Source organism: Sylvia atricapilla, chromosome 4 (assembly GCF_009819655.1).
Source record: "Sylvia atricapilla isolate bSylAtr1 chromosome 4, bSylAtr1.pri, whole genome shotgun sequence".
Taxonomy (NCBI): domain Eukaryota; kingdom Metazoa; phylum Chordata; class Aves; order Passeriformes; family Sylviidae; genus Sylvia; species Sylvia atricapilla.
Window position 1 is genome coordinate 54445838 of NC_089143.1, and position 273473 is coordinate 54719310.

At 43.6% G+C, this 273473-nt stretch overlaps 9 protein-coding genes and 2 pseudogenes across 15 annotated transcripts; 5 read left to right on the plus strand and 6 right to left on the minus strand.

The window, feature by feature from the left end:
- Nucleotides 1-7348: 7348 nt before the first annotated feature.
- FAM13A (family with sequence similarity 13 member A) lies at nt 7349-124968 on the plus strand. 3 transcript variants are annotated; one of them, XM_066317951.1, is made up of 23 exons: nt 7349-7654; nt 10292-10501; nt 18703-18883; nt 28408-28571; nt 46851-46861; nt 50762-50919; nt 74630-74671; nt 84252-84296; nt 85825-86004; nt 88830-89016; nt 91863-91939; nt 92662-92704; nt 97666-97816; nt 105472-105685; nt 106059-106197; nt 107293-107374; nt 107503-107723; nt 109073-109156; nt 112911-113006; nt 114553-114636; nt 118581-118777; nt 119460-119561; nt 120446-124968. In XM_066317951.1, exons 1-23 carry the CDS (start codon nt 7432-7434, stop codon nt 120570-120572), a joined length of 3018 nt encoding a protein of 1005 aa, XP_066174048.1. In that variant the 5' UTR covers nt 7349-7431; the 3' UTR covers nt 120573-124968. The 3 variants fall into 3 exon arrangements, with proteins under 3 accessions (XP_066174048.1, XP_066174046.1, XP_066174047.1); XM_066317950.1 differs by lacking the exons at nt 7349-7654; nt 10292-10501; nt 18703-18883; ... (1 more) ...; nt 46851-46861; nt 50762-50919 and adding an exon at nt 65423-65495; XM_066317949.1 differs by lacking the exons at nt 7349-7654; nt 10292-10501; nt 18703-18883; ... (1 more) ...; nt 46851-46861; nt 114553-114636 and having other exon boundaries at nt 50768-50919.
- A 1978-nt stretch (nt 124969-126946) lies between these two features.
- Nucleotides 126947-127730, minus strand: LOC136360838 (octapeptide-repeat protein T2-like). Its single transcript, XM_066318458.1, has 2 exons — nt 127688-127730; nt 126947-127446 (listed from the first exon to the last, which is right to left on the minus strand). The coding sequence occupies exons 1-2, from the start codon at nt 127728-127730 to the stop codon at nt 126947-126949; spliced, it is 543 nt and encodes a 180-aa protein (XP_066174555.1).
- A 1236-nt stretch (nt 127731-128966) lies between these two features.
- On the minus strand, nt 128967-131352 carry LOC136360839 (CCA tRNA nucleotidyltransferase 1, mitochondrial-like; annotated as a pseudogene).
- A 5256-nt stretch (nt 131353-136608) lies between these two features.
- Nucleotides 136609-141293, minus strand: LOC136360840 (pre-mRNA-processing factor 6 pseudogene; annotated as a pseudogene).
- Nucleotides 141294-141662: 369 nt separating this feature from the next.
- Nucleotides 141663-186825, minus strand: HERC3 (HECT and RLD domain containing E3 ubiquitin protein ligase 3). 4 transcript variants are annotated; one of them, XM_066317945.1, is made up of 25 exons: nt 186780-186825; nt 181980-182237; nt 168075-168234; nt 166989-167065; nt 166157-166378; nt 164087-164178; nt 163084-163214; nt 161514-161674; nt 160940-161016; nt 160053-160177; nt 159462-159521; nt 157729-157840; nt 156995-157184; nt 155705-155868; nt 155038-155151; nt 153754-153777; nt 153577-153666; nt 151627-151797; nt 150854-150997; nt 149395-149561; nt 148229-148295; nt 147003-147085; nt 144781-144964; nt 143972-144074; nt 141663-143516 (listed from the first exon to the last, which is right to left on the minus strand). In XM_066317945.1, the coding sequence occupies exons 2-25, from the start codon at nt 182203-182205 to the stop codon at nt 143308-143310; spliced, it is 3153 nt and encodes a 1050-aa protein (XP_066174042.1). In that variant the 5' UTR covers nt 182206-182237; nt 186780-186825; the 3' UTR covers nt 141663-143307. The 4 variants fall into 4 exon arrangements, 3 of the variants coding, with proteins under 3 accessions (XP_066174042.1, XP_066174043.1, XP_066174044.1); XM_066317946.1 differs by lacking the exons at nt 141663-143516; nt 143972-144074; nt 144781-144964; ... (3 more) ...; nt 150854-150997; nt 151627-151797 and adding an exon at nt 154520-154668 and having other exon boundaries at nt 153613-153666; XM_066317947.1 differs by lacking the exons at nt 141663-143516; nt 143972-144074; nt 144781-144964; ... (5 more) ...; nt 153577-153666; nt 153754-153777 and adding an exon at nt 154356-154668.
- Nucleotides 186826-189303: 2478 nt separating this feature from the next.
- LOC136360593 (probable E3 ubiquitin-protein ligase HERC3) lies at nt 189304-209497 on the minus strand. The gene is made up of 23 exons (XM_066317960.1): nt 209431-209497; nt 208404-208554; nt 207652-207728; nt 206889-207110; nt 206075-206166; nt 205371-205501; nt 204448-204596; nt 204064-204140; nt 203659-203747; nt 202576-202635; nt 201934-202036; nt 201615-201798; nt 201127-201308; nt 199942-200037; nt 198645-198767; nt 198469-198588; nt 194473-194613; nt 194215-194387; nt 193100-193154; nt 192843-192922; nt 191631-191814; nt 191164-191263; nt 189304-190492 (listed from the first exon to the last, which is right to left on the minus strand). The coding sequence occupies exons 1-23, from the start codon at nt 209474-209476 to the stop codon at nt 190278-190280; spliced, it is 2850 nt and encodes a 949-aa protein (XP_066174057.1). The 5' UTR covers nt 209477-209497; the 3' UTR covers nt 189304-190277.
- On the plus strand, nt 195924-196374 carry PYURF (PIGY upstream open reading frame). Its single transcript, XM_066317958.1, has 2 exons — nt 195924-196120; nt 196233-196374. The coding sequence occupies exons 1-2, from the start codon at nt 195924-195926 to the stop codon at nt 196372-196374; spliced, it is 339 nt and encodes a 112-aa protein (XP_066174055.1).
- Nucleotides 196268-197096, plus strand: PIGY (phosphatidylinositol glycan anchor biosynthesis class Y). The gene has a single exon (XM_066317959.1). The coding sequence runs from the start codon at nt 196404-196406 to the stop codon at nt 196632-196634; it is 231 nt and encodes a 76-aa protein (XP_066174056.1). The 5' UTR covers nt 196268-196403; the 3' UTR covers nt 196635-197096.
- Nucleotides 209498-212840: 3343 nt separating the features above from the next.
- On the plus strand, nt 212841-228806 carry IGFBP7 (insulin like growth factor binding protein 7). Of its 2 annotated transcripts, none has more exons than XM_066317956.1 (5): nt 212841-213344; nt 225245-225354; nt 226584-226700; nt 227052-227182; nt 228571-228806. In XM_066317956.1, coding segments are annotated over exons 1-5 (831 nt in total). In that variant the 5' UTR covers nt 212841-212872; the 3' UTR covers nt 228572-228806. The 2 variants fall into 2 exon arrangements, with proteins under 2 accessions (XP_066174053.1, XP_066174052.1); XM_066317955.1 differs by having other exon boundaries at nt 227052-227178.
- POLR2B (RNA polymerase II subunit B) lies at nt 228752-245490 on the minus strand. Its single transcript, XM_066317948.1, has 25 exons — nt 245362-245490; nt 245070-245142; nt 244101-244251; nt 242502-242614; nt 242010-242229; nt 240990-241148; nt 239806-239970; nt 239109-239305; nt 238265-238384; nt 237711-237897; nt 236861-237004; nt 236477-236616; nt 236214-236325; nt 235599-235753; nt 235161-235359; nt 234883-235051; nt 234326-234422; nt 233186-233280; nt 232659-232909; nt 232483-232572; nt 232104-232211; nt 231518-231631; nt 231272-231432; nt 229892-230087; nt 228752-228998 (listed from the first exon to the last, which is right to left on the minus strand). Exons 1-25 carry the CDS (start codon nt 245378-245380, stop codon nt 228909-228911), a joined length of 3525 nt encoding a protein of 1174 aa, XP_066174045.1. The 5' UTR covers nt 245381-245490; the 3' UTR covers nt 228752-228908.
- Nucleotides 245491-245522: 32 nt separating this feature from the next.
- Nucleotides 245523-253895, plus strand: NOA1 (nitric oxide associated 1). Its single transcript, XM_066317952.1, has 7 exons — nt 245523-246493; nt 247527-247691; nt 248379-248575; nt 249741-249872; nt 251370-251486; nt 252284-252401; nt 252980-253895. The coding sequence occupies exons 1-7, from the start codon at nt 245569-245571 to the stop codon at nt 253183-253185; spliced, it is 1860 nt and encodes a 619-aa protein (XP_066174049.1). The 5' UTR covers nt 245523-245568; the 3' UTR covers nt 253186-253895.
- Nucleotides 253896-273473: the final 19578 nt, after the last annotated feature.

The window sequence follows — 273473 nt, forward strand, 5'->3', positions numbered from 1 at the left end:
CCGTACATTTTTATTGTTGACCTACAATAAAAAGTAATTTTTTTATAAATCCTCTTTTCCTATTTATGACCACTGATTCCTTTTGCAGTACTGTTTGTGATGACTTGTTATTCAGAGTATTTGACATTCAGAGAAGTCACTTGTAATGAGTGTCTCCAACAAATATTGCCTTTTCTAATGACAATTTTGAATAAATGAAGTGGGGTGTCATAAATAACAATACTGACCAGCAGGACAATGTTATTCAGCCTTGATGAAATTGCAGATTGTGTTTCAAGAATTTGTTTTCTTACTTTAGAATTATAACTGCTGAATCAGATTTCTCCTTCTTCTCCATCCTCCCCTGCCTAGAAGGGCAAAGGTGATGTGAAGACACTAAAAATTCAACCTGCCATTTCTGTAGTGTTTCTATTGGAAGAGAGTCATACAATAAACCCCTGTCTCATCTGATGTCCCATCCAATCAGTAACAGAGCTCTCAAAATGTTGGGTTTAATTTTCTGTCCTCCATCTGCTGCTAGTGGATTTTGGGTGTTTTTAAATTTCTTTTTTTTTTTTTTTTTTTTTTTTAATTTGGACAACACAATGAAGGGAAAATGAGATAATTTCTAGCCCCTTTCACCTTCTGGTTTTCATCCAAAGTGCAAGATAGCCACATACTTTTTCACAAAAGCAAGACTACCACCAGCACTCCTTATAAATACTAGTTATAGGTATTTAAAATGTTTAATTTGTTTACAAAAACAACATCCTGGGGAAAATCATCCTTATTTTGACTCCAAAACCTTTGCACAGACATCTTGATTGAAGTGAACCACATGCTTTTTATTGCACACCCTTTTTCTTTTTTTTTTTTTTTTTTTTTTTTTCCTCTAAGAAAAGGCATCTTGTTATTGATTTTTGGATGACAAGTATTTAATTTACTCAGTGACAAACAAATCTCTCAGCCAGATCATTGAATGTCCTGGGTTGGAAGAGACATCAAGGATGACAGTTTCAACAACCCTGCCATGGGCAGTGACACTTTCCACTGACCAGATTGCTCAGAGCTTGTCCAACCTCAAACATTTGCAGGAATAGAGCATCCACAACTTCTCTGAGCAACCTGTTTCAGCCATCTCAACACTCTCACAGTAAAGATTTTTTTCCTAATATCTAATCTAAACCTACTCTGTTTCATGTGTTTGTCCGGCAATTTCCAGCTGCTTTTGGATTATTGTTTTGCTTCTTACTCTCACCTGTAGCTGCCAGGTCTTACTCACTAATGAATGCTCCATGTTTAGTTGGGCTGACTTTCCCATGAGTACCCTGGAAGGTTACAGCAAGTGTCCTGCAGCTGGCTACTTGGGCTAGCCAGGAGGGAACAGAGGAATGCTCAAGGATTCTAGAGCTGCCTTGTAATGATTTAATTCACAGCAGCCTGTTTTTATGTTGTCTTGTGAAATGGGTGTTGAATTCTGCTGTCACTGTGGAAATGATGAATAATAAATGAATAATAACCAGGTTAAAGCAATATATTGCATCATTCACAGAAGAGGTGCAAGGCAGTTCCTTTGAACTTCTAACACTACCCTAGCTGTTCTTCCCCTCTGGGAATGTCGTTTCAACATCTGAGGTTAAATGCCTTATTTGTAAACAAGTGGAAGGGAATAATTTTTTTTTTCCCGTTTTGATTCATTGCATGATTAGCCTGTTCTTTGCAATGCTTTTTACATTAGCCTTTAGCAGTTATTTGGAAGCAGAGAAGATGATGGAGGGGTGTATCTCCATCGTTGTATAGTGAATTTATTCTGGGCAGTTGGCTGCCCTGGAAAGTCAGGCATGCCAAAAAGCCATTGAGCTACTCTTACACAAATACAACAACATAGTTGAGAACTAGAGGAAACAAACGTGTGACCCAAAGCAGGAGGGCATGATTACAGCAAAAGCCAGTTATACAAAACTTGTGGGTCTCTCTGACTTTTCACCAGTCTTTCACAATGCATTTGCTTGAGCTATCGTGGCTCTAGACATATTCTGTGATAAGTTGCATAAATATTCATCTTGCAGTTGCTCTGTCCATGCACTGTTTCATTCCTCAAGAGTAGAAAAGGGAAGAGACAGTTGTTTGATGCAATGTCTTAGCCAGAAAACACGAAATAGCATAATGGGAGTTGTATACTGAGGTGTGATGTCTTGTTGTTGGTTTTGGGAAATTTTCTGCTTCTCTCTGCAATAGGCACGACTGCTGCTGAGTTCTCGTTTTCTAAGGATTTTCTGAGTTTTTTGTAGGAAAATAGTGAAGGTTTCCTGAGTAAAATGCAACCTAGAGCCAAATACCACAGCATCCTGGCTGATTTCTGTGGCACCAGAAATACATACTTGCTGTGCCTCATTCATCACACCTTTCTTTTTGAACAGTCACCCTGAAGGCAGTGCTTCAGTGCAAGGGAGGAGAAGAATTTCAGGATATATAGAAACGTGTCTCTGTGGGAAGGGTGAAAGGTACAGGAAGGAATCAATTTACTTCCAGGCTGGGGTTAAGAAAAGTTGAGGTAAACCTTTCTCTGCCCTGCACAGGGGTTGTTGGCCCTGTGTACAGTCAGGAGGGGACACAGGCAGTTGTGGAAGTTTCAGTGTGGGTTTGGTTCTTCTGACACAGAGGAAACAAGTATGCTGGCCTTCAGCTCTCTCGAGACTTTAAGCCAGTACTGAAGTGTCTTTATCAACACAGAGAAAAGTTACCAGCCTGTCATAGCCTCAAGTGCTGCAGTGGCTTGACAGAAAATGGGACTTTCTAAGCTCTCATAAACAATTGCTAAAGCTCGATTTCTGGTCTTGCTTTTTATAGAATGAGCATCCTACCTCTCAACATGTATTTATGAAAGCCTTACTGCTATAGCTGCTGTTCACTGCTGTGGGTTCAGGTTTGAACTCTTCACCGCCCATTGCAGTCTCCGAGGAGTTGCAGATTCTCAAGATTCCCTCTCTGGATTACAGTTTGAAGCACGTCACTGGTTTTCCCAGTGAAGCTGCAATTAGGATTAAGAAGAAAAGGGCTGTGTGTGATTCATGTGAAAAGTAAGTTAGAGGCTTACAGTAAAGAAGAGGATAGAGGAGGGAGGATGTTTTGTATCAATTCACTTTGAGAGTCCTAAAGTGAAATTACAATGTCAATGCTAACTAAGTCTAACCAAGTAACTAACTAAGTAAACTTACCAACTGGGAAAGTTGTAAATTAAATTTTGCAAGGGAAATTTTGGGTTAGAGCAGCTTAAAGAGGAAAACAGAAACTGAACATGGAAGAGATTGCTCTTCCTTTCCTTTTCTCTACTTAGCCAGACTTCCTTTTGTCCTTGTGCCAGAGTCAAGTATTTTGGAGAGGCACTTTCCAAAGACCTTCCCTCCTACCTGATGCTCAGGTCCTGCTGAGTGGCACTTACATCTGAGCGGATGTAGAAATAAGCACGTGTGTGTTGTGCTTTTTCTCCCACAGAAAAAGGTCAAATGCCTCAACTCTCTAGTTCTGGTTTGAAGTGTAATTTGAATTTCTACGACGAACACTGCTTCTGGGCGGCAGGGACCGGGAGAAGAGCACCGAGGGAAATACATTCCTCTCTCCCTGCCACTGCCATGCCTTGACGGCTGGCAGTCGCTAGCTGTGTGGGGTGTGCACGTTTCGTTTTCTCTATTTCATCAATATATCCCTCGGCGGAAAACCATAGCGGGGGGCGATGCTTGGACTGCTTCACACTTTGCAGACTCAGGCCAAGTGCCGCCCGCCATCCCGCTCTGCGGGGCCGTGGCAGCGCGGCGGCACACAGGGGTTTGTCACAGGGGTTTGTCACAGGGGGTTGTTACAGGGGGTTGTCACAGGGGGTTGTCACAGGGGTTTGTCACAGGGGTTTGTCACAGGGGGTTGTCACAGGGGTTTGTTACAGGGCTTTGTCACGGGGCTTTGTCACGGGGGTTTGTTACAGGGGGTTGTTACTGGGGTTTGTTACAGGGGGTTGTTACAGGGGTTTGTTACAGGGGTTTGTTACAGGGGGTTGTTACAGGGGGTTGTCACAGGGGGTTGTTACAGGGGGTTTGTCACAGGGGGTTGTTACAGGGGTTTGTTACGGGGTTTGTCACAGGGGTTTGTCACAGGGGTTTGTTACAGGGGTTTGTCACAGGGGTTTGTTACAGGGGTTTGTTACAGGGCTTTGTCACAGGGGTTTGTTACAGGGGGTTGTCACAGGGGTTTGTCACAGGGGTTTGTCACAGGGGTTTGTTACAGGGGTTTGTCACAGGGGTTTGTTACAGGGCTTTGTCACAGGGGGTTGTTACAGGGGTTTGTCACAGGGGTTTGTTACAGGGGTTTGTCACAGGGGGTTGTCACAGGGGGTTGTTACAGGGGAATGTTACAGGGGTTTGTCACGGGGGTTGTTACAGGGGTTTGTTACAGGGGTTTGTCACAGGGGTTTGTCACAGGGGTTTGTCACAGGGGGTTGTCACAGGGGTTGTGTGGCCCGGCTGCCCGGTCTCCAGGCCGCGCTGCCCGGCCCCGTTCCCCCTCCGGGCGGCCGCCGTTGCGGTTCCCCCGCACCCCGCTGCCGTTACCGGGCTCAGCGGCTTCGCCGCGAGGCTTCCAGCGGCTGTGCCCGAGCCCCGGCCGGCACACGAGCGGAGCGGCTCCGCTCCCCGCCCGGTACCGAGCGGGAGGTCCCGGCTGCCCGGCCCGGCGCCTCGCTGATGCCCGGGGGCCGCCCGGTGCAGCCGCGGGACCCGCCCTCCGCCCTGCACGACCCGGGGAAGCTCCGGGAGGCAGAGCCACCCCCGCCGAGCCCTCCCGGCCGCTCCGGCGGGAGGCAGGAGCCCGGCTCCGCTCCCCCCGCGGGCCGCGGGGCGGGCCGGGGCGGCGGGCGGCACCTCGGGGCCGGGGCCGCGGCCGGCCGGGGCCCGCCGGGACCAGCGAGGGCGGGCGGCCGGGGCGGAGCGGCGGCCGGCATGGGGGCCGGGGCGCTGGCCGTACGCGTGAGTAGGGGCCGGCGGCGGGACGGGCAGGGAGCGGGGCGGCCGGATGGCGGCCGGGTCCGCCGCCTCCTCCCGCCGCCCTCCGCCGGGGTCCCTGGCGGGGCCGGGGCCAGGGGGGGCCGGGCCCGGCGCCTGCTCGTCCGGAGCGCTCTCCATCTGTGCTCTGCTTCTCTCCTTTCTCTCTTTTTGTTTCTCCTTCTCTCCGCTCGGCAACTGCCCCTTCAAGATTCGTCAGGGCGATTCCAGGCGGCAGTTTTCTTTTAGTTCCCCTCTTTTTTTTTTTTTTTTTTTAAGCAACTGCGCTGCCGCGTTCCCCGCGTTAAAGTTGTTGGATGAGCTGTAAAAGTGCGTCCCTGTGGCGTATAAATAGCCTTTTTTTCCGAGTGTCTGGGCGGCACTTTTTGGCGGCATCGTGCAGGGATGATTAAGTTGCTGTCCCAGTCTTGGAAATCAGCAGCACTGGCATTAATACTTGGACACGTTTTCCCTGGGTAAAGTCAGATCTTCCCTCTATAAGGCAACATAACACTGAACTCTTTGTTTCGGAGCTGTTTTGAGGGGATGGCTTTATTTTGGTTTTGGTTAGATGTGTATTTTGGATAACCGCATAATTTTTTGTTCCTAGTTAGTGCAGCCTCTTCGGATCCTGAAACACGCTCAAAAAATTCCTCTTGTTTTTTGTGGACATGGCAAATGTCTGTCGGTTCTCATGCAGATTTAAACAGTGAGTTTCCCCCAAGTAAATCCAACTCAGTGACTCAGGTTTTCTAATGTTGAAACAGGCTGGAGACCTGTAACTGAGCAAGGCTGTGAGGCTAATTGAAGGCCTTAATTGGAAAAGCTCCCTGAGCATCATAGCTGCTCAGAAACTGCTCGAAGGATTTTTGCTGTCTTCTGAATTTAACTTAGTCTACATGATTTTTCTCCCTTGTCATGTCACTGCCTGAAATAAATATTGTTTATTATTCATTTAATCCTGAAGAGCAGCATGTCTTTTTAAAAGAGATGCGGTGTTTTAATGTTAGTCAGATTTTAGTTCAAACACTGGTGCATCTACTGTTCATCGTAAATATTTATAAGATTGTCACAATAATGCAGTGTTGCTGTTCTGTTTCACAAATAATAAAACATACTTGTGATGTTTATATAAGCAGCATCTTTTGTAACTATCCCACGAGTGTTGTGTAGGACCTGGGACTGCAGAGCACACATATGTTTCAAATAACTGTTTAATGGGGAAAGCACAGCCAAGTGAGTGAACTGCCAGATCATTTTATATCTGAACGGACAGTCGTGCTTAATAGCAACGTAGCAGATGTTCATGTTGCTTACAGACTATAGTAAAAGTACGGTGTCTCAAGTGAAGAGATTTTAAAGGCTTGTTTAATATCAAATAAAATATGTATGCCATGATAAAATCTGTCTTAACACAGCGAGATGTCAAGACTTAGGCAAGAGTCTGAGCATTTTTTTGGGTTACTATATAGTATTCTCCACGTGTACAGTTTCTACTACCAGTTTGTTAATGAAACACAGTAGGAATAAGTTTATTTTTAAGCACCATGCCTGTGGTGGGCTTCTTAAACAGACTGAACTCTGTGGTAGCAATGGCTTCCAGTTCCTGCACTGTGATTGCAACTGTGGTGGGTGATGCTGCTGCTCTGCCTTGAACTGTCTTCCCAAATGTGCAATCCTGTAGGCTAATTAAGATTTCTGCTTGTTATCAGTCCCATAAATGAATCAGGTATTGTTTTATTAACTGTTCTCCCATGATTTCTCTGTCACTGCAACTCAAAACTTGTGAGAATGTTGTGCCTCCAGAAGAACCTATGGGATTAAAGGTTTATTGTGCAGTGGGTTTTCCACCCCCCTTGTTATGTGTGATTAGATTACGTAGTCCCTTTCTAAATTTAAAACCTCAGCAATTAAATTTCAGACTTAGCAGATACTAACCATAACAGAAAATCTTTCATAAGGATCCATCTCACCTAACAGTGGTGAAAATGAATCCCTAGGAAGCAGTATTTGGAAGAAGCATGCAGTGAACCTTCTCCAGAGTACCACTCTAACATCCTGGATACAAGCTGAGCTACTGGTGGTGTATTAGGATTGTTTGTCTTTGTCCAGGTGCTTTTGTAAACCATGAGATTTTCATGAGTTAACAACAGCAGTCTCCTGCTTACTTACTCCCAGTTACTTGTTGTTCTAGTAACAAGCTTGTCTGCAAAAGTCTTTCTCCCTTACCTACGGGCTACCTACCTTCTTGTTCCTCTTCTAGTGTTTTCTCTGTTGATTTTTACTTTCCTGCTTCACAGAGGAGGTGTTTTTTTTTCCTGTAGATTAAGTTGGGCCAAACCCTTATGCTAGAGCATAAAGGCCAGTTTTTGTGGATGCGCTTGTTTTGTGACCACACAACCCTCTGCAGCAAATGTGACTAATGCATGTTTTTTTCTCCCTCTGCCCCTTTAAGCAAAGCAAGTCGGCTGTCAGATTGAAGGAGGACATGAAAAAGATGGGTGTGCTTCCACTGGACAAGCAGAGGGACACGATCTGTCCAAAGGTGTTTGGTGTGAGTCTTGGGGAGCTCCAGCAGCAGGGACTGAGCGAAAACGGAATCCCCATAGTTGTGAGGGATATAGTGGAGTACCTCACCGAGCATGGTAAGCTTAGTGGAGTCACTTCTTAGGAGCACTCTTTATGGAAGACTCTTCAGAGGGAAGAATGTGGGGGTTTTTTGTGGCATCAACCACAGGCAAAGAATATTACTGTATGTGGTTTGCTTCCTTTTTTTTTTTTTCTGCCTTGATGCTGAACTTACTTTCTAGTATGCTTATAAAGATGAACTACAGTGTTAAGTAGCAGCACACTCATAAACAAGCTGTTCAGTTCATAAATGGAATGTATTCCATTTGCGAAGATTTGTGTCGTGTTCCAGTTGCAAAACATTTGTCTTTAACACTTTCTCTGTATAGAGATGGTCACAGGCACACAGATCCCATCGGAGAATATTACTGGAAAGGAATACAAGTTTTTACAGGTTTTCAGATATATTCCAGTTACCATTAATTCTCTCAAGGAAGTAAGTTCAATTCTTAGCTTTTCTTTGCATTCATTTCATGGGACTTTAGTTCCTGTTGTTGAAATACATTTCCTTGTAGAAACCTAGAGCACCTGTGGTGCACAGATGTCTTGTATAGCATTTTGTATTTGGTCAGTAGCAGAAAAGATTTCATCTTTTGGTGGTAGTTTTATCTTCTAAGGAGTTGCATCTGGTTTTACCGTAAGGTTTTTCTCTCAGCTACTCAGTAATGATAATCCAATCGTAGAGGTTTAGATTCTATGACTGTATCTTGATAGATCCTCAGAACCTCATAAATGCAAACGTGGCTTGAAAATCATCTTGGATTAATGTACAGTGCAAATTTAAAATGTGCTCCTACCTATACACAGCAGCATCTTGCTTGATCTGCTTCAGCCTGCCTGAAAAGTGGCCTGCTGGGACATTGGAGAAGAAAGAATGGAAAAGGCTTTCCATGATTTAGAGTTTAATCAAAACCAGAAACTGACAGACACTCTTAACTATGGGCTGTGTTCTGTGTTCCATAAAAAGATTGGAATCCCACATGACTGTGTCTCAAATGTGGACGAAACAAGCCAAGTTTTCTACTCTGCAGTAAGATTAGTTGGGTTTCTGAATGCCAGGTTGATTGTCTGGCCTGGATAAAGGCCATTCTTTTTCTCAGAAATGCAAGCATGATCTCAAAGATGCCCTCTTACATGGAACGTTGTTGAAATGGGTGTCCCGTATCTGTGTAAGGTTTGTTTTGTGAATTAATGGTGAAGTTAACTGTGAAGGCATTTTTAACAAAGGCCCAGACACCCAGGCTGCGCTGACTGTTGGGCAGCTTCATCTTTAAACTAAGTTTGCATTAAGCTGCCTATTTCCAAATTTATGGATGAAGCCAAGTTTCCTTGTTCTGTATTTAGTAGTTTATAATTACTGTTTTCAGGATGTTCTAGCCTCTCTTTATTTCCATAAATGAGTGAGAGAGAGAAGGAAGTTTATCTGTGTGGGGGCTATGGCATTTGCTCACCTAGTGCTGCAAAACCAAAAATCTTTATGGAGATGAGGTGTTTTCTGCCCTCGAGATGGCAGTACAGCATGTCACAATGCATTTTTTGTGAATGCAGGAATACAAACTCCGCCAACAGTATCTCGTATTAGCCAAGTAAAATGTTTGGGTGCTTGTCCATTTGTTCCCCTTAGTAGAGCAGTTTGTCTTCTGGTGCAATGAAAGAAATTGTTTTTCTCTACAAACTCTGCTGCCTCAGGATTGATTTCCTGGACTGGAAGCATTCTGTCAGATTGCAGTTCCTTGATGTCAGGTCTGAACTGATGAAAACAATACATATTTCCATCCTCTTAGTGTTATGCTTCTGAGGAAGAAGAAACAGGTCTATAGACGCAGTATTGGAAAGGCAGAATCTTTGTGAAAGTGTACTAGAGAAAAAAATAATTTACAGAGGTCAGTTTTAGGGTCTTCACAGAAGGTTTTGAATCTTAACAAATGCCTAGCAAGTGCTGTTCAATTTAGTTTGATTAGTCTGGCTTCCTCTGTTGAAGCCTTCCTTTTTTATACATATCCTTTACCTGTTGTGGGGTGTCTGGCCTGTGGTGATCTATACCATTTCTTTTTCATTGTGAAATACTATGGGCTTTGTACTGTCCAAAATACATTATTTGCTCATTGATATTTCCTACTACCATAAAGTTGCAGAACTCACTGTGGAGTTACTGCTGTAGTCAGCACATATTCAGATTTTTTTGCCTCACGATGGTCATGGGTAAGAACCTGTTATCCTGGAACATGAAGCTGGAAGTACTCACATGTGTGAGTATGGCAGTCCTGCTCAAGATAATGGGCTACTTCCAAAAATGAAACAACAGAAGTGTTTTGTGGAGTCCTTTGTAAGATCCTTTTCTGTTGAAATATCCCAATGGAAAATGTCTTGTCTCAGTTGGTGTCTTATCCTGTGAGACAGCTCAGTATTGTGGGTTCTCAAAATAGTGTCCCAGGCTTCAAGATCTTGTCATCAGCTTTTTTTTATTTATCGTAATCTAACTACCTGACTAGAGGGAGTTTCTGGGGACAAAGTAATATTTTTTTTATATTGTAGTGTATTAATTGCCCTTGTTTGTATTACTACACGTGCGTTATTTAAACTAGAATATCTGTCTTATCATGTCACTGGGATGTGTTGGTTCAGCTCAGTCTTAAATCGATATATAATTACAGGTATGACACAGGAGGGTCTCTTCAGGGTGAATGGCAGCATGAAAACGGTGGAGCAGCTGCGTCTGCAGTACGAGCGTGGGGAAGAGGTGGAACTCGTTAGAGATGGTGATGTGTACTCAGCAGCCAGTCTGCTGAAACTGTTCTTGAGAGAGTTGCCAGATGGAATTATCACGTCTGCCTTACATCCCAGGTTCATTCAGCTTTACCAGGGTAAGTGAAAGGTAAAGTCCTCATATTTCAATGCACTATCTTTCTGGGTAACTGGTTTCTTAGTTTACTTACTTTGTTTCTCATTGCCCTTGGCTTCAGCTCTTACCTGCTCCCAGATGTGCAGTTCTGTTACAAGAGGCAGGAAAATGTTTCTCGTGTATTTGGTAAAGTCTGGACTATTTATGATTTTCTTATCCAGTTATATCTGTTGAATAAAAAGTGAAATGATCAGCTGGTTTATTTGGGTATGCTTGCAGCAAATAATTGCACAGATTAATAGATAGATTTGTTTCTGTTTGGTAGGATGGTTTCTGGCAGTTTCATTGTAATGGACTCTTGGAAAATGAGAACTTGACTGCTTGTCAGATTGGGCCACAGTTTCTGCTGCACACTAAGTAGTATGATTGTCCATCAAAAAAAAAGAATCAGCTTGCTAGTAACAGCAGACTTCATGTTTTATTGCCTGTCATAGTATACAGCCTGGAATATTTCTTTTTTTCTTTTATTTACACCCCCTCATCTACCTGCAAGTGGTGGATCAACCATAGGAAAGAATACCGCTTCTGCTGTGGAAAGTTGAGAAATCGTTTTAAAGAGAGTTATGAAAGTTTCGGTCTAATTCATCGGTGTCTGACAATCTCTGGTGGTGGTAGGTGGAATAAGTGGTGGCTGGCCCTGTTCCTTGACCACATGGGTCACTGGCAGTTCATCTCTCTTGCTGCAGGCAGTCAACCCTTCTTCTTTATGTTTTCTTAAGAAGTTGCAAGGTGAGTGGGTAAAGTTACTGGAGAATGCAGAGGGGGTTCTCACATTCTTGTTTTGAGGTCTACCTTCCACTTTTCTTGCCTTCAGTGGGAGAGGAGGTTTAGCCATTTCCAAGAGGAGTGAGAATAGTGCCATGTGTTTTCTTTGTTTCTTTTGTTTCTTGGGCTGCAGAGAGTGTTGATGGAGCGCTGGAGAAGAGCTTTGTGCTTTACCTTGAGCGCAGACATTTCAGCTGTAGGTTGTATGTGGACTGTGTAAACTACCTTCCCTATTTAGTAAAGTTGTCTAGGGCAGAAGGATAGGGTTCAGGAAGTGTTGTGTAGGAAGGTGATACTGTTTTAGAAAGTCACTCTTTCCTGGTCATTGCTGTGCTTTCTCTGGGGACTTTGAGATTTCACCAGGTCTGACTCATGAGCTGTATTTAATAATATTCTTTCTCAGAAATCACAGCTTAAGTGTAAATTAGTAATAAATAAATAAGTCACACCTTTGTGGGTCCATATCTCTTCTCCCACAAAGGTCATATTGGGTGTATCAGCAACTACTGATGTCCAAATCCCCCCAGCACTTTCCAGGGAAATGAGATGGATATTGTTACTTAGCAGATTTACTCACCAAACTTTCTTGTTTCCAAATAAAGTTACTGGTGTAACCTATGAACCCAGTTCTGCAAAAATCCATCCAACTGTGATGCGTCTTCATAACTAAGTTTGCCTGTATTTCACAATAAGATCAAGCTTAGTGCCACTATAATTTTGATTAAGGAAAAAAGATCTTATTTGAAAAATGCAAGTTGGTTGTTGTGGCAAAGGGTGAGCTTTTGTAAAGTTTTAAGAAAACTTGATGGGTTTTTCACACCCTAGAAAATACAGCATAAATGAGTACTTGTGAAAGGCACTGATGATTTTCATCGTGTTCAGATTAGCTTCAGTGGTAGGTGGGCATTTGCTTGCAGTTAAATGATCAACCAACTGTGCAGGATTGCAGGAGTTATCTGTTCACTTATCAAAGTATGTGCAAGGGTATTGGTTGCAAAATGGTACCAGGAGAGTGCGTGCCTGGGTGTTCGTTTTGTAAACTGTGAAGAGAGTAGGTCAAACTGTTTCTCAGTCAACAGGTTATTAAAAAATAACTCAGAATCTGAAGCCACTTCGCGACTCGTCTACAGCGAAGGCAAATACAAACTCTGTCACAACCTCTGTATTCCCTCCTGTTGAAACTTTGCATGGGAAATGTTTTTTTAGGATTGTGTTAGATTTCTTTTGGTGTATTTTTTAGGGGTTGTTATCAGCATTTTTAAAGCCAGCTGAGATCTTGGCCTGAGAAGAGCATAGTTACTTTACTTACTATAAAAACAGTTAGAGAGTGATTCCTCTAGTTGAAAATAGCTGGACTGATAATTACAAATTTTACCTGTGGCTGTAAACTTTTTCAATTCCAGCTGTCAAATTTGTTACCAAATCAAAGAGAAATAATCTCTCCTGTTATGAAAGAGAGAAGCTATCCTGTTGGTATCCAGGCAGTCCACACAGCTGGTTTGGCATTGCTGTCTGCAGCCTGTGCAGTGTTGTGGAAACAGAGCTCTGCATGCTGCCCTCAAATCCTAAAGTACTTTTGTTTATGTAAATATTCAGCGTAATGCCACGACTATGCAGTTCCATAAAACATCATGTAGTGTTCTGTGGTGTGTCCTGGCATTCTCTCTGTGCCCTTGGAGAAGGACAGTGGCAGTAGGAGCTGGGAAGGTCCTCCCTCTGTAAATGATGTTGATCAGAGATGGGTGTTGCAAGCGCAGGCCAGGGACACACTGATAGTGACCTTGGTGTTGGCTGGTCTCCTCACAGTGCCTGACAAATAATGGCTGCTTCTTACACGGACTTCTGGGGTAAAAAATGTCCATTACAATCTCTTCTGTGGCTGAGGCTTCACTTCAGAGCAGAGCTGTGCCCACTCCTGCGAAGTGAGCTGTGCTTTGAGAAACCTCAGCCAGAAATTAGCAGCTCCTATACAGCAATCCCTGCCTGAGCTTGTTTCCTCCCTCTGGCTTTTCATTCCTTATCTTCTGTATCGTGATCACTGGCTCTTAAGACACCTGTGTGTACTAGGAACTGTACACACAGCTCTTACCCCTTTCACAGGTCACTTGCTTTCATCAAGACAAAGTGCTACTGTACTGTAAATTTCTTTTTTTTGTTGTTTCATTCCTTCCTCCAGTGGAGGTGCAGTGAAAATTGGACTCTGTCTTCCTTTCTTATTCAGTCTAACTAAGTTTAATGCTGTTTCGTGAGTCGGGCTTCTTGACATTGCTCGTCCTATAGAATTTATATTTTTTCAGTGGACAGCAGCAAGATGTGAGTTCTATTTCATGTACCTCTTTCTGCTCACAGCCTGTGATGGCTGGCACTGTTTTGTCTGGTGCCTGTGAACAGCCTTGCCTTTTTCAGGGAGAGGGACAGCAGGCAGTGGAAGGGAAGGAGCAGCTCCTTTCTGGATCAACATGTCAGTTTACAGAACACTTAGTAGCCAGCAGCTGTTTGAGTTACATGGACAAGCAGAACCAAAAATACAGCTTGTGTTGGGGGATTTGGGAGGTCAAATTTCAATCTGAACAAGGACGGTGAAAATGAATAGATGAGCACTGACCTTTTAAGCATGGTAACTGCAGCAGTGCACGAGATCTGATTCATTAGGTATCTGTGATTCTCCAGACTCCTGTGACATGATATTAACCTTTTCCTTTGGCTTTTATTGTCATTTTAGTGTTATCAGAGCTATTTCCAAGCTAGAGGAATAACTTTGGTTTCCCATATGACGATGATGTTCGTTATGCAGTAAAAACTCTTGGAACTGGATTTTTTATGCAGATGACACTCACCAGAGTTGCAAAAGACGTGTGCTCTTCCTCCTGTATGCTGGAATGAAGGATAAATACAGCACTGCAAAGTGCCATAATGATAGATGATAGAGTGTGGTGTCTCAAGCTGGATTGTGATGACAGCCTTCTTATGAGGAGGGCTTACAACATTTCTGCTCCTGATAGCAGCAAGGCATGATTTTTTTTCCCTCTGGGGCAGGATCATGTCTGAAGGATGGTGTCTGAAGCAGAATGTGTCTTGGCAGAGAGAGACTGGAGTCCTACTTCCCATAGATTGCAGAGGTGGAAAGAAAGGCTTTAATTCCTCTTGGAGCTCAGTGGTGCCGTGGTACTGCAGTGCACAACCTGCTGCCTCTGTGCCTAAGATCAGCTTCCCAGGGCACATTGAGAGCTGCTGACAGATGCGAGCTTTTCTGTCTGCCCTCCAGCCTGGTAGCATGCAAGGCAGCTGGCAGCTATGCAGTGGTAGCATGGCACTGAGCTGTAGCCTCTCTTCCTCACCTCACAGCACAGGTAATTGGCTAGGGCACTGTGGTAACGTGCCTTCAGTGCTCCCAGACTGGAGTTGTCTGGGGTCACACCATCTGAGACTGGAGCAAAACAATTACATACACCTGTTTGCAGGAATTCCTTATCTTTAGTGAAGTTCAGGCAGCTGGAAGGAGTAACATAAACAGAGATGAATTGGGGAATTAGATTGTGTCTCTAGTGTGTCAGAGACACTCAATATGTTCAGAAATAGCATGAACTATTGGAAAATATGTCCCTCTTGTTGTGAGCTGTGGGTGTATGCTGAAATTAATGAGACTGAAAACACCCTCACGAATGTGTCTGTACATCCTACACTGTTGAATCTCCTGTTTCTAGTTAATTAACATTTTTGGAGAGACTGCCTGTCCTTTTCACTTGTATCCTGGACTCGTTCCTCACTAAGGAGTCCCTAGTTCAGCTATGAGGTAGCCAGCTGCCCTTGCTGGCTTCCTTGGTCCTCTGTGTTTTGTGTCCTCTGGCTGCTGAGCCTAGACATGGCCTTAGGCTTCTGGTTTTGTTCCTTTCCTCAGCCAAACCCTCTCTATTTCTTTCTTGGTTTCAAGCCCTTCCTGACTACACATCTAGCTAGGCTTCTCTTTCAGGCCTTGGCTGAGATGCTGTCTACTGCACATGGCTTTTGGAAGGTTCTCAAAATAAAAAAGTTGAATGACTTTGTCTGCCTTGAGAGCACCTTCCTCTTAGCCTTCATTCTTACTTTCCTCCTTTCCCCTACTCAAAAAGAACTGGATATGCTGTGCTTGAAAATCATGAATAGCATAAACCGCTCTGATGGTTTTCTGATAGTCACTACCAGCCCAGTAAACCTTAGTGACTGACTTGGAAACAAACTGAAAAGGAGGAGTGCTCCAAATAATGAGTTGGTTATGACTCAAGACTGTTTTTGCTCTCTAATAAGTTGAAAAGCTGTTACATTTGAAGAAATACAGTGATGGATAGCAGTAGCAGACTTGTGCAAAGTGTATGGAATATTGTGTATGCATGTCACTGTCGATATTCACCACAAATTATAAAATGAGTGTTTAAAAATAAAGCTGAAATCCATGAAATGTCATCAGCAGAAGAATCAACAAATTCTTTTGGTTTTTGGATTCTTTTGCAAGAAGAAGTTGAGTTTCTTCCCTTGTCTTTTCACTGGAGAAGGAGGAGAGTGAGCAAAGCCCTATTTTCTTTCTTAGATTTCACAAGGAGAAGAAATTTGATGGCTCAGTAAATAAGGTTTGCTGCCTCATGTTACTCAGTGTCTCTACGTCCTTCAGTTAGGGTAATTTCTCATGATCTTGTGATGTGGTATCTGTCTCTGCTCTTGAAAATACCGAAGTGAACAAAGGTTTAACTGTGCCCAGCAATAACATTTTTGATGTTGATTCACACCCCATAAAACATAATGGTTAACGAACAGGGACATCCTACCCAGAAAATACTGCTAAGGCCCAGTAGCTTTGTTTGTTGTTAGTGCAAACCTGTGTTCTGAATGTTTTCTGGTGGTTATTAGCATCTTTCTAGTTTGGAAAGGATGGAAATTCCTTCAGTAAATGAAAAAGTACCCATCAGTCTAAAGTCCCAGTGGGAGACTCAGAGAGGCAATTAGCTATCAAGGGCATTCTCTAATTAAATGACAGGGTGATGCTGATAGAAGAGGTACATTTTTTCTGAGAGATGGCTTTGGCTTTCCTTATCGTAACTGCAAGTAATTTGTAGTAGAAAACACTGTGCTAGTTGCTTTTGTTATCTGAAGAAAAGTATGTTAGGAGGTGAATTTTAATGTTTTGGCTACACGGAAATTAGTTGTGTTTTGTTTTCTTTTGAGTGTCATAAAAAGATAATTAGTAATCAAGTCAGAGACTGTACAGTCCACTTTGATCAGTGCAGATACAAATTCACTGAAATTCCTTATTGTTATTCCATTTCATACAGCCTTCAGAAGCCTCCTGAAATTTTGCTGCAATAATGGATCAGATTTCTTGCTGTTACCAAGCTGATTGCTAATAGCAAAGCCATGATTGTTTTTTCCTCTCTGTAACTGTAAAAAAGGTTGTGATAAGCAAGCAAATAAGATTCTTTTGTCTCATCTGCTTCATGCATATTTGATATTTGACTTTCTTGAAGGAGCTAATTTATTATTTGTAGAAGAAAAGGATATAATTAATCAGTTGGTTAAAATGTTTGGTCCTGTAATTAGACTGGCATTTTAAACTTTGGTCTGCTGTGATGAAGGAATTAATACTAAGTCTGTGGTACCAAAACAGACGCAAAAAAGTGAATTCAGCTTGCATATAAAAAGGCTTTCTTGCCATGTAGAGTATTAGGCACGTCAGGTAAGGCAGGAATCCTAAGCCTGGAAGCAGATGAAGTCCCTCAAGTTTCAGCTGTATGAAGTGGCAAATAAGTATGTAAGAAACCTCATTTGTTTGCCAAGCTACTTGCAGGATAAGTCCTGTTTATTAGCCACAAAAAATGTCTGATTGTAAAACAGAAATAATAATGCAACCCAGTGACTGAGTTCTTGGGAGTCACTTTCATATAATTGTATACAGACTGCTGATTTTCACAGCTAACCACTTTTCAAAGCACTCTACTCCTGAAACACTGTTCAGCCCAGCCCTGGAATATTTCTGGGAAATGAAAGGTAAAAACAAAGGACGAGACTTTTGAAGCATTTATACATACAATTAGATGGTGTTCAAAGGGTTTTGTTTTCCCTTCCTTTTTTTTCTCTCTAAAAAAACATGGAGCAAATGTAAAATGTTCTTTTTTTCTTGAAACACAAGCTGTGGGATGTTTTCCTGCCAGTCTTCTCTGTGTGCTGGTAGCAGGGCAAACAGCAGAGCAGCACCAGCAACCCATAAGGCTGATAAATAAACAGTACTAGAAATGCACAGATGGCCCCATGCTAATGGACACTGCTTATAATTAGATCGGTGCAGAAAACCTTCAGGGCATGAGGTCTTCTGTCTGGAAAGGATGTTGCAGGGTCCTTGGGGTTTTCATGCATATGTGAAAGTTTCAGTAACATTTCACTTTCGTGGAGAGTAGAAATTAATATTTGCAAGGACTAATGCACCCTGTTTTGGTATAAAGGGAAAGCAATGCTGACTTGTTTTCAAGACTTTGCTTTTATTGACACGTAAACCCAAGATTTTGGTGGGTACAAATCACTTTTTAGAAGGGATTTTTTTGATGGAAGAGGGGAGCGAAAAAATTTTGCACATGAATTCAATTCCAGCAGCAGGACACAATTAAGCAGAAGCTGTGTGTGAGGCCAAGCTTGTGTTCACCACCTGGATCTGTACAAACACAACATCTGCAAACTTCATGCAATTTTTACTTTAAAACTTGGATGTGACTCAGTTCAATGTGGAAAACTCATCCATACCTAAATTCTAGAATACTGTGCAGTATAACAAGGCTACTCTCTAATGTGAGGCCACATTTTGACTCGTTTTGAAGTGTGGCAGTGCCCAGAACAGTCTGTTCCCTGTAAGGAAGACTCCCTCTTGAATATGTAGCAGAGTTGTCACCCACACAAGGTATTGTAGTGCTGTTGTAACACTGTGCATTTCAGGAGACTCTTTGTTTTACCACTCTTTCTTTCTTATTTTTGAAGGTTTTAATGGGAAGGGAAACTAATAGTACGAGAAGGGTTTGGGAAGTAGGGATGACAGAAGGAGCATGGAATCTGAGGGTCCGGTAGAGAGGGAGTTAAAGCCGATTTAGCTGTGCCAGGTGGGGATAAACATGTTCTAAAGCTCTTAGCTGACTGTTAGTAACTGCTCAATCTGCTCAGGAAAAAGGCTACAGCATACAGGTAAGAATGAGATGGCGCCTTTGCTGGCCAGGGTGACCCTCATGAGAAACGTGTGCGTTCCCTGAGGAAAACTGAGGAGTTGTGTGTTTCTGAGAAGAAGCAGGAGTGAATTTTAGCTCCCACTGCTTTACCATCCATGTAATTAAGTTGGCAGCAATGAAGAAAACCATATACATACTTTTTTTCTTCTCTTCTTTTTCCTAGACTCTAGAAATGACATGCAGAAGGAAAGTCACTTGAAAGAACTCCTTAAAGAGCTGCCTGGTGCTCATTACTGCCTGCTGAAGTACCTGTGCCAGTTCCTGAGAAAGGTTGCTGAACATCACGTAGAGAACAGGATGAATCTTTGCAATCTTGCCACTGTATTTGGACCAAACTGCTTTCAGTAAGTTGGGCTTTTTACTTTTCCCTGTTTGCTGGCAGTTGGCCAGAAACATAGACGTCAGAAATCTAATTTGTCAGGGTGATCAGATGGAGGCAGTGACTGGGGCTCTGTTTTAAACTTCAGTGCTAAAGCTATTCTTGAGCCAAATGGAAGTGGAGTTGCTCTCCCATTTCTTCTTGCTGTTTGCTAAACTGTTGATCAGTTTTGTATCACTGCTTTGGTAGTCTTGGTAGCAGAGCAGAAGTATAACAGTGAAAGGCCTTCAGACTGTGTCAGTGCAAGGAAGCTTGGCTCATACAGGTTTCTTCCTTTGCTCTCAGATGATCTGATTGCTTCTCCAGAAGGCTTTGACAAAGGATCCTTGGTGGATGCAGCACCCAGATACTGTATAGTTTCAAGGCATGGATACTGCATAATGTCTGCATATTTGGCCTTGTGATTTGGTGTCTGCCCTCAGATGCCAATGATTCTGGGCTCTCTGTCCTTCTAGTGTATTCAGAAAGAGCTCTGGAGCTTGTGGGGACCCACTGGTCTCTTAAAACTCCGTGCTGGACTAGATAGTTTCGCTGGGCACAGTTCCTGGGTGCTTGTGATGAAGATGTGTTTTATGTACTGGTGGAGCTTGCAGCAGTAGCCAGAACAGTTATTTCCAGGTGCAAGAACACTCTTCAGTGGGAAGGTTTGTGTTGAGTCACTGCAGTGATGCAGTGCAATTGTTAGCACCTTCACCTCTGCAGTGAACCCACTGGCTGGCATCCAAGATCTTGGACATGGGAGACACCTAAGGAGTTTAGTTCAGTCATCAGTCTTGAAAGATGTGTGATATCGCCAAGAAGAGACAAGTGAGTTCCTTGTATCAATGTTGCATTTGTATTGATCTTTGTGAAATATCGCTCTGGACTAATACTGAGTTGTCTAGTAAAACTTAGTCTCGTGAAGCAATTAATTTAATCTATCCTCCTGAGATTCCTCTCAGAAAGAAGTAGATTTCTTTAAAGAGAGAAAACAGCAATTGGGTTCCTGCAATATACTGAGACAGTTCCACATACCTAGGCTAGATGTTGCCTGCTGTCTTTTTAAGGAGCGTATTTTTTTCCATTAAATAGGGAGAGAACGTACAGGAATGAGACACTTAAACTAAAGCTTGTCCTAGTGACTACACAACTGCCTTATCTTAAGATGTTGCTGGTGGATGATGAAGGTGAATGTCAGGATTAAAGCATTTGCTGTGGTAGTACAAAAAGATGAAGTACATTTTAAAAATAACTGTTTTCTTCTCCATAAGAAAAAGTACTCCAAAGACAGTAGTATGCATGGGAATGCATGAATATGAGAATTACTGGAAGCACAATACTGCCAGTTTCTGACAAGGAAAAGCAAAACAAATTTTTAAACTTGCATTTGTATGGGTACTTTGGGAATTCCTGTCTAAATGTATTAGCAGAGTTCAGAACAAACAAAGTAATTAGAAGAATTTGAATTCAATGGCTAAGCCTCTATGACTCAAGCTCCCAAGCGGCTATTAGAATAATTTTTAGTTTACTCATCACTTTTTTCAGGAGAGTTTGAAAATTAGCTGTGTGTATTTTTTGGTGTAGAATGCAAAGAATTGGGGTTCAGAATTGCAATTGGCGTTCCTAATATTAACCAAAGTGTATGTGTTAAAGCTCTGTAGTTGTTGCCATAACTGATCTCTGCTCCTAAGACAGTATGGAAAAGATATAAGAGTTTTTGTAAGATACAGGGATGGAAACACCTCATTCCACTGCAGGCGGCAGAGGAAGGCAGAGTTCACTGGAGATGAAAAAACAAAGGCTCGTGAGTCTGTATCTGAATGTAAGCAGCCTAGCAGATGTGGCACATTGAAATAAATACTCATGTGGCAAAAGAGGCATTGAAAGCAAGGCTTGACACTTACCAAATGGCTAATGAGTTTTTTAAAGACCCAAATAGGTTAGAATTAGGGATGTAGATTTTTATTTAAACTAAGTTTCACCATCTGGTAATTCAGCTGTATGTTTTATCAGATCTTGATCTTTTCATGGCAGTTCAGTCTTGTGGTCCAGACACAAAGATTGTGAGTAACGGTTCAAATAATACCCATTTCTCCTGTGTTAATGGATGCAGTCTTGTATTGCTGGAACTGTGACCATCTGTACCAATGAAGATTTGATAGGGGGAGGAAAGAACTTGCAGCACTGTTTTTAGGTGTTGGGCTTAACCAGTTGGCTGGCCAAGCATCCAGAAGGAGATCCTCAGAACACATTTCAGAGCTACAGAGGAAGGCTGCCTGAAGCCTCCTTGGCAAGGGCTGTCTCTCTCTACTGGCTGCAGGCAGCCCATGGAGAAGCTGCAGAAATTAGATATTGGCAGGAGGCTGAAGTGAATGCTCCTCTCACTTTGCATTATTTGTTCAGAGCAGTGCATGGGGGGTTTCTCCACAACAAGAAAAGAAGGCTCAGCATCCATCTTGTCAGCAATTACACTGCCAAAGCAGGGAGAACTGAGATTTTTCTGTCAGAAATTCACACTCATGTCTAAAATTAATGTCAGAGTCTGTGTAGTTAATGCACAGTGTCAGAGAAGATAAAGCCCATCTGCTGATAGTGAAGGACTTCTTTTGGCAAGGTATTTTTAGTGAGAATTTAGCTACTTAGGCATAGTACTCCATAACCAAAGTTGTTTAACAGTTGAATAAATCATGCTGCTTGGCCACTTTCCAGATATTTAGGCTTCATTTTAATTCTCTTAATCTCATTCTGTTTTTCTACATCATGTCCTCTGTAATGTATCCCATCTCCTAAACTTCCAACTCTTACTGTTTTTATCTTATCCAGTACTTCCCCTGCTTCCTTACTTGCCATTTGACAAACTGCACTGGTGCTTTTCTAAGAAAGATTATCTTGTGCTTTCTGTATTTTTAATGAATAGAAGGGAAAAAATGGCTATTTGCATTCCTTGTAATGAAGTGTGATGTAAGATATAAGAACATGTAAAGGGCAAGGTCAAACAGCTCAAAAAAAGATTTGAGATTTGATTCACTGTTTTCTCCCAACTTGGACTGTTCAGATTTATTGTGATGGATGACAAAGGTCAAGTATATTGAGTAATGCAGCCTTGGAGGAACAATGAGCATGAAGGAACAAAAATAGTTGTCTTTTCTGTCACTGGACTAATCCATGTAGAGTATTAACATTTGCAGTGTGGTTACTCTTGGAGGAAGTTATTGTCCGTTGACCTGAATTTCAGCTCCTGGAGAGACATAGCCTTAGGTAAGGCCTGCCATGTGGGCTCTGCTGGGCTCTGACAGCTTGTGCTGAAAAGGAGAGGACCAGCTGGGTTTTCTCTCCACCTCTCTGTTCTCCAGGAGCTGGGTATGAGAGGAGCTGCTGCCCTTATCCTGTCCTTTGGTTGGCTTGGTAAGGCATGAGGTCTAACAGGCTACTCCAGGGATCCATTTGCATCCATTTTTTGCAGCTCTCTCTCAAACAATGATCTCTCTCTGTGTGGCCTCCATCATTCAGCTTGGTTATGTATCTTTCCAACGGTGATTAAGTGTGTTGTGAGGGATTGCTCCATTCCCCCCAAAAGTGGCAGGCAAATGCAGGTGTCCAGTTAAAATGCTGGAGTTAGATGCAGTTATTTATGTATGATAACTACATAGCAGAAATTGCACTAAGGGTAACAAGTAAAGTATATTATCTTTGGATATCTAAGAAAATGGTAGATTGTTGGGTAGCTGTAGGTATTTCAGAAATGCTGGACTTGAAAGAATTAAAATCTGATCCGAAGTTCTGCATGAATGTCTTGCCTTGGTTTCTAGCAGGTTTCTTGCCTTGGAGCCTGCATGGATTTGGTATTTGAAACTGAAGTGAAAGCAGAGGGGCTGAATTAATACTCCTCAGTGAGTAATGTTGGCCTTTGAAACATTGTGTGGATGGGCTTTGTTTTCAGCAGTGCAGCTCCAAGCCTGCATCAGCCTTCAAAACAAATGTGCATCCAGGATCAGGGGCAAACTGAGTACTGAATATTGTTGTTTAAACATTAATTATTGCAAATTGGAGCATGCAGCCTTAACCTTTCTTACAGGGTTCATATAGCGTTTAAATACTGCATTTTCCAGCACTGTAAAGCAATTTGTCCTAAGTATTCAGTATGCTGAAGCCTATAATGACAGTTTAAAGCATCAAGCATAATATAGCAAGACTATAAATGTTCTCATCCATAATCATATTAAATACTCATGAATATTTGAGTTCAGCAATACAGCTTAAATACAATCACAAGGAGTGTTTTTGAAGAGCCTTTGCTTTGAAATATATGGAGATGAGGGCAGTGTACTTTGTAAGGGGATGTTAGGCTATGGACTGCCCTTTGTCCCCCTTTATGTAGGTTTTACTCTCTAAGATACCTACTGTCACTGTAATTTTGTGATGAAAAATGGAGCTTTTGCTGAAGCAAAAGATTTTGCATATAAATAAAGCCAGTTGGTAAAGCCTCTTTGGCAGCATTAGTCTAACTGCTTTGTGTTACCTGTGTTACATTTTATTATTAATTATTATCATTCATTATGTGCTATTGTTTTATTATTTAGTAGTGCTATTATTTTTTATTAATTATTAATTATTTTGCAAGCAATGCTGATGCAGCAGGATTACTGAGTTGATTTAGGCTTATAAATCTGATCCTAGAGAAAATAATCTCTAGAAACAGATTTTAACAGGCAGGCAGGTATATGCCCCAGGGTTGACTCTCCAGGATTCTCCAGGATCACAGGAGCTTGCAAAATCTCAGTAGTTGTATCTCTCGTTGCATTTCACCCAGATTTGTGATACATGAGCCTGCAAATGATGCAGAGCATGTAAATGAGTCACACTGACTGAGATGAACACCTGTCTCAAGTGAGTGTTGCTGAATCTTTAGCTACTTATTAGACTGTGATCTTGCAGCAGAGTCTGCAGACGTGAATATGTGCCTCTTTTCAGCTGCACCAGTTTGTGGACTGGTGTGTTAGGACAAATCCTGTTCACCAGCTGGAGTGGACGAGTTATGCCATGAGGTCACATCTGTTACTGACGCAGTAAAGTCCACCTAGAGACACAGAACAGACTGCCTCAAGCTGTAACCTCTATAGAGGTGGGGGAGTCACCGTCCCTGCATGTGTTTAAAGAGAGACTAGATGTGGCACTCGGTGCCATGATCTAGTTGAGGTGTTAGGGCTGGGTTGGACTCGATGATCTTGAAAGTCTCTTCTAACCTACAGATTCTGTGATTCTGTAAATTACTGCAACTCTGCTCTCAAAATCTCTAGTTGTGCTTGTTGAGCGGCTCATGGGCATCTGAGGTACTAATGAAAATGTTTTGCCAGGGCTAGAGAAACAAAAAAATCCATGCAGTGTTTCCTGTCCTTTGAATCCCTTCATTTCTGGCAGGATTCCCTGGGAGAATGGTAAGGTGACTTTGTGGGGCTTCTCTACAAAAGGTACTGTACAAGCAGCAAAAGTAGTTTATAGAGCATGTAGCCCTCTGATTGTAAATTAGGATTACATTGCTGTCATTCCATGCAGGCTGCTTCTGCAAAGCCACTTGGGGAAATGGAACGTGCATCCTTCATCTCAGACAGGGTGGGGTCAAACACTCTTGGGAATTCATAATGAGATGACCCTTTCACATGGAAATCTCTGGTTCTCAGTTGTGACAGGGATCTGTCAGCAGTTGCTGCCTGGGGAAATCAGTTCAGTGATCTCACTTCAGCTCATTATTGACAGATGACTACTTCCCAGATCCTCCTGGCTGCTTGAAGCAAGTTTTCCGGGTGTGGTGGATAGTGACAGAGCCTTGTAGTGATGCCTGTCCTGTGCCACATGCAGTCACACGTGTTTGTGTGTGTCACTGCACTGCTCTCAGTAGAGTCTGGAGGTTCACTGTCTGGAAAGCCCACTCGGCATTCAGCCTGTTACAGCTTGTTTACAGAGACCCTGCGGTAAATTCATTTAACTAAATGCCTGAGATGTAAGGAATTCTTTCACGGTGAGTTAATTTGACCTCAGGTCACTTTACTTCTGGGTAAAAGCTGTGGCACAGAGCCTTGCTCTGGTTTAACCCTTTGAGACAAGCTTTCCTGAGCATCCCTGTGAAAGGAGACATGGACTCAGTCTGGAAAAGCCAAAGAAGATGTGGGTGTGGTGTCTGCATGGACTGGAGCTGCATGTAGCTGCACTGGTGAGCCAGCCATGCTTGTGGGACATTGTGCAGAAATGTGAAATGCTACTGGCTATCAGATTTTGAAATGAAGAGCTGACAGCCTGATTCAATTACCAAGTAATGTTTTAACTTTGAGAACTACTGCTTTTTCTGCTTTAAAATGACTTCACCAATAATTTCGGTTTTTCATATCCTGCAAAACTTGTGGTGCTGGTACTGGTGCACCTTTGCCCTTGACCCTTCTTAACAGCATCAGACACTGTTAGTGCTAGTGCCTCATTTAGACAAGGCACATTTTTTCCGAATACTTAATGTGGACATGCTGCGCTTTGCACACAGATCATTCAAAGCATCTCTCTGGGAAGGGTGGGTGTCCAAGGAATCTAAAGGAGGGGACACTAGAGAATTTGCTCCTGCTCTGCCTATGCTATGTATCTATTGGTGACTTTGCAAGCCACTGTGATAGCTTCAGTGGGAGTTTTCCAGTTAAGATATATCTGTACTTATTGACACTTCTTCTTCTAGAAATAACCGAAGAAATTGCAGGTTTATGCCACCCTTCTGGTGCTTGTGGTAGTGAAACTGATGCTTCTGGTGCTGCTGCTGAAATAATTTGTACGTATGTGGCTGTAAGGGGATGAAGTCCTTCTGTTGAGGATTTCGTTACTGGAGTAAATTGTGTGTCTAACTCTCAAAGCAACGCAGTTGTAATGCCTAATTAACATGAAAATAGACATAAGGGAACCAAGACTATGACCAGTTTTATACTGTGATGTTTTAACAAAATCTTTACAAATGATCATGAAAAGTTTCCAAGGATTAGGGTGTGCATCAGCAAAGTGGAAGTGTGAGAGAATATTTTCTCACAGATCTGGGTTTTTCTAGTCAGTTGAAGTGACATTTGTAGATGTCGTGACTTTTCAGAATGAGAAGAGCTGAAGTAAAGTGCTATTTTTCTTACACACATTTTCAGAAAAGTCTGGTCAAACTGGTTGATCATGCAGTGTGGCAGCAGATGGGGTTTACTTTGTATAAATAGGCAGGGTGGTATGTGCTCATAATATAAACTTATCTTCAGCTCAGCCTATATTTGTTGAAAGGAAAATGTCACCATGGAGAGCTCAAAGAGTGTAATAGTCCTTATTGTGACTGAGGTCTAATAATAGCAATTATAGGAGAAATATATTAGAAACTTTGTTAGACATGCCTGTTTAAGTGGCAGAGAGGTGGCAGTGAATAAAATATTTCCATTAAAATAAATCAATTCATGGTGCTTTGCCTAGTTACACTCAGAGAGAGGTGTTAAAAAAGACTGAAGCAATGAGCTTTAGCCTTGTGTTTTGTGTACGTATCTCACCCTACTCATATAGTACTGTTCAGGATAGGATGTTGGATTTTTCACAGGTTTGATTTAATAAATTTTAACTGACAAGGTGGTGTGGGGAAGGGAGGGCAAGAAAGCCATGGAATTGAGCAGAAATTAAATACTGTTTTTGTGCTTTGTGGAAACTTTGTAGACTGGACTGTTTTTCAACCAGGTGGAGTCTTTTGGCTGTTGCCAGTAGAGAACCATTGGCTGTTGTTCCCAGGTGATGTGGTTTAGGTGAAAATTCTGCTACCAAAATACCTGAAAGTATTTTGACTTTCACATGCTCTATTACATTTTCAGTCCTGAATGTACATGCACATCCATCAATAGAACTAGTCCCATTTTTTTCCTTATTTAGTCTGAGGCCAGCTTCCACACTAATGAAATCAATCAAATGAGACTGACACATTTTTACAGCTGCCAATATTCTACAGCGTAAAATAATTCAATCCTTTAAAATTCAAGTTCTGCCACTCCAGCATGTATTAAATGTTGAAATGATAGCAATAAAGACCCTCTTCTGGCATTTACAAGGATGTGTTCTGCTGTAGTGGGTTATTCTCCCTGTTGACAGAACGTCTGCTTTCCCTGTTACATTTCCCTAGATGTATGGCAGAGAATAAAGGATTGAGAAGGATCAATACTCCCTAAAAAAGGCACTTTTTTATGACAAATTTTTGGGAACATCAGCTTTCAGAGCCTTCTTGTTGAAATGCACATCTGGCCCAAATAAACTCCAGTTTTACAGTTTTAGGGTAGGTAGTTATTTGTCAATTTTTATTTACTCTTTGCAGTAAGCAATTATTTGCTTTCAAGTTGCATACCTGTAAAATAGCTCAGGGGGAAATTGTTTTGCGTTTGAGGGTTTGGGTAGTGTTTTCTTCTCACATAACCGCTTGTCTTCTGCCAAAAAGTACTTGAAACTTTGTTTTTACTTCGACTTCAGTAGGAAACACTGAATGATTGCAGAAGATTCTTCAGAGATTGAGCTTTTGCATTAAAATGGAATTTAAGTCAGTTTGGGGCCGATAAAATTGTCTAGTAAAGTGTGCAGAAAGCTTATATTCCAGCAGATAATCACTAGATGCTTCAATGAATTGTGAGCTCTGTTGCCAGTGACATGCATTTTTTGCTGCATGAGAGATTTGTGTGAAATACGTAAGGGAACATGCAGATACACACAGTATCTTCCCTTTCTGTGTGCCTTCAAGGTCTGTGGTAAGCTGCAAAGGGGCCTGTTTCAAGAAAGAACCTGCTTCTTCAGCAGCCAAGCAGTTGGTTATTCTCCCAGAAAATGGAGCTTAGGAACCACTTTTTGTATTAATCTTTTAGGGTCTTCTGCAAAAGTCAGCATCCATCTCCATGTTTTAGAAAGCCCTTTGAGTTCTGACCCTACTTTCAAAAGAAATGGCAACTGAAATGTTACATTAAAAAATCTGGTGTACAGCATTGGGTCGTCTGAAGGCAAAGACCATGTTTAACTTTCAGTGGTTTGCTTAGCATGTGGGATTTCTTAATTTTTTCCCTTATCCTTTTTGTGTACCTTTGAAGTTATCACGAACCAGGTTTTGGAGGAACCTGACTCTTGAACTAACAGTTCAGAGCATCTAAATATCTGAGCTGTCTGTGCTGTGGGTCGTGAAACCCAACTTAGAATAGAGTTGGTGGCACCTCATTTGGTGGCTGTCTCAGTTCTATCCCTACCTGGATTCTGTGGGCAGGGTAGTTTGGCCAACAGGTCTGGAGTTTAGTATTTATAAGAAAAACTGCAAACAAACTGTAATAGTTACCACCAACATAGGCACAATTCTCCTTTCCAAGACAAAGTTTCCTTCCAAAGTGCCTGCTATGCAGCCTGTATCCACAAATGAAATGTGACAGAGACCTTCTGCAGGACCTTTTTTACACTGAGTCCCTGTAACACTCTGCTTTGTCATCTCTCCAATTCTAGCGTACCCTCCGGATTTGAAGGGATAAAGGAACAGGAGATCTGCAACAAGATAATGACAAAAATGCTGGAAAATTACAATACCTTATTTGAATTAGAAGGCTTGAGGGACGATGAAGACGAACCTGTATGTGAAGAGCTGGCAAGAATAATTTTGGTAAAAGTGAGTATTTCTGATATTTCATTTCCTCACAGCAAATCAATAATTCAGGCTTATTTCAGGCTTCAATTCAGACATCTTTTAGATAAGTGGAAGGCAGACTCTTATAGTAATGTTCTGTGTTATTGATTGGTATGCAGTTTACATATTGATTCTGCTGATAGGCTAATTTTCATTACTAGTCTTGAAGTTCATTCTATTAAACATTCTTTGTTGGCTACACATTTACTTATGCAGGAAATATATTTGCTAAAATTTGTATTTTTTTTAAATGAAGAGGCAGAATAATTTTAAGAAGTGTTCAAGGTTTCTGACATGGTTATCATTTATAGTGTAGTTTAGTGATGATGAACTTTGGTACTCTAGGACAGTGTGAGGTTATTAGCCTGACCCTTTGTGTGAAGTCTGCCTGTCTCAAACATGCACCTGAGTTTAAAAGTCAGATGTTCTGACTCAGCCATTTCTGAATGCACTTGCAGAGAAGCATTAAATAAGAGTTACTCTTTGAAGAAAGTACATTGGAGCTCTTAAAGAAAGTGATACAGTTAGAGTATTATGCCTTTGGTGGGAAGAGGGCTTATATGTAACATCAAAGGATTCTAAAATTCAAAAACTAACAAGTAGGGCAGCCAAAAGTGCCTTGTTCTGGCTTGTGCTGTCTCTACCACCGGAAGCAACCTCAAGTCTGTGCAGGAAATGGCCATGAGGATGGTTTGCAGTTGCTTCATATCTTATTGTGTATTAACTGTGCGGATAATTACTGTCTTACAGGGTGTGAATTCATGAGTTTGGGAGGGTTGAACTACATGCCTATCCTTGGTAGTGTTTTACCGCCTGATTAAATCACTTTAGCCTTCACTGTCTGGAATAGAAGTTGTCAGAAAATAAGTTATAAAAATATGGTGTCTTTGACCTTGACAGAAGAGGAAGTTGTGTGTGAGCCCAGGCTCTGCCATTCAGGTGAAATCAGCTGATGACATTTCTGCCTTTGTGGTGTATCACAGGAGGGTCTGCTGAATCGGTATGAGTTGGGCTCAGCTGCCTTTAGAAGAGTTGCTGGTTTTCTTACGTTGTGAATCAACGAGGAAGTATTTAGCTGTGTTTAGTTGTCTTTTAGCTGTTATTAGCACTCAGCTGAAGTGCTTCTGTGGAAGGAGATAGAATCACTGATAACCGTCCAGTGTCACAGTAATGGGTAGTGGAAATGATCTGCCTGGCCAGTGACAGAGATGTTTAGCCACTGATGGTCACTTCAACAACAGAACTAGGGAATGAACATATTTCTAAAAAAAAGGGGGGCCCAGGACAAAAGCTTCAGATGTACTTCCTTCTCCTTCAAGCCTTAGCCAGTTCCAAAAGTCAGGATAGTCTTTCAATTCTAAGGACTTAATAGTAATGGGATTGCAGGAAGGTGGAGATCTGGGAAATTTCCCACAGCTGTTGAGAGATACAAGTTATCAAATTACTTAGTGACAAGCAGAATTACTCCAACAACCAGAGAGAACGCAGTGCCTCAATCCAAGGGCTCCCGTTGTGTTTGCATCTCTGGACCTTGTTGATATTTTCCAAATTCTGGCAGCCAGCTGCAAAAATTTGACCTTGTTCATTGCCCATCTAATTTGGATGGGAAGTTTTAGTTTAATCAAGGCACATACTCAAACACAGGAAGTACAATCATCTAACTTCATGTGGCAAAGGTACTAAGAAGGTTTTTTTTTTAATTTGTCAGGTGACTCTATGAAAGGATGCTTCATGCTGTTCTCAAAGGTTACATTTTTTGTACCCTAGCAGATATCCCGTATCCTAGCCATTTTGTATAATGAACTAGAGATGGTACACTTGAAGAGAAAACCAAGTGATAATGAGATTCAGTAGAGAATAGTGATTGCCAGATTGCTAATGCATGAACCATTACATACAGTAGAAGCTGGTCTATGTTACACAAGAACACAGAGAATTATTTGTCATGACCTGTGTCACAGTGTCGAGAAAACAGCAAGTTATTTGTAGGCAAAGTTACTGCTTCTGGAAAAGCCACTGATATATCTGCAGGTAGGTGGATAGAAATTTTCCAAGTAATCCTATTGTAAGCAGTGAAGAATGTAGGATGCTCAGGAGAATGCTCTTATAAACTGAGCCCCTGTTGATTTTAAGGGTGTTGCATTCAAGCATGAACCGTGGTGGGATGGGGGAGTGGATGTCAAGGAAAGGGAAGAAACTGTGGACTTTACCAAACTCATCTGCATTTACTTAAGTGGCTTTTAAAGCTTCTCTTTTGGGAACAGCAAGAGGGCAAGGAGAGATTTACATGACCTCACTCACTTCCTTGTTGGGTATTCCGTCATCCTTTCCCCCACATCCCTCAGTGTATTGCCAGCACTTCACCTTGGGTCACTATTTAGTCACTGAATCGCAAGTGTAGTCACTGCTGCCTTTCCCATGATTGCCTTTTCTCTCACTTCTTCCTCACTTTCCCATGTTTACTTTTTTCTCTGAATTCCCACAACCCTGTCACACTGTTCTTGCTGTCAAAAGAAAACAAGAATATGTGGATCGTTAGATAAAGTCATGGAAGCATCAAACTTCTCTCAGAGCAGGATGTTGGAAAGGAAAACCAGCTCCAGTGGAGCAAGTTGCATCTTGTTGATTGTGTTGGTCATAGCTAGAGGAAATCCACAATGCTACAGGCTTCCAGAAGGAGCAAGAGCATTTGAATCAGGCACAGACTGTGGGAGCTTAAAGAAAATATGTTTTAAGGAGGCTGAAAATTAATTAGTGTTAGAGATGGAAAAAAGAGACATGATTTTGTAGGGCTGATGATAGTTGAACTACCATTCTTGTTGTGTATGTGCACTGAAATTAAGGATGCACTGCATTAAGGAACACCTTAATCCCAGTTGTATTACTTCTTTCAAAGGTTGCTCAGTCATTGGGAAAGACAAGTTGCGCCAGGTAAAAGGGATTTCTCAGCTTGTTTTCTCAGTGGGTCATAATTCAGAAAATAAGGCAGCTGGAAATCTCTGCAAGTTGCATTCCAGTCCCTGCTTTGTTCCCAGGGCTGTAAAGCCTCCTCTTGCTCATTGCTCAGGCATACTGTAATAATATAATTAAGAATTATGGGAAGTGTTTGTTTGGAAACATCTACATTTTTTTGAAAAGTACAATTTAAAAAAAAAAAGAAAAAAGAAAATTTGTCTTAGAATAGTTTATACTTCAGTGGGAAATTGAACTGTCTGGTCCATGACACCTTACCCGGAAGGATTTTGTTCCACCGATTAGAATGATACCCAGATTATCATCCAGTTTGGTGGCCAGCAGGTGGAAGTATAACATGTGCTTTCTTCAGAAATATGTTTGTATTTGAAAATGCCTCATAATAAAATGATAATTTTTAAAATTTTGAAATAAACTGGAGTTTGTTGGAGATTACAGGTCTCATTTACAGCCAGCTATTACTGCAATCCTTAAGCCAAGCTTTGCTTCAATTTCCTAAATCAGTAAGAATCTCAGTCTGTTGATCAATAGACTCTGCTAGTCAGAGAGAAATGGGTGGAGTGGGTTGAGTGTTCTGATTAGGTGTTTGCTCCATGGTCACGTTGTCAGGATCATAAATACCTGGTTTTATTAGGCAATGTTGTGTGTAAACAGTTCTCTGATAGTACGTCTGCACTTTTGTGCATTTTCACATTATAAGCCTCAGGGTTTCCTAAAACAGCATTGCTTATGTTTTGCTTTGGAACAGAATTCCTGGTGTGAATCCATATGATCCTGATAAATTTTTGTGTTACTAAACTGAGTGATAACTCATGTAATGAACTATTAGTCAGTGTTGAGTTGCAGTACTGCCAATTTTGTAATCTTCTGGAAGAAATAGGTTTACAAAGCCCGTGGTAACCACAGAAGTAATAATTTTGAACAAGGACCTTTAATATACAAAGGTCTTGAATTGCTGTGTGAACTGCAACTGCATGTGGTCCTATGTTTTAGTGCAGCCAGTGGTGTATTACTAGAGCTGGAATGTATTGACTTGGAATAACAGTCATTAGGCTTCTCTAATGATCAAAGATAGGCAGTGAAGATTTTTATTTAGTTCGAGTGGCAGGGGAAATTTGGGGAGGCAGACTATTATGAGACTCACTCTTGGGAGATTTCTAGGATTACTCCTTCTGCTGGCTTGAGGTGAAATGTCACCTTTAATAGCATGGTTTATAGATCAGTATTGTCTTCAGATAAAACATATAATCTGTTACCTAGTCATGCAGGGTTACAAGATCCTTTTTTTTCCCTGTTGTATTTTCACCGTTTCCCTCCAATGCCTTCTTGATGGATCACTTCTAGTTTCAGGAACCAGTCAGCTCAGAGCACACAAATATTTGCACTGGCACACAAGCACTGACATTATGAGGATGTAATGCTGTTCCTGGTTTGATCACGTGTTTGGGACAGGAATGCCAAAGACTTTTCCCATTCCTCTGCTGCTGGGTGGTAGAATACATTCCCTGTTCACTTGATGCAGAAGAAAAACCAAGTACATTTGGAAAACTATTTTAACATTTAAAATAATATTAACATAATATAACATTTAAATTGAATTAAGAGTCAGTCTTCCAAGGTCAAGTAAATACATGTGCAATTTTATCATTGTGAGTATATTGTAGGTGCATTCTGATGACCTCTGAACAGGCAGGTTTCAATCCTTGAAGAGCTGCAGAAATTGGTCTCCTGCTGATTTTTGCAAAAACAAATCGTTCCAAAGGAATTCTTATTTTAGATGCAGTTCTCTTCCTGCATCTTTATCCTGTTTGTTTCCAGTCCTCTATCCAGAGCTGCCACTTCAGTGGGGAGGGTGAATTCACAGAGTAGTTTTTTTACACCTTAAATGGCAGCACAAGTGCATGCACAGTGCAAGCCTGCTCTGAGATTTCTGACATGCAGGCAACCCCCTGCTGCAGGTGTGGCTGCAGCTCTTGGTGCTTGGTGTGTGCAAAGTATGCAGTGCCCATCCCAGCCAGGCAAGACCCCTAAGTGCATTTTTTTTTTTAATTTTTTTGTCAAGGAGAGTGCTCCAGCTAATTTAGCCTTAAGTGGAATGCTTGCTCCTTCCTATTCAGCAGTGAGCAGATCATTCCTCCTGAAATAAGATTTGAGCCTTTTGTCTCTGAGAAGAGGTAGGAAAGGTAAGGCTGTCCCAAAGTTCTCCATCTTGGCTTGCCTGGTCGCTCTGCAGCTAGGTTTAAAGCTCCACCTCCACTGAAAGCCACAGTGTTTCAGCTGATTTCCCCCCATGAGCAAAGCTGGATCTTCACTTAAAAATGCTTCTTTCCCTTCCTCAGCTAAAGCATGACAAGATCTGGGAGAAACTTTTGAGAACCTACCAACTCTACGGCTAGTGGGCTCTCTCTAAATAAGTCCCTTTCCCTGCCACCTCAGGTTACACACTCAGCAGACACAGGAGCAGCCCCTCATTTACGTCAGGAAAGAAGGCATCCATTTCTAATCCGTGTTACGCTGCCCTGGCTGAGCCTGCAGGGTCGAGATAGTTTCCTTTATTCTTCTTTCATGTCTGGGACCATTTTAGCATCATGTTAATGGTCAGCTTTCAGTACTGGATTAATTCTTTCCCATCAGGAGACAGCAAGAACAGATTGTTGGAAATCCTTTCCAAAGATCTGAACAAACACTTCCATTTTTTGCAGTGTCCCCTTATTTGGGCAAGTCATGCCAATTTGCTCCTGTGTGGACTAAATACCCCCAAGAGTAGGAGTGGGTTCACATGGGTGAAAAGTGCATGGGGAGAAGGAGCACCTGTGGAAGTCTGTCTCTGGTTTTTTGTTTAGTATTTCTTCAGCTAGAATTCGTTTTGCAGTTGTCCGCCAGCAAGCAGATGGGCATGTTTATAGTAAGGGTGTATAATGATTCAGCCAGAATGACATTTTAATATGTGAGCTGATGGGAAATGAGCAATATGAGATTTGTAGGGGAAAGTTTATAAGCCTCCAAACCCTTCACCTATAGGAAATCCAGTCTGAAGTGAGGAGGATGGTTATGTTTAGGCTGTGATTCAGAAAGGCGAGTGAAAAAAACCCTGAACAATTCCTTATGTAATTCTGAAATGGCTTTCCAGTGCTTCCAGCTCTGCTGGCTTTGACAACCCTGTGTATTATTAAACCAGAATGTTTCTGCTCTTGAAATTCACTGAGGCATTCACAGGATTAAATAAATATGTCGCTTGTGGCGTTACTAAATGCAGTCCTGAATATTTACACAAATACGCTAATGCTAAACTCTGTAATAAATTATTATGCTGATACTTCTTTCACTAGAATTTCACCAGCCATATTTTAATTTTAACACATTATGAGAAGAAATTTGCCAAGATTCAGGATATATCAAGGAAAGACAGACACATAACAAATATATCTTTCTCTCCTGCTGTCTATACTTGTAGTATACTGTAAATCGTTTAAATACAGCTGACAAATTTTGTAGTTGAAGTGCTTAGGAATTTTGCTTTTGCTCTCAGAGTTTTTTTCTTGAAACAAATACTCATTGGTACTGTCATTGTCCCATGGTAATTCCACGTAGCTGAAATGTAGGGCAAATAAGATTCAAATATGTGTCCTGGTCTGTACTTGCACTTGGTTTATTTGATGTGTTTTTCATTCATTGTCTGTTAGGGAATTTGGTTTATTTGAGGGGGTTGTTGTTGTTGTTTGATGTTTGTTTTGTTCTGTGGATTTTGATGATTTGTTTTTTTGGAGTGGTATGACAATGTGATTTAGCACTTAGGAGCAGTCTATCTCAGGCAGTACACCATCATCTTTCAAAAGGGAGGCATCAAAGTCAGCACCAAGAAACAGGGTACAGTAAAATAAGCATGTGAGCTTCTGCAGTAGCCAGCTGTTGCTGAGCATCCTTGCTCTACCCATGGGGAAGAAGGGAGATTGCCAAGAAAATGAAAATTTTTCACCTGAGACAAATCTCTCAGTTCCTCCTGTTTAGATTCCTCAGTGTTTATTCTGCTTCTCCTTAATTAGTCATTCAGTTAATCAGGTTACACAAAATGATCAGCATTATCCCTCTGTATCTCTGTATAAATCAGCAATAGTGTTGTCATTGTCACAAGGGCACATTGCAGGCTGTCGGAACTGATCCAAAGTAAAGAAGTGTGAGAGATTTTTCTGTCTGTGGCATTTAATTCTTGCTGGCCTCTGCCATTAGCTTCATCTTGAATACTCTGAAGGTGGGAGCTTCAGGAAGAGTCAGCACACACAAAAAAATTAAATTCCTTTTCCCATATTAAGAACAGTGAAATGCTCATTGACTTCAGTATGAATTCTATGAGTTTTTTAAAACCCCTCCTGTGAGTAGTGTGAAGATCACAGTTTGTTCAGAAGGTACAGTACACCTACCTCTGCCTGGAGCATTTTCAGTGCCCCAAAGCCTGTTGTCATAAGCTGGGCTCAGGGCAGTCTGAGAGCAACAGGAGCATGTGATGCGTGGGACACAAGGGGCCAGATGCTCAAAAAGTCTGGTGTATGCTCCTGATGTATCCAGTGGATCCCAGCAGCATTTGACCTTAATTGCCCGCAGTGAGCATCTCAGTTTCAGTATTAAGGAAGGGATCTGTTCTTTCTGCACTGAGAACCTTGCATGGGTAACTAGAACAATATAGAGACACTTAAGACTCCATAATTTACTGCAGATCAGGTATTTCTTTTGAAATTGCATGAATTCCATGAGTGAAAAACTTTTTCTTTGTGAGTATTTTGAATTTTAGATCTGAAAATACAATTTAGCTTTTCCAAGACGGAGTTTAAGCCACTGTAATGTGTGATACAGATCTGGAGAGCCTAGATTTTTCCCATATCTAGGTCATAACTCTCTTTTAGATCATCCTTTTTCCATTTATGAATAGTATTACAGTAAATAGATAAATCAGATTCCAGTTTTCAAAACTGAAGGGTAGAATAAAATGTTCTCTTGAACTGATCTAAGCTCTATTGCTACTGAACACATCTGCACACATACACACAGAGTTAGATAAACCCAGCAAAAGAGAAGTCTTATTTTGCCACCTTGTAAATGTTTAATTTGAGTTCTTTTCATCTTTAGTTCTGCTACAGGCTTCTTATGGGGTGTGGTCATTGACACCTTAATCCCCTGACAGTTTATATATGATGGTGTGCTGATTTAGGCTGGAGTGGAGTTAATTTTTTTTGTAGTAGCCCGTATGGGGCTATATTTTGGATTTGTGCTGGAAGCAGTGTTGATAACACCAGGATGTTTTAGTTGCAGATTGTGGAGATGGGCACAGAAGATGAATATTTTCCCTCAGTGAAGTCTTTGTAACCTTTTACAAATTCTGGAATTACGTTTGATCCTGGCACTACCGGTTTAACTTTTTGTAGCAGTCCTTCTGCATGACTGGAAACTCATTTTACTCTTTTTCCTGGAAAACACCATGATATTCCACAGATGGAGTTGGTAGCATTGAGATGCATCATGGGATTGTTACTATGTTTGTCATTTCCTTTCACATATTGCAGTCCTCTCTAAAAATAATGGGTTTCCACATCTCTCTCCTGCTTACGTATCACAACTCATGACCTTTGTACGTGTTTTATGGCAGTGAGTGCAGTAGGTTAAGGTTGTCCTGATGTGAAACAGAGTAGCTTTTAGCTGTTTATTAAAAGATATGGTCTCAGGTAAAAGGTCATATATAGAAATAGTCTTGAGAGAACAAAAGGAAATGAAAGTTGAACTGAAAAGGGTATTAGTTTTATATTGAAAACCAGTGATGTGTTTCTTTTGCAAACACTGATATTCTCCTTTTTATCATTTCTGTCTGAAACAGCTTGGTTGAACTGTGTTTATAAAAGTACAGTGTAAATGATGGCAAGGCAGAACAGCAGACAGGAAGAAACGGACCCAGTTTAGCATTTATATGCTAACAGAACCAAGGCAAAAAACTCACTTATAAATACTAGGTGTTTCAATGTTTGTTACTAGTTCTGTTTAGCATGATTTACTGACATTGTTCCCCCTTCTAACAATTGCGTTTTTATCATTTTCTGGGTACAAAATAGAAAGGATGCCTAATATATGGTAAAGAGTTCTTTTTTTGCAGTTACTGTTCACATTAAATAATTTTCTGTATTTTTCCTGAAGGTATCTGTGCCACTGAATGACAACTCTGTGAACTGATAACTGAATAAAAATCAGTTATTCTGTCCAGTTAAAATACATGAAGATACCTGTGATCATGTGAGTTAGAAAACGCTTTTGAAGACCTCCATACCATTGGCCACACAATGTTAGTCTTAGAAATACAGATTATTTGATACCTTGCATTTCTTTTGGAGCCTTAATCAGCCATGAGCTATTCTGCATGGTCACAGAGGGGAAGACATTCCATATTGTCTTAATTTTGTGAGTAAGAAGAGCAGTGCTGTAACTACTTTGGCACCTTTGACAGCACTGCTGCGTGTCACACCTGCCCTGCTGTGCGCCAGGGAACTTAGGACAGGGGATGGTGTATTTCCCACTCCAACATGAAATAAAGGGAGATCCAGGAACTCTTAAATCCACTGTTGCATTAGTACTGCTCCATGCACAACACTGTTGTAGCCCTGGAAAAATTCACAGGTGTGACCCTGGTGACACCTACCTGAGGCAGAGGCTGCACTGCAGAGTTACGTGGAGGGAAGCAGAATATTGCCTCCTCTGTGCTGTACAGCTGCTGACCCAGTAAAGAGTCAGCTGTTGCAGTCTGTCCTCATGCAATCAGCTAATGCACCATTCCTGCAGTCATTTGCAGCATGAAATTCACTGAATAATCCTCTTAATGTCTGCTCATCATATATAAGAATGGCTGTGCTGGCTCACACTGGGGATCCATCTAACCCAGTGTGCTGCTTCCAACACTACCCATAAGCAGATGTCAAGGGAGGAAGAGTATAGGGCAGCAAGGTGTTTCCTCCATTTTTTCTACCGGTTCATGACTATTCTAGGAAGTTTTCCTGCTCTTGATAGGATTATTGTATTTAGTGATGTCCAGAGTAATTGTCTTGTGTTTCTCTTGCACATCTGTAAGCTTTTTCCTACCAACATATCATCTGTAGAAGTGTGCCAGAAATTGCTTCCTCTCACGTGAAGAACTGGCTCCTTTTGTTTGTTAAACACGTGGCTTTCACTAGTGTCGTTTGAAGGACACGTGATTGTTTTTTTCTTTGAACTGGAGGACATAGTGAACAATCCAACAGAACATCTCCACCACCCATGACCCCTACAAGCTACCGTGGTGGTTGGGAGTTTTCTTCCTGATGAAGAATTACTGCTGGTATTTGCAACCCTATCACTGTGCTAACAACAATTATTTTTTTCTGTCAAAGCCCCTGCACAGAGTCAGTGAGCAATCCCATGTAATAGCTTTTCTGTTTTGGAGCACAAGGCCAAACACTTTTAGGAAGTAAATTGGATGACATTTTGGTGAAGTCAGAATGGCACATTCTTTATTGCAGAAGGGACTCTGACTCCTTGTTTCTGTAAAAAAAACCCTAGTCTGTGCTTTAATTAAGAAAAAGTTTCACATTGATAAAAGTTCAAGTTTATTTTACTTACAGTGGTCTTCTATGAATTAACAGCTAAAAAATAGATCTGGTGCTTTCTAGAAGCATTTTAAATTTGAACTGAGAAACCCAAAGCCCAGTTTCCTCTGATTATGCAGTGTCTGAGACTAGAAACAAATAATTACTGAATCAAGCAGGAAAGAGAGGATGAGCACAGCATTAATAATAAGATTGTTCCAGAGATAACTGGGAATGTTATGTTATCAACAAATAAGTTTATTGCTATCATTAAAATACAGCACAGTGTATAACCATTGTTTTACTACCTATTTTTTTAAAATTCCTTCCTTAAGCAGTCATAATCAGTTGCATTTAAAGCCTTAGGTTAATGTGGTAGCATGCTACAAATACAACAGACTTTAAATAGACTGCACAGGTCAGTATCTCTGTGACTGCAGCTGACTGAGGCTGAAACAGCAATTTTTATGCCCGTTCGACATTTTGTTGAAAAGGATAAAAGTGAAGGTAATATTCTGTTCTGTTCTGAAATTTACATCCAAAACAGGTAACAGTGTAAGAGGCAAGTATGCTGTACGACTCCCTCTTACTTAACAATGGCAATGGATAAGGGAACCAATACAGTTTATTATTATAGTGTAAGGTTAGGAGGGCCTGCAGGTCTCTAAGTGTGCCCCATTTGCAGATGTAGGAAATGACTAAAAAAGCTTTGCTTTGTGCTGATAGACCTGTGACTGCACGATTTGCCAATAAACATTGCCTGTCATAGTTGCGTCACTGAATATTCTCTGGCTTTCCCTGTGATCTTGTCAATTCTTGCATGAAAATCATTGCAGAAACTTAGTTCAAAACCTGAATTTGCCAGTGTTCTGTATGGATGCTGATGATTTACTTTGGTCCAAGCGCTCTTGATAGAAAATTTCTCTTAACAACTGTGGTGGGACTTGATGCCATCACGAGCAGGTACTCCAGTTTGAGCAGGTTTTGAGGAGTGTGAGATGGAGAGGTGATTGCTGGCTGCTGTTGACAGTAAGCAGGGCTTGGGTATCTTTCCAGGTGTAAGCAGTTAATGCTGAGTGTTGAGTACACACAGTTGAACAAAACAAAGTTTGTTTTGTATCCAGCCTGCTGCACTGGATGTTTTTTCTTCACGTGAGAATGGAAAGTATGCAATTGCTAATGTGCCATACTTGTTAGAGCATTCTCCGGAGATTTGTAATATTCTAGAACAGTGATGCTCAGGTGGTACTTCTCCGTGCTAGTCATTTTGTGGCTCCGAGTTCATTTATCCCAGTTGTACAGCAGCCATGTCATGGGTTTTAAGGGAAAATCAGGCTTTAAAGCACAACAGATTTCATCCCACTGTTTCACAAGCAGTGCTAAAAGTGAATAAGTAGAAATCTGAAAGAGTTCTCAAGCTTCAGTAATTCAAAGATTCACTGAAATGCATATTGGTCATTATGTAATCATGTTATTTTTTTAATGCAAGTACGAAGGTTGGTGTAATTGCTTACTTCTTTAACAGAAATGCAGACAGAGAAGTGCTCTTTAAGTCCTTGCAAGTGTGACCTGACTAAATGTTGTCGGTTTCACTGCTCTGTATGGAATGCAAGTGCCTGACTTTAAATACTTGCATTTAAAAATCACAATTTAGGTTTATTGAATCCCAGTACCAAAGAGTGTTCTGACAGAGTCAGGTTTCTGAACATGTACAGTTATTTAATCTATGCTGATAGACTTAGGAATCAGTTTAACTGTGGTCAAACATATCTTAATTGTCTTGACTTTTTGATATGTAAGTTCACAGGATATTTAGAAAAACAAAATATATTCCAAAATATGCTTAGTTACTGAAGTACAACATGTTATTTGAAAAGAGAATGTTCTTTCTACTATCTGGATTTTAAAGGGTAACATCAAACATACTGCCACTTCTTCACAAGCTAATATGCAGGAACAAAACACTTGACAGCAGTGGGTTCTCAGCTTAAACTGTGTTTGAGATTCTGAGGGTTTTTTTTTTTGTTTGTAAATTTTCCAAGTAGCCTAGGAACTTGGCAGCCTGAAAATATGACTATTAAGCCTGCCTGATATTCCTAGTAGGTTTTGACTTTCAACTTGCATCTTTCATGTTAATGGTGGTGAGTTCTTCCTCTTGTCCTAATTAACATGAAGATGGACTGTACTGTTAGAAAAAAAAAAAAAGCCAGTTTGTAGGAGGAGTGATATAATCTCATAGTAATGTTTGCCTTGTAAAAACCAGCATGAATTGCAGGACAGTAGGAAAGGGGCAGAACACTTGCAAGTGTTGGAATAAACTGTAAATAAGATCTTTTCTTAGAGGATCAGAAAAGTGTATTTGTATGCATTCTGCCCAGTGCAATTAAAACCTGTTGCCAGAGCCTGCATTTAGCAGACTTTTGGAGGTTAATGTTTAATAAGTTATTAGCTAGTGTTGCTTGCTGGGTTCCCAGTATATGGATCTCCAGCTCCCTTGGAAGCGTTATTTTCTGCAAATTAAATGCATTTCTATACTGAAACACATGAATCTACATGTGCTGTTACAGAATCCATGATGGAGCAGTTAATAGCCTGCTATCAGAGGTTTTTCTGCTTTTACTTCACGCACTTCTGCTCTCATTTTTCATGTCTGTTCAACATAATAAAAACAATTATTGTTTTACTGCATGATTACTGAAATCTGACTAATGCATGCTCACTTTTCAGTATTCAGTCAGGGGCAAGCCTGGTCCTACATTAACTGCAGGAACATTGATTTCTAACTTTTACTATCAGGTGACAGAAGAATCTGATCTAACACACGTGATTTGCGTGAAGTAATTTATCTGCAATGACTTACAACTGGAGGCATAGTTGTAATGAAGATACAATGCCAGCGGGAGATACAAAACATCTATGAGATCACCTTGAAGGTTCTGTTAGAGTACAGAATGTATTTTTAACTCCTTTTCTAGTTCAGAGGTGAATGATTCAAGAACAGGATCATTCCTGTCCGTTTGTTGATGGATTGTTACGTGGTCTAGTGGAATTTCTAGTGGAGTCTTAGCTTATCTGTATTTCCCAGTGTTGATTCAGAGGGCCATAAAAATGAGCTTGGGCATGTTTAGTGCCAGTTTATTGGTATTAGAGTGCTGCTCCACCTCTCTGCAAAATTCCTAAGACCTGAACCTGCTTTTATTACAGAGTTTGTAAATAGCATTCCTTATTGCTCAGAAAGAAAAGGGATTGAAGGGTAAAAGCCAGAGTCAGCCTTTACAGTCATCTTTTCAGTTGTTCAGGTTCCCTGGTAAATGAGTTGGCCATATGGAAATGCTGGGTGGGAGAAATACAGAGATAAAACTAACCTGTTTTTCCTTGAAGGATCTGCCTGCACTTTATGAGATGTAGCACAGTTCAGACCAGTGCCAACAGTGTGTTTTAGGCAGAAAATTCTTTCATTACTGTGTAATTCATTGTCATGCTGTGAAGAGGAGAAGCACCATACATGGAAAAAGACAGGTTTCTTAACAGCTTGTTTTAAACTTTCCAACCTACTTACATGGGCTTCAGAGGAACAGCTCTGAATTTGGCACAGCTTCACATTTTTCTAATGAAGAAATCCTTTGGCAAACACTTACACCTCAAACAGTTGACCAGCAAGAAGAGTGAAGGAATGTAATGGGCACTGTACTGACTTACCTTTGTTCTTTTGATGGAGTCATTAACATTTGTGCTTTAACAGCACAGCAGAGAGTTACAGAGCATTTGCTTTAGGATTCCTTCACTGGAGGTGACATTTATTTTAAGAATATACTGAAATACCAAATAATCCCCATTGTAACTACAGTAATTTACCGTAATTTTTCTTGCTCTCGCTATTGTTCTGAATGGGCAGGTGAATACCGACATGAGCAGAAAGTCTGCCTTGTGGGAAGCTGAGAGCAGGAATTGTCACCATATTCAGCCTTCTAAGTTAATTCCTGCGTTTCTCCCGTGACTGTGATCATCTGGCCGTATTTGTGCTTCTTACTCTCGAGGCATTATCTATTCAAGCTAAGAGAGTCTAAAGTGGATAAAAGGCAGGAGTTACTCCAAGAGGAGCAGTGTCTCTGCAGTGTAGTCAGAACACTAGGATTTGGATGCGAATAACTTCCAGTATCCTTGTGGGATACATTCAGGGTTGCGACCAAGGCTAGATATTTATGTTTCCCAGGAGGCCGGAAGGTTTGTTGCTGCACAGAAATGATAAGATGGATGGCCTGTTGTATCTCTCTGGTGTGAAGCCATGCATGCTTATTTTGCTTTTAAGGGTTTTTTCTATTTCATCCGCCAGCAAGACCCCAACTTGCCTTTTGCTGAGATTCCTAGGACCCCTGATAGGCCAAGTCCACATCAATGCTACTCTTTCCTCTCTGCCTGGATAAAGCTCTCTTCAGTTCAGAACATTGCCAGCGCTACGTTTCCTTTGGCAAACAGATGCCAGGCAGCAGTTGGCAGTCACTGGGAGCTGGTTGTGTCTTCTGGCTCAAGGCCTGTATATCTTGTTGCTTTGTTGTCTACATCCCATGCAGGCTGCACTTTGACAGAGCTGCCTGGGAGAGCTGCATGGGGCAGGAGACTGAAGGGATTACCCTAGGCAAATGTTCCTGACCTCCTGCAGAAAAAGAGCCTTAAGATATTGCTGGTTCACTTCAACAACCTCCTGTTGTGTGTGCAGCATGGAGAGTCACAGGTTAAGATAATCCTACTGTTGGGTTGATTTCTTAATTTTGGGTGGTTTTAGGGTAGGATAGGTTTGGTTCAGGTTACATCTTTCTGGAGTGTACAGTTTTAATGTTTAGCCTTCATGGAAAATTTGAAGTTTTTTCACTGAATCTGCTTTCATTTATAAGAGACATGATTTTGACCTTGAGAATTTACTGAAACAAAATTACAGGATTCACAGCCAGTGACAAGTAAACTACCTCTGGAGCTAGAAATGCCATATCTGCGTAGCTGTGCTTGAATTTCATAGGCTTCTGAGAACATTTGCTAGCTTCTTACCTCCAGAATTGAGCAGTGTTGGCAAAGTGTGTGATTACTTTGAAGCATTTAAGCAGTTCTGCTGTTCACTATGGCTTTGGTCAGATATGGAGGCTCTGGTGTTGTTTCCTGAGCTCTGTCAGGTTTGGTGCCCTGACCACTGCCCTGGGGAGCCTGTTCCAGTGCCCAGCCACCCTATGGCTGATGAACCTTTTCTTGATATCTAACCTTAACCTCCCCTGACACAACTTCAGGCCATTCCCTCGGATCCTGTCACTGTTACCACAGAGAAGAGATCAGTGCCTGCCCCTCCTCTTCCCCTCATGAGGTGTTGTAGACTTCAGTGAGGTCTCCCCTCAGTCTTCTCTCATCCAGGCTGACCAAGTGACCTCCTTCACTCTTCATATGGCTTCCCCTTAAGACCCTTCACCATCTTCGTTGCCCTTTTTGGATACTGGTAGTTTAATCCCTTTCTTACCCTGTGGCACCCAGAACTGCCCCCAGCAGTCGAGGTGAGGCTGCCCAGTGCAGAGCAGAGAGGGACAATCCCCTCCCTTTCCCGGCTGGCAATGCTGTCCCCCAGGACACGGGTGGCTCTCCTGGCTGCCAGGGCACTGCTGACCCATGTTCAACGTGCCATGGAGTGGAACCCCCAGGTCTCTTTCCACAGTGCTGGCTTCCAGCATCTCATTCCCCAGTCTGTGCTACATCCAGAGTTGTCCCATCCCAGGTGCGGAATCCGGCACGTTCCCTTATTGAACTTCCCATGGCTGGGGATTGCCCAGTCCTCTGACTTGTTGAGGTCTCTCCACAGGGCCTCTGCAGAGGAAGTCAATAGCTCCTCCCAATTTAGTGTCTTCTGCAAACTTTCTTAGTCAGTTAAGGGATAAAGTCCTGTGTCCAAGTCATTCCTGAAGATGTTGAAGAGCACAGAGCCTAAGATTGGGCCCTGTGAATCCCCACTGGTGAGAGGTCACCAGTCTGATGTCACCCCAGTCACTATAACCCTTGGTGCCCAGCCCATGAGCCAGTTACTCACCCATCCCATGATGTGTTTATTCAGCTGTGTGCTGGACATTTTGTCCAGGATACTGTGAAAGACAGTTTTGAAAGCTTTGCTGAAATCCAAAGGATTTCCCTTGATCAACTAGATGGGTTACCTTGTTACAAAAGGAAATAAAGTTGGACAAGCAGGACTGGGATGCGGTTGAAAGGAAAATAATACTCATCTCTTTGATTCCAAAGAGTCTTGTTCTCATTAAGACATCTGAGTTTGCATAAAGCACCAGAATTTTATTGAACTTTAAAGCTTCATACACTTTAGAGTTGCATCAAATTTATAACTTCAATATGTGAGAAGAGTAGAGTGCAGAGGAGGTGTTTTAGTCATCCAATGCCTAAAAATACAAATAGAGTAAGAGAAATCCAAATTTGGCAGTGACAGGTGCATGTATTGTAAAGATGACCACATTTATTGTGACTTTATGGTTTCAGTATGGCAGTTAATCAAGAAAGGATTTTAGGCTTGGTTTTGAGTGTGGAAGAGAGTTGGTAACTGAATTATTTTTCAACTATGTGCTGACTCTGCTAAACTTGGAACAATTACAGAGCTATTGATCTTTGTCTCCCAGTGTCAGTAATTTGGGATGATGAGGCATCTCTAATTTGAGAAGAACTTCACAACCGTAATATGCCTACGTGGTTTTAAAATCAATATTGTAGGTGGTAGGTGAAGCGATGAATCAAGGTGGGTTTTAGTGACATTTTTACATTTCATTACTTTCTGAATAGAATCGATGTTTTGGGGAAGCATTTGGGCACAAGCCCATTTTAAGTAAAACAACAGCCCTACTAAAGACAGCTGTACTGCAGGACAGCACTTGTCACCAGTCTCGACTGGGACGTTGAGCCCTTGACCGCTCCTCTGGATGCTACCATCCAGCCAATCCTCCCCTGCCGAGCAGTGCATCCATCAAATCTTTGTCTCTGCAGTTTGGAGAGAAGGATGTTGTGGGGGCTGTGTCAAAGGCCTTGTAAAGTGGAGCAGATAACGTCTGCAGTTCTTCCTTGCATTAGCTCCACTGTTATGGAAAAAGATGGCAGAATATTTCAGGTTTGTTGTTCAGCAGCCTCTCTGACTTCTTTGTCCCTACTGGTGTAGTCCCCATAGCATTCAAACCATGAGTTTGGCACTTGCTTCCTCACACACAGAAATTCTGTGCCATGGCCAGTAACATAATCACTCCCTCAGTAGGAGCATCGGAATAGAAAGTGAGAGAATAATGTAAGAAGTGTGAGATGAATGTAACTGGAAAGTCTCACTGCAGGTTTCTCCCTGCCTTTGAAAGCCCTTTGGGCCTGAAATATATCTGGTACTCTCAGCTACAGGAGATTTATCCTGTCCACATTCATCCCAGAAGTCCTTTACTGCAATAAAATGATGGTGGAGCTGGTGTTGTGTGAGAACTGGCTGCAAAATGAAATTTTTGGATAACATGTACAGCATAAATACTTGGTCTGTTCACTGAATGAATTGAAGGGATTTGCTGCCTCAGCAGGAATTTCTGCCGGAAATTCTCTGGGGCAATTCAGAGTGACCTAAATCCTCTGGCAAAATCTGTGTCTCCAAACAAGGCCTGGTGTTAATTGTCATTACCATTAACTTTGGCAGAGAGCTGTAAGCTCTGTGTATGAATGGAGTGAGTGGAATGTATTTGTTCAATACTAAGTGTGGGTGACTTTGGCAGTTGGCTCATTCCCTGGTCATTTGACTGGGTTGAATCAGGTTGATTAGCTGTCAGGAGTGACATCTCCCTTTCTCAGTCCTCCGTGAAGCAGAGGTGATGTTGATGAGTGGGTAGATTGACCTTAAAGGTTTTTGCTGATAGCTAGCCAAATCGAGACTAGAGTGAAAAAGAAACCGGCGTTGCAGATTCCCATGCATGGCTTGGCCCTGCCTGTGTTTTTTCAAAGAAATGTACCTTTTTCTATTCCATGGGATATTTGTATTGATATAGACAACTTTTAAGTTGAAAAGGCATTGGAGTGACAAAGTGTGAAGCCGTTCAAGAAGTAATATGGACCTCTTTCCTTTGGTGGACAATTGTAAGAATTGAATTTGTGTACTAAGCAAATTTTTGAGGGAGATTTCTCTTGTCTGGAAGAGCAGTGTGTTCATATACCTTTAAAGAAAAGAACGTACTGTGTATGTTTTAAAAACCTGGTGGGTTTTTTGAGGATACCTTATAGAAATATCTTTATTATCCTTTCAATGATTTAAATATAAACTCACAGCTAGTTTCTTCTAAAAGATCTGCATTTAGATTTCGTAATTACTTAAATGGGTATAAATTGTCCAGTTATTTGGACATGTTCATGCATAGCTTGAGATATTGGAAGTTTTTCATTTTCCTACTTGAGAACATGAGTGAGGTACTCAGAAAAGCAGGATGACCTGTGCTAAGGATCTGTCTTTAAACCATGTTGATTCCTATGCAGCGAGCTCTCCAGACTTACGTGGAGCAGCTCCTGTTCTTCAAGAACAGATAAAGATTAGTCACCATACTCATGTCAGGTCTTCAGAATATGTTGTATTCATTTTTGATTTTTGAACCCAGAGCTTCTGACACCTCACAGGGAGATGAAACATCCCTGTGATGCAGCCAGTCAGTTATGAGGAATCTTGATGGTGGTATTGTGTAGGATGATGTCAGCTTGGCTGGTCAGCTTGTGCCTCCAGGTGAAAGGTTTTCTGGCACTTTCTTCAACACCCATGATGATGCATGTTTATAGTGGTCATAAAACTGCAGACACAGTTCCTTGCATCTGAACTTTGAGACAACAAAACTCAAGAGCCAAACGCAGGATGTGTGGTGTAGTATTTTCTCGTAGTTTTCTGTTCTTTGGTGTTTTTATTATCCTTTCATGTCCCTTGGATTGTCAGTAGCACCTGATGCCATTTTGCTTGTGTTTGGTTTAGAATGAAGGTGTACTTTAAATTATAGAGCAGCAGACTTCAGCAGAGTCCATGCTTTCAGTGGCCACAGGCTGTAGCTATGCTGTAACAGCCCACGAGATACCTGCTTCAGCTGGGTCTGATCTTCGTCAAATGCAATTTGAGGTTAAGCTTCACCAGAGAAAAAAACTTCCAGGAAACAAAAATCAAATTATATTTTCTGTAGCCAAAGCCTACTCTTTAGGCTTGCCCTTGGATTTATTGGTGTAATCTTCCAAAGTGAAGCTTTGTATGTATTTACAAAGATTTATAGATGTGTGTTTGTTTAGTGGTTAGATTTTGCCGGGGACAAAATGCTTCTTTTACAGACACCACACCACATCAGGCATCTCAGTATGCAGCAGAGCGTATGTTCTTGAGCTGGGCTTGTTTAGCCTGGAGAAAACGAGGTTGAGGGGTGACATTACTGCTGTCTACATGTTCTTGAAAGGAGGTTGTAGCCAGTTGGGGTCTGGTCTCTTCTTCAGTGTCTCCAGACCCCAGGCCCTGCTGCCTCCTGTTGTGATTTTCTCCTGTAACATTGCTGTTATGTAGCTCTCTGTCTCCCCTCCTCCCCACAGACCTTTGAAATCACAGCACTGCTGCTGTTTTGTACCAGCTGAGAGGCACTGGCTGCTGTCCATGTGCTGTGTGCCCAGTTCCCATGGTGCCAACAGCCAGAGACAGCTGCAGGTGATGGGCTAACAGAGTGCTGCTGGAACCAGCAGCGGTCCAAAGATCAGATCCTGACTTCAGGTAAAATGCCCATTGACGTCAGCAAAGTCAGGATCTTACTCAGAGCAAGCAGTCCAGAGGCTGAAACTGGGAAGCTGTCTCAATATCTCTCTCTGATTTCCCTTTGCACTGATACATATTTTCATTTTATTTTTCATTTCATATTTTTCATTTTATTCTCTACAAAGCTCAGTAAGAAGCAGCCTTCTGTCCCATGAAACTTTTCAACGTGCACAAAGCATTTGAAACCAACTGTGAGTGTAACAAAATACTAGAAGCAGAAGTAAAATAAATTTTACCAAAAAACCTTAGAGTAAGCCAGGTGTGAAAAGGAGTTCAGAAATTCTGATTTACTGTCTAGCAGATTTATAACAAGTAAAGCAGAACTGAGAAACCAATGGATAATTAAAGTTTTTAGGAGGCACTAGCATTAATTCTTTAGAGAAAAAATGTTACAGAAGAGCCTGTGAAAATGTGCATAGGTACAGTTAGTGTAGTGCACTTGAATTTTCAAAAGGTTTTAATGGAATTGTCAACGGTCTCTAAAGAAGTAAAGATATCTTGTGATCAGAGGGAAAGACTTTTTATAGATTAATAACTAGAAAGAAGTAAAAAGATATTATCAGTTTATTGGTGGAGAACGGTTTTGGAGAACTCCCTTAAGGATCTTTGTTGAAATCTGTGCTATTTAACTGCTTCCATAATGACCTAGAAAATACTCAAGGTACTGCTAATAGAAAAGTGTTCAAGGTAGGAAAAACTAAAAGCTGTCTACCCGGATTTTCAGAAGGCTTCTGATTTGCCCTTTGTTGGGTGAAAAACAGATTAGTCGAGTTTCTTTCACTATGTGCTAACTATATCCACAAAACCCCACAGTTTATACAAATGTGTACACTGATGAGCTCCAAATTAAGCAATCATGAAAGCAAATAAAAAGTTAGATTTTCATGAGAAGCCACCACTAAATCTGCCCTCATACATAATGCCACATGCAGTTCTGACTACGTTTTAGAAAGGACTTCATAGTAGGTGAAGAGGTGTAGAGAAAACCAGCAAAAAAGATCAAACACATGAGTATGACTTCTGTAGAATAAGAGACTATATAAACTCATATTTTTCTGTCTGATTAGAGACCACTACTGGAGTAGTATAAAATCAAGATCATTATGGGGAAGGTGATTAAGGAATAGTTACTGGCAAATTCTCATAGTTCAAAACCAAGGGAAAAGATTATGTCACCTTACCTAAAATAAAAGTACTTTTAAATCAGTTTTAATCAATGTGTAACAGTGTTGTGAAAATCCCAGCCCTTGGGTCTTGCAAAGGCTAAAAGCAGAAGAGCACAAGAGAAAACTGAACGTAGTCACAAAGGTTAGGTTCAATGTTTGCCGTTAAAATGAGGGACAGACCTCTGAACTTGCTCTTCTCCTCTAAGCATTCTTAGGGTACATGTTGATATCAATTGTCATTAAAAAGGGTGGGAAGAGTATTGAGAAGAGCTATAATAATTGCTGTTAGTATCTGTTTCTCCTGTAGTGTCAAGAAGCAAGTTCAGTGCAAACTTTTTTAGTCTGCCTGCTGTGATACAGAAAATAAGTATTTATTTCACTTACCTTTCTTTTCTTAATTATTTTCTTGCCCCTGCTCTTTCAATAGACACACCTTTATTTTTCTTTAAATAGTCTTTATCGAGCTGAGTGTTTGGTTTATGTGTATTTTGTAATACTGTTTTGCAGCTTGTCACCTTTGCTGTTTGTACACTGGTACAGAATGTCCTTCAGTTACAGAATATCTGAAAGTGCCGTTCTGGCCTTTCTTCCTTTCATATTTCAATTTTCTCTCTCCTTGCTTCTGTAGATGGAACAACCCAGCCAAATGGGCCTATTTCCACAACCAGGCCAGTCAGATGGAATACCTCGAGTCAGCCTCCAGTTAAAGGACAGTGGTTCATGTGGGAAGGAGATGGACTTAGCAGATGAAATCTCCTTCATTAACAATGGTGTGTTTTTCTCCAGGTTAGTGTTCTTTTTTTGTCTTTGTGTTTGTCTCTTTGTTTATTTTGTACTTGTGCCTCTGGCTCTGGGCATTTTGAACATTTAAACAGGATACTGGGGTGTGAGATAAATTAATGTGCCCTTTCCGGTTGAATCCACACCCTCCAAAGCCAGCTGTGTGCTTTGGTTCAAGCATACAAAGGTAGCCTGCTTGGTGAAGGAGTGCAGGTGGACAGGTCTGATCTACAATCGGGCAATAGAAATTGCACCAAGCACAAGATGCAACCAAAATGTGTCTCTTTTGAATAATCAAGTGTATTTGATCTGCCCAGCTTAAGTCTTAACAGATGGCTGACTTTATTCTCACTTTTAAGTCCAAAAAGGAAGGGGCTTTTGAAGGGTTTTCTCTCTCTGGCAGGAACGGCACTGATGATAGTACTCCTCCATTCAGACAAGAATGGAAGAGTGTGTGTAGAGTATCTGTACAAGTATCTTTCTGAATTTATCTATGAGAGTCTACCAGTTTAAAGCAACTATAAAAACATTTATCTGAAAGAGTATTTTGAGTTTTGATGGCTGGCAGATTGTCTGTTAGGTGAACAGGTAATGGGCGTTTTGCTCTCTTGTCAAGTGCTTTCCCTGCACATCAGGCTGGACCAGGATCTTTTCATTATTCTTGGGATATTGAACTGAGTCTGCCATTCTCTCTCCTCTTGTGCAGCACATGAAGGGTTCAGGTTACTGTGGGAAATTGCAGTGTGCTACTGAAATACAGAATTGACCTGATGTGGGAAATAGTGCTATTCTCATGGCACGAAACAGAGCACAGCAGTGTCCCAGCATACCAACCAGGAACACAAAGCAGAGGCAGTGCTGCCAGACACATTACTGGGTGACTTCACTGTGTAAGCAGGAGGTGTGTGCTATTCTCAGCACCAGTGCAGACAGACAGCACTCAGTTTATGAGACGAGGTAGCAAATTATGCACTAGCACTACATTTTGATTCTTTGTAATGGTGGTGAAGCACAGATATTGAATTTGGTTTCTAGCCCTTGGCAGGCACACATCCTCTTTAACTCTTAGCTATGTTAGGTGTGTGTTTCACTCTCCCCAAGCTTCCCTCAAAATTCCTGCAGACAGAACACATCAAGTTTGTTTACATCATCAATACAGCTGCTTTTGACTGCGAGGAGTTAGAAATCAATGATCAGAGCAGGTCAGCTGGCAAATTGGAGAAGGCAATACAATTCTAGCAGCTAGACAGGGCCAGACAGGTGGGGCTGTGGCAGAAGTTCCAGCCTCTTGTGTCGATACGCTGGCAGAGAGCATGCCTGAACTCTGCTATGTGTTCCAAGGTGGAAAGGGAAATTAAATACCCAAGGGTTGAAATAAAGAACTGCCAGGTGTCACGTCTGGGAAGGTGTGTCTGACTGAGGTACTTCATGAGTTACCACAACAAACTGCCTTTCCTTTAGGAGAGCAGTCCCCAAACAATGTAATTATTTGCTGTAGGGAATCCTGCTTTCCTGTCAATGTGTAATTGCTTAGAAAAGTTCTGTTGAAGTATGGGACAGTTGGGCCAGTGCTGGCTCAGGACATTAAGCACCAAATGAAATGCGTTTATAACTAGGCAGAAGCCTGATTTTCATGCTCAGGCCTTGGGTTGAAAGATATCTGCATCTCTGATTTTATCTGGGAAATTAATTAACTGTAGAAATTAATTATCTTGTAATCCCATTTTGTTCAAGAATGCCCTAGTTTTCTGTCCTGTCACACTTCTGTACATATTTACCTAATTGTGTTGATTATCTATACTACCATTTGCTTCTGGTACTTTTTTGTCAGTGATCTGCTGCTGCTGCTGCTGAAGAAGGAGTAGGTAGTGTTTGCTGTTTTCTTCCCAGCTTCAGGCTGGCAGGTTGTTGGGCAGGATGGGATGGAGAAAAGGCTCCTTCCTCCAGGGAAGGAGCAGAGAGAGGTATCTAGCAGAGCTAACATACCTGGGGGACAGCTGTCCGTTCAACGGGCACAAACCTTGATTCCCTGGCATCAGTGTAGTGCTCTGACATATCAGGAGTGGTTTTAAACATGCTTTTGGCAGCCTTGTGCCACTCCCATGTAATTTAAGCCCACAATGAAGTATTACCTGGTGTTATTTCAGTGCAAGGCTATTATTAGGAGTTTTCACCCTTTTCAGCAGAAGGACTCTGGCGTCTGACCTAGATTTACAAAGTGCAAACACACTGCTATTCTTTTGGGGGGGGGGGGGGGGAGTTGTGTCACAAGGTACCAACAGTTCTAAAATAAATGTTATCATTAATTATATGTAATTACCAGATAAGTTTTAGTGAAACTACTGTGTCTGCTCAGCTATGATATAGTCTTTGTTAGACGAGAATAAAGGTTGTTCTTGGCGGTGATAATTATTTGCTGTTTCATGAAAACGCCTGTGGTTTGTTCCCTTTCCACACTCAGATACGATGATATGAGTGGATTAGAAGAGGATGAAGGTCTGGATAGAACAGTAGATGCAGAATTCCACCTTTCAGCTTCACAAGTGTAACAGTTAAGAACCACACACACTAAGCCCTGAAGGCTCCCTCCAGCAAGGATTACAATCTTTAATAAATTTTCATTTGACACCAGAGCCTTCAGGGAGAAACTAAGAGCCTTTTGGTTGATTAGTGATTTTTAATACTGTTTAAATGCCTCTTAATATGTGTCTTCATATAGTTGTCCTTAAAATAAAGATCCACATATTAAATAGCAGCTACAGTTGTGACTATGTCTTCTATAATGACTTAATCACTTTTTAAAAATACTGAAAGTCATGTTATGCCTCCTTACAGGTATGCTATTCCTCATTGCAGGAATTTTTTGAAGTGCTGCTGTCATCTGAACTATGCAATATATTAATTTCAGTCAAAACATTGCAGAGCATAAAATCTATATCACCTTCTGTTCACAGCAGGTATCTTAAGGAGATATTTTAAGTTATGTTCTTTTTTTCTGAACAGAATAGGTGCATTAACCCTATGTACCTACAGTCCCCACTGGCACATATGTTGTTTTCAAAACATGTGTTGTTTTGAAAATTGCCTCTTTATTATAGCTTTATGCCAAGGGCAAACTGCTATTTATGCAGTAGCAGAAAAGCATACCTGTAATGCAGCTCTTGAGGAAATCCTGAAACAGTGGAGAGAGAAAGGAAGAAAGTAGGGAAGGGGCAGGAGATGAGAGACTGGTCCTCTGAAAAAAGGATTAAAGTCTTCAGGCAGTATGCAGCCTGTTACTTCTGAGTCTCATCTCATCTTTGCAAGAGTTCTGTGCAGAATTTAAAGGCAGCCAACCCTCCAGGGCCTGGGAATGACACACGTCCTTTGTCTTTACCTGGATGAGAGCCACAAGACACACACTGCAGACTCAGGAGCTGGGGGAGGCCACAGCTTTTGGACTGGAGAGTGAGCTGGAGGGAAGCCACCCTGGGGCCTTACCAGACCTTCAGTGAGAGGGGTCTGGAGTGGGCTTGCAGCTCTCTGAAGCTGAGAGTCCCTGTTTGGGTCCCTCCTTCTTTCTCTGCCTAGAAGGAAAAAGTCGCTCAAAGCTCTGGCTCATAAATGACTGCAGTAGGCATTGGCATGATTTTGAATATGTTTAGAGGTACTAAAACTTCAAATAACTGCTTCAAATAACAGATTCAAATGGCTGTTACTTCAGGGTTAGATATATTAAGATTTGCATGGCTACAAAGGTAGAAGGGCCTCTTGCAGGCAATTCTCTCACATTTTAGCTTTTCGTGCTAAACTTTGCATAAAGGCAAAGAGAAGAGAGAGCCTTCAGGAAGGTGGGAAAATGCTTCCTGCAGTCAAAATGTGAAGCAGGGGATTGAGGATGGTGAGCATAAATGTCTCTCCTGATACTGGCTCAGAGGTGCATGCTGTCTGCAGACTTTGGTTGGCACTGTGCTGGATCTTTTGTCCAGGAAAGGGAACTGAAATACGCTTTGCTGTTGTACATGTCTATTCTAGCATTTACTGGAGCTGCATCTCTTTGCACTCCTGGGACTGTTTTGAAGACTGCATGTCTCAGTGGGAGAGGATCCTGCTGTTTGTGGTGCTGTTAGGCTCTGTGCATGGAAATATCAAAGGAGTGCAGCTGAGTACCTGTCCTTGCCTTGTAGTGGTTGTGTGCTGGGGCATGAGTGCTGCATATGGCAGACACACTTCATGAAAAACGTGTGCAGCTCCTCAGAGCCACAGCTTAGAGCAACCACAGCAGCTGTTCAGTAAGCCAGCCTTCTGTATTTTGTAGCCACATCTTTGTGTGCCAGAGATCACAAATTCCTGTTTGTGACTGCCATCGAGATTTGCCGGCACAGATACGCTGTGCTGGCTTTCTAACACGTGCATGTTCTCAAATAGAAGGTTTGTTTACATCAACCTTGCTCACAAAAATCCTTATATCTGGCCTGTGTCCTGAAAATAAAGGGACCACATGCCTAGTAACATGGTAGCATGCCTAAAATAAAGCATTGGTTAATGTACCCTGCCATGCCTTCTTCATAATGACACTGTGTATTTTCACTGCTAGTTATTGAGGTATGAAAACATACATATATTTGTACACTGAGAAGGTTGTGCTTACTATAAACACTTCCCCTATTTGTTGGCTTTCCTTTTAGCAGCTGTGGTTTAAAACCGAGGCAAGCCAAAACTTATCATTATTCTCTGGCATGTGATAAGAATTGGCCTGCTCTTGCCAGAACAAATCAAACAGGGGGGCTAGTGTTGTTTGCTTAGTTGACTATTTTTGTTTGGGTTTGGGGTTTTTTTGTTTTTGAAGTCTGTCGTGCCAGTACATTCAGTCCCCACCAAAAGTAGTGGTTTGCTTACCACTGAGGAGCCTTGCTGCCAGGTTTACATAAGGGATTGCAGCCAGGCAGCAGGCAGGGCTGCCCTCCAACAGCCATGGATTCTTCAAGGAAACTATTCAGGAAAGGGGTAAAGGTCTGGAACGTTGGTAGGGAGGTGGTAAACACAGTTGCCTTCTGCATCATTCAGTATGCAGCAGCCTCTGGCAGGCCCTGTTCTGAGCCCTCAGAGAGAGCATTTTATGTAAAGTGTTGTTGCTTTTTGCCACTTTCTCTCTTTAGGTTGAGTTAGTTTTTCCAAGCTGACTCATTTAACTTTGCAAGTACATTTGTCTCCACCCTCCTGTGCAATCAATTCCCTTCTTTCTTGCATTGTGGGATGCTGGCAGCGGGAACTGCCTTACATAATGAGTTGTTAAGAAAAGCGTTTAGTTTACTAAAAACACAGCCACACAAAGACGTGTGATTTCTGTGTCTCTCCAAGGCAGGTGACTGTGAATGGCAAATCAGGGTGTGGTCTGATCTTTTCCTGGGTTCTTCTCCCCTGTCTATAGCCCAGATGTAATAACAGTTACAGACACATGTAATTATGTAGATTTTTTCCGTGCAAGTCACCTGGGTGGATATCAGTGTATTTTTCCAAGCATTTGACCTTTCTCTTCCACCCTGCACAGGTTACTCCTTTAAATTAGGCTTTGTCCATCACACTATTCTAACTTTCCTTTATAATTCTAGCCATTTTGTCTTCATCTCTCTTCGTAAGATTTACGTGGTGACAAATTATGGCTTGTGGGATGGAGAACAATTTGAATCTGATGCCCTGACCTGTGCCACAGAAGTGGAGGTTCATCTTGTAAGCAAGAAGAATCATATATGAAACAAAGATCTGGTGACTATTCAAGATAGAAGGCATGTATGCACTTTTATTGTCATAATGTGCATGTGGAAACAAACGTTCTTTCAGTCCATGAGCCAAGCATGTTAACTTTTCCTGTTTCCTGGGACAGCATCCAGCAGCCTTCGAAATCTGAAAGGGACTATAGTAAATTCACAGTAATTGAGTAACAAAGCTGGAAAAAAATTACTCCCTTTCTGTACCGCAAGCATTGCTCTCTCAGCCAGAAGGATTCTTTATTTTGTTTTCTGCTTCTGCTGTGAGGAGGAAGTCCCTACATCTCATGAAACTGATGGCTCTCTGATACCAACTGGTTCACATAATAGATTTGCTAAGGAAATGAAGGACAAAACATCTGTATGATCTTTAAGAAATTTTTAAACAAATGGATATATGGCCTCTTATTGGAGAACACACAGTGAATAATAAGGAGTTTAAGCTAACTTTGGAAATCTTTGTGCTTTTAATATTCATGTGTGTGTAAACTAAGACGCCCATCACTAACCCATGTTTCAAACAAGTAGGGAAGAAGCAAAGTCTCTGCACTGTGATTTGACTTATTTTTACTTGAATAAATAAGTAGTTCCCTCTCCTGTAACTTCCTTAGGCTGTCTGCTGAAGTGTCCGGTCCGTTGTTGAGATGGGGAGGTTCAGCACGGAGTGCTTTGTTTTCCTTAGCTTTGCAGAGCCAGCAGTTTTCTACCACCTGAGGCTGTGAGGTATTCCTTCCCCTGTGGCTCTCCAGAGTGACCTGGGCCTGTGTCCTGCAGACAGTCCCCACAGGAAGATCATCAGGCAGAGGTCACCAGGTTCTCAGTCAGGTTCGTTTGCTGCTGCAGTTTCCTGGTTCAGCTGGGAGAGCTGTGTGTTGGGACGTTGTGTTCAGCACGTTGCAGCGTAGGCTGCTGGGCTCAGCTGTGACTTCCTATGACACACATGTATATTTTTATTCAAAGCGGTCAGCTGGCTGTCTAAAAAGAAGAGGCTGAGCATGGCACAGCAGAGTTGTCACTCTCTGCTGCTGTCACTTTGCTTGCATTGGTTTGGCTCCGAGCTGTTTCAGTGTTGTAAAATCCTTCTCTTTCATGGTCAGTGGCCATGAGAGATTTCCTCTCATTTTTCCTGTTGTGAGAAGCGTGATCCCAAGCTGACTGCTTATATACAAATTGCACTTCTCACATTGGCTCAGTGCCTTCCTCCTGGCTGGAGAGGGTTGCAGTTAGGAAATGTGGAGATAGGTCTTTTCCTGTACCAGACCTTTCCTTTTCATTATGCACCTGCTGAAATCGTGTGTTTGTGCTAGGGATGCCTGCAAAGAGAGGCCACTAGGTAGTTGCAAAGAAAAGCTGCTTGTTTGTTAATGACTTACAGTTGTTAAGACTTTGACAGGACTCCTGGAAACAAAAGATTCCACCACCAGTTCCTCAGGTCCTTTCAGTCTCAAGCTCTGTGCATGCAGAAAGTTTGAGTCACATAGGGAGGGATTAATATCTAATAAAATGATAGTTTTATTGTTCTGCATTATGGTTAGAAACTATCTAGCCATTATAAAATGATTGGGAGCACTACTAACACTACACCTTATTTTATAAAATTTATAGATGTTTCCTTTAAAAAACCCACCCTGAAACTTCAGAAAGTGTCAAAGTGAAAAAAGAAGTTTCAAGTGACCACTGTTCTAACAGAGTTATTGAGCATCGAAGAAAAAACGTTTCCTCTAAAATCTTGTTAGGTTTTGCTGAATGTATGCTCCTTGAGTAGAAAAATACGTGTTTCCCAAGACTCTTGAGAGGTGGTTGGGAAGTTGAAAACTTACAGACCTTACCCATGTTGTTCTGAATGTTCCTGATAATGAGCTTGTATGCTGAACTTGTTTTCCTGCAGTATCCACTTGTGCCACTCCTGACAGGAATGTCCTGCAGTGGGACAGAAGTGTGTTTGCGCAGCCTGGACACGTACAGAGCAGCAGGGCTCAAAGCTGATGTTGCAAATTGAGGGGCACAGCAGTGAGCTGTGCTCATTAAGCCCTGTATCGCTGTATCTGGCTGTGCATAAACAACCATTTGTTGTTTCTTGCTGTACACACAGCTGGCTGCAGGAAGAAGCCCCAAGGCTGGCCTGAGAGGGCTGTGTTCTCAAATGCAGTCAGGTTTTAGTGGATCTGCTAAGAGTTGCCTTTTAGCAGGGTCCCCCCTTACTTCTGTGGCAGATGCATCTTGCAGCTCTAGGCAGAACGCTGGAGTTATTCTCACTCAGCTCACTCTGTTTTAGTACCTCCCAGTCAGAGTCGATCTTTCCTGCCGAGTCATCTTTTTCCCACCAGCTCTCCGGGGAGCCAGGCCGGCCACTGGGGCACTGGTGCAAAGGGAGAGCTCCTTTCAGTCACTTCATTAGCTGGAGCAGAGGAGCTAATCCTGGAGGGTTTTTCCTGGAGGGTGACTCTGCCAGACTGCCTCCCTTGCCAACACAGACAGCACTTTATCTTTCAGTGGAGTAAAAAGCCATGTGCAGCAAACGTGAACGGTGTGGCCTTTTCCCTGCTTTCCTCAACCCCTTCCCATATCCTTGTTTTTCCTGTGAACTACAAAGCAGGTCACTTGAAGGCGCTTTAGGAAGCAGGGAACATGAAGAGTGCAGAGGTATGGCCTTCAAAGGATAGTAATTTTGTAAAGGATTGGAAGGATGTTTTTGGAAGATGGGAAAGTGACTTTTTGGTAAAAACAGTGACTTTTTGGTAGGTAATACAAAACATGGAGGGGTACACCAGAGACTCATTTAAATTTTTTTTAAAACCTTTTTGCTAACAAATTTTGCTTGTTTTTCATTGTTTTCAATGACATTTTCATTGGTCTGAAACAGCTGGATTTTTAAAAAGCTTTTGTGCAGACAGTTTTAGAGAAATAACACTTTAGAGGCGTGGGAGAAATTTCACTGGACACTAAAAATTAGGAATTTCATTAGATTAGAGCTCTGGAGAAAGCCTGCTTTGAAAATAACTTGTTCCAGACTGGACTCCTGCTTATTTGCTTGCTCTCCCATGCTCTGGCACTTGAACTAACTGGTGCAAATGAAGAACCTAGTGACCTTGTCACTCAGCATACTTTACCCTGTTCCCACAGCAGATCAGCAGACACAACCATTCATTACTTGTTGCTTTCCCAGGAAACCCTTTAGGAACCTACTCCCAAATCTTCCCATTTCTCCAGGATGGAGGCCAAGAAATAATTTCTGGGCTATCCCATGGGGTGACAGTTCTCTGGAGCAAATTAAAGCAGTGGACAAGCGGGTGTGGCAGTGCATGCAAAGGACACTTCTGTTTAATGAAGGGAAGCCACAGCAGCAAAACCAGGTCTCCAGGGGGCGTGTGATGTCCCTTGCAATGGGAAATGAACTTTTGTCCTTATCGGTTGGATGAGATCAGGAGTGCCCAGCGCCTGAGGCTCTGAGAGGCTTTCAGTTTGGTCCATACTTTTCTCTTGTCCCTGCAAATTTAAAGAACAGTTCTGGAATATGTTTTCCTCCTTAACAGATTTTAACTAGTTTAAAAGGTAATTTGGCCTCTAAGTTGCAGGAAGGAGCAGAAAAGCTGCTGTGCAAAAACCAGTATATTCTCCACAGATATGCCAAGAAGGCCTGTATTTCTAATGCAAAAAATAAAAGAGGTAAAATGAAGTCAGCTGAGAGCAACCTGTTTCTCTTTTGGACAAGAGGAATATCAGTTATGAAAATAAGTAAGAAAATTCTGCAAATTCCATCTAGACAGTTTACGTAAGGCATGGTGTTCCTAAAGGAGGCAACCGTAATTTGTAAGAATATTAAACATTCACTATAATTATTGATTAATTACATCAGTAGCTAATTTTTCTCACCACTTTAAAATGTCTTAATTTCTCAGCATAATTTGTCTGTCTTGGACTTCTGACCATTGAGTCTTGGTCAGTTTGTGAGTACTAGGTCAAGTATTAATGTTTTCTGCATGCATCGAGGATTTTCTTTGAAAAGCACTAAATGTGTGGGTTTAGATTTTGTGTGCCCTTCATGGGTTGTCTCTTAGCACTCTTCAGTTTTTCACAACTTGCTTGGGAATGGGAATTCCTGAACTGATCAAAGTCTTTTGTAGCAACCAACCCAGTAGGAAATACAGACATAACACACCTTTTCAGCGTAATACCGTGTTGATGTCTCTGGGGATGATGTTAATTTCTTCAGCCAAACAGTCACTCTGGGCTTGTAACCATGATGTTGTATCCCCATCTTGCACATAGTTCCCAGATTTTGCTCTTATGTGGGCGAAGGTTTTAATGCTGGCTTGCACACAAAATAACACCAATACAAAAATAACCACCAGTATAATTTTACATTTACTTACAAATCACTGAAACATCATGAAGCGAAACAGGGCTGAGTAACATCTTTGCAAAGTCACTCTTAGTACTTTTAAACCTTTCTGAGGATTCCCCTTCCACTAAATTATGTTTTTACTGCAGTATTTGGTCTTTCTTCATGTTTGCCCTTTTGGAGGGGACCTTTTTAATTGTCTGTGTGCTTTGTTTGGACTTGAAGGACCACAGTTTCCAAGTGCAGTTTCTGTTAACTTGTGACTTGCTTATTTTATATGTGCACACAAGTTTCTGGGCTGCAGGAGATTTTCCAGGGTATTTGCCATGTCTAATGGCAGATGCTCATATGCCTAGATACTTTAAAGAGGAAAAACATGTGTATTAATATAAGTATGCGTACATAAATAATGGAATTCTTAATTTTGTATTGGTAATATTTTGAAAAGTACATTCTGTAATTTTCAGTCTATCTTCCGTTGCATTTCATGTTTCTGCCGGGGGAAAATATTGCATAATTTAGTAAACATTGTGGGAATAAATTGATGGTATTGAGTGGCATTCTAAAAGCCCTCAGATTTGGTCAGACCAGGCAAGATTGCCTTTTTAAATTTTTTTTTTTTAATTTTTGAATACTATCTGATTTATGTATGACTGTGCAGTGAAGCAAGGGATAACTGCAGGAGGCAGACACAACTACATCCTCATAAAATCCATTATTTAGATCACATATCTTGTATCCTCTGGTGCTGCTCACAGATCCTCTTCTCTTGTTGCTTTATATGCTGAGAAAATTACTTGGTGTGCAGCAAAGTATGAAAAGGAAAGAAAGAGGAGAAAGCACTTCTGTAATGATGATTGACAGGAGACTTCCTTTCCAAACGTGCAGTTGTTCTTTAAACTTTGATGGAGAAAAGTGATTGTTCATATTTAGTTCCAGCCAGTGGTATTTTTCCCTTTGTTGAAACTCAGTGAGAAATTTACAAATCAAATAGTTTGAAAACAGGTGTTGCCTTGGTGTTGGTGCTGAAGTGTGGCAGCATGTGTTGATATTTCAAGGGACTTTATAATTTTTATTGTTATTTGCTGTCTATTTCCCTGAAGTGTTTACAATACACTAGGAGCATACAGTCAGTGGAGAGGATGTTGTGCCTGTCCTGAGAGAGGGCTTTTCCTCATCCTCTGTTTCTACTGTTGGTGGTACCATAAAGGGCTTTTGTGGTGTATTGTTGCTGCCAACAGATGAGTTTGGCCTTTCTGAGTAATAGAAATGTAAGAGCTGTATGAAACTTTCAGAAGAGGTTTTGTCTTCTTTGTTTAACATGGGAAAACAAATTCAAGAAGTACAAGCAAATCCAAAACAAAATGTTGTATAATCTCAGGTTTTATGTGTGATAGCCCAGTTTGAGTTATGAAGTTAAAAAAGGCATGAGAGGGCAAGGGAAGGGTAGGAATTCCTGCCTCTGACAAATAGCAAGTTGGTTTTAGCGTCAACATCTGTGTGAAGGAAGTGGAATTGTTTGGAGATAAGACTGCAGCTTTCTGGCAGCTTTTGTCTGCCTGCTTTGTGCCACAAATAAATCACTTGTGGTCTCTACCCATGAACAGGGGAGGTGGAGAATTAAGATTTGTATTCTTGTTTAGCAGCTGAGAGATATTAGAGACCTATTGAAGCAGTGTGAACTGAACTGAGGTGACATGCATCCTGTACTACCGCTCTTACCAATGATTGGCCATAGTCCTTGAAAGGAGTTTTAAAAATTTCACTCTGACATTTTTCCATGTTAAAATCTTCTGTTGCAGTGTCTGCAGCTGCTCTTGACTAGTTAAAACTCTGGGGAACCAGTAGTGCTAGCAACCAGCTAGCATATTTTCAGCTTTGGTCACCTTTCTTTCAACAGTTGCTGAAGTTGTGTGCCAGTAGGTGTAGGGAAACATAAGCTACTGTACCTCTTCTCAGTTGTGATAGTTTTGCCAGTGTTAAAGGAAACATATGAGGATGCAGGGGAGAAAACTGATACCCATTGAGGAGACTGCAGAAAAAGAGAACAGAAACAAAAGGTGGATCTGAAGGTGTTGAGAGCGTGGGGAGCCCTGCAACTTTACTGTTGGCGTCAGGTTGATTTTAGCATGATGCCACGAGCTAACCTTCACTGATGCTAAGCCATAAATTAATCTTTCTGGTTATTACACAATCTCCTTTTGTTAGTGAATTCTTTGTCAAGGAGCTTAGTACTTTTAAGCTTATTTATACAAGCAAGTCCCATGGAAGTTATGACAGAATAGCTAGTGTATAAATTCATAGTACAGCAGCTATTTGAGTTATTCCATTTCTGTTTATTCAGCAAGCTGCTCTGGAGAACCCTGACTCCTTGCCCATGGAGATGGGTCCTTAGTTAAATGTGGAAAATTAATTTTTTTTAATAGCATCCCGATGGTAACACTCAGTTTATAGAAGTGTAATCAGCTGTGAATAATGGTGTGTGTATAAAAAAAGACTGGCCAGAAAAAGTCAATTTGATTTATTGTCGAACTGTGAAATAGTACAAAGTGCTTTTGTTTTATACTGAAGAGTTTTATGTATCAGAGTAAAATCTTTCTCTCATAGTTGCTTATGAGCACATATGGTGCATTTAATTTAACAGGAAGTCATCAAGGTACTCATTTAATTGTCACGGGTAAGAGCAGCCCAGATCCACGATGGCAGAGTGCTTTATCGGCATTGCTGACTTTCCTAAAAAGGGGCCCTGTGCTGTGCCTGGTGTGACTGTCACAGCAGAACAGGTTTGTGCTGAGGCAATGGGCAGAAGCATTACTAATGCCCTTCTTCCAGTCAGCCAGCTGACAGGAGCAGATATTAAACAGTTCAGGGCACTGAAGCGAAGCCACGTCTCAATTGAGCCCCGTGTCTCTACTCCATGCCACTGCTTTCTGAGGCTGCAGCTGTCCACTGCTCTTGATTTCGACAGAAAATGCCCCATGCCTCCTGCTGGCAAAATTTAAGATCTGTTGGGCATCCCTCTGAAACGTCTGATAACCTCTGCTAGCCTGGGAGTGTTGGCTGCTTCTCCAGAGAGCTGATGGGCTCATGTTCAGTTTGCATGACCTACATCTATCTCTATGGAAGTGTTAAGTACACAGGTACTAAGCTCCTGCCACAGCTTTCTCCCAAGCCAGCACTAATCCTCACCAGGGTTGAGCGAGGTGGTACTTCCAATATTGACTTAAGTTTTTGAAGATTGACATGTGCCATTATGTTTGTACCACTTAAAGTGTTGAAAAGACACTCCTAGGTGCCTTTATCAGATTAGGATTGTCTCCTTCCCCATCACATAAAGTATACAGTGGGATGACATTGTTCACAGGCGGGACAGCAGCTGAAGTGTTTCTGTCCAGTGCTGGGGGAAATGGAAAGCAATTCCTGAGGCTTTCTGCGCAGAGGAGCTGCGAAGGTGAAAAGTAAAATTCTGGGTATGCTCCTTCAGTAGCCATTAAATGTTTTGGCGCAAAGACCTTAGTGATTTTGTGCTGTTCATTTTCCAAGGCTGCTGTGTCCTGGTGAGTGACATACTCCTTGTGTGCGGTCCTTTTGCTACCACTCTTCCCAGCCCGAAACTTCTACCCAATAGAACAGTGTGGTTTGTTGTTTCAGAGCATTATTTGGTCAGCAGCCACAGATATAGAGGCAAGAGTGCCTGAGAATAGCCCACTGCGAACATCAGTTCGGCTCTGCAGTTGTCTCTTCAGTTCAATTATTAAGGGAAGAAGAGCTCTCCGTGCAGTGGGTCAGAAGCGGGTGGCCAACCTACAGCACAAACCTTTCAAACCGCGGTCGAGTCTACTGCAACGCGAAAGGATCAAGTTCAAAAGTTGTGCCAGCCCTACTAGACACCGATCCATGGTTAAGGTGGCTGAGGGCAGAGCCAGAGCAGCCCCTCGAGGGTGTTGTGGAGCCTTGCGGGGGTCTGGGTGCCCGGGGCACCGCGCCCGCCCTTCCCGGAGCGGAGCCGGCCCGCTGCGGCCGTGGGGAGGGAGCTCGGGACAGACTACATCGCACCCTGGGCGAGTTTGGGAACTATAACCCTTCGGCGGTGGGTCATAGTTACTGAAAGGGATACAGAAGACCTTGTGGAGTCTTTCTGTTGAAAGGAGCCATTAGCCCTCAGCTTGTGGCATCTTTTGCAGGCCCAGAACCAGCTGGACAGCAGAAGCCGCGTTTAGTTAACCTGTGCCTGCCGCCCCCGGCGGGGAGAGCAGGGACAGGGGCCGCGGCGGCCGTCGCAGCTGGAGGGCCGGGCCGGCTTCTCGGTGCTGGGGCGGGCCGTCGCCAGCCGCCAACCCGGGCCCGGCGGCCCCTTCGCCCCTCCCCGGGGCCGGGCGCTCCCCGCGGCGAGGCGCCGGCGGCGCTGCGGGCACGGCCAGAGGCGCGGCGGGCGGCCGGGCGGGCAGCGGCTCCATGGCCAGCATGGCGTGCGAGGTGATGCCCCTGCAGAGGTACGTGCCCGGCCGGGGCGAGCCCGGCACCCAGCGCGGGGCTTCTGCCGGGCTGTCCGGCGCGGGGGAGCCGCGACTCGGACCCCGCCTGGGAGCGGGGATGCCCGCTCGGGATTGGGATACCCGCCGCGGCGCCGGGGCAGTGCAACAAGTGGGGCTATTAGCCGGTCTCCGGGGGCAGGGGATCTCGGGCGGAGAGGGGGATTCGATGTAGCGCCCCGAAATCCACGCAGCGCTCTCCGTGCGGCGTGGGAGCGGCTCGCAGGTGCGGAGGGACCCCGGCCGGCCCTGGGTCTCCGCCGGGCGAAGCCGAGCCCTCCGCGGGCTGCCCGTACTGCGGTACGGGAGCGCGGCCGGGCTGCCCCTGCGCACAGCCCACCTCCGGCTGGCGGCTCACACACCCAGCCTGCCGCAGCACGGGCCAGAGCTTTAGTTTTCGGGGGAAAAAGGCTGGGTGTTTCCAGGATGCCGGCGCACACCTCCGTTCAGCACCAGCTGTGAGAAAGTACCTGTGCTGGCATGTGCTCCCGCCACGCAATGGCAGGGACAGATGCGGTCAAGCTTCTGAAATGGCAAGGCACAGATCCACTGCGGGGAGGAGTGTACACAGCCCTTTCACTGGGTCATCAAATTCTTATTCTTATTTTTACTACTCTTTCAGTTCTTAAAATTCAGCAGTCACTATCTCCCCTGGTAGTATTTGAATGGCCTGAATATCAATCTTTCTCTAATCTATGAAACCGTATATAAAAAATTTACTGTGCCGTTTCAGCACTGTGGTGGTGCGATTTCAGCAGAAGCTGCAGAGTTGCTGCTTACTTGAGCACAATAAAATAGTAACTGAAATTGCTGCCTGAACTGTTATTGTCTTGATAAAGTGCAGGGTCCTCTGCAGGTAGATGAGGAGAAAGTCTCTTTGGCACTATTGCAATCGTGGGGTTCCATGCTGATGACTGCAGAGAAACAGAAATATGGTTTGAATGTCTTAAAGAAGTGGTCATGGTGCATCATTTCTATTTGAAGGACCGGTCTCACATAATATTTTTAACCTTTCTGATCCCAAGGATCTGACTGTCCTAGCAGTGGTTGGAACAAGTGGTTGTTATTATGCTCTTGACTCTTCACCCCAGGGGAGGATAGCTTTCACAGACTGGCTGTAATTAGAATCTTTGTTGTTGCAAGGACTAAATCTCAATCAGTTAGAGATGCAGTCAGCACTTCAGAAAGGAGGCGTTTTCTTCAAACTCCATTAAGCTGTAAGCATGGTACAGAATTCTTTTGTGTTTTTCAGTTAAAATAATTCACGAAATTCTGTCTCCTCTTCCATCTCCTTGATCTATTTTTAGTCTGCGTATACTGTACTTTTTAGCAGATCGGGTTTTTTGGCACAGATTGCCAGATCACTTTACAGTAGCATTCTCCAGGTTGCACCTTTATTTCCGTGTTCTTCCCTCCCTTAGGGCAGAGTTTTGCTGGCTTTGAGCATTTTTTGTCAGCTTCAGGAAAGCTGATACTGCTACTGTTGGTTTGTACCAGCACGGATAGCGCTGTGTTTGTGGTTGCTGTGGGGTGGATAGGCTGATGTTGCTGTTCCAGCTGAGGGCATGGACAAATTGTATGTAGTGCGTGGTTCCTGTTATAGGTTTAATCGGAGTAGTGGCACTCTTCAGATTCTGTGATTTAGGACACTTGCCAAGCTGAAAAGAATCTCTCTTTCCCTCTCAAGAAAGGGAATTAACTGGTTTCCATCCTGGGTGAGTGAACTTGCTGCTGCTCATCTCCTGTAGGTGCCCTGCTCCGTGCTCTCTTTGGGGCCGTGAGGCTGGCCGTGCTGTGCCTGCCATGGAAACCCTCCTGTGCTGAAGCAATACAAATGTGTAGCTGGCGTGTAAAATGTGGGAGAGGGAGAAGGGCTCTGTGTCTACCAAGATATGTGAGTTTGTCTTCCAGAAAATCATATAAAGTGCTTACATAGAGCCATATGGATTATATGGGATCATCCTATATATAGATACCTGTGGAATGGCATGTGGTGGGGTATGGTGTCCTCCTATGAAGGAGTGACAATGGGCATGTCAGGGTTATGTTTCTTTGCATGGGAAGAGGTGGAAGGCCAAATGTGTTGAATCCTCACTGCAGTGGGTACTATATTGCCCAAGCACTATAGAAGGCACCAGTGAATGTCACATGGATCGCATTACTGATTTTCCAACAACTTATCTCCCAGTAATTGTTTCTTCAATTGCTGTTAGGCTACCATCTTTTCAGAATAGCATTAGCTTACTTTGGGATCCCAGCTTCCTAGTTAGAGCGTTATTAATGCTGTTAATGTATGTTTTAATTCATGTATCCTAGCTCAGTCTATTGCAGATTTAACAACAGCTGTGCAAAGCTGAAGCCTGTGGCTGCCTTTGCCAATCATATCTACCAGTTTCTGTACGAGATAAGAAAGGCAGGTACACATTTGAGCCTTGTTTGTGATCGATGGCCTCTGTTGCTTAACAAGTCAAGGTAGTGGAAGAGTGAAGCCATCACAGATATTTTTAGCAAGTGCATCTGAAAGCAGTAGGGAGTGTGACTGATGTGTTTCTAACCTGTACAGCAGCAGTTGTCTGCATCTGCATGGGCAGTCTCACTTGCAGTTACCAGGATGATTTGATTTACCTTACTGGTTGGTTTGCTTGGAATTTTTCACAAATAGCCAGCAGTTTAGCCTGAGAACACTGCTGTATTTCACCTTTTTTTTTTTTTTTTTTTTTTTTTTTTAATTTGAGAAGGGGTGGCTGCTGTGTTCTCAGTATCACATTTGTGAACATTTTTGTGTGTAAAGTTGTACTGTAAATAAGTATGATCTTTTGGACTTTGCTATCACTTTCTTTCCAAGGTACTGGGAGTGCTTGACAAGCCCTAATGAAGTATATTCTGGAATATGGATGTGAATTATGCTCTCTGAGAGTGGGGAGAACTTGAATCTAGGGGGGTTTTTTTTGTTTGCTTCAGGTTTGGATAAGGTTTTTTTCTGGTGGAAGAATGAAGAGAAATTCAAACCTGTGGCTCTTACCTTCCTTAAGTCAGCTTTTTCGAAAATGCTGTGTGAATTTTTCATCTTCCAGGCAAATATTTGACCCACAGCTGGGTACCCTGCCTTGTCACAGCTGTGATATGGTGAGTGTCGGAGTCTGTGGAAGCTCTTCCTCAGTACCACTGGGGTGGAAGGCACTGACTAAAAGAGGAAATTGGTGTGGAAATTTTCTTTAGTGTTTGTCTCTGGGGTGTCCCCCTGATTAAGCAAGAAAATACTAATATTTGCCTAAAAACCAGTAGATACCTTTATTTGAAGTGTGCAAGCTTTTAACAAACAATCCTGAAACTGAAATCACTGGTTACCTAGTAACAGTTCTTCACCATTATAATGCAACAGGTATGTGTGTGTTATGCAACTTCAGTGTTAAATTCTGAGAAGAGGTGAGACTTTGGCTGGTGCATTCATCCCGCCTCTTTCTGAGCCATTTTCTGGTTTTATCCTAGTGAGGACTATTGCCAAACCACAAGTAAAAGAAAAGACACTGCCCTATCTTTCATAATAAGACCCAACTAGCTTAAGAAGTAAAACAACATAAGAGAGCTGTTTAACATTGACGTCATTTTATAAAAGATTAACATATTTGCAATCTAGGAGGATAGTAAGCAGAAAATAATTGCACAAAATTATGCTGTCAAGGGCTCCGGGATATTCAGGTATGTTAATATAAATGGAAAATCTGCCTCTTGCTCACAGTGGCACTTAATCAGCAAGAAGTTCTGCTCACTTCAGCTTGCCATGGGATAGCCTATACTTCCCTGATCTCTGATGTTGCTTTGAAGTAGGAGGAGGTGTGCAAAAAGCCTTCAGTATACTCTTTTTCCTATTCAGATAATATGCTTCAATCTCAGTGCCCCCTCACACAGCCTGCACAGTTATGCCTGTGGATAGATGGCTGTGCCATGTAATTTAGTTGAGAGATCTTTAGGAAAAACTTGCTGAAGAAAGAGCTTTGAGGGAGATGATGGGATCCTTTGGAGTTTAATATTTAAACCAATTCATCTGCTCGCAGGTAATTGGAGATACTTTGCATAGCGTGATATTTTTGCAGAATACGTGAGGTCAGAGTAAAGAAGCTGGGTTGTCAGCCTTGGATTTTAACATGTGGCTCATTTGCTGAGTAGCTTACTTAAGTTTCAGTGGTATGCATGGTTAGGTATAAGCCCAACTATCGTGGAGACTGGAGATAAATATCTAAAACAGCACGTTATGGTTTTGACTTATTAAAGTTACTCTTCAGGGAAAATGGAAATGCTGGCATGGAAATAACTCTCACAGGAAAATAGCTGTTAAGCATTTGTTTTTTAAACAGTGCATATAGCATTCCTTCCTCCCCCTCTGTTTAAGGATATAGAGCAAGGGTGGCATTGCTCAAGGATTGAGGGTAGGTCCTGACTTTAATGATGACCATTGTATCACCGCAGTGTTACGATGTTAGATTAAATTTATGGTTAATCTTGCATCAAGGATGGTATTATTCTTTCTTCTTTTGCATAATGCACCTCAATATTTATTTGAAGGAAGTTTATTTTGAAGGATTTATTTGAAGGCAAAAGCTTGTGTTGCCTGCTATTGCTCATTTGCAAAAACATTGCCTTTTACCCACTGCGGTGAAGCACAAGCTCTGAGTTAATAGCTCTATTGAGAAAATAAGCATGCAATAAATTTTCATGAGCTGTTTCAATCTTGCATTTTTTGCAACATTGAAATAACTTTTATGGGGAAATTACTTTGATGGGTGAAGAAGTGCTGAAAAATTTGTGAATAAGAGAAGATCTTCAGCAAAAAGTAGTACTGTGACTCAAAATCAATGTTTCCTTGAAGCTGTTTTTGGTGTTGTTGGTGTTGAATGTCATGATAAGTAAATAAGTAATACTGTTAAAATCCTCAGTAGTTGCAAAAATTTTATGTCTTTTAATTCAAGGAGGCATAGGTGTTCTAAATGATAAGAAGAAAACAAAAGGGAGATAAGTTTGAAGCCTTAAGAAGTCACCCAAACTTAGCCTTCCTTCTCCTCCCTCCAAAACTTGCATTAACTTTTGATATTACTAATTTGATGTTACTGAATTTTTCATTGCCTTCTTGTTTGATTGCATTAAAAATAAAAGTAGCTATTGTTTTGCATTAAAAAAGTATTCTCACTAAAAACCAGCTACGTTTCTTTTGAAGTCAAGAATTTCTGTGGTAGAATAGAAGGTGAGCCATTCCCATATCCAACATTTGAGGTCAGAACAAACAGAGCCTCTGGCAAGGCATTAGGAAAACATGACCTTGGCTGAGAAGCAAGACCCTGCCACTGTCTAGGCCCTTCATCTCTGGTGCAAAATGTTGACCCGTGAGTCAAAGTACATTTTCATAATTGTAAAAAAAAAAAAAAAAATCCAACAAAAAACCCACCAAAGCCAAAATCTGGAGGGTTTTTATTATTATTATTTCATCAACTAAATGTCCCATTTAAGTTTTGGAAAGAGATGTGGAGTAGGAAAGTAGCAGTAGCTTTGTAACTTAGGGTTAGGATTCCAGTGCCAGGAAGCTAAGACAGAAGACCTGCTGCTGATCCACCTGATCCACTCTCTGACTTGCAGTGGGAGCTCAGACCAGCAAGGAGAGGGCTGAGACAGGGGTGTTCCTTATGCACATAAATAAATTGGGAACTTTACAGCTAAATGTAGTTCTACAGCAGGCTCAGCATCTCTCTTATTCTGCCTGAAGGGCAAGATGGTTTGAAGGTTGGACTTGATCTGAGAGGTCTTTTTCACCCTCAACTATTCTATGGTTCCAAAAGGTGTCAGAAAAAATAAAAGGAACCAAGGTTGCCTGATTAAGAATGTGAGGGGTGAACATAGTTACCTGAAACATTCCTATTGCAAGAGAGGGAGGCAAAAAAGGGTAACACTCCTTCTGTAATGGAAATTCATCATTTAACAGTTAGACTTCACCCAGGTTTTCCTATTTCCTTCTTCAGGGGCAGAAGGGATATGCCTGAAAATCCCAAGATATGCTAAACTAACCAGTGGGCTAAACAACTGGTGTTCTATCCAGACTGACAGACTTTTTATTAGCTCAGTGGTGGTCACAAACATACATAATATTACTTCTTTACCTGTGAAATAGAACAAGTTTGGTTTGCTGTGGGTTTTTATGTTTAGTTTGGTTTGCTTTTTTTGTTGGGTTTTTTTTTGGTTTTTTTTTTTTTTTTTTTTTAGTTTGGCTGGTATTTGTTTTGGTTTTTAGCAAGAAGGAAGTTGTCAGATAATCTCCTGAGTATTTCATGGAAGTGATTAATTTCTGTTTAATCCCTAGATTTAGGGGAGCTATTTATATGCTTGAGAAAAAAGAGACTGCTGTATTTTGCACTCACCTGCTTGGCCAGGTAATCAGTGATAGTTGAATAAATAACTGGAGGGTTTTTTTAAGTTATTTCATGCCTTCTGGGCATAAAGCATACATACGTCTGGACAAAACTTTGAGGATAAAAAAATACCAACCAAACAAAAAAACCCCAAAATTTAATTTATTGATAAGCCTGTTTGTCTAATGATAAGTTCTTTGTTGGGGAAGGTAGAAATTTAGAAGACTTTTATGATTTCCTCAAAACTCTGGATTTCATATAAGCTAGCTTGGAGGTCTTCATCCCAGATTCAGCTACTGCTCATTTGCTGCATATGTGAAACTATGAACCACTACTGAGTAACAGAGGTTTTTCATAGCTACAATTATTACCAACCATGTGAAATCGTGAAACTTGATGATCTAAATAAAACTGATGCCTGGTTTCTAACTTCTGGAAGAGCTTCTTTCTCTGCCATTCCCAGCTAATGGGCTTAAAATACTTGTTTCTCCTCAGTTCCTTTGTATGGGTGGATAAATTTTTGCACAGTTAAAAAACTTGCTGGAACTTAAGAGTCATCCAGTTGCACTTGCTATGCAAGAAAGGGAAGGAAATGCAAGGGGACTCAGAGTCCTGGCTGAACACTGCTTTTCGATCTGCTCTGTCAAAACAAATATTGGAAGCATAAGTGAAAAAGATTATTTGGACCTTTTCAGTAAGATTATGCTTCTTTGATTTGGAAGGTAATCACAAACCTTGAAATTAGGAGGGGTGTTTATTTTGCAAAAGAAAGCATGTTTGGTGTGGCTTTGGCAACTGCCACTTGTACAGAAAGCAGCATTTGGTGTTATCAGTAGAAATTGCATTAATACACAGAAATCTTGATGGCACTGTGAACTTTCATTTGTGTGAGAAAAGATTTTTCACGGTTTCTATCCACTACTTGGACCAGTTTGCATTGAGACTACAAGTACAGCTATTAATGCAGTGAACTGAACATAGCAAGAAACTTCACCAGCAGCTTTGTGAGTTTAAAGTACTTTCTTTACGCTTAAAAAGATATATTCTGTAAGTGCCAAAGAAAGTGATGGCATGCATGCAGGCTGGGAGACTGCACTGCCATCAGGGGAGGGAGCCTTACCTGGCAGAGGTTCCTACCCATGTCTTTGTTGCAGGTTGTCTTTCTGTGGTTGGGCCTTTCTGTGTTTCCACCAACTTTTTCTAGGCAGGCTCAAAGCTGTGGCAGTTTCTCACAAAGACTCTTCAGGTGCTGTCAGCCTCAGTTCACAGGCAGGCACTGTCCACCTGCTGTGCACTGCTCTGTGTCCTGCCTGGCTCTAGGAGCAGCAGCAGCTCTGGGCACTGCAGCTTGTTCAGGCTACTGAAGATGGGCTTGTGGAAGTGGCAGCAAGGTTTCCAGTAGCAGCTGTGCTCCCAGTCATCTTGGGGAGCTGCTAAAAGCTGTCCAGTCCCTGTTTCTTTGTAGAGGTGATGAAGTTTTGTCAGACCACACCAATTTCAGTGGCAGTTTCTGTTCCTTCCAGTCTGTGGTGTTTGGTGTTACCCACAAATCAGTATTTTGGGTTTCCCACATCATATGCTTTAAGGTCTTTTCTGTAATGTCTATTTGTGAATCTTTCCATATTCTGGTTGGGAGGTTGAATCCCTGTGATTATTTCTCGGGAACACTGGCTTTTTAAATCCCTTGTATCTTGCCTCCTCCCTTACGCTCTGCTCCCCTCAGTGAATTTGGTGTTCATATTTGTGGATCTGTTGTAACACTGGATGGGTTGAAATAAGCTGTGGTTAAATCTGCCTCTGGCTCTGTACAGTGAGAGGGCACGGTGCTTACCTGGCTGCAGGCCAGTTTCAGCTCATCTTGCTGAGGGAGCTTCATGCTGGCTCCAATGGAGGCTGCAGAAACTACCTGAGTACTTGATTTCCTAGTTGCAAATCCTACAGAGATGTTTCTTTCCGTATTATCAAGTGCTTAGAGCAGCTTTTATAAACCAATAAATAAAATCTTTCAAAATTCAAGAGATCATGTGTGATTCTGTGCCAGCATAGGCACAATGAGCTGGATGAGGGCTGTGAAGTCACTTGCCAGGTAGTCATGTTGAGACCAGGCCAGTTGACAACTAAAACACAACTAATCATTTTGTCAGGGGACCTTCGTGCCAGCCAGTGGCAATCCCTGATCTCAAGCCTGCAGAAATTTCATTTAAATAAACTTTCCACAGAAGTGGTAAAACTGGGGAATAGGTAGCCTCATGCATACACCTATGGCCATGGCTGTTTCTTTGGTTACTCAAGATGTCATTTGGTTTTTTTCCCAAGCTTGGCTTTAATAGTCAGACTGTTTAATTCTGGAGCAGCAGACAGCAAAGGACTCTCTTGGTTTTCCAAGCAAAATGCTTTATTGTTGCTATGGGAATAGCCCTAGCACTGTTGCAGAGTCAGAATGACTCCTGGCTGTCTAGCAGGAGATCTGTTACGCCACACTTGTGGACATTGAGAAATGAGTTGGATTGCCAGGATTTAAAGAAAGTAACTTAAAGCTTTCTTCCATGCATCAACCAGAGGACAGAATAGACTTAAGCGTTACCTCTGTAATGGGTGCAATTTCACTTTCGTTATCTCTGCTTTTTAAGAGTGAGTATCTTAAGCTGTAAATACAAGACAGAGCTGCATACTAACTTAAAAAATATGTTTTGTTCTTAGCTCCCAAGAAGATGAGCGGCCTATGTCACCCTTCTATGTGAGGTATGTACTCAGTTGTTTCCATTTATTTTTCTGTGTGGGATTGACTCATTATTGGAATTAAATGTGGGGAGGGGTTCAGAAGTGCTGAACAGACTGTAATCAAAGTGAACATTAATTTTACATTTGTAATTATTGCTCAGTTAGTGGGATAAGTCTTTGTAGATACCATCTCTCTTGTGTTTCTTTTGTATTTAAAGAAGAGGCCCAGGGTTTAAGGTCTTTATTACAAGATGGACGTGGTTTTCCTCCTTTCTTTGGTTTGTTACGTAGCTTAGATGCCTGAGTAGCTTATCTGCAGGCACAGGAGAGATTTTTGCTACAGGATTTGAGGAACTGGCAGCATGTGCTGCTCAGAAAGAAACCAGGAACCAGATGGTGAGTCAGCAGCCCATCCAGCTCCCTGCTGCAGCCTAGAAAAGCGGGAGAGTGCCTGGGTACCCAGCAAGCCTCACTGGAGGGAATGGTGCTCATGCTGCATTTGAACAAATTGTTTCTTGTTTTGCCAACTGGAGGGCAAAGTCACTGCTTGTAAAAGGGGTCTAATTCAGTTGACATCTGTGAAAGTTTGCTCTGCTTGCTTCAGTAGCAGGCTCAGTTCCAGTGCTTTCATTTATACTTAGTGGAAGAACAGGAGCCAGAGCAATTAACAATGAAGGGCTGCAGAGGAGGAAGGGCCAGATATTATAATTGGGTTCTTTGATCTCTGCAGAGTTTAAACAAATAAAAAGAAATCCCAGTGGTGCTTTTTGTGAGAACAGTGATAATTGGAATTCTTACAGTGATGTCTGAAATTTGTTAATCTCTGGTATATATTCCTTGAGTTTTTCTAAAAGAATTTTTCTGAGATGAAGCATAGAAAGAGTGCAGTTAATGCATGCTGTGCAGAAATGTGTGTCAGGGAATTGTTCATGAACTAGTCTGGTTGCATGATCCTGTCTGCCTTCCTGTTGATGCACCATTATTCTCTGCAATCTATTTGTGCAGATGTTGCCAAGCTGTGCCTCAAAATCTCCAAATTGTCAAAGGAGATTCTGCCTTTACCTTCAGGAGATTATTTTATAGCTGCATATGTACATTCCTCTGTCTCAGATTTTTCCTAGTTTAAATCTTCATCCTGTCTTTCCATTGAAAATTGTCCAACTCCTTGTTTTTCTTTCTGGCTTAATGTGACCTTCAAATTATTTTAGGGTTTCATTACATTTCCATCTGTCTTACTGCTCAAAACTGTCCTTCCAATCCCTTTCCTGGATTATAGAAAAATAATCCATGAAGGAGATTCTCTTTGGCTGACCTTGTCAAGATCACCAAGGAGAGATGGGGAGTAGGGAGCGGACCTGAGAAAACTGATAGCAAAGAAGGACATTTCTGAGAGGAAGGGAGCAAATTTGAGCATCTTAAGTAGAGAGGTAGGCTTATGAGGGGGGAGAACAAAGAATGAGTGTGTCCACAGAAATGAAGGAGTGGGTTTCCATGGGAATCTGTCTTGCACATAGGAAGGGAACAGTCAGGTATAAACACATAGCTGGGAAGTGAAGAAATGACTGGTGGGAGTAGAGAGGGAGCCGCACACCTTGACGCGCAGGCTTCCTGCCAAAGCCCGTGTCTTTTGTAACATTGCTGGGATACAGTTACTTGTAAATAAAGGGAACAGCTTGTAAGTCTTGCTTCTGTTTGTAACACATTAGAAATGTGTCCTGAGGTCAATTGCCAAGTGCAGTTAGTTTGGCAGGAGAGCTGGTGCTGTCTGGGCAATTCCTGGTGCTTCAACAACCGAGAACTTGAGTGGGTGGCCACCTTTTTCTGTGTAACTTCGAATGTTCTAGTTGTTGCCCCAGAGGCTGTGCATGACATATGTAGGAATTGCATTTCACACCATGGGCAAGGAAAGGGGAGACTGTCTGCTTTAGTTGTCTGATGGTCAAATCTATTTCTATTGCTGCCAGCCACACTTACATAGTTTGAAATACTGCTCAAGTAATCCTTCAAGTGAATCGTGAATGTTTGGGTACAGAGTGGTCACTGCTGTGTTTATGCAGTAGTTCCGTATAGATAATTATACAACGAGTTAAGTAAGTGGGAACAAGAGCCCTTTAGCTTCCAAGCACTGTATAATACTTGGCTCTTGCCAGACGGAAGGAACATTGTGTCCCTCTGTCGTCATTTAACCCCAGCCAGCCACCAGCTGCTTCGCTCACTCCCCCACCAGCGAGATTTGGTAGAGAACTGGAATGGGTAAGAACTGGAAAACTCATGGTTTGGGATAAAGACAGGTTAATAGGAAAGGGCCATGCACACAAGCAGAGCAGAACAAGGAATTCGTTCAGTCTTCCCGTGGGCAGGCAGGTGTTCAGCCATCTCCAGAGAGCAGGGCCTTGCCAAATGTAATGGTTTCTTGGGAAGACAGATGCCATCAATCCAAATGTCCCTCTCTTCCTCCCTCTTCCCCCCACTCTAAATACTGAGCATAATGTCATATGGTCTGGAATATCCCTTTGGTCAGTTTGGGTCACCTGGCCTGGCTCTGTCTCCTCCCAGCCTCCCATGCACCCCTAAATTCCCTGCCAGTACAAAAACCAGAAAAGGCCTTGGCTGTGTATAAGCCCTGCTCAGCAATGACAAAAACATCTCTGTGTTATCAACCCTGTGTTCAGCAAAAATCCAAAACACAGCCCCATACCAGCCACTGGGAAGAGAGTTAACCCAACCCCAGCCAAAACCTTCACACTCTCCATAAATCAGTTTTAGTAGCATCAAATCAGAGACTTGATTATTCTGTACCATGTCAGCTAACAATGGAGATGTTTCCCTGGTTGCTGTTTTTAACAATAAGACAAGTGCTGAAGGTCTTAACTTTTAAGTCAGAACTGTCAGAATGCCACCAATCCTATTTCTTAAAATGACACTGATTTGTTGGGGTGTTTTTTTTCTTTTGATATTGGGATGGTCAAGACTTTATCACCACTGCTACTTAGTAAGGGAATAAACAGTCTGTAATAGTATGAGAGTGAGCAGTAAAGGAGACAAAATGTAACATGGGTTTGTAAAGAGTGGTGACACCAGTACAACCACATTATTTTTCAAAAGACTTTCCAGAGGGAGGAAAAAAAGGAGTACACCTAATCTGTCTGATGTCAGCAAAATGTTTTATATCATGCCATCTATATGGAAAGAGTGGGAATGAGTACTAGAACTTAAAGATGGGTTAGGGAGAAGGTGAGACCTGTAGATATTACTGGTAGGAGAGGAAGGGGATTGCTGCTGGAGGTCCTTAAATGCCATGAACTTCTTTTCCTTAATAGCCACTAGCGTAATAAAGTCAAATCAAGTTCATTAATTGAGCTTATAGCAGAAATTTAGGAGGGTGAATAAATTGGTGGTGTCCTCTGGGGGAAAATGTGTGACAGGGAGATACTATATAGAGTGAGATATATAGATAAACTCATAAAATATATATAAGATATTTTATATATATTTATAAAGATAAGCATCAAATTTAAGATATATACTATTAAAATAATAACATAAGTAATAAAGTCATATACCTGAGGTCTAATAATGAAAATCTTTGCCATGAAATAGGAGTTCCTCACATCTGGAAAAAAAAGGATGTGAACATACTTGTTCATGGAGGGATGAAAGGGAGGCATGGGATGAAAACTCAAGTTGAAGTAATCACATGACAGTGGATATACAAAGGAGGTATTTTCAGTACACTTAGAAGTATGGATACCCCTGTACAAGAGACAGGTGGAGCCTTACACAGTTTCAAGTCACCCATGTTCCAATGGCTTTAGGTTTGTGAAGATGATTAAAGAAATGGGAAGACTGTTTTAAGATGGAGAAAAGAGCATGGAGGTCCTAGCTTCTGTAAAAAATGAACCAGAGCACAGATACTCCCCCTGAGTTTTAGACAGAGAGGGGAGGATGTTTATGTTAAATAATAATACTGGTGCAAGAGAGAATGTGCACATATAGTTTATTAATATATTTGGGCAGAAAATTATTAATTTCGTAGCTGGAGCCCTCTCTCATTTGGGTTAATAAGGATGATGTCAGCTTGACCAGTTCAAGAGACCTGGGGCTTGAATCCATTCATGTGCTGCTGACCAGGGTTATCCTCTCCCTCTCTGTAGTCTTTGATTAGATAATTTGTTGGCTCAGCTGTGCTCAGTACCAGGCAAGAAGATTTCTATACAGTTAAAAGAAGAGGAAAACCTTGCTAGATGATTGATTGTTCCAGAGAGTCATGCCTGAAGGGTGTTTATGTTCCAAAGCCTTTTGTAACAAAACTTTGTGGTAAAGGGAGTTGAGATTGTTAAAAAGTGCTCCTTTTACTGCTCCTTGTGTAATTCTTTAGTGAGACTGTGAATGCCAGCTGCATTAAGTAATCAGTACTGAGAAACATTTGGCAGTTTCAGGTAATGAAGCAGCATCTGGCAGTGACAAGTCCCTGTAAGCACATTTCCACTCCACATGTGCAGTGAGTGAGTTTTCAGAAGACAGGGGATCTTGAGGCATGCTTTGTGCTGGCGTATGTGCCTTAGATGTGACACTGGTCATGTAGGTGCTTTCAGAGGAGCTCTCTGATGGCTGTGTCCTGAGATAAGCCAGAGTGGTACTACAGAGGAGAAAAGCAGAAGCTTTGTAGTGTGGAGCTTCCCTGTTAACATGTAGAGCATCAAACTGAAATTGTGATGAGACCTGACATCACAAGCAGTTCCAAAGATTGCATTAAATGCACATGAGTACAGGGCAAGGCATCAGACAGTTTTGCCTGCTCCTTTTCCTAGAATTACTTCTGTGGGCATCATTCAGTACAACTGACGGTTTCTCCTTGGAACAGTTTTTATTTGAGACGACTCTTTAAATAATGCAGGTCAGGTATTCTTACCCTGAAGTTTATTGGGTAAGATGTTTTATGCTGTTTGCTCTTAGGTCAGTGTCCTGAAGAAACAGGAAAACTTTGCTCTGGATTTCACACCTGCTCAGAAATTTGCTTGGCCACCTTCACACTGGACACTTCCCCCTCCATGAGATGTGCCATAAGAGGTCCTAAGTGCGCAGGAGTGCTGGGCCCCATCACAAATCATGGTTACATTATGTGATGCAGGTTCGTGTCCATCACACCTGCACTGGCTGAAAGTAAACACCAGGCCACCGGGTGCCCCTGCTCTGGATGCCCGACTGCCATGCAGGCTCCCTGAGGATTATTTCCCTGCTCAGCAGGGGAGCCTGCACAGGCGTAGCCATGCCAATTCGCCAAGCTGCATCATGTGGTCTCTATGAATCCCCTACAGGGTTGTCTCTGCTTCAAGCAGTAGGTGTCAGTGTGCATCCGTCATAAAGGAGGTGCAACTGCAAAACATTAGGAATCCCGAGTAAAGTTGCTTTTAGTGGGGTTAGTTTTCTGTGGAGTAACAAAGTAGTGTAAAAAAATAAGTTACCACATCTAAAGGAATGGTAATTTGATCTGAGCTTGTGAAAGTGTAAAGATGCTGAGAAAATAATGAAAGCGTGTCCTCTGTGTGATGGGACATCCCAGTGACTAAGAGCACACCCCTTTTGTTTTTAAACTCATGATTTTCACATTTTGTATGCCATCACAACGCTTCTCTTTGAAAGTGTCTCAAATAAAGCAGTTGTGTTAAAATGGATCCCGTGTGACTTTGCAGTATTGCATGTCACAGTGTGGAGAGTGGAGAGCATTTAAACCATATAAATACTTATGAATAGGAACTTCCTAAATCAGGGATTGAAATACTGCATTCAGGAGCACTTCAGAAATTTCCCATTTTTTATGTCAAAGCCATTTAAACATCTTCAACTTTGCTGGAATAGCAAAATGGTAAAAAGTTTGTGCAACTTTTGGGGCTTTATTACTGTTGCGCTCAGCTTTTTAAAAAGCAAAAACAAGAACAAAAGCCAGCTTTGCTTCCTGAATCAAGCAGATGGTCTGTAAATACGTCTCAGGAACAGGTGACTTTAGTATCAGACAGCAAGTGTAGCTCATGAATTAGGCCATTAGGTATTGTCAAGAATTAATTAAATGACTTCATAAATGAAGACCCAATCTGGGAAAACACTATGCCAGTATGTCAGTTTCCTAGTTTGCTCTGTTTGATGTTTTTTCTTTGCTCTTTTTGTCTAGATGCCAAGATATTTTGCTCAATAGTGGCTTGAGTGAAAGAAATCAGGAGAAGGGGCTTTGATATCCAACTCATTGATATCCAGCATCTGCTATCACAAGATGCCCAAGCAGACCAGATAAGGTGCAGGCTTTGCATGAGATAATCCTCAATCCAGTGTACATCTTTTAAACTTAGGGAGTACTAGTTAGGAGGCATAGGTGAGATTTAATGGTGTTGGAAAATACCACCTTCTTGTCCTTGAGGCTGGAACAGAAGAAAGGAGGCTAGGCAGTGAGAGTTTGCCTTACCTGTGAAGTAAGACATTATCCAGAGCTGATAAAGCACCTCTGAAAGTGAGCAAAAGGCTTGGGTAAACAAGTTAGACAAAACTGGGAAGTGCTAGAGGTCAGACTTCCCAAAAGGAAAAGCATAAGGGTCATAAGAAACCAGTTCAAAAGTTCATAGCACTTAAAACAGTTGTGTGCCTTTATGAAGGTTTTCTGGCTGGTTTTCTGACAGTAAAAGTTCCCCAGTACTGGGAAACTGTCCTGCTGCCTTCAGTCACCTGAGAAGAACCTGTAATTTCTATGAAAAGTTGGTATTTCTCAGCGTGCTCTGCAACAGCAGCTGCATAATCTAATAAAGATAATCTAGCTGTGGGGATAATTGAGCGTACTACCAGTGAAATGGAGCAGATGTGAGGAGAAAATAATTAACTGAAGCAGAACATGAGTTCCCATTGTCTGGATGATTTACTGAGCAGGGCAGCTGCCTGCACAGGCGGGCATGACAAGAGGGCTCTTCTAGGCATGGCTCGCCCTGCCTGCTCCACATAAATCCAACAGCAGAGCCACTTTTGCCACCCAAGAAGTTTGGAAAAGCCCACAGGATACACCCTGCCTGCCTGGTTGCTTGTCTGGGCTCTGAAATCCTTACAGGGTGGTGTCTTTGAGTTTGCCAGCATGCTTTTGTACTGCCTGTTCTGTCCTGCAGCAGGCTCGACTCCTAAAACCACTGTGTAACTCTTTCCCCTCCACCATTTGTTTTGGATGTGAAGTTCTTTGGTGTAAGAAAGGTTGGTGGAGAGTAAGCAAAGCAACTTAGCAGCACGTTTAAATTAAGCTTCAATATGAAACAGCCAGAAAAATTTCCAGTTGTGGAATTAAAAGGAAGTTAGTGTATCTAGAAAAACTCTGATTTAAAATCTCTGTCTTACTGAGGGGGAGCTAAGAAAAGAGCATTAAGTTATCACAGAGCTAAGGATAAACTTGGATTCAGTACAATAAAATCAGAATGTCAGAGCTTCATTTTGTAGTCATCCACTCAGCTGGCATATAATGGGTACATACTTCCTTGTTATTTGTCAGTAATTTGCAAATCACCATGTTACTGTCTTTCTAACAGATTCTGTATTGACTGAATAGGGCTTTTCTAGATACAATAAGTTAATTGTTACGCATCATTAAAATTTAGTCAGGTTAACATACTTAAAACTGAATGGCTGTTAGTAAAGCACACAGTTAACTGTGAATTAGACAACTACAGAATCTACTGGTGTGTTAGAAAAAATTTTATTGGTAGAAAAACCTGTATTCTAGGGATCTTACAAAAAAGCTAAAATCCAAACAATACTTTCTTCCTCTCCACTACCACTTTCCTGGCATGAAAACAGAGAAGAAAAGTGTGGTATGAAAGGCACCCTCACTCAGTTTGGTTTGCATGCAGATACTATAAAAAGTGATACACCATTAATCTACTCTCATGGGTGTGGGAGCTGTAGCAAGCACAGGAATTGTATCTTATAGTGTGAGTTAGCCTAGCACACTAGCGCCTTACTTGCTAATATGTCTTCATGGGAGACCAGGTCTTAAAAAATAGTTTTGAGCTGGGAAGAGGCCACATAGTTCCTGTAAGCAAACAGGAAAGCAAGTAGGGTGCTTGAAATGTGCGCTTCAAATTCCGGCACCATCCTGTAGTTGATAGTCAAGGTGTTGGATGTGGGAAGTGTGATCTTTCAAATTTTATTTCCTGTATGCAGATAATTTATCTGTAATTATAGGTACAGTAATAGTTGTTTGTATGTCTTCATGAAATTATCTGAATGACACAACTGGTCAGGTCCTGTGCAGGTATGTGGGACATACTGGCAAGCCCAGGACTACTTTCCTGGTATGCCACCATGCTGGTGACCTGTGCGGGGACTGGAGAGTGGCACTGAGTGAAGCTGGCAGGGATGTGTATGTGGTTAGACTCCAGGTGAACACACTGGCTCAGCCTGAAGCACACTGCAAGTGTAATTTGCAGCTGGGTGTTTGTGGGGAGGAGTCACGCTGGTTTGTTGGTTTTCTTAAAATAGCTGTAGTGACCCCTCACTTATCCTTCTCTTCTGTTGCCTGCCTTCTGCCCAAGTGATGCTGAAACCCAGTAAAGCCACAGAGTGGTTATCTGAGAGTGCTTCTTAGCTACCTCTAGCCCCATCCAGTGAAGTGCAAAGTATTCAAGGGAAGCAGAGAGGAAACCTCTGGGTAGCAAAGGCAAATCAGTTGTTGATGGTTCTGCAATGAAATGATTTGAGAGAAACTGATGAAAAGAGTGAATGGCTATTTTGGTAGGAAGAACATCTTGCATCCAGCCTGGCTTTTGTACCCTGACCACATTTTACTGGGATTTATCAGCCAGTTGTATTCTGCTAATATGAGGAAAATTTGAAATGAAACCCCTACGCCTGTAGTTCATTTAACTTAAGGGAGGTTGCAGGATGAATAGGCAGTGTCACCTTATCTGCAAGGCTGAGTTAGCTGAGTCAGTAGGTGAGAAAGGGGCAGGATGGGACTCAGCTTGGCAGAGGGAAGAAAGCAGTGACACCTGTGCCAGGTCAGCTTGTTCAGAAGGGCTCTGAACAGCAAGTGATAGCATCTACGTTTGTGTCAGCTCTTCCTGAGCCTGATAACAGACTGGGATAAAAAGGAGAGAAGAGTGCATAGATTTTATTTTTTAAAATGTGAAGCAAAGAATATGAATATGTTCTTTTGAGCATGTTCAAAGAGAGAATAGTTAAACAGAGAGAGCAGTTAAATATTAAGTGTATACATTTTCAAGTCAGCTTCAAAAGGCAAAGACTTCTGTGATGAGGCTAAAACATCAGCAGCAGAAAGCCCACAAGTAAACAAACAAAAAAAATCTGTAACATGTTGAAGTTGAAATACTTGCTGTTAGACCTTTGCTTATTGCATGAGAGTGACAGAGAAATTAATTGTTGAGGATATTGATTTGTCAAAATGTGCCACATCACAGTGGGAGTGAAAATTCCTTAAGGGGAAAACCTGTGACGTGTACACAATTGTTGAGACAGCTCAGACCTTTAAATCCTAGCACTGCAAAGAGCAAGAGGTTTTAAACTCTTATTTTGATGATAAGATCTAACTTTCTTCTCTTTTTTTTCTTTTATACAGTGCCCATGTATCACAAGTCAGTAGCAATGTTCCTGCTTCTGGAGAGTAAGTGTCTTTTACAATTTTGTAGCTATCTTTCTTGGAGCTTTTTAAAGTATTGCTGGTTATTCTTTGATTTCTCTTTAAGATTTGTTCTTACATAAACAAAAAGCAGGCAGGATAAAGGATTGTTTCCCAAAGCAATTAATCTCCAGTGATAATAAATCACTTCCTTCTGAAAACTTCACAGGCCCTTGGTTCTTTGCTCACTGTGCCTGTGATGTTTTGCTTAGGCAGAACTTGCATATTTCAATAAGCTGTTTGCTCTGTGTCATCCTCTTGCTCTTGTTTGCTCCCTGTTGCATCCCAGCAGAGGACGTGACTTGACCCTACTGGTGTAACTGGGAGGAGCAGAGCTAAAATGAGTCGACTCCTTTGCCAGAGCTGGGAGTTCCCAGTGGCTGATGTGTTTGCAGAACTGATCTTTGTCAATAGTGAAATACAGACATACTTGCCTAGTTAAACCATCCGGGCTTTTGCAGTTGGTAAAATCTTCTGACTTTTCCAGGAACTGAAGTCCCAGCAGGCTTTAAAGTATGGCAGCTTAGCACAGCTTTCGTAAAGGAGAAATCAGCCCAAGCACAGATTCCTGTACCATAGCTACTCACTTGAAAATTAACCAGCAAATCCTGAAATAACATTTTAATTATGGAAAAAAAAAAAAAACAGTAGAAGCCATACATGGACTTTGTAATGCATGTTTGAACAATCCATTCTTCAGTGACTGCTTAAAGCGCTGCAAGAAACAGAGATGGTATGGGAATGTATACAAAAATGTGTTTCTGTACGATCTCTTTGAAAAAAAAATACTTTTCCCATAAAAGCTTCCTCTGATAAAGGAAGGAAGGAAACATTACAAGAAAAGACGGTAGCAAAATGAAAATTCCACTGTGTTGGAAGTTCAAGTAGTCCCACATCTGTAGCTGCAGGGCGCTCTCACACTGGTGTCAGGGTGGCTGTGGATACACAACAATGTGGCCCAAGAAAGTGTGAAAACAGCATGAACTCAGAACAAAACCCATGCTTGGTCACAATGCATGTGAGGAGTTGGAAGTGAGCTACTGTTTACTTATTGTCATCCCTCTGTGAGACAGCAGTGAATCATCTTCTTGCAGGTGATCCTTTGTCTTACTGAGCAGGTATTGCACAACAGGTTTGACCACTATCAGCATGGCTGGGTATCAAATGAAATTTTGTCACAGCAGGGGCTTTTAAGTGGAGGATGGAAGTAAGGCACCAATGTCTGTAGTTGCAGTAAGTAAAATTAGTTGTTTTACTGAAATTTCAGACATCCCTAGAAATAAAAAGAGCGATATTAATTGGGAAGGCTCAGCTATTCTGAGGCACTTGAACCAGTGGGTATCTGAAGATTTTGGCTTTGCTCTTTGCATACGGCATAGCACTGGAACATTTAGTGCTGCTTTGCCATCCTAAGAAAACATAACCCACAGATACCCTTGTTTTATTTATTGTTGCAGAGAGGGAGCTCCACAAAGTCTTTGAGCTCCATTGACCTTATTTTTCGGCTTGACAGGTATTTAGAGAAGACAATCCGCTCAGCCGTGGAGCAGCATCTCTTTGATGTTCATGGCTCAAGTGGCCAGAGTTCAGAGGACTCTGAATCCGGGACATCTTCAGCCTCTTCTAATGTGTCTGCCAGGCAGAGGAGGCGACACCACAAAGAGCAGGAGGAAGCCCGGAGAAGCAGAGACAAGTATGAGCCTGGTTTCTTTGTTTTGGAAAGTATATTTCAGTCTGCCCCACTCATGTCTTCTTATCAGGCAATGCTGTGTTCTGTTATGAAAGGCACTGACCTTTGCCTCGAGTTGAAAGTGCCAAGAAGACTTCAGTGCCTGTGCAGAGCTCCATTGCATCAGTTAGAGATGGGAAATTGAGAGTTTACTAGATCATGGAGTAGGGCAAAGCATGATAAGTATCTAGGGGGTTTATGCAGTCAAAATTTTAATCACAGTATTTGGAATTTCTTACTTACAGTATTTGTTGCATTAGTGGAAATTCCCAAGCAGTTGGTTCTGCTGCCAACTATCTTTTTTTAGATAAAAACATTGGGCTCAGCTGCTTTTCTGAATTCAGGATGTCTTCAAAAATAAGATTGAGTTCCTCTTTTGTGTGTGGAGGCACAGCTTGTGTTGGGATTTAGTGAGGAGACTTGGGAGTTTGTCTGAAATTAGAAAACTCTTCCTTTTGATTAATCAGAATCTGAGATTATTTTCTTTATCCACTCTATTACACAAAGTTTAAACATGACTTAGTTGTGCATTTCATTAAATGTCTGTCAAAGAGTAAAGATAATACCTGTTTTTTCATTCATACTCCTCTAGTTGTGACATATGTTGTGTGGTACAAATGCGTTACCACCACAGCTTTAACAAACTTGTTACACAAGGCATAGCTGTATTTGAGAAACTGTAGCACAGACTTTGCAAGGCCACATTCTAATCAGTGCTTAACTCATGTGTTTATCTGTAACACAGCACTAGTTACTGCCTCACTGCAGTATTGGATCACTAGGATTTAAAGTTGATTCCAAACTAAACATTTAGTCTCCTGTTGTTGTTTCCTGGGTGTTGAATTCCCCAAATTCTATTGGATCTGTACCTTCTTATATGAAACTACTTTTATACTGGGGCATAACCATCAATACCTCATGTTAATATCATATCCGTGGTACTTCCCAAAATGTGTCAGTGCTGCTGTTGTACAAAAAAATCTGTAGTTACAAAAAAAAAGGGGGCACAATTTTCATGGTGAATCAAAATTCACTGTAAAGGTGGCCTGGGAAATTGGCACTTGCAAGTCACCGAAGCATCTGGCAGCAGCTCTAAAGTAGTTTTTCTTGTTAAGTAGCCCTGCTGACAGGCTTCTCAGGTAAGTAGGTCAGTGACTGGCTAGTGTACGTGTTTGGAAGCATATAGTACTGCGGGGTTTCTCTTCAACACTGCATTACAGAGCTGCCCCTAGATATGATTGACACAGTTATTCAGGCTCTGTCCAGAAAGCTGGAGCCAAGGATTTAAAGCACGTTGGAAGTTTTGAATGCTGGCTGTGGTCCAAATTGTTTTCCCTGGTTCCCTTAGGTCAGATTGCTGGGATTTCTCTGGGTAAATTATCAAAATTGAGTATTCCTTTCAAAACGTCTTTCTGTTGTTTTTTTGATTATCAGTGACTTCATCTCCTTGCCTTGTGATGCATCACAAGAGGATTTGTAATGTCACAAAATGGGACTACAGGCAGGAAGAGTGTTTATCACAAAATCACATAGGTGAACTCCCAGGCTTTGAAGATTACATGATCTACAGGCTCTGAATGTGTAATTGGTCTGCTGAAGGATTTGTAAAAACTTCCACAAAGGCACATATGTTATCTTAGAGGTTTAGCCAGAGATGTATCATACCTCCTTGTAGCTCTTTTCCACCAACAAAACCTAGAGATCTGTCATCTAGAAACCTTCTAGTTTTGTTTTTGTTCTGAATACTTGCCATGCTGGCTCTGTCCAGATACTACAGAGTAACTGGTTTCTTATCACACCAGTCAAGTCTAGATGAATTCTCCTGCTGCTCATGAAAGCAGGCTTTGGAGTTGCACAGCGCTGTGTAAGACAGCCACACAGAGGGTTAGCAAAGGTTCCAGTTTCAGTGTCAAGTAAGCAAGCTGCCTTTTAGATTCTGTCAGGGTAATGAGACACCTTGTGTTTCTCCTGTTCCGTGGTGTTGTGATATGTATGTGTATCTTCACTGCTGGGCAAAGTAGAGGGAAGACTACTTAACAAGTGGTAAATGGAAAACTGCCTGCTGAAGTATCCAACAGGGCAAGATAATCCATATGCCAGGCTTCTGGTAAAGATGCACAAATCCTGCAAGCCCAGAGAGTCCCAGGAGTGCACCACGTGACGACTTAGGGCTGGCTGTCACACTCTCTTCCCAACATAGCAAAGCAGTCCTCTGTCCTAGCAGTTGTGTTACCATTGCAGAGGTGCATTCCCTTTTATGTTTTGTGTAATTCCCAAAGAGAAATCAAGCATTTGGCTCAAGCACCACAGTCCTGCTCTTGCATTTGAGGGTTATGAGTAAGAGGGCAAATTATGCAGTGTCATGCACCAAAGGAGATCCCTGGACTGCAGCTGTGAATCACTTTTCTAAATTAAAACCACGTGTCTCAGAGGAAAATATGCTTCGTACTCTCTATAAAAATTCCACAGACAGCCAGGGGCTAGTCCAGCTTCCATGTGAGGGCTTCTGTGTGTTGGGTTTAGTGCAAGTGAATCCAATTCCAAACCTGGATCCCCATAGCTTTCTCATCTAAGGTGCATACACTTGGCTTTCACTCCTCAGTGGGATTTAGCATTGCACAGTGTGTGTTTTTGGCTACATTGGGAAGAACCAGAGATGGTTTCATGGGGAATAGATCATGTTGCTGGAACTACACCAGTCAGTACGATGTAGTTCTCTATTGCTACCATAAATGTAGCAAGAGAGTGTTTTAAACAATCTCTTGCTGCAATGTCCCTTTTCTTTTTAGGGAAGTTGTCAACAAGGAAAACATCCCCTCTGGATTCAACAGTCTTGAAGATTGTATTCTAGCTGCTCAAGATGCAGAAAAATTACAAGACACCAGCTCTGGATACCTTAGTGAAAGGAACAAATCAAAACGGCAGAAATCCAGCACTAAGCTCTCAGAGCTTAATGACAACCAGGACAGTCCTGTGGTAAGCCAGCTGCACTATTTGATGTCTGTTACTAGGATGGCAAAAACTCTTTTTTTATTTCAATGCACATCTGGTTCCTTTAGGTAGCCATTTTTGCCTGCAGTACAGGCCTCAGTGCCTGTTTTGGACTATGGGAAACGCTGGATCCCACACTTGTAATCTCTGTGATGAAGCAACTGAGAAGCCATGTTTCTACTATGATAATCCGTGTAGTCATTTTCTATAACTTCTTGCTTTTTTCCTATTGAATTTGGTTAAAGATTTTGGAAAGGGTAAAAGGATATAGGTTTTTTTCCCAGTCTTTGAAAAGCCTTGCAAGGAGTTTGGAACCTTAGGTGTAGATTCTTATGTTCAGGTCAAGTTTCTTTTCATATTCCTGCTAAGTTCTGAAACTAGATTTCAAGCGACTGCTTGATAATGAGATGACAAAGGTGTTTTATGCCTTTTCCTTAAAGCCTGTGTTTTACTTGGGTGCTTGCGATTTGGAAAGCACTTTGAAGTGTGTTGGTCCAAAAGGTGATCCCTCTATCCACCTTTTACTGAAGACATCAATGACTTTGTTATAACGCTGTAAAAATCTGGAATACTGTAGAACTTCTCCAGCATATTCTCGTGTGACCTTCACAATAGAGAACAGTTTGCTTACTTCTGTAAGCTGTAGAATAAAACTGGTTCACCCTCCTTCCCTCTCAGCCAGAGCAAACGCTGATTGGAGTGTCAGCAGCTGAGAAACCGCAGTGTGCTTCAGCGCAGGGTCTGTGTGCAGTGTCACAAGTGCTGTGCCTGCACCAAGTGTGCATTGCACAGTTAACAGGAACAGCAAGAGCTGTGTGAAAACGCTGTCCTGAGCTATAGGCCATTTCCCTCAGAGGTGCTTGATTAAGTTCTAGAGCCTGCTCAAAGCAAGTTCTTAATGTCACCTTGTGTTTGGATTCATTTTGTTTAGATCACAAAATTGCAATGATCTGATGTTCTTATCCTGTGCAGAGATTCTAGAGAGAGATGGATTTGCTTTTCTTTATGATCAAAAGAAGACAGGATGCCAAAAATTGTGTACTGTGCTCAATTTAGTAACCTAAATTTAGTGTTCAGTATCCACAATCTTCTCATGTGATACTCCATGAAAGCAGAGTGAGACAGACACATTCACACTTCTGTCTTTGCTTGTAGCAATGCAATTTAAGACAGGCAAAGCTCTAGTGCTTATGATCTTTTCAGCACCTTTTCTCTGTGCCTGTGGAGTGTCAAGTAGTTTTGATATAAATGAGGATTTTTCTCAGGATTTAGGAAAGGAAGTACTGACAGTAGTGTCCACTTTTGCTGTGGACCTGAAAAACATTCATGAAGTCTTCAAATGTGCCCAGAAGAAATGTCCTCAAACCTAGCTGTGTCCACTGGACTTTACCCTGCCCCTCATTTTTTGGTCTCTTGAAGGGCAAAGGCTGAAAGGAATGTAAAATGAACTAATCTTGTATTAAAAACACTTTGACCAAGATGACCAGAGTGTGGTTCTTGCTTGCTCTGCTATAGGAAATGTCAGAATGGGATGATCAACTGCAAGTATCATTATGAAACATCTTGCAGAGAGCATGGTGCTATTGTTTTGGAAGAGCAGAAGCTGCCTTTTAAGTTTTAATGAGTATGTTTATTACATACTTGCATTTCATTTCAGAGACTGCCAGAAGGATGTGTGATGGTTTAGCTTTCTTTCGGCTACACCTTTACACATCAAATAATAACCCCAATTAGACTACCTACTTGGAGTATAACATAACATGCACTTACCCTTTACTAATAGGCCTTTGTCATGTAAACAAGTTTGTGATGTTGTCTCTCCTTAAGCACCCTTTTCTGAGCATTCCTTTTTTTTCAAAGCCTGAAAGAGTATGTAGGACAGTGTGTGGAAGCTTTCCTCTTTGCTGTCTGATTGCATCTGGCTCAAAAGCACAAGTCAGCGGTGGAGAGATTGTCAGTTCTGCTTAGACTCCCAAGCAAACCAACCACAAAGCATTAAAAGCTTGTAACCACATTTTAGGGACGTGGTAGTCAGGTATCAGTTGGACTTGAAGAATCAAATTAGGCAAGGCTGGAATGACTGACCTGTGTCACCACATGGGGCTGAAGGTGTAGAGATGAGAGAGGGCTGTGACTGCCCAAAGAAGTCTGTGCATGTAGTTTCCAGGGCAGGAACCGCTTCCTCCTGTTTAAGAGGGACTTGCCCAAAACCCAGGGTGGAAAGCCTCCTGGACATGTTCTTGAAGTGGCCACATGGCTTGTCCTCAGAGTACTCAACAGTGTTAAAGTTCTTAATGGCAGACAAATCTCAGAGCAAGAGGTCATAACCAGTTGGATTGCTTGCCCTGCATTCATACTATCCCAGCATTGCGTCTGTGCAGTCTCTTTGCATTCTTATGCCTGTTTAAGAGGAAACTAAGGAAGGGTTTGGCTGAGAAGTGGAGAGTTTTCTAACATGAACATAAGGAGTTCTGCTGAAAGGTTGCTGTGGATTTTGCTACCTGCTCTTAGAGGAGTTGCACAGACCAAAGGATTGCTCCCAAGCCTAGGCTGTCTGTCAGTCTGTAAACTGGGAGCTGGCGGGGTACCATGCAGCATTATTCTGGTCTGACATTTTGAGGTCCTCTGATGAAAGAGATGAAGGAGTGAGCAAGTTGGGTTTTCTTGCAATAAAGTGTGGGGTTTGTTGTGCAGTGGGCAGTAGTGTGAGTGTTACCTTTTTCATAGAAATTTTGTTGGATATTTCTTTGGTATTTGATCTGTTTAATGGCCTGCAGCTTGAACCTGTTTCTCATATATATCTTACTGCTTTAATATTTCCTCTATTGCAGAGTATGGAAAGCTTTAGCTCATCCAAGCCTACAGACAGAGCAGGACCTGATGACATGGAAATTCCACCTGAAGAAAGGTGATTCTAATTTTATTTTACATATATATATTTTATATATATATGTATTTTCCTTTCCCTGTGGTTGTAGCCTGAGAGATCTCCCACCCAGGCTGTGGGCATGACATGCCACAGAGCAGATTACCCACCATGTTCACTTCCGAGCAGAGCTTCATGGAGGCACCGTGTGTGTTGTGTGGGCTTTGCCCTGCAGCACATGCCACCAAGGCTCTTTTCCCAGCATGATAGGAATGTTACTGGAGGTGCTGATGGTGCAGACTTGAAAAGAAATCAGCTGTGGAGCACCTGAACCAGCATGCTCCACAGGGGAAGGCAGGACCTGTCTTACCTGGCCTCTAGGTTGGGAATCCAGCCCTCTCCCTTGTGCTACATTCTTCTGTGAGAGCTGTACAGCCTCACTCTGCTCACCTGAGATGACAGTGTCTCTCAACAGTTACATTTGTTGGGATAGTTGTATTGGTTTGAATTAAGGGCACTGGAATTAAATGACATAATTGTTCTCAAATAGCTCCTGAGAGGAAGCAAAAAATACTTAGTGTAGCAGCTTGAAGTGCTGCAGCCCAGAGAATCCCTTCATTTACTGTGTGAATTAGTGAGTGTGCAGGAGTAGCAAGAATGTAAAAGCCTTTGTGTGCAGAAGTCCTGCTTGTTTTTGTTACAAGACAAGTCTGGTTTTGTGTTTGTAATATGTTGGTTTGTTTTTGTTTTGTTTTTTTTTATAGCAAAGAAAGTGAAAACGATGAGGTTTTTTTCAGGCATTCTCAGGTTGGTATTTTTTTGTTGCTGTTTTTGTGTTTCAGTTTTATGGTCTCTAAATGAGCATTCTGTTGAGCAGAAACAAGTAGTTTTGCATATAGTTGTTTTTCACAAGAGAAATGGAGTTAACATGTACTTTTTCTGTCCCTTATCTCTGCTTTTTATTTACATAGTTCAGGGAGCCTCTCAACCATTGGGAGTCTGGTAGCTTCTGCATCAGTCCCTTTGATCCTTCCTTCCCAAAAGGGGAAGGATCACTGAAGTCAGCACTGTGGTTTAAGTGACATGAAGTTCCCTTATTAATTATGACAAGCAGGACATCTGACTGCTTATCTGCCAGGGTAGTAAGATTAGCTTGATTTCTCTAAAATCATTTGGCCTTTTATTTATCATTTCCTAATGCAGCCTTTTGCTTTTGAATCAACATAGGTGTCTGTAATACATTTGTCTCAGAAAACTATATCACCTCCTGCTTCTTTCCAAGAGTTGATGGCTGGGATGGATGTCAGGAGGGGAGATGTGATGTTGATGGCAGCAGTTTTTCTCCCAGCTTTCAATTTCTCATGTGCACACATACACACACACACACACACACTTCTTGCACTGGTTTTATGGTGTTTTCCAAGATTGGGGTTGGGTTAGACTGAACCCCTTTGCAGTCACTGGCTCATTTGCTTAAAAAAACAAACCTCTAGAGAGCCAAGCATTTAAAATACCGAGGAGACTTATCTGAGGCACCTCTCCCTCAGTTGTGCCTCCATTTTAAATGGGCACAGTAAAGCAGCTGTAGCCACTGTCTGGTTTCTCTGGCTGTCTGGAGTTGCCTGAAGGCTGGTAGTATGTTAAAATTAGACTTTGTTTCTGGTGGGAATTATTTCCACGTAGCAGGAAGGGTAAAAGGTTGCTAACAGCTGATCAGCTGTGTGGTAGCTGGTGAAGTCTGTGGGACTCTGAAATGTGTAGCCCCTGCAAAGGATGTTCAGGGCTCCCTTTGATCACTGCTCTGATTGGGTTTGGCATGGATCTCCTACTTTGCTTCCACAGGGTCAGTAATCCCTTGCAGTTGCTCATGAGCTGTTGTATATTCCAGAGCCTAGATTTTGGAACACCTTGTTCCTCACTTACCCATTTGTGTGTGGAAAAGCTGCTGTTGATACCATGCCACACAATACTCCTATTAAGCTTGTAAATTAGCCTGGTGGAGATACATTTAAATATTAAATCATAACCTTAAAATAAACTACGCTTTAGAAAAAGTTTTAAAGTGTAAAATTTTAACTGCAGGAGAGGATCTTAACCTCTCAGAGATTGTGTATTATATAGGAATTATAAGGTCAAGAAAATGTTACATTCCTGCAGAGTTGTTTTACATTCCTTGCCCCTTATAAGCCTTTTGCTTAGGGCAGGTTAAAGACATATGTTTCATAACAAACAACTCATTCAGGTTGAGGAAAGGACAGGATTCTTCATATTCTTCTCTCTTTCTCACCCTGCCTCCAGTTAAAGCTGTTAGGAAAAGGATTTGGAATTTGCCATAGTTATGCTGACTTGGGTCTCCGTGAGACTGTAAAAATACCTTGAAACACAAACCTCAAATGAATTTTCAGTGGTTTTGTAACTTTCATAATCTGCTTTTGGAAGTAGCTATGCTCCAGGATGAAAAACACAGGTTTCTAGTACCCAGGTTTTGATAAGGGAAAAGTATTTAAGATTCATACTGACATGGCAATAAAGTGTAGAGGGGTGTTGGCATGGCTCAGGTAGGAGGAAGGCGAAAAAATGGCTGTGTTCTTGCATGAGGTTGTATTCCTAAAATGTGCTTAAGGATGCCTCCTGCTTGTGGCTGTAATGGAAGATCACATGTAGGGGAAGCAAGCCCTTTATATGGAGTTGCTTGGAATTCATATGTAACTGAACAGAATGCAACCTCCTGATCAGAATTTAAAAGTCTTTCTGTTGCCATTTATTTCTTGCTGTTGGAGCTACTCTTTATGCTCAATCTCCATTGGAGCAGGGAGAATGAATGCAGCTGACTTATCTCCAGGCGACTTAGATCTGCAGTTACTGGTGCCTGCAAAGCATGGCTGCAGAAGCAGCTTATAAAAAGCAGAATTCAAGTACCTCCTTGAAGATTTTTTGTAGTCACTTATGTAATATCTGCAGCGAACTGTGACTGCCAACTGTTACCAACATCATCAACTTGTTGCCCCTTTGATTTGTAAGAAATCGGGGCGCATCCATACCTAAGTATGAATGAAGTAGTTCTCCTTTACTTGATTCTTTTCCTAGAGATTGGCAGCTGATGATGTCAGGAAATCAAAAAAGAAAATAAATGATGGGACTACTGAATTATCTACCACTCTATGGGTTTGGAGCATTAATGCAAAGGAAGTTAAACATCTGCTTTCTTGAGTCTCCTGGGTTTGTACCACCACTGTTTTTCAGAGCACCTAATGATTTATTCATTGTATTAGGGCCTACATCAGTGAGCAAAGAAAGAAGAGTAACTGGCTGCAGGCAGGGCACAGGCCTCTTTTTACATACCTTTTAAATATTTCCAATGACTGAAATGACTTCAGGAGAAAGAAGACTTCTATATGATCTTTCTAATATATGTGTATTTGAAATGTTTACCTATCTTGGAAATGCCTTTATATCTGCTACAGGTATCTTTTAAGTCTTAGTAAGTCAGAAGATTGTACTCTCTTCATAGAAAGACATTTATTTCTAATTAGTATCAGTAGTGGTGACGAAATGGTGTTCTCAGGTTGCTCCCTTTGAAATTGTGAAAATCTAGATACGTTCCTCTCCTTCACACTTCTTTGTTATTAAAAATAGCAGCAGTTTTGAAACTCAGTGCTTTATTTCTTTCCTTGCCTTAAAATATCACCTTTAAACACTGTGCCAGCAATTCACAAGCAGTTTATCAAATGGTACATTGGCCGCTGACCAATCTTTGTTTGTGAGGTACACAGACTATTTAAATCCTGGCAGGAAATTTGTCAATGGACCTTAGAGAAATACCTAAGTCCTCCCAACCTGGAAGCAGCTTAAAAGATATTGAATGGTGAATTAGCGTTTTTCCACATACAGCTCTCACAATAAACACATTTGTAATCAGATTTAGCGTCAAGCTGCATGAGTTATTAGTGCTTGGCAAACTGTCTAGTGTTTCATTTTGTCATAATGTTTCAAAAAGGCCATTTATTGAAATGAACAGGAAATACACACCTTACACAAATACAATGCAGAACACTCTTTACAAATACCAGGGTATTTATTGACCAGATTTTTAGAACAGTGGAACAGCCCAGGTTGAAAGGGACCTCAAAAGATCACCTGATCCTTTTGTGGGAAAGGAAGCCTAGATGGAATTATTTAGCACCCTATTCAGTTGCAGGGATTGATGGAACTGAATCCAGATAAAAACCTTCATTCATATGATTTGTCTACTGGGCAACTTTTTTCCCTCCTCATGAAATTTACTTGTTTTTCTCTTTTCAAAAGGGAAAAGATGCACCAAAAACATCATTAGCTTTCTGCAGATGAAATAAAGTAAATGTGCCTTACTGGCATGTACTAAGGATATTGGAGTATTTGGCCGTGCTTCTGGATTCACAAGGAAAATAGGTCCAAAAATACTGGTTATTTTCTGTTGGCCCATTTTCTTCCCATAGCAGAATACGCAGATTGTTTACTAGATTTTCAAAATACCTGCAGAGGGAAAATCTGCATGCTGACTGCCCACTAGACTATATTTGAGAGAATTATGCCTAAGCTGTTCTTAACAAATCCCAATAGTTTATGTAGCAACATAATCCTGTCTATTCATCTAGCTCTGTGTTTGTTGGTGGGTTTATACATATCACAGTACATGTTTATGTACATGCATTACACTTCCTTCTCCCTCCTGCCCTCTGTGAGGCATTACAGCTAGTTTGTTTTGGAGTGACAGAAGCGCTCTCATCAGGCGCTGTCACAGACACGCGCACTGTGTCCCTGGATTGTGGGAATGGCAGGGATTTCTGCACAAATGCACACGGACGTGTGGTATGTGCAGGGGAGAACAGGGCTGAGACAAACTGCACTCGCTTCTAGGTAGTGCTGGCTGATGAATCGTGTACTTGACAGAACTCTGCTTTTTTTGTTGGTTGTTTTTTTTTTTTTTTAATTCCTGTTACTGGATGCTTGTGTGAATTTTTTTGGCGTTTCCCCAGAGTCCACACTGCTTGCAGCTGAGATGCCAAACCCTACTGCCGTTTGGATTTGCGCAAGACCGCTTTAATACCCAGAGCTCCTCCATAAATAGTTCTGCTCTCCCCACGCCCAGCTAGAAAACAACCACAGGAAATGGGGGAATGTGCAGCCAGCACAGCTTAGCTGGCACTAATTGATCTGAGCCAGCACAGCCTGCATGAGAGCATTCATGTACGTAGCCTGTGCTGCTGGCTGGCTGCGGCTGCTGCCTCAGGAGTTCCGTGCCTGCTTTTTAGAAGGCACCATATTGCTACAGCCTCACATCAGCAGCAGCATTTTTGTTGTTGCTTGAAGGAGTTGCGCTCCTGTAGGAAGTGTACGCAGCCACCCCCCTCCCTTTCTCCCTGCCTCCCTGCTTCCCTCCCTCCCATTTCATCCCATGCCACTACTGGAAGCTTTCTCATCTGCATGCAGTTGTCAGGGCAGGCAGTCTCGGGAACTTGTAGTAGCTTTCTAAAGAAGGAAAAATTCAAGGAAGGCTGATGGACGGATTTTTTTGCTGGTGTGAGTGAGCAATTAGTACACAGGGGTCACCGAGCAAGGGATTTTAATTTGGAGCAGGAAGCATTAGGGTCTGTTCGTATCTTTTTAGCCAAAGGCATGAGCTTACTGCTGCTGTGACTCGCAGGGGTTTTTTCCCCCCTCTGCATCCTGAAACGTTTTTTGGTTTTTTTTCCTTTCTCTCTCATTTCCTTGGGTGTATGGGAACATAGCTGACTTCAAGTATGAAGATTCAAGAACATCCAAGCATGCCTGAAAACAAGTTGCAAAGAAATCAAGATGCTGATGATCAGGAAAACAGCTTTGTATCTGAAGTGCCTCGGCTGGATTTAACATCACTGTGTGATGACAACAACTGGGAAGGTAGGATTGTGTGATGGCTGGCTGTGTGAGTGAAATGAGAGAGGAGGAAACCTGAGTGGGCTGGGTGTATCTTTATGTGACCATGTTGTCTTGCTGAAAACTATAGAAAAGCAACTTTGTCCTGAATATAGAACTGAAAGTTTGGAGAAGTTGGAAGCAAATACTGAATGGTACTGAATGTAGTTGTCGCTTACAGGTGGAAAATGAAATGTTTTGTTCTTCAAGTTACTTTCATGTCCTTTTTAGTACTGAGTCCCTGAGGGTTTCAAGATACCTTATTTCTCAGTGGCTGATCAATGGGTAATTAAGCTAGACTGCCCTAGCTTCAAAGCAACTGGGTATTTCAAACTCTAAAAAGAACTTCTCTTCAATCACCGTTTGGAAATAATGATTCACACCTGAAAAGCACAGCTGGTAAAAAGTGCTGTCTATCTGCTACTTGGTCTTACAAACAACTTACTTTTGTGTATGCTGTGAAGGAATTCTGATCACCAGCTTAAATGGCAGTGTTAAATTGATTGTATGTCATATAAATTGCTTTAATGTTGTTTCTTATCTCTCTTCTCCAGAGTACATGCTTGATTGGCTGTACACTTACTCATGTATGAGTGGGAATCTGGGCAAACTCTGTGGGTGCCACGACCTTGATTTCATTTGAAATTAACTTGAAATGAAGGTGTCCAGCAGTTCTGGGATCAAACCCTTTTCTAGTTACAGTGTATGTGTCTGTGCGCAGGCCAGAGTTCCTCTGTTAGGTTATGCTTTAGGAGTGAAAGATGGGGTTTGACAAAGAAGAAGCAGGAAAACACAAGTGTGGTGTTTTAATAAAGCAAGCGAGGGAAAAAGTGCAACTAATTCATTGCTCTGAAATGACAGTCTCTGAGGAACACTGGGAAGGAAAGGAAGTTCTCTGCTCCTGCCTCCACAGTGTACGTGACCTAGTATGTTTTGCCTTTCTCTCTTGGAGGAGAGTAGTTACGATGCTTCAGGTGCGAGTAAAGAAAACCCGCAGCCATGGCTGCCTTTGATTCAGCCAGGCAAACAGTCACTGTGCACAGGAGGGAATTTTTCCATTTGCTTGCTGGGTGGGGATTCCCTGGGTGGAATCACCACACATGCAGCAGGGCTGATCAAAGCGCCATGGAAGGGCTCCCAGGCAGCCCTGGCTGCTGGATGTTTACTGAGGGGCCAATTAGCAGAGCCCTGCAGGGTCTCAAGCCAGGGTGAGCATGTCTGTGTTCTCAGAGGTGATGTGTGGCTTCAGCTGTCCTCTGAACCTTTGGAAATAATGACTTTTTTTTTTCCTTCCTGCATTACTAATAGGAATCATATGAACACATGAAGGGGGGAACACAGCTCCTTTCTGTCTGCCAGAGGCTTTCCCATTGTATGAAATAAGTTGCTTCTTTGGTACAGCTCTCTCTTAGTAGGCATGCTCTTATGTTTGGATTCCAGCTTTCTTGCTCTGCAAATATAAGACAGGATTATGGGCACATGTGACTGTGCTTCTCTCTGATTGCTCCTTCCTCCCTTCTGTTCACGTGTATTTCGCAGGAGGAGGAGGTGGGCAGTTGCAAAAGAATCAGCTGTGTGGGGTGAGAGAGACATCATCTTCTGAAATGTGTGCCTTCCAGAATCACCATTTTGTTGGTGTGGGTGAACAGCAGCAAAATGGTGCCTTCTGTGTCTCAGCAAGAAGAGACTGAGTCTTTCCTAGCTGTGGATGTGGAATCAAGCTTGCAGCAGCCAGGAGGAGGAATATCTTAATGTCAACTCTCAGACTGCTTCTGTAGCTAACAGCAGAGTCTGTTGCTGAGACTGGCTTTGCAGGGCAGGGTTGTACCACATCCACACCTATAGCGACCAGGACATCCTCCCTTTCCCTACCAGCCAACCTGTCACTCAAACCTTCACACATCTCTGCAGGATCCATGCCACAGCTCTGGTTGCATCCCCAACAAAAAAGAGAAAGGACTGTACCTACAAATGCTTTAACAGTGAGCTGTTTATTGCTTTGCTCTAGCAAATTTGGTAGGTCCACCTCTTGGGAAATTATCCATTCTTTCAGGACATAGCTGAGCTAATGTTTGGGGTCATGGTCCTCTAGATCATACTGTAGGAAATACAGACTGTCTAGTGACTAGGGCAAATGCTGGGACTTTCACAAGTGACATGTGAGAACAATTACAGGTTGAGGACTTGCCTTCAGCTGTAGCTGTTACTGCCTCCAGTCAGATGTTGGGAAAGAGCCTTCAACAATGGGCACAAAATTACACAAGACAACCTTGTCCACTGACTAGCTTTTATTTGTCACTCAGGCAGGCTCTCCATCATTTAAAGAGCAGAGCTGCCCTAAAAGCCCTCATTCAGGGGCACAGAAGTATGATAACTGCTGCCAGGTGAGCTGGCAGGGCACTGTGCCCTTCATGTTGTGCTAGAAGTAATTTCTACCAGATTTTTTTTCCCCATAAATTTCACCTCATAGTCAAATCTGTACACAAGGAAAGAGTAGCTGCACTTCTCCAGGTTGTGTTCCCTTCACCTAAAGCTGAGTATGGCGAGGACAGAGACGTTTTTTCCTTGCTCCCTGCAATACATAGCCTCACACTTTGCCATGTGCCCGCCTTCTGCATCCCCCTCACCTGCTAAGTATAGAGGCTTGTGTAGGAATCATCAGGCTATTGACGTAGCACCCAGGGCATGAGCAGTGCCCCAGCAAAATTCAAGTGCTGAGCTCCTTGCCTCAGTGCATTTCCCGTGGTCCAGCAAGTATTTTCCCGCTGTGCATTTGGCATGTGTGGATCGGGGAGTTTTATTGCCCTGGATGTGGACCGAGCTGTCCCTGTGAACTGGGGATGTCATGTCTGACTGCTGGGTTTGCCTGCTAAGCTGGTCAGTGAGTGCCAGCTGAGGTGGCTTTAGGAGCAGGCATGTTCAGAGCTGCTTCCACAGCTAAGGCTTCTAATTGTCGTGGATTACGTTTGGATCGGGTGCAGTGACTGAGGAGAACAGAGTGTTCTCTCACAGGCCAGCACTATTGTGCAGATTTCTCACCAAATGTTTCTAATTCAAGCCCAGAACTTGCAATCCTGTCCTCAAGGAAAATCTGGAAGTATGTTGCTCTCCATAGCAGCGGCTGACCTTGTCAGCAGATTGGGCTGAGCAGGCAGCTCAGTAAATCAATATGATGTGTGATTGCTGCTGATGTCACCCGATTACTGACACTTTTAAAAAGTTCTGTAGCTGAGATTTCAAGCATAGTTTACAGTAACAAGCACTTATGAAATAATCTGCAGGCATTTTTTCTTCAAGCTTAAAAGAAAAAAAGCAGAGGTTAAAAACACAATTTGAGTTCAAGTATTGCAGCACTTGAGACCCTGAGGGTGAAGCTGATCTACAAATAGTTTCGACACTGACTTAATTGATACTTTTTTCATGGAAAAAACCCAAGTAATGCAGAAAAACCCATATAGTATAGCAGAAGGGAAGCTGAATTTAGTTTTTTTCAACACTGTGAACTTAGATTGATCAGTGTATTTGTGTGTAACACTCTTTAGCATAAGAAATCAAAAGATGATGAGGCACATTCTATTTTTATTACTAAGTATCAAGATTGTTTACTGAATAGCATCAAAATATTAAAATTGTATTTTTGATTGTTGTCGCATGCTATGAACAAAATACAAAGTTTGCTTCCTGTCTGAGAGATGTGTCATCTCACTAAGTGAAAAGGTGTGGTAGCACTGTATTTGGGCTATTCTTTTGATCTATGTAGGAAGAATGCCTGCTGATGTATTCAAACAAGGATATTTTCACAGTTATTTATAAGATGGTGAAAATAGGTTGTTACTGAGCTAGTGAATGCTTTGGATGGGGCTTTAAATTACTTTATTCATTTCATTATGAGAGGTCTTTCTGGAGTCTTCCAAGTGGCATCTGATACTAGCACTTCAGGTGTTGAAATGAGTTTAGACTTTTTAATCCCTCTGGACCTACTTCAATTTAGAGTAGCTGAGATTTGGCCTCGTTTGTTTGACAGATGGGTGTGTGTAAAAGCAGTGTTAGCAGCATGTATGAGCTGTGTGGCTGCAGAGAGGGAAACAGGAGATGCCTGTGGCATTTTGCTGGCTGCACCTCAAGTGGTATTTCTGTGTAGACACCCCTCTGTTGGCCCTGCAGCCCCCAGTAACTCTGTGGCAAATAAGCAGTGTAGGGATAAAAAAAAACCCTCAGGTTTTGTCAGCAAGAGGGCTTGGAGCTCACCAGTTATACACCAGTTTGATACAATAAATCTTTCTTCTCCTGAGAAGCACTTAATGGTTCAGGTTTATTAAGATCTCCAGCCCTCTATGCAGCAGGTTGGCAGAGAGGTTGTCCTGCCGTAGGGGATGCTCTGTGTGCCTACGGAGCTCTGCAGAGCCACACCTGGCAGATGGCTGACAGCTTTATTGAAAGATGAGCTGGTTGTGGGGTTGTGAGAGGGAGAGCAGCACTCCTGAAGGGCAGCAGGCTCACGGTTCACTGCTTCTGTGCCAGCTTAGAAAAGGCATGCCTGAAAGAAATGCCTAGAGAGTCCGACCAAGGCATTAAAATTTTTTTCACGCTTTCTCTGCATTGGTACAGCCATGGTGACTAAATATTCCCCCCTTTTTTTTTTTCCTTTTTTTTTTTTTCTCATGATAAGTTGTCATTCTAAAATGGGGGGAAAAGTAGTACATGAGAGGAATGTGGACATGACTAGAAAACTGAGATTTTTTCCTTGAGCAGGAGAGAGATGTGTTCAGATCAGAAGAGGAGTAAATGTAACTGTGCTGTCAAGTCAGTGGCAAAAAAAAAGGTGAAATGTTTACAATATCTACTGAAATTTTGTTCTTCAGTTAGCAGCAAGGGAAAAGGCTGACAGCATAAATCATGGTAGTTGATGCTTTAAAACTGGATTTCATAGCAGATACTTCAAAAAACCATGCAGTCCAGGAGTTCAGCAGCCTTCAGAAAAAGCTCAATGCTTTGATAGCTATCTTGGCTAAATGAATTACAAAGGATATTATGTATCCTGTTAAAGAGGAATTAATTGTGCACTGTCAGAAGAAGCAGCAGCTTACCCTTAGTGGGTTTCTGTGTATTTGTGTGATCCAGCAATTCCAGTGGTTCCAGCTGAAGGGCCTGGCACCTGGCCAGGAGGAGGGAGAAGACAGCTGGACTGCAGCTCTGGTCCGTTTAGTGATCTGATGTAGATAAAATCTGTAATTGTGCATATCTAAATATGTTCCTTCATGAATTGCTGCATTGCTCTCAGGGGTCTAGCCACTTTGTGTCTAGTTGAGGTTTTGTCTTCTAAATGTATATGGTCAGCAAGGGCAACAAAATTACCTATAGAGTCAGACCTTCCAGGAGCAAGGGTTAAAGAAAGCTGATAGCAGCCGTTTCTTCTGTCAAGTCTCAAATTTGATTTTTCCTTTTAGGACCTTTTTTTTCTTCTCCCCTTTAACACTTTCTTTTTTGGAATGGGAGTTTCTGTTTTGGGGGAGTATTTTGAAATCAACAAAATAGAAAGCAGACATACCTCAGCCTAAATTAGGTTACACGAAGTGCTTTGCTGTCTTTTGATCAGAGGCTCTTTGAGCCATGGCAATTCCCTGAACATCGCATGCTATCTGGTTTTAAATCCACCTTGGACAAAGTCACATACAACATACATGATTAATAATGGCTTTGTTAGCTGGTGTGGGAGGAGCTTAATTTAGTTACTGCTAAATATGCCTGATTTTTTCTGAGTTTATTCCACCTATGTAAATCCCAGGGAGGTGTTATTTAACAATTTCCAAGAGGAAATTCGGTTTGCAGGTGAGAGGTATTCAAACAACTAGAATTGTGAGGTGTCTGGAAGAATTTTGTGCATATTTAAGTCTTGTTTCTACTGGTCAAATATATTAATTTTTTTTTCCTTTTGTATTACCCTATATTTTGCTACAAAAGATCTTGTGAGACTCTTCCTAAAATCAAGAAAGATTCAAGGACATGGGTGCAAAATATTTCAGGTATTAGAAACTGCTAAGGCTGAACAGAGCTTGGAAAAACTCTTTTTGCAGAAATGATCTGAAGGAAGTTCAGGCTGCATAAGCTTTCCAAACCATGGCAAAACAGCCTTCATACACTTGGGGCTTGCACACCCCATGGGAGCAGTCCCTGTGAGCTAGGCTTGTATGTGCCTCTCTTACCACAACACCAACACCTTTGAGGGGCTCATGCAGAAAGCTTGTGCAAAAACCTCCTGTCCCTCCTTTCAGGGTAGCATAGCAGTGTGCATACAGCACCAGCCTCTAAGTAGAGGCATGCCATTTTTATCCATGTTCTAAGGAAGAAGACAAAAGGAGGAGAGCATCATTTGGAGATGTGCACAAGCCAAACAGCACTGAGCCCATCACTGCTGCATCGGCGATGATCTCGCGCTGCCCGAGTTGTACAGAGAGGGACATTAAACAGCACACGGGTTCTGCAGGGGAATCTTCCTGCCATCCACTCTGAGCTGTGAAAACGTTAACCTTGTTCAGCAAAAGGAAACACTGCTTTTTATTCATAAACTGGTAACTTCAAAAGCTCCCTCTCTTTGGGAATGAAGAATAGACACCCTAGGCACAGGAAACAATTAGTTCATAGCTCTGCAACTGGTCTGGGAGCTTTCTATAAGGTTTTTGTTTTGTTACTTGACTCTAGAGCTATTTGTTAGATTTATAAGTTCAAAGCCTGGCTCTTGGCACCACAGGATTAGACAGTTTAAGTAGGAGCATGCAAATCAGCTTAGTAAACTATCTGAACACAAAATGTTAGACTCCTTATGGCATCTGGAGGGAGTGATCACAAGATTGAGGCGATTGCTTTCCATGGGCTCTATTATGCTAATCAGCAGTGCTAAATTTGGTTTCCCTTTCTCTCCCACTCCACCACCTCCCTGTACAACATTGCTTTTACTTTTGGCTGGTTAGGTTGTCCAGGGGGCTGAAGATTTCCTTACATTCCTACCATGCTGTAAGCAGCATGTGAAAGGGAAAAGGGGAAACTCAGGCCATATTACTATAATTGTTGATATGTGGGCTAAACACCCTGTGGAACAAGTGGTGATGTGATGCACCTTTTGCTTGCAGATTAGAAGAACTTATGCGTGCTCCCAGGCTTTGAATTTCCAATATCAGGCAACAGGGTCATATTGGAGTGCTGGGGCCTGTAGAGGAACCATTAACACAGTATTTATTTATAGCCTTTGTACATCCTGAAACTGAAAAAAAATCCTTCTGGAACCCAATTGCCTCTTCTATATACCATGTGCCTGTAATGTTCTCTGTCCATCATGACTTTTTCCTCAAAGGTGCTAGCTGGTGCTTGCCTCATTTGGTGTCAGTCCATAGTAATTCCTGGTCAGCTTTTGGGTAGTTTTCTGTTGCATCCAAGCGATGACTTACATTTCTGTAGGTTACCTGCTGTTGCCAGGCTTTGTAATGCTTTGCACACAGGGCAGATGGGAGTAGTGGCTAGAGAATGCCTGGTGACACGACTCACAGTGCAGGGTGAGCAGGTCACGGTTCATTAGAAACTACCTGGAGTCTGTCTTATATATAAAACAAACCTGATAAAACCAGCCTTTGTCTTACTGTTCCCAGAGCCCATCCCTGCTCTCTCCTCATGGCAGCGAGACGGCTTAGACTCAGATGAGGCTCGCCTTTCCCCGCAGGCCGGGCGCTTGATTCGCCAGCTTCTGGATGAGGACAGCGATCCCATGCTGTCCCCTCGCTTCTACGCCTATGGACAGAGCCAACAGTACCTGGATGATACAGAAGTGCCTCCTTCTCCTCCCAATTCTCATTCCTTCATGAGGTGGGTTGTGATTTTCCCATGCTGACTTTCACATGCAGCTGCAAAGGGTTTGCACAGTTGCATCAAGCAGCGTCTCTTTGGATCGGTTGTGCTGCGTTGGGTTTCTGTCCCTACTCACTGGGAACTGATATTTTTGATAAAGTTCTTTCTAGTTATTAATTTCTGGGTTTTTTCATAAATATCTAGGGATTTGCTGTTGCTGAAAGAGGTTGTTAGAGCATCTTTTGCTATCTGTCATTGCAGAATAGCAACATAGCATTCTCACTTTTGTAAGCCTTGCCTTTATTTACACAATGTTGAAGTGGTCTTCTCTGCATCAAGTTGTACTGTGGCTGTTTGGATAAGCTTTTGCTGCAATATCTGCTCTTGGCAGGAGACGGAGTTCGTCTTTAGGATCTTATGAAGATGACAGAGAAGACCTCACCCCTGCTCAACTCACCCGGAGGATTCAGGGGCTGAAGAAAAAGATCAGGAGATTTGAGGACAAATTCGAAGAGGAGAGAAAATACAGAGTGAGTCTCTAGGAGTTAAGAATTTATGTGGAGAGGTATGCATTAGCAGCAAAGAGAAGGGATACCAGGGAAGTGGGTCAAGCATGCAGAGGGACACCAGAGAAATATGCCAAACATACAGAGGACTTGAAAGCTTTTATAACAAGGAAAGGAAAAAAAAAAAAAAGGCAGAAGACCTGCTTCCCCCAAGAAATATGTATGCACACTGAGCAGATTACCTTTCCAGGTGTTATGCAACATCCATGCAGCACAAGAGAGGAAGGCTAGTGAAGTGACAGGATTTTGACCACTGCTTAAGACAGTATGTAGGAACAGCTGTGTTCAATTTCTGATTGTTTATTTATTGAACATCAGCATATGGGAAGCACCGTTGCTGATCTCATTTGCATGATGGTAATCCCAGGACACCAGGAGAGAGAGCAGCTGCCTTCACTCCTGAGCAAGGAACCACAGTCAAGTGCTGCTGAGCAGCATACTGGACTCTCAGTTGTTCTGACATGCCCTTCTGATGCACAGAAAGCTTTGTAAGGAACTGTGAAGCTTTGCATGTGTGCATCTTTGGCTATCTAAGTGGTGAAGAACTGTACTAGAAAGATCTTGCCTGCAGTGGGAAAGGCTGAAAGAAGTGCTTAGAGCTTGCTGTAGCCTAGAATTTGGGTTATTTGATGTCTTTGGATGTAAGGCAGCCTTTGGTGTGAATATATGTGTCATAACACTTTCCCGACTGTTTATGCAAGGTTTCCTCTATTTTAGTGGTATCCTCTTGTTAGGAAACAATAGACAAAAGGATTCCAATGTGCATCCAGCCCTCTGAGTCACTCCTACAACTTAATCACTGGCATCAGATATTCTGTGTTTTCTAAAAAGAAAATCCATTTCATGATGCTGCTAAGACAGGTGTTGTGATAGGCAGGAATAATTAAAATAAGTTCTGAAATGGGCTGGTCACACATATGCAGCTGCCAGTCAGAAGCCAGTGGTTGTGCACTATGCTGGGTCCAAATTCCACTGTAGCCCTTTATGCCACACACTCGTTTCAGTGAATCTCTCCTGGTAGTTTAACACAGATTCAGCATGGCTTTTCTTTCCTCCCAGCCTTCCCACAGTGACAAAGCAGCCAACCCTGAAGTGCTCAAATGGACAAATGATTTGGCCAAATTCCGAAAGCAGCTTAAAGGTGAGCAGCCACTAGTGGTGCACCTTTGGGGGTAGCTCGATTCTGCCTCATTTAGACCTGATGTGAGGCAGTGATCATGACACTGTCACACTTTGAAAATGAAGAATTACTCATCTCTCCCTGTTCAGAGTCAAAACTGAAGATATCGGAGGAAGACCTTGGCCCTGTTGTGCGTCAGCGCAGCAACACACTCCCCAAGAGCTTTGGCTCTCAGCTGGAGAAGGAGGATGACAAGAAGCAAGACCTGTCAGATAAATCTGCCAAGCCTGCTGTGGAGGTGACCCTTGACTCCATCCAGAAGAAGCTTCAAGAGAAACGAGCAGAGACAAATCGACCTGAAGACATTAAGGTACAATGTAGACAGGTCAGATTTAGGCCATTAAGTGCAAGTAGGTTGCTTGTGGCTGCACAGTCACTTGTGGAAAGCCTTGTGGTTTTCTACATTTTGTTAAAAAGTCTGCAGCTTTTAGTCTGGGCTCACTTGCTTTAGTTCCTTTCCCTCTGCCTTTAGTATCTTGATTGTTTTTCCCAGAGCTCAGTTTCTATTGTATGTCATCTTGTGTTCTTTGTCTGACCCTTGTATATTCCTAGTAATGTTTCTGAATTATTGCAGTTTTTTCCTGCCCTGTGTTTGGCTATTTTTGTTGTTACATCCAAAGGTTTCTGGCAAATTCTGAGTCTTCCAGTGCTTCTGGAGGTTGTGTCATCTGTTTGCTTCTTGTTCACTCCAAAACTGAATGTTGTTCTCTCAGGGTGTGTTACTGCTAACCTTCAGAGTTTCACATTGAGCTCTGTTAGCTGCTGTAATCTCTGAGGGTTATCAGAAGAGAGGTCTTCGTGTCTGATGTTGTGAGCTCCTGAGATTTGGGCAGCCTTGTAATGAAGTCCTTGAGTCTGCTGACATGTAAATTGTGTAGTGCTGTATAAGAGTGAGGCAGACAGCATTATCTTTGTTTGCTAGATCTGCAGAAGAAAAACATACAGCGTGTGTTTTGACTATTTTCTGACTGTAGCAAGAATCTGCAGTCTAGCTTACTGTAGGACTGTGATGGTATTTGGTGCTGTGATAGGAAGAAAAGGCTTGGTGTGGGGGGGAATTTTGGCCAACTTAATTAGAGAATTCTTCTCTAACTGTCTTCCCAATTTTATTTTATTTTTTTTTACTTTGTCCTCTCTTGTCTGCTACAGCTTTTCACTGCATAGCAGAATTGACAGTAAGAGGCAATCTGATAGCAGTTCAGTTCTTGGTTAAGTGTATTTGTGACAGTCAAAGCAAAGGTGTCAAGCTTTACAAGAGGTACTGGAATTGGTCTCAGATTTGGAAAAAAAGAAAGGACATGTGTTCTGTTGTAGAATTTACATTTCAGATCTTTACTGAAAAAGACACATTAAAAGTTGCATAGTGTTGTTTTTTCAAAGCATGCTTATAATCTTTAAATCCACTTCAGGTACATAAAATACCTTCATATGCAAAGTTTCTGTGTTTAATCTGTCTGCATTGAGCACAAACTTCTACTCACATTAACAATCTTTTTGGCAATGTAGCTGGGAAAAGACAACGGGAAGGTAGAGATGAATCTTTAAAACGTAATGATGGTATGACATGGTTTGGTTATGGCACAGATCTATATTTCTTGAGTCCAGGAATCTGACTTTTTTTCTTCCTCCCTTTCCCTCTCTCTGTGCCACTTTTCATAGGACATGACACGAGATCAGATAGCAGCTGAAAAAGTGGCTCTTCAAAAAGCTTTGTTGTATTATGAAGGCATTCATGGCAGACCGGTATGTACTGCAGCTTTTTTTTTTTTTTTTTTTTTTTTTCCCCTTTCAAAATACATCTTCCTCCATCTTTCTTTGTGGTAAATGATGCCCCTAAAATGCCACTTTGATGTCAGGTCACTAGAGCTCCTTGCTCTACAAACCACACTGTCACCCTCTAATCCACCTCGCTGATCCTTCACTTCCGCAGCTGCTGAGGAGTCTGTTCCAGGCAGGGTGATGTCCTCACACAGCACTGGGCTGGACAGACACCTGCAGGACAGAGTCTACAGGCTGAATGGGCATTCTATTGGCATTGTGCTTACCAGGTTCCACAGACATCCAATTTGTGGCCCAGTGGACAGTCTGCATGGGAATAGTTGTGCATGGTCCCACATCCAGCCAAGAAGTTTGCAGTTTTCTGGTATCAGTGGTATAAGGTTTCTTGTTAATTTGATCTTAACAAGGGCAACTTATTTGTGAAGACAGAGAATTAAGTTTTGTCTCCTGTTGACCCCTGGTGTGGCAGAAACACATTGGCTTCCAGGCCATGAAGTTGGCTTTTTATGAGTCCCTCCTTGTCTTTCACTGATGGCATTATAATCTTTGTGACCAGCTGTATAGGTAAAGTAACTTAATTTCAGAGTGCGACTAATCCCCTGAGCAGTGGCTTGGGAGTAGCAAATTACTGCTTATAAGGTTGATTGGTGCAGCTCACAAATCTGTCATTCTGATGCTGCACGAGATTCCTAATTGTTTCCTTCTGAATTATATCTTTCTTACCCATTGTTTTAAAAAGTCTCCCTTCTTTATTTAAATGCCTTCATGCAGTGCTAATATTGTACAGTCAGAACTGTATTAGCAACTGAAAATGGCATAGCTACATGAGAGGACAGGCAGATTTATTCTTGTGTAAAATAGAAAAAGAGCAGCACAAAGGAATCCACTTAACCTTTCCTGTGTTCTCTGTGAGACCAAGTCCTTTTTTTGCTGCTTTTACAATTATATAAATCAACAGTTGGCATCTTACTGAAGTGAACTCACTTCAATCTGTTCAAAAAGATAACAAGGCCAGAGTCTATTGTGTCAGCATACTTTTATTTCCACCTAACTTTTCCAGTGCTTCATTTATGCAACTGCTTTTTAATTTGCTTTGTTTTTAAGAAAGCTGTCTATATCTAGCAACACTGAACTGCATGGCAAGGAAGACTGATCAGCTATTACTGCTCCCAGCTCCTGGCAGTGCAGCAGTGGAAAAGTACTGAGAGCTTGAGGAGAATGGGGATAGTTCAGCCAAGTTTTTTTTTTTTTTCCTTAAAGATATTTAACTAAACAAGAAAAACAATGGAGCTCAGATTTATTGTGCAATTGGGTCTTTCTGCACCAGTGATAGATGAACCTGCAAAGGTGGAACTGAACTGTTTTAGTTAAGCCAGAAGTCTGTCTCTGCAGAAATTCTTGAGCTGCTCTAACAATGCAAGCAATGGTCTGTTCTCAGCTGCTGCTCTTTTGCAGTGTGGAGTGTGCCCCAGAGTCGTGTCAAAGGCTCCATTATTCAAATAGTCTCTTTGCATTTTGATGTTCTCCCAAAATATACTCAGGTTTTACTGATCTTACTTATGTTTAACTTATTAGACAGTGTGCCCATGTACTAAACATCTACTTTCAGAATATCCTTTCTGTAAAGTTTGCTGGTGTAAATGAGCTGCAGGACAGGCTCAGACTCCATACACTTAACTTCCAGTGCCTGTATTAATTCTCTGTTGCTCCTCCACACTGATATTCAGACACTGAAGGATATCATTTAACTTCTCCATCCCTCACCATACCTAAGGACTTTGTGCCCAGTCTAAGGTTTGTGTTTATTTTTCTGTACAGAACAGTGCAGTTAATCAACTTTGAAATGTTGTTAATTGAAGGTTTGATTCTCAGCCTAAACATAGCCTCATCATAGTCTTGGGGTTTTTTTTAAGTAGTAGACTGAGACAACAGTAGTGCTGTGCCTCCTGTTCCACAAACTGCTAATCTTGTAAAGCTAGGAGTAATACTTTTATTTTTATTTATATTATATGTATATATGTATGTAGGTTACTCATTTTCTCTACTTGTATTCTGGATGGGTTACAGAGAAATGTCCAAAGCTGGAGGCAACTTGCTAGCCAGTGCAATTGAGCGCAGGCACATCAGCACAAAACTCAACACAAAGGGGACTGAGTGAATTGTTTGATGCTGCTCACATCCCCCTAATCCATGTGAGCTGCTTACTCAATGAACAGGCAGCTTGAGGCTGTCAGGAATTGGAGCCCTCCTGTGCTTTGGGGGTGTGGCCCCCAGAGCTCAGACTGCCCATCTCTATGCCCTTTATCAGGCCTGGGGGTATTTGCATTGAACCAGGAAAGGAATAAAGATCTTCCCCCTTTTCCTCCCTGTTCATCTGCCCCCATCATAGGAAACACAGGTTTGGTTATCAGGAGGAAGATGGATGCTACCTCCAGATTCCTAGAGCTCATCCCTGCCATCCCACTCCTGGCAATACTTACAGCTTTTCTGCCCCTCACAAGCCAAAACTGTCTCTTTCTCTGGACGGAGGATGTAAGAGCTTTAGAAAGATTATGCCAATGAAAGTCAACTGCAGACAAAATTAAAGGCAGTTTAAAATTGCCTCCCTGTCTCAGGCTGTATTTCCTTTTCTCCTGTTTCTGTTGTTGAAAGAGAGACTGCAGAAAGCTCCCTAGGGGTTATGCTGTTGATACTGATTTTTATATGGCAGTTGTTCAGGTGCTCTAGTGATTAGCAGCAAGTAGAAAGGCATGACATCAGTTAAAGCTTCCTCATAAGAGCTTTATAATCTAAAGTTAGACAAAAGATGTAATGGAAGAACACTTATAGGATATGGGTCAGACAGTGCTGAATGATGATCAGGTTTTGCCGAGGATTTTGTTTGTTTTCTAATATGCTGTAAGGAAACACTGAAGAAATAAACCCCACCTTGAATCTAAAACAAAACCAGAAATGAGCACAGTCAGTTTATAATGCTTTCAAACCAGGGAGGAAGCACAACAAGCAGTAGGGAGGAGTGGAGTTAAGGACAGAGCAATATAAGGAACACCTGAGGTGGACATCACACAGCATTATTGTCTCTTCTCTGTGCCACACAGCCCTGGCACCTTCATCCCTTCTGAGCATTGCAGTGAATCCTTCCCAGCAAAGTGGCTGCGGGGAGGGGTGGTGGGCAAGGTTAGGGGGCTAAAAAGAGGAAAAATTGCTGGCTTGTACAGGAAATTAGAAGGAATAGCAAAGCCAGAAAGTCAGCTTTTGTGAAATCTGTAGTTTTCTGTACTCAAGGGAAATCTCCTCACATTGCAACATCCAGTCAGTGCAGCTGCTTTCTTTTCATGGGTCACAAACATGGCTATTGAGGGCTGGCCACAAGAACAAGGATGGGAAAGCTCATCTTGTGCTCACGGTGGCAGACGTGACTGCAAGCACAGAGTGCTGCCTCCACAGGTCGTTTTGTGCTGTGGACATCTAATCCCTAGCTGGCCGTTTAAGCCACCCGTCTCTTACAGCCCATTTTCAAGACACCCCACCCACAGCTTCAGCTGGCACCGGGCACAGGCGATGCTGTGATGGACAGGAGTTTTGGGGCTAATGCTGCTCTCCTGTCATCCCAGTACAAGTCTCTTCCAGCCCCTCAGACTGAGGGTGATGGCAGGTGTATGAGTTCTAGAGTGAGTATTTGTTGCAGGCTTCATGGACGTCTCTTTTTCCTTTTCAGGTTACCAAAAATGAACGGCAGGTGATGAAGCCGTTGTATGACAGGTATCGCTTGGTCAAGCAGATCCTCTCCAGGGCCAACACCATCCCGATTATTGTGAGTAGAGCATTCTTGTGTGGGCTATTTCTTTGGTTTCAAGCTGAGGAAGAAGGAATCACCACACTTTTGCATACAACATAATCACTGTGGCTAAGTCCCAACCTCCCTTATCACTCAAAGATCGAGCAAATGACTGACTCAATGACACATTTCATACTGAAGTTGAGCAAAGCTGGTCAAGTGATTTTGGGGCCACCTGTAAGCCATAGGGCACATCTTATTTTGTATTGTTTCTTCTCTTTCCATTGGGCTGCTGCTGTTATTTCATCCATCCTCTGTTTGGCTACAGCCTCACTTCTTTTTCCATAGCAACCCACGCTGAGCTGTAGGTCTTCCATGCTGCTTGGTTCCACAGGGTTGTACACAGGAACACAGACTTGAGTAGATCCCACAGGAGATGCCAGGCATGTCTTTGGCTGAAAGAAAGGCCCTCAGTCTTCTAACACGTAATTTGTATTAAAGATACTCTCCAAGTGGTGGATATTCCCTCTTTCAAGGTAGTGCTTTGCCACCAGCAAGGAACCCAATACACCCCTCTAGGGAAAAAAAATCACTGTCTTTAATTTTAGACAACTTGTGTAATCCACTTTTTACAAATTAATTATCTAAAAAACCCACACAGAATACTTCAAGCCTGTCTGTGGAAAGAGAGTTCTTTTATCAAAGCTCCTGTTTACTCTGTCTTGTATGAACTTTTTTTTGCTTTTCCTGAGCAGTGCTCATGTCCTGCCCACGTTCCCTAGACGGCCAGTGAAGCGAATGGGCTGGCACAGCATTACCCAGTGCAGTGTCACTGAGGAGTGGGGCTTTTTTCTGCAAATACTGTAAGATGTTCCTAGTCCTGCATTTAAAACAAAATAAAAAGCTGTGCCTCCTGAAATGTGCAAAGTAGTCCCCAAAATGTGTGCTGTGAAGACAGTGCTGGCAATCAAGGAGGAAGCTATGTAGCTGTGCATGGGCAGTTTAATGCAAAGCTGTCAAAGAGAGCCCAGGTCCTGTTTAGACACAAAACTGAAAATCCACAGAGGCTAGCAGAGGAGAGATGAGACTGGTTTTTTTCCCAGTCTTCTGAGTGAGAGCAGTGAGAGGTTCATAGAGAGACAGGATATATTTGAAAATCCATCTCTTCATCAGTAGGTACTTCAGTGGGAAATCAAGCTCTTGGAAAGCAAATCTGGAGAACCTGGCTGAGCTTACCCTGTAGCTCTGGAGAGCCAGCCAAATGCTCTGTGTGTGTATGGGCATCAGGCTGGGGATTATTTCTTGCAGCCTTTGCCTTGTAGTCACTACCCAGCTAAGAATCATCCAAGTTTCTTTTTAAAAGCAGATGGGCAGTGGTGTCCTTTGCTAAGCAAAATCCTGAGAGAAAACAGCCCGATGTTCAGGGGGTTTGCCAGGCCTATTTTTCTTCTTTGAGAAAGATATTTCTCCTGGTGGTCCAGCGATGAGCTGAGAGTGAATGTGTGGGCGAGAATGAGCTGAGAGCAGGTGGTGGAGGAGAAAGGGGTTCACAATGTAACATACTTGTTAACACCTGTCACAGGGTTCCCCCTCCAGCAAGCGGAGAAGCCCTTTGCTGCAGCCAATTATCGAGGGCGAAACAGCTTCCTTCTTCAAGGAGATAAAGGTGAAGACCTCCAGCTGCTAACTAATTGCTCCGTTTGCATCAACTTTCCCCTTATACCAATGAAACAGAATGGTTGATTGAATTTTTTTTTTTATCAGTGTTGATTTTTTTGCAGTGTCCTCCTGAAAAATCAGTAGCTGCTTTAAGCCTCGCCAATTCTGATCAAATTCTTCCCTTGTTGTAGATAAGACTACAGTGTTTCCTTGGCTTTGCATTCTTTCCTATCCTTCTCCTCTCCCCTCCATCTGCACATAATGTATTTTATTTTGCTTAAAAAAATTTTTGAAAAAATCAGTTACCCCTGTATCTTGCTTTTATTCTCGCTTTCCTTCTTTCTTTTAAAAAACGCTAACTTGTTTTGCAGTAGTTTCTCTCACTCCCAAGCTCTGTGGCTTGCACACAGCACCGTGGCAGGAATGAGCTCTCACAAAACTAACCCTCGCACGTGGAGCCAGCCGGGGCACTTACAGGATCCTTCCCTGCTCCCCTCCACTTACTTTATCCAGGCTCTTTTTCACCGCCTTGTGCAGGGTGTTTTTAACTTAATGAGGATGGAAGTAAGAACAGCTTGGTTCTGCTAATGGATACTTGGTCAGATTTGGATGGCAAGATTGTTGTGTTTCTTCTTGTGCTGCTGTGGAGTAGTAATTCGGGCTGGGGAACATTGCTACAATACTGTTCCCCTGAGGAATAAAGTCCAACAGCAGACGAGGACACGCAGCGTGGAGCTGAGCTCCGGCTTGCTTTCTGTGCCCTTGCAGTGTAACAAGGGAGAGAAGTGCTTCAACACATTTGGGTCATATCTCTGTTATCCACCCAGAGCTTGGTTAAATGTAAATACTGCAGACTTAGAGATCTGAGGTGATTTGAGTCCAGTAGATTGTATATTAATGGACTGTTCGAGGCACATATTCTTTAATACCAGATTGCAGACTGAAGATGTTAAGCTGCTGTTTGGAAGCTTGTTAATGATCACTGAGCTTCTTAGTATTTTCTGTATAACCACTGGATCAAATCTGCAGTACTGGTCTGGTGGAGAGTGTGTTTGTTTGCTTCTGTTTTTTGGTTTTTTTGTTGTTTTTTTTTTTTTCTTTTAGTGTGTCCTTTTTTTTCTCCACCTCTGCTGGCACTCAGTGTGAGAACTTAGAGCTGTCAATTATGGTGGTCTCTGATGGCCAGCACAGGCTGGTGCTGTGCCAGGGCAGCACCAAACCAGTTCAGCAGTGTCCTGCAGGGAATACAAATCTGGAGAGGTTTCTGGCAGAAGATTAGGATGACAGCCTTAAGCCTGTTAACATGATGTGCCTATTAACACTTAAATGGGGTTCTATCAAGCTGCATCTGGCAGCTTCGTACTGAACTACACTCAGAAGTAAAGAGAGGAAATTGGCAAAAGGCCCCCAAACTTAGCTCCTGCACAGGTCCATCTAGGCAAGGAAATATTTGACAGGCCCCTGACAATGTGAGTATTTTTGTGTTTCTGGGTTAGTTTTTCTTAAAGCATTTGGAAGTGTTGACTAAAAATTTGAAAGGTGTTTTGAGGTGACCTTACCAAACATTTTGGTACGAGATCTTGAATGTTGTGTTGAAAAAATCGTTGGGATTTTTGCTTTGTGGGAGTGCCGATGATAGGCTACTCTGGGGATTTGACATTTATAACTCTGGAATGCCTCATGATTGCCTAAAAATCCAAGCAGGTGCATGCTAAATGAATCTTGTTGGCAAAGCTCACGCTGGTTCAAGGTGTAAGTGTTGCTGCAGGTTTAAAGTGAGGTTCCTGTGTGAGGTGTTTTAAAGGGAAGGCCTTAGAGGGCCTTTTCTGCTGGAGTTCTGGCTAAGAATCCTTTTAATTCACTCCTTTGTACTTCAGAGCAAAATTATTTCAGAGGTCTTGTGACAACCAGATGCAGTGTCTTGGCTCTGAGGTCTGAATGAAATCTCTACACTTTCTTTTCCTCCTGTGGTGTCATGTGGCAGGGCGCTGGCTCCTGAGCTGCCTGCTGGCTCGGGCAGTGCCTGGTGTCTGCAGCAAGGCAAGACGGGCTCATGGGGGTCTGGGAGGAAAACTCCTTGCATCTGTCCCCAGGAGCAGCTTTGTCACACTGCTTATGGAAATTGTCCCTTGGCTTTCTTTCCAGGAGCTCTCCCAGAAGAGGGCATGGGAGCTCCTCTGTTGTTGCCAGAGAGATTCCTCTAAAGCAAAGTGTGCTGCTTTTACTGCTTAGATTGATTTAGCAAATCCTCCTCCACAGCACAGCAGGATTCGTGTTCTCCTGCTGCAGCCCTTCCCAGTCTGGGCAGGGTGGCATGCCTGGGGACAGGGAAATGGCAGTGAAGGATGGTCTCCCTTCCCCAGTTCAGCCTGGAGTTGTTGGTAGAGTTTAAGGACAGTACACGGCTGCTGGTTTGTGCTTTCTGTTTAAACTGTGCAGTTGATGTCTGGAGAAATGGGTCTTGTCTAATCATGTGCTAAATACTGCTTCAATTTCCACAAGTTCCCTGCAGATTTCCCTAAGATGCATTCAGACTTCTCCATATCTTTTGTTATTATTGCTACTCGAAACTTCTTCCCAGATAAAGTTTCTTTCACCCTCCAGCCTCAGTCTTGGTTGTAATTCTCAGCCTGTGGCTTTGCAATGCATCATCATGGCCTAGAGCTGTAACTTAAAAAGAAGACTCTGGGCAAACTATAATTTAATTGAAATGTACTCTGTTTATAAATCACTAACTTTGAGGGTTTAATGGGATTAACCCAGGTCCTGGTGTTCTCCCTTTTTGCTTAAAATATGGGAGAAGTCTCTTAGGAATAACTGAATTATTCACAAGGAATTACATGAAAAAGCAAATCAAGAAAATGTCTGCTTTTGATCCTGGTGCTACAGTATATTTTTGTCTTGAAGACCAGTGATATTAGCCCCAAAAAGCTTTTAAAGATATCCATGTGCTTAGATCCTTCCTGGCTAGAGTTACATGGCTGTAAAATAAATATATCTACACACACACATACATAGTTGAGAGATTTACTGTCCATGCTGGCATTTGCTGCTTTTAAGTGGCCTCATTCCTTATATTAAGGTAGAAAACTGCCTTCTAGAAATGTCTCCATACATAAGAGACTGGGCCTCATTCCCTGGTAATTAGAATTATTTCTGGACAGTGTCACAGGACGAGCCCTACTTTCAAGAGCACAGTGAATTGGTGAATACCAAGTACAGCAGGGACTTTCAAATCTCATGCCTATAAATTTTGTTTAAAAAATTGGAACACAACCAATTCATCAGCGTGCAGTGAGGAAATGGGAAATTGCACTGTGCAGAGTTTCCAGTTCAGTTTTTAGTATATTCCAGCAAAATGGTCAGAGCTGATGTTTGAATATGTTAGCAGCTGCAGTCCTTTTGCAGTCAATCATATCCCACATTTGGGTAATTGGAAGACTCATCTGAGCTCACTGGTATCACTGTATGAGCATTTGAGGAATTCAGCCATTAGAGAGAGCTGTTGAGCTGCATCTTTCGAGAGAAAATTCCACATTTTAACCTGGCAGTCTCCATGCTGGGAAATGTTTGCAGGGAAATGCAGAGGATGTCTGGTGTGCTTTGGACAATATGCATAACAACTGTAAATGGGCTCATTTACATCAAAAATACATAAACTAAGCAAAGCAACAGGTTGCTCTGAACCCCAGGTATTTTTTTTCACTCAGTTGTGTCGCTCTGGGTCTCCTTAACCAATCTGAGTTTGTGGTGGCAATTTCTCTGTCATGCTTTTGTTCTAGGGTGTCTTACTGGTGGTCTTCTGGTGTCCTGTATATTGCTTGGCAATTGACGTGTTTGCTCTGCCTTTCCACTTGTTCCCGAGTGCATGTGGTGAGAGGAGGAGTCTGTTCCTGAGAAGGGAAGCAATAACCTGTCTTGTTTTGGGGGTACTCTGTTCTCTGTGTGTAGGAAGAAGAGGAGGGGTCTGAGGAGGACAGCAGTGTGAAGCCCGATCTCACAATTACCATAAAAACAGATTTCAGCGTGCGCAGCTTCTTGGATCAACTAGAAGATGATGCTGACGGCTTTGTTTCCCCAGTGGATGATAAGACACCATCTAGGAGCAGTCAGGATATGGGGCTTTCAAATCTCCATGAAGCATCCATGTATGTTGAATTCACAGGCAACTGCAAAAAGTTATTTCTTGCTAAGATAGCATTTTATTAGTCAGAAAAGTGTCTAGGTTTTTTTTTTTTTCCCCCTCTATTTATGATCTGAGCCAGAAGTTTTCATGGTTTTAAATGCAATAGACCCTCATAGGAAAGGGTTTGGGAAGAAACTGCCTTGTCCTGATACTGATACTTAGTTTATGCACCTTTGGATTCCATCACTAAATAGTAACTCCACCAGTGGCAAGCCGTTATCATGAAAACCCTGCACTCCAGAAGGTTTTTCATGTTTTGGAGAGGTCAAGTGGAATTAGCTTTGCTAGTTTCAAGTCTGCTGCAAACGCGTGGGTGGCAGCCCTAAGCTGTGACCATTGAATTTGATCCTGTAAAAGTCACCAAACCCAGACTCGTCTGCAGGAGAAAAGTTTCATAGAAGTTAGTGGTAAATTGTGAAGTGCACACTTCACCTCCTTAGAGGCTGCTGCTTAAGACTATGATCATTTTGCTGAACTAAATTCAGCGAGCTTTTTGTTTCAAGTAATGTGAGGCTGCCAGAGCTGCTTGCAGGAGTAACACTGTTGCTTGGCATACATACGACTAAACCTCTGTAGGTTTACTGTATGTTTCCTGTTTTTATTGCATACATATGGATAATCTCATTTATCTTTAAACCCAACAGCCCTGAACTGTTAGAGCAGCTCCAAGAAGTCAGGGAAGAGAAAAAGCGGATCAGAAAAAAATTGAGAGACTTTGAAGATAACTTTTTCCGACAAAATGGAAGGTAACAATTTCTCAGCTGCCTTTCTGTTCTTCAGTTGCTTTTAGTCTGTTTTGCATCTATAAAGATTTCCAAATATGCAAAGTTACCTGAATTTAGTATTATGTACTTCCTCTTCACAATCATTATCATTGTTGTACCCACATTCAGAATGGTGGAAGAGTTGTTCAGTGTTAAAATAGCTAGTTTCTTCTTCAGTGATTTCTGTCCTATTCCTCTTTGTGAGGTATTCAGACACTAGTTTTATCAAGTATCTGCTTTAGTGTAACTGGTTTTATTGTTTTAAGAAAATCTCCCTCACTGATGAGCTGATAGAATGTTTTCATATATTTATACTCTTAAATTATCTTGTGTGTTTCTTGCCACCAGTCATCATCCTTAGGGGCTTTTGTAAAATCACTGAAAATTTAAAATTTTCCTGTAAGCCAAGAACAATCTGATCAAATACCAATTTTCTTTTCGCAAGTGTGCCTGTTCATGTAACTGCTGTGGTGCCAAGCCAGAGGAGGCTGTATTTTATTTTGCCAGGATCACAGGCTGACACTCAGATGGCTCCTAAAATGTTTTCCAGCCGTTTTGCAGAGCTGGTGATTTCAGAGAAGCAGGGCATTTTTCAAGCAGGATTTTGCATTTGGAACTGTGGGGTTGTGCTCAGCCTCAACACACAAGCATCCCACACTTCATTGGAGCAGCTTGTTTGCCCCTCTTTTTGTTTTGGTTTGTTTTTTTCTTTTCTCTCAAAGGGTAAATGTTTTGGTCTTTTTCCCTGATCAGGAGTGGAGGGAAGAGAGGAGCTGCTGTGTAGGTTTTGTTGGTGGATAGAGGGAGGGTGCTGAGGGAGGCTTCCTGTTACAGAAATCTTCATGGTCTGCTTTCACTCCCACTAGGAATGTGCAGAAAGAAGACCGCACTCCCATGGCTGAAGAGTACAATGAATACAAGCAGATTAAGGCCAAGCTGAGGCTGCTGGAAGTCCTGATCAGTAAGAGAGATATTAGCTCCAAGATCATGTAAAGGAGGAGATTGTTTTTGCCAATAAACAAAGAGGAGAGAGCACCAAACGGACAAATGCATGAAGTGGATGCAGCGGGAGCCGGACTGGGAGAGCTGAGGAGCTCCCTGGGAACTTAAGGGGCATTCCGAGAGGTGGGAGAGGGAGGAAAGGTGGATTTGTGTCACCATTTACATTTGCTGTTGCCCACTTTTTCTCTAGGCCTGATGGCCAGAATGGAGTTTGCCAGTGTAGGACACACAACACTGCGCTCAGTGACTGCACTGAAGGGATCCTTCTGTATTGATTTGCTTACAGATCCTGTAATATCTAGAATATCAAAGCCAGCCATGCTGTTCTTCTTCTTTTTTTTTTCCCAGGATTTTATAGCAAGAGGCAAAATAGGATTAATAGTAATGAAATCATCCAATAGCTTCTACATGAGTTGAACAGAGAAGTGCCCTGACCAATCTCATGTTAAGGCACAGATCAGGCAGCACCAAGACTGTTCCCTTGTAGCTACAGTAAAGATTTGCTCAGACTTTTGACCTGTTTGGAGTCCAGCATCTTCTGTTGCTCTAGAGAAATGCTGTAGTAATCTCCTGGTCATCAGCCAGAGCTGGTGTGAGTTGCAGTTTTGCCCAGGCTTGGGTTGGGTTTTCTTCCCATGTTTTTGATGGCAAATTGAATCGAAGTAAAAGGAAGTACCTGCATGTTTGGGATAGTAAAGAAAATAAGCCATGCAGCCAGGTTCTTACCAGCTTGTTCCGCTTGGAGGGTGATACTGAGACCACATTTGACCACATCTGGGCAACAGGGGAGAGAAGATGTATTAAAAGCTTTAAGTCCCTTGGGATTTTGGTGGTTGGTTAAATAACTGGTGTCAAATATGTGATAGATATCTGGAAGACCCACCCCATTAGTACGTGTGCTTCATCGTGATACAGACACCTGAGCCCAAGCTGAACAGTCCATGTGGGTGTCCCACAAACTCACCTAAATTTTCTTTTGTGCATATCACCCCTGTGTGGGCTGCAGCAGCAACACTGATGGTGGCAGCAGAGGACAGGCTTTTCTTCCCAGTGTAGGAAGTGTGGCAGTACAGAGGATACCACAGGGAATTGAGAGCACGGAGCTGTGCTCTGCCTGTGGAAAGGGCACCTGCCTCAATGCAAGCTTTCACAATTTACTGTTTCCAAGTTTGTTTATGACTTTCAGAAAAGAAAGTCCTGGGACACCTGATTCAGATGCTCATGTCAAACAGGCGCTGCCTGAAGAAGGCCCAGGTTCAGGGACACTGAGTCACTGAGGGCTCACAGTTCTGCCATCCTGGGACACCTGGGCTTGCTCTCCCATTCCAGAGGCTTATGTGCACCCCTCAGTCTGCCCTGAGCCAGGCTCCACCTCCACAAGGGGGGCACTTCTGTAATGTTTCTTCAGCTCCCCAGGGGATCATTGCCAATGTACGGAAGCTTAACAGCCAAGATGAAATCCAGTGTTGGTTGTGGCCAGGCCTCATGCATGTCACACCAGAGGAGTCAAGAGGACTCCCAGAACAACTTCTCACCCTTCCTTCTTTATTAAAGGCAAGTGGGCTCACAAATAGTTGTATTTGGGCTGTGGTACTTAGATTTATCTCCTTTCACTTGCCATGTGTGCTGCGTGTGTTCTTGCCAAAATTGCTGCTGTTTTGGTCTCTTCAGGTTCCCTTGAACTCATCCAAAGGTGGCATGCCCTTTGCTAGTCTGAGTGGGTGTCCTGGTTTAGGGCAAATTCCCCCAACTGGTTTGGGAAAAGATTTCCTTGGAGAGAAGTATAAAAAAACTGTTTATTTAACGAGCAAAGCACCCTAACATAAAAAATGAACAATACCAAACAATAAAACCTCTTGTTGTTCTGAAGAGATGGCGAATTCAGAAAGTCCTTTTCATGGTGTGTAGCTCAGCTGGCTGCGTCTTAAAGGTGTGGACCTTACTATCCAGCATAAACAGAACAGACAGTCGGGGATACAAGCATCACAAAGTCGACCTTGGGCATTGGGTAAGGCAGAGACGTGTGTTAGTGAAAGCACTTGGGATGGGGACTTACAGCTTGGTTTGGTTTTTTTATTGATTGCAGAATTGCCTGTTCCACAGAAAACCAGCAAAGATCAATTTTTGTATTTCTAAACAGTCCAGAGGACTTGTGTGCTGACCTAGGGCTTGGCTTTTCAGAGGTGCTGAGATGGGATTTCCTCTGATCCTTGTGGTGTGTTAACTGGGCTGATTTTTGAGACAGATTGGCTCAAAAAGTGCTTTGAAGGGAAGCCTGAGCAGTGTAAACCCCTGTCCCAGTACAGGGCAGCCCAGGAAGCCAGAGTTGTGCCTTTGCCTGCTCTTGCAGGCTCTTCCTCTCATTGTCAGCTCTCCCTAGTTATTTTAGGGAAAGCAGCTGAGCCAAGCTGGCTGCAGTGTTATTCTGCTGCTGGAAGTGTGGGATGAGACAGAATGCTGGGTTACCAAAAGGTCCTTAGCATTGACTCATTTTTATATTGTTCAGGCCCAGTTCAGGAAAGCAAAAGCCTGGGTGGTGAGTATTTGCCTAAAGCTGGCCTGCCTTTCGGATGTTGCTGAATTAAAATGGAGTAAAGCCTGCGTGCTTTGCTGAATCTGGACCTGGATACCTTTAAATGGATGAGAGAAGCAATTTCTGCTGTTTTTCATAATCATGCATTTTTTCAGTGGGCCAGGGCTTCCCAGGAGTATGCTTTCTCTGCTTATTTTTAAAAGCCTGTTTGCACTGTGTACTGATAAATTATCTGTTTTTCCTGGTGTTGGGGATTATGTTTCTTTCCTTTTGTTTCTTTTTACTTGTAGAATTTTTCCCAATAACCTTAGGAAAAACCAGTGACTGGGTACTTCAGAAAAACTGAGTACTTAAGAAAAGCAAAACAAGTGGACAAGCTCAGGGGAGGAGGGCATCTGCACTTTTCTTGTCTGGGAGTTTCTCTCTGAGGGGCAAAGATACCATGAGAATTGGACAGGTAAAGGACAGGGCTGGTGCAGCTGCTAGTGCAGCTCGTGGCTTTGGACGAGGAAGGTCAGAGCTGCTGTTTAAATGACACAAACTATGATGAGCTGAATTTTTATTATTTTTTTTTAAACAAATGAAAAAGCAGCTGTATTTCATACATATTCTCCAAGAGGTAATAAGGGAGTTTCTCCTCTAACTAAATGCATGGGATAACGCACATCCACAGACCTGGATACAGCTGCTATACCTTCAGGTGTAAGACAGTACAGCTTCTCATTCTATGATTGTTGTAATAAGTCAGCTGAGACTCCATTTTCTTCATGCAGGAAAAGCCAATTCTTCATTCTCATCACTGATTTTATCCAGTTTTCACAGACCTCGTGTGCAGCGCCTATTGGCTGGTAGTTTTCTTACTACTTCATTGCTTGGTCAGAAGGTGATTTGTGTGTATGTGCTAAAATTCAGGTTGTTTACATTTGCCTTTATGGGTTCCCATGGAAAAGATCTTATTGTTTACACAGATGCACTTTTCAGCCCAAGAATAGGTGGTTGTGTTAAGGAACACATCACACCAAGATTGTTTTTGCACATTGCTTAACTACACTTAGAAGAGATGTCAGGCTGACTGTTAATTTAATAGAACAGCCTGATTTTATGAGGCCCTTTCTCTTGTAGTTCTTCTACCTGTTGCAACATCCCCCCTTTTTAATTAATTTTTAAAAGCTCATATGTTCCGATGTTAAAACAATTTGCATCTTATTAAGGTTATTTCTGGTTATCTATGAAATGCAGGACAAGATGCATCAAAAAACTGATTACAATCAAAAAAACTTATTAAATCCAATCGTGTCACTGACACAGGGTCTCGCAGCATGAGAAAAATAAAAAGAATGTCCAGTGTCTCTGGGGGAAATTCAGATAAATTGTTTAAAGTTCCAAATAGCTGAGACTCAGGAGTAAGTCCATCTGCTGGAAATGTTGATCTGTGACATCACAGAATGTCTTTTTGGGAGCCTGGAACAGGAAATAACTGAAGGAGGTTAGTAGGAACACTGTACCACGATGGTGACAAAAGGCTTTTTTTGACAAGTTTCCTCTGTCAGTCTCCAGACACAGCCCTGCTCTGGCACTCCTGCTTTTGCTCTGATTACAAAGGCTGGCTGGTGGTGAAGTCATTTCTCACTGGGCCTCGTTTTCTCAGAGCTAATTGCTGCCTGCTCAAATGAACAGATGACTACTTTTAACCTGTTGATGATAAAAACACATGCCTATCTTCTCTTTAAGTTAATGAAACAATTAGGCTTTGCTGCTGTACACTCAACTGGGATTTAGATTTAATGATCTTTTTTCAAAATTTTTAATGTAAATATTGCATTATTCAAAATGATTTGTTGTCTTAATCTTTAATGTACATATTGCATTATTTGAACGTTCTTAAGGTGTTAAATTCTCTCTTTTTTTTAATGAGATGCATGTTTTTTATTCTGAGTATGAAGAGAACATCAAACCAGAAACTTAATTCCTGATTGCTGTAAACCGAATACAACAATCAGGAATACTTCAGATAGCATACATAATTAATAAAACATGTGAAATTAGGGTAATTAGCAATCTCTGAAAAGTGGAATAAAACATTGTCTAAACTTAATAATACTGAAACTTAGCAGACATGGAATTTACAAAATTAACGGAACTCAGCCGTGCTCAACTTAACAGAAGGTAAGAGAGCGTTATATTATTGGACCTTAGCTAAACATAACTGCAAATTAGTACCTTAAAAGTTATAGATACAACAAGATGTGACTCATTCTACTGTGACTAACACAAAAAGAAAATGAAAAAGGGACCAGTCCATAAGAGAAATAACATGATGGTCTGCTGGAGGGATAAAAGTTACAACAAGTGTATCAAACTTATAAGTAATTTAGTTACAAGAAAAATCCATGGCGATTGCAAATTTCATGGAAACAGAAGTTTAGTAAGACTTTTTAGAGTGCAGGGTAACTGAAAGAAGACAATAATGTGTAATTTGGCAGACTGCTGAACAGCTGAGTAGCTTCTTGCCCTTGGATTTTGTGTCATTTCATCTGGCAAATTTGTTAACGTTCTTGTTAAAGAAATCAGACTATGAAATCTTTGACAGGTTGAAATTTTTGACAGGTAATCAGGCACTGCATTTACTGCTTTCTGTCTCTCCAGCAACCGTAAAGCTGTAAAAAATTAGAATTCACTCAGAAAACAAAATTAACTTCCAACCCCCTCTATCACCACGTTTTCAAGGCGTTCAAACCCAGTGCCTGGTACAGCTTCATTGGGCAGAGGCGGTCAGAGCGCTCTCGGCGCTGGGGCAGAGCGGCTGTGCTGCCCGCGGGGAAACGAGAGGAGGGCAAAGAGAGAGAAACCTCCGGCGCCGCAGCCCGCAGGGAAAGGGCCCGACACAGGCCGCCGTGCCGTGCCCACGGGGATCCGCAGGGATGAGCCCGGCCGGGAACGAGGGAACGGCCCTGGGCTGTGGGGAGGAGCCGTGAGCCGGGAATGAGGGAACGGCCCCGGAGCCCTGGGCTGTGCGGAGGAGCCGTGAGCGGGGAATGAGGGAACGCCATTGGAGCCCTGCGCTGTGGGGAGGAGCCGTGAGCCGGGAATGAGGGAACGGCCCTGGGCTGTGGGGAGGAGCCGTGAGCCGGGAATGGCTCTGCACTGCCCGCCCGTTCCCTGTGGATGTGGAACCGAGCGGGGCCCGGCGGTTCCCGGACAATAAAACTCGCGGCCGCCCGGGGCGCTGTGTCCCGCCGGAAGCATTTCGCGGGGACACCGCGCTCGGGTTCCGGTTCCGGTCCCCGCCGGGCTCGGGCTGAGGCGGTTCCGGCAGCGGGAGTTCGCCCGCGGCGCTGCGCGGATCGTAGCGCGGGTTTGAGCTCCGCTCTGCGCCTCGCCCCGCGGCCCCGCACTGTCTCGTCACACACTCCGCGGAGCGGCTCCTCCGCCGCGTCTAACTCCCGCCGCGGGCCGCGTGAGTGCCCCTTCCGCGGATCGGCGCGTAAAGTCATACTACGCCCGGCGGTGCGCAATCCCCATACTACGCGCCGCGGCGCGTAATTTCATACTACGCATTGCGTATTTTGGGGTGCGCAAATTACGCGGCGCGTATTTTCATACTACGCGGCGCGTATTTTCATACTACGCATTACGTATTTTGGGGTGCGCAAGTTACGCGGCACGTATTTTCATACTACGCAGTGCGTATTTTGGGGTGCGCAAGTTACGCGGCACGTATTTTCATACTACGCCGCGCGTATTTTGAGGTACGAAAATTACGTGGCATGTATTTTTAAATTACCCTGCACGTATTTTCATATTACGCATTGCGTATTTTGGGGTGCGCAAATTACGCGGCGCGTATTCCCAGCCCGGCGCGGCTCTCCGCTCTCCCGCTGTCTCCCCGCCCCGTCCCGGTGGCCGCTGGGCGCTTTGCGCTCCCGGCTCCCGCCCCCTGCCCGGCGCCTTCCCGGGCGCTCTGCCGCTTCCCTGCTGCTCCTCTCTTGGCGTCCGGATTGGTTTCCCTGTCTCGGGGCGTTCCGCGGCCCCGCTCCCCGCTCTGGGCTCCCCGCCCCGCTCCCGCGGCCGTGGTTTCCCTGTTTGTCTCTGTGCCCGGCCTCCGTTCGGCGGCCCCGGCTCTCCCCGCTCGGTCCCGCCCCCGCTCCGTGTCTCGGTGTGTTCGGGGCCGGAGCCGCGGCCGGAGCCTTTCCCTGCTCTGTGTGTTCGCCGCTGGAATCCCGGCTCGCCGGTTGCGGCTCTGTGCATTCCGCCTCTCGGAGCCGCCCCGGCCCCGCCGCCTTTCCCGCGGCAGCCTCTGCCGAGCCTCCCGGGATCGCCCCGGGCCCTCAGCTGCGGGAATAAGGCAGCCGAGACTCCGTTTTCTTCATGTGGGGAAAGCGAATTCTTTACTCACATCAATGCTTTTATACAGTTTTCACAAACCTCGTGTGCAGCACCTACTGGCTGGTAGCTTTCTTACTACCTCACTGTTTGGGCAGAAGGTGATTTGTGTGTGTGAAAAACCTACTAAGATTCAGGTGTTTCACGTTTTTCCTGGAACAGATCTTACTGTTTACACAGATGCACTTACTTTTCAGCCCAGCAATAGGTGGTTGTGTTAAGGAGCCTTTCATACCAAGATTGGTTTTGCATGGGAACCTGCAAGTTGCTTAACTACACTTCATGGGAAGATCTCCCTGCTAAACTTTGTCCAAGGTAACCATATGGTCCACGACAAGATCATAAATTTCAAGCTTTTGTCGTTAAAAATCCTCTCTCCGAGGGGAGTTGGACCCTGACAACAGTTTTGGGTAAAAGTTAGTATTTTACCTCCTGCACAGTCATTGCCCTAAAGCTACACTTGGGTAAAATCTTGAAAGGATTCCCTACAGCCCTGAACTTTGTCACTCTCCCTCCCAAGACGGCAGGAGTTCCAGAAATTACACAAAGGAGGCTTCCATTTAATCACCTCCTTAAATGAAGCACCTTAAATGGGAGCTTGGCCTTACTAACAAGCAGCACTTTCCCTCTTCCTGGCTGGCTCCCACAAATTCCCAGGTGCCTTCAGGAGAATTTATTCGAAGGACCAGACATCCCAGGAAAATCCAAGGCAGCTGGGAAGTTGTGTGAAAGCCCAAAATGCTGATTTTTTCCAGCATTGCTCCAGTGTTGCAATCTAGTGCTGTGAAAGGATATGCAAGGAAAATGAAATCCAAAGGGGTTTATTCATTACCCTGGTTCTGTAGGAAAACTTCAACCTGCAACCTGGTTCTGTAGGAAAACTCATATACACTCAAGAGCTGCTCCCAGAGATTTTTTAACAGCACACCCAAAACCCCAGGGATAGAAAGAAATCCATCAAGTCCAGGAAGAGCTCTGCTCCAAATCCCCAAATTCCCAAGACAAGGAGATGGATCTCCCCTTGTTAATGTTAATTAAGATTAATAGTTTATCTCACACCTAAAGTTGAAAATAAAATGTAGAACCTTCACCAGCGTGCTGTGGATTTAGTTCCTCAGTGATAAGTGAGTGAAAAACTACTGGAAATTCATGATACTCACTCAGCCAAGTGATCCTTTTAACCTGATTCTGGAATTCTGGAAAATAGACACAGTCCTAGAAAACAGCCTGGTTTTCCATGGCAAGGCCGTTGGGAGCTGCTAGAGTATTTCCATCTGTCACCCACCTTTAAATACAATAAGAGAGAAGGTAGAGCCTGTTATTTCCACACATTTGCCTAGGCACATCAAAACCCCTCCGTGATTTTATCTAGAGGATGCAAACAACCTTTTTGGTTTTCTTTTTTTAATATATAGAAAGTCAGAAGGAGAAAAATCTTGCTGTCACCTCTCATGCCCTAAGTCATGATAAAGCAGTAAATGTTTATCACTAAAAACAGCAAAGAGAGGTTGAGGAGGTGGATTTGCCAACCAGTGTTTTACACTATTATAAAATGAAACTTCTCCTTGCAGAAGTTAGGAATTAGTAATGAAAATGTTAAATGTGACAAATGCTCAGTTGGCTGTGAGAGGCTCAGTTTCCTGGGAGCTCAGTTCCACTCGGATCAGGGCACAAAGAGTTCTGGTATTACTCACTTTACAACTTCTTCAGGCAGCTCAGCAGTTCCTCATTATCCATGTGGTATCCACTCTTTTTCCACCCATCCCTCAGCTGCTGCAGTGCTGTCCCAGTTCCCTTCCCAGAGGGCAGCCCCATCTTCTAGAGATGGTGGCCACGGATGGGGAAGGAGGGCACAGTCCATTCCTGTGTTTCTTTCAAAAGCTCTTCCTCTCCTTCCTACTTGAGGAGCTCCAAGATCAGGGTGTTAGCTTCCCTAGACTAGAAGAAAAAAGGGGGAAAAAGAGAGAGTTCAGTATGAAAGAGCAAAACCAGCTCCAAGCGTGCTCAGCATTGTGCTATTCCCATTACTCCTTGTCAGGCAAGGCCTTGGACAATCTGGGAGTATGGAAGCAAGGAGCTCTCCTGCCTCAGAGGTGTTAAAATGGAGCCTTGCAGGCTCTGGGAGAGCCTTGGAGACTCCCTGAATCCCAGGTGATGGCTGTCATCCTTATCCATCACCTTTCCTGTGGGAGACAGGCCTGGCCCAGGGGACTGGTCCTTGCCCCCAGGATCAGGTGCTGCTCTGGAAGTGCAGAATTCACCTGGAAGTCACCTCACTGTGTTGTGGAAGAACGTCCCAGGTTGCCTAAGGAACAGTGGGCCTTGGGAAGAACACCAGGAATTCCACTGATTTTCCTTGCACAATTCAAAGCTGAATTTCACAGAAAAAAGCCAAATTGTCCTTGAGGTCCAGCTCCTGTTCCATATTGCAGTAGGACAGCACAGCAAAGTGCCAGTCCCAGGTAAGGCCACAAGAAACAGAACGTGACATTTTTTCAGCCTGACTGACTTTTAAACCAGTCCAAAATTGCTACAGAGCACAGGATGCTCAGAACTGCCAAAATACAGTAGATTTGTTTTGTAGAAATATCTTAAAATGAATTCAGTTCACTGTGAAGCCCCAAATGAAGCAATCTGAACTCCACTCACATCCATCAGGAAGTCCTGGTATGGTCTAACTCCTGCCTGTGCTTCACCAAGAGAAGGCCAAGGCTTTTTTCTTCCTTGGAGATTTTCAGCCTCAGGTCCAGGTTTGTGACATCATTCTTCCCCTTGAACAAGGATGTCAGGACATTCATGGGTTTTGGAAACAGATTTTTGATTTTTAGTGACTCTGGCAAATTTCTCTAAATTCCCATCAAGTGGTAGCCCTAAAACACACAAGAAGGGCAAAGAAGTGTTAATAAGAAAAGTGAGTGTTAGCACAGGATAAAAATAAAATCTAGTTTCTGTGTAAACCCAAGTTTGACCTCAATTTGCAACAAAATTCTGTCTGTGTAAGATAGAGGAGTAAGAAATCAAACTTCATTTCACTTTACCTATGTACTGGGCAATATCCAGCTCATACATAAGTTGAACCAAATGACTGACATTCTTCTTTCCACAAAGATTGTTTTTAAAGTTCCACCCAAATCCTTTCCCCTGATATTCCAGCCAAGCCTTTGGCATTTTCTTTAATTGCTTGCAGTGTATTAGGTTATTGATCTCCAGGTTTCTCTGCAATTCTTCCGTAAAATCTGCCAAATAAAGCCCCTGGGTGTCAGATAAGAAAACTGTTTCACTTACAATCATAAAATCATTTAGGTTGGGAAGGAAATATGACAACTACAACTCTTTTACATCACTGGTATCTTTTTGCATGTTCTTGAAACTTTATACAGTTTCTTTATCAAGGAAAGGCAAAACCTCTTACCTAAAGTATCTCAGGTGCCGTAAATAATCTTGTATTCTCTCAGTTGCCTTCCCCACAAATCTGATTTTCTTGTTTTTCAAGTCTTCGTAGCCATTAAAGAAGTCATAGAGTGTCCCATCCAAACCTGATGAAAAAATAAAAAAAAACCCAGAAAAAATGAAAAAACAGACTCTGAATTTACAGATGTGGCTGACACAAGGAAACACTCTCACTTGGAAATGAGAAGCTGTGTGTTTGACCTGGTCTGTCAGATAATCTCATGTATTTACACAGACCTTTGACACAGGGACAGAATTCACTGGCAAAACTCAAATGCACTGCTTCATCTACATAACTGTTTTTCAAATTTACCTAAAAGCATGGACAGTGAGATCTCTCCTCTCAGCATCCCTGTGCCAGTCAGTGGTGAGCTCACCTCTGTGTGCTGTCCTCGGTGACAGCATCGATCCCGAGAGCAGTCACTCCAAAACTCTGTTCATGGAGCTGCAGATCCCACAGACATCGTGACTTCAACACAACATGAAATGAAATGCAATGAAATGCAAAAGCTGCTCGTTTTTTGGGTCCTGTGTCTGTGTACAGTGGGTAGACACAAGCACAGCAATGTGTGCAGTGCTTTCACACAGAGTTGAGAAATAGGAACTTCAGAAAATAATCTTGACATTATTTGTTTTCTAAAGAGCCTGCAGAAATCTTCCTGCAGGAGATAGACTAAGAGCAAGGCACAGGAAACAGAACAGAGGAAATCAGGAGCAGGAAACATCAGCATCATGTGTGGGCAGCCAACATTATCTTTTCTGGTGATGACACAGCAGCATGAATGGGTTACAGGCATTAAAAATATGGTAATTACTTGAATTCTACAATGACTAATCAAAAAACCCACTCCAGGCTTTAAAGCAGGGTCTCATTTAAACTCTTGCTGTGATACTTTAACAAATTAGGAGCAAATTTACTACTGGACATGCTGCACATCCACAGACAGGTAGAAAAGATCCACAGAAATCCCAAACCAACCCTGGCAGTGATGGTTCCGTGTTTTTCTCCTTTGTCAGTGATCAGACGAGCCCCAGCTGCTGTGAACATTTCCTTCATCTCTGCTGGTGTGGCTGTGGTGGCAAAATGGAGTCTTGTGGTGTCACCTCTCAGTAAATCCCTCCTGCCATTCTCAGCTCACAGTTCTTCTCCTCAGACAGTTCTGGGAAGGGAAGGAAAAGCAAACAGCAATAAACCCCTGACACAATCAGCCTTAACCTGCCTCCTCACAAATTAAGCTCATAGATGGAGGAATAAATACTCAGATTTGCAGGAAGCAGCAAACGACTCACAGCTTCATGTAAAATGTGCTAATTTGTGGCACAGCTGAGCACCCACAGGTATTCCCCCTGTCGTTCTGAATTTTCTGCAGCTTTTCTGAAATCCTATTGCCTGGTAGTTTTATTACTACTGCATTGTTTGGTCAGAAGGTGACCTCTGTGTGTGTGTGCTGAGATTCAGCTTGTTTACATTTTCCCTGTATGGGTCCTCATGGAAAAGATCTTATTGTTTACACAGATGCACTTATTTTTCAACCCAAGAATAGGTGGTTGTGTTAAGGAACCTGTCATACCAAGATTGTTTTTGCATAGGAACTTGCAAATTGCTTAAAACTGCACTTAGAAAAGATGTCAGGCTAGCTGTTAATTTAATAGAGCAGGCCTGATTTTATGATGCCTTTCTTTTATAGTTCTTCTACCTGTCACAACATCCCCCTTTTTAATTAATTTTAAAAAGCTCCTATGTCCTGATGTTAAAACAATTTGCATCTTATTAAGGTTATTTCTGGTTATCTATGAAATGCAGGACAAGATGCATCAAAAACTGATTACAATCAAAAAACTTATTAAATCCAATCGTGTCACTGACACAGGGTCTCGCAGCATGAGAAAAATAAAAAGAATGTCCAGTGTCTCTGGGGGAAATTCAGATAAATTGTTTAAAGTCCAAATAGCTGACACTCAGGAGTAAGTCCATCTGCTGGAAATGTTGATCTGTGACATCACAGAATGTCTTTTTGGGAGCCTGGAACAGGGAATAACTGAAGGAGGTTAGTAGGAACACTGTACCACGATGGTGACAAAAGGCTTTTTTTGACAAGTTTCCTCTGTCAGTCTCCAGACACAGCCCTGCTCTGGCACTCCTGCTTTTGCTCTGATTACAAAGGCTGGCTGGTGGTGAAGTCATTTCTCTTCTCACTGGGCCTCATTTTCTCAGATGTAATTGCTGCCTGCTCAGATGAATAGATTGTGAGGTTTTTATCTTCTTTTGTTCGTGTTAGAGCTGGGATTAACACATGGGAGTTGTAGTTTTGTGTTTGGACTCACTGTTTATTAATTTTTATCTATAGTGCAGTCTCACGAGTTGTGAGCAAGTAGCAAGCTAGAAAGCAGAGGTAAAATGGATGGCTCTAATCTCTAACAAGGTTATTTAACCTCTAATCACTCAATAACGAGATGACACCTATACTATTTATAACTTTAAGCCAATAATTGACCACCCAAGGGCCACAACACGGACCTTCTTCAGCCCAATAGAAAAAAAAAACAGCTGAAACCAAGAAGAAGGAGGACTTAGACAATGCCCTAAATCCTCCACATTGTCCCATATATATTACTATATAGTAAACCCCCAAAATCTAAGTTTTTCACCCTGTGAGATCACACAATACTATTCAAACTACACACCCACAACTCCAGTGCAATCGCTCAGTTTCAGAAGCCTGTTCCAAGGCCTCAAGTCAAATGCAGTGCCTTCTTGGGGGTCAGCACCCCTCAGCACAGAAATTTTCAGCCTCCAGGGTTCCAAACATAGATGACTACTTTTAACCTGTTGATGATAAAAACACATGCCTATCTTCTCTTTAAGTTAATGAATCAATTAGGCTTTGCTGTTGCACATTCATTTGGGATCTAGATCTGATGATCTTTTTTCCAAGATTTTAATGTAAATATTGCATTATTCAAAACTATTTGTCTTAATCTTTAATGTACATATTGCATTTGAACATTCTTAAGGCAAGAAATTCTGCTTCTTCATTAAAAAATGAGATGCATGTCTTTTCTTATGAGTATGAAGGGAAGATCAAACCAGAACAATGTATCTACTAAAACCAGAAATTTACAGCACCCAGGACTAATTTAAATACAACAATCAGGAATATTTCAGATAACATACATAATTAATAAAACATGTGAAATTAGGGTAATTAGCAATCTCTGAAAAATGGAATAAAACATTGTCTAAACTTAATAATACTGAAACTTAGCAGACATGGAATTTACAAAATTAACGGAACTCAGCCGTGCTCAACTTAACAGAAGGTAAGAGAGCGTTATATTATTGGACCTTAGCTAAACATAACTGCAAATTAGTACCTTAAAAGTTATAGATACAACAAGATGTGACTCATTCTACTGTGACTAACACAAAAAGAAAATGAAAAAGGGACCAGTCCATAAGAGAAATAACATGATGGTCTGCTGGAGGGATAAAAGTTACAACAAGTGTATCAAACTTATAAGTAATTTAGTTACAAGAAAAATCCATGGCGATTGCAAATTTCATGGAAACAGAAGTTTAGTAAGACTTTTTAGAGTGCAGGGTAACTGAAAGAAGACAATAATGTGTAATTTGGCAGACTGCTGAACAGCTGAGTAGCTTCTTGCCCTTGGATTTTGTGTCATCTGGCAAATTTGTTAACGTTCTTGTTAAAGAAATCAGATTATGTTGAAATCTTTGACAGGTAATCAGGCACTGCATTTACTGCTTTCTGTCTCCAGCAACCGTAAAGCTGTAAAAAATTAGAATTCACTCAGAAAACAAAATTAACTTCAAAACCCCTCTATCACCAGGTTTTCAAGGCGTTCAAACCCAGTGCCTGGTACAGCTTCATTGGGCAGAGGCGGTCAGAGCGCACTCGGCGCTGGGGCAGAGCGGCTGTGCTGCCCGCGGGGAAACGAGAGGAGGGCAAAGAGAGAGAAACCTCCGGCGCTGCCACGCCGCAGCTGCTGTGGGGGAAAGGGAACCACAAACACAGCCACAGGGATGAGATCCCGAACTCGGCCCTGCCCGGTCAGCGGTGGCGGTGAAAGCCGTGCGGACCCGATTTTATAAGGCCTTCCTTTTATAATTCTTCTGCCTGCCACAACACACGATCACAAGAAAGTCAGGAGGTCGGGATAAAAATAGTACACATTAAAAGTGTAGAAAATTGAAGGCAACGTACAAAGAGTCCCAAACATAAAGCTTTCCCCCTCTTGAGTTTGCTTTCTCTATCTGCACTTGGAGGGAGCCATCCCAGACCAACCAGGCACAGGCAGTCACAGCTGTGTAAGAGCACAGTCTCCCAACAACTCTAAACAAATGTTCTTCCTTCAAAAGGGCTTTCAGGGATTGCTGAGTTTTGCCTTGTTACTTTAAACCACCACTGTGCTTAATGAACTCGGACACCTAAAAGAATAAGCTTTACTATATACATTTAAGAATTGAGGAAAAGTTCTCTAAAAACATGCTTTTCAATTTGACAAAATGCTCCAGCTGCTCGGGTTGGAGGAAAACCTCCAAGCTGTGCAGCAGCTTGTTAGCAGAGACCAAACTAAAGGACCTAAAGAAGAGGACTCAGGTCAGACCTTTCACTGTACTGCTGGGCTGCTCCCAAAACTCCACCCATCTCCTTCTAGGACACTCAGGGTATTCCAACAGCAGCAACCCTGGTCTGCTAACAAGGAACCAATATCAGATGGGCCAAACACTAAAGGGGGAATGTCAGAATCCATACAAGCTCTAATTAAAACTTGTGTTTGCAGGGAGGATTCAGGAATCAACACGGAAAAGCCAGCAGAGCCTCATAAGACTGCTCCTGTCTCCTTATGTAACAATGGTCCCATGTCCCACAGAGGCTGATGGCCATGCTGGGGAAAAAAGGAAACAGTTTTTCCTTTTGGGAGAAAGCTCTTTCCTTTCATCCATATCCTGTCTGTCTTGGTTTGAAAGACAAGTGTCTGCTAAGGCAGGCAGGAGCAGAGCAGCTGGGCCAGCAGGCATGAGCAGAAATCCCAGGGTGGTACCCTTGCTGTATGTACCAGAAGCTGTGGAGCTGTGTCTGGAACAGCAGGACATCCTGCCAAACAAGGGCTGCGGGGCTACCATGTAGCGAAAGCTCGGAGCAGCGCCCCAGAAGAAGCTAGGGTGGGGCAGCGGCTCCCAGCAGGGCAGAGAGGGGGGACGCTCGGTATCCCAGGCACCCGAGCAGGTGGTGATAGGTCCCTCTTTTAGTGAGGTAGGTGTTAATAATATCCCAGTTCTCATCTCACAAGCAGAAGCTCACCCCATGGCATAAGAACAGCTCCAGATGGGCTCTGGCAAATTCCCCAAGCAGCAACTCTGACTGTCCTCCTCCGAAGCTAAGAAAGAGAGAGCTAGCAGCTGCCCCAGCTCCGTCCTTTAATCTGCCCAATTCCTGTGGTATCTCTGCCCCTCGGAGAGAAACTCCCAGATAAGAGAAAGGCAACCAGGTGCCCTTCTCCCCTGAGCTTGGCCGCTTGTTTCATTTAAGCACCCAGTTTTTCTGAAGTACCCAGTCATTAGTGGTTTCCTAGCAGGTTATGTGAAGAAAAAAAGTCTGTAAGTAAAAAGGAACAAAAGGGAAGAAACTTAACTGTCCTTTGAAATCTGTGTCACTGAAAGGGCAAATGCACCACGAGCAGGTCAAGTCCTATAGGGTCCTCTGAGACAGCTGAGGCCCACACACTCTAGAAGGTATTTCTCAGCTTGGCTGCCACAAATACAAGAATCTCTCCAATCTTTTTCTGCCAATTCTGTGTCCTTGGGACATCACACCAGAGCTGTCCATGGCGAGGTTTGGCATTCTCACAGCGCTTCCTCATCTCTTCTTGTGCCCCTGCGCTGTGCTGGAGCTCAGATTTGTAAAAGAAGGCCCAAGCATCCCCCAGGTCAGAATGTATCTTTACTATGCAGTGGAACCACTCTCTGGCCTTGGTTATTTTACGCCTGCTCCAGAACAGCTTGGCCACAGCCAGCAGGACACGTGGGTCATGGTCACATTTGACAGCATCCACACTCTTGGTCTTTTGCTGCAGTCATGCTTAAAGGAAAATTGCTTCTGACCACAGAATTCCTGAATGGGAGTGCTCCTGCAGTGCCTTGGCCATCAGAGTGTTAGCAATGTTCTTCAGCCCAGCCCAACTCCAAGCACACAGACTCCAACCAGAGATCTGGATTCTTTGAATTCCTCAGGCAAGACTTTTCCAAGATGGCTCTTGCTCTAGTCAGTTGCCTGACTTTCTCCTCCATCCTGGACAGCAAAAGCCACAGGGGTATGGAATAGGGGAACTTCTTCAACCCTTGATTGTAAGTCTGTGTTTTCTCTAACAGCTCTTTTTGTTCTTTGATTTGTCCCTTCATCATCCACAGTTTGGGGAAGTCCTCATTGTGCTTCAGGGCTTCCTCACAGAGTTCCTGGGCTGCATCAATGTTCCCAAGCATCCATTCTGACTTCACAGACTTCATGAAGGCCCTTTCTGTCGGGGCACTGCTGTGAGCCTTTGCCAGCAGCCTCCTCAGTATTTCATACTCATTGTCCTCCAACTCGAGCCTCAGGGCAGCCAGCCAGATCTCCTTGCTGTTGGGGTTGGCCTGGAAAGCCAGGGCTAAGATGCTTCTGGCTGCTGGCACATCTCCTGCCAGCCACTTGCATTTGGCTCCCATGAGCCACAGCAGCTCTGCTTTAAGACAGTGAGCAACAGCTCTCTGCAAAAGAGCCTCCAAGGATTCTCTGGTCCCATGGTTCTTTTCAAAGTAGGCTGCTTGCAACCACACATTCTTCTTGCTCAGGAAGACCTGCAAGGCATAGGCATAAATGGCTCGGGCACACTCCAGGGCGTTATGAGCAACACAACTGTCTGCATCTTCCATCCAGGTGTGTTTCCAATCTTCTTCCTTGATCCCAATCCCAGCTCTCATGATTGCCTGGCATGTGGCTACACTTCCAGCTTTTATCACATTCCTCAGCATCCTGCATCTACTGCTCCCTGTTGATTTCCACAGTTAGCCCTAAGAGATGTGAAGCAGAGCCGGGAGAGGCAGCTGGGAAGGTGGCCAGGAAAGTGGTGGCAAAAGCTAATTCCCTTCCCCAGGCAGCAGCTCCAACTGTCCTCCTCTGAAGCCAAGAGGGAGGAAAGAGAGCTAGGATCTGCCCCAGCCCTGTCCTTTACCTGCCCAATTCTCATGGTATCTCTGCCCCTCAGAGAGAAACTCCCAGATGAAAAGTACAACAGATGCACTTCTCCCCTGAGTTTGGCCACTTGCCTTGTTTTTTTTAAGTACCCAGTCGTTAGTGCTTCCTAGCAGGATACAGGGGGGGAAAAAAATCTATAAGTAAAAAGAAACAAAAGGAAGGAAACCTAACCCCCTGTGCTAGTTTGAAAGCAAACCAGTGGGAGATCCCACGTCAGAACTACAATTTACTAGGAAAATTAAAATAAGATGCATAGTACAGAAGAAACAACGACAGAGTCAGAATACACACCTGTGACAGACACCCTGTTGGTCAGGATGTTGGTAGCAGTCTGATTAAATGATGGCTGCAGTCCTCCTGGAGTGACAGATGTGGTTCTGTTGATACAATGATCCTGTAGAAGGGTGTTGTTTTCCCCTGAAAGTCCAGTGGTGATGTAGAAGGGTCTGATCTTCCTCTGGGAATCGAGAGGAAAAAGGCTGCTTGTGGTGTTCCAAATCTCAGATTATATCCAGGTAGGCATGCTTGACTCCTCCTCCTGGGTGGAGCATCTCCCCATGGGATGATGTGGTTTTATCAGTCATGCAGAGACTCAATGGCCCATTAACAGAAGATATCTGCCTGGAGGGAGGATGTGTCATGGAAGAGATAAAGAAACACTGCCCCACCTGCTTTTAACAGATGGTAATAGAATACATTTGGTTACATCTTGCATTGCAGCCTAAGACACCCCCAACAGCTGAGTTTTCCCCCAGACATATCTTGATAAATGATACGTAGGGAACATTTTATTTTTAAACTGATGAGATTGTAGCATTTTCTGATGCTTAGTTACTGCTGTTTACATGGCATATTGCTAGAATTTCAGATAGTTTCTATGAAATATAAGTACAGTTATGCACTTTCTAGACTTTATACTTTTGAACTTTGAAAATGAAAAGTTACAAAACCTATTAATGGAGATTATACACAAAAAAACCCCCAAAACAAACCAACCAAAACAAAAACAAACAAAAAAAAACCACCCACACCTAGCCATCTCTTTTTGAACTGTTCAAGTTCTTCCCTGTGGCAAAAATAAAGTAAAACTTCAACTGCCTCATTGTGAAGGGAACTTCTAGAAAAGATTATCAGAGAGAAATTAATCTTGAAATTCCAGTCCTGGAAAGACATGTACTGATGCTGAACTTTGTCCTGGGTTTGCAGATGCTGTGACTCCCCTCTCCCAAACCTGTGCAGGAGGAGGACTCCTGAGTACTAAAATGTTGTCTTTATCTCCCTCAGATGATTCAACTTCCCACTGACCACAAAGAGGCAGAAATTATGTTTGCCCCACCACACCAAGCCAATCCAAGCAACACTTGTGCATTTTGTTTGATGATCTGTCTGTGCCAACATCAATGATTATTGACTGGAGAACATTAAGTAGAAGACTGTGCTTTTTGAAAGGTGTTCTGTACAAAATTGTACTTTATGTGACATAAATAAGATGTTTAGTGTAAGACAATCTCTTTCCATGTCACTAGAACAAAGCTGGCTGCTGTAGGATGGCAGTAAGATCTGTTTGGCTTCCCATTCATACACATGCCTTGGACATGTGTCTGTGTCACCACACTGTAGTATAATAAATCATTAAAATATAAATGCTGGACATGAATGAGTTGTGCACAAAGTAAGATTGCAGGAGTGAAAAACAGAGGGAAAACTTGTCATTCTAACAAGTTGCATTTGGTTTTATTTTGTTTACTCCTGAGTGAACAGTTGAATAATGGATGCTTATGTTAATGGTAGTCAAATTAAAGCATTTTTCTTTTAATCATTCTGCTGCTACATCGGTTGTTATTTTTGGTGTGTTCAAGGTTCAGAGGGCAAGTGCTGCCAGCCATCCTCCAGCCTGAGGAGCCGTCTTTGGAGCTGTTTGCAGGTTAGTATCGACTGCTGATGTCCAGGTGAGAGCTGGGCAACCAGACTGAAATTGTTACAGGTTGAATCAAAAAAAGTATGTCGCAGGGATTCCAGTACCTGGAGAAATACAAAGTAACCCACAAGCGGTAGAAGGGGACTAAATGGGGCAGAGTGGGCCCCTGGTGTAGCGAGCAGGATTCCCTGGGCTCCTCCTGTTTCTCCCTCAGGTGTTCACTAAGGTTTCGGTGCTTTGAGTGCCACAGCATGGTGGTGTCAGAGCGCCTTTGCTAGGTGGGGGAAAACACAGGAATTGGCTCTGAGAGTCCAAAGTGGACAGCCCACCCCCACACACTCACTGCATGTTTTGGTGCCCTACATTTAGAACATTCACAGAAAAAACTCTTGCCTTTGGGGCCTGGAGCGGATTGATATCTCCAGCTCTTGGAGAGGGCAGTCAAATTTTACCAACCTGCCTGGTCACTCACAGCACAGAGTGGAACACCTGCTACAGCTTGTATGGTCAGCAAGTCTATGATCCTTGTGATTCCCTCTGGACACCTGCATGCAGGGAACCGGCTCCTGGAATAATGCATTTGTACATACATCAAACAATATATAGTTTTGTGAATAACTTGGTGTATAGCAAATATTTGAGCTGGCTGAGTGCAGAAGCCAGTAGCAGGGTGGGAGTGGGTGCCTGTCTGAAAAAAAAAAAATTGTTAACAATCCCATTTCTTCAGACTACATTTGGTGCACAAAAACAACTCGGGAATGCATTCCCCATCTAATGACACCTCAGTGACTTGGCTCGGTTCTCTGTTTACATGATTCATGTAAGCAACTTCAAAGTGAATCAGTGGTGTCCCTTTAAGCATAAATGGATAGAAAAACATTATGTGTATGCTTTGTATTTTGTATAAAACAAGAAAATACAGCTATTTTGACTGAAGGTGTTTGGTGACAGCTTCTGTTCCATGTGGGATGTTGCCAAAGATGGCTCAGCTCAATAAAGTGGCTCATAAAGTCCTCAACAGCCCTGGCTCCTCCTGCCTCCTCCTCCGCTTAACAGGGCTGACACTTGCTACTGGAAAAGAGATGTGTGATGTATAAGTATAACTATACACACATTCTGCACTTATATAGTATATAAAACATAAACACACTTACCTCTGTAGTGTAATACATGTTATCTACAAAAATGCAACACACCATATACAAAATATGGACAATATACACTAGATACAGTGTAAGCTAGACCTTGCACAATAATAAAGGTCACACAGTAATGTGCACACATTACATTGTACCTAAGAGGAATCGTGCATATTCCTGTGTCTACATATGATCCATCCACCTAAACATAAATAAAGATGTGCAATATATGTATCTAACCACATATGCATTTATGGAATGACTGAGGGCTGCTCTTGAGTCTTGAGTCCAAGCTCTTCTGTGGAGGACTTCCCTTTGCCTGAGACAGGACAGGGGGAGAGGCAGGGCTGGTGCTGGAGCAGCCTCTCCTTTGCTTCCCAACATGGAAGGGCAGCCACTCCATCAGAATTAAACATCAAATTTATTGCATAATACTGTACTATGTACACACACATCGAAAATAAACATCTGATATAACTGTATATTTGTCTTCAATGCTGCATTAGAAAGAGGCTGGGGGCTCTCCATGTAGCCCACAGCTTGTCTTTAAAAAAACCAAAAACAACCAAAACGAAAAAACCCAGAAGCCTAAAACCTTTTGTTACGAGGTGCAAAGTTCAATACTGTAAATTGAACATGGTGCATAAATACTATGTCCTAATAACAAGTCAATGTCAAAACCACCCTAGGCTTAAAATGAGATTTACATCAAGATCTGAAAAATGGCAGGGGAGAAGGGAGAAAAATCATTCAAGCTTCACTTAATGGGGGAGTGAGACTGAGGAAAAGAGGGCAAAAGTCATACAAGATAGATTTAGGTAGTGATTTTTTTCTACATTTTCAGTCTAATTCACTCAGATTATCCTTCAGGCCCCCTGGCAAAACAGCTGCCAAGTGAGAGGGCTGTTCTCAAACGGCAAAGTCAAGTAAGCCTAACTGCAAAGATCAAACCCATCTCCAGAAAGGGGGCTATCACTCAAATGGGGATCTTCTACTCCTTTCTTTGACCTGACCTGATGAGACTGGAGAGATTGTACATACCTCCCACACTCACACACCCCTGCACTCGCACATCCACACACACAGCTCCTCTGGACAAAGGTGGCAGCAGTAAAAGCAGCCACCTCACCTTGTAATGGAATAACAGGGCTGTTGGGATGGAAAAAGAGGGCTGCCCACCCCCCCCAGACTGCAGACTCGCCAGGACAGGAACACAACGCAAAGGGAGGCATTTAGAGAAACCTGCTATTATAGGTAGGGTTTGTCCTTCCACAAGCCTGAACACAAACCCCACTCCAGAGGGATTCTGAGGTTTTGAAAAGCTTGAAAACAAAGTTAAGACAAGTGAGGAAAAACAAGCCAACCTCTGTAAACTACCATATTTTCCATGAGACATCCTGGTGCAAAAAAGACAGAACATCGCTAATGCACCACTCTGGGGTCACAAATGTCATCCCAGCCCAGGACCATCCACCAAGGGGTGAAGGGCAGAGGAGATATTTCCAATCGAAGCAAGCAAGAACCAGCTTGCATTTAAAAAGGGAGGAAAAAAGGGTGGGGGGAAATCACAGCTTTTCAAAGAGGAGATCGCTATTTAATCCTCAGTTTCCACTATACCCTAAATGCGAGGGACACCAAAATATTTCAACTGAATTAAAAGGAGAGGTAAGAGTGGGTGTGTATGGGGGTAATAAAAGCAAACTACAAGGAATTACAGGAGGGCAGTGATGTCGAGTTGGAGGGGAAACAACAGAAATGCCCACTGAACTGGTTTTGTCCAGCAGATGAAAAAATTCAAAGCAAGAGCCTCTCCCTGCTGAAGCCCCACAGAATGCTTGCAGCATCAGGCTGAGACTGCATCATCTCTATTATTATTATTATTATTTATATTTACCCAGCCCCCCCCCGCAAAAAAAAAAAAAAAAAAAAAAAAAAAAAAAGAAAAAAAAAAAAAGAAAAAAAGTTCAGCTCTATTCCCTTACAAAAATAAAGCCCAAGCCCATGGTTCTCTTGCTTAGCACCCAGGAGTCAGTGCTGGCCCCGGGGGTCAGGCCAGGCTGAAGCCCTCGTAGTGGTCGATGGCCTGCACGAGGCGGGCGCTGAGGATCTCCTTGCTGCTGTACTTGGGCAGGTCCAGCAGGTTGTAGCAGGTGTGAGCCACGGGCAGGTACTGCTCCCCACTGGGCGTCGACTGGATGATGATGCGCAGGCTGGACATGCCGTAGATGGGAATGCGGTCGCTGCCCGTCAGGAACACTGCGAGGAGCACAAGGAAGGCTGGGCAGCTGGGACAGGTGAGGGACCTCCCACTGGGGCTGCACCCACGGGCAAAGTTGAGCCCCATCTGCCTGGAGGGGCTGAAACCCTGACTGGACTCCATGGCTGGCTCCCAGAGGAGCCTGCAGCACAGCAAGGCCAGTGCCAGGCAAGAACACTGGCCTTTATCTTTCCAGCAGTCACAGGATCTGAGTGGCTGAGGCTGAAGGGACCTCTGGAGGTCCTTGGGGCCAACCCCCTGCTCTAGCAGGGCCACCTAGAGCCAGCTACCCAGGACAAAAGGAAGCAAACCACAAGAGAAGGAAACCCCAGCTCTGACTAGTAGGTATTATTACTCATGCTGGATCACCCCGCCTAATGCAATGAAGCTCTGCAGCCAGTCCCACCCTAGTCTTTCAGTTCCAGGAGATGCTGCACCACTGCAAGATACTTACAGAGAAATTTCTTCTTCTTTTCCAAGGGAAATGCATGGAAGGTCTCCCAGAACATTCTCACAGTTGGATGTGTGGCAGTGTAGTCTCCCTTATAGACAGCGCTCTATTAAAACCAAAACACCGTGTTTTCAGTTGGTACTAGAAAACAAAGACTAAGCAGAACCCAGACCTGATCTTTTCTGTATTCTGTATCACATCAGTGCCTGACAGCTTTGAAAGGGAACACAGGACGGGTGATGGGCAACAGCATGGCTCAAAGACCTGGCAAGGGCCCTCCTGGCAATGTGAGAAGACATTAGCCTTCTGCTTTTCAGCTAATTACAAGTGTGGAGAGCAATTCTGGAGTGCCTGTTCAAAGGCTGAACTCCTGAACAGGATCACACACTCTGCACTGTGAGTGACTTGCTGATCTAAAGATTTTGAGAGGATACAACCCTTTCTGGGTGTCCAGACTGCCCTCTGAACCCTTGTGTAGTTTTTGCCCTTGTGCAATGGAATTTTACTATAGGTGAAGACCCTTTGTCTCTTCCCTTCAGTGATAGATTTCATCCCTAAAAAAGCAGATGGAAGTCCTTCTGCCTGTCCTTCCTCATCCCGAATTTCCTCCCTGAGCTTTAGCTGTAGCAGGCCAGCACAGTGAGAAACTTTTCATGTGAGTGACAGCAAGGTGTACAAGGAGCACACAAAAAAAGAAAATGCATCGTGGCTTATCCCATCTCCTGACACAGACTAATGCTCATCTCATTCAACTGCACAATCCTGGCACTTGTGTAAAAAAAAAAAAAAAAAGTACAAGAGGGAAGCTTTACCTCCTCCAGTTCCTCCCAGTTGTAATTACTGTTTCCAACTATCATGGCCCTGAGCTCTGTGGGCTGGAAAAGTTCCAGGACCTTCCCACCACACACTTTCAGGAAGCCAGTAGAAAAGGCCGTGTACCACTCCTGGATGGAGACGTTGAAGATGTAATTTACGTAGGCTTCAACAAATTCTTCCCTAATGCATTGAGAGAAAGCAGGCAAAGGAAAGCACTTTTAATCATACATGTCTAAGCAGCAGCCCTGCCAAGTTCTCCTGTTTCTGCCTGTAAAGTGTTTTGTAACCACAAGTCTCCAGCAGGCTCAACCCATTGCCCTCCTCTCACCAAGTGACTGCAATGTGAACAGGGTGTTCAGGAACAAGTGCCACCATGTGTCTGCTTATTCCCTGGCAGAGGTGACATGGGAGGTCCCCCAGGTTCTCTACCATCAGTAAAGATTTTAGGTTAGAGCTGGAGGAAATATTCTGGCCTTTTGGTAGAGGAGTTCTCACTGCATACACTGTGCAAAAGCAGCGAGGGAAAGGTGAGGAAGTAAACAGGAAATAAGACTAACATAAATGAACACCTGAAGTAAGAAATCATGTACCAAAGGGGGAGTTATTTTCCAGTGCATTGGTTTTATTGTCATTTTCCCCACAGTCACCTGAGCATTAGGGAAATTCAAGCTGATTAAGCACTTAACTGTTGCTTAATTCCTCTCGGGCTGTTTCGGTCATGAACCCAGCATCAAGAGCATTTTATGAACTCCAAAGGAGAAAGGGAAAATGCAGGCATTTCCTACTCTGCACCTGTCAGTTACAGCAATCCTGTGCACTCCCCGGTTCCCAATGAACTCTCCTCACAGGGGAAGGGCAGTGCTACAGACATGCACACAGCAAACCCTTCAGGGTGGCAAATTGGACCCTGGTGTCTAAGTGTAGAGGTGGAGGAAGTCATTAAGCACTGTAAGGTAAATTGACAGTCATGTCTAGACTTGGATTTAGAGGTTAGCTGGAGTTCAAAACTCCAGTCAGGATAAAGCAATTGAATTTTGGAATGTTAAGCTGGTGGAACTACTTCTCCTAAAGGATTTTCTTCCCTTGTTTCCTATCCTGACTTAATGAACAGTTCCAGTAGTTAACCCTGGTGCTCTTCCCAAGTGTTCTCAGCTAAAATCTTTGTTCCTTTGTACTGGATGGCATACAGTAAAAAAAAAAAAAAAAAAAAAAAAAAAAAAAAAAAAAAAAAAAAAAAAAAGGCAGGTTTCTTTTGAATACGTATATATTGTATATGCCCAACCTAAAAACCTAAAGGGTTCCACCCCTTGTGGGCTTTGCATGGAGACAGCTCTTTAGCTGTGTAATTGCACCATTTTCAGCAGTAGTACGGTAGGTAAGAAGTAACACAGACAAAGCTTTTGCTATAGCAATGGCCTCAGACACATTCAAACCCCTTTTAAATAATCAGATTAATAGGAAATTACTTCATCTCCAGCCTTGCCAGCAAGGTCTTCAGCAATCCTAGCACAAGCCCCTAACCATGCTGCTGAGTAGTCACTGGATCACAATGTTTTGCCAGCAGAGAAAGAATGTGAACACTGGTTCAAGTAAAAAAGGCATTTGTAGAAATCCAATTACAAGATTATGGGAAGAAAATAGTTTAGCACTCGGACAAAAAAAAAAAAAAAAAAAAAAAAAAAAAGAAAAAAAGGCAGGGGAATGGTAGCTGTGCTAGTAATAACTCTGGGCTGCTCAGTCAAATGGAAATGGATCCAAGTACAGCAGGTCCTTCTGGCTGGGATCAGGGACGGGAGTCAGGCCATGCTCAGAGGAAAGTTTCCGGCTCCAGAACCAGGAGTACAGACAAGTCTGCCAGGCTCAGTTTTGTTGGTCACAAACAGTTCCTCCCTGAGTCACCAGGGGTATTAACCAGGGCCAAAAATCATGCCTCCAATATCAACTTAAAATGAGAAAACTACCAAGGGTCTATACAGAGACCTTTTCTAGGGAAGATGTCAATCCAAGTGCATGGGACCTTTTCCAAACATTGGAGGAAAGATGATGAAAACCTGATTTTTGTTCAAGTGCCACTAGTGCCCAGTAACTTTTGAGCAACTGGTCTTAAAATTTGTTCTGAGTGACTGCTAATTACCCCCCTATTTCCCTTCAGCCAGGGTTTCTGTGGCACATGACTTCACCACAAGCACAAGTCCATCCCCACAGGTGCCCCACTTGCCTGTTGTCCTTCTGCACCAGGATTTTATCTCCATCTTCAACCAGGTTCTTCTGCTCTGTCACACCATAGCTTTCCCTGCAGATCTGTACAAAAACAGGAAATTAATTTTACAAGAGGCATTTTCCAGGGCACATGCCCCCAGGAAAGACAGAGTCCTCTTAGACTTAGACAGCTGAGGACTGGTGTATAAAGGGTGGGCCAGAGAAAATGGTATGTGCAGAAACTTCTGTTCTCTGCTCCAAGTACCCTCTGTGCTTCACCCTCCTCCATCACCTACATTTGCTACAGGACTGCTATTAAGTTGAAATGTGAACTTAGAAAGGAATAAAAATTATTTTAGGCAAATTTCCCGGGAAAAAAAAAAAACCCCAAGAGATTGATAACTAAAAACCTTTTTTCAATTATATCCACAAGTTTTGGCAACAAAAAGGACTCCCTTTTTTAACAGAAACTCGGTTAATTCATTCTCTCTCCCTGAAAGAATAAATGACACAGACATTTTCCTGCTTTTGCCAGCCTAGGATGGCACCAGTACAAACCTACACTCTGTATACTAACTGGCTACCTGAAAAAAATGCAAAAGGCTCAATTTTCAAGTTGCTATAGACATAAGAGGCTCTCATACATGAAAAAGAACTTGGAGCAAAGTAACTTCTGTTACTTTAAAGGTATCCTTTCTTTACAGCCTGCATTACTGTCACTATGGCTTTCACCGCCTCATCCCAAATTACAGCTCTGTCCTGCAGGAGATACAATCAGATGCAGATCTGACTCACTCCAGAGGTAAATTTGATCTAAGAGTGTTTATGTGCTCTCATTCATGCACCAAGGAAATAGGCACCACTCTCCTTGCTCAGCAAGGTTTGTCACAGTGTGGAGCACTTTATGGTACATTGCGTTTACCCCAGGCCAGGCCTTGGACAGAGAGTCAAAAAATGACCCAGACCAAGATGAGCCCATCACTCACAACCTGTTAGAGCATCAGGTCTTTAAACAGTGACAACAAGGCTGTTCTGAAAACCACTCAGCTTAATCTACTTACTAGATCAGTGTTTAGGACCGCTTACATACAAAAGAAGAAGGGAGCTGTCAGCAAAGAACATTTTAACATTAGCATGGGCTATGCGCTGTAGGCATTTGGAATAAGCCAGAATACACATGAAAATATAGATGGGCTTCTACTGTACCACAGTCATCAGAGAGTCGGTATGTCAAATGTGTCTTACTGTAAAATTCAAACAGAATGTCTCCTCCACATCTTCCCCAGGGTAATCTAAAAGTTGCTGGAGACTCCTAAATAACAAGTAGGGAAAGAAATGAAAAAAGGAATAATCAGAGATTTTTAAAGCCATACCTCTAACAAGGAAAACAAATTCAGCAGAAGTAAACAGCATCATACATCTGGGTAGTAGGATTGCAAGAGAGAATCTGAATCACCTGAAGCAGTAAGAAAGAAATACCCCTCAAATAAAGAGATGCTTTCTTAGTAGTAGTATAAATGCCAGTCCACAGAAACTATCAATGCAGTCTATGCCTACCTAGTTAATGGATCATCTTAACGATCCTGGCTTTGGAACAGAATAACACTTCTGAAGTTCTAATTCTATGTCATCACCACACGAAGGTCTGAGGGAGTGGAGGAAGAGACAGAGGTGGACTGTATCTCTATGCTCATCATACAGGAAATACCCTGCTACCCCCAAAATCCTGCTGCTGACTTCCTGGCATTTCACCTCATTACTGATAAATACAGCTGTCACTTTGTGTAGACAAATCAGATGGCAACTCAGAAAGAGAAACAGGACGAGCAGACAGACAGTGGGATCTTAACTTCCCAGTGGCAGGGGGAACCAGTATTCCTATGCAATTTGGTAGAAAATATCCGATACACCACTTGGAAAAAGTAATTCTTTCACTCCACTCAACATCTTCCTGCCATGGGAGCAGGTCAAAGCTGCTCTGGGCTCATGGATGGGATGATTCACAGTGCTACACACAGTTCCCTGCTTGCTAGTGTGAGCCTGGCTCAAGGGGAAAGGCTGAGGCTGGGATCTGGGAGCATGCACACAACCACACAGGGCAGGGACAGGCTTCCACTCCTGTTCTCAAAGAGAGGTGTGGGAGGTGTCTTTTGGCTGTGCTGGTACCCAGTTCCTGGGGGTCAGGAGGGTGGGAGCCTAAGCAGACGGATCCAACAGCCTGTGGGGGAGAAGTACCACACAAAATTCACCACCAGCTCGTATGTTTTGCTAGGATCAGTCACCCAAATTAATCAGTCACTCAAAAGGACCAGGAGGTGTTTTATTCATCAGCTTTTACCTAGTTTGGCACTTCCTGTTCTTAGCTGGATGGTCTACCTTCCCAGAAAAGCTGCAAATTTTGATTTCCATACCTTCCTTCCGTAGGGGACAGCTCCTTCAAATCCTCTAGGCAGGGCTTCACATTCAAGAGTTTTTTGTACAGAGCCAAGGGGAAGTGAAGGTCTACCACTGTGAAATTGTAGATTGCAAGACCACATATGATGCCAATCAAGTGAAACCAGTTGTGTTCTACAAAACACTGCAAAACCACACAGAGAAATCCTGATGAGACACACTGTCACTGGTGCAATCCACAGTACACTTTCCTCCATGCACTAAGAAGCCAGACCCCGTTTTTCCTACTGGGATGAAGTCAGAGAGCTCCCATCAGGTGCCGCTTTGGCTATAAATTTCTTGCTGGTGCGTGGAACAGAAATGAAACTTCAAAAACCATGCTCTATTACTTCTGTAAGCCATGACTGCTGTGGAAACAGCAGCTTTCCATCTCACCTGTCTTTTTATTCCTTTTTAAATTCCTCTATGTTCAGACACTAACAGTGCTTCAGTGTTTACTGTACTTCAAGAAAATGTGTTAACAATCCCCTCCCTATTACCCATTCTATTTTCTATTAAAAGCTTTTTCACCAGCACAGCTCCCCCCAGGCAGATACACCAGCAGAGGTGCTAGCTAGCACAGGCCTCCTTTTCTTCACACACTGACTCTCACACTGCTGTGTCAGTCACAGACTGGCTGCCCACGTTTGTTAAATGCTCCAAATGCACGACTCATTTTCAGTGCTGACACTGACCTCACTCCTGGTGCCAAAAGACTTGTTTTATAGCACTGACATTTGAAGTGCATGCTCTGTAATACTCTTTACAAGTTCCAAAAGGTACCAGGCCACTTCCTTCCTTGTAACCCCCCCTAGCAGGACAGCCACACCTTAAGGGAAGACTGGCAATGTCATTTCCTGCCTTGCTACCTATGGAGGTGAAGAAAAGGACATAAACCACCATCTCCAGTCGTCTGACAGGTACTGATCTTGCACGCCACACTCTCCCAAAACCAACCTTCCCCTACAAGCCATGTTTCTTGCTGTTTAAGAGCTTCCTCACATAAAGCATTAACAACTTCAGATCCCGAAGGTGATAGTGATGCATGACTAAGTGGATTGGCTGCAATTATGTGAATAGCAAGGGAGGTACAGAACTCTAATGCCATTACCACCTAAACCTCTCATTCTGTAAAACAGCACATGACCATCACATTCATGATAATAACAGTTCTATTACCTGTCACCTGACCCTTAATACAAGTTCTACTATGGGATAAGCATAAAGACAGAGAGCCAACTGTTTAACAGGCACATGCATCACCATTCTACTAGGGTTAACAGACCTATTTACACTAAATGAAAATAGAGTTCACGTTGTATCACGAGTAGAAAATGTGAGGAAGAACGTTTCTTTCCCACAGTCTGCAACTAACTTCCTTGTCAATTAAATGCAGCATATTATTCCAACCTGCATGTATAGAGGGCAAGGGCATACCGTGTCTGAAAACCACAGCAGGTTTGACTCTGGGTAGTAAGTGAACATGCCATAGATAGGGTTGAGTAGTTCTTTTAACAGCAGGAGGAAAAATTCCTTTGTCACTCCTCCAGCATCAACAGCTTCCTCACCATCAAAGATGACCTGTAGAAAAAGCAGATCAGTGACAGGGACGCAGAGCTAAGACAGAGGGAATCACGCCTCTCTCTAACTGAGAGCCATGCAAAGCAATTTGTCCAACATGCCCAAACCCACAGCAACCCACGAGCTCATTTCAGTGCTCTGCCTGCAGGGACAGAAAGGGAACAGGGGTGGCAAATTAGGTATTCTGAGAACATTTAAATCCTCATGCAAATCATAAATAACCACCTGCCATCCCAACAATCAAAGCAGCAGCATGACAGCAGCTACTGCAGATTGTGGCAATCTCTCAGAGATGAAACACATCCTATTGTAAACTATTGCTCCTGCAGAAGGGCGAAACACAGACTGCGTAACATCACAAAATGCTTCCTCCCCTGGCCCTTGTACACTCAACACACCAGGAGAAGAGAGCAAACCCTGTGGTTGCCTTCTTGTAAACTATCCACTATCAAAGCACTGCAGGAGTCAGAAAACAGACTCAGTCCTTGCACTGACCAGACCACATGCTCCTTGTGTGCAACACCTATGGAGAAGTTACTGCACACTGGTGAAATGGTAATGTCAATGGCTCAAAGGCTGCAGAAATGTTTGCTAAATGAGAGAGAGCTAAAGATATGGGGGAAACTTACTTTGAGAGGTTTTTTCAAATCAATGTCTGAATGGATGCTCAACTCCCTTAAAGCATCACCAACTAAGTTACTCCTGCGAACGTGAAGTACCAGGAAAGGGCTTCTGGCCAGCAGAGGCTCCAGGGTGAGAAGCATGAAGACATTCTGCAAATTTGCACCATTTATTGCAACCTGTAAATAAAAGAGAAGTGAAAAGCAGCCACAGCTCAGCTTCTTTCTTCTTATCAATGGAAAACAGTTAGCAACTACATGCCTGGTGTTCCTTTCTGTCTTTTTGGTTTCTCCAGGGTCCAAGAACCCATAAGAATTCCATGCTCCCTCTGTACTCTGTGTGTGCCTGTATGCCCTGTTCCCCCACTTCCCACACCAACACTTTTAGTCCACTGATCAATTCATCACTCCTATTCAGCTCCTATTTGAGCAAGAGAGATTAAATCCCTGATTTTTTTTTTTTTTTTTTTTTTTTTTTTTTTACACATTAGGCAGGTGGGTGGGGAGAAGAGGCCTTATTCATGCTCTTACAGAGTCAAGAAACTCAGTGTGAACACACTCAGGTAAGTGTGAGTCCAGGACGGAAAACAAATGCTACAAATATACCAAGCAAGGAGCCAGCTGACAAATCCATTTGGGAAGGCACCAGGGATCCCATCACATACAATTCAAAGCCCTCATCCACACAAATTTTCTGGAGTTGGACAAGGCACAAAGCCCAGTCTAAGCTTTGGCTGCACTTAGGTTATTTCTTCTCATGTGTTGTCCACAGCAAATGGCAAATTCACATTTAAAAATTCAATTTAAAAGTCAGTTAAATCAGAGACAGATACCCACCAGAGACCAGGCTTCCTCTGTTCCAACACTCAGAGAACTAACTACTGGTTTCTCTAACAACCTAAGTGATGGTCTTGCTAAAGATCCTGTCTCCCAGGACAACAAAACCTGTACCAGTCTGCTGTTCTGCCAAGGTAAGGCCAATATCTCCTCTCAGCAGTGCACTGCTGACAAACTGGGCAGCTGAAAACATGCAAGAGGCTGACAAAATGAGAGCAGGTGACTGCACCATCTGAGCATAGGCCAAGCCTCTTCTGCCTTGCTGCAGGCTGTGTGTTCAAGCTGCCACAGAAAAGCCAGGAGATGGGTATTACATGGAACTAGCACCATGGTCACAAGTGGCTCCTTCAGTTTTCCACCCTGAAGGAACCAAGGACCTCAGCAAATTTATTTCCCAAAGGATGGGACTAGTCCCAGACTAGCTGCACTGGATGAGGGGGCAGTGCCCAACGCCTTGCCTGTCTCAGGAGGCAGCTGTGTGAGCAGTGCCTGGCACTGGGACATTGACATTGGCACAGAGGCCAGCTGTCCTTGTCACAGCCTGGCTGTGAGCTGGCTTGGCTGCCACCTACAGGGTGCTGGAGCTGGACACGTGCAGTCAGCACACTCCTGTGAAGTGCCCCTGACTACAGCTGGGTGGGTGGGCTGATGGCAACAGCTGCTGCCTGCAGCCACAAACAGCATCAGGAGCTGGTCTGCAACACTCACCTCACTAGCAGAAGGAACAACCACTCCTGCAGCAGGCAGAAATTTTGAAAACAAGTGTCCACTTACTTGAACAGTCGTCTACTTATCCAGTCTAACAGCTCCTCACCTTGCTCCTTATCCTTGGATTATCATAAATACGTAACTACTCCTTCCCTATACAGTTTAAATTTCCATCACATGCACATCTGGCAGTTCTGATGTTGCCAGAAAAACATTTTGAAAGGAAAGACACCAAGCACTGGCTCTGCAATATCCAGGACAAAGAAGTTCTCCAGCTACACTCCTCTCCTGTATCATGGAAAACAAAGTGTTGCATACACCAGCTCCCAGTTAACATCCTTTCCCTGCAGGCACCATTGCAAAAGGCAGAGAAAAAAAAAGTGTGTCAGAAAAATTGGAAGAGAGAATGATTACCTGCATCTGTAATTCTGCATCTGTCTGTAGCATCTTGGTCTTAGCTTGAGCATCGAAGATGAAAGGGTAAGAGCAGAGAGTCACAGCGTCCTGCAAGAAAGGCAGGCAAGATTTGTTCCTATGCACAGCTTCCAGAGCATTTCTTTAAATAAGAGTCTTGAGAAACAATTTTCTTACCTGCATGATGGATGGCCTTACTTTCTGTGAAAGAAAAGAGAAGTATGAAAATCTTTTATTCTTTCAATTTTTTGTCTTGTGGGTTTTTTGGATGGATTAGTCCAAAGGTGACCTAAAGTAAATTTTCCTCCTTTGGGATCAACAACCCATTTTTCTTTCTCTTAAAGAAAAGCATGGGAACGTCCTTCTCAAGAAACTGCACATGGCTAATTCAAAACACAAACATCAAACATTACTAAGAGGACTGACTGGCATAGAATCCTGTGTTAGTCTGCCATGGGTGAAACTCGCTCTTATGAAGAGTGACAGTGGTAGAAACCACATGAAACAACAGGAGAGACCATAAGGCCCCTACCTGGTGATGTAAGAACACCCCTGCAATGCAAATTACTTGTAATTAGCCATATTGACACATTTTTAGCTATCCCTTACATAAATTTAAGTCAGTACTTTATTGTTCTGCTCACTAAAGGTAAGCACACAGCAGGACTATTTAAATGATGGAAAGTAGAGGATGGGGACACAGCACACACAACACTTACAAAACCCATGAAAGCACACACAGAAGTTATTGCTACAGTCAGGTTTTACTCTTTGCAGATGTTTTTTGGTGTTTTTTTTTTTTTTTTTTACACTTGGGATTCCTTTCCTTGCTATAATTAAACAATCTCACTGGGTTCCCACACAGCATATTTCAGCCCTCAGTTTGTTTATCTCCTTTCTTACAGATGGGAAAGTGAGACATAAAAGAGGTGAAGGGTCTTACCCAAGATCACCCAGCAGGTTACTGGAAGAGCCAGGAATAGAACCCACATCTCTTGAGGCTTGGTTCAGTCCCCTAGCCAGAACGCCACACTGCCTCCTCTTACAGAGCAACATTTTAACATCACTGGCTACATTATTCACAATACCTGCCTAAACAGCAGAAGTAAAGGGCAAAAATTATAATTTTAGAATATAGGACTTGGCTCCTGAGGTGTTGATTACATTAAAAGGATCCAGTGACTGAATTAATCCCCCTGTGTAAAGACTGAATGAAATTCACATGGATAACCACAGAGACTGTTGCAAGCTTTGGTTAAATATTGTTAGCTTCAACTCTTTCGACAGCCTTTTAAAGTCAATTTTGTAAAGCCACCGAGCACTCAGATCTGAGATATTTAACATATAGAAGCTCCTATGCTGAATACATTACACTCTCATTAAGGATATTGGAAATACAGATCTACAGCCAGAGACACAAACATGGACAGCTATTTCATGACTATACATAAAACCTCTTACCATTCCAGCCTGGTGCAAAAACCACATGAGATAATCCTCCTGAATGTCCACCAAGCTGGAAATCTCAGGGATATAAAACTTATCATATTCCACGTGTTTAACCTTCTGATTCACCTAGTGAAGAAAACAGATGGAAATATTCAACATATTTTAATGTATTTTCATAATTTTTCAGGTTTGCTCCCATAAATTTGGTTATAGCAGTTTGCAACGAGAGGACCCAGAAAGTTTTGCAAACAATACACAATCTCTTATACTTTGGTACAAACTAAGAAAATCAAACAAAACTCTTTGTAACTTTAGTTCCCTCTCTTCCTCACCCCGACCACTCAGCAACAGCAGAGTGAGAGCAGAGGCAGCCAGGTGTTTGTGATGCCACAGCACATGGCCCAGCAGCAGCCTTCTTTAGGGTGACTTTATTTCTAGTCTTGGACACAGGACTAAGCAATCTTCAGGATCCTTGGACTTTGGAAAGCCACTAACATCTTCCCCACGTTGTGACTGGATGGACAAATACACTCAATACACCAGGAGAGGAGAGCAAACCCTGTGCTTATCTTCTTGTGAACTACCCACTACCAAAGCCCAGTGACACAGCTCACGACTGGCAAAGGGCAGACAAGACTGAATGATCCTGAGCCAACACAGGCCCAGGCTTTCCTCTCACCTTGTGGAGTTTCTCCAGAAGCCTGAGAGCAGCTGTAATGTAGCTGCTGAACAGGACTGGGATCAGCAGCGTCTTCCTTCCACTGAGGAGATAAACCACTGCACCTTTATAGAGGTCCACAAGCCTGAGGAAGTATCTTGGGCACACCTGAGACCACCAATTATCTGGAAAGCAGAGGACATCGATGTAAAATTAATCAAAGGCCAGAGCATCCCCTAAATAAGAGGTTACAACTGAAAAAAAGGGGAATACACATGAAGACTCTTTCAAAAAACTTCCCTATTCCTGCCCTAGCTATAGCAACAGGAAAGTGAGGCAGAGTCATCTAAAGACCAGAAACTGAAAAGCTCCTCCCTTTCCACTCTCATCCAGCCACACCAGTCACTACCCAGCCCAAATCCTGATCAGGGTGAGAGTCTGAATTTAGTTTTCCAGTCTTCAGTTCAAGACACTGTTTCAAGCACCTGGCATGCAGGATACTGTGATCTTGTGGGGTCTGTCTCTCAGGGGTGACAAGGAAAGAACTGCCTGGGCAATTCTTTGTGGCACCACATACTCTTCCAGCAGGTGTCAGAGCATGTCTCCTGGCACATCTGCACTAAAGGATTAACTCCCCCTCTTTAGAGAGGCTGGTTTCTTTCTTACCCAGGACAGGTAACCCTTACTTTCCCCTGCAGGGACCCTGACTATCAGCTTCTTTCCTAGAACCAATCACATGCAGAGAAAAAGCTGGAGCCTAGGATTCTTTTGGAGGTCTGAATGCATCAGATAGCATTTTACATGATAATATCAGGTTTAGTACAAGATAGCCTTAAGAAACAGAGTAAGATAACAAGAACAGTAGTAGCGTAACGAATGTGAGCAACAATCATTAGCAGCATATGTTCTGTTTAGTTTGAAACAAACTCAGAGGAAAATATATTAGAAATTAAAACACTCAGAAATGTGAGAAGAGTTTAAGTGTTCAGCTTAGTCACAGACTAACAGGTTTGTCTGCATCTTGTAGAGGGCAAAATAATTTAGTATTATATTCAGTATTCTTTTTTTTTTAACCTTATACAGAAAAGATACTCTAAAGTGATCAATAGCTGATCAAATTTAAAAGAATAGGATCATTTAATCTTCACTATATACAAAAACCTGTTTCTCTAGAACAATGCACATTAATCTGGAACTGAGTCTCTGAATGTGGCTAAACTAGATAAGGCAAATTAGATTAATCTCCCTAGTAAGTGTTCTTTGAAATGATATTTTACTTCTAAGTTAAAACAACTCTTAAATGACACTTGCCAAGCACTTTGCTGGGGTTGGTATCCAAGCGCAGAATAGCCATTGCTAGAGGAAGTGTCAGAGAGATGTAATACTTGGAGTCTTGGAATGGTGGGAATTCTGGGAGAATCAGATAGATCCTCATTGCCTCAACATCTGGTGGAGAGCTGGACAGCTGAGGAATCAAAAAGCTTTCAAAGCTCTTCAGTATCTAGAGAGAAAACAAAACAAAAAAGACAATTTACCCTGGGTGATAGAGCACCTACAATGCAGATGATATTTAAGGGCTGATGAAATGGCAAAACCCTGTTTCAAAAGTCAAACCCAGACAACAAAACCCAAAGCTATAAATACTACAGCTAAAAGTGGCAAGAGGAACATGTATGCTTTTATCCCACAAGACTGCACTTGTGAAAGAAATTCTCTGAGGTAGAATAAATTATACAACCATGAAGTACTGAAGTCCTGACAGACACATAATAATTACAAATATAACATGCAGAGAGAGCAGATATTTATTTCAGCAGACATTCAAGTATTAAATGTCATGAGATAAACTTGTTTTGAATAAAAGCCTTGGAGACACATTCTGAGCAGGTCAAAATCAGCCCAGGTCAAAGGAGAAGTACCAGTAAGTGTCTGCCTTTAGATATGCAATGCAATTTTTGCCCAACAATTCTGCTGGTACTTGCATGTTACAGAGGGACAAAGACCTGATTTTCCCTCTGAATATCCAAACCTCAGAAGTGCAATACCTGCTCTAGGAGAATGGAGTGCTGAGAGTTCATCAGCTTCTCAAACAGCACTCTTGTGGAGTTCAGATCAATCCCTGGGATCTTTGGACTGGTTTTAAAATGTTCATCGATTCTTTAAAAGAGAAATCACAGACAGGTATAAGTTTAAGGAAGAGACCCCATCACCTGTGTATTGGCATGGCCTGAGAGCCAGCAATAGAAAAATGCCCACTAGGGAATTGGCAAGACTAGAAACAAAGACTCTCCCTTCTGAATTCCTCCAGGCCTTGAGTAGGGCTGGGATTCTTCCAGAGAAACACTTCATCAAAGTCTCTGGTGTCCTCAGGACTCCCTCACTGCCTTAAGAGCGCTGTATTAGACACTCTGAAGGGGAAGGCAGCTATTAAAGACAGGATGCATTTGTCAATTTGATGGTGGGACTGTAACAACATGAGGAGCTAAACAGGCCTGCTGTAGTAGAATGGCTGTTCCACAACAGCACAGGCTGCAGGCTGGGAACAGCTGCCCAGAGACACACCAGGGTACAGAACACGTCAGGCTGCGCTCTGCAAAGGTAGTGCTGGGGGTGCTCAGGCACACAGCCATGGAAAAGCTGCTCCCCCACCTAATCCTGTAATGCAAACAGGCCTACGTGGCCTTAAGACAGGGGAGGGATGCACTGGGTGTTTCTGTCAAGTGCACTTTGATGTAAGACTTCATGTATAAAGGTACACAGTTACACACAGCCTCATTTAAGGCTTCAGAATTTATCACTTATTTGGTCAAATATTTTCTGTAGAATTTAAGTCTTGCACTAGCCAAGACACCAGTGAAGTGGAAGAACAACTGTATCTGGCTGATGAAGCCAAAACCTCCACTCATTTCCACATCTAAAGGAGACGTGAGACTATTTAAAGTGACTCAACATCTTGGATACCTCAACAAGGGTTTTAAATCAACATGACACAACTCTCCTGATGCAATAACATGTCACAACACTAGAGAAGAAACCACTGGACATGCAGAAAAACACCAACCATTAGCAAACTGCCTTCTTTTTCAAGTTGCTCTTGGAATGTACTAAGCAAAGATCACTCAGAATAAGCTTTTCTTCACCTAGTTACAGGTCATTTACTCATCACATCACCAGAAAGATTTCTCCTCCTCCTCATCTTATGCTGTTACCTCCTCAACATTTAGGCACAGCCAACACAAGCCTTCCCAACCCACAGCCTTTGACTCAGCTACACGTCTTACAACCTTGTCACCACCTATTGTGGGTTACACCCGTTTGAAATTCCTCCTTTTGTAAGCAGGAGCACAAAACTTTCCACATGTGATGTCACCTAGAAGGAAAGCACTTCCCTGTTGCCCCGATGTATTTTCAAGAGCAGCCTGTGTGGAAGTACACTTTCACGTGCATCAGCTAGCTCATCTGGGTAAGAGACTATTCAGATACCTGGCATCCCTAATTTCTCTTAATGTCCTATTCCTAACCCTCTCTTTAACGATATTGGCTTCTCTTTCATTGTGGCAACTGCAAGAAATCCGTCACTTACAGTAGACTCCTCATGCACCCTATTAGACCATTTGCCTTCCTTACCCAGGTGTGACCACCACCCCTTTAGGGGACATCCTCTGCCCCCATCTCCTGCCTGATCAAAAAAACCAAATCCCACTGCAGAAGCGAGTGAAGCAAAGGGATTCCACTCTGCATCAAGGGAAAGGCATACATCTGGCAATCTGGTACTTACTTCTTCTCCAAGAAGCTTCCATTCCAGCAGGCAGCTGAGGACAGTATCTGAACAACATTACTGTTTGCAGCATGAAGACAAAAGAAAACAGAGATACAGGTTATGAATGGATGCCTCAGTAAATCTCTTCCTCTCTCTTCCCATCCTTTTATGGGAAACAATGTCGGGATAACCCCTTTTAGAGGCACAGAGGGCAAGACTTCATTTAGGATCATGAAAGGTCCCTCTTTGGAAGGAGGAATTAGTCCCTCCTTTACACCTATTCTGGCAAACACACTGGGGAAAGAACTTAATCAGTCTGTTCACAAGTTCTTGCTGCTTTTTATAAATTTTAAGCACACAACGCAGGACAACTTTAACATCAAGTTCCCACCCACCATCTGCAATGCTGAGGCAGCCTCAAATTGCTTTGGTTTTGCTCAGAAACTCTCACCTGGCAGCCTTGTGACTGGCAACTCCTCCCCTTGGAAACCACCAAGAACCACACTTGAAAAGGTTGCTAAATTTCAAGTGAAAGCATGGCACGGAAGCCAACAAAATTATTTAAACAGAACTTTCAACAAAAGGCTTGTCCAGTGCCACAATACCTACTTGACAGAATTAGAACTGTTCTTTTCTAAAAGCTTTTGCCTCCAGACATCTATAGTTTCATCATTTATTAAACAGGTGTAACGTGTTTCATTTATGGTCCGGAAATCATCAGCAGGCAAGGAATTCTGTGAGAAGATACAGATTTCAGCAAAGACAAGGCTTGTAAAACAATTCCTTCCTATCTATAATCTCTGTTTTAATAAATAACTGATAGCTTCCTTAGTGTGGTCTCTGCAAAGGTTTGGTTAGAAGTTTTGTGGCATTACTAACAAGTCCAAAAGGGAGGGTATGAAAAAGTTTGAGGAAAAAAAAAAAGATCCTCAAATACATTTAAAAAAAGGAAAATAAAAAATCAAAATATCGTTTCCTAGATGTACCAAAGCCTTCTTAAATGCTGTCATATATAACTACGGGCTTAGTACAGTTATTTTAGACCTATTTCCATGCCTCAAAAGTTTATCCCAAACACTTCTTGAAAGAAAAAAGAAGAGAGAAAACCAATTCAGCATTCAGCCCTCCATCCAGCACTGCTTGACAAAATCCCATTGCATGTGGCTGATGGCCCTACAACATGTGAACGCAGAAGCCAGTGCCACGGGTGGAAAGCAGCCCCCTGCTTCCAATCTGCAAAGACTGGGTTCCCCTCCCTGCTGATTAAACTGGAATGAGCATCTTCCCAATGGCTTTGATGTGCCTCTGAAGAAAGGCAACTTTAAGCCACTGAAGTTGTAAATCCCTGTAACAACTGTCAGAGCTGGTAAGGTTTGTAAGGCAGAATGGAGTCCAAAGCAATACTTCCATTTCAGAAGATTTTAGCAAAAACAAAAGCTGTGTTGTGAATGCTGAGACAGGGGAGAAGACTTGAAAAGATACTTCATTTGGTTTACCTCGTATTTGGAGCAAAGCACAAATGTTTGGTCTCCTCCAGAGAAGATATGTTTAACAATGTGGTATTTACAGGCATCTGTGTGAGAAAGACACAGCTGTGTTAGAGGCTGATGAATGCAAGACCCTACTTGTACTTTCTCCCCTCCCGTTTGCACTGCCAGTGCAGCTACAAGGAGCACCTGGGTCCTTTGAAAGCCCTGCTGAAATCAGCTGGAACCCAAGCACTGCAGCACTTTCATGAGAGGTACACAGGAGGGGAAGGCTCTCATTTTTGAACTGCAGTAGGGGCTTTAAAGAGAGAACAAAGCCTTTGGGACACAGTATTAGTACAATTACATGAAGTCTCAAGATTGCGAAATGCTGAGCTCTACCATAAAAAGAGAAAGGGAGATGGCACACATCAACAGAGAGAAAAATGTCACCTAGAAATTATCACAGTGCATTTGGGACAATAGGATGGGTTTCTTCTGGTATTTTCAGAAATTTCACAGTACAGTGTTAAGATGTCTTTAGACAACCATGGGTGAAATTATTTATGTCCATTTGCCATTTCAAATCAAGCACAGCACATACCAGGTTTCCCTGAGAGTTGCCCATTATGAGCTGCCCAGTGACCCTTGACAGGAGAGGGACACTTTACATTGCAAGTGTGCCCTGTTCCCAGCTGGCCTCTTGTTCCACAGCCAAATGCATAGATCATTCCTGAAGAAGGCACAAAGGCTAAAGTGTGATGTCTGTAAGAGATGGGTACAGAGTTTGGGCCTTGTTTACCAGTTAAAAAAAACAAAGACCAAAAGTAACAAAAAAACCCAAACCAACCAACCAACAAAACACCACCTCCCCCAAAAAACCAAACCCCAAACAAACAAAAAAAATCCCCACCAAAAAAACCCAAACCAACAACCAAACCAAATGCAGCCTAGAACTTATTCTCATTTTTCCTAGAATTTTTTGGTTGCAATTCAAGATGTAACCAAATGTATTCTATTACCATCTGTTAAAAGCAGGTGGGGCAGTGTTTCTTTATTTCTTCCATGACACATCCTCCCTCCAGGGAGATATCTTCTGTTAATGGGCCATTGAGTCTCTGCGTGACTGATAAAACCACATCATCCCATGGGGAGATGCTTCACCCAGGGGGAGGAGCCAAGCATGCCTACCTGGAATCTATCTGATCTAATCCTAGAGAGATTTGGAACACCACAAGCAGCCTTTTCCCACTGGATTCCCAGAGGAAGATCAGACCCTTCTACATCACCACTGGACTTTCAGGGGAAAACAACACCCTTCTACAGGATCATTGTATCAACAGAACCACATCTGTCACTCCAGGAGGACTTAACTGGACTGCTACCAACACCCTGACCAACAAAGTGTCAGGTTGTTTTCTGACTCTGTCGGTGGTTTTGTACTGCTCTGTTCTATTTTAATTATCCTATTAAGTTACAGGGTTTTTTTCATTATTATTTATACATATTAGTAAAGAATTGTTAATCCTATTCTCATATCTTTGCCTGAATGCCTCTTAATTTCAGAATTATACTAATTTGGAGGGAGGGAGATTACATTTTCCATTCCAAGGGAGGTCCCTGCCTTCCTTAGCAGACACCTGCCTTTCAAACCAATTCACTAGGCCAGAAGCTGGTGCCAAGCAGCACCTTTACACAGGCACCAATGTTCAGTCTTTGCCACCTAACGGCACCAGTTTATGGGATGGAGCCCTTTAGGTGGAAGTGACAAAAGAGTAGCTTGTGCCAACACGCAGCGGTATCAGGCTCACAGTATCAGCTCAATCATTTGCTAAGCCTGTATATTCTGAGAGGTAATAACACAGCACCAGTGCTGCTAACTCACTTTTCATTAAAGAGTGTGGAAACTTGTGACCAATGGGGCTTCTCCTCTAAAGTCTTGCTGAATTATTAAGTTGGAAAAGTATCTTTTACAGGTTAGAGTGCAGGGTACAACCCCAATTAAAAAACCATCTTGTTTAGATGGCTTAAAATTCTCACAGAAAGTAAGATTTAAATTCACTTAGCTTTGACACACAGAAGGCAGAAACAGGACTATTTTCTCCTATTTGCATAATACAGTATCAGCATTAACCTCCACCAAAGAAAAGTTTCTGACTGCCCACATGACTCACCTGCCACAAGCAATCTGGGACACTTCACTGCCCATGAGCTCAAGAACTCTTCGGGGGTTCACCTCATCATTCATGGAGTCATGGCCCAGTTGCCCGCAGGAACCTGCACCGAAGGTGAACACCCCTCCACTCTGTTAGCAAATCAAACAGCAGAGTCTCCATTTAGGGACCCATAACCCAGCAGGATCTGACTCCAGTTGCAGTATAAGCCCAAAGCTTAGATAGAGATTGATGGGCATTTTCAAAGGATTCAGAAAAGAGACTTGGGTTCTGCTAACGCAGCTTCCAAATAAGCGACCATGTCACCCCATGAGAAACCAGCAGAATTATCTTCAGGTATCACTACACTAGAAAAGCTCCTACAGAACTAGTTTTCTACAATGGTATTTTTCCCACAGGAATCCCAGACTCAGTTGTTTAATTCATTTTACAGTGGAAAACACTGAGGCTCCATAACAGGAAGCAACACCTACAAAGTGGCAGAGCCAAGGCGAGAACTGAGCTGCTCTCTTTCAAACCCTAGCCCTGTCCTCTAGCCACTAAATTATACACTAGTTGGAAGCAGCAGGTTTGGAACTGAAAACCTCTTGCAAACATTGTGACTACTAATGTTTAATTTAAACACTCATTCATTTTAGCTTCCACCTTATTCTGATGAACAGTATTACTCTATTTTCCAACAAAATGCTATTTTCACCCCTTTGGATGTGTGTTTGTTAATTTTTTTCCTCCCAAAGCTAATCTCTTTAAGTGATTTACCTGAGTTTTGCTATTCATTGCCGTGGATTATTAACATCTTTATCTTCAATACCAGCAAAGGATCGTGTTAGCAATGAATCTCAGAATAAATAATTAGGCTATACCTTCCACTTAAATTTCTTTTACTGGGGTCAGAAGGAATACAGTAAGTCCACCTGTGTTTTCCTGCCATTACAAAGAAAACTACTGTGAAGCCATCAGGCAGGTGAGACAGTGGCCAGGGTTCCCAGGTCAGCATCTTTACCTTTGTCAGCACTGCTGTGTGCTCCTCTCCACAGCTGATGTAAACAACCTTCTGAGACCGCAACAGCTTCACATGACATGGGGACTCTCGGTCTGCAATGAGGTCAAAGGAAACAAAGCAGCTGTTTCAAAAACACAAACCTGCATGTCCAAGAAAAGCACTCTCTGTCTGATTTTCAGACATGGTCTCTGAGCACAAGGGAAACTTGAAAAACTGTGGTGAAAAAGGCCCCATATGTCCTTGAGCACTTCACTGCAACTTTTCCCCTCGACTTCTTAAAAGACTTGACTGACTCAAACGAAATCATCCAGAACAAGAATGCACATGCTGATTATCTTGTATAAATTCAATATGTACTTGTTGTTTGGGAGATGTGGTGAGAGAAGCCTTCAGCTTCATGCCCCATTTCAGACTCCTGAGGAAGGACTGCAAATATTTGCTTCCAAAACCTTCCTTAGACCTTTTCCACACAGAAGAACGCTGACACATGGGAGACATTTGTGCAAGACACATGGTATGCTGAATCCCAATGTGTATTTAAATACTCAGCTTTCCTTCTGTTGTCATCCTTTAAGAAGAAGATCCTCCTGCTTGCAAAGGTTAATCACTACCAACCATTAAGTGATGCTTTTCTCCTTCACTCTGCCACCCCTAATCATTTAAAGTCCGTCTCCCAGGGATGAATACAGTAAAAATAAAAGCTAAGCACTTCAAGGAGCAGTAGGCACCCCAAAACAAGGGGAGCAGCTGCTTATTTCATACCAACAAAAAGTCAGGTTCCTACCTACAGGAGTTGCCCATTTCTTAAGTTCTCACCTAAGGTGGGAAGGTGAGAATTTGTAAGGTGCTTTTTTACTGTGTAGTGAAAGAAAAACAATCACATTTCCACTAATTTAGAATTGAGAGCATATTTTTGATTTACTTTTTTCTGCATTTTAGCACTCTGATCTTTCTTTTGACAGGAATGACACTTCTTCTCTCTACAGCATAATTGTTAATAATAGATGCTGCAGAATACCCATGTTTGCAGACCTTGCTGTTCATGTTTGACAAGTATAATTCACACTGTCTTACCACGATTCATTTACCATAAATACCACATATTTACTACAATGCCAGGCACTGAGGGGGAAGCAGAATATGATCCCTGGCCAGCACCAACCCACAAGCTGATGCCTATTCTGTTAATTTAAGATTAGCCCCATGTCAGTGTAAGCCTCTCATATGTAAACTGCAGCTTTGTTTTAATTAGAAGCATTTATCTGCCAATCTACATGGAAAGGACACTGCTGCTCTTCTCTTAGATCAGCCCTCCTTTACAGACAGAACAAGGTATCTGGGAGGTATCACAGATGTTAGGTATCACGTCTACACTCAGTAACTTGCCTAGATACTTAAATCTGCTCAGGAACCATGCAGAAACCAATAAAAAACGTCGATTTGAAGCTCCAAAGAAAATCTTCCATTCACTTGTTTTATCCCAAAAAGTTAAGAGTTTGTGAACAACAAGCAGAAAAGATCTGGGCTTCTCAGACTAGCACCTGAGGAAACTACCATTGGCCCTATGTGTCTGGTAAACTGTGCAACAGCTAAACTAGACTACATTTTACAATACTGAGATGTTCAGTGTTGCCATCATTTTGTAGCATATAGATAGATGCTCACCAATCACAATCACATTGGGAAATGAGGAGATACATTGGGCCTGCTGTTCTGCAGGGAAAGCCTTGGCTCCAACCAACTTCAAACAAAACAGGGGCAAAATTTTTGAGAAGAGGGAGAAAGAATATGAGCACTTTCTTGGATATTTGCATATTGACATTCACACTTGAAAGACCTCTCTTTTTAACCCTCCTCACTTAAATTAACACCCACAAGGGGAAAAAAACATGTTTCTGTTTCTACTAAGTATGAAGAGCCTGTAGAGACAGAGACTCTCTGTCATCTCAATCCCAGGAGGAGCTGCTGAGTGTTACAGACCCACTCAGAAAAAATATACTGTCAGTGCAACAAGAGACACTAGGCCAAAGGAGTCTATCCTTCTTTCACCCAGGAGCATAATTTTCATACCTCGTTCATCACTTAGTCCCAGCTGTCCTGAGCTGTTCTTCCCCCAGCCAAACACAGCTCCTGAGAGAGAAAGGGCAAAACTGTGTGCTCCACCTGCAGCAACCTGAGCCAAAGGGATCCCATCAAGAGACTTGACACGCTGTGGACTGGCTTGGGAGGGACATTCTTTGCCCAAGCCCAGCTGACCATAGCTGTTCTGCCCCCATGTGAAGAACTGGCCATCTGAAACAAGGAAAGGAAGAGAATGGTGGGTGAAAGTCAGCCAACAGAAAAGCAAGTTTGCCAAAATGAAAAAGAAACAGTTCTGGAGGCTTCGCTCCCACCCAAGCCTCACGATGAAAAGAAAAAAAGTAAAATCAAGAGAGACGTTCTTTGCTAAAAAAAAAAAAAAAAAAAAAAATGGCCTGAAGCCACCAGGCAAATAAACACACAAGCAACTAAGTGCAAAATACAAAATACAACTGCTGTAACAAACACTGCAACAAAAACCAGTGCACATTTCACACAAAAGAGTAACAGCCAAGGAGAATTTCAACACAAAGAAATTAATTACACACTTTCCTAAATCAAGATGGAAAGCTTTCAAGCGTTTCTGCCATCATTCACCAGTGAAACAGTGGGTGGTCTGTGTGTAATGCTTTCTTTCTTCACATTATTGGCAAAGCCCCTCCTCAATATTCATGGTACCTGATCCATTTTATAGCATCCCATTTGGCCCAAAAGCAGACAGGACATGGGGTGTCCTTGATTTACTATGCAGCAATATGCAGTCTTGGACACTGTGCAAAATAACCGCACAAATTTTGGTAATTAATAATGGATGTTACAGTACCTGCTGCCAGAGCCAGGCAATGCCAATTTCCACAGGAAACCTGCAGTATCGTCTGTTGGTTCAATTTCTTTATCAACCTAAAGATGACGACACTATTTTAGAATAAGTGTCCACAAATACTGTATCACCTTAGATAAAAGTTACCATTTCCACTCAGATATTTGTTTTATAGATACACAAAATCTATGGTTTTGTGACTGAGGAAAAGTGTCCATACAAATCTGTGGAGACCTCTAGATACCTGACTAATAACTCAACTACATTTCCTGCTATTAACACTGAATCTAAACAGCTGGGAATAGTGAAAATAGCTGGTTCTTGGTATCTCTTTCACTATTCTTTTTCAGGCACCGACAATTTTCATGCTGTTATGGGCCCAGAAGTTCCAGTGAGTTACAGCACCAAACCCTCTTCAGTGCTCTGCACAGATAACAGCATATCAAAGGTTCGAGTTATTCCACAGAAATGTTATTTTTAAAATGGCACTATCACATTGCTATGCCAGCCTCTCTGTGTCTGTTTTATCAGAACTACATGTAAGTTGACTGTCTTCCACAGAGGCCTTCAGCTCAAACATTAATCTTTTGCAATTGTAACTCTTCCTTTAAATACTGTTTTGACAATGACAGCCATCCTGGAGAGACATCCCAAACTTCTGTTCTGCACTGGATCCACCGTAGCAGACCAAATGAGTGACTGCATCTGTTCTTAACAGAGCATGATAAAACACCATGGAGTACAAACAGCACTTCTGTTTTTATGTACTCTTTCATGCACCTCCTCTTTCTGTACAAAACATTCTGGCATTTTTCATGGAGGAAGCTACACATGCTCCAATTTTCTTTTCCATACCTCGAGCATCCATGGGCAGAAGGGTCTGTTCTGCCCAAACCTCCTGAGGACTTGCAGTGCTCAGGGAGCACCAGAAGAGCAGTGAAAAGGAGAAGGAATCACCTCCATCCCAACACGAGAGGGGCCCTATTCCTGCCACACTGAGAGAAGAGTAACCCTCCCAAGGTGAGCAACCCTTGACGCATCACCTCCAAGGAGCTTCCCCGAGGAAAGCTGAGGCTGTTAAACGCTTACCTCGGCACTGTCACTGCGTCCTCTATCGTGGTGAGCCCCAGCTGTCCGTCGCTGCCGGCGCCCCAGGAGAAGAGCTGGCCCTGGTCACTGAGGGCCACGCTGTGGGACTCTCCACAGGCCACGTGCACGATGTGCTGCCCGGCCAGCGCCCCGATTTGCTCTGAGGGAAACAGAGGGGACATGTCTCTGCTCACAGCACTCATCTCACAGCGACACACGGACACCAGGGCTGGGCAAATCCGTGCGCGAAGCCATTCAGCTGAGCGCGCTAAACCCCAATTCAGTTTTAAAACACCCTACAGGAGAAACAGCACCAGGTGTGCTGGAAACGTGTCACTGCTGAGCTCCTCGGAAAGCCTGGTGGTTTAGATCACAGAAGGCAGGCAGGTATACATGCCTCAGGCACGTATACATACACAATGACAGCCAGCTTCAGGGACACAGGAAAACCTATCAGGTTATTCAGGAACAGATATCCCAGATTTGAGGTCTCCTCATTCAGTTTTGATTCCAGGATCATCCACACTGAGAAGACAGACCCTGCAAAACATATTTGACCTTCCACAGCTCCCATGTCCAATGAAGATGAGTCATTCACAAAGCTGGATGTCATCCACCACACCTTGATTTATTGCTTGATGTGTGTTATAACACCCTCCATACTAATCTTGGAACAAGTCTGAACCTATCAACCTATTACTATCACTGTCAAACACTCATTAAAAAGTACCATATAAAGGAAGCAAAACGAGATGACGGAATAATTTTTTTTTAAAAAATCATCACTCAAGTCCTCTGGAAGACAAGCCACAATTGACTTTTCATCATTACATCACATCAGGTAACTGAAGCAGGTTTGACAACTACTCTAAAAACATCCCAAACCAAATCTTACTCATTACACAATTTTTACAACTCGGCATGAAGAAAGTCTTGTTTTTCAATAAAACATTAGAAACAGCACAGAACTGATGGCAAAGCTCCCTGCATGCCAGACAGAAGCAAAGTTGCTTTTCTTTTTTCTTCCCTGAGCAAATACTAGCGTTCCATGTGGATGAAGAAAGATTTCACCCTGTAAGCTGGGTGAAACAGTGATCAGTATTACTGAAATCCCACTTGCCTGGCACATGAGAGGAAAGAGTCATTACGTGTCAAATGATAACCTCACATCCCAGGCATTCAGAAATCATTAACACACTTAGTACCAAAACCTACTCACCAATTAACCTATATGCCTTAAATGAGTTTAGAAAAATGTATCCCTAGGAGGGCTTGCCTTCTATGTCTGGGAATGAGAAAATGAGGAGAAAAATCCCTAATGGATGTTACTGAAGAAAAAGGTGACAGCTATTTAAATACGTATTCTAGCTGAGGAAAATAGCACCTGAACATGTGCTTCATTACACTCAAAATACTTAATGGCAACAGAGGTGAAGTTGACCAGTAACAAGCACACAAACATCTTAGGAGGGCTTGAGACCTGCCATGCAACAACACCCTTGGTCCTGCAGCTCTTTCCAGAAGCACTTATTTCACCCACTGCCAGTGCAGAGACACAGCCAGGTTTGAGGGTGGTAACTCAAATTTAAACACACAGCCTCCTACTTGGGTCCACAAGCACCCAACTATAGCACTGCTTGGCATCTGGTTTATGTTCATTTACATATATATATAAATGAGGGACCCTATTTTTATCTGAGAGCTCTAAACAACCAGCAGCTGTAAGGGCTGATCAAGGTCAATGACAAATAGCAGACAAGGTGTCTCAGCAGCACCCGTGACTCTGGTCTCTTCCTCTCAGACATCCAGCAGGACAAACATTACCTGCACTGTAGGACACACCACCTAAGCTCAGACAGGTGTTTTTCTGTACTGGGACCTGAAGGTCCAAAACTAAAGCAGAGAGGATCTTGCCATCAAAAGAAGAGGAGGACAAAGCCATCCACTTCTCCAAAGAAAACTCTTTGATTTATGAACCCATCACTTCATCACTTCACCCTTGCTGGAAGGGGGCACTGAGACTTGGCTGTTACCCAGAGCACCTCAGCTCCTAAAAGTGGTCACAAAGTCACCATCCAGCTCTGCTTCCAAAGCTGCTCTTTGCACACGGTCAAACACTCCAGGGAACATCATGAGTCCAACAAATCAGCAAACATGGCCAATATGGGATGCTGGGGCACCCATAGCAGAGACTGTTTTGCTACCTGAAGGCATGCAAAACACTTTTCTGGGAAAGCAGTATTTGCCACAGTAAGTCTTATTGCCTGCAGGAGCTGACCCTAAATGACTGAAGCACCTTGGGGAGGTGACAGAAGACTCCAGTGAGTAAAGATCAGCATCTGGAGCTGGAGGAGGCAGGACTGACCAAAGTAGTACTGCAAATAGAGAAAGAGTGCCTTGAGGTATGTGGCTGTGGCAAGGACTTCACACACTGGGACTCTGAGAGGACACCCAATAGATTTAGAAATCCAAGGTTGTTTCAGTCCCCACTGGCTCCATCTGAAGTTTCATTTGGCAACACAAATGTGACCTTGCTCTATGTGCCATCCCAAGAGACAAATAAATACCAACTCATTTTTGGAAGGCTGCCCTGTGTCAGTGAAAGCCTTCAGTGACTGCACTGCTCACCAACGGAACAGAGTACAGTTTCACCTGGACTGGCTGGATAACCACAGACAGAAAAAAAACCCCTATGCCTCTCTGGGAGATGAAGCTCTTTGCCTCTAGAAAGGTGCATGTATGGCCTATCTTACCACAACACATTCCTAAGACCCTGTCAATAGCGATTCGCCTGAAAAGTCACAAAGAAATATAAATGCCAAATAGTTTCAAGTTTTATACACTCACACGTTTCTTTCCAGAGATGGAAAAAGGCCAGCCTTCTCCTGGGATCACAGGCTGCCCAGGCAGTCCAACAAGGGTCTCAGTTCACTGTCAGTTGCTAAGTCACTGAATGTACCATCTCTCAGCCTACATGGGACATCAAAAACATCTGACAACTACTTCTTTGTTCACCTCCCATCCCTTCCTCATATCAAAATATTAGATGTTTTAGTGGTTGGCATACCTTTAAATTCCAAAGCATCACAACACCATTATTGACTCCTTAGAAAAGAAATATCACTGCACTGAGATGAAGAGTACAAAAGGTGAAGTTTATTCTTAGTACTTTGTCTTATGTAATTGATGAATAAAACCAGTCCAGTGGGGCTTAACAGGCAAAATTACCTACAAAGCTAAGCAAAACAAAAGCCTGAAAGCAACAGGGAAGAGCTGAGGTAGTTATGCAATAGTGTTTCAACACCTCATAAAACTTTCGAAAAACAAACAAAACCTCCTAAGTTCCAAGAAGTAGACACTGACACAATCTTTTCTCCCTGAAGCTGTCAGCTGTCTCAAAACAGCACTAATGCCTAGAAGTCATTTATCAGTTCTTCATATCTGGTGGAGTTCCAGCTTTGATTTCTCTCTTCTGTCACTTTAACCCGTGGGTCTCAGCACAAATAGGTATATCGAGGTTTGACTTTTTCTGGTGTCAACCCTGTTAGAGCTTTTCATAAAATACACTGGAGTCAAGGATGAGGCAAAATGTCTTCAGGACAGCCCATCTGTGAATGGTGACAGGCCTCCTTCTCAGGCCTGCTCTTGTGCTTTCTTGGTTTGCAAGGACAGCCCAGCAAAAGTTGAGGATGAGTGGTGTATGTTTCTACAACTCAACTTTCTGACAATCTGTGCATTTAGCTTGAGGGTTTGGGAATGGCAGTAAAGCTGCAACAAGAATGAAAACCCCTGACAAGCCCACCATTGGTCCACAGCTTCCCTATTTATAAAACAGGGCTCATGCTTTGCCCCTACGGCTTTGGAAAGCTACACAGGATCTTCAGTGTCTGCAACTGCTAGAAGCACTCACTTATACTGCTCTAACCAGAATGCACAGGCAATGAATGATTAATTAGCTCTCCTACTCCTAGTAATTTTATCAGAGACTTGGTACACCCTGTCTATGTATAGTGTATAGCTTCCAGCTGCTCACAAGACAGGCTTTTGCTAGAGGACGGGGCAAAATCCTTCAGCCATATGTGTACCAGGATGTACAGGAACAGCACCAGATGGCCTGGAAACTACAGAGAAACCATCAGCCCTGAGGTTACACCTTCAGTGGCAAAATTTGCATTTCTGGTCAGAAGAAGCTGCGTCTTGGAAGAGTTTCAAGTGATTTCAGTCTGTGTGGACATCTGGCCAAAACTCTTCACTGCCTCCCCAGCTTGACAATAAGCAACTCAGAGCATCTGCTCATCTTCATGTCTGGCAAGGAAAGTGCTCCCAGACTCTCAAAAATAGGTGTCTTACTAGCTTGCCCAGGTAAGAGATGGTGGTAGAAACAGGGAAGAGAGAAACAGGTAAGCTAAGGTAAGAAATGCTTCTTTCTGGGTTAAATGCTAGCAGCTTGCAAGTCTGAGGAGAGATGAGCCAATTTCTTTGCATTGCCATGCTTGTCAATATACTCCACATCCACACTGAGGATGCAGGAGCATTGTGCAACCCAGATCTAAAAATCAGAAGTGTGAGATACGATAATTTAACACACAATGCAGCTGAATGCTTAATCAGACACCAACAGTGACCTAAATTTCACCTGTATAATCTTTCTATTCTCTGAGTACTGAAAAGCCTTAATTCTTAAAGGAAAGGAGCAGAGTTCTCTCCTTTTGGAGATGAATTGCACCAACACATTAAATCATCTAACAAGGTGACATTAACAGCATTAGCACTTAGGAAAGCCTGATCCAACAGCCAAACACTCCATAAAAAATCTGCTGCTGCCTTCAACAAGCACCACATGAAAATCAGAAAAACGTCATGGCCCAAACTTATCAATCACCACCATTTTATTAAGCCGCTGTACAAAAACCAAGTAAGCAACAATGGATTTACCAAATGTCCCGACAAGATTTTTACACATTAATTAGTAAACTTCAGCTGACTCCCCAGTCTCCAGTGGCATATCCCAAAGACTTTTCTGCATATGGATATCCTGGCTCTACTTCTAGGGGGTGATAAGCTTCATGATTTCAGTCCTATTGAAATCAGCTGAATACTAAAACACGTCTAAGTGTTTTAAAGAAACTGGAAAAAGAGAAAAACAAAGTGCAACAATCAAATGCAACTGAAAGTAACTGAAATTTTTCACTTTGCAACTGAAAGTGCACTAAGAGAGAAGATAACTCCCTCCCTTTATGAAAGTTTCTCCTTTTTTTGTCAGCATAACTTCCATGTCCTAGCCATTCACTGTTTTTATCAGTATTAGCAGTAAAATATCAGCTGTTTCACTGGTAGCAGCACGAGTACACTCACCAGTTTTTCCAGAAAACATCATCCCCAGTGGAAATGTGATTCTGGCAACTTGGAAACTGGAAGCTGGGGAGGGGGAAATCATGGTGTTTGCCAAGGCCTTTTTGCCCCTTCCCCTCTCCCTTAAAGGTCCCAAGAAGGGCCCTCTGATTTCCCTCTGCCCACTTTCAACTCTGACCACCTAGGCGTCCTACACTCCTAGCTGTCATGGGAAACATCTGGACTCCTGGACTGGGATAAAGAAATCAAACTCTATAAACCACTTAAACTAAACAGAGACTTTGCAAAGCTGTCGTGCTTTTTGAAAACGTAATCTAGCCCAGTGAGCTAAAACTGCTCCTGTGGCTTCACTCACACCAGCTCTGCAGGCTGTGGTTTGTCAGCAGCAAAATCTGAGGAAGGTGCACAGGGAGGAGGCCAGGGCTGCTGGACAGTTTCAAGGACACACCTTGGCGACTCAGTCTCTGGCATGGCCAGGCAGATGAGACACACAACACGTAGACAGCTGGAACCACCCTGCCTGACACCAGCTCCTCAGTTTCACCTTCCTGCTCTTTGCAGAGCGTCTCTCAGAAGGTATTATGTGCTTGCTGCATCTTGTGCTCAGATTACCCGACACCATTGCACACAAGGGTGTGAGAAACACTGTGCTCTGCACCTGCACAGCACCAGACTACAAGAGCAAACCCCACGGGAGACCACATCCCCACCATGTGACAGCTCTCCTTGCTATCTGCCTGCTGCTCTCACCTGCAGATGGTACACACCTTGTGCTCAAACCTCTCTCAGCATGGGGCAAAAGCTTTGAAGCACGGAGCAAGCAACGTTTACATCAAAATGTAACATCCTCTGACTTTCAACACCTTAATTTTACTATATCCATTGAGAAGGCTGGGTTTAACAAGCAGGGTTTGCAAATCTTGAGGTCCTCTTTTCCTGAACTTCGTGAATGGTGCTATGCTTGCAGCAGAACGCAGAGCAGTATGAAGAAAAGGCTGATCAGAGAGACAGACAACAGCAGTGCTGAAGTTGATAAGGCTCTGATAATTTGGTTACAAGGGAGGAAATGTAAACAGAGAGTAGACTCACTGAAGGAAAAATGCGTGTGGGAGTAAGACAGCAAAGGACATAGGACAAACCAAAGCAGGTGACAATCCCCCAGAACACTGTTGATCACAGCGGTGGCACACACAGTCCACAGATAAAGGCTGAGAAGTTCCAAGTAACTAAAGACTCTGCAGCCCCCTTTCATCCAGAGACACTAGTGATTCTCACTGAGGTGATGATTTACCTGCACAACACGTGGTACTGCCCATTCATCTATTTAGCATGGCTACTTAGAGTCTTAAATGAGAGAGGCTGGCTCAGTTATTAACACTGCCTTCACTTTATAAAGCTGTTTCTGGTCATGTCAAGGCAGGAATGCAAGAGCAAGAAGAGTGCACCGTGTCATCCCAGGATGTCACTTCACATATGGTTTGCCAGCTCCTGCCCCTCACAGCTGTGAGCAGACACCTACTCTGAGAAAGCAAAGCCCTTCCTCAGACACAGACAGAAATCCCTCCCCACTTTGCTGCCTTTTGTCTAGAGACACAGCCTCTCTGAGGAGCTACAGATGCAGACTGGCATGGGCACAGACAGCTGGAGCAGGCTCTTGGAAAGGGCTGCTCAGTTTGACAAGCATCAGCTGGCAGAGGGAAGAATCCACCTTCAGACCCTGGAGGTAAACTAGTAAAGATAGCTCTTTCAAAGAAATAGACCACCACGAATTGCTAAAGAAACACAGGGAAAACATATGTTCAGAAAACCCAGAGAGAGCACGTTTCCCTCCTCAGGCTATGGCAAACAGCTGTAAAGGTGGTCCCTCAGCCAGGCTCGCTGGCCACTGGCAGGCAGCACAGAAGCTGTGGATGGCCCATGACTACTGAGAAACCCCCAAGGCCCACCATGTACACCCCAGCAAACCCACAGCTCCAAGGCAGCAAGTCCAAAGAGGGCAGGATGCACTAAACCTTGGCACGACACTGAGGATGGATACCAGAGGTATAGGAGGGAATTAGTGAATTGGGTGTGTAGATTTGATGGGCTGGTACACACACTGCAAAGCTGTGACACTTGAGAGCCTCACTTGTGGCAGGCCCAGGCTTTGATTAAGTAATACAACTTTCAAAAGCACTTGATTTGCTCCCCACTCTGTTCCCATTTATTTCAATCCTGCAGTGGTTTGCACGGGAGCAAGACAAAGCCGCATTTCTGAAAAGGTACACCTGCACAGTGCACACTCAGTAGAGCACCTCTGCCCTTGCTTTCAAGAGCATTCCCATCAGCTACACAAATACTGCCTGAAAATACATTACTGTAAACAAGCATGGTGACTGGAAAAAGGGAGGCAAATAATGCAGACCTATTAAACATTTTTTAAAAAATTCTTAAATTTATCTACTGGGCATTCTGAGAGAAGAAGATACGAGCATCTGTATATTCCTTTTTGGTGAGGTTTTATAGGCAGGCAGCTGTTTAAAAGGCAGGTCAGGTGTGTTTAAGAGAGTAAGCATGTCTTACCAGCTCTTTCCAGCTACCAAAACCACTTGATTTCCAATAAGAAGTTTCACAGACAGTGTCTTATTTCCAATACAGCTTAAGGAAGAGTACTGGACTGTCTGAAGACAGCCGAGTCAAAATCAAGAGCCACCAAACTACTCAAATCTCTGCTAGAAGCTGTGACTCTCAGGCACACTTACTCAGCTTAATGAAGTCATCACTTGTTCCACACAAACAACTATTCTGACTTCTAAAAGGCTGGGGCATTCAGGAACCTTGCATCTATCACCTCCAGCTTCCTCCCTGCCCTCTCCTTTAACTCACCACACACAGCTACCCGCCCATTTTATCCTGAACACATCTCCCAGCTTCAGCAAGGTTGCAGGAAAGAGGCCAGTCATCAGTGCTACACAACGTGCCAAAGTTCCATGCTCCTTCCAAGCCAGGAAGGCTGACAGCCTTTATTTCATTTGCAGGCTTTTATTTCAGCTGCACCTTCAGAAAGCCTCTCAAGAGTATGCATGATATAGGAGTGACAAGTAACAAATGCAACAGAGGTAAGTACAAGTTTAGGTTGCCAAAATGCCCCATAAATCCCCAGTCAGAAGGCAAAAAGGTGGTCATTCTTACAGCAGCTCTGCCTTTTGAAGCAAAGAAGCAGTAAAACTGTCCCTCATGTCCTCTGTAACAACAGATCATACTGACTGTAAAAAAACCCCTAGTATCTTGCTTCCCTGGCTCATCTTTGTTTTTACCTCTTAGCAAAAGAAAATGAAAAGAGGAATCCAATGGTTCTAATACATGAGTGTTTAGAGACAGGACTTGAGAGTTGCATCTGAGAACACCTTACAGCCACTTTAGGTGCTGACTAGATTTCTTTACTGTCAAGAAATCAGATTTTTACTTGTTTAGGCTCTCCTAAAGAGCCTTCTCTCTCCTCAGTGTAGGTTCTCCTAGTTCTCCAGTCTCAGAAAATACTGGCACAAGCCAGTTCACATGATCAAGACCACACAAATTTTAAAACAACTCGCACTATAAATATCTGGCACATTTGAATCCCTCAGCCAGCCAATTCAACACAACGCAGGCATATTTAAGGCATCTCAGGGAAAGCACTTCCGTTACTTCTCACTCAACCAAACAGCAATTGTTTCTAAATTAAGTTAATTTTAAATTCCAACATCTAATTTTAAAATCACTCTGAAGCCCAAATGGCATCAATTCAGCTGAAATTGACACTCCATAAAGCGAATCCACTGCCGCCACTAGTGAAGGCACAGCAACCTGACACAGCTTGGTCAGACCCTGTGATCGATCAGAGGAGCAAGAGGGATGAGTACAAAAGAACACACCTGACTTCTGCAAATGGGCAACCAGTTTAATTACCTTTTTTTTATTTACAAAAAACATTTACAATGGGTGCTGAAACATAAACATACACAGCTCTCTGTCTGCAACCTGCTCAGGACAGACACGAGCCCTGCCATCTCTCCTGCCCAGCCATCAGGACCTGGTGGCTGACTTCTCACCCACCGGCAGGAGGCTAAAACAGGAAGATCCACACAGACTGTCCTTCCAAGCAGGTGGCACGTCTGAATTCTCAGCTGTTCTGGGGTTTATGACTAACAGGCATGCTGCCTGAACACTGAGCTCTCTGCTGCTGTAATCCTGTGCTGTGGCTCAGGACAAGGGGACTTACATTGGAAAAGAAAGGCCACTCAGCTCAGAGCAATCCAGAAGATCTGGATCACCTAGGCTGGTTGTGTTTGTTTTGGTGGTGGGTTTTTTTCTGCTCTTTGAAAGAGAATGAACATTATGTTGATGTTTCTATCAGCAGCTATGAGCAGATAGATTCCACAATGCACAGAAAGGCAGTGCTCCCCTGCAAATTTGCATCCAGACAGGGAATTTTGTAAAAAAATAATAGGTTTGTCTGCTGTATCTTACCAGACAAAAATTTGAGGCAAATTTGCCTTCCCAAATTTGGTTACATTGTTCTGTAACCCTCTTGAGAGACTAATTACCAAAGCCCAGGTTTTCTCACTAGCAGAAGTGAAGTCCAAATGACTTGAACAGAACAGATCTCTAAAGCCAAAAACAAGTTCCACATCTCAGACCTGAGCAAGTTTTTAAAGCTTTACAAGCTACTGACAACCAGCTAGCTGTTTCACACACCTCTACAATTCCCCCAGATCCCAAAAGAGGCTTTACCTTAGGGTACCTCAGCCTGTCTTCTGCTCTCCAACATGCACACCCAGATAAAACACTTATCTAAGAATCATCACAGGGAGCCAAGACATCATGGCAGACCTGAAGAAAATCAATCCAAGTGAAATTATAGGACTGAAAGAGGCGAAATTTAGATATACTTATGAAGAATTTTTTTTTTCCTAAAACTACTGCAGTACAAAATTATTGTCTCCCATTAGAGACATAATGTACCTTATCATCTGAAAAAACTCAGGAAATCAATGCAAACTCAGACTAATTTTGCGAAACAGTGGGCTCAATACTTCACTACCAAAATTGCCAAGCTGCTTCTCCTAGGACACGGTCAGAGACTCTGGAGACTTCAAGCGCATAACCCCACAAGTGAAAATCAGCACAGGGCAGACAGAAGCTTTATTAACCATGGTCATGGTGAGAGAACACTGGAACAGCATTCCTCCCCCTCTGCATCCCTGCCAAGTCACTGCAGAGACACAAACTACAGAAGGTTTCAGGGAGGAAAAGGAGACAAAAGAGGTGAGAAAAATATGATTGTATAAATATTAACAAAGCCAGATATCCAGCCCAAAGAGGGTGGACTCTTCAAGCACCTCGCTAATCACCACAATTCGAAGGAAAAATGAATTGGTAAACAAGGTGACAATGTGGAAAACTGGCTTGTGGTAGCCATGGGAGTGCCACACCCGGTATCACCCTGGTGTCATAAAAAGGAGGGAGTTTGAAACACTCAGAATCAGCTAGCTTTTAGTCAAAAGAAATGTTATTTCAGTTAGGTTAAACTTCTTACACATTTTAAATATTCTTTTAGCACCTCAGTGTAAAATCCAGAGGAAAGACACTTCCAGAAAATAAACCTCTACTGACTTACACTCTTTCAGTGGCAGGCATTCCCCCAGTAATTTCTGTTCCCTGTAGATGAGAGGCATAAGAATCTCTTTGCCAGCTGCTATCCCCCTCTCCACGTTACATCCACAAGGTCAGCAGATGTGACCATAAACGCAGCTTTTAATTAACAGGTTTTCTTTCATTTCAAAAGGTGCCCTCTAAAGGGCTCCTCCAAGAGGAATTGCTGAAACAATTCCGTGCCACTGTTTGACATTTTCATGAGCAGCATGAATGAGAGGCAAAATTGAATAGTGAGAAATAAAAGGGAGTTTCCTCTTAGAGAAGACCCAGGCAGCAGGAAGGGGATCGCTCCACCCCTAGGAAGCCAATTCAGTCTTCACAAGGTTCAAAACCCCCTGCACATTTTCCTGTCTCCTCTTTACTCTCAAACACAACCAAGTCACCCTGTATAGCCCTGGTAAGCATTTCTGAGGTCCAGAGGAGACTCCCCAGGGAGCCTGAAAGGGACAATCAGTATTGTGTCACAGCCTCCTACAGCAGAAGATGGAGCTCATTTCCAGAGCTGGGCAGAGGTCACCCACTTCTAGCTGCCCTCATGGCTTTGGCAGGATCAAGCCACAGGGCACGGAAAACCAAGACACCTCAGCCCACACTGCCCTGTCCAACAGGGGCTGGAGAGCTGCAGCTCCAGGACTCCCAGTTCCAGGCATTTCTCCCACTCTCTACCGCAGACCCCTCCTGACAGTCTTTGTCATTTCCAACAGCTCAGAAGCCCGTGTCCCACACGTGCATCCTCATCACCTATCAGCCACGGCTTCATTCACAGGCCCACAGCAATGGAAATCAGAAAAAATAATCCTTGACCGGCCTTTCTACACAGAAAGTGTAAGGTTGTCTCTGTCCCATACAGAGAAAGTGGGGGCGAAAGAGGAAGGCTGGATTCTTACTGCTCCCATTTGCAAATGAAAACTAAGAAATTCCAGTTCCCAGTGCTGCAAGACAAAGCACAGAGGAGTGTGATGGGGCTCTGCCCCGTTTACTGTTACTATAAAGGCTGAAGTGACAGCTCACGGTGAGCTAGAAAGAGCAGCTGCTCCCTGCTTTACAGCACATCCCTCCCACCTGCCCCAGCCAGCAGAAATCCCACTGCAGCCACAGCCACTAATGGTGTGTCGAAACACCACTTCTCTGGGATGGCCACAGGCTCCCCAGAGAGCAGCACTGCAGAACCTTTTTCAGAAAAAAATAAACCTGTAGGATAACTGGGACTTGGTTTCACATCTTGGTGATAGACCCTAATTTAAGGGGTAGAAGAAGGGCACTTGGGATCAAATACAAAGAACCTTTCATTTCTATTTCAAAATCTCAGACTAGTCCTCTTCTACAGGTCTAGCTGAAAGCACGATTACCTAGCTGAGAGAGTCTACACTTCAGGATTCATTAAGTCCATTTCCAGACCTGATCTACTTGCTATGAATCCTGCATTTTCATCATCAACTTAAGCTTGCTAAATTTTATGGATAAAACAGCAGCACAGCCCAAAGATGTTTCTCAGAGTATCTTTGCAGCACTAAAACAGTACTGAATTTCTGGGGCCTCCACACTAGTCTGGAGCTAGCTGGGTGATTTGCAAGATAAGGTATCCTCAGCAGTTTGACTTGAATATTCACTAGGCTTGGCTTCCTTCTACCAAGCATCTAATTTATTCCAGGACCTAAATTTACAAGTCCTCAGAAAATGTGCACAGAGAGGACTTAAGCACTCCTGCTATTCCCAATCTTTTTCAGTAATTGACTAGAAACTACTTGTAGAAAAAGCAAGAGAGGGCAGATTCAAGGTCAACTCCTATAATCCAGCACCCTGGTCATCCAGCATCCAACACCTGCCAACTCATTTAGAGAAAAAAAAAAAAAAAAAGACACTTCCAGAGGAAAGGAGCATTAGGGTCAGTCATTTGCACATACTGCATGGGGAACTGTGGCTATTTTGCACACACCTCCTCCCTCTATCATGCAATAATAGGTTACACTAGGGAAGATCCAAGCCCTACAGAGGGTAGCCTGCAGTTTGAGGATTTTTTGTTCTAATTACCCATAGCACAGGACTTTTATATTATGGAAACAGAAATACCTGTGTCTTTACCACATGCCAAAACCAAGAAGTTAACAGAAGGTAAACTGGAAAGCCAACATTCAAAAGAGTCCAGAAGAAAGGCTTCAGGGTTTCTTCCAAGAAAAAATTAAAATTACACCACTCCTTTACCCTAGGAAGGAGAGGCAGTAGCTGTCTGTGGTTCAGCACTCATGAGTTCTGTCCATCAGAACACAATGAAGAAGATGCAATCTGAGCCTGGGGAACACAACACTGAAATGATCTTCCTTCAGATTAAGAAAGCATAAAGGAGTGAAGGCAAAAGTTGACAAAGGATTCTGAAAGGGGGAAACAAAATTTACAAACCCTCTTGGCCAACAACAAGCTTGTTCTCCACAACTGAACTCAACTGGGATACCCCTGTACTCTGCTGGAGTACACCACTTTCTTGCTGCGAGAAAACACCCAGCAACAGCTGAATTAAGAGTGGGCATAACAATGCAGTGCAATTGCAAAGACAAAGCAGAACTCGTGACTCTCCTCCTTTTTATAAGGAGACAACATAGTGCCAGATAACAAAACCTGCCCTGAGACCATCTGGGCTCGCCTCTGATTTGATGCATTTCCCAGTTCAAGTGAGCAGACCTGTCTCCTCACCCGTGTTGCTCAGCTTTAGCTCTCCAGAGCCAGCTAGTGTTATCCAGCATCACTACTGTGTTATGTGACATGACTATCAGCTCTGCTGGCTGCTCCAGCTCTACAGCAACCAGCACAAAGCAGCTTTCATAATGTTCTCAGCCCACCAGCCTCAAGATAGTTTGAAGTGCATATAAAAAGCAGACTTACCTGGCTTGCTTCCTTCACAGTCATGCCCCAGTTGACCTTTGGTGTTCAAGCCACAGGTATACACCTCCCCATCTTCCAACAGGAACACAGAGTGGTTTCCTCCACAGGCCACCTCCTTGACATTTCTATCGTGGATGAACCCGTACACCTGTGGCTCAGGAATGATGACCTGGAGGTTGCTACCTATCCCAGGCTGTCCATAAGACGAGTAGCCCCAGCATAGCATTTTCTCTCTTTTCAGCAAGTCATGTATCCTTCCTGGGCAAGAGAGACAGAGCAACGAGTGTGAATGAAGCAAGTACACCACAAATGATCCTACAGAGATACAGCTGTTCACAGCAGGAGGTGGAAACAACCAGAAAAGGCACTTCCTGCATGACTGTCAGGTTTGTGAACTCTCAGTAAACCATTAGGCAAACAAAGAGTAATCAAGACAGCTCAGCTGTGGTACTGAATCAGCACCTTCGTGCCTTGGCCATCTCCATCTGCGAGGCAGTAGAAACGTTCTGAAACCCAGGAGACCAAGCTTTTACATTGAAAAATTACTCTGCTTCAAAAACCAAATATCAAACAATGCTCCAAACCAACTGTAATGCTTTTCACACTAACAGGTCCAAATCTGGACTTTAAGAGTGTCATATTTGAGACCACTTCCAAGTAAATCTTTAAAAATTACCTCCAAGGTGGTTAGACTAGCCCTGAACAGAATGACACGGGTATTTATGGTGTACTGGCTAATGCAGAAATATGTTATTTCTGATAAACACAAATAAAGGAGTACTTTGCTCAACTGAACACAGTCTTGCAACCCAAATTTGTGCATGCACACACACACACACTGAACTTGAGCCACACACTGAATACACACACACACACCCCTGAAGTGCAGCAAGAATTACACAAGAAGCAGCAGCTCACGTGGAGCAGCACATTGACAGCTTGACCCTGACAGCAATGGACAGGTCACGTTGATGCAACTTGCCAGCAGTCAGGTGTTATCTTCAGTGCTGTGCTCAGTGAAAGTCAGGGATTTCAGAGTGGGCTGACACAGCAAGGGAAAAAATACAGCAATATAAAAGGTCCAAGGAATGACTTGGCTTGAACTGATAAAGACAACAGGATGCTAATGCATAAAAGCTGGGGGAAGAAAACAGCATTCTGTAAAAAGCATGTGAAACATTTTAGTAATACTTCTTTGTCACTCCTGATCTCAATAGGCTTGGGTTATTTGTAAAGCATGCTATACTAATAAGACATTGAGAACTCCTCTGACTGAACTAGAAACTAGCTAAAGTAGTTGTGGTTTTTTTGTTTTGTTTTGTTGTTGTTGTTGGTTTTTTTCCCAAAGGAAGGAGGAAGAAGATTAGAAAATTAAAGATCTGAGACATCAAGTCTAAGGACACAGCATGCCAAGTTTTAAGCTAAGGCAATTTGCAGCAGCAGCATTTACTAAAACAGCAAAAGACAGAAAAGCAAAAGGTAACCCCTGAAGAGCCAAAGATTCCTCCTCCCACTCTGAGCAGACAGGAAACACAGGCATTCAGTCTGTTTCCAAAACCTGGTGCTAATTCAAGCTCTAGGTATTAGCAATAAAGCCTTTCCTAATCTAAGCCCTAAGCAATGGGTGCTCATATCTTACCCTCTGCCTATCAGCTGTGGTCACATCCACTGAGGCACCACTGAGCTGGAAGGGGAAGGGAGAGGATTTGATTTTCCAGTTAGTACTTCATCAGTGGTGCAATTTCCTATCACAAACTGTTTACTAGGATCTCTTATTAGGTGCTTTAAAGTAACGCAGGACGCGTTTATCTCTAGCAGCCCTTCCTCCTCCATACATAATTCAACTCACCCACACCCACGGGTGCTCATCACTGGAAAGCTCCAAAGCACACAGAGGAAAAAGCAGGAGGTTACAAAGGCTCTGCCTGGTTAAAAAAGCAGGAGCTTACAAGGTTCTGCCTGGTTAAATCAGTCATGGTGCACACTCTGTATTTGGTTGCCCTAAGCACAAAAGCCTGATGGAAGATTACCCTCTCTGCTGGCTGGCTACACTAAGAATAGGAATGCCGTGGGACACAAGAAAATTGAAGTGTGTGCATGTGCTTTAAATGTGCTTTAAACAGCTACATTTAGAGCGAACTTCATGTTCTATCACACTACCAAAAAAACCCAAACTAAAAATCCATGAGCAACACCCTGAAGGTGGCAGGGAATCATTTCAAAACTCACACTGGAATGGCAGAAATCTGGGACTGCCATTTCTCTCAGCCTGGGGAACTGCGTGTTACAAAGACATAAGCAGCAATTCTGAAGATCCAAGGATCGCGTTCCCTGCTAGGATAAATAGATACTGCCTCTGAGCTGAAAAGATTTCATCAGTATATGACTTGAACTACTATGACATTGTAACACATGAGCTAAATATTAATTTGGGATACCTTCTAAAAGGGTACCTCAACAGTCTGCTCCCTATAGACTACAGTCATCTTCCCTAGCGCTAGTTTCTTTTAAAAATGCTAAAAATACATTAATTACTTTCCATGTGTTCATATTCCACACAAGAATTTGCTGCTAATGGGGCAAGGGGATATGATGTGATTGGTGAGGAATGGGTCTTTCCTCCAGCTAGGACACTACTTGAAACAGCAAGAGCTGAAACTCCCAGTAACCCATACAAATACTAGAGTGGTATTTCAGAGTTCAACCCTCTATTCATGCTAGAGGCCCTATTTTCTAAAGCTCTTCATATTTAACAATCCTTATACCAGACATAGAAAATCTGGTTTTCAACTAGGTTTTTTTAAAATCATCTCTATCGACTGCCACCCTCATCTTCCAAACCTTTTTGCCAATAAACCTCTGTGCAGCTCAGTTTCACAGAAACAGACCAACACTTCCCAGAGAGAGCAGAGCAAAAAACATAGCCACTCAAAATTTGAGCGTACAGGCACAGCTAAGTATTTCAAATGGCCTGGTGAATTTACTTATGTTAAGTAAAGTTGAAGATATTTTTAAAACCATGATTTTAAGACAGTGGGTTTTTTTTAGACTCCCCCTAAAAAAAAACCACTGGAGGTCTTAATACATTACACGTTCAAGTAGGAGCGGTGTCCTGAAACACAAGGAGACTTTAAATGACAATTTCACACTCTGTTTCCAATCTGGTTGAGGTAGTTATTCTTCTTTGACAGTGGCAGAGGAAGTGAAATTTCATGTGCCACTGCAAACTACCCCTACAAACTGCATACCTTTTTCATACTAAAACAATTACAAAAACAGTTTCTAGTGTAGGCAAGGACTAACAGACATTTGCCTGCACATACACAAGTATATATTAAATATGTGATTTATATTCACTTATCTGAAATTTTATATGTGACTAATATTCCTAGTGCCCAGCTCAATACACCTTAAAAAAGCTGAATTTTTATCTTCAGAGGGCAAACCCTTAGGGGAGAGTTTTTTTCTTAAATCCATCAGTTAGGGATTAAAGTTCAGAGCTCCTTTTAAAAATTGGATTGCAAAAACCACAAGAACTGCAGTACCCAACCACATCACCTATTCCTGTTCTTCAGAAATCCCAACACAGCCAGCTTGGCATTCATGTTTCAGAAATAAGAAGAGATGCAATGCAGTAAAGCCAGTAATTTGTAGAGATTCCTCACATATAAAAAAGAGGGGGGAAGATATAACAGCACATCCTCAGACCCTGACATTCCAGGAATGAATTCATCATCAAAACAGCGAAGGACATACATAGCACAGCTAGAGCTAGGAAAACCTCACACTGTGAAGAATATTTTGAGAAAATCTATTGTGGGTGGAAGACCCACCCTCTGCTATAAGGTTCTGCTGACATACTAAGTATATATCCTTTGGTGAAAAAACAGCCCCGGTGGTTTGGTAAAATAGTAATGGTGCATGTATGATCATGACAGGATGTATTTCGCCTTTTTTCTTTTCCTCTCCCTATTTAAAAGCTCTCATGCCACGCAGAGTCTCTCCTCAAAATCACACAAAACATATTCTACAGCCATTTCCACTCTGCGCGATTTCCGGGAAAGTCACCTAAGTAAATATCACGATTGCAATAAACAGCACTCAAGGCTCAATGCTCTCTAAACAAAGAGATCTGCCAACTGGCAGGGCATGAATAAACAAGTTTTTCCTTCCCTCTTGTTTGTGAGATTTCAGATAACGAATGTGTTTCTTCTACCAGCGTTGCTCAACAATGACAGGATTTACTGCTCTTTCTGCCACTAAGCCTCCAAGCCCACTTTCGTCTTCTTTTTGCCTCCCTTTCAGTCCGACTCAATGTCCAATGTAAACCAGGTTATAGAGCAAGAGAATGCGAGGTGTACCAGCCAATGAGTTAAAGCAGGAGCAGAGTATTTCTGCTGCACAGCCGCATGCCCTCAGATGGAGATGCCCCCACAAAAAACATATAAAAATAGATACCTAAAATCAAACATGACACCTCCTCCCCACCCCCGCCATCACCTCCATTTTGCAATCCCAATAAAAACACCGGTGCCTCCCTGCCTTCACCCCGGACACCCCCACCCGAGCTTCTCGGGCTACTTCCCAGGCGCGGACCGGCGGGCACACACCGACCCCGGAGCGGCCGCGGCCCCGCGCCCAGGTGATGCTGCAGCGGCGCCGAGCGGCTCCTGCCGCAGCCCCGCGGCCGCCCCGGGCTCCCCGCCCCGGGCCGGGGAAGGCGCCGAGGGCTCCCCACGCCCGGGCCCGGGACCGGCAGCAGCCCCGCCGCGGGGTGAGCTGTCCCTCCCCGGCACTCACCGCCACCAGCCCCGCCGCTGCCGCCGCGGCGACGAGGAAGTCCCGGCCCCGCCGCCGCCGGGAGTGACGCGCGGCGCGGCCAATGCGCGGGGCGGGCCGGCCCGGGGCGGGCCGAGGAGCTCCTGTCCCCGGGGCCGGGGCACGGCGGGCGCTCGGGGCTGCTGGCGAGGGCCCGGCCTCGCACCGCTGCTGGAATGCCGCGGGAGCCGGGCCGCGGGCGGAGCGCTAGGGACGGCCGGCCCCGCCCGCTGCGCTGCGCCGCCCGAGCCCCGCGGATCAGTAGCCGCGCGGAACACGGGAGGAAACAACGGGCCAAGTCAAGCGCATTCCAGAATTTAAGCTGTTCTAAATGAAGGTCTCAAGGGAAAGGCAGCTTTCCAGTGTTTGAAAACGCGTGAAGCACGAAATGTCACTCTCTAATAACAATAGTCAGTTTCTTCGCCCTAGTTTGTTTTTTCTTCGTTTTTTGTGGCCTCTAGTCACCTGGCAGAGTCATTTGTGTAGGAAGTCAAATTTTGTCCAAAGTTTCCACCTCAAAAAAAGGTTGTCAAAGACTCCGTTGCGGGGGGGAGGGGGGAACGAGGCCAATGAGCAAGCAATTATGTAACTCCCAAGCGCTGATTTTCTGGTCTCAGTGCCGTCTATTAGAAAAAGACTCGGCTCCACAAGAGCAATGCACAAGCTGGATCTCGTTCAGACCACCAAAATGACAGTCAATATTCAGAACAAACCTCAGACAGGTGTTTGCAAGGGCTCAAGATGGGGGGAAGAAGTCCCTAAGGTAAGTCCAGTGCCCACAAGTATTCGTGGCCCTTACGCTCCATCTCTGGCAGCTTGCAGCGTTTGTGCATTTAGCAGAAAATGTGTGACGGATCGGATAAAAAAATCACCTGTATTTGCATGGATCACGCGTGTTTAGAATAAAGAGCTACTCCAGTGTAAAATTACACCTGTGATGTAACATCTTTGGCTTAACCAGTGTTTTCAAGCAGCTTCTAGAATAACTGAAAGCATAGATAGAGGGAAACAAACTTTTCAGTGTTTGTTTTTGTTTCTGTTTTGTTTATTTCATTGTCTGGAGACCTTTGCAAAACAGAATGTTTCCCTTTACACTCGGTTTCCTCTGTTGCTGATTGCGCAGTCAAGGAGGGGAAGGTACACACACACACACACACACTCAAACAAACAAACAAACAAAAAAAGATGGAGCAAAGCCTGGAATTTGTGTGAGGGAACCAGGAGTCTCTTGTTGAAAGCAATTTTTAACTGATTATATTTCAGCTTCCCGGCGAACTTTCAAGGCTGCTCTTACACTTGTCTACAGGTGATGCTCAGTTCAGAAGAGTGGCCTAAAAAAATAACCTGCTACCAGTTCAATATACTTTTGCTGCCTGTGTGAAGCCCTTTGAACTCACAGCTGAAAGTGATGCTCACTCCTGTTACATTCTCCTGCATGTTTTATAACAGGCACTGCTTGAGAAAATGTAAAGACAACCCAGTGTCCAAATTAATTTCAGAAAATCAGAGAGTGCACTACTCTGAAAGTCTTTATATAATACATATATATATATACACAAACGCACACACACACACATATATATATAAAACCAGGGATTATTTGAGGACAAATTAAAAATAGCCTTGAAAGTGACTCTGGGCTTTAATCTCCCATGTGATGTTGCATCATACATGATGAGAAGGAAATACCTCCAGGCTGTAAATAAAGCTATTATCATTTAATCTCAAATGGGTTATTTTGAATTCCAAAGAGAATACATCTTTTGTGCACTTGCACAGCACAGAAGATCACTCTGGATTTCCAAGTCCGACCAGAGGCTTAGAAAACCATAAAAAGGGAAACAACAGCCAGGAGCAGGCTGATGAAGAACAGCAAGCTAAGCTGCCAAAACAGAAATCTGTGGTGGTGTGGCAGCATCAGCCGGATGTGAGATGTGGGCAACAGCTTGGGTTTCTGCCAATTCCCTCTCTCCACAAAAATACACCAGAGTGGTGCCTTTCTCAGAGGATGTAAGCGTCCCTGTGATACCCTGTTTGTTCTGGGGTGGTGAGGGGGACAGGGGATAGGTCTGAGCAGGCCACATCCCCTTGCTCCCCTCTGCTGGGAGCTGCCATCCTCTGAAGTCCTGTTTCCCCTCTTCCCATCAACACTCCCACGCCATCTGCTTTCCTGTACTGCCACGGTGCTTGTCGTGAGCGCTTGATTTTTGTTTAATATATATATTTTTTTACTAATTACTGCACTGTAACTTAAAAGGAGCCTTGCCTTTTTTTTTTTTTCTTTTTTAGTAGATGACAATGTCATTCTGCATCACACAGGAAAGACTGACTTGTTCAGCATATACAATGCATCTCTTTGAAACATGCTTACATCAGCCTTTGACTCCACTTGTGAACAGCCCTCCCCATTTCCAAGGAGGACAGAGAACACGAACACACTGCCTGCTGTGCTTATCTACATAGGCAGATGCATAAGGAAGGAAGAACACAGCTACGGGGGTGAAAATTTAATCTAGCACCATTTTATTTAAGACAATGGAAGTCTTCTTTACATATGGATGTCCCCTGACGCATTAAACGCACCAAAGAGAAGACTGCAGAAAAATAATGGCTGTTGTTTCTCTCCCTCTCTCCACATAGCAAAATACACCAAAAACACACATCCTGCCTGACATGGTTAATATCCTGCCAGTGCTCTGCACTGTTTTGACAATGAGATTCCAGAAGCCCTGCCAGCCTCATGTCCACAGGGCTCTGTAGACAGTGCTTCTGCAAGCCTACAATTTTATGATTTAATTGTTAAAGATCTCCTTAAAAGATACAAAGAAGCATGACAAGTATCACCATTATCACACTAAATAACAAAAAATTACATTATTATAATTAATTAATGTAGCTTTTGAAAAAGTCTAGGAATGATCAAATCCTCCTAAGAATTTTTCTCAAATAAATCACAGACTATATCCAGGTGAGCAGAGACTGCTCCTTCAATTCAGTCTCATTACATGTGTTAGTTGCTCCCCAAGAGAACCCTTAAGTAACACAGATGAAAACCTTACCACAGCTTTTTGGCTTGCAAGGGTGACTGCTTAGCACATTCTGGTTGTGTGCTTGCTAATGCATAAATGTACAAATCACAGAATCCTGCTGCTGGGAGCTCACTGTCCTAACACAACCAGAACAGTGCAGACCCTGCCTGCACATATCTGTAAATATGCTGGGTTATCAGCTTGCTTCTCTGAAGTGTGCCAAACAGCATTCTTCTCTCCTAACTTTACAATCTAACTATGAGGTATCTTGTCAAAGCTCAATTTTATAAGCAACGCAAAATCTCAGCAAATACACACACTCAGGTGTTTATAAAGTGCAGTAAAAGTAAGGCAGGGTAGCAACTAGTAAATTTGAGTTATTAAGAGAAAATATGAAAAGTGAACAAAGACTCATTTTCTTATTTTTGCTTTAAAGTGTTTCTATCCAGAGTTAGGCACGGCCAAAACCTTCATTATGCTCTATGGCAAAAAGCAACTTCTTTTTGAGTATTTTTTTACTGCTGTATCTGGGGAGGAACAAAGTGAGGGAGCAAGTACTGGCATAGGGAGAGGACTCATTTGGATTTTCTACTTGAGGATCTGCAATGCAAAATCTAAAACATCCCAGTCCATAGCCAGTGATTCGATCAGATCCTGACAAAAAAGCTGAAGGAATGATAAAAAAAAAAAAACAAGAACAAGTTAGCAAATTAAAAAACAAAATAAAATAATGTTAGCTGAAAATCATTAAAATAATTAATGTTAATGAAAGTCATGAAGGGAAATTAGTGTAAACACACAGCTATTTTCCTACGCTAAGTATTATGCTTTGTTGAATTTGCACCTGAATACAGATTAAAGTCTCTTACCAATTCAAAGTAATTACAAGCCCTCTTCTACTTTATAATATAGACTTTGTGGATGAGAAAGGCAGGCTAGGTCTGACCTTCTACCTTTAAAAAGGATGACCTAGCTTCTGCAACCCTTTGAGAAAGGTAAACTGCTTACATCCACACAGCATACTCACACAAACCACGGCCTCTGACCAACAACACAACCACAAAAGTAAAGGACAAAGTAACTGCAAGCTCCAGGGTGGTCCAATGCACTCAGGCAAACCCCAAGGGATGTGAAGAGAGTCAGAGCTGTCCCTGTACAACTCCTTGTGTTACTTTTTTGTGTTTTTCCCTAGAAAATGTGGCAGCAGCAGGGGCAGACACGTTGAAAGGCTACAGCTTGGAACTATACTGTAGTAGTTTTTATGTGCAACCATCTAGAATGTGTATTGTGGGGGATAGAAAAGGGCTATGCAAAGTTTAAAATGCCTGATACATTACCAAGAAACATTCTCTTTTTGTCTTCTGGTAGCTTGTGAAACACAGCCCAAAAATTCTTGATGGTTTGATCTAACTTCTCATATTCACTATATATCGCATTCTGTTAAAAAGACAAAAATAAAATAGGCCAGTTAATCCTCAATATTTCCATTTATATTTAAAGCAGCATTTTATCTGATAAATGTTATAATCCTGTTCATAGATATTCAAATCCCCTTAACCTCTGGAATCTGCTTGTTCATTTGTTTTTCAAAGATTCATATGACAATCCCTGAGTTACGGCTTGATACTTATTCCCCTTTATTCTTATAGCTGAGGTAGATTAGAGACAGAACATCAACACAAATCAAAAAAGGGAAAATTTTTTGAGCTTCTGTCCATCTGTTATGCACTCAATGAAAGAACAGGTTAGAGGTAGTGTATGCTTAGCAGATAGAGCAGGAGGACACTGTGCTTGCATACAATACCTTTTCCAGCAGATGCCAGTCAAATGTTGTGTATCCCTGGAGAAGAACCTGCAGCTCTTCAGGGAAAAACATTTTCCAACTTCTAGCTGGGCAGCCTCTTAAGAACCCTTGCATAAAGTCCTTAAACGGCTTCTGTACTGATTTATTGAACACGTAATTCACATACAAATCAACATATTCTTTCCTGCAACAGATACCAAACGAGCATTGGTGGTGTTTTTCTAAAAGGAGAATTATGGAGAACTTTATAATTTATTCCTTTATTCCATATGACCTGCTGTGTTGTACAGACTCAGTCTTCACTGAGACCAGTTGTCACTGGCAGTAACTTATTCACTGAATAAGCTGGGAGTATCTTTACAAATAAAAGGGAAGGCTGGCCAGAATGGATTCATTTTGGTAACACTCCTTATACTTCATGTGAACACTCCAATGAATTCCTACCAGACACCTGATTATTATAAAAGATGGAACCTAGCAGACCTAAATCCCACTGGATGCCCAAGAATCTCCCTGAAATCAAAATAAGTATTTGCACAGCTGCTAATCAATAGTTTCACTCTTCTCTCTACTTCAGATGGGGATTTGTGTAGTGACATTGTACTTGTACAATCAACTCAATGTAAATGCTGTTGATTGTACAAGTACAATGGACTTCAAGCTTCTTAAATAGCCCTTTCATGGATCCCTATGTGTCCTCAGGTCATCTGCATAATTCAGGACACAAAATTTCTCTCTGTCCTCTGTGCCAAGATTAATATTGACACAAAGCCTTATTAATAGATTGTTCCTTCTTCTTTATGTACAAGACATGTAACTAAGCAGGAAACATTTTGCTCTTAAAAAACCCTTACAGAGGTGTACCTTTAGCTGGGTTTCCCAGACAAATCATCTGTATTTGCCAGAAGATACTGTTCAAGGTTATTTTTTACATTTGTTAGGAATTTTCCTGTTAATGCCAGGTATCTGTGTATGCAGATACCAGGATGTCCAAGGATCCCCATGTCATCACTGCTTGCACAAACTGTCAGTGTTTGGCACATGTGCAGCAAGTACAGTAGGAACCGAAAGTGTACAACCTATTGGACCAAGACCATTGGCACAATACAGAAGTCAATATTTTCTAACAGTAAAAGGGAATAGGTACAAACATATTACTCCATACATTTGTAACAAGACAACAGGATTAAGAAACAGAAAAATAAAACTGACCTGTTATCCTTAGTGACGGGAATGTTGGCACCATTTTCTTTAAGTTCAACAACGTCCGTGGAATCTTCTCCTTCCATTACCTATGCAAATAAATTAAAACATTGGCTGCTATATCTATATATGACAGATATATATGTGCTATATCTCTCATTCTTCCTGACTAACCCTAACCCTCTCACTAGTTTGAGTTTACAGACAAGTTGTGTCATTTGCACTGGGACACTGTCTTGTCCGCGTACCCACGTGGGATGTCTTACCGTGAAATCCAAGTCCAAACCATCATTTTCTTCATTCAAAATTCTCAAAAGACTCCTGTCCAAACACAAAAAGGATTAAAGAGAGAAGAAACGTGACCATTCAGTGCACTTTCAAATTCTGCTAAAAAACATCCTTTGACAAGCAGTATTTAAATGCATACACGTACACAACACCTACACTCACACAGAACCATGATGTTTAGCCCTGAAATTTCACCATGCTGCTGACATAAGCTGAGCACAAATGCCTCCAGTAAAAAAAGTTTCCAGGCAAGCCCATCCTCATGCCCTGTGTGGACAAATTTACACAAAGTTCAGTGATAACTGAGTTTGGGACCAGAGCCTCGCTTCCAGACATTATCTAGGGAGGAATTAAGTGTGGAACAGTAGGATGATCTGGGTGAATTCTTCTGGGGGGCAGCACCTCTCCAAGTATTGCAGGCAACCTCGTGTTCAAATTCACTCAGGAACCTCAGTGAATTTAGAGGCTGAGGAATTTAGCACCGCAGCATAGTCACTGGCTCATGGGATGGGGCGCTCATCTTCTTGGTTGTTTATATCATTTGCCTGGAAGAGTGGGCTTCAAGGACCTAGAAGCATTATGTTGGTGGCAGCAGCACCTCTCCCTCTATGTCTGACTGATATCTCCTCTCCCAGTGCATGGAAACTCTGCACAAGGGTTTTCAGAATTGGCACAACTACAGCATTTTGTGATACTGTACTTGAGTGAGGAAAAATTGTGGAAACTGATAATACATAAATCAGAAAAAAAAAAAAAAACCCAAATTAATAATTGGGTCATTAGTTCTTTCAAGTCCAGACTACAGCCCAAAGTGTTTTGAACTATATATTCACAGTGTGGACTTAGGCTCTTGTGAAGCAGAGATCTCACACCTTCTAAACCACGAGGCTTAGCTTTTTGTTTTGGCAATGCCAGCTTCTGAGAGCAAAATCCATGCCCCAGATAAGGACCTCCTTGGAAATCTGTGGCTTCCAGCAGCTTCACAATGGCAAATGTAGATGCCATGGATGCTCCAAATGCAGCCTCTGGGATTTCCCTGTGCATGGTCAAAGCAAAGGACCCAGCCAAAGCTTGGGCTGTGCCTGGCTCATACCGGCCCATGGTTGGCAGCAGATCCTCCAGGTCCTCCAGGGTGGGGGCCAGGCCCAGTAGCTTTTTGTAGAGAGCCTTGGGGAAGGGGAAGGGCACCGTGCACTTGTTAAACAGGGCCATTCCACACAGTGTCCCGATCAAGAGGAAGGTGTCCTCATCCTTACAGCTTGAGGCCTGGTAAGGAACAAGCACACCAGAATGCCATGACTGTCTTTTCCCATGGGTGGGGTCCCCGTCCATCCCCGCAGGGCTGCCTTACCTGTCTGGGGAACCACACGAGGCCGGAGGCAAAGTGGCAGAAGGGGCTGGTGCTGGGCTGGCAGAGGGTCCTGGCTGCAATGCTGAAGAGCTCCTGGGACAAGCCACCTTGGTCCACCCCCATCTCACCCACAAAAGACACCTGCAAGGCCCAAGACACCCAAGACACATAAGAGATACGCATGTTTGCCAGATTCCTTCCCTGGTGTGCAACAAGCCGATAATTACACACCCGAGAGAGAAATGCTCATTATTTATTTCACGGTTGTGCCAACCTGGGTACTTGGTGGTATTCCACAAGTCGAGCACACCCCACCAGACTTTTTGAGCCATTATTTATACACAGAAATTCAGAGTTAGTAACTGTCTAAGTCGGTTACGCTTGGCTTGTAATCTCCAAACAAGTTGCATAACCCCAGCTAACTTCCACACAGCATCAGTGAAAGGGTCTTCACCCGGGCAGGGGTCTCTTTGCGGGTGTGATTTGCAGTATTATAATGAACACAGCTGAGCTACAGGATACGTGGACATTGAATACTTTGCGTAGTTAGCAATATACATACAGACATACATCAACATCTTGCTTTACTGCGCCCTTAAGGCTTTTCAGTTCCCGGATGTCCTCGGCCAGGGAATGCTGGCCGCTGCCCGCTCCACTGACCAGGCCTCCTTTCTTCCTAGTTAAGCTTGAAAGCGCACGAAGCCCTTACAGCGAGCACCATCTCGCCTTAAGACAAGCTGGACTGTCCTACATCGGTCCACCGGGACTCGCCCCAGAGCGGCGGGCGGGGCGGGCCGTGGCGGCGGGGAGCGGGGCGGGCCGTGGCGGCGGGGCGGGCCGTGGCGGCGGGGCGGGCCGTGGCGGCGGGGCGGGCCGTGGCGGCGGGCCGGGCTGTGGCGGCGGGGCGGGCCGTGGCGGCGGGGAGCGGGGCGGGCTGTGGCGGCGGGGCGGGCCGTGGCGGCGGGGCGGGCCGTGGCGGCGGGGCGGGCCGTGGCGGCGGGGAGCGGGGCGGGCCGTGGCGGCGGGGCGGGCCGTGGCGGCGGGGCGGGCCGTGGCGGCGGGGCGGGCCGTGGCGGCGGGCCGGGCTGTGGCGGCGGGGCGGGCCGTGGCGGCGGGGAGCGGGGCGGGCCGTGGCGGCGGGGCGGGCCGTGGCGGCGGGGCGGGCCGTGGCGGCGGGGCGGGCCGTGGCGGCGGGCCGGGCTGTGGCGGCGGGGCGGGCCGTGGCGGCGGGGAGCGGGGCGGGCTGTGGCGGCGGGGCGGGCTGTGGCGGCGGGGCGCGGGGCGGGCCGTGGCGGCGGGGCGGGCCGTGGCGGCGGGGCGGGCTGGGTGCGGGGCGGGCCGTGGCGGCGGGGCGGGCCGTGGCGGCGGGGCGGGCCGTGGCGGCGGGGCGGGCCGTGGCGGCGGGGCGGGCCGTGGCGGCGGGGCGGGCCGTGGCGGCGGAAGCGGCGGCCATGCTGCGCGGCCCGGCACTGCCGCTGCTGCTGCGCCGGGCGGCCCCGGGCGGTGGGCACGGCCGCCGCTGCCACCGCCAGCAGGAGCAGGGAGCGGGAGCGGGATCGGCATCAGCATCGGCATCAGCGCGGCCGCAGCCACCGGAGCCATCGCTGCTGCGCTTCCTGGTGTGCCCGCTGTCCAAGCGGCCGCTGAGGTGAGGACGGGGCCGGGGAGCTGCGCCCGAGCCCTGGGCAAACCCAGGTTAGTCATTGCTCCTCATGTTTTTGCTCGGATGTTTCTCCCCCTCCCCCGGCTTGGCCGGCCAGGTACGAAGAAGCTACGAACGAGCTCATTAACGAGGAGCTGGGCATCGCGTACCCCATCATCGACGGCATCCCGAACATGGTTCCGGAGGCCGCCAGGAGGACGCACAGGAAGGCGCCGGCCGAGGGCTCGGGGAGGCCCTGAGGAGCCGGGCACGGCGCTGAGGGCCCGCCATGGCCGGAGCGGGGCTGCTGCCCTCCCTGCCCACGCTGACTGTGCTCCTTCCCCTCCTGTCCCTGGCAGGCCTCTTCTACTCGGCCAGCGTAGATGAAACCTTCCCCCAGGGCTGCACCAGCACGACCAGCCTGTGTTTCTACAGCCTCCTCCTGCCTGTTACAGTGCCAGTTTATGTGTTCTTCCACCTGTGGACCTGGATGGGGATTAAGCTTTTTAGGCACAACTAGTGTGATGCCTTTGCTCAAGGCATCGCTAAATCAACTAGCTGGGCTTCGCTACATCAACGTAATTTGTTTAATCTCATTGCAGTTCCTTTAGAGAGTTTCCTTCTGGCACTGTTGACTGGCATCATTTTCCTGGTAGGATCTGGAACTGTGTGAAGCAGCTGCCCATTGTTAACTACTGCTAATGCAGGTGAAGAGTAGGAGTGATAAGAAGCACTAACTCCCTCTATTTTATCCTTTCAAGAGTACCGTGCATTTGTAGTGGCACTAATTAAAACCTTAGTTTTCATGAGGAAGAACTGTACCCTGACTGAATACACTAAATTAAAATTAAAACATGAAATTATATGAATCTTTCTTTGACAGCTTTGGGTTTTTTAACCAGACATCTGTACTGAAATATGTTTGTTTCACTGTCAGAAGAGCAAAAACTAAAATAAATCAGGCTGGTGTTTAATAACAAAACTTGAGATGAGTCAAATGAAAATATTTCTTTCTTACATGATACCCATGTCTGTACGTGCAGATCTTTTCTTTCTAGGGCCACAATGAGAGTGCCACATGCCAAGTTCTCAGTATTGTCTGAAAAACTTTCTAACAGAACACAGCTATGAAGGGGGCAGGTCAATGCTGCAATGAAGGCTTCTTTTTTATGTTTTGCTTTTTGGGTAGTTTCTGTCTGCAACACAAAACACATTCATATCCTTTACTTCCTAAAAAATGCAGACATGAAGTACCAAGTTGAAATGCTACACCAGGCTGTGGGATACTAGCAGTGCATTTGTATCCTTCAGGCTGCTGGTGGGTAAATAATATTGTGATGCAGAGTGTGAAAGGCAGTGCTCACAAGAGGTGTGCCCAAAGGCTGACTTGTGCTAAGGGCAACTGTTTGTCAGAGCTGGTACAGTTGATGGAGACTTGAAATCTCAAGGACAGTGCAGAGCACACCCTCACTGCCTCTGTAAATAATGCCTCTCTCAGCTGGTTTAGTGAGGAAGCAGGAAGGAAAGGCAGCTCTGGGAGCCATTTTGATTCTTCTCCTAAGTAAATGGGAAAGAAAAGCTTTGACAGCCCTGGCTGGCAAGAAGGCTCACTTGGAAAGCACCAGAACTGGGTAACAGGGCACCGAGGTCTGTGATTCCTGTGGCACAGACGTGGTGCCAGACTTTGTGTAAGTGACAGGTCCCTGAGCTGCACTCTGCTCTGGGCAGGTGTCCTGTTCCCACCTCAGCCAGCTACTGGCTTTCGCAGGGCAGGGCCAGCATCATGATTCCTGTGGGAAATGCAACTGCCACAACCTTTGGATCAGTGTGGAAGCCACAGAATAAAGGCATGTGGAGACATCAGCATTGTAATCAGATGCTCATCTCTCTGGCCAGCAGTATCCTTCCTCTCCCTTCAGACAGCATCTCCATGAGAGAAATGTCATTTTGTGGCTGTGTTGCTTGCTGACCCCTCAGGCTGGTTCCCCAGACTCTGGGGTTTTAATGTACCAGTATAAAGTCTCAACAGTCAGTCTAGCAGCAACAGCACTGGACTTAGACAACTGAGCAATTCTATTCCATTACCCCAAAGCAACCTCACAGTAAATAGCACTGCCACTTGCATTTAACTTACACCAGCAAAACTGCCTGGAATAAGGATGTAAAATACTGCCCTCCAGATTTACTCTACACCAGCTATGGAACATGTTTTGTAATAATTTGATGAGCAGTTCTTTTGTTTTATGCTCAGAGGATACTGAAACCTTTCTACCAATATTCAGTAACACTAAAAATTAAGGAACACTGCAGCAAGATACTTAAGAGCTAACAAGTAATACAATTTAGTATCTTACCTTTAACGTCTTCCTGAAATCTTGGTTTGAGGCGGATTTTAAATTTTTCCATATGTCTTGCAGAAGGCATTGTCTTCTGACGCAAAAATTCCATTCCTCAAAGATCCATGTACAGGGTGTCTGAGGATTGAAGTAATAGTCTGTTAGCAGTGTGTTTATCTCTTCTAATTGGTAACAAAATTGGCTGCACTTACCTGTGTAAGGATCCTGCGCAGAGAACTGCATTCTGTCCTATAAAAATGGATCTTGTTTTCCCTGTCGAAGATGCATGGGTACTTGCTCAGCTTCTGTAGAAGTGTCTGAAAGGACAAGGAGGAAAGGAAAAGACATGCTGATTTTCCCTTGTGAAACCAGAGTTCAGAAGCATGTGTGCAAACTGAACTGCCAGCCTGTACCCTGGCAAACTCCTGTGTCTCTGAAATGAACCCTTGAGTGCATGAGCACTGCACTAACAGGTTCATGTCCTAAAAACAGCTTCTACGCACTCCTGTGAGAAGCAGAGAGGCATCTAACCTCCCTGTGCAGACAGACACTTGTTTACAGTAGTGTCTCAAGAATAAAGCAGAGAGTTATTTTAACAGCATCTTTCATAATTCAGGTAAACCAAAATGTCCTGGATACTCAGGTCATGGTATACTGTTTTTAAAAACTGCTGGGTTTATTATATGTAATACCAAAAATAGATACTGGTCTAAAAATAATCTAAAGTGTTACACATCCAGTGTGATATGGCAGCAACTTCAGGTAATGAAGCCAACTTCCTAACTGGTTTTTGATTCTATGCTGTTTCTCAAACCTCCTCCTCCACTCTGGTTAATTGGTACAAAATTGGTACATTAGCAAACAAAAGCTTATGAAGGTAGTAGGCAGTTGCCCTACAAATTCCAGCCAAGTTGTCAGAAAACTTACTATTTTTTGCCAAAGGAAACCCCTTACTTATTCACATTTCCATTTCATACTGCTTCCTCTGACACTGGCTGCATTTGGTAGCTAAATTTCACTCTGTGACATCAAGGAATACCACAGATTATTTTTTATTACCACAGCTTTGTTTTAAGATGTAAGTGCACCGAAAGGCTCAACAGGGTTTCTAAATAAAAGTTCAAAGACACCTCAAAATATTTCTCTTAATTAAAACATAGTAAAACCCAGAGTAACACAAAGTATAGCAACCATCTCCTTGTGCTGCTATTTCACAATGAAAACTAGTTCAAACAGAGCTGCTTAAGATGCTGGAGAGCAGCTCCAACTCTCAGAAGCAGGGATCAGGAAAGGCTCTATTGTTGCTGCTCCTTGGAGCACTGGGATGGTAAAGAGCTCGCATAATTTAGAGCATTGAAGGACTAGGGAAAATTAAATGTCTTTGAAATGTGCTGGGTTAGTCTCTAGAGTTGACTCCCATATATATATATATAAACTATTTAAATAAAATAAAAAAGAGTGTTTTGCACTGCTGATAAGATTTACACTTACTATTGTATTGGAGAAGAAAATGAAGTTGATAATCGCTTCTACTTCAGGTACGTGGAAGTTGCTTTCATGTACTCTGAAACCAGTTTTGGTGTTCACCTGCATTGAAACACACAATAGATCAGCAGCAGAACTAGGGAGCTGTGTCTGTCTGGCAGGACAGGACTGACAGGGCTTTCTTCAGAAAGAGCTCTAAGACCCTGCACAGAAGTTAAGGGATAAAAGTGCTACAAGTAGCACAGTGCTCCATAGTGAGAATTCTTAGAAAGCCATGTATAAACTAGCAGGAAAGCAATTTTTATTTACAATTAAGATCATTAACAGGACTCCATGAGAAAAAGTGTATTTCTGTTGGAGTGTCTTTCATGTTTCTGCAGTTCCCTATTCGTGTTCCTACTTGATGCTTGGAAAAGATACTTGCAGGGGGACAGTGAACATTTAAAGCTCCAAATCATGTAATCACTTACAGAGGAGTAGGCCTGCTGCATCTTTGAGTTTATTTATCTTCTTAAATACAGATTTGAGAGTCTAAACTTTAAGGCCCAACTCTGCATCCTCAGCCAAATTCAAGTCTGAAGAAAATTTAACAAGTCTCTCTGATTTGTACTGTGTGCTTGAGCTCTTGACTTTCATAAACTTTGAACATCTCCACAGGAGAAAGTATGGTTGTCCAGAAGAACACAATTATTGCTTCCTTTGTTTCCCTTGTTCATGTGCAGCTAAAGAGGTTCAAATGCTGTTGTCTCAGAGAATTTGTCAAGTCATCAGGCTCTTAAAGCATCACAGAGCATTACTGTGGCAGCCACAATGTGCCAGGCAGATAGCTTGTATTTAAATGCTCCAAGCAGTTACTGGACTGAGGGATCTCACCAGCAGAAAGAGGAACTGGCATGTTACGTAGAGGACACCACATCCCTCATTGTGGGCATCAATGGATGTACTCCTGACACCACTGAAAAAGCCTTTTTCCCCCTGCCAGGGGCTATAACATGCTTTATATCTCTCCAGTTCTACAGAGGGTCAGTTTGACACAACTCGAGCAGGAGTCCTTCAAAACTCTGCTGGTGTAGAGCCGAAGAGATTCCTGAAGCAATGTCAAACCCAGAGGATTCAACAAGTGAGGAGTATTAAAATACTCTAAGCTACATTGAGACACCCTGTCTAACCAGGATCCGAGCACTTTCTCACCTGGTAAAGCATCTGCAGTACTTGCAGAGGTGCAGTTTCAGCTGGATCCAGGTTGCAGGGGTAGGCTGGCCCCGTGAGCATGACCCTCAGCATAAATTTAAACAGAACGTTCTGGGAAACCCTCCGATACAGATTAACCAGTTTCTTGAAAAAGGACGTTTCTAGATTTGACCATAGGCATTCTGTAAAGGAAACAGCTAGTGAGGTCACAACTAATGTACAAATCACTGCAATTTGTGGATGAAGCTGCTCTTTTTATTAAATGAATTAAACAAAAAACAAGTTTAAGCTTGCACTACAAAAACTATTAAACCTCAGATATTTTTTAAATTCTTGTGCCGTGCTGCATAGTCCCCATGTTTCTATGTCTATCATAAGCAATTATTTCAAGCTCTAGAACACACTGCATCAGTTATAATGACATTTGTTCTGCAGCAGGAAATGACCAAGCATTTAAATCCCTCAGTTCTACCATGACAAAACCCTACCAAGAGTTTGCAGACCCTCTGGCTGGAGCTTCACGATGGCTTGAGCCAGAAGAGTCAGAGAAAGGGAAGACTCTCCATCCTTCTTCTGCAGAAGGAAAGGCAAGATCAAGTAGACTCTGAAATTTTCAGGTGAGATGGGAGAGGAAGACAACGATGGCAGTAAGTTCCTAATTTCCTTTTGCATCTGGAGAGGGGAAAAAAAAAAAAGAGACAAAGGTTAAAATGCAATTAGGTTGGCATGAAATTCCTAAGTTTCATTCACAAATCCAAAACTCCTCAGTATCTGTGTCGTGAGAGTATCCTTATATAAAATCCTTACCTCCCGGTAGGCTGTTTGGTTTTTACTGATCTTCTTATAAAAACGTTTCGCTTCTGATATATCTACGCCTGATACTTCTTTGGAAGTTTTGAAATGTCTGTCTCTATCAAAGCATTAAAAAAAAAGAACACTTAATAATTTTTCTACTGAATAATGAAGCATTGTAATATCAGAAAATACCTGGAAAGTTCAGCCCCAGCTCCTGTGGGTATAATTTCATGTGTTCTAAGAAGACAGACAACACAAGCCACTGTTTTGTGACTTGATTAACATCCTGTCCTTTCTGTCTTGTGTGGCTGTGAACTATTAATGGTAGACTCCTGTATTTCCCCCTAAAATGACTTCCACTTCAGTGCCTGAAGGAGCTATTAAGGATCCTCTGAGAACTGTAATGTTGCCTGGAGAGATTATTATCATCTGCCAAATATCACTGAAGGATAATCTAAAACGTGAGCTTCTCTAGCACATTTCAGCAGGACCAGGGCTATAAAAATCTTAACATTACATTGAACTTCGAAAAATAAAGACTTGTTTCTTGCATTCAGGTAAAACCAATGTTTTCTACATACACGCCCTAAAATAACTCTGGTCAGTTTGCATGCAGCCAATATATTCTGTTATGTCTAAGTCAGTGCATCCTACCTTTTGTCCAGGAAGCTTCCATTGATGCACGCCTCAGATGAAAAGATCAGTCTGATATTCCTGAGAGTAAAAAAACCAAAAAGTCAGTGCTTTCAACTTCAGGTTTTTAATTCTGAAAGAACAAAAAGCATGTACAAAGGTGTCTGCACCTGACCACACAAAACTTTTCTTAGCACCACTTCTCTGTCAGTGTTGCAGAAGACATTGTACTCCAGGAGTTACTGATCTTTGGCAAGCCACCTCTACTCTCCTGGGCCTTGTAAAGGAGCCTGCTCAAGCACCCTGTGCCAGCCAGTGCTCCATTCTGGTGAGTGTTATCATGGAGATTCTTCTCCTGACAGGTCAGAACATCAGCTGCTTTTGTTTGTTATGCAAAATAAAAGGCACTGCAACATGAGAGGGAGGAGAACCCCCTCCATGACAGGAGGAAAAATCCATCAGGCTATCCATTTACTGCTGCACAAAAGCTGGGTTCCCAGAACCTGAATGGACATCAGACTTACTCACTCCCGTATTCCTGGTTCTGTTCTTGAAGCAGCTATTTATCAAGCAGTTTGCTGTCAGGCCCTTCCTACTGAGATCTGGAAAGAACTCTCACCCTCTCAACCACCACTTTTCACATGATCCAAACCATTCTAAAAGTGGTCAGGGAAACATTTAGTTCCAAGTTAGCCAAACTTTTGAAATGCTCAAAATCAGCAGCTGGAGCCAGACCTTCCCAAAGAAAATAACCTCCCGTATAAAAACCTGAGAAAGACTAGAAGTGTAAGGCATCCCACAGTGGTATATACACATTGCTTTTGAAAATGTGTTATTAAAGAAGTGACCACTGATTTTTAAATGCTGGCACAGCATTCCAGTTTGGGTACTCTGGATTAGGCACAAGGCTTTGCTCTGCTGGCGGGGTCTTTCACTGTTTTGTCAGGTCAACCTCAACTTTGTGCCAAGGTACAAGATTGTGCCTTGGCTAAATTCTTGAACAACAGTTCCTACAATAGCCTCCAAAGAATAATAATTTTTAGAGAAAATCATGTATTAGGGAAAAAACCACCAACAAACCCAAACAGCAAGTTTCTGATTTACTTTTTTGTACTCTCGGGACATTCAGAATTAGAAATCCATGCATCCACTTCTTTATCCTCCAGGGTGGCAATTCCATTCAAATATGAATTCTGTATGAAATACATGAAAACAGTCACAAAATTAAACTTGTAGCAATGGGATAATTTTCTTTTTTTTAATCCAATCATTAAAAGAAGATTTCAGACTAAGTATGAACAAATCAATGGTCATCCAGCATGATCCAGATGCATTAACCACAGAACATATATATCTGCAATGCAAGTTAGTCTGTAGGTAAAGCACAGAAAAAACTGCAATAGACCTATATAAAACTGAAGTGCTACAAGCACGGCGGAAAATCCAAATCTTTCTAGCAGTAATGTGGACAGTGGTAAAATCAGAAGCTATGATCAAATGTGCACATACCTTGTTCTCCTTACAAAGGGCAAATCTTTGGTGTATTCCTGCAGTAATTTTGTTCCCTTTTTTTGATGAACCCTTTTCTGTAAAAGAACAAAAAGATTGTCATAGGAACATTTGAAGAGACAGTCATTGTCTTCAGAGGATTGTGTGCACAAAAGTGGAACAGCAAAAAACCCCTTCAGATAGTAGCTATCTGTTGTAAGTTTGATTCTATGAGGCCACTACCCATGATAATCAAGCAGCAAATGGAGTAACTCCTGATAGAATTTGTTGGGATTGCCAAGCAAGCATGAGACATAATGTTTGCCTTTCAATGTAAACATGAAATCAAGAAAGCAAACACCTCCATGGAAGTAACAGATTGTATACATCTGCAGTGGTCATTACCCTGGCAGGATTTTCCAGTATTCACTGGTGAATTGATGGGAAGTGGTATCAACTGATTTGGCTTCCTCTCATCTTCCAGCTGTCCTTTGTCATCAGAACCAAAGAAATAGAATTTGTCCAAGGAAGAGACATAGACCAGAGTGTATTGTCTGTCCAAGGAAAAAAAAAAAAGTCATAATAAGTGAAAATTACAGGGAAAAACAGAATAAAATTTACAAATACATTTTCAGAGTGTAGACTTGAAGCTTGTCTTTAAAAGTCCTGACTGTCCAGATAAAGAATCCCTTTAACCAAAGTGTTATAACTCTTCATTGCATAAGCATTCAGCAATAAAGACACATATGGACTCAGATTTCCTATACTGTCCTCTAAATGTTTGTGATTTACCTCGGTTCTACATACAAAAATAGTGTTGTGCCATGCTTGCTTCACACCCTTCCGTTTTCAAATGTGCAACTTCTGTGCTGCTCAGCCTGATACCAAGCCCAGGTGAGTTGTCAGGAGACTTTTCCTAGCCCAGTACCAGAAGGGCAAAGTGAAACTGGGTAATTATCACTGCTCTTCAATTATTAACAACCTAAGTTTGTCAGTCTGGATGGGAATTCAGTGACTTTCCTGATTTGACTTTTGACAGTCCTTTGGCCTTTGGAACTCAGTACTTTGTTTATTAAAGGAGAAAAAGACCAAGGACTTCTGGTGGTTTTTGTAGCTCTCTCCCACTGCTCACTGGGGACTGAGGATTCTGCTCCCACTGGGGCTCTGGCAGGAGGGTGGCTTATACCTGAACAGCAGATGGGTATTCTGACAGTGCTGACCCATTATGATACAGGGATTTGAACATCTTGGTGACTGTCTTCCCCACTGTTCTTCAGTGATTCCCCTAAGGCATTGACCTCAGAAGACAAGTAATTGGCACTTCCCACCTGCCACAGGCAATGTGAGAAACGCTTGCTCCCCACAGCTCAGCCACCACACGAGGCAGGAGTTCATTCCTGGTGGAGTTGTGACCCAGCTGGCCAGACCCTCCTGCTCCAAAGGTGCACACCAGCCCCTCCTTGAAACAAAGAAACAAACAACAGGATCACTGCATTATTAACAACAATCAAATGGTCACAACCAAGGATAACAGCCAGCAAGACACATGTTATAAGGGACTTGATTCAAAGCATCCCTGATGCAAATATGAGAAGGGTTCAATTTGCACCAAGCCAGATCATACACTGTGAAGTCCAAATCATTTAGCTCCCGAGAAAAGCAATTTAACTCTTGAGAATAACTCCCTGTTGCTTAAGACTTTTACTTGTATGAGTAAACCCTAGTGAATTAGATCATTTACATCTTCTGAAGTCCTCAGTGTACTATAAAAAATACTTTCAAAAAGTACTGAGAGTTGAAATGCACCTCTTTGCCTCAGGATTCCCATTCACCATATCCCTGCAGAAGACTGCATGCAGGTGACAGGAATATGAGAAAAGACCAGTTTTCCCAATAGCTTAGATAACATCCCTTGGGGATTACCTTCAGGCTTAGGTGGAGGCAGGCATTACCATCCCAATTTCTCCATGCTGGCTTTTAGCAGTGTATCTTTTCTCACAAGGTGAGAAAAACCTTTCCATTTCAGACTCACCTTGGAGAGGACCACAGTATGATCTGCCCCACATGAGATTAATACAGTCTTCCAGTGCTCTAAAGCTCCAACATATGTTGGGCAGTCCCTGTCTGGAATGAAGATAATACTGCTAAATTGAAAGAGAACTGGAGGGTCCCATATACAGAAAAAAATTAGAAAACAGGATGATTAAGTGCTTTTCAGCCCTCTCTTACAGCAATTAATGTAATTATAGCTTGGGTTTGGATCATTTCTCCTCCAGTATAACAAATTCTTTCTCATAATGTTCTTTTTCATATTACTTTATTTTCATTTACTTTGGTCTGAAACAAAATGCAGTAGTTTCTTATCTGCTTGCCAGATGGCACTTGGCTTCAAAATATTTGATTCTCAGGGGTGTGGACACATTCAGATTACATGTTCTGTCTGTCTAGGGCAACTCTTCTCTAGCATTTTAAGTTTGAAGACAAGAGTTGATTTAAATTCTTTTTTCACTTTGTGTTTACAGAGAATTGAAGAAGATTAAGCAATATAAAATCAATTTCTTTCACACAAGACTTCTTGAAGACCTGTAAGACCTCACAGGTTTTAAGAGCCCACAAGATCCAATTTGAAACACAGAATGATTGCAAGTTCTCTATAGAAAAACAGCCCCTAAATACACTGTTCCTGCATGCCTTTCCTGGTCAGGAAACAAAGAACAAATCCAGATATGCTTTCTTCAAAAGACTTTACTGTCCACTGCTGTTCCATAGGAGCTTGACAATGCTGAGGAGCAATTTGGTGAGCTCACTGACCAGCAAAACACCCTCCTGGTGCTCTCCTTCCTTACCTTTCGTGTCTCCGAGTCCCAGCTGTCCAAAACTGTTCTTTCCCCAGGAATACACAGCTCCAGAGAGTGACACAGTGGTGCTGTGAGCTCCTCCAGCAGCGATTTGAGCAAGTGGGATGCCCTTTAGTCTTTCCACCAGCTGTGGTTTGGGAATAAGTGTGGTTTGGCTCCCTACTCCAAGCTGTCCATGGGTGTTGTCGCCCCAGGTGAAGAGCTCACCCCCTTTACACACAGAACAAAAGAAAACAGCTCAGCCTCACTGCTTCCCTTGAGTATTTGCACTTGGGGAGTCAGAGCAAAACTCAGTTTTGTTTTCAAGGACCTAGCTCCAAGGCAAGAACATCATGTGTGGCCAAATTAGTTTTCTTCTAACCTCTTTGGGACAGTCCTATGTTGCCATGTGACCCAGCACAACAAGAACAAAGGTCCCTAAAGTCATATTTGCAAGAAGTTCCCAACCAGAAAGGTGTTGCAACTTCAGAACGAGCAGGTCTGGTGACCACAGAGTGGGGCAGCCACATCTGTTCTCCACAACACACACTTTTGTGGAGGGGCAGTGCTCAGGAACTGAAGAGAGACAGAGAGAGATGCAGGTCCCTGGGTGCTGGGAGGAAGGAGAAGCACTGACAGCCAGAGCACTTTGTGTCCCCACTGCTCATTACTCTATTATGGTGTCACCAACTACTGCAATAAGTACAAACACTGCCTTCTCAGAGCAAGCGTGACTCCTGCTTGGAAGAAAAGTGTTCTTGAAAAAGGCTACCTCTGGATAGTGCCATGGCGTGCTGGTCCCCACATGCTATTTGAACGATATTTCGGTTTCCCATTTCTTGCACCAGCCTACAAAAATAAGAAAAAAAAAAGTAAAAATAAATAGATGCTGTGCTGTGAGACAAAGTAAAGGACAAAGATCCTCTGCTCACCAAGCTCTATCACTTTTTGCAGGAAATATATGGAAAAATATAGGTCACCTGTAAGCTGATTCACCCTTCTCTTATGCTGACCTGCTGTAGCAGGGCTGATTTCATTGTGGTTTGCTCCACAAGAAGCTGGGAAAAAGCCATGCTCAGCCTGATTCTGTTATCTTGCCTTGGACAAGAAGGTCACACAGCAAACTGCTGGGCCATTTGTAGATGATGGCTACTCTCACAGCTTCATCAGAATATGGTACGGCTCAGACATGCTTGTGTCTTTCACCTGCAGTTTTCCCAAGCCATGGGTGATTTGCAAGCCATCTACATTTCTCTGGTATGTTCTACTGGCTCTTACTAAGTTTGAGAGAAACCTGTCTTATGTGCATCCCAAACAGCTCAGATCTTGGAATCATCCTCAAAATTTGTGCACTTCTGGCTGGGTTAAAAAACCAAGATTACGTTTTGAGTACCAGGAAGGTATGTGTTCCAGTTCCCTCTCTACAACACGAACGTGCCTCAGACTCTTGGATGTTACCCTGGGGAAAAGCAGGCTGCATTATCTGACCATTGCCATCCATACCTCCACCCTTTGAAATCTTACCTTGTCTTGGGGCAGCTTCCTGAAGCTTTAGCCCAATGTTCCGAAAGCCCTCCGTTAGGGAGGAGAATGAGCTCATGTGTTGCATCATGGTTTGAGCACCGCACCTCCTCATTCCTCTGCACCTCCTCATTCCTCTGTGACCGTGCACGCTCTGCAGGACACACACAGACAGACACGACGGTCATGCCATGGCAGCAGGCACCTTAACCACCTCGGCCTCCTTCCCAAGATGTCAGTGTGCTACTGCTTTCAGCAGGAGCTACTGCTTCTCAGGAGAAAGTGAGACAAGTGTGTGTGACTTATTTTCTCAGGCCCCTTAGGGTATCCGTGTCCTGCCTACCCACTGGTTTGCTTCATGCTGGATGACTCTACACTGAAGGACCTCTCTCCATCTCTTAGGCTGCTGTGCCACCAGCTCCCAGTGAAACACCAGCAGAAGCACAGTCTGTTGCTCTTCTATACCTGTGGGGAGTGTCTGATGGAGACAAAGCACATCCTGAGGCATCTGGCCACTCCAGACTTGTCACAGTCTTGGGGATAGGACGCCTTCAAGCCAAGCACTTTACAAGGTACTGGAGAAGCAATGATGGAAAATTCACTCATTGCCTCTTTACAGCAGGAGGAAGTACCCTGCAGCTGAGGGGCTGCAGATGCCCTCCTGACCTAGAGGCACCAGGGACTCAGGTACCTGCATGTAGCTCTGCTCCAGCACAAGTGTCAGACCTAGGATGTCAGAGTGAAAGGCGGTCATTAGCAAAGCCTGCCCTAATTTACCTAAGACCTCTGGAGATTCGCTATCCACTCTTCTTACACATCAGACATGGAACAAGAGAGGAAAATCCCTGTCTGTTCCCTACTACTCCTCCTCGCAGTCCCCCCGCTCCGAGTGCTGCGCACTGAAACACGTTTGAGCCCCTCATGCCCCGTCCCTGAGGGGCTGCACAGCAGATTGGTGCAGTGTCAGCGGTTCCACCTGCACGGACCCTGCCCCGGGGGTCTCCCAGCGTGCTCCCGGACCGCTCCGTACCTCCCGTGCCGCTGCCCCGGGCCCGCCGCCGCCGTCCCTTCGCCATCCGCCGCCCGCCGCCGCACAGCTCGGGAGTGCCCGGTCCGCGCCGGGAACGCCTCTCCGGGGAAATGGAAACCGAAACTCATCGGGGGCTGCGGCAGCGGGAGGAGGAGCGGGAGGGATTCCCGAACCTGGGAGCCTGGAGCTGGGAAACTGACTCCTGCGGTGAAGAGGCTGAGCTACTGGGCTCCGGAGGGTTCCCGGCTCTCCTCGGCCTGCGGAGCTGCTGCTGCCCGGGTGGGAGGTGAATGCAAAGCAAAAGGCGGGTGGAGGGATCCCGGGGTCTTCCATAGGGAGAACGCGCCCTTCGACTTTATTATTCGCTTCGGAGAGTGACCGGCCTGTGTCCATCCTGTGGAGAGTCGAGAGACCTGCTCTGCTGCTCAGCTGTATCCCAGCTAAGAACCCATGCAAACCCAGAGGGGCTGCGTGGCTCGGGGAAGTCAAACCGCAAGTGAAACGCTCGGTTTGGAAATACATCAACACCTAAAAGCCATCTGCTTCCATTCTCACATAGTGTCTGCCAAATGTCCCTCACCTTTGCAAGCTTCCTCCGTCCCAGAAAGACCACCCCGCCTGCCCCACCTCCCACACCGTCTCACTGGAGTGATGCATGCAGGACAATCTTGGTGATGAAATAAGGGATACCCGTGTGAATGATCAAACAGATCAAAACACATAAGGTCGCTTTCGTTGTATTCCTAATAGCTGCCACTGATTAATTAAATTCAATCTGTTTATGAGAATTTTATGCTGCTGAATATTAAGCAGGCATTTTGGTGGGGTCCTCTACAAAAGTCCCAATAACAGCATGAATCTACAGATTTACACTGATGTTCATTGAAATTCAGTGTTAAATTCACTACCGAGAAAGCAGGAGCATCTAATGTAACGTATTTAAATGGAGCAGCCTGTGGTGCACAAAGGGGTACGTGCAGGTCCCTGAGGTGAAGAAAAAAGGATGTGGAGCAGCCATGGAAGCAAAGCAAGGTGAGGCTGGAGCATACAGTAATTGACTTCTGCCCAGGGAGGAGCAACCCAGCCGTATCTCTCCCAGCCACTTCCCTACATGCACGTTGTGGATCCTATCTCCTTCCACAGTACGCAGGAAAGTCTCGAGATCAATACCAAGCTAGAGCACTGATACCAAAGGATCAGCCGGGAAAGGACACTAGAGGTCCTTCTGCACCAAAACATGGACTAAGGACTCCTCCCTGTGAGGAAAAACTGCTCCAAGCACTGCCTCCTGCCTGGCATGGAAAGAGATATGAGGGGAAGAAAGGAAAAGTGCTGGTGTCTTCCTTTCAGAGCTACATTCTCCCTCCCACCAAGTGGACTGCTGACAGTGATTTCATGTTAGAAAGGCTTACTCTGGCAAGCCACTTCAGGCTCATTAAACTCCCTGTGGTTCTCTGCCCAAGTGTATCTGGGCTTGTGATACTCTGATGAAAGGAATCTAGGGGCCTGTGAGGGAGATGTGTAGCAACTGGCAGCAGACAGCGAAAAGAAGTGACCTGTGCAAAATGGTTTTTATAGCTAGAACTGACAGATGTGTCCATCTGTACATTTCACTCCTTTCCATCACTCCTCTAGTGAATTGCCCATAAAACCCAAACCAAAGCAAAATACAGCACAGCAACAACCAAAATGTGTAAAACTCCTCGAGTTTGGGGTACTGCTTGCGTATGAGGGCAGTAGTTCTCCCAGGAGAACAGCACAGAGCACTTTCAGAAGTGAGAGGAATGGAGAAACCCAGGGACATGTATGCAGATACCATGGTCCCAGGAGAAATGGAGGAATGTCTCATGCTGAGCCCCAGGGAGCCAAGGAAGCATGTGGTGGGAGCCTGTTCCCACAGTGTCAGCAGCTGAACAGGCATGAGTGGGTCAATGCCTCCAGAGCAGATTTGGGAGCATGGGGAGCTTGCAGCCCCTCTCAGCTGGCCTGAGTCACAGCTCCAGCTGCTCTCTCCATGGGAATGGACACGGTGACCTGGGGGTTACCCAGCACGGCTCAGCCACTGGCAACCCAAACCAGACAGTGCCAAACCCCTCAGTATCACAGCACGGGACACCAACTACCTCGGTCCTTCTCCCCGGAGTGCCAAAGCAGCACCAAGGCTCAACATCATCTCGGCCTGGACTGCCCTGTGGGAGATGGCAGCTCCCACAGGCACAGGCAGGCATGAGGGCAGGGAATGTCCTGCCCTGCTACCCCTGCCTGAGGCATTTATCAGCACTGTGATGCTTTAGGTTTGGTACTTCCAGGACACTGTTTTGACATCAACATTGCCTAGTGCTGCTTGAGCAAAGTTCCCAGTTTCTGCTGGTGGCAACAGCCCCTCACTCCAGGAGACTGTTCAGGAGCCATTCCAGGGCAGCAGCCACAAGCTAAGGTAAAAAAGGCAGCAGAGAACAGTGTTGTCCCAAGTATGGACAGCAGAAACCAGACAGCTCTCCTTTTTTTCCTTGCCTCCACTCCTGAAGGAACCTGACAGGCACACCAGCACCGCTGCAGCCCCCCACAGCCTGTGGCTGTGAGCTGAGAATGTGTGGGTGGCAAGAATCATAGAATCATCAAGTTTGGAAAAGACCTGTAAGATCATCAAACTCAACCATCCACCCAGCACTACCACTGCAACTCCATAACCATTAAATCATCACCCAGCAGCAGATCGAGATACCTTTTAAACACCTCCAGGGATGGTGACTCCACCACCTCCCAGAGCAATCGGTTCCAGTACGTGACCACCCTAACAGTGAAATATGTTTCAAATGTAGTTTGAATTTCCTATGCCCCAGCTTAAAGCCTTTTCCTCTTATTCTCTCACTGCAGGCATAGCAGAAGAGACAGCCCCCCCCCCCCCCCCCCCTCACTCCAGCCTCCTTTCAGGGAGTTGCAGAGAGTGATCAGGTGCCCTCTGAACCTTCTAAAAAACCCAGCTCCCTCAGCCCCTCCTCAGAAGACTTGTTCTCGATACACCTTTCAGGAGCCTTGTTGCCCTTCTCCGGACATGCTCCAGCACCTCTATGTCCTTCCTGCAGCCAGGGGCCCAGAAGTGAACACAGCATTCCAGGTGTCGCACACAGGGGGACAATCTCTGCCCTGCCGCTGCTGGCCACACTCACTGACCCAGGGCAGCATGCCATCGGCACGGCCGGCTCTTGCTCAGCCGGCTGTCAGCCCGCTGCCGCAGATCCCTTTCTGCGGGAAGGAGAGGGAGCAGAGGCGATGCCGGAGCTGAGCGCGGGCCAGGCGGGAGGGGCGGCGCGGAGCGGCCGCGGGATGGCGGCGGTGCCCCGCTGCCGCGGCTGTGAGCGGGGCCGGGGCGGCGCCGCCGGGGAGGGGTTTCCCCGCCGCGGCTTAAGCGGCCGGCGCGGGCGGGCGGCGCCGTGCCGCCATGCCGCCCTCCGCGATGCCGCTGCTGCTGCTGCCGCTGCTGCTGGCGGTGCCCGCCCCGGGCACGGCGGCGGTGGCGGCGGCGGGGGGCTGCGGGCCCTGCGATCCGGCGCGGTGCCCGGCGCTGCCGGCGCGGGGCTGCCCGCTGGGCCGGGTGCGGGACGCCTGCGGCTGCTGCTGGCAGTGCGGGCGCGGCGAGGGCGAGGCGTGCGGCGGCGGCGGCGCTGCGGGGGGACGCTGCGCCCCCGGCCTCGAGTGCGTGAAGAGCCGCCAGCGCCGCAAGGCGAAGGGCGGCCCGGTTCCCCCCGCCGCCGGCCCGCCCGGCGTGTGCCTCTGCAAGAGCCGCTACCCGGTGTGCGGCAGCGACGGGCTCACCTACGGCAGCGGCTGCCAGCTCCGCGCCGCCAGCCTGCGCGCACAGAGCCGCGGCGAGCCCGCCATCAGCCAGCGCAGCAAGGGAGCCTGCGAGCAAGGTGCGGGGCAGGGAGCGCGGCGGGCGGGGTGCGGGACGGGGGAGGTCCGCTCTGCCGCCCGGCTTCGCGGGGGAAACGCCGGAGTTTCCCTCGGTGCCTCCCGAGTGCTCCTCCTGCCGTTCTAGCTCATCGGGGTGCTTCTTTGTAAAATGGACTCGATTTCAGACCCACCTTAAATGGACCGGAGAGTCCTAGTCGGATGGCGCTGCCTGAACTTGGAGTAACACTTCGGACCAGCCCCAGAAACGCAGAGGAACTTTGGCACTCACTGTTGGCTTCCAGCGGTGCTGGAACTACATGCCCTCACTTTTCAGTCTTTGCCTGAAGCTTGCAATTAGGGCTGCTGTGAGATGGAACAAAAGTTGTGAGCTGTCCAGGGGAGTGTTCTGCCCAGGATGGTCGCAAGCAGAGAGGAAAGGAAATTATTAAATGAAATTCAGAGCCAACATTCACTGGCTTGCTTTGGTTCAAAATGAAAGCAATCAGTGACTTTCTTGTGAGCTGCACGTAGCGGTTTGCACTTGCAGCATTTTCGACCAGGAGCTTGGTTCATCCCAAGCTTCTTCTTAGGGATAGTGCTCAAGGAAGAAATTGTTCCACTGAGGAGCCTCTACTAGAAATTCTGGCCTCTCAAAGTGGTTTTTGCTGGGTGGGAGGAGTAAGACATAGCATGCAAACCATACACCAAACATCTCAAGGACAAGATTGCAGCGCCAGTGCTGTTTTGGTGGAGGAGTGTTCTCATAAACACAGTATGTGCAGGTCACAACCTCCACCTCCTCCTTCTCTTTGCTTCTCATAACCGAGGCCAAGTATGTTTGCAAAAAAATGTTTCTGGAACTCCCAAGGCAGGCATGGCAGACCGGGTGAGAACTGGGTTGTGCGCTTTGATGTTGCCCGTAAAATGCCCCATCTGGCTTTTCACAAACTTTGTCCAAAACACTAGGCTTACATATTAGCCAGAAACAGTGTGGTACAGTATTAACTCTTGGAGAGAAGGAATTTCAGCCTTCAGGGTAATGTGGAATGAGATGAGAATTGCCTCAGTCCGTGCCTCTGTCTAGTATTTGGGAGGAGCCTTTCCTGCCCAGTGGCCTCAGGAGTCCTAAAATGCGTGCTGCTTCTTGGCTCTGCTGGCCCAGACAAAGGAGCTGATGGGTTTGAAAGATGTCATGCTTTCAGGTGCATACTTGAGAAGGCAGCTGTGTTCTCACTTGTCTTGCCCAAAATAATAGGGGGATTCATTGCAAAGCAGGTACTGATATTTGTAAGATACTGTCCCAACCCTTGGCTGCACTCCTGGTGTCTGTCCCAGACTGGATGCTGATTTGACCTGGCGGGGCTTTGATCCCGACTACGGAGACAGAGTTTGATGAGGTCAATGCAAACATGAGCCACTGGCAGGGGACGTGGAAGGCATTGACTTGCCAGCCTCCAACAGGTCCCACAAGACCTTTTCTGTCCTCTGATCCTCACAGCAGTAGCTTTGCTGAAGAAGGGTCTCAGAGTGGGACAGCCATTCTGTGCACAAACTGCATCCCTTCTTTGGAGAAGGTTTCTTCAGGTGTGCAGATCTGTAGCAAGACACCTTTGCAGACTGTTACCTGTTTAAGAATTTCACTGGAGCATGTGGTGCAGAGCAATTGGCAAAATGTTCTGTCCTCCATCATTCAGGGGATCCATTCTTCTTTTGGCTTCTGCTGCTGGGAGAGCTCTGACCCAGCATCTCAAGGATAGGAGCAGATGGACATGGGCTGCTCAGCAGTGGTGTCACAAGTGACCCTTCAGAGATTTCCCTCAGCTGCATGAACCTTCCTTGTGCTGTGGGCCTTCTGGTGATATGCACTGCTCTGTGGCTTGCAGCAGAGGCAGTGGCTCATCCCACAACCATGCTAGACAGCTGGAAGTATTTCTGTATCCCTCAGGGCCTCAGGGCAGTTAGGAGCATTGGGTAGGAAGGGTGGGGAGTTGTAATCTTCACATGGATTTTGAAACACTGACAGGAGAGAACATGCATCCCATCAGCCTGACATGACAGAGCCCTTCCCAGTATCTTTCCAGACAGGAGACAGCACTTTTCTAGGTTTCTAGAAAGACCCAAATACTCTGGTAGTCAAATTGTAGAAGTTCTGTTTTTTGCCATTTCCCACCACAAAAGATGTGATCTCCTTAAGGCACTATCCAGGGTGGGATTCAGCACAGGGAGACCACAAACAGGCAGGATCAGTCATTTTTGTCCCAGTTTTTGCACAGAAAGAAGTCCTTGGGTGACAGGGCACTTAGGCTTCCTGCTTGTGGTAGATGGTCTTTGAGGTGTCCGCATGCCCTCGCACATCCTTTCACTCCGAGAGAGAGCAGTCTTTCAAGGTAGTATGTAAGAAGAGATCCAGAAACATATGTTTCCAGCAGTGGGTCCTAACTGTGTTTGATTGCTCTTGGGATTCTAAAATTTTTTTTTGTTCAAGTGGAGCTGGAGAGGAAAGACTCGTTTTGCACATCCTGTTGGATCTTTCTGTGATATTAAATAGCAAAAGGAAAACATATTTTCAGCCCTGCAAAATTCACCTTGACCTTGTCCTTGGTTGTTTCCCAGACCTCTCAGATGCCATGTGTTTTGCAGAAAAACCATGAAGCCATGCAGAAAAATGTATTTCTGCAGCAGCCAAAACTACCTGCTGGAGAAACAAAGGAACACACAGTTGAGAAAAGTTTGAAAGGATGGAAAGAGCCCTTGCTCTACCTGCACTTGGCAGATGGAAGGATCCAGCTGGTCCTTTCTGGAATGGATTTTATGTGGGCAAGACTGTTGGGGATATCTGGAAACAGGCATCCTTACTTGACTGCCAACCCCTTGAAGCTGCCTGGCTGGTCTTAGTGCTGTGCCAGCAGAAGAAGCTGTCTCTTTTTGCTCTGGGGGAGCAGGCAGTGATGCCATGGTGCACCCTGCTGGCTGGGCTCCTGGTTTGACCTCAGAGCTGGCCCTGGGTTTGCCCTGCTCCCTGTCAGGGCACCACTACCCACATCCCATCTCTACCTGTGTGTCCCAGCAGCCTCTTTGGAGCTAATGGCACTGCTGAGGATGCAGGAGGCGAATGCTGTCAAGTTTCCCATCTGCTTTCCAACACTGCCTTTAAATGGATTGTCTGTTTGCTCTCTGCCTATGAAACTGCAGCTCAGGTCTGCTGCCAGGTCTTGCAGGCAGGGCAGGTCCAGACACAAAGCAAAAGCCTACTGGTGGGGCGAGTACAGGCAGTCTGGGGTGCCTCCTCTGGTGGCCCCCTTGGCGGGAGGAGAGGCTGCTCTGACAGCTGGGGAGCTGTCCTCTGTCACTGCTGTCACACAGCTGCATACAGATGTTCAGAAGTGCCTCTTAAGGAGTTGGTGGCTTCAGGAATGTAGGCTGAAATTCAATTTGCAGTGCACACACTGAGGCTGTTTGCAGCCAGCTAGGACCTGGGGCAAGGAGGACTGTGGTACCCACTGCCATGCAAAGCCAGCTGGCATAAAGAATTAGGATTGCATGGCTCAGCACAAGCCAGGCAGAAAAACAACCTCAAAGCACCAACCTCTATTAAAAAAAAGCTATCAGGATTACTGATGATGATCTCTGAGCTGAAAAATACCAGGCACCAACTTGTTGCCTAACCAGCGCAGGAAGGGACAAATACCCCTGAGTCTTTCTTGTCATTAGCTACTAGCAAATACCTGCTTTGAGAGAAGTGTTGTGACTGCTGGAAATACTGCCCAGGTTGCTTCATTATATGGTTTGAAGTCCCTAATGCTTGTTCCAACAGGGTTGGGGTCTCCAGGTTGTTTTCCTGTTGTCAGTCAAAGCTTTCTCTTTGTGTTATTCTTGCTTCTGTCTTGGTGGAAGCCAAACTCTTGTTCTTGCTCAAATGCAGTACCACAAAGCAGCTCTCAGCAGACTTCAGAGGACAGTGTTTCACTCTCAGGGGAACTGGTGCTGCTTTGTACCTACCTACAAAGACCTCCTGGGGGTAGAAACTCAGGGCCTCTCTGTGTGAAGGGTAAATTTGCTGGCTTGCCAAGCAATCTGCTTTATTTCTGTTCATCTGAATGTCGTTTAAAACTCTGTGGCTCTATCAAAGTGTTTTCCCAGCACTGGGAAGATGCAGGGCTTTTCCTTATGATGAGAACTCACAGGATTCCTCCCACAGGCTAAGATGAACAGCAGAACTGGGAGAGATTCTTTTACAACTGACTGTAACCAGCATTAAACTTGTCTAAATCTCCCCAGCAAGGAGATCCCAGTCACTGAAGCTGTGCTGTCCCCTCAGAGAGGTATTATTCTGGCTTCCCAGAAGCCCAGACAGCATCCCTCATGGCAGGTTTTTTTGCTAAGGTGCCACACACCAGCTCTGGGGCTCAGAAGAAGGTGCTTGCGAGGTTTCTTGGCTGTCCATAGGGTTTAAAAACGCAGGCTGATGGGTGTAGGATTGTGACTGCCAGGCTCTTGTGGAGACTGGCAGCCCCAGGGACAAATACATCGCCCCCCAAATTCCTGCCAATTTACTCCATCAGTGGTTTTGTTTTGCTGATGCTTCACTATTCCATAAAGGTTTATCTGTGCTGGAAATTAATTGCCAGGTTCCCACAGGTCAACTTCAAAACAAGAAACATGAATCACATCTGTTGGCTCATTCCATCCAAATTCAGCTGTTGAGGCTTTGCCAGAAATATCTTAGTTTTGAGGATGGTTTGTTTTATTTTTTTAATCCACTAACAGAGTAGAACAAAAACAGGAATTTGGAAAAAAAAAAAAAAAAAAAAGAACAAAACAACAAAACCAGACCAACAACTTGTGGGAAATGGCAGACTGCTGTTATCACTGACATTAGCTCATCTTCTCCTGATATAGCTGCCTTAAGTACAAAGGCTCCCAGCTCTAGACCCCACAAGACATAGTTCATAGCCAGGCATATTTTGCTAAAAATCCTTCTAGATTTCTTAACAAGAGGCTCAGCTTACTTTAGTTCTTTCCTCTCGTTCTTCCTTTTCTGGATTTTAAGGGACTTAGAAGAATATGCACATTTCATGAGTGGCTTTGTCTTTGCTGGGTAAGGAAAGTTTTTGCTAAGTCATCTGTGGTTGAAAATGAACCGAGCTCCCTGATTCTCCTGGGAATCTGGTTTGAGTTTCTTCCTCAGGTGGGAATGAGGGTCTTGCAGCCATGGCCTGTTACCTACTGTCTTCCACTGCAAAGGAAAGCACTGCTTTTGTAGGTGGATCTTTCCAGTATTTTTGTGCTGCATCCTGAGAGCCTGTGGTTGAGTACTCTGGAGTGGATCCCATCAGGGCCGGCAGACTAGAGTGTCTAATTGGCACAGCAGGTGCGAATTGTTGCAGCAGCCCTCTTGTTAGAGGGTAGAAATGAGCCAAGACACAGCCCTCATGTGTATCAGAGCATAAAAAGGGTCCGGGTTTATTCCTCTTTACAGCTCAGCCATCCTGACTCCAGCCACTCACTGACTCTGGCTGCAGCAAGCTCCTGCTGTGGGTTTCCCTTGCAGCCTCTGACTGCTGGTTATTTCCTGCTAAACTGTGACTGCAGGTTTTAGTTTGCAAACTCTGAACACAGGGGTTTATCTCACTACACTATGACTGCAGGTTCCAACCCCAGGCTCTAACCGCACACCCGCACTGACCTCACAGCAGTGATTCTCTCTGCCCAGGATCCTTCTTCATGATCCTCTCATTGCTTCTTCTTCAAGGTTTCTCCTCCTTCATGATCTCCCCTCACCAGCTAACCCTTTTATCACTTATCTTTATTGGCTACAGCTGTGACTCATCAGGGATGAGGTCACCTGTTCCTTTTTTCTACAACTAATAATTTCCTCGTGAATTATGGGGGTTTCGCTTATCTCCACATATCAACTTCCACCTCTGGGAGATGGGTGTCCTGAAGACAACTGGCCCTGATATTTAAGATAAAGAAAGCATTAAGTGCCTCTGCCTTTTTGTCATCCCCTGTCACTACACCACCCTTTGCATTCAACCAATGAGAGAGACACTCCTCGACCCTCCTTTTGCTGCCAATGTATTTATAGAAACTTCTTTGTCTTTAACTGTAGCAGCCAAATAAAATTCTATTTGAGCTTTGGCCCTTCTTATTTTCTCCCTACATGACCTCACAGCATCCTTAGAATTGTCCCATGTTACCTGACTCTTCTTCCAGAGATGATAGATTATCCTTTTTTTCCTAAATTCCAGCCTAAGTTCTTTGTTTTATGAGGCTGGTCATTTCTCAGGTCTTTCTACACTTGGGGACAGTCTGCTTTTAACAGACTTTTTAACAGACTTTTGAACAGAATATTTAACAATTCCTTTTTTAAAACACATCCAGCCTTTCTGGACTCTGATGTGTTTCATGACTGACTCCTGAACACTGCTGTTCATTGCTCTCAATGTTCAAAAATACTGGTGATTTAAAATTCATTTGTAACTTTGGGGACTTCCACTGTTATAGCACAGGTCATAAATTCCTCCTTAAAAGGCATTCCACTATTTGAAAAGGTTTTGGTTCATTGGAGCTTGAGTTTTTATGGTTACTGTGCTAAAAGCTGCTATGCAAGTTGTTTAATATATTACTTGTCCTAGAGAGCAACAGTATGTCAGGGACTATGCAAAACCTTCACTGCCCAGGAGGATCCTGTATTTCACCTGTGTATTCATTCTCAATCATCACAGCATACCCAAATTCACTAGGAAGGAATGATTACTGATCAGCAAATTCCACCCTATGTTTGTTTTTTCTGTTGCTGGAAAGGCATGCTGTGTTAAAAAAAAAAAAAAGTGTTTAATCCTTTGTTAGGCTGAGGTTGACTGAGGTTAGAACTAAATAGGAGATTACTGCGTAACAAGTCTAATCAGGTTGGATTTTTCAAAGCCCTGCTTGCTTTTCCATGCATAAATGCTGCCATGCTTTTTTTTTTTTTCCTGTCTCCCACTGTAAGCTTTTCTCATTCTTTCCAGGCTTTAGCTCATGGAAGTAAATGTTCTTTAAGGTCTCTTTCAACCCACACCATTCTATGATTCTATGATATGAAGGTCATGCAGGTCTCTGAAGGCAGCGTTCCCAAACCATGGTCCAACAGCAGGGCTGGGATTTCCAGCGGCAGTGGTGTGCACCACGCTGACCGCAGTGGTGTGGAAAGCAGGAGTAGCTCCATGGCAGAATGATGGTGGCCCAGGGCCATTCCTCACCTTGACTCAGTCTCCAGTCTCCAGGGCTTGGGGCAAAGCTGTGTTCGTGTTTCCAGCCTTCCCAGGGCCTGATGAAGTCTGAGGGGGAGCGTCCAAACAGACACAGCATCCAACGCTCCCTTCCTTCTGTAACTCCTTAGTCTCTTCAAAGGCAGATTAGAGGAGGAGGAGAAATGCCTTCAGAAGAAGGTAACAGAGGAGGCTTGTTAGAAAGCAGCAGGCAGCTTTGGCAGTGGGGAAGGCCAGGGGCTGCTTCCGCTTCCCGTCTGCTGCCGCCTCTCACAGGGCTGTGACCTGGGAGGGAGCAGCTAAGGCCATGCCAGCTAAAATGACGGCATGTTGCTTGTGGAAGGTTTCCCTTTTTCCATATAAAGTAATTTTGAAGGGAAAGTATTTTACCAGCAACTTAGGAGACTGGAGAGGGTTTATTTTCAGACTTGCAATAGCTTGTCAGAATGAACAATGTTCAGCTTTTGCTTAGGTTTGTCCCCTTGGGGAGTGTTCCCAGCCTGTGGGTGACCTGGGGCTGTGGCAGGGCACTGCAGTGTGCAGGAGGGCTGGCTGGGAGCCAAGCTGACACCCACTTCAGCTTGTGATACATGGCTTTGTGTCTTCATGGTCTTCCACACACTCCCAAGCACCAGGACATAGCCCGCAGTTCTTAATGTCCAGCTGATTTTTGCCTTAAGTCACATACCTTGATGCCTCTCGATTTTAACAAAAAGGCTACTGCTTTGCTTGTTGTGTGGTTTTTATTTGATTCTGTGTGTGAACACCAAAGGGAGATTGGTGAGGAGCTGCTAACCTTCAGTTGAGAGTGACCATCCAGGTATCAGTGAGGGACAAGTGGGTGGGCTGGGACATGCCAGGTCTCTGCCAGCTGAGGCTGGGCACAGAAGGGGTGCCTGGTTTAGGAGGGGTGTCAGGAACAGAAGCCAAATAATATCCTCATCGAGGACGTCAGGGCTTCTGCTGTGCACATTGCTGTGGCAGAAAAGCAGCTACATAAAACAATGGGAACTCCTTTCCAGCTGCTATTTTTGACATAACGCAGGCTGTCAGTTCCCTGCAAGCTGCAGAAAAAGTGTTTTCAGGCTCTGTCCCAGGGTGAATGAGCTCTGGGGCTCTGTAAAAAGCGCCTTCCTGGGCCAGGGAGAGTTGTTTGTTTTACAAACAATGGGCAGAGCACAGAGGAAATGCTTGAAGTGCCTGTGGAGAACAGCTGATCTCCATCAACAGCCTGAGCTGTCATCTTGGTCAAGGAGCTCCTGTGCAGTCAGGGAGCATCTGTCCATCCACAGCGTCCCTGGCAGGACAGCGGGGACCATTCAGCCACCTTGATGGTGGTGACCATTTTTATGAGCAGGTGCAGCCCTCAGGGTCTTCAGCCTGAAGCAAGCTGAAGGAGAAACTGTCTCCTGGTGGGCAGTGCTACCAGTAGAACAGCAAGGCCTCTGAGGTGCCGGCTGTAGGATGAGGGCAGTGGGGGCTCTTTGCTGACAAGAATCAAGATATCTGCTCTGTACAAGGTGGGCTTGTTTCCAGTCCCAACTTTGTTCCCTTCACAAGAACTCCTGAAGCAATAGGGGCACTTGGAGGAGGGAATGTCCTCACATCTTCTGAAGTCCATGCAAAGGTCCACCATCCCCTGCCTCTCCTGTTGTGTCAAGTTGCCATATCTGTCCATCTCTGTCCACTTTGGGGCACTGTGGGAGGGAGCATGAGTGGGACCAGCACAGGCAGTGAGCAGGGTGACTGCCATGTACCTGGGTGTCAGCTCACTGTGGTGAGAGTTCAGCTACTGCTGTGGCCGGTTGTGATTGGACTTCAAATCTGATGACTTCTTGGCCTTTCTCATTTATTTTTAGTGGCGGAAGAAGCCCAGCTCTAGAGTTTTGGTTGTATGGATTTAAGTCAAATGCCCAGGGAGAGCACAGTGACTTTTCCCATGACACTTGCTGCATCTCTCAGGATGTGTATTCCCTCCTGGCCTCAGAGCTGTATCAGATACAGGCAGAGGCCTGTGGATGCTTCCAGCTCATTTTGCAGCCAAATGCAGAACGTCATGTTCTGCCTGGTTGGATCAGGATGTACATCCCGAGCTCAGGACTAGCTTCTAACAGCCAAGCTCTCACTGTGCTGTGACTGCTGTGCCAAGCCAGACAGGACTTTGCTGTGAAGCTGTGCAGGCAATTCCCCTGTCCAAGAAGATAAACAATTTCTCCTCACCCAGGAGGTGGGTAGAAATTCCTTGTCTCTTTTCCCCTGACAGCAGCTGCTGCTGAAAAAGCATGGTGTGACCTGTTCATGCTGGCAGGGTGAATAAACACCTCTGTGCAAGTGGGTGTCTGAACTCTTGGCACAGGGGGAAACCTAGCAGTAACCAAGACTGAAACACCTCAGACAGTGGATTTAGTGGTGTGCTCAATACTGCCACTTCCCAACCAGGGGAGAATTGAGCCAGATCCTGGATGAGAATAACAATGCCTTAAAATCTGGCTTTTAATGTAAGAGTCAGGATTTCTCATCTTCTCTGGTGAGAGATGATGATCACTGGGGGGCACTTGTGTTTTTCCTGCCTCAAGGAAGAACCCCAGTGGCAGGGTGTCATACAGGGGCAGACACAGCCCTGTCAGCTGGGGACAAGTCCCAGGCTCTGCTTTAGGAAAGCCAATTTGCATGTGGAGGGCTGGACAACAGAATAAGGGCAGCAGCAGCAGGCTTTGCTGGGTGCATATCAGCTAGAGGTCCCACACAGAGCATGGGTCCAGCCCAGCTGCCTGGGGACATTGTGTCCCATCAGAGCTTCCAAGCACCTTATTACCCCTATTGTTTAAAGGACACCAGAAAAAGAACAGCTGGGCTGTGCAGGAAATGCTGCACTGGGTAAGGGGAGCAGAGTGCATGACCTGAGGTGGCCCCGTCCTGGGGATGGCAATGCCCTGGGCTGGCCACTGTGGGGTACTCGGGGCGGGGAACTTTCAGCAGGGTGTTGAAATGCTGTTAAAATCCTCTTTTCAGCTGAGAGACTCATCTCTGTGCAGATGAGGAGCACCTGGGTTGTGGTGTCTGCCAGGAAACCAGCCCATGCTGACTATTAGGTGTGGTTTCAACCATCGCCCAGGGCTACACATAAAACTTTTCTGCTTCTCCACAGCTGCCTCCTGTTAAAAATAAGAACTGGGATAGTTCTGTAACAGAGAATGTTGAGTGCAGCCACCCCTGGTCTCTTAGCAGCTTCCCACCAGCAGGCTGTGTATAGTCATTCCTGGAAAGAGAAGTCTCGAAAGAGAAGAGTAAAAACACTTCTCTGAGTTTGCACCAGCTGCTCAGGAGCAGGGAACCACCTCAGCATCTCTTGGACTAAATAAAACAGAAGCATGGCTGATACCCTTTGGCTGGTGATACCAGTGTGGATCTACCCCCAGATCTTGAGAAGGAAGACACCAGCTTTCTGCTGGAAGATGGTGCAGTGGGATGCACTTGAAACCTGCACCCCACTGTCTGCAACAGGGCTGCAGAGTAGAATGATGTAGGGTTGAAATCAGTGCACATCCAGAACCCTTAAGGAGCATCAGGCCCCACTTCTGCCCCTCTTTTATGGGGCTGGGAATGAGCTGTGTGTGGTCTGTGAGCCAGTATACCCAGGAGCTTCTGTCAGGCTGGCTCTGGAGTATCTGTCTGTGTGGGAAATGCCTTCTCCTGATGGAGTGTAATGGGAGCTTTAGTTTCCTGTTTCTGCCTGCATCTTAAGAACAGAAGAGGGAAAGCTGTTTGTGGAGTTCTTAAAGCTATCAATAACTGGAAATAAACACTCTGTGCTCCTTTGGTCTGCACTTCCTACTGTGGGGAATTAATAGCTCCATTTTGCAAAACAGCCTCACTAAAGAGGCATTGAACAGAAAAGGCCTTTCTTCCCTTCCTGGGATAGGGGTTATGTCTCCAGCGTTTCCCAGCCTGAGGGATAAACATCTTCAGCCAGATCTGCAAAACAACTCTGATCTGCTTTAGAAGTGATACCCTATTTAATCAGGAATTGGAGCTCTCTGGAGAAAAATGGAGCTCTGCATTCACCTACTCCCTTCCCAGATCTCACCCATGGAGAGAACTCTGCCACCATCCTGCTGGCCTTCTTTGGCTGAGCAGTGCACACAGGTCAAACAGGAACAGCATAACATTGAATTATGCTAGCCCACAGCCATGGGATTGAAATCATGCTGGGAAAAATGATGCTGTAAAGTTGGGCAACCTCTTCATGGCATGATGGAGTGAGTGGGATGTACCCTGTCTCCTGGGCGGTCCTTTCCTCCATGCCAGCTACTTCATGGTAAGCAGAGCCAGCAGCTGGTACAGTTCTGTTTAGCCTCTGAGATAACAGAATACAAACTGTATTTTACTTCTCAACCTTGCGAGGAGGAGGACTCATCACCTGAACTGCTCAACACTTGAGTTTTCATCTGGGGCAAGCACCCATTGGTCTGCATAGCTCCGATGGGGTGTGTGCGACACTTTGGAGAGAAGTGCTGTGATGTGGGATCAGTCCAGTGAACTTTGCTCCTATCAGGGTTCACCTTCACCTCATCCTCAAAACCATGACTGGCTAACACTTAAAAGGCTTAGCATGGAGGCAGGCTTGTAGTCACTTGGGATTTAAAAGCTTTTCTCCCTTTTTGCAGGACCCTCCATTGTGACTCCTCCTAAGGACATCTGGAATGTGACAGGAGCACAAATCTACCTGAGCTGTGAAGTCATTGGCATCCCAACCCCTGTCCTCATCTGGAATAAGGTAAGGGCCCTGCTAAGAGCTCTAACAGCACAGCCTGAGGTGGCTCAAAGTGCCTTGTAAGCACAAAGGCCATAGCAGATCCCTCTGTAGATACACACCTCTTCGATGAGTTCTCTCATCTCTGCAGTTCTGTCCACCCTCAAACATCTGGTTTTGCTTAATTTTTAGACATTATTTAGAAAATAAACTGTTGTTGATCCCGAGCCAGGACAGCACTTGTGTTTCTCTTGGTAGTGCCTGGTATTTCGAGCATGTAGGGAATGTCTCTTGACCTGCTTTCACCTTCACCCTGCTGGCAGCAGTGACTCTGAGGTGGCTAGACATCGCCCACGTTGGGAACAGGAACCACATGGGGCAGTCATTCAGCTCCAGTAGCCAGCAGCATGTTGATTTTGGCAGCACTGGTAACATCTGGCTTAGGACGGGGGCTAGAGTTGAATGGAGAGGATCCTGGCTGTAGGGCTGAGAGTCACTGCATGGCTCCTGCAGCCTCAAGTGCCACAGGTTTGTGCACACTTGTGAAGAGTCTTAAAATTAAGTTGAAGCATTACTACTTAAGGATACTGTGGAGGAAAAAAACCTGGATTGGCCCAAAATTTGCAGTAAGACAGCAAGGATAGGGGTTGCAGAGCAGACTGTCAGGTGAGCATGCAGTGTGGGCGTGTTGACTCAAGGCAGCATGTTCTGTTTGTTTATGAATAGATGCTGAGTTTACACTGATTGCCCATGCTGTTCTGCTTTTCACGCCTCTTCCTCATGGTTGAGAGACTGCTTGACCTGGTGGTAACAAGGGCTGAGCACCACTTAACCTGTGCGGTGTTCTGGGCTCTGATATTGGAGGAGGACTGCAGTGCTGCTTTCCCATTGATGCAGTGCCTACCAGAGGGACTGCCTGGTTTGCTGCAGCAGAAACAGGCAGGGCTCAACACACCCTTGGGGACACACACACAAGTTCTGTGAGGCCACTTCAGCACAGGGCATGTTGGTACACCCCACTGCCCACCACTATCCGTACCAGAAAACTGGGCCACTGTTGCTGCTGAGGTGAGGGGAACACAGCCTCAGGGCTGAGGCACGGGGGTGATGTGGCTGCACTACACGGAGGATAGTGAAACTCTGACACTAGAGATACACTGCTGCTGCACAAAACACATTCATGTGTATCTAATGCAGGTACGTTCACCATGCAGTTCCAGCATGCTCTTACCCATTCCTGCCCCTCTGTTTAGATAATTCGAGGACAGTATGGTGTCCAGAGGATGGAGCTTCTGCCTGGGGACCGGGAGAATTTGGCTATCCAGACCCGTGGGGGCCCTGAGAAACATGAAGTGACTGGCTGGGTGCTGGTAAGTACTCTGTGTATGCCCAGGGCTGCACAGATAGCAGAGTGCAGTTGGCAAACTGCTCATGAACAAAGAACAGCACAGGAGACAAATGGTAACAGACAGGGAATTTAGAGGAAAACAACCTGTGTGAGATAGAGATGAAGGATAAGGGTGGCTGCTGGTTCCTGTCTTCCCTGATGCACACACCCTTCCTCTGCCTAGCCTGCAGAAGTGTGCAATACCACCTGCAAAATCAGAGGGGGAATAGAGGGGAGGACAGAGTTTGACAGAAAGAAGTTCTGTAAGATACCTGAAAACAGAATCACCTCTACCAGTGCTCATTGGGGGAGTGGGGTGTGTTTCTTCCCTTAGATATCTCCTCTGAGCAAAGAGGATGCTGGGGAATATGAGTGCCATGCATCAAATGCCAAAGGAGAGGCCACAGCTTCTGCGAAAATCCACGTTGTGGAAACTCTGCACGAAATAGCCCTGACCAAAGGTTGGTAAGTGCGGCTGAACATTCAGCAGCTCACTCCCCTAACAGTTTATATTGTTATTTGATACAAAAAGACCACCTCTGTTAAATGCTTTAAAAAATAAACAACCCAACAAACCCTCTCCCCCGCCCCAAAGAAATACCAGTTTAACATGCAGGTTTTTTGCATTTGACAAAACATTCCAGCAAATCTTAGCTGTTAGAGTTCTCAAGGGATGGTCAAATAAGCCCCCCCGTGCTGTAAAGTACTGGAAATACCAAAGTAAAATGAAGAAACACTTTCTGGGTTTTTTATAGAGCAACTTCCAGTGGGTTTCCAGCCATACCTTTGTATCATCCTTTCAGTGTTGTCTGGATGCTTTCAAACCTGCTCCTCTCTCCTGGGAGGAGTATTGGCACAGCAGACATTCCAGCTCCTACCATGTTCTCTGCATGTTGAGATGTGAAACCTCAGAGATTGGCCACAGCATGTCCTCTTTGTGAGGCTGTTTGCAAAGCTGGTGGCAAACCAAACCCCCTCATCCCAGCTGCAGAGGATGACTCAGTCCCACAGCCACATGATATGCTTAGGAATAAATCCTGAGAGCCAGAACAGTGACAGTGACCCTATTAGAAGCAGAGAGACAGGGAATAAAGCACCTGGCTAGAGAATACTGTGCTGCCCAAATTCCCTATTGGACGTAATCCTTAGTTTTAATCCCTGCTAGCTTTATCCAAACTATATAGTCTTGACTTTTTGTGTCCCTTTGTCTGTGGAAAGCTAAAATACTTCCCTTAGAAGAACATTAGCAGCACCTGGCACTGAAGTGAGAGCTTACAATGAATCCAAATATGCACATGAATTTTGCTAATGGTTTTAAGGTAGTTTCTAATCCCTTTTCAAACATCTTATTTATGGATGTGAATGAAACTGAGTTTTACTGAGTTGTGCTATGAACAGCACACTTATACCCCAGAACAGAGAATGTTCACTCCCTCTCTCAGTAAATACTGCAAGGTTGCAGCACTGTGCACAGTGCCTCAGTTTGTTTCTTACACACACCCAGCACATGCTACAGCTGGTTCTTTTCAGCTGTAGGAAAGCTCTAAGGCATCTGGAGCTAAGTGATAAGTAAATGTAGACTGCCCCCATAAAGGAAATCTATAAAGTTAATGGAACAAACTGTCAGACAACACAGCTACACTGTGAGAATCTGTGTGCCATGTCCAGGTGATGTCAGCATGGAAAAACGTGCCTATTATCACCCCCCTGCAGCAGGGAGGGAAGGAAAGAAGGCAGGAAGGAAGGAGGGGTCAGGTCTCACCCTCAGCCAAGAGATCCCAAAGCTATTGCCAAAGTTGTGATATTCCCCCTTGGAACAGGACAGAGTGTAACATGTTTTTGTTTTTCCACAGATGATGGTGCAGAGCTGTGATGTGAGGACTTTCACTTATGCACAGTTTTAAATTAGTATTTTGGAAAGCTGCAAGCTCTGGCTTTTTCTAGCTGACTAATCAGTCCCTCTTAACTCCCTTTTTCTTTGAGTCCCAATTTGCTTGCACACTTCTTTCACAGATACAGAAATAGTGTCACAAGTTCGATTACAAATTTTAATTCTATTTACAGGAAATAAACATACTTTTGAACAGCACGCAGCAGATGAGTAAAACTAATTTTGAATGCAACATATAAAAAATGAAAGAAAACCTGAGCACTCGAGTCTCATAATTAAAAGAAAAAAGCCCTTTTAAGGCTAAACACTCATCATACGAGGTGCAATACTCATAGACATCAGTTCCTGGAAGAGGAGTTTGCAAGCGTAGGGCATTCGAACCAAAGATATCTGGAAAGAGATTTCGAAAGTCTTGTGATAAACACTCATAAAACATCAACTTCCACCATCCTCTACACAAATAACTTGTTGAGTTTTTGGCTTAAAAGCAAATCTGGAGTTTTGCATGAAAGCATTTAACAAAACTTTCTCAGAGACAGTACCAAAGCAAGAAGGAAGCTGAGACTGTCTGTAGGGGCTACACAACAGCTCTGCAGAACACATCTTTTATGTAAAAATACAGCCAAGGGCTCTGATCCTGAACAAGAGCCATTTAAAACAGAATGTGTGCACAGCAGTGTGTGCCTGAGGTGCAAAAATGCAGGTAAGGTTTCCAGCACACATGACTCTGTAACCCCAGTGCCGCTGTTAAGAGTTGCAGCAGTCAGTCCCTAGCACAAAAACAAGCCTGTTCAAGGCAACTATTTTTATCTCTGCTACCACTCTCCCTTGACATACTTCTGTAACCAAGCATGCACTGCACAGCTTTTATTAAATTAAAAAAACCCACCAAAGTGCAACACAAAAGACCTCCCATGGGGACCCAGCTCTGCAAGCATAAATATCTTCATGGGACAGTCACAAGGGCGATGCCTCTAAATTCCTGTGATTCTGAGTTTTACTTCTAAAAATAAGCTCTCGAGCATTTAAAGTCTCAGAAAACTCTGCACTGTACAACACTTGAACAGCACTTCCTGCCAAGGGACATGCCAACACTATAAAATTAATAAAGGACGCATCCAAATTGACTACAACCCTATAAACACTTAAAACAGTTATGAAACTAAAATAGCAATTGTTCTGGTGCTTCTTTAAATATTTACTTCCCTATCCTCCTGCTTCACTCAAGTGGCATTTCCTCCTGCCCACAAGGAGAAACAATGGCTGATGAAAACCACACGTACCTGAGTTTTATTACGGCATCCGCGGCACTCGTAGGTGTGAGTCCTCGTGTTTGCAATTGCCATGATTCCACAGAGGTTACACACATGGACCTGGTATGGGTCTGAAGCTTCAAACAATCTTTCTCTCAAGAACTGGGCTGCTCCATGAGCAATCTGGCAATCTCGTTCCATTTCTCCAAAGCGAAGGCCGCCATCACTAAAAGGAAGAGAAAAACCTCTCAACTTTTGAGTTCACTGGCAAAATAGTCAGTTCTTGATGGTGGAACAAGTATCTGTATTGCAAGGCAGGAGGAAAGCTGTGCATTAATTTTCCTCTAACACCACAGAATAAAACTGTGAAAACAGTTATTAATTGACTGTTGATGAGCATTTCAACAGCTGGTGTCTGACAGTCACAGACAGCACAACCATACAGCAAAATGAAGTGTATGATTTAAGTCATCCTCTGCTATCTGTGGTGGGTTTAACCTTGGCTGTCTGCCAGATGTCCCCTAAACAGCTCTCTGGTCCCCACCATGTCAACAGGACATGGGGAGAAAGTAAGATGGAAAAGCTCATGAGTGAATGTAAAACCAGGGAGATTATCAATTACTATCACAGACAAAACAGACTCAGCATGGGGAAATAGGGCTTATCACCCATTAAAAAGGGAGTAGGATTATGAGAAACAAAGACAAAACTAAAACGTTTGCCTCCCCAACCTTGTTCCCAGGCTTATTTCCCTCCTTTCATTCCTAACTGCTTCCTCCCCTCCTTGTGATGACTGGGAGAATGGGGATTGCAGTCAGTGCATCACAGCTCCTCTTGGCTGCTCCTTTCTCCTCAGAATTTTTTCCTGCTCCAGTATGTGGCAATCCTTCAAAAACTGTTCCAACACTGGCCCTTCCCATAGACTACAATCCTTCAGGAACAGATTGCAGCAGCAGGGGTCTCCCACAGGTCATACCTCCTACCAGGAGCCTCCTTCAGTGTGGGCTTTCCACAGGCTGCAGGGCCTGTTGCATTTCTTTATTCATCTCTCGCAGCTGCTGCACAGCGTTTTTTACCCTTTCTTAGCTATATTCTCACAGAGATGCCAGCAGCACCACTGCTGGGCTCAGCTCTGGCCAGCACTGGGGCTGCCAGGGCCAGCTCTAAGTGGCCGTGTCCAGCATGGGGCAAGCCCTGGTCCTTTCTCAGAGAGGCCACCCCAGCAGTACCTCCTGCTACCAAAACCTTGGCACCTGCACCCAACACAACATCTTAAACCAAAACCATGACAAAACAGGTGCCTATTTGGGGTGAGCTAATTAAGCTGCAACGCTGAAGCAACTACTTGTTCAGGGCTAAAAACTGGACAGAAAAACATGGCAGCATACAGAAACTAGCAGGGATCCTTACCGAGATCTGCCTTCCATGGGCTGTCTGTTAAGGATCTGGATTGGCCCTCGTGCACGGGAATGGATTTTGTCATCCACCATGTGCTTCAAGCGCTGGTAATAGGTGGGACCAATGAAGATCTGGGATGTGATTTTTCTACCGGTGAAGCCATTGTAGAGAACCTGAAGAAGTCAATGCAATCATAAGCCTTGCTACCCCTCAAATGTATTTAAAAAAAATTGCAGTGAATTGATACTTTGATTATACCTCATTTCCTCTTAGATGATAGCCATAATCTGATAGAAGGTTAGAAATCTTCTGCACGTTGACAGCATCGTTAAAAGGTGTAGCATCACCGATTTCTCCCTTGTTTGCAGACACCTATGGAGAAGAGATTTGGAAAAGTTTGTCAGGTCTCTGAAGGACTGGTTAGACCATACTTAGCTGTTTCAGTTGTAACTCTTAATACTGGAATTTGAGATTCCACACCAATGATAGTACCCTATCTCTCTGTGTTTGTCTGTCATGTATTTTAAAAAATACACACTATAAACAAATTTTCTACTCCTTTTTCTAGGTCAGGGGAAAATGTCTGGAACAAAAGCAACAGCTGATAGAGCACACTGTAGGGCCTGACCTTCCAGATAAAATTTACAGCACTGTACATCTTCCCTAAGAAACTTTCTTTTGCTATCAACTAACTGGAGAAGAATAATTTTTAACTGAATTAACACGCATTAGATAGTGTTTACCTTTACAAAAAAAAAACCCAAAAAAGCTCAAAGCAAACAACAATCCCCACCAAATTTTAATTCATATTGCTCAGACATGCAGTATAGAAGACTGTTCTTACCTTGCCCTGAAGACACTCAATCAAGTGACCAATGGTCATACGGGAAGGGATGGCATGCGGGTTGATAATGATATCAGGTGTGATGCCTTCACACGTGAAGGGCATATCCTAGAGCAGGGAAAAACACAGTCAATTCCTCCCAAAACATCATGTTTAGGAGAAGTATGTGCTTGGATCCAAATTAAGTCTTTTAAAGAATTTAAAAGGCATTGAAATATGTAAGAAGCAGCTGTGTCTCTTTCTAAAAATATTTTAGCTACATTTAAACCAACATTGCACCTGAGTAGATATTCGACAGACAATTCACTTAAGACAGTTCCAATGCTAAATGCATCACAGGTAAAATCTTCAGAAAAAAAAATAAAATAAAAATTACTACCTCTTGCCTGTACTGGATACCACAGGTTCCTTTCTGACCATGTCTGCTAGCGAATTTATCTCCAATTTGTGGAATTCTTACGGAACGTACCTGTAAGCCACAGGAAAACATGCACTTGGTAACTTACATACAGACCAAAGATTATTAACGCAGGAAGCACAAACGTCAGTGCTCACCCTAATCTTGCAGAATTTGTATCCCTCCTGGTTCAGGGTTACCATGACCTGATCTACAATCCCAGTCTCACTGGTCCGCAGGAAGGTGCTGCAGTCTCTCTTGGTGAAGCGTCTGTTGGTGCTTTCCAGCTCATCTTCATTTTCTGGCAGTGTGACTGTTTTGCCAATGATGACGTCGTCCCCAGACACACGTACCCCAGGGGCTATCAAACCATCATCATCAAGTTTGTCATAGATTGCGTGTCTCATACCTTGGGGGGAAAGAAAAAGACAAAAAAAGTAGACCTAAATTTTTCAACATACTGGCTCTTGATGTTCTGCAGTAATTCAACAAGTCTGCTTGCAACTTCAGACAACTGTTAAAATATCTAATGCAAATACCTTAACTGATACGGTAATTTCTATAAAATACAGAAATGTCTGTATTAATATATCCCAAAATGATGACTGAATCAGTTCAACATGAACTACCTTGCCCACAAAACCTTAATTTAAAAATGGAGTCTTTGTACACTCCTTTACCTTACCTTGGCAAGTTTCACGTGTAGGCTTTTCAAAAACTTCCTCTTGGTCATACCCTTTCTTAGACTCCTGCTCTTTGTATGAGCGATAGAACACAGACCTGAAATGAAGTTACAAAGTCTTCTCCAGTGAAGCCAGCATCATTTTCCCCCACCTGCATATCTCATTGTCACATATTATGGCTACTGTTACTAAAAACAACCAAATCCAAATAATCAGCGCATGCTGCACAACCTTTCCTCTGATCTCCTGTTAATCTGGCCTTCACTGAGGAGGGCAAAACAAACCCAAAAAAACCCATCAAACAAAAAAGTTTCAGAGGGCATTATGATGGCCACTTCGCAGATACTGCCAAGGTACCCAAGATACATGTTAATTTCTGATGAACTTCAAAGACTTTTGTACTGCTTCACACCTCAGAGGTAGTTATTATTCCTAATGATTACTCACCTCTTCAGCATATCATTCTCATATTACTTTCCTCCTTGTGCATGCAATTTTGCAAACTTTTTAAGGCTTCTACTGCTACCTTACAGAGCCACACTCAGTATAACTGAGCTGCAGTGAAAAACTTTCAATTTATATTAGGTTCTTTCTGGTGCTTGAAGGGTTTTTGTTTGCTGCCTCAGTTGCCAGCACACCAAAGTGCTTTCAGATATTATAATGTACAAAGTCACATCAGCCACCAGCTGTGCCAATAGCAGTTCCTTCTAAGGAGAGGAACATTCCAATCCTAACTGGGAGCAACTGTTTCAATAATAAAGACAAGGCTAAGCTAGAATGCTGCAACATTGTTCTGGTAACTGGCAAGACTTGTCTGAAAATACACTAGGGAAGACACCAAATGTTTTTTCATTAAACTTTGATACAAAGGACACTAAACTGAATAAAGATCAAAATGGAAGCTCGGGAAGACAAAGTGGGCAGTCAGGTTTCATGGTCTTTTGCTAAGATACATGTTCACTATTTTCATTGTATTGCTCCCTCCATTCCCATTAAAAAAAAATTAAGAAGCTTCTCAAGTTGGAAAGATTTGGAGAATGGCATCTTCCAGCATAAAATGAACTTTTCTTGAGCCCCTGGAAAACTCAGTATGGCTTTTTTTTTTTTAATTCCAAGCAGTTAAAAAATTTACAAAGGCTTACCTGAAGAAGCCTCTGTCAACAGCAGAACGATTCATAATGACAGAGTCTTCCTGGTTATAGCCTGTGTATGATGCAATGGCTACAATCGAGTTGATACCTACAATATGCAGAGAAAATGTTTTGCAAGAATGCACACATGCCCAGACAGACACTATTTTAACTCAAAGTAGGCTGTATTCTCTACAGTGAAGATGTTCTGCCCTTTCTCAGATAAGATCTCTACATCCCACACACACAAACATGCAGTATCAGCAAATGCAGCTCTGGGTACAAAAGAGAGTCAAGAGTGACCCCTTGTGATAAACACATCAAACATCAATACAGAAAGTGCAATTTTTCAGTTAGATTTTAGCAGGTTTTTTTTTGGGTTAAGTAGTTCCAGCTGCAACACTACCAACAGATTTTCTGCAGTCTAGCTGTCCAGCTACAAGCTAATACTTAACCTATTCTTATTTCTTAAATTTCATGCATTTGCTAAATGTTCAGGTACTCTACACACACCATTTGTGACATGTTTGAAACAAAACCAGTATTTTTGTTCTGAACTGACAACACACCTGCTGGTAGCTCTCTGAACCTCAAGTACTCCATGGAGCGTGTTGTTACCAGGGGTTTCTGGGGATAATACAACACGTGTGCCAGCGTATCCATACGGACATGGAAGTTGGTAATGTAGACTCCCATAGCCTGCTTACCCATAGCAGACTGGTATGTGTTCCTGGGAGACTAGACAGACAAAGGGAAGACCAATTAGATATTTAAAGCTCTTTACACAGACAAACCTATGGGTTTTCTATCAGCTTTAAAAGCAGGATGTCAGCAGAGGTGCACTGACCTGGTTGTGATCAGGGAAAGGGATAATAGATGCACACACTCCCAGGATCATGGATGGGTGAATCTCACAGTGTGTGTATGTTGAACAATAAGCTACACCTTTCTCTTGCAAGTCATCTGGAGTCATTGCCAGCATCACAGTCTCTTCTTCCAGGGTGTCAATGTACTCTACTACGCCACTGGCCACGAGATCCTGCCAACTGAACAACCAATAACTCATTTAACACCTAAAATGGGTCTCTTTAACAGTGACAAGAACAAGGCTTAGTATTACTACCACTGCCTCAGTGTGATTAAAAAAACTGATCAAACTACCAGGCAGAGAAAGCATCTTTGTGCTGCACAAAGCTTTAAACATTCCTCTCTCCAACCTGAGGGAACGTGCAGCTTCCAAGATGAAAAACGACACCTTCAGTTGAATTTCAGGAATGTATCTTACCTGTAATTGTTATACTCTCGTTCCTTCAGTTGGTCAATGTGCCTTTTCTTCAGCAGCAACTTCTGTTTCTCCACAATTAAAAGGGGCCGACAAATTCTGCCTGCATCAGTGTAGATGCGGATTTCTCGCTCACGAATATCTCTAATCATGGAGACCTGGGCAAGACAGCAGCACCCCATGAATACAAAGTTGCAGCTTGGAATCAGAACCACAGAAAACAAAATTTTCAGACTTTGTAGACTATCAGAACTTTCCAGGCGTTATCAGAAGCACAGGACAAAGAGTAACACTCCTACAAACAGAAGCGTTTTAGAAGATTGTGTTCAACTGTTTTGTCTTTCAACTGGATCCTTTTTAAAAACAAACATCCCCCCATAAGAAAAACCAACCTCACAACCAAGCAACAATCATACACAATCAAGCATATAATATTAATTAAAAAAAAATCAAATGCATCAAATACTAAAACCTCCGCAAATAAAACATAAACCCAACATGAAGTATATTCAGAAAGAGATTTGCAAATAATGCTACTTGGAACTTGTGAAGTAGTATCAAGCAATTATCTTCTCTTGTCTAAAAGGACACCCGAACTCTAGATGTAAAGATTTATACCTCTGACACAATGATGTCCATCTGACGACGAAGCTTCCTTAGGGTATTCATCAGCTGCTCTGGATCTTTGTGTATTCCTACCCAGCAGCCATTAACAAATATCTTGGTAGCACTAGAAACGGGAAACAAACAAATAATAATTAAAAATATCCCACCCCACCAAATAACCCCAACTTTGGCTGTTTATTGAAACAGCCAAACCCTTGAACTGTTGTGCAGGATAAAAAGCTTAAGTCCATTTAAAGAGTTTTATATGCACGTACTCAGCTATGGCTGCTGGAGATATTTCTTCTAGGTTTTCCATACTCCATTCTTCCAAGAATTCCAGAATTGGGGATGGCTGAGACCCCACAGAAATGTAAGCCATCAGGGCTAAGTTCTTCACAAGTCCTACTGCATGACCCTAGCAGAAACACAAAGTTAGCTTGCATTTTCAAATCAAGAGGTTCTCCCAAGAAGATTCAAAGATTTCACCTTAACTCCTCAAGGAAGTGGACACAAAATATGCTTTCAACCACTGAGTTAGCTATAAAGCTGAATATTTGCATCAGCATTATTAAAAAAACTGCAAGGGATATCACAGGTGCCATGGCTACAAAATGACCGTGAGGGCAAGGCAGTTAGTACACAAATCCTGCTTTCATTACCTCAGGGGTCTCAGCAGGGCAAACCATTCCCCACAGGGTGTTGTGCAGCTGCCGGGGCTTGGCCAGTTTTCCATCTCTCCCGATGGGAGAATTCAGGCGTCTCAGGTGGGACAGTGTGGATGCAAAGGTCAGGCGGTTCAACACCTGCACGTAGGAAGGAGTTCAGTCAGTCAAAGCTCAGGTGTGCTGCTGACAGGCATCATGACACACTAGCACAAAGGATCAACACCCTCTAGAGATGGTGTGCTTACAAAGAACTAAAACAGCTCTGATTTTTGTTAACTACACTTTTTAGTTCACCTCCACTCATCTCACACTACTCCTAGAATCTCAAGCTCCCTAACTGGTGTTGTAGTGGCAGAAGTTTCCAGAGCATGGTTGTACCACAGCAAGACTCTAATAAACGCTAATAAAGTCAGTGCCACTCATCATTTGCAGTGGAATACATAACTTTTATATTGTAAGGTGTCACTCAAGTTTTTTTAAGTGCCTGTGAAGCACGAGAAGTAACTAAAGGAAAGAAATCCATCCTCCTGGATGATTCCCTGGGACTAGGAATTTACACAAAAGTTCATGGTACAACAAAAAAATCTTTACAAGAGTTGCACCAACTGTTTAGCAGTGAATGCAACAGCCAAAGCAAACAAACCATGACAAAAACCCACCCTGAACCACACACCCATTAAGATATTCAAGTATTTGGATCTTCATCTGTGTCACCTAAGGAAATTTCCTTTTTAGAATATTTCTGATTAACATACAACATGTATGGCTGCTAAGCAACATTAAACTCTTCCATGAGAACAGTTTTACCATTAGAACTGTAAACCTGACAAAGCCCTTACTGTACCTGAGATACTCCTGCTCTGGCCTGATGAGCTTTCTTCTGGTCACCCCAGTTTCCAGTTGCCAATGAATATTTCAAACCGTCTGAAATAATTCTTGTTTTAATTGCCAACTCCAAGTTGAAATCTTTCCCTCTGTCAATGAACTTTTGTGCATATATTCTCACTTCCTTCAGCAAATTCTTGAACATTCTGTAGAAGAAAGACACCGAGAAATCTGATTAAAAATCTGATTAAAAATTAAAATAGCTTTCTCAGGGCTATTTGAAAAAAAAGTCACTGGCTTCCTGAAAAGAAGCAATTTGTAACCAGGGCGCAGGGGCAGAGGGGAATAAAGCAAATGAAACTGTTTGTAAACATACACAAAATATGCTTCAAAACAAGTCAGTGCTGGCCACCTATGGTTAGAGGAAACTCAACCACTCCGTGAGAAAGTCAAAAGCAGATAGAAGCTGTGTTGCCCAAGACTGGCTCTCCAACACAACAGAATTAGCCTGATTTAGAAGCACAGGGCTGGCAATGCCTCTACCATGAAAGAAAATGTGAATGTGATAGTTACCCTCGGAACAGGAAAGCCAAGAGTGGCCCAGCAAGATCCAGTCTTTTGTTGCCATAATGATCTCTGTCATCCAGCTCTCTTCTTCCCAGTGCTGCCAGCAACAGTCTATGAACCATATACCTAAGCAAACAAGTTTATGTTTTAAACTGATAGCAGACATTCACAAGAAAGATAACACGTTTTCACAGGTAAGTCAGTGAACTCTCTCCTAAAGGCTGTCCATTCTAGATCTTTAGGATACCACTGTCCTAAAATAAACCTCTTTGGCATATCCTTAGAGGTGGATGACCCAGAGAAAGTTCAGGCTAAGGACAGAGAGAAGAAAATATCTACATCATGATGGTCACACCTCTTCTGCTAAATATCTGTCCTGTATTGTAATACGGGCTCTGTTTAAGCACATGCAATCAGGTATAAAATCACATGTCTCCTGATGCTACAGGTCATCTGCCTACAATAAGCAGTGATCAAGACAATGTGCTACTAGTTTTTAAGAGTGGTTTACATTACAGTCAGCTTATTGGTACTTATTTACATCTTAGTTACCAATTTCTAGATGTTATCCACGCAACTGGATATCAGAAAGTCATTTAGCACTATCATCATATTTAACTTAAGATCCAAAATGTGGTTGAGGCATATTTTGTTATTTTTCTTTTTTTTTTTTCCTAGTTTATCAAAATTTGCATTTTCTCAGCCTCAGAAGTATACCAGTGCCCCAAGGTTTATCAGAGGGTATCCAAAGGACTGAGGTTAAAACAAACTTCCATTCAAGGCATTCTTCCAATCATATACATGAGTAAAAAATACCCATTTGCAGCTGTGAGACAGAGTTCTGACATACCCTAGAAAATAGGCCTTTTTGGTTTCACAGAAGTCACTGACACCAACATGCGGGAGCATTTCTTTCTGCAAGACTTCTTTGGCATACTTGATTCTCTTTTCTTTGGTGACACCTGGCTTGGCACCTCTTGAGCCAATGAAGTTTAGGGCAACATTTTGCTCCTGAATGACAAATGCTTCATCCAGAGAGGGTTTGACCTAAGGCACAAAAATACAGCAAAATCCTGTAGCAACCAGTGTCTGTTGGGCTGAAGGAAACTACACAGTAGGCTGTTTGTGATTCTTTTCAGGATCTGCTAATTATCGATCCAGGTCTTTCTGGCACTAGAAAATAGCAAGGAAGAATGCAGGAAGAACACAGAAAAATAGTTTAAACTTCAGAAAATAGTTCTCATCCAAGTTCATTCTAGGTCTCATGCTGTTTCAGGTATAATCAAGATTTTACAATTAAAGTCAACAAAAGTGGGAGAAGACCCTAACTCTCCAAATACATATTAATGCTTTAAAAATTCCACTGTTCTCTGTGCCCTTAATGTACGCTTTAGTGTAGATTCAGGCAGAGAACTTTCAACATTTCTAACACAGAAACCACAATAATAAAAAATAATTACTACTGGAAAATGAACGCTTCAAGTGATGACTGCCTGCACTGACACACCACCAAACATGAGGACAGGAAACAATTTAACATCCATTACCATTTCCATCATTTCTGGGTCTTCAAAATCATAAATGATGTGCTCCAGGATGTCCCTGTCGGACACGAAGCCGAGTGCACGGAAGACAATGATGATGGGGACCTCCTGTTTGATGTAGGGCAGAGTTGCTACAATGCGCTGACCGATGGCACTCTTCTTCGCACCCTGCGGAGATGGGGACAGCACAGGTTAGGCTTAAATCATCCTGACTTTCAATAAAAGTCTCTAAAATCATCCTGCCTTTAAGTAAAAGTCTCTCTCTGGGTTTGGATGATACAACACAAGCGTGTTTATTCAAGCACCACAGGAAAACATGGCTTCTCAGCAGGCCAACTAAGGAGCTACTCCACAACCTAACTCCAGCAAGGACTTTTTATTTTAAAAACATTTCAAGCTTTAGAAGTCTGTGAAAACTTGCAACATTTTTGCTAATACAAAGGAACAGAAATACTACTCATTCACCCATATGCATCATTTCTCTTCCTTAGCACCAAGGGCAATGCTATTCACCTGCAGTGTTCCTTATGTCAGGCTTAAACACAGCTTTTCTAACCCACTGTACAAGTGATTATTTAAGTAGCTGCTCCCCTTCTCCAGAAGGAAATGCTGTGGGATGGAGAGGAAACCAGGAGTGCCCCAAACATCAGGAGTGAGAATACTGTAAAGCTTCTATTTAAGTTGCTCTTGGAAAATCGCAAAACATTAGTGCAATACTAAATGAGTACTGACACCTTTTGCTTTAGAAGTTACAAGTAGCACTTATTTCCTCTCACAGATGGCACAATTAGATGTTAAATATGAATTAATATGAGGTCTGCAAAATACATCTCAACACTGGGTTGGCCATCAGCAAAGAGAGGATATCTACTCCTCAATTTATTCTTCATGAAAAAACACAACACAACTTGTCGGAATTTTCCAGAAACTCATGCACAGTAATTTAAAAGTTATTTTTAGCCTTGCCCTAAAACCTGCCAAAAATTGCGTCTTCATTTCAATCTTCAAAATATTTAGTACAGAGGCAGGCATAACGTATGACAAACAAATTTTCATTTCCTTTAATCTTTACAACTTAGCATCAGAAGAAATTTCTTCTCAAAAACCCAAAAGCAAATAATGCAAAGAGACAGGACAGTAACAAAACTCCTAAATCAGTCTCTGGGGTTGTTACTGCCTAGCCATACCTGTCCACCTCTGGCCAGCATGCTGACCCATATAGTACTCGTTGGTCGGGAGGAATTTTCCAGACAGGATCTACACTCTCCTGTGTAGGCATATTTTGAATCTTTCTTTGCAAACACATACACTGTGTTTGTAGCCATTTTCTCCTGAGCAATCAGAACCTGTGTTAGAAACAAGAGCACCAGTAAATAACTGACAAAAAAGAATACTGAAAGCAATATGAAGTCAATTGGCCAAACTCTGTATTTTAAAAGTACAGATTTAAACAAAACATACAGCTAGTTAAGATTGAATAGCCGAAACAGGAGACTCAGGGAACACTACTGTCTGTTATTACTTACCACACCTGCTGGCTGTGCCAAGACATTTCACACACTGACAAAGAAAGCATTTCACTATCTGTTTTTCCAAGGCCAATGCACACAGAGGCAAATTTAAACGCCAGCTCAACAATCAAAGCCAGATTTTTTCTCCTCCCCAAGAAGAAATATAAAATTCTAATTATTTTGCTGTGTTTGCCCAGGTTATCAGTTATAAAATACTGTCAGTTTCACTAGTGAGGCACTAACAAGCTTGGATATGATATTGTGAAGCTGCTTCCACAGTAGTGGAGGCAAGAACCCATTCTTAAAACAAAATGCATCTATATAGCTGTGAACAAGCTGGAGAACACTTGGAGTGAGGAAGTGTCTCATTTCAGAGTGCACGCTGCTCTGCAATGCTGGGAAAGGAAATAAAAACATCTGGAGTACTTACTGGCAAACAGCTCACAAAACACAAAGCAGCTCACAAAACTGAAGAAGGGAATGACTGAAGATGGGAAATGGGCCTCACAGAAGAAAAGGTGGCTTGACAAAGTCCTAACAGATGACTACAAGCCCATCTTTCTGCATGCTCAGGAGCACCCCCAGTATCTCTGGTACACTGAAATATGAGTGTTTATGCTCCTGGCAAAACGTATGGATACAAGTAACAGAACCTCCAGCGCCTGTGAAGATGGCTGTGCAAGGTATATCCCTTACCTTTTCTGATCCATTAATGATGAAGTAGCCACCAGGATCAAGTGGGCACTCATTCAGCTCACAAAGATCACGGTCAGTTAAGCCATTCAGCAAACAGTATGTGGAACGCAACATGATAGGAATTTTTCCTATAAAGGTTTTCTGATGCTGGGTCTGCAACTGGTCCTCCCCTTCTTTAATAACTGTTTTAGTTATATCCACATACAAGGGGGCAGAATACCTACAGAATAAAAACACCACTGTGTTATTTGTCAGTTACTACCTTTCTGTACAACCCTGAGTAATGAAGGCAGTTACTCAACCACTCACTGGTGTATTAAGCATTATTACCAAATCATCAATCACCGTCTGCATGTAACAACTAGACAAAGAGATTTAAACAAAGCAGTAATTATTATATTTTCAAGACATTGCTATATTGTAATCGGCTATGAATTAATAAGGCAGAGGCAGTTCTTCATTGTGTTTATCCACCACAGAGTTGGCTCTTACGTAAGGTTTCTCAGTCTGGCTTCATTTGGCATCATAGGTGAGGGTGCTCCATCTCTTTCCCAATGTGTAGGTTTGGAGAGATAGATTTGTTCAAACTTCAACAGATACCGGGGCTGGAAAACAAGAAAATATTTACTTGTCATGGAGGAAACATCTCTCCTATTAGCAACCAGAACTGTTACTGCAGAAGAACAGCCACAATAAATGAAAACACAGTTAATTAGCAAGCTGGGTAACAGCAGTTCCTAGGAGGATTCTACAGGACAAGTAAACCAACTAAGACTTGAGTTTTTGGAAAAGGGTTTGATTTTTAAAATGCACAAAAGCTTCCTACAACAGGAGGTGGCAGACCCTTGATGGCAAATGTTTTGTAGGTCAAAAGATATCTCAATCATTACATGAAGAAACACCTTTTCCTGGGTCTTCCTGCAGCAACAGCCACATATAGTACTGTTTCCCAAGTTCTCATGAAAGCAATCTTAAGGTGAATACGTTTACCATCACTGATATCTCTCAGCATGGTTGCTAAACCCTCTCATGTCCTGTAAACTGCCTTCAAAATTTAAGACTCAGAGGCAGAGGAAGACAGAAACAAAAAAATCAAGTTTCTCCCAATATGCACAATTTTTTAAAATTAGTCCAGCATCTTTAGATGTGGTGAGAGACTGCCTGCAATTGACTCTGAAGGAAAAAGCAAGTTTTCTTTTTCTCATCTCTAAACCTATTCCTAAAAATTTGCATTTAATAAATGAGAATAAGACACTAACCTCTCTGATTTGAGAAAGTAAAATACTAGGTTTTGGGCAAAAAGAAGGCAAGCACAAACCACGCTTGTGATCCGAACTGTGACCAGGCACAGCACAAACATCAGCTGCAGGACTGCACAAGTAGAGAATTCTGCCATAATATGCAGAGAATAACAGAGGAAATAGTAAGAATTACTGAGCTAAATGTTTCTGGACTGCTTGCCTAGCAAAGAAACCAAAAGACATCTCAGTTATTCTCTACAGGATAGCTGTTTGCTTGCAAAAGAAAAAGCAAATGAACAAGAAATCCGTGTAACAAATTCACTGCTCTGGTGTCCCAAAGTTCCTTTAAGTCTCATCAAGGCAGTGACTGACAGCAAGCCCCATGACCATTTGCACTTTTGGAACAGGGATCAGACTACACAAGGGACAGTGGTGACAAAAGCAGCAGAGCCACAGCAGAAGGTGCACACTCATTGTGGAGGAGCCATCACGGGGCGCAGACTCCAGACAATCTGTTCTCTTGGAACATGGTGCCAATGGATGAAGATGAACCCGGACCTAACCTGAGTCAAAGCTAAGAGAGGTTTTCAGTGCTAAACCTATCTTGCCGTGGTAAAGCTGCTGAAAAACCAAAATCTCACCAAAAGACAGCTTACTCTTGGCTATCTGACCTGCTCTACTAAATCTCTGTCCATGAAGTTTTGCAGAGGAACTGACAACATCAGCTGCAGCAGCCGCTTGTTCTTGGTCACGCCTCAACTCAAAGAGCAGGGCAGGAGTTGAATAAAACTGAGGTAAAATTACTTTGAATTGTAAAAACAAATCATCTCTGCCAAGATTCTCCACTTACTGGCTCTTCCACTTCTCCTGAGGCATGCTGGGCTTCAGCTTGTAAATCAATTGGTGGTGCATCTTCAACAATTCTCTGCACAGACATCTGAATAAACTCATCAAAGGAATCCAACTGTTGCCTGACTAAACCCTTTTCATCAAAATATGAGCTTAAAAAAAAAAAAAAAAAGGAAAGATAGCAGGTTAATAAGAAACCTTAATTTAATTCATGTAGTTCACACATCAATAAACTTAAGAGATATTTATTACCAGAACCCCAAAAGCCATGAAATATAGTGCAGAATCAAACACATTCACTTAACCCAAGGCATGAGTTTCAAACACAGATGCTCCTCACAAATGTTTAGCAATTCCCTCCCTGCCTGAAGACACAGACACATTACAGTGACAGACTTGCTGCCACCTCTTGGCTAAGCCACGACTGCATGCAAAGTCAGTGCCTTAAGTTTCCCTTAAAGCTGGAAGAGAAACGTGATGACAAACCTCACTGAAAGCAGCTTCAGCTCAGGTTTCCAGTAACACCTGTAAATTACTTTGCTTTAACTAATTTTCCAAGCTGCAGTAAACGAGAAGCATTCTCCCAAGCCCAAGCAATAATACTCAGAACTTTTAGCTTGGATCCTCTCTGTTCCAGCCACACAGGTCCTGGACACCCATGTATTGCTAGAAAAAACCATCATCACCAAAATGGTGAAAATAACCAAGCACTGGCTTCCTAATGCCAGCATCAGCTGTGATATTTGTGGGCAAAACCACATGCTTCACTGAAAAAAGTGTGTGATGGGGGTCAGCAGAGCTCCTTAATCCCCGCCAACAACCCTTTGTTTCTACCAAAAGCCCTCCTAGTCTGACCGTGCTGCAGCACACAGTTTAGCATAGCCAAGCCTGCAGCTCCCAGACGCGCTCCCAGGAGCAAGCTGGATGTCACCTGTGGAAGGGATAAGGACAGCGAGTTTTAGCAGGTCACCTAATAACAATCCAGCAGGCTTCTTGCCACAGGTCGGGGGTGATTTCATCATCGTCTTCATCATATTGCATATCTGTGGGGAAGCACAAGGTGTGAGTCAGGCTCCGACCACCGCGGTGTCCCCCTCGCCTGGCTCAGGGACCGTCCGGCACCCCGGCTCTGGGGGACATCCCACCGCATCGCCCCATCTCCCGGCGGCCGCGGGCCCCGGCGCGCCCAGCGCCTGCCCTGGCCTCCTGGCCGGGACGGGAGGGCAGAAAAGGCGAGGGGAAAGAAAGGGAAAAGCGCTGACCTTCGTCCGCGTCGTACATGGTGGCGGCGGTAGGGGCCGCGGGCGGCGGCGGCCGGGCGAGGGGCGAGAGGAGCGGCGGCGCGCGGGCAGCGGGACGGCGCCTGCGCCACCCGTGACGTCACGGGCGCGTCTCCCGCGAGGCGCCCGCGCCATCCGTGACGTCATGCGCGCGCCCCGCGCGGCGGCGGCGCTGTGTCCGGCCCCGCCATGCTCCGCCTGGGCGCCGCGCTGCTGGCCCGCACGGCCCGGCCCCGAGCCCCGCTGCGGCGCTGCCGGGCCACGGCGGGCGGCGGCGAGGAGCAGGAGCGCTTCGTCTTCCTCGAGTACGAGCCGGACCCGGCTGAGAGAGCGGCGGCTCTACGCCGGGAGCGGCAGCTGAAGCCGCGGCGGGAGCGGCGGGCGCGGGGCGCGGCGGCGGCGGTGCCGAGCCTGTCCGACCCGTCGGTGCCGCCCAGCGGCGTGAGCTGCTCGGGCTGCGGGGCCGAGATGCAGTGCGCGGACAGCGGCGCGCCGGGCTTCGTGCCGGCCGACAAGTACCGCAGCCTCCTGTCCGAGGGCCCCGCGGCGCTGCGCGGCGCCGTGTGCCAGCGGTGCTGGGCGCTGGCGCACCGCGGGAGCGCCCTGCGGCTGCGGCTGCCGCCCGCCGAGCACCGCGCCGTGCTGAGCGCCGCCCTGCGCCGCCCGCCGCGCCACGGCCGCGGGCCGCTGCTGCTCTACGTGCTCGACGTGACGGAGCTGCCCGACCCGGTGCTGCCGCAGCTGCCGGCGCTGCTGGGCCCCGACGTGCCCGCCGCGGGCGTGCTGGTGGTGGGCAACAAGGTGGACCTGCTGCCCGCCGACTGCCGCGGGCACCTGGGGCGGCTGCGGCAGCGGGTGGCGGCGGCCTGCGCCCTGGCCGGGCTGCGGGGAGGACAGCTGGTAGACGTCCGCCTGGTGAGCGCCAAGACCGGCTACGGCATGGAGGGGCTGGTCAGCCGGCTGCAGCGCTCCTGGAAGTGCGCCGGCGATGTCTACCTGCTGGGCGCCACCAACTCCGGCAAGTCCACGCTCTTCAACACCCTGCTGCGCTCCGACTACTGCAAGTCCCGCGCCCCCGACATCATCGACAGGGCCACCGTGTCCCCGTGGCCAGGTCAGGGCGCCGCTCGGCCCTTTGCGGCACGGCTCATGGGGGATGTGGGGTGTGCAGAAAACAGTGAGCTGTGGGCCTCCGGGCTGCTCTCGGCCACCCCTGCAGCAGGAGAACCTGTCACCAAAGGGGTACCTGCCACCCTGAGCACCTCCGTGGGGGGCAGCAAGCTCCAGAGCTGTGCTGTGCTTCAAGTTGTCAACTGCAAGGACGGCTGAAGGGTTTAACACACAGAAAAGGGGAGCTGAGAGACCTTATCACTCTCTGTATGTACCCAAAAGAAGTTGTAGCCAGATGGGAGTCAGTCTCTTCTCTGAGGCAGCCAGTGGCAGGAGAAGGGGACCCAGTCTTAAGATTGAACAGTGCAGCTTTAGGTGGACATTAACAGGAGTTTCTTCACCAAAAGCGTGGCTAGACATTGGAGTGGACTGCTTAAGGAGATGATGGAGTCCCTGTGCCTGAATGTTGCACTCAGTGCCATGGTCTAGTCAACATGGTATTGATCTCAAAGGTCTTTTCCAACCTAATTGATTCTGTGATTCCTCGGGGCAGCAGGAGTGGGATGCATGTGTATCCTGTAGCACTGAGGCTTGGTAAACCAGCGTGGGTCTGTGTGCACCCGTACCAGTTAGGATGGCACCTGATACACGTGCCTTCCCCTGTCCCTATCCATTAGAGGTGCCCTCCAGTCTGGAGAGGCCAGGAGGTGGAGTGGTGAGCACCTGTGGGCCAAACCAAGCTGTCTGCACTTGAGACTTGTCTGGAGTGTACTAAGTCAGCCTTGGCACCACTCAGCTTTGAGACCCTTTTGTTCAAGCTATAGGTGAGAACAGGTCTTAAGCATGTGGAGGGCTTGTTTTTCCTTTCCCAGGTTGGGAGGCTAGTACTTTGTGGGAGCAGCTGTAGTTCCACCTCTGACTTTGTGATACTTGGTTTCACCAAAAGGTTGAAGCAGTTTTTTGGTCATCTTGTTCCTCAGAGCTGAAATTTATCAGGTAGTCAGAGACCCAGAAGTGCTTTCTGTTTGTTTTTCCAGGAACAACACTGAACCTGTTGAAGTTTCCAATTATTAACCCTACGTGTGACAGAATATTCCGAAGGCAGGAGAGGCTAAAAGAAGAGGCAGCAAAAACAGAAGATGAGCTAAGCAGTGAAGAAAAAAAGTACCTTAATCAACTTAAAAAGCAAGGTTACTTAGTGGGTGAGTAAAGGTGTTACCTTTTTGCCCCTAATGAAAATGCTGCATTACACAAAGGTTAAGTTATTTTGACCAATGTTTGCTCCCAGATTAATAAGGGCATGACCTCTATCTCTTCCATAAGCAGCATCATCAGTATTTTTAAATACCTGTCAGCTGCTGTAGTAGCAGAGGGTTCCTCTGTGCAATGCATCTCCTGTCTGAATGAGGCTGGCAAATTCTGATAACTTAGTAGTTTGCCAGGATATCACAGTATGAGCCATCTCTTGTTCCCAAATAAAGAAAATAAGTTTAATTTTAAACAATCACATTTGAGCTGCAGGGGTTGTACATCATTTTAGTATATATTCAAAAGAGGGGGTTGCCATAAGATAGCTTTGGTTTTCAGATAATTCTGTGTTTGGCAGTCTGAGGCACTGAAAAAAGGAGGCAGCCTGCTTTACCATAAAGTGGAAATAACAAAGTGATCTGCTCCCTGCTGAGATTTTAGGGCATGAGGAGTCCTAAGCAAGAATTATAGAAGGGATTTTTTATCATTTTGGCTTTTGAATGCACAATTTTTTAGCCACATGGTGTCTTTATCACCTTTATATTAGTGATATACTCTTTTAAGTCATGAAAGGGGTAGATGTTTGATTGAAGGAAAGCAAGTTAAGTAAATTACCAGGAAAATCTTTCATTTTAATCCAGGAAGAGTTGGAAGAACATTTCAACAGCACAGATCTAATGCTGAGATTGACTTTGACCCTGACATGCTCTCCTACAGCATGGATGAAGATCCTAAAGATAGCCTTAAGGAGCATGAGGAAAGGGAAGAGTTCACTCACAACGAAGTGAAGGATGCTCGGTGGTGTTTTGACACTCCAGGAATTGTAAAGGAAGACTGTGTAGGTACTCTGTGGTGCTGTGTTTTGGGGTGATAGGGGACTGACAGGAGGACTGTTCTGCCTTAGCTGTGCCTGTGGGAGAGTGTTTCTGTGGTAGTCCTGGCATTAGAATTCTCTTAGTTTGGGAATTAAAGTTTGTATTTACTTGAGAGGGGTTCATGTGGTAATGCTGTTGCATTTCTGAGCAGTGCAATACTGCCAGCTTTGCAGAGGAGCTGCAGGACTGATCACCAAGCTTCCACAATCTCTGAAAGAAGGGAAGTATGCAAGAGTGCTCTTTAGCAAGTTCACACCAGCATCACTCACCCAATGAAGCTGGCACTTCTTCAGCTTTTCCAGGCTACAGAAGAAGGTGGAGCTTAGGAGGGTAACCAGAGTTACATGGCCGAACCACATCTTAGAGAAAGTGTTCTCCTGAAGCTAAGAGGATCTATGATGTTGCTGCTACTGGCTCCAAAACATCAGGTCTTTGTCAGTAGAGCAGTGCCCTACTGAGGCCAGTGCTGACAAAGTGCACGTGTCCAAAACAGGCATGTTCTGCTTTTTTGGTGTTTTTAATTTCCACACAGAACTACAGGTCATCTTTTGGGGAAGGTTAAATAGTACAGGGAGACAGGAAGTGTCTGAAGAGAATGAAGTGCTGAGACTTTACAGTTCAAGTGCAGTGCTGCTTTCATGAACTCTAGAAGACTCCTGGTTTTCTAGTGATGTATTTGTCAGACCATAACCTGCTTTACTAACCTGCACCTAGGTCTCTAGCATCAGTTTAGAGACCTGGTTTGGTAACTTGAGACCGTGTGTCTTCTTCCTTTCTTCTGGAGTTGAATAAATGTGGAAAATGCTTCCTGCATCCAGAAATAGTTGCTGCTGATTCTGATTATGCTCATGCTGTCCTTTGGAGAGCTCTGTGCCAAGTGTCAGATCAAGTTTTGTTCCTGCAGTCAATGCTCAATCTGAGTGAAGGACAAGCAGATTGTCTGGCAGATTTTGGCAGGGGAGATTTTTCCTGTTTCTCACTTACTGTGTGGACCAGGATTGAACTGTTGTGTCAGATGTTCTTGACGTTGCTTGGCTTGGTGTTCTTCCTCTGTCAATATAACACCAATGCTGACTTGATTGCTCCCATTGAAACATCTGGAATGAGTTATGACAATTAATTTTACAGGTTTTGAATCTTCTAACAGAGAAGGAAATAAAGCTTGTTTTGCCATCACATGCCATCGTTCCACGGACATTCATTCTCAAGCCAGGAATGGTCTTGTTTTTAGCAGCCTTGGGACGTATAGACTACTTAGAGGTAAGAGAAGAAAGGATTTTGGTAGCAGCTGCTTCATCTCTTACTGTAGTACCAGCCTTTATAGGCTTTCTGGATAGCTTTCCCAGCCCCTTTCCTTGCTGAAGATAATGAATCAGTTACTGAATCACTGCACGAAGCCAGAATGCCTTGGGATGGGTAGTCGAAAGGTTTGTTACTTGTTCCCAGCAGGCATTACATAGTGTATAGTGGGAATGGGTTTTGAATGCTGACAAACATCTTCAGTTTAATGTGTTTCCCATGACATACGAAGAGGCATGAAGGAAGGAGGAGAATGTCAGAATTAACTGGGAAAATAGGTGGTTTTTCTCATTTCTGTGTTTTGTGAAAGCTGTCTGCTAAGAGAGAAAATCATAGACATTTTTCTTCTCTGGCAGACCTCTGAAGAACTTACCTGAGGAAGCAATTAATTTCTCATGTATTTTAGGTTCTGTAAAAAATATTCTTCAAATGTGCTGCGTGTCTCCTCTGCCAATAATTTCTTCCATTCATTAAAAATCCCATGCCATACACCTTCATTGAACTGTGTGGAGTTGGTCTCCCATCATGCTTCCGCTGTGAGAGGCAGTTTCTTTCCTAAGAACGTTAGACATTATCATAAGTCTCAGATCGTTTTCTCAGTAGCTTGCCCTGTTTTAGAGGTGTTATGGCTATTCCTTTGTTTCAGTCTGCTTTCCAAGATCACCACAGAAATGTTGAATTGGTACTTTGCTAAGAATATTCTTGACCTGCTAGAAGAAAACCAGAAAGGTAGAGGGGGCAGGATTTTGTAAAGTAAAAAATTACGTCAGGAGCATGCATCAATGTATCAGTCTTGTGTATCTATATCCTCCTGAGATCTTGGAGGACAGTTGTGCTCAGATCTTGACAGAAGCTCCTGCCTCAGCTTAGACCTTAAAGGAATTCCTGCACTTATTTCTGGCTACTAGCAGTGTTTGCAGAGTTTTCTCCCCTCTCTGACCTTGTTTTCTCTTCCTGCAAATGTGAGGAGAGTGCCTGCTGAAATTGCTCCACCAACTTTGCATAGCTTGAGAGCAGCTGGAACCAAGTACTGTTGAATGAGCGCTGTGTGTGAGAAATGTAGAGTGATTGGAGAAGAAGCACCAGAGCAGATGTCCATCACCTCATGCACTGAATAACCACACTGAGTTTGTTCTTGTGAATTAAATGAGAGCAAAGATCTCTCCTGGATGATTTACCTGAGCTGAGCAGCTGTGCTGGCAGTCAGTGTGGCATTGGCGGTGCTTTGAGGCAAGATGGTGAAGCTGTGGGTCTTCTCTTCTGGAAGCTCAAATCCCAATTTTATATGATCCCTGGCTGCTGTCATTGGCAGAGACAAGGACGTTTCAGACAGGGCCCCTCCCTGCCTGCATCAAGCAGGCAGCTTTTCAACATGCAGGAAAGAAATGAGGCAGGAGAGAGCAATTCAGGGCTGCTTTTCTGTTAGCATGTTTTATATCCTTTTGGTATTTATTTCAGGGAGAAAAGCCTGCCTGGTTTTCTGTCTTGGCTTCTAACCTGTTGCCAGTCCATGTTACTACGCTGAGTAATGCAGACACCATCTATGAGAAGCACGCAGCCCAGGAGTTCCTAAAGGTAAGGGGAGGTGCTGGGGGGAGCTTGTGTCTGCAGGGAGGCAGGACCCCTGTCTGGGGTGCAGTTGACAGGGAACATCCACAGGTGTCAGGAGTTTGGGACTTGTGCAGCTGGTGAGTGGTGAAGTGTGGTGTGGAGCAGTCTTGCACAGACTGCATGGCTGAGGTGTGTTAGGAGAGAGCACTCAGGATGAGGCATTTTCGGCAGTTTGTTTCTAGCATTCAGGCTGATGAGATTTGCACTGCTCTGCTTACTCATACTTGGCTCTTCTTGAACAGCCTTAAAGTGCAGGCAGCAATGGGGATATTTTCCATGGCAAACCGGGGTGTCAGAACAGACTGCAGCTGAAAATTTTCCTTATTCTTTTCCTGCTGGACCTTCTGCACTTTTCTTGGTCTCTGGGTTGTCTGACTTTTTCCTTGGTATGGCAATGTTCTGTGTAGCACTTGCTGTTTGATGAGAGATGGGGTGAGCTGTTCCTGTCCTGGTATTTCCATTCCTGTACACATGGAGAACAAGTGCTGTCACTCACATCAAGGCAGCTGGCCTGATGCACCAGCTGCATCCTGCAGTGGGCACTTCATCTTTGCTCACTTCCCACAGTGTTCCTCTGGGTATGATCCCAACTCTGTTCTGGCAAACCTGAAATAACTTGTGGAGGTTATTCAATCCAGCTCTTCATTGGCTCACAAATGTTTAGTGTCTTTATTCTCCCTTGTGCCATGCTTGCCAGTTTGAGGTAGGACTGCTGAAGCGTCTCTTGACTGTTAAATCATTTCCCTGTGTTTTAATCTTAGGTTCCCATGGGAGGGGAAGAGAGAATGAAAGAGTTCCCTCCACTTGTCCCTCAGGACATTACATTGAAAGGAATTGGTACCACTGAGGCAGTTGCAGATATCAAACTTTCCTCTGCAGGTAATTTAATATTTCTTCACTAGTTTGCTTTGCAGGGTCTGCATCCTAGGAACATTGATGGGAGGAGGCCTCTGAATGAGTGAATCTGTATTTCCTGCTCAGAGCAGGACTGTCAACAACACAAAATCGTAGTAGCCATGACTTTGTCCAGCTGAGGGATGGCAGCCTTCAGGAATGGAGATTGGCAGCCATGCTTGTACAGGATGGCAGCACTGGGATATTTGTGCTCTGGTTGCCATATGGGTTCTACAGCATCAGGAATGGCTGTGACACTGTCAGCTGTCCAGGTGAGAGGGAAAGGGCCATTGATTGGAAAGCTTCATTCTTGTGTTTTTGGTAGTTCCCACCATTCCTCTTAAGTTGACCAGGGAAGAGCTGTGTCTGAGAAGAGTAACGTGGCTTTAGTGCTGCCTGCTGTTGGGAAAGGGCTGGATATGACCTTTGAGCTTGGTTTCTCAAGCACCCACACGTGGGTGGCGCAGATTTTCAGCCACTCTGGGAGGCAGTAGTTTGTGTCAGAACGCTGTTTTGATCCTAGGGACTTGTCTTCCTCACTCCCTGTTCTCTCTGCTGTGCAGGCTGGGTGGCAGTGACAGCACACGAGGAAGAGGAATTGCTGCTCCGAGCCTACACTCCCAAGGGCACTGCGCTGGTGGTGCGGGAGCCTCCCCTTCTGCCTTACATCAGCACCGTCAGGGGGGCCCGCATCCCAGGCACTCCTGCCTACAGGACCAAAAGGCCTCCTTCCTTTGTGGAGAACCTGAGAACCACGGGAAGGGGATAGCGCTTCTCGTCATCCGAGCAAGGCAGAGCACAGAACAGCCCCTGCAGAACCTTGTGGCTTGTTGGTATTCAGAAAATGTTGGGCTTACTCTGAAAGGCCAGCAGGCACATTTTGGAAAGCAGGCCTTGCAGAGGAGCTCCACAAGTCCATATCTGATCCAGCTGCTGAACTGCAGCCATTGGGAATGAACTGAAGGGCTGGGACCTCGCTGTGGGAGGAAAAAACAGCTTCTCACTGGGATCTGTATCAACTGGCAGATCCCTTTACCTGTCCCCTCTTGAAATACAGAGTGGAAACTCACCTGCCTGACCTGGTCTGACTTTGCTGCTCATAGAGTAGGTGGTTTTTTGCAGGCATGCTCCCTCATGTCAGAAATCATCACCTTGTTGTTAAGGTGTTTCCATAGTTAAGGGGGTGGAGGGAGTTGGAAGGAGCATGGAATGCTCCTGTGTGGATATGACCCTCCTAGTGGTGGATACTGATTCAACAGCATCGACTTAAAGTCTTACCCTTTCTCTCCTTCAGCATCTGGAGTAGATTAGGGTGTGCACTATTCCGCTTTTGGACAGAGGAAAAGTGCTTTTATGGAAAGCAGGTCTGCTCATGTGTCTGAAAAGGAAAGTTTTGCAATTGACTGCTTTGATTTGGTTTCTGTAGCTTGGGTGCAGCTTTTTGAAACCAAAAGTATAGAATAAAACTTTCCAAAGATGCTCTTTTGTTGACCTAGTTAACAAAGCACTCTTTGTGTGGGCATAAGCATCTTGCTAAACACATGAAAGCTCCAGTGCAGCAATAAACATGCTCAATCTGCCAAAGACAGGCAGACTGTGAGAGACACATGGCCAGCCAGTCTGCTGAAAAAAAAGCAAAAAGTATCTTCTAATCCTCTTACCATTTCACTGATGTTTTCCTCAGTCAGTCCATTGGTCCCCAGAGGTGACTCTGCTGTCCTCGGGTCCTTGGCTGTTGTCCTGAAGAAGCCTGGGTGATCAGCAGAAGTCACTGGCTCATTCAGCATCCTCTTCTCACCACTGATGCCTGTGGGATGTATTGGCATTCCATTAGGGAAACCTGTCCTTCTGCCCTGCCCTTTGTCTCCCCTAGACCCACCATGTGAGTCTGTCAGCAGCCCCTGCTCAGGGACGCTCTCATCCCCTGTGTGAGGCTGCCAGGCCTCCTGTGGAGCCACTTGGCATGCTCTAGCACTTCCTTCACCTCCTCCTTGCCTGCGCTGCTCCCACACTGGGGTCTGGTGAGATGGGGTGGGCCAGGCGGGGCCATGGTGGGTTTGAGGAGCGCTGGGTGCTGTGGGGGTTTGAAGTCCAGCACTGCCTTGAGGGAGTTCCCTGTCCTTGCTGGCAGCTGCCCAATTCAGCCTGTGTAGAAAATCAGTTCTTTGTGGAGGTGAAGCTGCTGCCAGTGAACACAGGGAATGTCTTTCACATGTGCTCAGTCTGTGTCTAGACTAGAGTTCATCCTGTACATTAGACAAAATACGTGCACCCTCACCTTGACTTGTCAGGATGTCTTTTCTACTTCTTTCTAGAAGAAAAAACCACTATGGCGGCATGTTCCTCACTGCTCAGGCTGTGACTCACACAGCTCTCCTGTTTTCCTTCTGTTTCTCTGTTGTGAAAGCCAGCACATGTGTGGCCACTCCTAGGGTGTGCTTGGCAAGCATCAGAGCACAAGCAGCAAGCTCCAGAATGTGTTTTTTCCAGCATGGATATATAGGACTGTAGCTGTCTTCCTGGCTGGATTTCTTTGTGCTGTTGGCAGGCCTCACATTTGGCTGCCAAAATTACTGAATGAGTTGCCAGCAGGACTGGTGTGAGGATTATCTGTTTTAGCTGTGCTGATCTGCACAATGCTGTGATTTTCAATTTCCTCTTCACAAAAGGAAAAAGCACCATCTTTTTAATGTTTAAGAACAAGATTCTAGAAGCTTTTTTTTTTGGAGATTCTTTTTAAAATTACTTTTGTGGTGATGGAAGAGAAAGGGCCATATTTATCTCAACTGTTGTAGCACACATAGCAAACCAACCTCTGTACAAATTCTCCCCAGTTTTTTTGAGCAGGCCATGGATTTATCAAGTACTTTCCTCGACTTGCTAAATGGAAGAGCTTTGTTGCTTGGTGTATTTCTTCAAGACTCAGTATCTTGAACATTTTTAAGCTGGCAAGAGGCTAAACAACTTCATGTGTCTATAAACAGCATGAACAAGTCATGTTGTTCAGTTAATGTCTTAAGCAAGAATACTGAGAAGGCGGCAAAAGAATACTGAGACAGGGGCCTCTGTGTCTTGAACAAATGCACCAATCCAAACTTCTTCCTGGATGAATTACATGCATCAGATAGTGGTGAGAGAGAAAAGAGTATCAAGGTCTGCCAGAACTGCCAGCTTAGAATCACAACCCAAAAGCAGGCAAAGGTATTGAAAGTTACCAAAGTGACACCTATTACTTTTCATCCTTGGCTATGCAACAGATGTGTGGGTGGTGTACATCATGAAAAGGGACTGGTAGACAGCATTTCTCTTACATGTCAGAGGTCTTAAAGGCACTGTCGCTTTTTGAGGCAAAAGCCACTATAATGTGCTTTTGGGGATGATGCAATTCTGCAGTGCCTGAATTCAGAGCTGTGCTTACAGGCCACAAGAGAATCCATCACTCCTAACTGTCTAGCTTCCAGCTTAAAAGTGTCTTTGTACTGATTTCCATAAAAACATCCACTGCTGAGCATAATAGTCATGGGCTGCAGAGGTGAATACCCCTGGCTCTGCCTTTTTGCTTTGTAAAGTTCTCACACATTTGGTGGCTTTAGTTCTTCCTGGAGCGCTGCCTGGAGTGGTGTCACTCCATTCCCAATGTGAAACAGACTAATTTGCACAGACCGTTCCTCAAACTTTTATAGAAGAATAAAAGTTTGGATACGTTTCCATCAGTGAAGTGTCTGGAAAAAGAAAGGTAAAAAGATTAAGAACTTCAAACACTCAAAAAGTGAAGAAGAGGGGAAAAGCTGGAGCAAATAGAAGAAAAAAAGTAAGTAGCAGAAATTGCTTAAAAGAGGACTGCTTTTAGGGACAACAAGGTTTAAACTTTGCGGTCTTATGTACAGATCTCACCACAGGAACATTTCAAAACTAGGGCCTGGACCTTGGGCCTCACAGACCTTAAAACAGTTCTAGAATGGGGTACAATTGACAAGTGTTATGGAAACAGAGGGAAATATAAATAGCTACAGTTTTTCTTCACAAAACTGTCAGAAATCTGTCTACAGAGCTCAAAAATTATGTGTGATCTGACATAATTGTTGTGACTCGACAACCAAAACCACAAAGGAAAATGTACTACATTTGTTTTAAGGGTTCACCTGAACTCAGCAAGCAGTTTTTGACCTTTGCACATTTACACATTTGCTAATTGAAAATAAAAATGTAACTAGAAAATTAGTCCTGATTTTTCCCTGTGCATGGCAGATTGTACTGCCTTTAGTCTGAAATTAATAAACATATATATAGTCACATGAATTTTGAAAATTTAAATTAAGCTATCTGCAGTTATAAAAGAGAGGGGTTTTATTCTACACCTCTAGAACATTTGGTGTGGCTTTGGTTTGTCTAAAAGACAAGAAAACCACTTCTACAGTACATTCTGTATTTGCAAAACAAACACATTTAATTCTAGAAAAACACAGTGAAGTGAGGGAATCCTGACATTTTTTCTAAAAGTCAAGGCAGGCAAGGTTAGAGGTTAGAAGCCAGTCTTTGAGCATCTAAATGCCAGATTTACCAAGACCTTGATAAAATCCTGCTAATACAAAATACATTGTAAACATTAACAACGGGACAAGAAAATAACAATATGTCAAATGCACGTGCAAAAGTTCTGAGAATTTGCTGAACTCTTGTAGTTATGACAAGCAGAGGAAATATGGGAAAAGAGGAAAGAATAAAAAAAAAGTGTAACAGAGGGAGGTTAACCCCATAGACATGCTGTTCATACTTTGTTACTTCTCGAGGTGAGGGGACCCACAGGCAGAGCTTTGAGTATATTACTTCTTTTTGTCCAAAGAAATTTAGAGAAGTAAAGGAAATTCCTCCCAATATATAAAGCATGTCAGGCAGCATGCATGCATCTAAGTCTTTCAAGTGCCTTAGAGGACATCTTTTTCCTGATGAGAATTAACTGGGAAATGCAGTAGATATCTTTGATTAGAACCCACCAAGCAATGAACCGACACAGGGATTCGTTGGGCAAAATTTAGGATTTATCTATACTGACAAAAAAATCCCACAGATTTTAAGATGAGAGATTTTTTTGGCTAAAACTGTAGTGGACAGGCAAATGCTTTTAAATATGGGTGTCCAATCTTTATGAATTCAGTGAGCATTTTGGAAACAATGATTTGGCATCCATGCTACAACACACCCACTGGGCTTTGTGCACTCTGGGCTCTCTGCATGGATATCTAGGACTTGTGGTTACATTTGTGTAGTATCTCCCAGGAATTCTTTTGTGATAATACATAATTCAACCTTTTTTAAAGAGCCTGTGACACTTTGAAATGCTGTGGTAGTCAGTACTGCTGAGTATAGAAGTCATAAAAAGGAATGAGTGTGTTTCAGGATCACTGGCATCCATATGGACAAGCAGCTTTGGATGAGTGATGGAAATGGCAGACTGCCACTTGGTTTATTGTTGGCAGTCCTCTTTGAGGAGCAGGAGCTGAGAACTGGCCAATTAAGCCAGTTCATAGTAAACTTCTTCAGGCTGCTCAATTGATTGAAATGGGATACTGGTGGGATACATCCTGAGGATGACCAACAGGGATGTCAGAACTTCACAGCAAGGAAAGCTGTGGCAAAGAAGGGAATGACCTGTATGCCATTTATGAAAAATTATGCAATTAATTATCTTACAGTAAACCGATACTAATAGGGGCTCTTGTGGGATGAAACCCTCAGCAAATTAACAATGTGTAATGACCTTGACAAATGAAAACTCTGAGAGCTGGGCTAAGAATACCGAGTCATTGAGTAAGCAGTGGGGATACTAATAAGTGGCATTTATTAGCCTAACTCCACAAGGACTGGCAAATTCTATTCTCTCCATTCCTAAGCCTACAAAAAAAGGAAAGCTAAAGACAAAGGGGTCACAGGAGGAGGCTTAGGGCTCAGTGCCCTCTGAAAGAGGTTCACGCTTAAGAAAGACACCAAAACTACAGTAAGCCTAGAAATAAAACAACCAGAAATAAAATTGCTCATTTCCCAGCAATGCAGGCCAAAACAGTCCTGTTTGAACCATTCAGAGACTTAGGTTAGGGTTATGATACTTGATTCTGAAAAGGCAGCCTTCCAGTCAAGTTTTTATTGAGGGGACTCTATGGAATCACTGCAGAGTGCCCTGCACTTGGCCGGCTAATGGAGCATGAGAGAGGTGAAGCTGATGGTGGGCAAAGGAGCAACACAGTAGAAATTAAAGGAACTGGCTCAAGTGGAAATGAACACCACTAAGAGTGAGCACAGAACTGTTGTACTAAAGGTTATTCGTGTGTATGGATAATTTTGCTGTCAAACTGTATTTTTTGAAAATGATGTTCTTTTCAGTGTTAACGTGTTTATCTTGAATTACATTATGAACATACATTGGTAAACAGGTGCTTGCACAAATCTATTTCCAGTCTTGGGAAACTAATGTACATGAAGTCTAAAAGAAAGTGACATCGTTCCATTTTCTGCCAACAGGTCAGCCTTTGAAAAAGCATAAGGAATAATACATATGCTTCTGACACTCAACAATCTGTCAAAAAAGTTTTATGTTGTTTTGAGTTCTCCTGAAATTGCATCACATTTGCACCAAACCTCAAAAACATTTGTCATACTGGTAAGATGATGAAAACCTAGACAGAAATGGATATAGGTTTAAAAGGAAGGAAAACCTTCTCTTTTATTGCTTTTAATCTTCTAGCTTCAATTAAAATGATTTCTAAGAGAGATGCCAGAGGCTTCCTGAAGGAAATACCTTTTCTTTTGATAACAGTAGTGACTGTATTATATTCATATTTGTGATAGAAGGGATACTGGTTTGACTGGGGCTTATTTACTTGGGTGCATATAAAACCTTAAATGATACAATTAATAATCTAATCGTCCTCTGTGTTTACACAATGAGTAAATCTAATAGCATTCCTGCTGATACTGCCGCTGATTTTTATTTATTTTCCAGAGTATGATGCATAGCGAAATCTTACAATAGTGGATTTCAGCTTTGCTTTACTTCTACTTTTACCTAAACCCACTTTCACTTGAAAGCATCTAAGCACTGCATAATTACCGAGCAACGTGGCCCAAGGAATCTGTGGATTTGTGATTGTGTAACCTGCCACTAAACATTACATCTTTACATCCCTGAGTTGTGGATCAGATGGGATATGTCTTCCTTAAACACCCAGACATTTCCTATTTCTAGAACGTTACAAATAAGCCAGAACTATCTTGGTTGGATCTCTTTTTCTTCCTGGAGATTTACCACAGTTGAAAAAGAAGGACCTGCAGAATAATTCAGAATAATTTATACCTAAACAATACTAGATTCTTTGGGTTTTTTTCTGCATCTTTTTGCAAATGGAATAGTGAATTACCAGGAACACAGATACGATTAACTGGTTCTCCAGGCAGTCAGACTATCAGGGAAAATAGAGACAAAGGTAAATCAGACTGGGAGAAAACATCCTTCAAAAATATTCTGGGAAAGTTTCAAGAAGGGAAAACAAAAAGCCATTCACTGAGCATGCTGTGAAAGCTGAAATATTTGAAAACAACCTAATCAGACAAATCATATCACAGGTTTTTCATTAAAACTTTATGTGGTCAATATAGGAGTAACAATATTCTGGATTCCCACCCATAAGCACTCCTGAGTATTTCTTGCTAACTCTGATTTCTGAAGTGATATATACCTTCCTTTACGTTTGCTCTTGGGTCCCTGAAGCTTTCTTCTGCTAGATGTTGATACAACTTAATTTTCCAAACATAAAATAGCCTGCAGAACTTTCCAACTTGTTGGGAAAATGAATATTTTAACAGCATGCACAAATAACTGCATGGCTAAATATATCCAATGCTTTGCCTCTCAAACAGCCATAAAAATAGCCAAGCACAGAAACGACCATAGACCTCCAAAATTTTTCCATTTCAATGTTTTCACCTTCCTCTGAGTGGCTCATGATAGAGATGAAAACAGCAGCAGCAGCGAAAAAGAAAAAAGGTAGAGGGGAAGAAGTGACCGTAATTGAAAAGAAGTCACTAATTATGGGTATAGGAGTGGGGCATGCTGAAGTGAGACCAAGAACTGACATTTATGGTTCCTTGGTTCTCTATAGGAAACATTAATGTACTCTGGATCAGCGGATAAATGAACGAAGAGGGAAGACAATAGAATGAAGCATGGAAACAAGAACCATGCAGGCCAAGGTGATTAGCAGTAAAATTGCTCCTCCTTTTGTACTTGCCCTTTCAGTGATTAGCTATCACCAGTCATTTAGTCCAAGATGACACAGTGCTACATGGCCGAGGTATCAGTCTGATCAAATGGCAGAATCCAAGGAGCATGAACCATGACTGGCCCTCAGGTGCTCTGGGAATGCAAACAGTCCAGTTATGGCTCATGGGTGAGACACAGGCTGCATGAAAGGGATGGTCTGCAGACATTTCAGCATTAATTAAGCTACTGCATACTGGTCTGTGATGACAGTGAACACATTCTACAACACACTTCAAAACTCTGTGGTGATTGCAAAAACAAATACAATTCTAACATTTTCTTTTCAATTATTTGGTGCAAGTGAAGAATAAGTCTATAATATCCACAGCGATGCCTTCTTATTAAATTCATTTAGTGTGGATATATTTTAGATCTGTAGGTATTTGCATAATGAGCATACTTGATAAATAATTACTAAGTTACAGTTAATTGTCCAATTAATTATGAGAAAATCAATTTGAAAAGTTGAAATTGAGAAGTCTTACAAGTTGCAGTAAGAAGACATGAAGAGCAGATGAAAGGAAAAGGTAAATTCAATTAAAATATCATCTAAGTCAAATTCATAATTTTTAAGACAGTGAAGCAGGGTAGGCAGCTTCCATCCTACTGCTGTGAGATACTTGCCTGCATTGAGATTTTTAACACCATCGGCTCTGATCCTCTAAACCTTTGCACAGTAGCTCTGTCTATTCCACAGAGACCATTAGTCTCACTGAACTCTGCCTGCTTTCCCTGAGGGAGGTTTGCACACATAAACAGAGATGCTCGAAAGCTTCTCTGTTTAATAATACATTATTGCTTTCCATGAGTTGGAGCATTTTCATTCATTTTTGCAGGCTAAACACAAGGTTTAGAGCAAACGCAGCTAGATCACAAGAACATGTGACGGTGCCTCTAAACACTGCCCTCAGCTTTGATGGCCCTTATTAGACACAAATCTGTCAGCAACAAACCAGACCAAATTCTGCCAAAGGCAAGAGCCCGGGCCAGTCTGGCTGTACAGGACTGAGCAGCACATTGGCCACACTGTGGGGAACAGAAAAGCTCATTTAAGGTTTGCAATACAAGAGCTGAAGGCAGAGTGCCCTTTCCATGAACCATCACTGCAGTCACTTGAGCATGCCAAGACAGGAGGGGGGAAGGCAGCACCTTGGAAGAGTTTGGGAAAGCCTGATGTTCACTTTCCTTAATCACTTGAAAGCATAACCTCTGCTTTTCACATGCTGCTTTCCAAGTCTCCCATGTCTTAGTCATGCCCCCATGCATCAGCAGACTTTTGAGGTGAGAAGACACTATCTGCAGTTTTAATAACTAGCATTTTCAGATGTGTATGTTTTTAGTGAGCAGAGTGCTCCTTTCCTGGCTTTCCCAAGTAATTTGGTATATATCTCTAAAAAAACCACCTTTTATTCTTTGCCACTGTCTTCTGAGGAACTCTTCCCTGTCACTCACATTTCCTTGATACCTTCGGAGGTCTGCCAGTGTCCAATATGTTTTATTTATGGCAAAGAGAATAGACCACCTAGCTATTTCACCACGCCAGTGTGACAGATAGTGCTCAAGGGGTAAATGAGGGCTTCCTTTATGCTCGTGTGACTTTCTTGCCAGGGAAGGTGGGCTGTGGGTAAGAACAAAAATACAGACAAATATCCCAGCTCAGCTGACCATGGATTGTTGCAGCAGCTCTCTTGTTAGAGGGTCAAAATAAGCTAAGACACAGACTTTTTTGTTTATCACAGCATGAAAAGAGTCCTGGTTTATTCCTCTTTACAGCTCAGCCATCCTGACTCCAGCCATTCACTGACTGGCTGCAGCAAGCTCCTGCTGTGAGTTTCCCTTACAGCTTCTGACTGCTGGTTATTTCCTGCTAAACTGTGACTGCAGGCTTTAGTTTGCAGAGTCTGCAAGGCTTTTACCCAGCTGGACTGTGACTGCAGGTTCCAACACCAGGCTCTAACCGCACACCCAGACTGACCTTACAGTAGTGATCCTCAGGATTAGTCTTCTTCATAATCCTCTTGTCCCTTCCTCAAGGTTCCTTCTCCTTCACGATCTCCCCTCACTAACTAACCCACTCCCTTTATCACACCTATCTTCATTGGCTATAGCTGGGACTCATCAGGGACAAGGCTGTGCTGGGTAATGAACACAGCTGTTACTTGTCAGGAGTGAGGTCACCTGTATTCTCTTCTCCTACACATGGATAACTGTACTGTGTAAGCCTTCACAATCACTGTAAAAGAGGAAATCTCGATGTGTCCTAGGACTTTTCACAGTGAGAACAAGCTGTTTTGTAAAGGTTTGGTTTGTTTGATTTTAGGAAATTACCAATTGTCGTCCTGATTCAAACATCTCTGTGTTGCTAATCACAAGTTACTGATGCTCCCAAATCAATCTTTCGGTTACTGCTCATATTGTTCTTTTTCCTTGGCATTTTCCTGTTGTGTTATTTCAGATGTCTGCTTCACCACTAACCACACACTGTCTTACAGAGTTGCACTGTAACACACATTTTTTAGCTGAAGGAAGCATGTTGAGATGTGATTGGCATCAGGTGATACTGGAGAGAAAAACTGCATAGAGTAATATTTGATGCTCAGTTCCACCAGAATGGAAACTGCAATGGTAATTCATAAGTGAGGGATATGTATGAGGTAAAAGCAAAGCCAAGCTAATCTGAAAAATACAAGATCTGCTTTAAGTTGCTCTTTGTCTTACCACCCACCACACTTATAAAACCACACCAGCCACCAAGGAAACAGTGGGTTTGTACAATGTACTTGTGTGTTCAGAGAAAAATCACCTAATATCATATTTGTAAAGGTATTTAGGGGCAGTGAATTTCTACTGATTTTACTGAGTTACAGGTGCCTTAGCAGCTCTTGAAGTATGCCATTTTCTTGTATGTGCTCAAATTACCTGGATGTAAAACAAACCTTTCCCAAAAAGTAATAAAATATTTTTTTCAGAGTTATACGGCATTCAGGTTTGAGATGGTGAGGTTTGGTGATGGAAGGGGTGCAGGATGCTCAGAAATCACCAAAAATGTTTCTTCACATACCTGAATTAATCCCTGATCCCTGACGCCAATCAGACAAACTGAGCCAAACCCATCAGCCCCAGCATGGCTGAAAGCAGTGCAAGGACAAGGATGGAGAATCCTGGCATCACTACATCAGGGCACAGGTCTTTCACCAGCCAGGCACTAGCAGCAGGTCCCAGATGGCAGCGACCCCAGCCATGCAGCTTTTTCCATCTAGTTTTATGGTGGCACGTGACTATTTGTTCCTGGTTATTTACGGATAAAAAGGTGGCATTTCAGGGGACACTTGGTTTCCTGTCTTTAAGGTGGAGGATCAGTTCTTTGCCGAGTTTTTTCTCTGTACCACTTGATGGCACACTTGCATAGCACACTGCAGGCTGAAGGCAAGGGAAATCCACATGCGAGTCCTGTCCAAAATTGTTCCACTTAATTTGTTCTGCATCATGAATGTACCTGTTTAATTGATTAAAGAAATCTAACACTGTAGTATTGAGTAGGAATAAGCAGGGCATACAAAATAATTACATCAAGAAAGCCCTGTATTTTGCAATTTTAATCCCAGAAGGTTGCTTGGATAATTCATTATTTTTTCATTATTTCAATAAGTTTGGTAAGAAATTTGCCTTTGTCCTACTGAGCTCTTTCTTGCAAGGGGACAAATTTTCCCTGCCCAATATTTTATTGTTCCTTCTAGAAATTTTGTAGAAGGTTTGCTCGTTATGTGTGTTCACGGGTTGTTCAGGGTTTTCTTTTGTCCTTTCAGTTCAAAAGAGGCAATGAATTGGTATTGAAACTAAACAATGATACCTTCTGTTTGGCTAAACTGTAGGTGGAATTAGTTTATGTCCTTTGAATATTAAAATTATTATTGAACTTCAGATCAAAGTAACATTCTCCAGTGGTCTATTTGAGTTAGTAATGAGTATTAAATGTTGTCACATATGCCACTTCTCTCTGGATGATTATAAATACATCAGTGAATGTTGCAGATGGTTACAGACCACAGGTAGAAACAACTTGCTGGTCTGTTGGATTTTATGACTTCATGAAGAAAGCATTGAAACGTTTAGCAGCTCTTTATGGGCAGAATCTTAATGGGAAAATGTAAATGACCAAGGCCTGGATTTAAAAAATTTCAGGGACTGGGGTGAAATATGTACAGAGTGGCTGACTGTCATAGGAGCACCTTCTGTTCAAGGGCTGGGATCCAGGTTCTGAAGGAGAACCTCAAGGGGGAAACTGGAAGCACCTCAGTACATATGACTGAGTGCCAAGTGACCCTTGAATTTACCAAAGCCTAAATCCCACCATCATTTCTTGCAAAAACTTTATCTCGTCCACAATGCGGTTACTAAAAGTCTTTCCTGGCCACGACTTCAACTGTCTGTTACTTTGACACTTCATCAGCTCCTCGAGGGCTCAATTAGCAAGGGCAAACTTATTGCCTTTGTTCTCAAATTATCCTTGTTTAATTTCATGAATTTCGTCCCCTCCTCCCCCAGCACTCCTTCCCTACTCCTTCAAATGCACGGGTAAAAGATGAGCTGGATATTTAAACCAGGGAGAGCTCATGCTTTTTATTTTTCCTGAAAAAATGGAGAGCAGAGTGGGAGCCTCATAAATTAGTGTCATGGGTAGGTAGCACCTGAGAGGTTGTGAAGCGTATACTGTCCTGACTTCCTCCATTACCCACTGAATTGCATTGGCACTGATAATTGCAGCTTCAGGAAAAATAACTGCTAAACAATGATAGCAGTAAAGCCCTACAGCCTTCCTCAATTAAATTAAGTGGAAATTTAGTCCTTGAGTACTACTTCTGAAATGGGCTGAGCAGAATAAGAGCAAGCACCTGGTGGGTTGCAGGGTAGTGTAGGGCAGGAGAAACACTGCTGGCTTTGCTCTGTGACCACTGTCCCCATGCCCCTTCTGTAAAGTCAGTGTCCACCTCTGCCCTAGAGCTAATACTGGCATGAGAATAAAAACAACAGATTGCAGGCTGAATCTGCTCTAACAGAGGCCACATAAGCTGGTGAATTTAGGGGAAGGCTATTGCCACCTCTGTAACCATCATTTCTCTTCTGGTTTTGCATCAGCAGCTTGTGCTTCCACCATTACTCATTTGTCTCAGCTGCAACCTCTTGATCTTTGAAGGCTATTTTGGTATTGTTAGAATGTCCTTTCTACCTCATTTATTGCTATCCTTTCTGCTTATTCTGGCACTTTTGCTTTTTATCAACACCATCTGCAAACATCTCACATTTGCTAGTGGGTCTTACAAACTTTAGTCTTACAAATTAGGATTTTTTGTCCCTATACGTTCCTCTGTAGGGTGGCACTGGAGTAGTTTTTGGTAACAAAGGAAATATCTTTACGTTCCTTTGATGTAAATTACCCAAAATGAAAGAATGAAGCAAATGAATAAGAAGTCTTTGTCATAATACTCAGTGAATCCAGATTTTCTTCAAATAGTATCTAAGAGAGCATCTACCTCAGCCTTCATAAAGGAAGGGGAACTTTACCTTAATTAACATTATTTGAGCTAAAGATGAGATAGGAAGGACAGGTTTTTATGAAAGAGAACCGCGTGCCAATTGATAAAGCCTTTTAACCTCTTTTTACAGTGCTTAGAAACAATAACCCAAATACATAGAAAGGTTTTTAGACAACCTTTACATATTGCTGTCTCAGATTCTGAGCACAGATTTCTGTGTCCAAATTATTCACAGTGCTTAGAAAAACCATCTAAAACTTCGGGAAGCAGGTAGACAGAGCACATGGCTCTATCCTAAGAAATCTATGTGAATTCATCTTTGTCAGCTTATCCACTGACTTCAATTTGAACTTTCTCCCAGTTAAGTGACCAAGTTCTTCACAGTGCTCGGGTCTAGACTGAAGTTCCTTTTCTCCCTTTCATCATTTCTTGTGCCAGTTCCCCATTGCTTTTGGTGTATTTTGAGCAGCACTTAACCCCAGCACTCAGTGACATGCACTTTATCTCTCAACAAAACGTCTCTGGTCTTGTGCAAAACAGAAGTAGTCATCTGTCTGGAAGTTGCCAAGGCTTACTACAGGTTGTCATTTAGAGTCAGAGGCTGAGAAAAGGGAACTTGTCAGCTTTACCTTGATAAGCCCATGAGTGTGAAAGACATGTCACATGCAATTTCCATTACAGATATCATCAGGAATCCATGAGAAGCATGAATGAGTGGAAGGAGTCAGGCATTCAAAATTTACTTGAACTGGAGTCCTTGGACAGTTCCAGGTGTGCCTGCTTTCCATAGGAATCAAGGGGATTCTCAATAATTGTTTTACAAGATCAAAGCAAGATCATCCATTTCCAAGTGCATCAAATAACAACACAACATTTTCAGATTCCTATTTCTCCCCCTGTCCCCTCAAGCAAATAATAATTTCTCTCACAGTATGAGAGCAGGTTTAGTATCATCCAAAAATGTTTTAGTGCTTTTTCGACCTATTTGAGACCATCTTCTTGGTAAACTTAAGGACAGTGTACCACATCCTCCTCACCTTCCCTGTTAATCCACAGGTACAAGCATCCTCTCCCTTAGGAGTGATATGGACTGCTGGTGCAGTCAGCATTCAGAGGATGAGAACACCAGCTGTCCTGTCAATGACAGATCAAATACACGCACTGTGGCACCAGTGACAAGCAGTAGATGTCACATCCTTGAATTTGGGAGTTTTGTCAGATGAGCAGTCATAATTTGAAGCATTTGTACCTACCTTTGTACAGTAGTTTAATTCATGCTTGAACCAGCATACAGTGCAAGAGGTCATGGAAAGAGCAGGCCAGGCAGTGGGCTAAAGCAGGTATTGTCCCCCCCAGACACTGTGCACATGTCCCACTGCTGATCAAGGGCCCTCATGCAGCTCAGCATCCTTCCTGCACCACACCTGAGACCAGCTAGGGGATTAAGGGGGGATTAAGGCTCGTCTTCCTGAAGATTGGTGTTTGGTATCAGCTGGGACAGATGCAAGGGCCATGAAGCTCAAGCATGTGACAGTGCTTGGTTTCCAGGCACTGACTTTGTTTGAAAAGCTGATTGTAGCTCAGGGAGAAAAAAAGCTTTTGTTGCTTGCATTCATATTCTCACACAAAAGGTTCTGCATGTAGAAGCTGGTGGCAGCACAGCATACTTGCACAAGTTAAAAATATTGTTTCACTTAGGAAAAATAATGTTCTTTTCAAAGCTGCACTTAGTTGAACAAGCGAGGTAAGATGTATATAAGACCTTTCAGACCAATGCTACCCATAGACAAAGTGTTTGTTCATCAATACAGTGCTAAAATAGCATCACTGCAGAAGGTCAGCAGCCCAGTTTCAAGAACTAAAGTCAGATAACGGGTAATTTTGTAAGACAAGTAGAAGCAAAGTCAGCTTGTGTCAATCAGTATGAAAATGTAATTTGATTCAGTGCAACAGAAATCAATTTTTTTTTCTCCCAGGATCTAAGATAACTAAATATCACACAGTCAGCTTAATTAGTTTCTGATATTTGTACAACTTCACCTTTAAACTCTGGGAAAAAACCCACAGTTCATGTGTTTACTCTTTGTAATTCCTTTCTGTTCTGCTTTACTGCTTAGAAGAAGGAGACTTACAAAGCTTTACTGTGGCAATAAAATCTTATTCCGATTCAGACTTCCAGTTGGCAACCAGGAGATGGAATCAATGCTCCATCAGATCCGTCAGGCCATCTCTTTAGTATCACTGAAGCAAGCTCAACAAAAGAACACAGTGAAATATATTTTCTGTAAGAGAAATCTTCCTTCCTAGGGGGGTTCTTTCCTTTGTTTTCCATCACTTAACCCATTTTAATTCTGCTGCTGACAAAAAAAAAAAAAAGTACCATTATGGCTACAGGATCATTTTTATCTGCCTATAATCCAATGTGAACAGCCCAAGATCACTCAGGTAGTATAGGATGAAGCATCAATTTCAACCCCCATTTAATTAACATCATGTACTCCACACCACAATAAGCACTATTAAAATGCCATGCTCACAGCATGAGGGGGCTCCACAGCACAGGGTGGTCCAGATCTATCCAGAACTGTCTTGGAGACTGTTGGGGAGAGAGAGAGGGGATGGTTGCTTTAGCTAAAGCTCCTTTAAGTGCAAAGTCATGGTAAAGTGAAAGATGGAAATGTACATGACTCTGCATCGTGCAGTGATAAAGATGATTACAACCTTCAGTTCTCTTTAAACTTACCAAGAGCAATGGGGTGAGAGCTTAGTTAATCAATCCTGAGGAATCTTTTCCTGCTATCTTTTCCATCAGCAAAAGAATGAAATCAGAAATGATGAAGATGATTCATACCCAGCAAACAAAGGCATAGGAAGCTCAAAGTGCAGTTGATTCAACATAGCTTAATTAAAGAGGCATTGCAGGAGACATTTGATAATGCCCTCTCGCATTTCTTCTTTTTGAAGTGGCTGCATCCAAATTAGATAGGGTCTTGAGGTAAAACTGCTCTAAAATTGAAGGCAAACAGCTTGTCACTACCCTAACACTTAGATACACTAAGAAGAAGTCAGCACTAGTATTTGGGTTCAGTGTGGTTTTTCATAACCAAGAGGTTAGTCCAAGAGGTGAATTTTTCCAGAAAGTCTTGAAAACCTCAAAACGTATAGGATTTGTGCTTAATATCTCTGCAGATCTGATTTACACAACAGGATAAATTTGGAGAAAAATAGTCTGTACCATAATGGGACTTTTTTTTTGTCAGCAGTGGAATTAAAACAGCTTAAGTAATGGAAAACAAAGGAAAGATCCCCTCCTAGGAAGAAAGACTTCTCAAACAGAAAATAGAGTTCATGTTTTGTCTATTTCATTACTTCAAAAATTTTGTAGTTTCAAACTGCAGCTTTGGAAATCCAGGATAATTTGCAGTGCACTAGCTTGTCAGAAATTCTTGATGTGAGCTTGACTCTCAACTCAGGTCCAGTTTTGTCTTTTTAGACTTACTTGCCACTTGCTCTTCCTATAACTTGCTGGGTAAACTACTCAGATTTCAACTTTTTCCTGTATTGACTTCTCTCTTATCTTCTTATATCATACATCTTTCATGTACACTGAAATTTGGCTGGACTCTGCTACTTACAGCTTACTTTATGCTACTCTAAGGGCCTGAATTAAAATTACAACTTCTGTGTGGATTTTCCTTGGGTTAGAAAAGCATCCCAAAGCTCTAGGATTGTGTAACAGCTGGAGGAAAATGGTGTTTATGTGGGAATGGGAGATGTTCCTGTCAAGAGTTAATAACAGCATTTATTTCTGGATCACTGTGGCTATACCCACATTTGGCATGGATCAGGGCCAAACATTTAGTGGCTGAGAGCAGAATTGACCTGTGAGATCACTGATGAGACAAATATTAGCACTCATTACAATATTGCTAGCATCTAATAATGAAAGAAAAAATATGCAGCCCATACGGAAGGACGAGCATACGTGTCTGGAGCCTGCTGGTTTCCTGCACTGGTACTGTCTATGTTGAGATCCTGTGTGTATGGTGCAGCTTGGAGCAACCCCAGAGCAGCTTTAAATAACGTGGCAAGTTCTGGTCTCAAGAATGGATGTGTTGGAAACAGCTTTCTCATAGTCTGCAGTTCCTAACTTGTTAATCAGTCTGCGTCGAGAAGTAGAGAGTGTTCAGCCTGATGTATATGAAGGTAAAGAACAGGATTTTCTAAAGCAGTAGTGATAAATTTTGGCTATTTAGTAAGACATAGCAAGGAATTGTCTGATTAGCAAATCTGAATATCTGATTCCCCAACTGCTCTTTGGTGAGCATGAAGGGCTGCTTTTTTGCTAGTGTTATTTCCAGTGTGTCTTAGAAGACAGTTTTTATTTTGTCAACCCGCACTCAGGTAATTCTCAGCTCACCATCCTGTTGTTACTCTGTGGGATAGGTGTATGCACCTTATGGGATGCAAAAGGTTCCATTTTAGTGTGGACGGGCAGGAGGCAACTACGGTCATCTCTCCAGAAGCCAGCAGTCACGCCACTGTCCCTTATGTTGCTATTCTGAGAGAATGGGTAGGATGTAATTCCCTTCATCTCACACAGAAATTACTTGGCTGTGTTGACATTTGCGGCCCTCTGGGATAGCCCCAGCCACTGACCTGTTTGCTAAACACTAGTTCAGCTGTGTCAGTTCTGTCGAAAACTATTTCCTAGCATTTGTGTTCAGCTCACACTATTCTGCAATACCCCAGTCATGATTGTTTTCTTTCTTGAGGAAAATAATCACTCTACTTAGGCAATTGAAAAGCTGGGTGTTAAATGCCTTTCATGTCTTTTATCAGCACTGTGAGCCTGCCTTCTGTGTTGTGAGGAACCATTGCTGTTCATAACACGCCCATTTGTCATGCTTCACATCCCCAGCCTATTAGTGGGGTGGTTTCTGAGGAGCTGCGTGGCACAAAATGACCTCTGAACACTCTGGACTGAGCGACTGCATTTATGCTTAGAAGCAGAACTCAGAAGCACAGTCCCTGGAGCAGCAGAAACAGCAACATCTGCCTTGGGCTGTGAGGAAAGCTGAGTCCTCAGAGACACAGAAGCCTGAAGCTATTTCCTTCTGTCAGCTATTCAACTGAAGTCACTGGGAAATTACTGAGGACAATACATCCAATTAGAGAGATCAGTTCTGCACCTCATGACAGCGCTATGCACCAGGCATAGCTCCTTCAGTAGCAAGCAGTAAAATTACTCCCAGGCAGGCCTGCAGTTCTTTGAATAACATGTGCAGCAAGCAGCATAGCCAAGGACTAGTTTTCAGTTTGCACAGCTGCTCTAGCACTACTAGATAATAATTCAGATTATAAAGGAGCTTCAGCTTTGTTCCTTCACTTCTGCTCTGTAGACATCTGTAAGCACCACAGGTGTCCCCCACACCTCTCCTGGTAAGCAGGTTTGAATAGGTTATGCCATTGCATTTCAGAGGTAGCTAATCCCAATTTATTATTAAATGGTGCATGCTCCAAGGAGATTTGTTTGGAGCTTATGTTTTACTGAATGAGATAAAACAGACCTGAGAGTCCATGACTCAAAAAGGCAGACATAAGAATTGGAGTGGGGAAAACCTACAAAATTATAAATGGAAGGGAGATGAGTTCTATTAAATTGTATTTTTCCCAATGATTTTTATCAGAATCATCCACAGGTACACAGCATGGAAAGAAAATACTGAAGGAGACAGAGTCTACTGTCTGGATAGCAGACCAGAATTAAACATTGGCTTGCAACCTGCTTAGAAAAAGCCAGTGGCAATCTGGGTTGTCTTTACACAAGAACCCTGGTGCACTTATTTCTTGAATGTTGTGCTGAGTCTGGGCATTGTGTTATCAGTAGCGAGAGGTCAGAGCTGAAAGAGAAAAAATTGATGAGCAGATCGTTGCCTTGGAATGAACAACTTGTACAGTATGAGAAAGATTAAAAGTACTGAAGTGATTTATGCCAGCTGAGGATCTGAGCTGGCCAGTTTAGTTTTGGCCACTGGCCAACCTAAAGGGTGAGAACAGGGACCAGCGGTCTGCAAATAACTGAAGGCTATTAAATACCAAGGAGGAAATTAAATGATTTAATGAAGCACACAAAGGTGTAACTAGAAGTAGTTGGACTTAATTAAGGAAGGGAAAATTGTAAATGAGTATCCAGAAAGCTTCTTGCTAATGAAATATAATAGTCTGAAAATCACCTTTGCCTGAGACTTAAAACTGGGTGTGACAGAATGCAAATATCTCGAAGCTTGAGAAATTTATAGTGTGGTTAATTTATAGTTCCTTGCAGCCTTGGGCTCAAATATGTGGGTCTTACCTTTTGCATGCCATAATGTATGTTTGAGGGTCATATGCACCAATACACTGTTTTTTGCTATCTTTAATATGTATCTGCTCCTCTTTCTTTTGAAAAACCCATAACCCAACCCAACAAACAACTCCAACCCAAAATCTCATACTAAGGTATGCTTAATAGAGAACTGATTTTATGGCTAAATGGAGAAAAGTGACAATAACTGTGTGGAAGAGTAGCCAGGACAGTCCTTGCCAAAATTCTCAGATTAAGATGTTTTCTGAGCTGTCTCAAAATTCTTAGAAAATGTCCTCCCTGCAGTGAGGGTGGTGAAAAGAGACTGTGCACCACCAGTCCCAGATAGGAGAAAAACTTGCCTGGAGCATTCAGGTACAAGAGATACAGAATTGCTGCTGCTCCCCTTACATTAAAACCAGTAGAAACAGGCTAAGGGAGTGGCATTTCCATTTCTGAACAAACTGTGAATCAGACATTTGAGAGACAGAGATTATTCTGAATTTGCTAAAATAGCCACATCTGAATTTATTTCACAGCTCATTAGGGAGCTGTGTATAATAAATTACGCAGCATGTTATGTTCAGCTAACCTGCCAGCTCCCTGGTTTGTTTTATGCTCTGGGTTGCTGAGTGTGAATAAGCAAATAGTGCCTATTCGACCATTGTCTCATTGTGCAAATGACAGAGAAAGTGTTTTTTTTTTTCTTTCCATCAAACCTAAAGTGGTTTCTTGCAAACCTAGAGGTGATTTTTCTGCGCTTTACATCCATGAGGGCTGTGCTGTTTCCAGTTGATAAGAAAGGACGTGTTAGCAGGAGGACAGAGCTACCTAAAGGCAGCAGGGTTTATTTTTCTTTCCTA

Bases quoted from the DNA above. Each gene is read 5' to 3' on its own strand.
- FAM13A (XM_066317951.1), top strand. From the start codon at position 7,432: ATGCATGTTTTTTTCTCCCTCTGCCCCTTTAAGCAAAGCAAGTCGGCT. The intron at 7,655-10,291 runs GTAAGCTTAGTG...ATATAATTACAG, and splicing joins GGAGTACCTCACCGAGCATG to GTATGACACAGGAGGGTCTC. The intron at 107,724-109,072 runs GTACAATGTAGA...CACTTTTCATAG, and splicing joins ATCGACCTGAAGACATTAAG to GACATGACACGAGATCAGAT.
- LOC136360838 (XM_066318458.1), bottom strand. From the start codon at position 127,730: ATGAAAGGCTCCTTAACACAACCACCTATTGCTGGGCTGAAAA. The intron at 127,447-127,687 runs GTAAGTGCATCT...TTATTCCCGCAG, and splicing joins ACCTATTGCTGGGCTGAAAA to CTGAGGGCCCGGGGCGATCC.
- HERC3 (XM_066317945.1), bottom strand. From the start codon at position 182,205: ATGCTATGCTGGGGCTACTCGTCTTATGGACAGCCTGGGATAGGTAGC. The intron at 168,235-181,979 runs GTAAGTCTGCTT...TGTTTCCCTCAG, and splicing joins CTGTGAAGGAAGCAAGCCAG to AGCAAATCGGGGCGCTGGCC. The intron at 161,017-161,513 runs GTATGTGCTGTG...TTTCTCACACAG, and splicing joins GCAACTCTCAGGGAAACCTG to ATGCCTGTAAATACCACATT.
- PYURF (XM_066317958.1), top strand. From the start codon at position 195,924: ATGCTGCGCGGCCCGGCACTGCCGCTGCTGCTGCGCCGGGCGGCCCCG. The intron at 196,121-196,232 runs GTGAGGACGGGG...TTGGCCGGCCAG, and splicing joins CTGTCCAAGCGGCCGCTGAG to GTACGAAGAAGCTACGAACG.
- PIGY (XM_066317959.1), top strand. From the start codon at position 196,404: ATGGCCGGAGCGGGGCTGCTGCCCTCCCTGCCCACGCTGACTGTGCTC.
- LOC136360593 (XM_066317960.1), bottom strand. From the start codon at position 209,476: ATGGCGAAGGGACGGCGGCGGCGGGCCCGGGGCAGCGGCACGGGAG. The intron at 208,555-209,430 runs GTACGGAGCGGT...TGTGTCCTGCAG, and splicing joins CCGGGGCAGCGGCACGGGAG to AGCGTGCACGGTCACAGAGG. The intron at 207,729-208,403 runs GTAAGATTTCAA...TTATTTTTGTAG, and splicing joins GGAAGCTGCCCCAAGACAAG to GCTGGTGCAAGAAATGGGAA.
- IGFBP7 (XM_066317955.1), top strand. From the start codon at position 212,873: ATGCCGCCCTCCGCGATGCCGCTGCTGCTGCTGCCGCTGCTGCTGGCG. The intron at 213,345-225,244 runs GTGCGGGGCAGG...CCCTTTTTGCAG, and splicing joins CAAGGGAGCCTGCGAGCAAG to GACCCTCCATTGTGACTCCT. The intron at 226,701-227,051 runs GTAAGTACTCTG...TTCTTCCCTTAG, and splicing joins AAGTGACTGGCTGGGTGCTG to ATATCTCCTCTGAGCAAAGA.
- POLR2B (XM_066317948.1), bottom strand. The intron at 242,615-244,100 runs GTAAGTGGAGAA...CTTGTTTTCCAG, and splicing joins CAGGAGAAGTGGAAGAGCCA to CCCCGGTATCTGTTGAAGTT. The intron at 239,971-240,989 runs GTATGGCTAGGC...CCATCTCCGCAG, and splicing joins TGCTGGCCAGAGGTGGACAG to GGTGCGAAGAAGAGTGCCAT.
- NOA1 (XM_066317952.1), top strand. From the start codon at position 245,569: ATGCTCCGCCTGGGCGCCGCGCTGCTGGCCCGCACGGCCCGGCCCCGA. The intron at 248,576-249,740 runs GTAGGTACTCTG...TTAATTTTACAG, and splicing joins GAATTGTAAAGGAAGACTGT to GTTTTGAATCTTCTAACAGA. The intron at 252,402-252,979 runs GTAATTTAATAT...TCTGCTGTGCAG, and splicing joins TATCAAACTTTCCTCTGCAG to GCTGGGTGGCAGTGACAGCA.